Raw genomic sequence first — 288,358 nt, forward strand, 5'->3', positions numbered from 1 at the left:
ATATCTAATAGTATAGCATTTTATATTTCCTTGTAATCAAGATCAATTATCATCTGTTTGCAAATCCCCATACTGCAAACTTCGTTTAGATTTCTGTTTGCTGCACCAAGGCAGAAAAAAAAAGATACCTGCAACAAACTTATCCTATCACCAATTCCAAAAGTGTCTGTCACCATGCTTTTTACAATCCTGTTTTACTGCAACTGACAATATGTCCGTTCTCTAACAGTAGGTCTTTAATTTCCCCAGTAAACCTTAACAGCCAATCACTTCTTCATATTTATGTCTCTATAAAATTTCTTTAAACACAATTTAAAAATGCTGACTTTTAACAGGGTTGAGAAAATGGGACCATCATTGTTTATTTAACAAAGCAGCAACCACCCCCTATTAATTTTAGTGTTGATTTGAAGATTTTACTAATTGTTTTTAAGGCCCTACAAGCTCTCGCCTTAAGTTACTACATGTTGGTTCAACCAGGTATGTGGTAATTGTTACGGCCTCACTAAACAAACAAAGGCTAGCCACACGTAACAGTAATAAGTCCGAGTGCAGTCTGAGATCTTTTGGCAGCACTCCAGGCCAAGGTCAAGGCTCTAGCAGTAAATTCAGCTACTGTATATGCTGGACTTCTCTGCTGCATCAGGTAAGCATAACCACTGTTTTATTTTCAATCATTTTCAAAATCTTACAAAAAAGTAAATTGTAAATGTAAATTTTACTACAGTTTGTCTTATTTATTGTCATTTTTGTGTTTCTATATTGTTTAATCTCATGTCCATCTATATTAACCATTTTTGTTTTTTAAATGTACAAATTTATCATTATTATTGTTGTTGTTTATTATTGTTGTTATCATTATTAGCTACATTACATGTTATCTCTCCATGTCATGAAAATTCATAGACTTTGGGCTCATTTCTAATATTACGTATGGAGGTAGGCCATGGACTAGATTCAACTGGTTTGTCCAAGAGAAAAAAGAAAGTAGTCTGATGTGAAGGTGCAAGATAATCGTTACAGCTGAGGCGACTGAAGATGGATTGAGTCAATGCTGGTTCTGCCAATAGTGGGTCACACAATGATGCAATGACACTTATTAGCAATAGGCTCCATAACATGCTTTTCATACAAGATCACTCTCCCTAGTAAACATGTCAAACATACTGAATCTCCAGAGAGAAGAGAATTTAATACCCAGTTTCAGATTGTGTGACCATGGTTCTGTCTGTTTCACTAGCATGTATGGTGGGTGTTTATATCAGTGTACAGCTGTGAAGCAATGAATACCTGTAAACCTAATGAATAACCACAATGTTTCATGACCATTTCCAGCAACAGTTTACACTGCAAATCAATTGCTTAATATAGTATCTCCATATTGCTGCATAAATAAAGAGCAGCCTGCAATTACACTGGGGAAAAAAATGCATTACCAGTCAAAAGTTTCAGACACACTTCATCATTGAAGAGGTGTGTCCAGACTCTTGACTGGTACTGTTTAATTTATAAGATTTAACTTACATCAAGTGCAATACGAATGATATCACTGTGTGTTATTTTCTCAGCAGATCCTTTCAGTTCTGCTATACCATCATCACTGAGGTACCTGTAACATGACAAAGAAGGCAGAAAGGGGAAATTATGATTTTGGCAAAAGTAGTGGGTGAGCATGCCTTACTGCAACAACATTCACATTAACACATTAACCTTTAAAAGCTTCTAGATAGCATCTACTCACTGAACCCACATCACAAGAAATCTGTATATGTATATATATATATACGTCTGATAGACCAATCGTCTGTCTCAAACACAATTCAGTTAGCTATGAAACATGATGATGTAAGTTAATCTTAAAACCTTCCGTTTTAAAAAATAATATTTCAAGAATTTAAGTTCACCCCGTGTGATATTAATGTTTTGTTCCAAGGTGGAGCAACTGTTAGGCAAACTTAAACCCTCAGCAACTTTTCCCTGATTTTATCATATGAATAAAACAGGGCAACCTCATGAGCATAGTTAAATGTAATAAGGGCGCACATTCTGTATAATATAACATGACTAATTGGGTTTCATTTTAATAGCCTCAGAGAAATACTGTAGGACTCCAAAAGGGGCACGGATATCTGGTTAAATGTGATAGGGGTTCTGGCCCTTGATGAAGACTTAAGCTGAAATATTGGACTTTGATTCAGGATAACGCAGTTTGAATAAGGAAGACGTTAAGTCTGTGTGCGGTCCTCCTCGTTCAAGCATTAAAGAGTTTCAAGCCGACCAGCATGAATTTGATGTGGTTGAGGTGTTTTTTCATTTTATAAATGCGACACCAACCCATTAACAATCCTGTAAAACTAGAGAGGGGTAACTTTCACGCTTAAATGTGGATGGTTTGAAGATGAAAGTGGGCTCAACTAAGTCTGCACTCCATTATAGATATTATACAGTAATGCATGCTGCTGCTGGGAAGTTCTGACTTTCAAATGTACTACAACTGTGGCTGAAGGTCTGCGCGCTAACGAATGTTTTTAGATGTCTTTGAGCACCCCTTCATACACGTTAATAGGACTGCTTATTTGGTTAGCATGAACTGTAGCGGTATGCTAAAGGCATGCTAAGTGTGTATTAGCTAGCTAACGTTGTTCATCTCGCTTGCTGCTGTTTTCGTTTTGCCCCAGTAAAACTAATTAAGTTACCACAACCAGCACAACTTAAAGTGGTCATGTGTACTTTGGAAACATTCGCGGTCTGGCATCTGGCATCTCAAGCTCATGTGTAAACACATTATGTTTAACGTTAAGAGTTAGCCCACACCAATTTGGCAGCACTGTAAGTTAGCTAGCTAACTAACGTTAGCTACTATGCTACCTACCAGCCCTCTTTGGTCAGGGAATCTGTCAAATCGGTCATTTTCGTCCAAGCTGTAGAAGTGTATATGACGACACAAATATATCCAAGTGAGCACACTTGAATGAACACTATCTGATTCTGTAATACATACTTTTCGTCTAACAATGATAACGCTCGCTAATGAGTATTTAACGACCGTACGTTACATACGTCTACAAGTATGGAGTGTCGAAAGGGTCAAAAATGTATTTTTCTAGTTCAGTTTCGGTTTTCTCCTCTTCTCTGGAAAGTTGATGTTTCAGTGGGGAAGGTTGTCTAACATCCACTGGTAAAATGTGGAAGAATTTTTGAACTTATGGCACATTCAGTGAGTTGCATCTTTATTATTTAGACAAATTATTCATCTCAGTTTCCACTCGGCGTTCACCCCTGTTTGTTGGGTGCATTTGGAATTGGCAAATCACAATCCTTGGTCCAAGTCTCGCCATCCAACAAAAATGTTGGACCCCAAAGGAGATCTTTCACTTACTGGGCCACATCAAAATGTTTATACATGTTTCAGAACTGGCCTGTTGTCCATTGAAACCCAAAATAAGATGAATTTACCACCTAATAATAACTGCCCCTTTGACCGAACCCATCCTGTGCCTTCTGCATCATGCACATGTCTATGTACTGTACACTATGTGCACAAGGCTACTTAAAAGGTACACAATGAAATAAAGTAAAATAATGTTGTGTGATAAATAAACTGAATAAATGAAAAATAGAACACCTTAGTTTTAATTAAACAATACTCCATATGGCTAAATAGAATACATATAGATAAAGAAAACAGATATTTTGAAAGTGTATTTGGGACTTACAGAATTGTCTTGGTTCAACAATGAAGCTAAACTAATACATTGACACTTAGGAAAAACTGTATGGACAAGGATTATGTCTGTAGAATCTGTAAACCTTTATTAAACATAAATGTTTCAACCTTCCTCTGTGTGAGTCTCATGGTGCCTTATAAGTACATTACATGTAAGCCTATGTGTGTCCACAAAGCTATTCAGGCAAATTCGTCCAGCTTTCTTCCATATTCCCCTGTGTTACATTGTTGGTAGTTTAATTTTGGCATAGAGTAGTCAAATGTGGAAGGAATTTAAGTCTGCCATGTACTCATTAAAATTTAGGCATAGGTTTAAGAAACTATCCCAATCAACAAGTCCAATGTCTCAATTTCCACCCATCCTTGGTCCACGATTATGGCCACACATCTTAGTACCATAAGTGAACACTTACAGAAGTCTAAGTGGACCCTCAAGATTACTGGTCACATAGGTGCCAACCTACAGTCAGCCTTGGCTTCATTAGCAAACCCTCAGACATACAGGTGCATATGGATATCATGGACAAATTTATATGTCATGCCATCACTGATTGGACATGTTGGCTGGAAAATTGTCTCAGAAATTTCACTGTAGTAGAAACAACTATGAAATAATGTGACCTCCGTGTTGTTATGGTTACTTCTTTTGTGGGTGAGAGGTGAGGCTGTTGGACAGAGTAAGTGACCAAAACACTGAGCTAGAACAGGTTAAAAACTCTGCAGTTCAGCTGCTGCAGGGATCAGTTTACCCAAATGCCAAAAAAAGCCACTATATAAGCTCACAGGGGGTTCATTATGACATGTGTTAGTTACGTTTTTTGTTATCTGAGACTGTGCTGTAGCAAAATTTGTCTGAATTATGGTCATATCATATGACTTGATGTACTTAATGAACCACACTGAGCCAATGTGATTTAAATAGTTAAGTAATGTTTTATAATTGTTCTGATGATGGAAATAATTGAATGCTGCTAGTAGTAATAACAATTTGTCTTCTTTTTTATAGGAAAACATAGGCTAATTGTGTATCCATTCCAAAATGCTCATGTATAGTTAATGCACTATCAATGAAGCAAACTGGGATTCTGTAACAATACAATCTCAATCTAACCCACAAGATGGCAGTATATGCCCACTGAAATGTTAACACAGCTCCTACTCTCCAGATACAGGTTTCATAAGAGTAGTTTTTCCGCTAAAGCCCCTGCAACGGAAATGGAAATCTTAATGGGATTCTGTGTCTGCTATATGACAGTCCAGTAATGAAGCTTCATCGTTGAGGATAAAAATTTCCCTTATTGAGTCAGAGCCTTTAAGTTTCATTCTGACCTTCTTGTCTCATGGCCCATAGCCTACTGTAAGATGAGGATTCTGCAGTCAAGGTTTCTACTCTCAAATTATTCATAAAAGTTATATTTAAAAAAAGACAGTATTCAACATTGTTTAATTGCATACATTTTGTGACTGAACTTGTATATGAGGTTGAATTGTGTTTGCAGTGGTACAACTGAGGTAAAATTACATTTTTGTCTAGACAAAACAGAATATAAAAATACATAAAACATCCATGCCCAAATCAATTAATCAAAGAGAACTGAAAAAATAAATGAACCTTCTTAATTAATCGAGTGGCTTTAAGACATTATATAGTATATAGAAAAACATGTTTCATTATCCTTGAGGCTCATTTTAACAAAAGGTACTCTATTTTCATGAATTTTACCTTTTTTATTTGTTCATGATGTGTTGTCTTGCTCATGATGTGTTGTCTTGAAATACCTGTGACAATAAAACACAAAGAGAAAGAGAAGGGAAAAATTCGAACTGATTTCTAAATTTGTTTAGGTGGATTTTCTGAATGTGGATTCTTTGTTTAATTAGCAGAGATCAATGTCATTATCAGTATAAGAAAAAATAAAATTTCAATTGTTTGGCCTTTGGGGATTTTGCTTGTCCCTGTGGCAATTCTTTGACTGATTTTGAAGGGTTGATGTTCTCATTGTCTGAGAGGATTAGCAAGGCACAATGCCACAAGGTTTGTGGTTGGCTCGATGAGAAGTGTTAACACGCTGCTGGCAGACATGCAGACAGACCTTTTGGGGACTCAAGGAATAAAGGTCTTTAAAGACAATGAGATTTCAAGAGGTTGAATTTAACAAAAGTCAAATTTGATTCCATAGCTGAAGGTTTCATACTACTTGTTTTTGCTGGTGGCAAATGTTCTTTCCAAAAACTGTCACTCCAACTTAAAACTGATTGTTGTTAAAGTTGTGACTGTCACTGTAGGTTGTAATTAATAATGGATTCCAGTAAGTTTTAGGAAGGATTGGCATGTGCCCAGCTGGAAGCACAAAGGAAGTGGAAAGGTTAATACTACTTAAAGCTAATAACTGACTTTTATCCATCCAAACATCATTAGGTTACATATACATTCCCACGGAGAAAGTCCAGCATGGTCAAGCATAACTGCTGAATAACAACAATCAACCGAGACTCTGTAAAACAACTTACAAAGAGCATTCAACAGCAATCAACAATATTATGGGATTAGCTGTTGATATACCACAATATTAATATATTTTCCTATAGTTTCACTAGCAGAGGCACAAATGTTTCATACTGGTTTGCTTTAATCGAAGAACTCTGATACTGTGGGCTATGTCTTGGGACACATATCATGTTTTGTGTATAGCACATGAGAAAGATCTCACAAAAGTTTCTGTTTGTTGCATCACATCACTTCATTGCTGTTTGCATCAGATAAGGTATTTGGGATTTTAGCTTTAGGCTTACTTTTAAATTGCCAAACAAAGCTAAAAACCAACAGTGTAAAACACTTTCGGTATGACAACCTGTTAAAAAAAAAAAAGACAGTATCAATTTATGTTCCATCCCAAGCTTCACACAAAGGGCTGGTTAAGTGTTTGTTGGGCCCTGGAAACAGTACAAGGTAGGATACAGTCTGTGGGTAGGATGGAGAAAAGGGAAAATCATTTTCTAAAATATACTAAAAAATATCTGCATATCTGACAAGTGTGTATATGTGGTAAAGTGCCAGTTTTGTTATGAAACAATTGTCCCACACATATGTTTCCCATCATGTAGACTATGACCATATATAATCTGTTGTGCAATTTCAAAGACAGTTGTCATTTTATTTTAAAGTTGACTGTGCATAAAATACAGCTCATATATCGTTTTTGGTCATTTAAGTTCACTAAAATGTGTCCGGTTTGTTAATCAGCATAATTAAATGGTAACGCTGTAAAAGCTACAATTTGTTTTTCACAAATTCAATCCGTAATAACATGATTGACGACTGACAAATTTAACCACTACTGACTGCATCACCTAGGCCACATAAACAATCGTAACTCCGGGAGACCCAGGTTTAGTAAAACAAACCATCACAATATGAAATTGGCTGATTGACAGCTCACTGCAGCCAATCAAATGCTTTTTTGACTCAAACAGAAAGGAATGTACCAATGACAGTTAATCTTTGTGGCTCAGTGGATGCTATTGGTCGGGTTGAACACGCGTACCGGACATCATCATTGCGCGGGTCTGTCAAAAAATATCTGCCTATAAAGTTTCCAGGTACCGCTTTAACTACAGTTTGTAATAATTATATAGCATTTATTTAGTGGTCGGATAAAATTTGTGACTGGAGAAAACCGCTACGTAAGCATGCCGCATTCCTGCGGTTAACGGAAACTCAAGCTTTGCGTGACAGTCCGTAAATTGGATTAGCGCTGAGTAAAGCCACCAGTGAATGATACTGTAGCAAACCTGCTAACGTTAGTTAGCTAAACGGACAGTTGGGCGTGAAGCCTGGAAAATATAACGTTTGGTATGGACTTCTGATTTTTGGCAAACTGGTGGGATTTACAGCTATGCGTTAATCAATGTTAGTAGTCTGGTCAAGTCAAGCTATTTGTGGTGATGTTATAGACAATTCTGCGTGTGTCCTTCACAGTTTTAGGTGTGCTTAACGTTACATACATTACTAGGTGAACGTCTTAAGAAGCTGTCAGTTCGTGTAGAAGTTAGTAGGTTAACACCATGGATAGTTACAGTCAACGGTTTGAATCCACTACCGGACGAGACAGTAAATCTCAAAAGAAGAAAGGTTTTTCTTCCCACCACGGCTCGTCAAGCTACGATGAAGGAGACCGCAAACCAAAGTTTGTAAGTATGGCAGATTACAACTGTAACGTTGGTTTCATTTTAGCTGTATAGAGGATAAAAGAGTTTTATGGACTTACGGTACAACGACAAGCACATCATTCTTCCAAAATTATGTATGGAAAAATGATGTGCTTATGAGGAGCACATAATCTTTCCAAAGTTATGTGCTTCTCAGTCCCTGTTTCTGTTTCTCTCTTTTCTCACTGACACACACACACACACACACGCACACGCGCAGACACAAACACAGAGAGAGAAGTGCAAACCCACAAGGAAAAAATGAGCTGCAGCTAGTACAGTTAAACAGTGGTGGAGATGAATGATATCTTTGTAATGTGTAATGTATTTTGTTTAGAAAACGCCATGAAAGAATCTCTCTAACAGTTAAAAAAAAGCTCATAGACAACACATTCTTTTAAGCGAAACAGTGACCTTGACTGTTTGTTTATTCTTCTTTGCCTGTAGCAAATCAAAAGGTTAAAATTAGCACAGGGTTTAGCCCTTACACTAATCCATTGTGCTTCCTACTACTACAAACCAATCACCATTCTGTCTGTCTGGTATTTATCTGCTGTATTCTTCTGTGAGGTATAGGGAGACGTTGCTAATAGGACGGATCATCACCATTATTAGGGTTCTCATTTTCAATGCAGTCAGACCACTGTTAACAACACCCACATCTCTCTTTAACTGATTCTTGGATATGACACAGATCGAGTTTATGCATGCTGTGCCGGCATTTGACCCCATTCTTACCACAGCTTAAATCCCTGTTGCCACCATTCAGAGATTCAAGTCTGTAACTGTATTAAAGGTCTGTGCAGCAAACGGCAATGGTTTTTAAATCCAACTGTTACGGCCACCTATCTCACTGATAAGCTGTTCACTACATGTCTACTACATTTTCTTCTCAGGGCTAATTGAAAGCAGTGTCAAAGTCAGGTCAGATGATGTGTGGTAAACCATTCAGATCGACTTCCAGTGTTAGCTTAACCTGCATCCCTGTGTCTGCCTGACAGGGGATAATACAGATATATGCACGCTGTACTGTATGCACTATAGAATATACAGTACCAGTCAAAGGCTTGGACACACTGTCTCTTTCAAGTGAATGGGAAGGTGTGTCCAAACTTTTTACTGGTACTGTATGTATATTAAAAATAGGGCTGCAACTAAGGATAATTTTATAATGATAGTGAAAAGAATCCTTTGTTGCAGCCCTATTTTAGTCTATGAAATGATAAAAAAAATGGTGAAATGGTATTCACAATTTCTCAGGCTACAGGAATGTCTTCAATTTGCTTGTTTTATCTGACCTAATATGTTACATGTTATTTTCAATTTACTGTCATATATGGCAAGCCATCATGAACCATCAAATGTTTGTCATCTTTGCTTAGAAAATGACTGAAATGATTAATTGATGATCAAAATAGTTGCAGGTAAATTTTCTGTCAAACAACTAAACGACTAATTGTTGCAGCTCTAGCCTAATGAAAACCATTTGACAGGCTCAAATCATTGAATTTCCCATTTGTGGTAACCTGCCATGAAACTTATGACATCTGCTAATTGGATATCTCTTGGAATATTCAGTGTAAATCCTCAAAACTCCTTTATTTTAAATGTTAACAGTGTTTTAGAAACAACACATTTTACTGAGTATGCAAAATACAAATACATCCACTGTGAAACTAAAACACAGCAATATAGGCCTATCTGTGAAGATTCTCAGTCATCTAGGTCATAGGATATCTAGAAGTGGTAAGTTAAAGGCAACTGGACTTGCAGTAGATTTCATCTGTAAGGCTTGTTATGTTCTGACTGACCAGTGGGAAATGCCAGGCACGTAACCTCTTTAGGGCTGATCACACACTGATAGTCCTTGAGCTCATGCTTTGAAAATGTCAGTTAGCACAAACAGTCTTTAACCTAACAAGCTCCCTTGTGTAAAACGAGTCCATTAACAAAAAAAAAAAAAAAAGTGGATAAAAATGCATACTCAGAACTTCTAACCTTGAGCATGAAAATTCATTCTTAATCTTGGAAATATTATTTGACCAAATGATGATATTTCAAGGTCCATTAATTAGGTTTTTTGGAACTTTCAAATGCATCTCATGATTTTCATCAGTGGGTAGAGTTTGCTCAGTTGGCATGAATATAGTCTACTCAAGATTTTGTGTGGCTACTGTGAAGTCATTGATAATGTTGTGTTTGTGTTAACAACATACTAAGTTTGCTTTTTCATGCTGTTGACTTACTCTCGGCAGCACCTTTTCACTATTGTTAATAAGAATGAAAAACATCATTATATGAGCTGAATTACACCTTTTCAATGTGGCTGACAAAGGTGTGTGTTATTTTTCTGGTTTTCCTTTCAGTATACTAACCAAACAGCAGCTAAGTACACTGAGCCCTCATTGCCTCTCAGAGAGCCTTGAATTCCTAAAAAAAAATGTGGTCCTTAGGTTTTTGTCCTCTTTAACTGTCAGAAAATACACAGCCAAAGTGCATCTCATTATTTCCATTCCATTAAGAGACACATACATGTACTGTACTTCTTATTGTACAGCTTAGTCTTTGAATTGAATCCCACTCCCTCATCAGTTTTGTCTAACAACATTTATTGCTATTATATTATTTTAACAAATAACTGAAAAACCATTGTAAATATTTTTCACAGTGAGCATTGCTTTATTTAGTTAATTGTCATTCAATAGGTGGCACTGCAGTACCACAATATTTACTGTAATTGGTAGGAAGTAAATTTCCCATTAAAGGCCACTCTCTGTGTGGAGGCCAATTTTTCAACTAGAGCAATAAAACTGGAGAGAAAAAATGGAACAGGGGACATGTTAATGCAATCTGTTAATGTTTGTTAGAGATATCGGTTTGGCCCTCTTAAGTACAGGGTAAAAATGGATGAGAATGACCATTGTTATGTCCAAAATCAATTGTTTGTCATTTTGAGCTCTGAAAAGGTTTCATGGTCTCATCAATGTAATGGATGTTAAATAACATTTTCCTTTATCACTAATTTTTGGAGAATTTTTTAGTATTAATGGGCAATATTACTGAATTTTGTGCTCAAAAAAGCAACCGTGGGGGGGGGGGGGGGTACTTTTCTTGGTCTTGAGAAGCTGCAGCAATTATTAAACACTGTAGTCTATACTGTACATTTACTGCCAGATTGGCAACTTACTGCTAACCTTTGCCTCACCACTCACTCACTCCACACACACATTACGCACACACATTACGCACTGCCCTATTCCTTAAAAGGAGCTACACCACCAAGAGTTTGCCAGGCAACAACATAGAGGTTAACTCACATTTTGGAACAGCGCTGCACAGAGGCTCCCAAACTTTATTGATTTCCGAATGAATGGATATTTGGTGTTATTTTTGGCATTATAAAAAATGCCTTTTTGGTCAGGCTGGGGTTCTCGTTGGACAATTATTCGGGAAACATTGAGCAGTGTGGTTAATGAAGGGTCCAAAGATTGAGAGATAAAGCATTGTGGATGCTATATTGGTTTGAGTGGGTCTTAGGTTCGTCTGATGAAAGACGCTTTCACATGGAGCAAGCAAACCAGTCACAGGACTCTGCTGATGATGTATTTGCTGTTTACTGTTGCCTTGCTAGTGCTTTCGCTGGGGATTTGATAACTAATAAGCAATACAAGTTCTTTTGTTTGCAAACAAGCTCCTTTTTTCAAGAATGGCTGGAAACTTCAATTAGTAAGAGACGTCTTCAGCCGCCTACACATACATCTGGCCTTGCTCCATCTTCTTCTTCTGTTGAGTTTTATGGCGATTGGCATCTATAAGTGTTGCTAGGCTGTCCCTTGCCCCATCTGTTCCAGCATTGTCATGGCATATATGAAAAGGTGCAAGACAGAAATGTTCCTGAATATAGCTGCAGGTGTGAATAGTGAAGATCACTAGCAGTGCCTGATAGGTTATCCCAGTAATTTACTGGGAACTATGTGTGAAAGACTCTTAAATCAACATTCTCTTTATGAGTGTTGGGTTACTTGTCTCAGTGAATTAAAAGAGATGTTATTAGAGTTTAATTAAATGCAGGGGATGATAGCAGAAGGTAAGATGAATTCACTGACATAACATAATAACTGTGGTCAGGCTGTCCTATTTTGTCCATCAAAACAATAGTGAGAAAAGGTTTTTCATTAACCAGGCAATTGTGTTTCTGATCTGATGCTCTTGGTCAACTCCTTCTGGACAGTTTCATCATCCTGTGCTGTTCCTGGCTCGTACTGGTGGCCTTCTCCTATTTCCACTAGTCATTTGGGTCCTTTTGCTTGCTCGGTTTGGAAGCCTTGGAATTGTGCAAGTGGAATGCAGATGAAGTCTAACCCTTGCTTGCAGTTTAATTGGGACTGCAGATGGGTATTAAGAGCAGGTCTTGAATTGTTATTATATATCACTAAGCTTCAGTTCAGGGCTGTAGCTAAAGAAATATTTTCATTATTGATTAATCTTCTAAATATTTTCTCAATAAATGTATTGGTCATCTGTAGTCAAAAAACATCCATCACAATTTCCAAAAGCCCAATGTGATGTCTTCAGATTATTTCTGTCTGAACAACTGCCCCAAACCTAAAGATATTCAATTAAGAATTATACAAATCAGAGAAAAGCAACAAATCCTGACATCTAAGAAGCTGGAACCAGAGAATTCTTACTTAGAAAGTAACAGCTGAAAGATTAATCAATTGTTAAAATAATTGCAGATAATATATCGACTAATCGTTTCAGCTGTCATGCTTTTATTGGTATTTGAACATTATTCACTGTAATTCATTCTCACACAGCTGCTAGGTATTTTATTTGCATACTGTAAAACCTTTTCAACTGTTTCATTCATGCAAACTGCTTACAGTAAGAATATCCAGCAAGATAGTATAAGGTCTCAGCATTTCTTTTACACCTGTCAGTTCGGCATCTCTTCTATAGCTGTGTACAAACTATCCTGTAGCAGAGCTTCTGTTACCCTCCACTGTGAAAATGTAGTGCTATGGACAATCGCACAGCAAGTGCACCCATGGATTCCTTTATACAATTCTAATTGCTTGATGTTGTTAAGATGCAACAATGTGACTCTACTACAAATTGAAATTTCTTTTATCCTAAATAATATGCCCTACATACTAAATAAAAGGCACGTGCTGTGTGTGCAATTACATAATTGCAGTGGATTGTGCTGTTGTGCACTACACTGCACTGACACAAAAGGGTGGTTTAGGCCCTGCTTGACTGTACACATTTCCACACATTTCTCTGTTTAGGAGTGGCTGAGATTGACACTAAAATGAGAATAGCTGGTCCACCTTAAAGGTCAGTCCACCTGAAGTGAGCCTGGTCAAGTTATCATTGTTGCTAACTTTGCAGCCTACCCCATTCACTTTTTGCAGCAGTTGGGGAAACAAGAGACAAGACTTTTCTTGGTCTTGAGAAGCTTCAGCATTTATTAACTGACACACTGTATTCTGTACTGTATATTTACTGCCAGATTGACAACTTACTGCTAACCTTTTCCTCCCCTCGCATTCACTATCACTTTTTTGCCATTCACTCTCTGCACACGCTCAACCACACACTCGCTATGCACACACATTACGCACTGCCTTACTCCTTAAAGGAGCTACGCTACTCTTGTGACAGTACCTTTCACGTAGATGTCCTTTGAAGAATGAGGAGAGGGAAAATTCTGGGATTTGATGCACTTGTCAATGACTCAAAACAAGTCCACAATAACGTAGGGTGTTATTGTGCTTGCAGAGTGTGCGAGTGAAAATCACTAGTAGTTTACTGATATTAATGATTATGTGAAATTTTAGCAGCGATGCTCATAATTCTGCAGTGGTGGAATGAATATAGGGGAAACACTGACTTTCTCATGTCAACTATCAGTCTATTTCTCTAGCACATTTTGATGGAAAAGATATGATGGAGGAGAATGGCTTAGTGACATGTTGACATTTTATTCCAGGTGATTTTATGTTAATTAGACACTAGTGTGTATTGATTTATTTCTCTCAGGTCCTGTACTATTTGCTGATATGCTTGAGTGAGAATTAACCTCATTGTCAGTTTTTCATTCAGCATTTCATTATGATAACGCTTTGAAATCTTATGTTTTCTGTTTATGTATTGACTTATTAGGATTGTTCATTTGGCATTTTTGACTCAGTTACACCTGTTCCAAGTATAGATGGCAACATCCCAAGAAGTTTATAGAAAAACAAACAAACTGCCAGAGAAGAAAAAGCTGCAGACAAAACTTGTTTGACAGGCACTGAGGTAGCTGGTACGCACAGATAACAACAGGCCAAATGCCAGTCTGTTCTTCCACTGCACATGTGGATCCTTTATAATTTGCAAAGGCTTGTTTAAAAAAAATACTTTTTATGCAGCAATTTTTGTTTAAATAACCAGGGTTGTCGATGTGCACTACCATGACACTTAAGTATAGATGTTTTGGATTTGATAATCTGCCGAATTGCACCACTGAGTTCCCCAAAAGGATTTTCTTTTTGTAGGGAAATTTTGGCACCCACCTATCACACTCGGTTATAATTGTACAGGCTCCTGGTGAATGTGCAGCAGTTTTGGGTTCATTCAACTGGCATACACTGGGTCCATTAATAAATGTAGATCAAAGCATTCATAGCAGATCAGGTTTAACTATCCATGGCCGTCTAAAGGGGACAGATAAGAATTCTATCTGTCAAAGTGGTCAGTAATGGTTTGAGGATCACTTTGTGAAATTATGTTATTGACCTGTCCACTTCAATCCCCAGATATCTCTCCACCCATTGTTATATAAAGCACTGATGTCTCTATGGTTAGCTTTAACACTGGCTCAGGTCTATGGCTGAATTACTACCACAAGGTGTGGCAGTTTTTAGATACACAGTATATCTTTATCCTTTCTGTTGTTGCACTGCTTTGGACTGGGAGAAACAGCATTTTGTTTTTTTGTGTATGCAAATACACAAGAAAATGACAACAAACTAAATCTTGAATCTTTATCTGGGCTAAAGGTGGTAAAACTATTATTATTATTATAATTATTATTAATTGGCTCTTTCCATTTTTGTTGTGTTGTTTCTCTATTCCAGCATTACTATGAGGTTAAACTGCTGGTTCCTAGCATTAATTTGATGGTGCTGACATCCATGTCAGATGAATCCTGGAGGAACTGTTAAACCTTTTTTACAAAGTCCTCCAATTATAGTATACAGAAGGTAATTGTACAAGTGCAAATAAACTGAAAGTCTCCTGCCTCAGGTCTGCGGCTCTTTGAATATCAGGAGAGACTCGATATTCTCACCAGTGATCTTCTGCCAGGCTCATTCTGCAGCCACATTTACTTCTTGTGTGTTTTGGGAGCTTTTTGCCTTAGTTTGATCTTCAGCAAGCAAAAAAAAGTATTAGTTTATTAGCCTAGTTGGATTTAGGTGACTGATTTGCACAGTAAAGAACATTCAACTGTTTGTTTCTTAAAAAGTCCTTGGTTACTTTGTTTGTATATTTAGGACCATTTTCCTGCTTTCCCTAAAGGGACTTAAGTAGTACACGTACAGCACTTCACCCAATATGGATGTTAACAAACTAAAACACCCTTTAAGCTTAAATCTCTCCCTTTTTATCCAATACAATGTAAGGGAGGAGAACCAACATAACAGAAACATTTCACAGTCCTAATGTTTTCAGACTGCACTGCATCTTTCTCTCCTAATTCAGCATCTGGCAGTTTTTGTATGTAAGAATTGAACACCGTAAATGTAACCTGTGGATTTTCTCATTAAGAATATAAAAATTAACAACCAAAACGGCACTTTCAACTAGGTTATAGTAAGGTCATAAATAGTATCACAATGATTTGCTGGAGCTGCTGTAGGACTTAGTTAAAAACCTCTTTTTTTTATAATATTTGATCCAGTTGCTTTATGTATCCTCATTTTGTATTTTCTGTTCCCCACTTGTAGCACTTACCCTTTAGAAACATCACAGATGATGTGGTAAGATTTGCAAAATTGATGTTCTTTCTCTTCGCCTATTTCTCATCACTTTACTAAAAGTCACAAAAAAAAGCACAGACTAATTTTTCTCACCAACTAATGTTCTTGACTTGTTGTTGACTCCACATTATCTAGAAAGTGCTATGTCAATGTGTCCTACTTCTCAACATGTGTTAAGCAGATATATGTGCTTTGTTCACACAATTCACACTAATAGCATTGTTTTTCTAACTCATAGTCTACTCCATTCTGATTATTAACCATTTAAATATGTTCATAAACTAACATATCCTTTATGTATCTTAAACTGGCAGTAATATGTTGCTGTCTGTATTTTAATTGTCTTCTCTGTTGTCTCAACAGCTGGACAGATTTGCCAGTATTCGGATTCCGGGTAGCAAAAAGGAACGGCCTCCCTTATCACATTCTAAACACAATACTACTGATTGGTCCATTTCTTCATCATCAACCTCCCATCAATTTGAGGAGCTTTCATCAAAGATCACCTCGGAAAAAGAGATCTTGGCCCTGTTTGAAAAGATGATGGTATGATGTTTTGTCATTGTGCGATACAAACAAAGTTTTCTTATAACATGAAACAGCTTGACATGTAAAATCTTACAATGAAAGGGCAACCACATTGACTCAAGTGAAGATTTGGATTGAAGAAGATTGGCATGCCCCACATTTTAAATATATTTTTCATGTGTTTTCACAATTCACAATGCAGGCAAAATAAACAACAGTTTTTTAAATTTAGTTATTTCCTGGTGAAATGAAATGCACAACAAAAATGACAAAGCTTTCAGTTGAGTAATGGCTATGGTAATAGGTATTCCTTTATCTTGTTTTTCAGTGAAATACTTGGAGAAAACCACAGAAAGATTTTCTTTGACTGTTGGCATTTTCAAGACAGTTTGGGCTTGCTACAGTAGTTTCTAACAGGATATTCTGACACTGTATTTTTTACCCGCTTAATGGATGACTGTGTCTGTCGCATTTCTGCATTAAAGATGTTGGGAGACGCCTTCAACGCCTTCACACTTATTAGAAATGTGTGTCCTCTATGGAGGCAAAACATTAAAAATGAGCCAGTTGATCACTCATGGAAGTTACAATATTTAAGGCTAGACCAGAACACAAACTAAATGTAGGCAGACAGGTAGACACTCACCTAACAACATCAGTGCTACAAACACAGATTATCACATGATACTAATAGGCCTACTTTGTAACACAAGAAATTGTAGTCACATTTTAAAAAAAAAACATGTTGTTGTTAATACATTAATGTCAAATCATCTAATATAATATTACACCAGATTTTTCAAACATAATTTCCAGAAATAAAACACTCCCATGCATTTTGGCCATTTTGATAAATGAATAACTAAAACTAGGCAAAAATAAGTAAATGGGGGAAAAAAATCAGCTGTCTACTCTTTGGGCCAAATATGACTACAGTACTGATACGCTGTTGGAAATGCCAATTAAGTCCCATAGCCATAGATGTTATGAAAATAAATAACTAAAAACAAGAATATTGCAGTTTAAAATTGCAGACGTGATTTATCCTCTTTCTCTTTTTTTTCTTTTCAGGAGGACATGAACTTGAATGAGGAAAAAAAGACTCCTTTGAGAGAGAAGGATCTCAACACAAAGAGAGAAATGGTCATCCAGTATGTTTTTACTGCTTCTAAAACTGTAAGTTTTTGGAATGTATTATTTTTTAAAAACTTAATTTTACTTTTGCTGCCTAACTTTTTTTAGTTACATGATTTAATATCTGGAATTTAACATGTTTAAATGTCATGCATTTTTAAGACTTTTTGCTTGTGCACACATGTTATATCATTCCATATATTTTTAATGAAAATAATGTCTCTCATTGGACCTGAACTGAGAGAGACTGGGGAGGGACTGCATTTGATTATTAGATATCAAAAATGGGTTAAATTGGATTACAAACCTATGCAATCTAAATTGTCTTGCCATCTCAATCTCTTGCAGGTGTAATTGCACCTGCATTTAGATACATTTGTAAAAAATACAGAGATGCTGTATTTAGGATGGGAATTTTCAACATAGTAGTCATTAAAATGCAAAATGAAAGGTCATCATGTCAAAATTGGTGCCTTGCATAGACTTTTCGATTTATAAAACATGTAAAAATCCCACTAGGCTTTACCAAAGATCCCAGCCGACAAATTAGTGAGACCCTGCTTGTGTTATGAGGATAGAGCCCACCCACTGATACCCCAGTATACCAAATTGTATGCCTCCTACACTGCCTTAGCACATACTGATCTGTTGATATAATCGGACAACAATAACAATATGTTAATTTATTGGCAAATAATATATTGGCAACTGATGTTGAACTTTTCGTTGATTTCTCTTACCCCTTAAAATCTTATTAAAAACCACAATTTAGGAGCTCCCTGGTAGCTGAATGGTTACTACACATGCCACATATCTGCAACGTTCCTGGTTCGAGTAGAGAGCTAGGGATCTCTGTTGCATATCATACCCCTCTCTCTCTCCCCACGTTACCTGCCTGCCTTTTTGCCAATAACTGTACAGTAAAGTGCTCCCCAAAAAAAAATCTTAAAAAAAACCAACAACCAGAAAACACAATTTGTAGGTGATACTCCATTAAAAATGTACCCCAGAGCCTGTTCGATATGGCTTTAGTCTGTGATACTTACTAATAATAAAATCACAGCCTACCTGAGGTGGTTTTTTTTATATTTCATATTAACTGAAGTTAGAGAATAACCTCTCTGAGGGCACTACTCCTCCTCCTCATTCTCCTTCTTAAATCAGTTGTTGTTAAAAAATTTCACAGATATTAACCTATGCTCAAGCTGCCTAACATCGCATTGTACAAAGCTCAGATTCCCCTTTCCATTTTTGCTTTTTTACAGGTTTTTTCATTAACAAGTTGGCACAGTGTCTTGCAAAGAAGTGTTACATTTATCCCTCCAATGTTGCCTTAGGCTGTCGATCTCTAGTTACCATGGGGACCAGCCTGTTTATGCATGCATTTGTTTACCTGCATGGTAAAATAATGTGGCCACCGGCCAATAGGCAACAAATCAAAAACCTTCAAAGCACCAGTTTTATCAAATGCTACATTTACATAAAACGTGATAAATTGAATGTTTGGGGAGAGAAGTTGTAAAAAATAAGCACGTTCATGGTATTTCGCTCATGTCTGTAATTACTGAGTTAATATAATATCACAGTAGATGTGAGATACTTGGATTTAATTCTGCTTTTAGTTCTTAAATCACTCTTAAGACTGTGGCATTATCAAATTGTTTTATGAGGTTGACCAGGCTCTCATGTAATAATTTGCCCTCTCAGACCAGTACAAGGTCCTTAAGCATTAATACTCTCAAGATATGTTATTCTGTGTCATGCTGTTGTAATACAAGTATGCTATTATCACAAATTAGCCAGTTCATAAAAGTTTTTTGTCATGTGTGCCCCCCCCCCCCCCCCCTTTTCAGTTGTCAATTTAATTTCTATGACTTAAGGTTTCCTTCCCACCAAAAATTCATAAAGCAGAAGGGACACCAATTTCCTGACACACCCATCTCAACCACCCTTTTCAATCAAGATTGCTTTGCCAATTAACCTTTAATACTGTGTCCTAAATTGATGTATGTCTCTTGCTGATATAGTCAAGTGCGATAGCCCCGTGGAGAAAAAAATGTTATGTATTTTGTCACACAAAATAATTGGTGACCTTTGCCAGTGTGTTGTGTAGCAGTAGTTGTCTTGAAATAACCATTCTACTTCTTGGAGACCCCACTGTTGATTTGTCTGCAGTGCCCCTACTGTGGAGGGAATGGTGTTTTACTTAGTGTTGCCTTTAAAACCAAGAAAGACATTTTCAGAAATTTGATCTTCTTTTCAGTCTTAGTAATATGCTGTATCATTAAGACTGGGCAGAGGGGCAAATTAACAGTGTTCAGTGCTCTGAATCAGTATTCAGTGTTCTTATTTTCAAAAAGTTCTTATTTGCAAAGATGGCACACATTTTTCAAGTCATTTTTTAAAAATACAATACCCACATGTCCATATGTACATTGAAAGAGTCATTGTTTGCTGTAATTGTTCTCCTGTCCACACTGGTCGTGAAGAGATCCCTCTTTGGAGTTTGACAAATCAAGTGGATATTTTCCAAACTTAATCTTTGGTACAAAATTTCTTGTGAACCAGCTATACCCTGGAACTCAATTCACCTCTGACTTTCTCAGCATGAATTGCTAACGCGGCTCAGAGACCTTAAATCAGCCAGCATTTGAAAACATGAGACAAGGGCTCACTGTCCCAACATTGATCAAGCATAAATTATGGTCTACTAATTTCCAATTCCAATTGTGGCTAAAACCCATATTAAAGTGATTTATTGTTGAACAGGCTGATCATTAAAAGAGAAACAAATGCCATGTAGGCTAAATGTTACATTATATAATGGGGATGGAGCATGTTGAACACAGAATAATTACACATCAATTTAGGCACAGGTGCATATTTGTTTTACTACATATAGTTCATACAAGTAATGTTGAGATGTTGAAAAATAATTATATTTTATGTTTCATTTCACTCAAACACTTTTTATAACTTTGGGGTTAAAGTAATAATCTCGAAGCTCTCTGTTTCATTGTCTTTGGTGGCACCATATGGTGATAAGTGGTAATTGCATGTATGTTGCTCTTTTGCATGGATTACATTAAACAAATTACTTTTATTGGCTTTTTACTTGCAAAGCTTTTATTGCACTTACAATAATGTAACGAGTGTAGTTGTTGTCAACTTGAGTACTTCACCTGGTTCACTGCTCCTTGTGTGTGTGCATTTGATGCATGGTGGGAGTAGCTGCCGACACCTAGTTTGTAAAAATCATAATACTGCAAATGCAAGGGCTTTCATCAGCGGGCCATAGGCCACCATTGTGTTACCTAATTGGCAATAGATAGGGACTTAACAGACATTTATTTAAATGAAAATCTTTGAGATTATAATTTTTTTTTTTTTTTTTAATTTGAAAAACATATTACATAGCTGCAAACTCATCACTTTTAGATGAAATTTTCCATTTTGATTGATGGGCTTTCATAATGAAAATTTTGATGTTAGTTAATATCCGTATATTGGTGATAGTTGTTACCCTTTTCACTGAAAAATGTATTGACAATGGAGCATTTTTTCTGCTTAGGATGACTTAAATAATGAATGTGGTCTTGATTTGAACATCTCATGTATTAGTTACATGAATTTACAACTAATTTAAGCTCACCAGTCAAGGCTAATTTATTAGACCTTAGTATGTTATGGCATGCTTTGGATGCACCAGAGATTGTGCATCCAATGGTGAACTCTATTAGGAATGGTTCCACGTCTGTCAACTGCAGGCACAGAATAATATTTAGGCAATCTTGGCTTTTGCCACAGTACGGAGACAAAGCCTATGTTCTTTGTTATGGATTGGGTGAAGAATCAGGTGTTATCAGCTTAAGTTGCTATTAGTGCTGGGCAGTATGACCAAAAATTGGTATCACAGTATTTTTTAATATTTGGGCGGTTTTATGGTATATCACGGTATTTATTTATTTATTTTTGCGTGACTGGGCTTTTATATAGGTTTATAGTGGCTTATTCTACTGTCAGGAGTACATAGAGTTTACAGGAATCGCTTCAAAAGTTTGTTTTTGAGTCTGAATGAAAGTAAATACAGGAACTAGCCACCTGTAGCAGCATTGTGGCTAACTGCATAGAGATCTGTATCTGGGGCAGTTTTCTGGCTAACCAAATCATCCACATATTCATCTGCGCATGCCGGTTTGTTTACATGTATGAGGCTAACTTTCACCGCGGTTAGGAAACTAAAGAAACTAAGTGCAATGACGGATTATCCTGTGGACTATTATGAGGACGATTGTGAGTGATTTCACTTTGAATGGCCAAGCGTATTTATTTGAGTCAGAGTACACAGAGCGGAGATAAAACAACTGAGAGAAGAAAAATGAAGAATGGAAGCAGAAGGTCAACAGAGGCTTGTGCAATGAAACAAGTTCAACAAACCCAGGATATCTTTTCTTTAGCTGGCTTCACTGAGCCTAACGTTGGCCATCCAGGTAACTGGTATCAAGAAGCTGGCTATCAACTAGCTCAGTCAACTCTGGGTTTTCCTATCCAGCTACAAACACGTTTATGTGAACTAGGTGAGGTTGTTAATTATGAGTGACATCATCAGAACCACGAATGAAGTACTTCATATGATATGAGATGAAACGGTGATACCAAATACCTGTGGAAAACTTCTGTTTTAGGGACAGCAAAAAGTCATATTCAGCAAAGTGAAATGTAAATGATAGCCTGTAATCACACAACAAAACAAAAAGATGTAGAAACACTAGAAATAATGTCCAAATATTAAAAGTAGGCTAAGGCTTAAAATACATATAGAAATTATTATATGTGACTTGAGTATAGAATGAGTATTTTTTCCTATTTAGTTGGATGATGAAGAAAACATTCTCTGTCACATAAAAACTTAAAAGTAACGCCAGACTGTTTCTACTACCAAAGCAAAGAGTGTAAAAGTAGTTAATGACCGATGAGGTCTATCTGACTGAAATGTTGCATTTATAATCATGGGAGCCAATTAACAGTGTGTGGATTATTTTCTGAGTAAAAGACAAGCTTTCATTTCTATTTTCAGTTATCACAAAGTTGTGATGTTATTCTGAGCTGCAGTGATGAATCAGAGTGTAAAATCGTCCACACTGTCAGCTATCACTCTGGGGATAAAATCAGTTTTGCACAATTAAAATGCATCTAAAATCATCATTATGTGTTTAGTGTCGTAAACGATCTCTCCATTTGTTAGAAACTCTGTTTTAAGACCGGAGTGGTAATAGAAAGCCTGGAACTATAAAGTGTGTCTACTGACCTATAAAAAGATATATTGCTCTTTTTTACTTGTCACTTTATTGTAAACTCAGGACTTTTGTCCATTTTGGGATACTGTAGGAATGATGACTCCTTTTTTTACAGTCATTTGATTGGTCAGTGGTTGGGGTGTTGACAAATTGTGATCTGATCCTCTGGAGTTAACTTGATCTAGAGCAGGTTAGCTGTTCAGCATAAGTTGCTATGGCGATGTACCCCAGTAAAAAGTGAACCACTGTCGTAACCCTGAAAACCCAGGGTTAAACCGGAAGTTACCTTGCTAACCCCAAATCCTGCTTTGTAGTAAAGGCCTCAGGAGGAACTGCTGCTGTTCCTGCAGTCACTGCTCTCCTCTCCCCATTCAGAATCACAACAAGCTTTTGAAGTAATTCATGCAAAAATCATATTTATTTCAAAAGCAGTAGGAGGCTGATGGAGGTTGCCCCAATAACTGTCATTATACCTGAGGCCTCGTTTACCCGAATCTCAATCTGAATCTCAATAACAGAGCTACCTGGCTAGCTAGTAAGCTGTACCCAGCATGCCGTTTGGCGGTGTAATTTTGTAAATGTACATTAATTATAATTATTAGTGTTACAGATTGTTTATGTGGCACAAATTGTTGTGTGCCATAGTGTTTTGCCCTGTTAAAAAGAGTTAGTTTTGGGTCATTAATTATTGTGTTATAAAGTTATAACCGTTAGTAAGAAGGTTATGCAGTTAATAGGGGTCCTCTCTCAATATACTCTACACAGCTTGCCCCGACTGTAGCGCTCTTCGCAGCAATTATATATTTTGCCTTCTATTGAAGAGTTACAGCAATTATTTCAGCTATGCACCGGTATGGAGGTATATGAAAAATTCATATTGTACGAGAAATTAAAACCAGTTTACAGGATGAATCAGTATACTGCCCAGCACTAGTTGCTATCCCTGTATCCTCTTCTTATTGTCTGATCTAGCCAAGGGGAGGGTGAAGCTCAGAGCTTTGCTGTACAGAGTAAATGTTCTGAGAGTGACCTCGCAGTGAGACAGAGAGATTGAGGCATTGTAGCCCTGCTCCACTTCCCTGTACTGTTGTGAAGAGAAAAACATAGAGGGCCCAATTGAAAGTGCAGCTAAGATGGGGAAGTGAGGGGGGAAAAACTTGCTCCATTACCATCATTGTTCTGGGCATAGTGAGTTGAGAAAGAAATGGAGATCATTGTGGGTGAATAAATAGACAGGACTGATCCCACATGATTTCAGGTGGATGTGATGAGAGGAAAGTGGTGTGCAAAGGTTGATGCTCATGAAGCTGAAATCTGACCATATCTCACTACTGTTGACCATACCACTTTTGCTGGTGAGTTTAAAGTGTTTTGTTTTATCTTTGTGAAGAGTTTTGTTTGATGTATTGCATGACAGTGTTGCACAATCCATTGCATTGAAGATCAGTTTGATTATTTTATGTGTAATTATGAACACAACTGCCACATTTTATTGATATTAAAAAGATAAAGTTATAAATAGCATGGAATTGATATCAAGTTGAACAATGTCGTTCACTGGAAATGAAGATGCAGAAGAGCTACAGAGACACTTGAGCTTGAGGTTTAAGGCAAGTCCTCGGCTCCTTTGATGTCAGCATGCAGACAGGCTGCCACTAATGCTCCTTTAGCAAGAAAAGCTTAGCCAGAGGTGCCTGTTGCTGATATGAGCAGCACGCAGGGTTCTCTGTCTAATGAAGACCTGAGATAGCCGACCAGTGTTGTGAGGACCTCCACAATCTCCTCAGCAGGCAGCTCAGAGTAGAGGTGATTGAGACAGTTGTGGCAGCCCAGCAACAAGTCTAGGTTGCGAACTAGAATGACACCCTCAGCAGCTGTAGCATGGCAGCTGCTGAGGGTGCCATGATGTTCATCATCATGTCTCTCCAGGACGGGACAGGCGGTTGACCGCTTGGCCAGAGAAGGAAAAGGGAAGGAGGCATGGGCTTACTGTATCTTTGATGGGCTGGTGTGCTGCCAGGAAGTGGTTGGCACCAGTAAAATGGCCCCCTCTGTTCCAGTTCCTCATGACAGGGCAAGACAGCCCAACATGAGTGTAGCAAAGAGGGCAGGTCTTAACCATGATGATAACAATACTGTAGGTTTTTGTTGCTGAAGATTATGGGGCAAGTGCATTCATCTGTGGTGCTGAGCTAGAGCCTTGTGGTGGTGATTGATTAATTGATTCTGGACTATTTTGATAATTTATTAATTGGTTAAGTTCTCTAAGCAAATTGCCTACTTTTCCTTATCTTACAGTATCATTAGTAAATTGTATTTGGATTTACATTATTGGTTGGAAAAAAGATTAATGTGAAAACATCACAAACGGCATCGGAAATAGTATGGGCATTTTTTCACTGTTTTCTGATGTTTTATAGACCAAACAATTAATTGAGAGAATAATCAGCAGATTCATCAATAATGAAATAAATCATTAGCTGCAGCTCTAGCACATACCAAACAGAATCACTTTTCCTAAAGGTTCAAACTGAATACCAAGCTATTCAGTAGTCGCTTACTATTATCAGTGAGTTGGAGCTATTTTGCTTTCCTGGCAATCTTTCTACATGCTCATATAGATATTTGACTCCGCCTATTCTGGTGATCAATATCCCTTTCTAGGGCAACAGAGGTGCTTATGATCATTTTAGCACACAAGTATGAAGGTGGGTTTTTTTGAGTGAGATTTTGACAGTTCACTTAATTTTTTTTTAATGAAAACTAGTGCATACACCTGAGAGTAAACATTGAGAATATTATAGATTGTGGCTTAAGCTGTCAGGGGAGAGACAGACTGGGCGTATTTCCATTGTTTTGGCAGCCTGCATGGTTTAGGGATATTTATTCCTGCCAGCAGCGATACAGGCTGATTTCTGAGGCCTTTGATGAATCACAAACATACCCAACGATATGTGATGCTTTGGCATTGGTACAGCTGTCTTGATAAACCCAGTAAGTGTAACTTTCTCTTTACACCACCCTCTTGCTAAAAAACAAACAAACAAACAAACAGAGAAACTTGCTTTTAAGCCTGCTACTGTCATCTCAGACTATGAAAAAGCTTTATGCGGGTATATGTACTAGTTTGTCAGGATTCATGTACAGTAGATTGTTATTATAGAGGGGAGAAAGTCTTTCAAGTCTATGGTCAGATACATTTTACTTAGAAAGTTGCACATTTATAAAGGCCCTCTCTGGTGGCTAAAGAGGGACTGTGGGCAAGATAAACAAATAAATTGTAAAACAATCCATATCTACAGTGGTAATCTATATATGACATTTGGCATGGTTTCACTTTGCATGTGATCAAACATTATGGAACATTGCAGTGTGAGAGATGGTGACTGTCTTAGTTAATTTCTGTCATTTCTGTGTTGATGACACATTTTTGAACCAACATGAAAAGATGAGATTCTGTGCCCCTTTGGAAAATGTTCTATTTGGGAAATGTGTCCGTTCGGTGTAAAATATTTGGAGGTTAGGGAACTAATTAAGAGACTTGACTTACCGTCAAATTAAAGAGAACCGGGGAATAAGCATTTGGGTTTACTCATCTGGTGGCCTTGATCCAAAGCCACCAGACAGATCCAGAAAAACCTGGAAAAATTAGATGGTCAAAAATGTCATTTTTACTTCAAATGCTAGTCCAATTTAAAATATCACTGCTGAAGGTGTTTTTAAACTGAAAACTACTGAACTTTTCGGTGTTAATTAAGAAAAGATTTTACAGACGCAGAAATAAACAAAATTGTGGAAAATAAAAGTTGGACCCCACATTACCTTCTGAACAACCTCAATTGTCCATGTAATGCTACAATACAAATTTTAAACTATGAATTTCTGAAGGCCCTGCACACCCACACAGGTGTTTTCATTTATTCTGGGTGAGACTTCTGCTCAGCATTTCAGACTGAGCCTATGGTCGACTGATAGTAGACAGGTATTTTTATACATGCACCTAGGCCTTGCTAGTACCTAATCTTGCAGCCTTTAGGTCCCACCCATACCTTACAAGACTAAGGCAAGGCAAGGCAAGTTTATTTGTATAGCACATTTCAACAACAAGGTAATTCAAAGTGCTTTACATGGAACATAAAAGGCATCAAGACAGAATATGAAAACAACACAAGACAATATAAAAAGACATTTAAGTACAATTTTAAAAAGTATAGTAAATTGGAGACAAAAAAAGCTAGTGAAATGCTACTGATGGCTTTTGGCTGAAATGTCCATTTCTGTCCACAGTAAGTAATAAGACAGATCTGCGAGTGCCGGTGTTTTGTTTGTTTCAAATAAAAAAATAAAAAAAGCTGAAATAGACTAAGACATAAAATAGGAGAATAAAACTTACAGTAAGATGTAAGATATTAACCCTCAAATTTGGTTCAATAAAAGGCAGTGGCAAATAGAAAAGTCTTCAGCTGTGATTTAATAGAACTGAGAGTTGCAGTAGACCTGCAGCTGTCTGATCTTTTTTTTTTTTTTTTTTTTTTTAGGGAGACCTGTAAAGACACATATACAGTAGATGAGTCTACTGAAGATAAATGCATGGACAAGTTTTTCTAAATCCTACTGAGACATAAGTCCTTTAATTCTTGATATATTCTTCAGGTGATAGTAGGCTGACTTTGTAATCGTCTTGATGTGGCTGTTGAAATTCAGGTCTGAGTCCATGACTTCACCAAGATTTCTGGCTTGGTTTGTGGTTTTTCACATTACCAATTGAAGATGAGTGCTGATTGAATTGAAGAAAATTCTGGCACATTCAATCATTGATTTGTTCAGTGCACTTACTCAGTGCTTGTATTGGACCACAGTCCCCTGGTGATGTGGTTATGTAAATTTGTGGTTCGTCTGCATAATTACGGTAACATATTTTGTTGTTTTCCATAATCTGAGCCAGCGGAAGCATGTAGATGTTGAACAGAAGAGGCCTATAGACACAAGGTAGTACCTGTCCTTTAAGTAGGATTCAAACCAGTTTAGTACTGTGCCAGAAAGTCCCACCCGGTTTTCCAGTCTGTTTAGTAATATGTTGTTGTTGACCATGTCAAATGCAACACTGAGATCCATTAATACTAGCCCGAATAAATATTTCACTAGTGTTTTCAGTGATATACCGTGTTGTGATTACCTCTGTTTAAACATTTGTGTGCATAGAGATAGCACTCTCAAAGAAAACACAGGAATGATCAGAGAGAGCAACATCAGTCACCACAACCTTAGAAATGTTCAGACCCGTGGAGATGATTAAGTCCAGAGTGTGCCCCTTGCTGTGTGTGGGCTCCATCACATGCTGAGTCAGTCCGTAGTTATCAAGAACACAACACAGTTCTGTAGTGCAGCTGTCCTGGGGCTTGTCAACATGGATGTTAAAATCACCAACAATAATTACACAGTCAAAGTCAATACAGATTATAGACAGCAGTTCAGCAAAGTCATCAAAAAGGTTTCGCAGTATTTAGGTAGCCTGTAGACATTTAGAAATATAACTTGAGAAGAGGAATTCAACTGAAGAGCCACATATTCAAAAGAAGCAAAATTTCCGTAAGATATCTGCTTGCATTGGAGGGAATCATTTAACAAAATGGCAACTGCACCTTTTTTCTTATGTAATATAGCTTCACTCATAAAACTGAAGTTGTGAGGGGTTGACACGGTAAGAACAGCTGCACTGTTATCACACTGGGCTCTGGCTTTTCCTGGGAAGAATCATGAGTGCCATCAGCCTTGCAGCCTGGACCCAGCACATATCAGTTCGAGCTTGCTGTATTTTGTACACAAATAACTGGATGTGCTGTGCTTTTATCAGGCTGGGGAGTCAGAGGATGATTCTGAAGCCATTGTGGAGGGAGGGAAAGGCCGGGTGCCGTAACTTTGATGAAACTGTGTCAAAACCGGCTGAGGACTTAAAGCCGTTGGTGGAGTTGGATGCCAAAGGGGGTTTAGGGGAGAGAAAATGGGAGTAGGATGTGGTGAAGTTTGGTCCCAGCAGTGACAAGCTCTTTCATCTGGTCACTGAACTCCAAGAGGGGGGAGGAGGGGGAAACAGTGACTAGAGAGGAGGGTGACCTGTATGAGGTTTCAGGGGGTGAAGAAGGTGAATCCTCAGAAGTGGTAGTTGGTGAGTGGGGGTGGATTCTTCCTTTAGGCTTTGATGACTGTCATGTTTAAAGCTTTCTTCAGGTGGAGGCTGGGGTGGCTCTCTTTCAAGGTTTCTGACGCATTTTGATGTCTTCTCTTGTTGTCTTCCCAAGGACAAGAGACAAGAAGTCTCTTGTCCTTGACAGAGGGAACAGATATGCAGGATTCTTTTTGTCATGTCAGAGACCATATCCTTGGGAAAAAGTATTTTGGTGTTTTCATTGCACATGCTTCACCCATAATCAGAGTTTTAGGCTCAGTCAAACTTTTTTTTTTTTTTTAGCTTTCCCTGTAGCCTTTTACTTTCTGATTTACTCTCAGTTCTTATCCTGCTGTGTGAAGATGAGAGGGAGATCCAGGGTCCTGCAACAGTGGATCAAATCTGTTCTCCAGTTGCACACTTGGTTGTTGTAGAGGTTTGTGGTTATCCCTTTTGCAGCTGTCCTTGGCTGTGTCCTACTAAGAACATGGGTTGAAGAGGCGCTCTGCCTGGATGATAATGCAGGCAAGCCAGTCACATCACAGATCTCAGGGTTCTGGGCTCTGCCTGTTACTCGTCCTTCCATTTCCAAGGGAAATAATTTACTCTTAGGCTTTGCGCCAAGAGAGTTCCAGGGAGGACTACCACTTGAAGATTGACAATGCAGTACACAGCCCTCCTGTTTCATGGTATACTTGTTGGCGCTAATTAGCATGCCTTTGTCCACTGTTTTGAGTAAAAGGTGAAGTGGTGGTGTTCCCACACAGTCCATTCACTTCCATGTTCAATTTTAGCCGGTGAATTTTAGTTCCCAGCACTGCAGTCTCCTGTAGAAGTCTGTGGTAGTTGTCTTTGGAGAAGGGGGGCATCTTGCTGCTAATTAGCTTTAGCTAAGTGCCATGTTTCTATTCACTGCAGTACAGGCATGTGCTGTTGGTAGGCCATGTTCGCATTGTACTGACCAGGTTATAAAAATGTTGAAATGTGGCAATAGCCTACTATATCTTCAAAAGAATTACAGTCCCAGTGATTTATAAGTATTCAGAAGCCACTGCTCATAGTTTATCATAGAAGAAAAACAAGAATATCAGCAGAAAAATGCAAGCAGAGGCAAGAGCAAGCAGCAAAGCGTCTGCACTGTAAGAAAGCCGCATATAAGCCCTGCTAGTGGACAATTGCACCAGTGCTGCTCCTTCTCTTCAGCCTGACTATACTGGTTTAAACCAAGGAGTGATTGAACAACATTGTAACACCATGCATTGGGTAACTTTTTCCCTTTAAGATGGTAAGGTAAACCATTCATAGATATGTGCTTTGTTAGGTTCATCTTTTTCTGGCCTATCTTAACCCTTGCATTGTGCTGGCAAAGGTATGTACTCTTTTGAATGCCATTTAGTTAAAACATGAATGCTGCAGCTCCAATGAAGAAAAAAAAATATTGAGAGAAACTAAATATATACACACACATCTGACTGGGACTTATCATGAAATGTGTTCATGGGTCTTTCTATCACTGCACTGACTATTCAGACTTTTTGGCCGCATGTTTTGATCACTTTTTCCATGGCTACGCTAAGAGATGTCTTCTTTCCTCTTTTTCATCCAGGGTAGCTTGAGAAGCAACCATCAGATATCTCCCCAGGAATTCCTGGGAGAGCTGAAGTCAGGGGTGATGGACGAACGTCTGTTTGCCTGTCTCGACTCATTGAGAGTTTCCCTTACCAGCAACCCTGTCAGGTACAGTACAACAATGGAAATAGACTTGGTCCCTTAAAGGTGCTATATGTAAAAATTTAGTTTAAAGCATTCAAAAATTAACTAAAATTATCGACAGAATGTGAATAAATAACAGTTTTGACGTTATGTCAAAGACAGCTTTATATTGTGTTACAGAGATATCTACTGAAGTTAGCATGCTAACCAGCTAGCCCCGGCTCATCCTGTCTCGTAATACCACTTTGTACCTCAAAGGCAATAGTGAGTGACTGTAGCGTCCAGTCTGCCCTCAGTCTAACATGAGAGGATGAAGAAGTAGCGCTGCCCCAAGGATGTATTCTAACCTCTTTTTAATCATCATCATGGACCAAAGACCTATGGGAGGGACTGTGCATTTCCTTTTTTCTTATGACAGGGTTAGACACCCCAACTTTCTGATGATATACTGCCCCCAATTTGTTTGGAGTGTGGAGTATGAATTTGACAGGTGGCCAGTTCTTACATATAGCACCTTTTAAGTTTACATGTTGTCACTATTGTACATTTAGTCATTCTTTTTGTAAATAATTACACAGTATAAACACATTTTGATGTGATCACTTTCAAGGCCTATTGCCTTAGGTTTCATGTTTTATTGACTGTTTGTGCATTTCTTATTTTTCATTTCTTATTAATTCATCAATGTATTGAGTTGTTACGTATTTCAATATAAAGGAAAGGAGGGATTCAAACAAAACAAAGTATAGAGTGGCAAATTGAGAAGAGCTGTAGCTCACACCTATGAACCTCAGAGGTTGTGGCTGTGAGGTGCATCCCAGGCAGAGGTGTTAATCAGAGCTGTAGCAAATTAAAAGTGCCTCATCAGGAACAAAACACTGTTGCCTGGTTAATGAATTTACCCAGAATTGACCCAAAATCTGAGTGAACTCATTTAAACTGTTGAAGCAGAGTTCTATAAAGCGTCATCTCTTGTTTCAGCCCACCATAAGCAGCCTGAGCAACAGACAATTAACAGACGATTATGCCTTTGTTAAATTCCATATGCCCCAAATCAGTAGATTAGTGAAATGAACAATTTTGGTTTAAGCTTTTTGTCCACTTTCCATTTCAATGACTTACACTTGTTCCTTTGTCAAATATCCACAAAATTGAGATGCTCTTAAGTAAAATGATTCCATAGTCACCGTACATTTATACAAGTGGGATAAAAGGGTATGCATTAATACACATACTGAAAATAATATTAATTGTGGTTAGATGGCTAATTGTGTGTCACAATGCTGAATCAAAGTACAGGTTTATCTCCCAATACGTAGTAAAGTTCACTTTGAGAGAGAGGATGTTTCTTTGGTGCTGTCAAAGCCACTATGACAAGCAGATCCCTGTCAGTCTTGTCTTGGTTGTCTCCCTCATATTAAGATTGTCGCTTTGGACTCTCTGCCTGAGGTTGGGGATTAGCAAGTTGGTTTCACATGATAATATGCTATGCCAGAACCACTTTAAAGGCAGTCAGAAACCTAACCACTTCTTATTGCCACTTGCACGCACACAAACACATAGACAGGTATAATTTGTTTGATCACAGTAAGTCATTTTCATGATTGACGTCATGGATACTAGGAGTGGAATCACAGATGAATGATATGATACTATCACGATATTCTTCCCACGATAACGATATATTACAACAAAGGTGATTCTGCGATACACAATATATCACATAGAAATATTCTACAATATATCTCTAAATAAAGAAGAAAGAAAGAAATATTTAAAAGAGCAGGAAATAGATAATGTAAATTTTATTAAGAGTAGATTAGTTTCACAGAAAAGTAATGCTGCCAAGTATAAATATCAGAACACTGCTAACTGTAGCCGCAGTTTGTGCTTCTCACAGAGCCGCTGCTAGCATTAGTAAGCGTGATAAGAGACAGCAGAGAGGCGACGTTATGTTAATAACTCAAAGATTTATTGCTTTTCTGTGGCAGTAAACACAACACGCAGATGACTAACTGTGCTATATTTAGAACTTTACAAGATATTCAGGGCTGATGCGCAACGATGGTAGGCTAAACGTAAACATGATAAACAGCAGCGGCTACGTACTGACACTCCCCCACAGACACAGACACACCGAACAGCCTCTTATAGTAGAGCCATGTACCACACACAAACTTTTACAAAGGGCCTTGAATGTGCTTCTAATGACTGTCAAAGATCCAGTGGACTCTCTGTGTGTTCCCAGCATGGACACAGAGAGTCTGACAGCAGCTGCTCATGGCTGGTCATTTTGCTTGCATTTCTTCTTCATTGTCTTCTTGCCGTTCATCTGACTGTCACCAGTCTGTTCAGCACCTCCATAAGGAGGCAGAGGGTAGAGGCACTCCGGTAGTGGTGAGCCAAAGTAGCTGAATCAATTCTGAGCAGTCCAGTGTTCAAAAAAAAAGTATTGATACTTGGCACCAGTGTATTGATAATGTATAACAATTGAAAATATTACGATATATCAATTTTTATTTATTATTGATTAATTTATTTTTTTGTCCCACCCCTAATAGATACATAGCATGTGTATAATAAGATCAGAATGCCTTTCTAGACTCTGGCCTGTCTCATGTAAAAAATAGTTTTGTCATGCTGTTCACGGTTGATTGAGGATGACTGTGGTCTTGCATCATGTTATGGCCTTGTGTTTTATCCTTGATCTTTTCTGTTTGAGGTGTGGTGAGCTTTTGAACAGCTTTTGAAGAGGCTGTTGTCTACACCAGTGGTTCTCAAAGTGGAGTCCAAGGACCCCCAGGGGTCCTTGTGGGGGTTCCAGTGGGTCCCCAACAAAAAAATGGATCATTTATTTTCACCATAATTCATCTATAAGTAACACAATGACAGAATGTATGACCAGTGTTTACCCTATATTCATTCAGCAACGGCGCACCACCACTGCAAAATTATGAGCGCCGCTGCTAAAATTTCAGACGATCATTAATATCAACGGGCTACTAATGATTTTCACTCGTACACTGTGTTAGGCCGAAAACCCTGCGTTATTGTGGATTTTTTTTGTCATCCTCCCTCTTGAAGTTAGCAACAACGCGTTAGGTTAACTTGACCAGGCTCACTTAAGGTGGACTGACTTTTAAGGTGGACCAGCAATTCTCATTTTAGCGTCAAGGTCAGCCTCTTTAACAGAGAATGGAGAAATGGCTGATGAGTCTCTTTCTTGAGTTTTTCATGCCCCCACATATGACAAGTGAGGAATTTTGCTGATTATCTGCTCTCAAATACACACTCAAGATAGAACAATAGAGAATAGCATTGCATCCCATGCTACACCATGTTATTGACTACCTTTCCAAAGTAAATATGTATCATCTGGCGCTCTCTCTCTCTCTCTCTCTCTCTCTCTCTCTCTCTCTCTCTCTCTCTCTCTCTCTCTCTCTCTCTCTCTCTCTCTCTCTTTTCATATATATATATATGAAAAGATAGTTTAATATTGCCTTAATGTAGCAAACATTACTCTCAGTATATTTTAACCTTACAATCCATCCCTCACACCATCCTTTTATATTTGTATGATTACCCTCCCCTTTTCTCACTTTTCTTCCCTTCCCTTGTTTCTGTTGTTTATACCCAGTTCAGCATCACTGAATGAAAGTGTTTTTTTTTAAAAAATACGTTGTTAACACAGCTGAAATGTATCATCTTGTTGTTTTTATGAGATATGAGCCTTCTCATGGCTAATAAACTGCCTGACTCATCTTTTTGAGTTTGCATGTGAATAGCACTCCCACCTACCAGCGCTCTTTCCCACCTACTTACACAATAGAGCAAAAGAACAGAGACTTCATTATGTTTTCTAGAACCTCTTGAGCATAGAAGCTCTATTAAGATGACAAGAGACAGACAAGAGAAAATTGGTGTTAAGAGCTTTTGATCATCATGAATCCATTTTTTTGAGACATTAATGAAATTGCACGAACTCCAGGAGTAGAATTCGGCAAACATAGTTTTAATTTTGTTAATAAATATGATGAAATAGAATTTTTAATGATAAAGATAAGAAATTGGTAAGATTAAAATAATATTGGTGACTATATAAACTTAAGCACTATGTGATATTCATATATTCATAAGTAAATTCTTATTTGTAATTAATTGTGACTGGATTCCTTTAAAATATATTAATATATATTTTAAAAAGAGTTGACCAAAATGGAATATAAAAAAGAAACTCTCACAAAATGTCTGAGAGATTCAATACATGGATTAATAAATGAAAAAAGACAAAAAATGTATGGAGATATATAGAAGATGTGTCGAATGATGACATTTGACTGACCAGTTTTTTGTTTTGTTTTGGTTTTTTTGGCCGGTAATGTTCATTCACGCCTCCTTGTCACTGAACACTGTATATTTCTATCTGTTGCTCTGTATGTGTATACTGTACCCTGTTGCACCTGCAGTGTCTATGCACTGGTATGTTTTCAGGGCTTGGCTAATGTGAGGGCACCATGGATAAAAAAAAAAAACAGGGGTTGATGTTAAAAGAAACTAGCTACTATTTGGACCTACCTTGGTGTGTTCTATCTACCTCAGGCTGGTGAACCTGTTACTTTTTCAAGCAGAAACAGGACCTTTTAAGCTGAATGTGGGGGGAAAATATAGTAGCTAGAGAGAGCATTCATTGACTGAACAAGAGGAAACTCACTGTCTCAAAATCACGCACATTATGTTCTTCCTCATGGGTCAGCTTCAGCTCTGCCCATGGCATAGTGTGCAAGAGGGGCAGGCAGGAGGCCTGATGTACTGTGGTATGGTCCATTACATTCTGTGTGATTTTACAAACATCCCTTAACACCCCTAAGAAATCAGAATGTGTATTAAAACATGAATGGGTGCACAATACCATTCACAGTGATATTTTTGGCCGCAATAATTGTAGAGGGAAAATTTGATACTGTCACATTCCTAATAGTAGCTTGGTTACATTTTGCCGTTTGCTGTAGAGCTGAGTAATTGCTAATTTCAGTTAAATGATATGATACTTAAATTATGAGCTCAATCTTTTTCTGCATAATGTACAGAATGTGTAGGCTGAGGTTACTTGTTATGAAATATAGTTAGGGCTGTACAATGTGTAATATGTTTGCAATTGGGAATCATATTAAAACATTCAGGGAAAAGTTATTCAAAAATGAACACATAGGATAGCTGGATACATTAGATGTCTTAACTCTCGACAGTCCCATAAAATGTGAGGTGAATAGTAATCAACATTTTTTTTCTTTAAACAGTGAGCTCATATCCAACTGCATGAAATGCACACCTAATGTGTCTTGTCTGCTCATATGCAGAACACCTTTGAACAATGTTTACGTGTTGTAAAATGGTTGTAAAATGATAAATTAAATGAAGCCTCACCTCACCTCACATCCGGGCCTGTTTTTGATAGAGCAGCTCGCATCTCTGAAGCATGAAATTTACTTGTAAATGTATATACATTCCTACATTTGTTGGCAATTTACATACCCCTCCACTCAGAAATGTGTTTTTTGTTTATTGTTACTTCAGTTGGATGTTTGAGCTTCACTGTGATGTATGTGCAGAGTTTGATACTAGAAGGCTGTTTTCATGTTCAAGACGTGTGCCTACAAGCAGGATTTGTGACATCAAAACTAGTTTGGAAGCTAAATGCGGTCTAATATGCAACTTACACAAGTGTGATGTGGAAACTTGAAGTATCCAGAACACATACACTGAGAATGGACCTTTCAGTGAAGTAGGAGACATCTGGTGTCCAGCAGTTAAACTTTTGAAATGAAAAATATTCATTGATTCTGGAATGTTTAATTAGGGCCTAAATGACACTTTAAGGATTTTAACAAGATAATTGAACTTTTTTCTGGAAAAACTATGTTAGACACAAATTATTATTCAAATAGGAGTATTTTATATCCATCTTTAAACATGTCTGGAGGGGATCTTTAAAATGAATGTTTAATGATGTATTTCTTTTTTCTCCTTTCAGTCCTCTGCTTTTCTCTGTGATCACAACTGTGTTCTAATGCAGCTGAATTCATAATATAGTTGTCAGATAATTAATAATAATTTGATTTTGGTTCATTAATACTAGATACTAGTGAGATTGGCTATATTACCACTTAAAATGAGCGGTCAGAGAGAAAGTTGAAAGCAACAAAAGCTTGTCATATTCAAGTACAGCCACAAAGCATCTGTTACCACATCTGAATGAGCGCCAAATGTCTATTTCTGCTTGTAAAACATGAAAAATCTCCAAAATGTCTCCAGTGAACATTGAAGCTGCTAGTGAGCCAGAGCGCAGCCGGAACGCAACGCAGCCAGATGCTGTGTACATTCAGCATAAGATAGCATGTTACGGCTCAACAGTCTGTCTTAGTGGCAGAGCTCCTGTCTTTTTTTTAAAAAACAGTGGGCCAGCAGTGGTACCCACCAGCTATATAAAAGCACCATTTACAATCCTGAGTTGTGGGATTGATTTGGCAGCAAAGTGCATTTTGTCTGCCACTGTTTTTGGAGGCTTTTCACTGTCACTTTCTTGGCACTACTGTAGAAAACATCTCTCAATCATCGCCTCCATCCAATATCAGGTGGTTGCATTCTGCTAGTATAGGCTGACAGACTTATAATGCTTCCTTATCAGGTTCCTCGTGGCAAAGCAGACAGACTTAGAGGTAATTTGATAATTCCTACACCTTCAGAGTGTCACCCTGTGAGGCTTGCCTCTGACCCCTGCATACCTTACTCACATCAGCTATTCCAGCTCTTTCTTCCTTTTTGTGAAGAGGCCACAATACTAGCCCAGAGGACCAGCAAGGCTACAGGATGTAATTGTGTTAAATGGATTTGAGAAATGGATCTGACAAACAAGTGGAAATTGGTTTTTGATATTATATTAAAACTGACCTTCAGGTTTAAGACCCCAGCTTTTTCACTTTTGCTATGCTGTAGGGTAAAGTTTAGCATCCCTCTTCCTTACACCAATATTTTTAATAAACCTTTGATGCTCTTTATGCCTCATAAACCTGCCACCTAACTACAATACACAAAGATTTACAATTCCTTGAAGGTAAATTGCAGTGAATTACACATCAATGTCTGTTTACAGGTCTTGAGTAATACCAACTCATGTATGAAAAAAGTTGAATAAAGCCTTTTGTGGCTCCAAAGGGAGCTGTGTAAACGCTGATAAATTGCCTCAAGTGTTATAACTTGCCAGTTGGGGCCGAAAACTTCAAGTCTGAAAATGTAGAAGAAAATCTGGGGGTGCGTAGTGAGAAAGGAGCGAGGTTATGAGAACTCTGTAGCCTGCTCCTCATCTCCGCTTAAGACTATCAGCTCAAGGCTACATTAGCCGCTACAAGCATAACACATCCAAATCTGTACAGTTTGAGTAAATCGAGCTGAGTTGCATATTAGGTAATGCGGGCACCAGACAAGGAAGAAAACTGCATGGAGTAAAAAAGACAATATCTCTGGTCCTTTTCTTTTTTCAGATGTCCATCATGAGTGTGATAATGTTATGCTAAAACAGTAGAGTACTGTTATGCAGATCACACTCATAGTATTGTTATAGACACTATGCATAAATGTTTTTTTATGAGTATATTTCTAAAAAACATAAGGCTACAAAGAGCTTCTAGAAATGTTGTTTCTCCTCTCTGAGTAATTAGCAGTAGTTGATTTAACGAGTGGCAGGGTATGCATGCTATAATTTAAACATTAAAACTGTAATTTTTCCATTTCATCAGTAACATGTCAGCAACCTACCCTTTTCATAAGGTGTGACATATACTCTATTTGGATTTAAAAGTTTGAGAAAGGCACACAGATTGAATAGTAAAGATGTTCATTGTATAACATTCACACAAGGTATGGTGTGAAGTGTTTTATTGTGAACAACTGTTCATTTATTACATTCAGTGTTTCTAGCTAAGTATTAATGAAAATGGTCAGTTATAGTCCTAGTAGCTGTTGTGATGCTTATTCTCATAAAATCTGGTTTATAGTACAAATTTTATCTATTTAAAGACCCCCCATTGCCATTCAAGCCAAATCCTATACTCAGACTTGCATGGTGTTTTTTTTTTTCAAATCATTCTTGAAATCTTGACGTTAACATGAACAGTATAAATACCTTGACATTTGAGATATTGTAGACACTTGTTTAGTTTTCACAAGCATTGGTATTGTTGTTAGTGGCAACAATGGGGTGATAGTGACGTCATTCAGTCCTCACTGAATGAAATGACTTCTTCTATTTTTATTTCAGATATCCTACATTGTTGTTACTCCAGCCTCTGCTTGCTATCTGTCCCTGGAGAGCACTCCTGTAGTCAGTTAACTTGCAATATTTGGGACAACATTTTAAAGTAAATTTTTTATTTCTGGTTCATAACTGCTTTGGCGGAGTGCAACACTGCTGCACTGCTTGGGAACCTTGGATGCATTCTCCTGAGACTCTGTTAGAACTCAAGCTACCTTAGCTGTGAAGTTAGCCAGATAAGGCGCCTCATTTTTCTCTTTGATTTATGACTGTTTTTGTTCCCAGGGAATGGGATGATGAATTTGTTTTCCTTATTTTTTTTTCTCACCCCGTTTCTCTGTCTTTCTGAGATGACAGCCCTCCTTCGAATATAGCCATACCTCTTTTGTACCTGTTGATGGAGAAGTGTGATTACAGTATGCCCCAGAGTGAGCATTAATTAGTATTTATAACATAATATAAATATCAAATAAAAATAGTGTTGACTAGTAACACTGGATAATTTTCCAACGTGATGTTGAAATTTTAAGGCAATGTTGGCATAAGATGTGGAATCATCGTATGCAGTCAGATTAATATGCATCAATTGCACACGGACTGCTGCTACCAGAGGCATTTTTCTATACACTGTCTGTCACCGTCTGAAGTCTTTTATTGACACGACTAAGTTAACTGCGCCAAGCAACTACTATCACAGCCTCTCTGTTGATTGAAAATGACATATGTCAGTATACCACTGATTGGTTAGGGCAAAAGAGACAGTAATTTATGTTCTTTATTTGTCTTTTTACTGGAGACAGTAAAACTCAGTCAACACTGACATTTAAAACACATCAATACAGGTCTGCCACGGTTAGCTCAACAGCTAATTTGCACTTGTAGCTCTATATATTTGTGAAATCTGCTCACTGCTTGTGGAGGAAACAGACCATGTACCAAAATGTTTTGTGGCGGCTCTGAAAGCTGCATGTGTAGATCTGCTCCATGACCTGTGTAAACACTGAAGGGATGCGGGCCATGCTACGCTATGATGACTGTAGATGTCTGCTCTGTGTCCTATCTGTATGATCCCAAATAACTAATGACAATAATAATGTTAACACTTAGAGCAGTCAGACATAAACTGGTGCAGCAGTTTCTCTAGCAAAGAAAAGATGTGGAAAGTGTTCATTTTGCACAACACAACTCCAAACACTGAGGACATTCAGACAGAGAATGTGATTGAAGTTTCTCATTTGGGATGTGGGAGGGGTGCCAGATGTTAGGAACTAATGAAACCCAAGGGCTGCCAGAGAATGCTAGATTAGCTAACACAATTGAAAATACTTTAATCACTTTAGAGTCTAGACAGACAGCATGTAAAATACAAACCACTTAACTGCACTGCGCAAGGATAATGAAACAGGTCACCTTATGATTACAACTACTGATTCTTGTTTGAAAGTTATTATCATCACCATTTTCATTGATATTATCAACTATAATACTGCTATCTTACTATTATTATTTGGCTTTATTTGCCTCATCTCAGCTCTTCCTGACCTTCAACTATGACACAAAGACTCCCCTTAGATACATTGTTGTCTCAGTCTGATTATTCTTGCTCTTGAAGAAAGTTGTAGAAAAGGTATCATATTGTCCCTTTCTGGCCTCTGTGAACTACTACATTTCCAGGTACCTTTTACAAGAAGCATTTGAAAGCTGAATTATGTCACCACTCTCCCCTTCCCTTCTTCTCACTTTTCAATCATGTGTTTCAATGTAGATGTCCTTCAAATTTGTTTCAGCAGACCCTGACAGTGCAGGCCTGTTAGTTTCCTCTGTAATAATTCCTGCCATAGATCAACTGATTATTTTCCTTTGCTCTCTGCTTTACCTACTGATGATGAAAAACTAGCATGCAGTTGACACTGAGCTATGCATTTCAATGAAGCTCTTGTAAAGACCCAAGCCCTTCCTACTCTATAACCAGAATGGCCTGGCCTATGGCCCAGTGAGAAGTGTAGGCTAAATGGATTTTTTCTCAAACATGAGAGCCTCAATCCTTAGCTGCCTTGGCACCAGCCTTCCCTGTCTCTTCATCATTTCCTGATCCTGACACACACACACACACGCATGCATGCATCTTAATGTGAAGGCCTACACTGATTCCCTGCCTTTTGTCCTCTTTTTGTAAGTGGAATGAATTTGAGAGTAGGAATGATGCCTACATGATTTTAAATTAAACATTCACTACCATTTACTATGCTTAAATCACTACTGTATGTCAGAGGCATTTCAAGATTAGTGTTGTTTTTATTTGTTTGTTTGTACATTAAATGCCCCTGACGATATTAAAACCCAGTACATCGTGGTCACATGCTATGCTTACATGGTGCACTACACACCGTAGATAACTTACGCAGCAGGATGCCCAATATAGTTTTTCTACATCATTTTTCAAAACATGGATGAATACATCAAAAGCAACTAATGTTTCCCTCTAACTGGTTTATACAGTTGTCTGTCTAGCTCACATGGAATAGTTTAAACATAGAGTTCAGATCTCTGATTCCCAGTATGAGGCTGTTTGTATAAAAATGTAGGCACAAGATGGTCTGCACTTTTGCTGTATTTCTCAGCAAAAATGAAGCATATCCAGCAAGCTGAAATTGCAAGTACTATAGTCACTGAGCTGTGATGTCTCACATGATTGCATGACATTCAATGACTCAATGATTGGACGATCAGAAAATATGGACAAGGGGAGCCATGGTAGTCTACTGGTTAAGACACAGACCACGTAGCTTTAACAGCCACAGATGTTTGTTGCTTGTCATACCCCTCTCTCTACACATAATTTCTGTCTCTCTGCACTTTCAACTATTAAATAAAGATAAAATAAAAAATGTCAAAAAAAAAAAAATCTTAATCACACCTGTTAACTAAAGTGACTTTAAGTAAATTGAAGTGTGAAGTGACACAACATAAGGCAACAACTTTAGCAAGCTAAGTTAATTGACCTATGCTGAAATTACTTGAAGCAGCAGCTGGTTTGCTATTGTAATCCAATGGTCTGTTTTTGTTTATGCTACCTTTACTATGACATGCCTAAATCATCACTAGTGCAGCTAATATTCTATAGAAGTTGCTTGATAATTTGAGTTGAGATCCCTTGTGTGCATTCAAGGTGTGTTAAGGTTAAATAAAACAAAATAAAAATGGCATCTACCACCATCTATCCTATTATAGCTCTTCATGGTTTTTAGTACAAAAATGCAAGTAGTCACTATTTTTTGCTAGACATGGCATCGTACTGTAAGACCAGGTAAATAAACTCATGGACACACATGTACCTACAACCTTGTACTTCTTTTCAAGAAATAAATTCAGATAACAGCTTCCCATTTTATGTTGTCACCTTGAGAATTTCTGTAGATTTGATGCTGGGAGGCATGCAGCTTGTTGACTAGAACAGTACAAACACTGAATGCTAATGTTCACAGAGATGTTTTTCACTTTCAATCAGAAGGGAGATGCAGTTGCTTACAATCTCACTCACGCTGCCTTTGTCTCTGTTTTCTGCATACCTAAAGATATTTGCCTAAACTATATCATATTTGTTCCTGTTTGTGCTCCCTTTTTGAGTCAGGGTTAAAACTTCTCTGTTCTTTTAAAGTCACTGTTGCTCTTTTTCCCACTCCCAACCATCAATCTCGTGTGAAAAACTTGGATCGCTAACATATGATTTGTCAGCAACAAGGGAAAGTAACATTGTTTTTATCTTGATTACCATTCTGTGTTGAATTGTATCCAATAAGTCTCAAAATTGAAGTTGATTTCATGAGGCAATGGTTTATTGCTTCTGTTATGCAATGCATCACACACACCATTTCTCCTTCATCTGCTTTAAGTACAGGTTTAACAGTCATTGTAATGTGACAGTGGGGAGAGTAAATGAAGTCTTTGGTTTACGTAAATGAATACTCTATCTTCTGCATAGTTCTCAGTTATATTTTGATCGAGAGAGCAGCAGTAGCTGAGGAGCAGAGGCCAGAGTTAATTGCAACCACCTAACATTAACCTGCCTCAAGTGTTCAGCTAGAAGCTCAAGGAATATGATTTAGAATCATGGATTTTTTTTTTTTTTCTCGAGTAAATATATTGTATATTCCAGCTTATGTATTCTCTTGGAAATGTCACAAGGTCACTAATTTTCTGAAAGCTCAACATTAGAGAAAAAAGGGCACCAGGCTAGCCGGCACTCAGCTCATGAGATGCTGTGTGTGGGGGGCGGGATCCTCTGGAGCCTCCGAACATTCAATAACTTACACACACATTAAAGTGTAAAACAAGAAAGTCCTAGCCTCATCAAAAAAAGGAAAAAATATGAACATAGGGCAGTTTTGGCAGTTGTTTGCCATCCACCACGGTTGGCTTGTCTGTAGCGCACTATTGCAATAGTACGGTTATTGCGACAGCCCTACACTAATGTAGAATAAGATAAATATTATTAGTTTAACTCTTTTTTTGAGACACACAGCATTGGAAAGGATGGCTTCTTTACTGGAAAGAAATTGTGGCCTTTTAAACAAAAAATAATGTATATTTTATGTTGGTCCTAAGCTTTTGATATTACTTTTTTAATCATAGGCGACAGTCCCCGGGATCCATCAAAAGCTCCTCCCTAAGATGTTTCTAAAGTCAACTTTGACATAAAGAGCAGCAGAAAATTCCAGTCCTCTCATACAATAGCTTATTTGATGAAGCAATGTGAACTTGCTTAACCCTTGTTATAGAGATGCAACTCATCAATGTCACTTAGTTCATACAAATATAACCTCCACAGGAATTTATTTCTGTCCCTGTACCCCGAAACTCCAAGCTCTTTACTATGCTTTGGAATTTATTATTTTTTTTTGCCATTTTTCTATCTCTCAGAAAAATTTGCTCCGACGTTTTCAGACATGTGAGGAGCTGCTGACTGGGTGAGACCAGCCGGTCATCTCAGCTGCTAGCAACCGGACTCCTGAGATGATCGGCCGGTCACCATCCATTGTCATCCCACGGAAAACATGATCCGATGAACTGATCTGGGCATCTTGGTGATTTACCATTGACTCTAATGTCTCTGTAGCATTTTGATATATGATAGAATTCCTTTTGGAAGATAAATTTTGGTCTCAGATGAAATCTAACAATTGTAGCTGCCACATTAGTTTGTCTGAATGTAAAGTGGAGCTTCGTGTTTTTACTGGTCAGAACAACAGCGCTGCCTCTGGGGCTCCATATGTACACATATCACTCCATTTCAAAAAAGTACTAAAATGAAAAGATCAGACTATATTAAAGTTTGTTTGTTTAATTAAGCTACATAACAGTTTGGATTTTAATTATCGCTACGTTACAGACTGAAGAACATAATGTACTGCATCTCTCTGTCAATGAGGTTATTTTTTATGAAGAAAGTGTTAATGGAGCTTTGAGTTGAGATTATTTTATCACAGTACAGTCAGGTAGTTGTGTTGAAGCTGAGCTGCTGCTGACAGCAAGTATGCTGCTCTTCCAACTGCAGAATGACCGTACCGCATCCTCCCATCCTCAGAAGTTTGTACTCCCGAGTCGAACTAGCCAAGTCTGAACTAGCAAGTACGCAAGTCCGAGCTTGGCGTACTTGGTATTGAGAAAGGCCCTATGTCAAATTGGCTTCAGTCAAAGTCCGATGCATTTCCTTGGGGCTTGGTCACCACGTGTTGCCACTTCCTGTATCTGTTGTTTCAAATTAAAAGCCCTCTAGCATTTCATACACGGTCCAGCCATATAGTAGGTTTTGACCTAGTCTTGTTTCTTCTTCTTTTGATCTGACTTCATGTGTGGTTGTCCAATTACTTTTGAGCCCCCGAACTTTTGGCAGTATGTGTTAAAAGGACTATATTTCCCACACAGTTCTTTCTGTATTGATGTAAACGTACTCAAATTAAAGCTGAGACTTGGCACTTTAATCCTGTATCCTTTATTTTATTTCAAATTGAATGTGCTGAAGCACAGAGCCTGGAGAGGAAAAAATGTGTAACTGTCCAAATACTTACTGTCTGGACTGTATATAAATAGTTACAGCTTTAATTGTATCTGAATGTACTTTCCATTTGTCTTTTTCTTCTTCTATCTATAATGTTTTAGAACAGTCTTTCTTATGAGGCATATAATCCTAAATTTACTACTGCTGCTCTTCTCCTCAGCACAAAGTACTGACCTGTCCATATTTTTTCTATGTCTTAAAGCTTTCCACAGTGGTTCATGAGTGTGAAAGTGTTGTCAGTTGTCAGTCTTATCCTGTTGTGGTATTGATTTTATGTTTGTTATTTCAGTTGGGTGCAGAGCTTCGGGCATGAGGGTCTTGGACTGCTTCTGGACATACTGGAGAGGTTGCTGTTCAAGAAACAGTAAGTTCATGCATGCACCAATATTCTTTTACTGAATCTTACCTATTTCATTATAATGATGTGTGTATTCAAACAGTCAATACTAATAATTACTTATAAAAAGTGGCAAACAAAGTTGTATAGTTTGGACATTTGTGGCTTGTTTAGTAATTTTAAGAAAATAACTAACCCTAATAACTCCAAATTTGTACATTTACTAATTAAAATGTTAATTCAAAAAAACAGTGTTCAGATCGTTTTCCATTATCAACACATTCGTTGCATTTCTCTGGGTTTGCTATTACACACTTTCTTTCTATCCTTTATCTGCATTTGTGTATATGAACATATGTGTTATATCTATATACATAAATATGAAAACTAATTTTCAAACATCCTGTATACATTATGTAGTCGCCATGCTATTGATTAGAGACCAACTGCTCCTCATTACTCTCTTGTGTCCCCAGGCAGGAGAAGCTCGACAAAAAGAACCAACATAAAGTTGTCCAGTGTCTCAAAGCCTTCATGAACAATAAGGTAATGATATCAACCAGCATTCAACCCTAGAACGGATATGTTTATTTTGTCCTTTTCCCTTATGAAAATAAATTATCTAAAATATCTTTCTGTATTTGGGTTGAGTCTCATCTCCCATCCACATTGACATCTGGTGTTTTCATGCAAGTGCCAAATTAGGCACCTGGGATTTCAGTTACAAAGTGCTTATGACCAGTGGAGGGGTGGAACAGCATCACAACAATATGGAGTCAATTGAAAGGAGTTTTACTGATGTTCTGACATAATCTGGATGACACTGTGTGACATATTTGCATAGATCTAAGGTTCCTGGCCCCTCACTCTGGAGTCAGTACTTTTTGATGGCTCAGGACCCACAGTATAAGAGAGTGAGGAATGAGAAGAGTTGCATTGAGAGAGCGAGCATCAGAAACAAAACTATTTGTTTGGATGTGATGACATACTACAGGACAAATCAATAACCATAAATTACTCAGCAGATCGTTGCTACTTTGGAGACATTTGTTCTGGAGTTTTCTGTCTGCTTTTCCTCTGCTGCATGTCTCCTTTGCAGCACCCGTTCAAACATCAGTCACCAAACTGTAAACTAGGAAGAACAGTGTCTCTGTGCCTTTTTGTTGTTTTTTTGTGTGCAAAAAATGTTGCTTAAACAACACTGTCATTTTTAAAATCTGTTGTTGTCCTGTTTCCCTAATCTTCAGGAATCTGCTGTTGCAATTGAAATGCGAATCGTGCAAACTGGACTTTTAGTCCTGGATTTAGTTCCAAACAAGCCATAGTGCAGCAGGCATAAAAAGCACAGAAAGATGTTACTCACAAAGCAAAGTGTTACAGACACAGCAAACTAAACACAGAAATAAAATCGCATTTTGTAAAGGCATAAAAAGTACGACTGGAAGATGCACTGAAAATTCACTGAAATTAAAACTATGAATTTCTCGCTAACCTAATTTAAGTAATGGCAGTATGTTTGTTAAATTAATTTTCTTCTGGCAGACTGTTGCTTGTACAGTTTGTTTAATTTCAGAAACGGAATTTTGTAAAATTATAAAATGATATGATCATATTGTGATACGATGAGATTATAAAAACTTTATTGATCCCACACAGGGAAACTGAACTTTCATAGCAGCAGAGGTTCAAAAACAGATGCATAGATGAATAACTTTAAAATACTGGAATACTATATATTTTGTGATCACCTATTGTGTGCAGGTGAAGCATAGAAAAATATATAAATAAAAGGTAATGAATACTATATTGACCAATATGTATAGTAATTATAAAGTTAATTGACTTCCAAATTATTTCTGCTGAAGTTCAGTAGACATTAATTTTGATGTTGTTGCCCAGGTCTAAGCACTTCTGCACAAAATTGTGTATTGTTTAAGTAGCTGTCAAAATGCTTCAACTTTTCCGATTAGAACTCAGTAGCTATAAAGGAGGGGGAAAAAAATTGCCACATGGAGCTGAAACCCAGCAGAGACAGATATACAGCCACTCTGGCACAAAGTGTGCTGTAAGGTCTCATGTAATCCTGCGTCTCAACAGGAGCCAGACGCAAGCATTTACCCGTAGGCCTCTCTGTCAGCCTAGACCTATCCCTGGCTGGAGAGGCATCTTGGGATGGGATGTACCCACAATGCCAAGAAGACAGGTGTTCTCTGCCAGCTGTCAGGGCAGCTTTTACTTCTTCTGCCTTCCTGCGTCAAGACAAACATTTGCATGTTTTGTATTGTCTCACCAATTGCATAATAATGTCCAGTAATACTGAAAGTTACCACACTGTAAAAGTGCCCTTTGAACAGTTTATCTGTATTAAGAGAATGTGTTTTATCTAATATAGATTTGAAATTAACATTTCCTAGGATGCATGGTTAACATAAAAATATACAGTATATAGCTGTACAGTATATAGCTCTGAGCTCTTTAATTTACTTTAATTTTATTGTCATGTATACTTTATTACTCCATGATTTAAATTTTGGTCAGTCTTTACACAATCACACTATATCTACTTTGTATATCTAAATATGGGTCTTTAGTATTAAACATTCTGCTAGGTTTTGATAGGTATAGAAACAGCTGCTCCCCAAAAATATTTTGTTTCTGAAAATTCAGCAACCACTGCCTTTTTTCAGGACAAAAGTACATGTATACTCTGTGTGGTTACTGTGCTCATGAAGTACATTATGTAGAGCCACTGACTTTATAGACAGTTTATGTATGCAGCCAAGATAATGGTATGCGAATATAACAGAAATGCGACAGAAAAATCAATAAATGTCTAATGTTTCACACAAACTAAGCAAACAGTTTAGCTATTTGCATTGAACTATTCAGATACAAGGACATCTGAATATCACGTAGCTCGATAAGCTGACTGCCTCTCTAAATGTATAAAGCCCCCAGAAGAGGCAAACAGAAAATATGATTCAAGTGCTCAGTCATGCTTGGTGTTATTACAAGGTCTAAAAAAGCAATTTTTACAGCCTTTAAAAAATGTGTTTCAATTCAAACAAAAGAGAGAAGTAAACTATTGACACCTTTAAATTAAAAGAAGCTTTGTTTACTATAAAGAGTGAAGTCATTTCAGTCTAATATTTGTATGAAATCGGTTTATTTAAATTAATCTTCTAACAAAGTCAGACGTTGATTAATTGATTTTTCTCCATAAAAATTAACCACAAACAATAAATTAATCTTGATTCTTGTTGTTCAGCTAAAATGACAGTTTTTAGTTGCTGAAACTGTTCTTCATTGTACAATGCTGTTACCACATGCTGGGTACTGTATTGACAAATAGAGCAAATACAATATTGTGTCTTGAAATGATGCTGCTCTTTTCTGTTTGTTGGTTTTAGTATACAACATACCGTAAAAACACACAAAGCAGAATTATTCTATCAGTCTAATAATTATTTTTCCACTTAATCACATTTTCCTTGTGGCTGAGTTCATTTTCACAATAAGTTGTGCTGAGCCAGGCCTTTGAATGGCATTGCATATACTCTACAATACATTAGAGATGGAACTAAAACAAATGTTAACCTTGAGTTTGACTTATGTCAGAGATTTGATCATTAAGTCTTAATTTAGAGTGCAGGTAAATATACTGAACTTGAATTGATCATGTGTTCTTAAAACAAAATTTGTTTTTATTGTATTCTTGTTGTTGCAAATGGACAGAATTACAGCATATCTGATAAATCATGTTTTGTGTTTTCTGTTTATTGCAGTATGGCTTGGATCGAATCCTGGGGGAGGAGAAAAGTCTTGCATTACTGGCAAGAGCAATTGATCCCACCCAGTCTGCCATGATGACTGACGTGGTGAAGCTGCTCTCAGCCATCTGCATTGTGGGCGAAGAGAACACGTATGTTGTGGCCTCATTTTTTTCTGTCAATAAATCTATGTCATACTTATTTTCTAATGTTAGTAGATGATGATTTTTGATTTCACAGAAGTAAAATTATCCATTAGCTTAGTGGTTGTACTTGAAACTATGGTCCAGTTGATAACTATCCATTATTATTTATCAATTTCAGAGAAGGGCTTTAAAGCATTGTAAAACAGCCTTTTGCAAAGGGCTGAGCTGCCACAATTTCCCACAGTTAAAATGCTTGAAGTAATGCAAAGATAGGCCTGCAATATGTTCTCCTGTGAGTGTCACTTACACTAGGAACAGAAAGTATCACAGTACTGGTATTGTATATACAATTGTATATTAATGATTTATTGCAAGAGTTGTACTAAGTGCAGCTAAGGTGTTTGTCTTATTTTGTTGAAAATACAGGAAAGACTGACAAAGCAAAATATTTAAAAAAAAATATTGAAATTAATCTATTATTGAATTAACTTGTATATATTGAATTAATATTAGAATTAATGTTTTCTTTTATTTGAGTGTCATACAGTTTCCAATTGTCATCACAAGCCCATCCACTCAAGCCCAACTGACAAGAAAGTAACTTCAGATATAGTGGACTAGAAGAGAGCTTATGGTCAAAATCACTGTAAATGAATGTATTTCTTCATTTTTTTTCCCCCAAGTGTTCGCTGATGCATTTTATGTTCTCATTTAGTTTAGAGAAGGTCCTTGAAGCTATCACCACAGCAGGGGAATGGCGAGCTGTCGAGAGGTTCAGTCCCATTGTGCAGGGACTCCGGGATCGCTCGGTTCAATTACACGTAAGTGCAAAGCACATGCACATCCATTGATGCCTTGTTTCCCACCAGATCTCTCTAACATTAAATTTGAAAAAATGGATTGACTGCAGGAAGTTGACCATTTCAGAGGTCTCTTAGTCACTGGCATGCTTTTGTCTGATGACTTTTTGTAAAGAATTATTAGTTGTACTCTTGTTTTCAGTTAAATCTGAGTCTTTTGTATGTAAAGTACAGATCCTGTCCTAAAGGAAACATTGAGGCACCTATAATTTGATTGTTTTTACCAGATTTGAGTATTTTTGTATTATTTGTGTTCATTAACTGTTCTTGCAACAGTTTGGTATAGAGTAAGATTCATGCTGGTTAAGTGCCCTAGTTGAGGTTAGGAGATCAAACAAGCAACTGTGAAACAATGAGGCAGTCTGGAACCGGTTAATCTGATTTTATCATTTGCAGTAATTAACATAATCAGCATGTGGTGCTGTTAGTTGCTCAATTAACACCAAGATCTCCTGTGATCTGGGGTTGCCAAATGTAGTAACATTCACTGATGTTTCTATCTGCATTTAGGTTACACGAACATCTAGTAATAAGCTGTACTTGTTTTATTATACAAGCAGTTGTGGGAAAAAAAATATAACAAGATTACACAATAAAACAAACAAAACCATAAAATCATAGATTTCTCTAACTTTTACAGGAATAAGCTCTCCTTTTCTCATGATCTTTCTCGAAGCAAAGTTAATATTTTTGAAACTCAGAATAACCTTCCTAACCCGCTTTCTAGTTTGACAGTTTTTTTTTTTTTTACCGGTGAAGAGAGTGATCATTCATCCAATACCTACCACACAACTATCTTTTATAGATGCAAAACTGTAAACATACTCCTAGATGGTCAGAGGTGTAGTAGAAATAGTGAGGGAAGAAAAGAATGGATAAACGGACAAAATTAAAGGGAAACTGACAAAAAGAAAATTACATGTGACATTGACACTGACAGCTAGTATTTCTTTCATACAGAGGCATTTAACATCCAATACTCACCTGTGACATTACAAGCGTAACCTTATGTACTGGATAGTTTATAAGGCCTTGGTTGTTTTTAACTGATGTTGGGTTATTTCTTACCACTTCTTATACGCAGCATAGATCCCTTTAACCCCATGCATTATTAAAACACAGTTTCTGTTACCCTAACAGAGGCACTGTGTGGCTAAAGGCTCTCTCTTATTTGTCGACTTTTGTACACAGTCTCCCCTTGCGGTCTCTGTCTTAGGGAAATTGTGAATTTGACAATAACTGCAAATGGACACCACCGTATACCTAAATATTCTCTTACAGCATGAGAGTCTTAATGTGTTTGTAACTAATGAATGCTCTAGTCTGAATACAAAGCTGAGGCTAGTGTAGTTGAGTTGTAGTTATAGGTTAAATATATATACATTCTTAAATTCTTATGATGTAAGAATGATGTTGTATGATGAGCTGGAATCAAATTACTGACCTCAAATACTAGTGTAGCATCTGTACTGTGATGTTTTACAAAATGATGTAAAGCATTGAAGTGATCCTTCTTGTTCCCACTTTGTGTCTTATTATTGATTACGTATCTCTAGCAAGTTTCAACTCTGCATATTGAATTTGTATATACTTAAACCAAAGGAAGATAGGAAATCATTTAAGCCTTTATTACAATCTTTTGATATAACAAAGGTGTTATTTTCTTGACTGCCAAGACCAACAAGACAAAGGCTTTGTGACATTTTGTAATGTTGCCTGCCTGTATTACAATATTAAAATGGAACTTTGAAGACTGGTAATTTCTAGGCTTGAGTGCTGGGAGCAAAAATAAGAGTGGGCTATCAAATTAACAATGGACCTTAAAACATCCGTATATCCTTCCAGGGTTCTAGCATTGCCATACCCTCTTTTCACACATGAGTGGATTGCTTTACTGATCAATAATTGATTTTTCTGTCTGTGTTTGCCTGGCTAGTTGAGTCACAGGATGCAGCGGTCCCTGTGCAGTAAACCAAAAACTCAGAGGGGAGTGAAAATCAGCTTCCAAAAGAGCGAGTTTGCCCTTAAATTGACTGTTAGTTAGTTTTGTGTGTATGGGTCTGCAGTTGTTGCATTAATATTAAAATCAGCCCCCCCCTAGTTGGTGACTGGAGAAAATAGACATGCATTAGTTATGGTCCTCTGCTTCCTAGGGACATAACTCATTTAGAATGCATGCCGGCGTGCTTTTCATCAACTTCTGGAAGAAGAAGTCTGTCTCTCTCTTTCTCTGGTTCTCTCTCTCTCTTCTCTCTGACTCATTGTTCTGTGTACCTTTCATGTTGCAGGTGGCATGCATGCAGCTCATCAATGCACTTGTAACATCTCCTGATGAGCTGGACTTCAGGCTGCATATCAGAAATGAATTTATGCGCTGTGGTCTGAAAGAGATATTGCCGGTAAGCACAACATAACCACCCCACCACTAACACACACACACACACACACACACACACACACACAAAGACACATAATATAAACTCACATTCACCTTGTATTAATATTTAAATGAATTGTCCACTTCAGTGAAATATTGTAGATTTGCTCCAACAAATAATTTATGAAACACAGAGGAAGGTTTGCACGTCCTCTGCCTGTGCCAGCACTAGAAACCAATAAAGTTTCTAGTGCTTGGGCTAATAATCTTCCCACTGGCTTTTATACCATCTACCTAACATATTTATCTGTTGTAAACAATGTTGCTATAGCTGCCAAGAAAACAAACAAATTAAAATGAGGATCTGGTCCCCACACCTGTATATCATGAGTAATAACAGCATTTAGAATGAGCACCTTGCCTTTACCCCGGCTTGTTGCTTCCCTGTAAATATGTCATGAAGGGGTCTCAAGCCTTTCTTTCTGATTGTTTCTTAATTCTTTATCTTTTTGAATCTGTTTTGCCTGCCTTCTTTTTCTTCCTTAATCCATCTTTAGCAACTGACAACCGTCAGGAATGAGGCCCTTGACATTCAGCTGAAGGTATTCGAGGAGCACAAAGAAGAGGACATGATAGAGTTCTCTCATAGACTGGAGGACATCAAGAGCGAGCTGGAATATCCTTGTCATTATTTATCTGATTCAGTGGCTGTTTCTCGTAAATGTGGCTAATGTACATTGGAAACATTAATGTCATCCAGCTAAGGTCAATTACTCCTGATGAGATACTAGATAACAAAAAGTGTGACGTTAAAATAAAATGCGAAATAATTTCAGTCATTTTATATTTCAGAAGCTTCGACTTTTTCATGTGAAAATGCAATGTTTCCATTTTTGTACGAGTCCTTGACTCTCTGCACTGATGCGGGGGATGTGTTCAGTATTGTGCAGAGCATGGTGAAGGACAGCAGTGCAGAGCCCTATTTCCTCTCCATACTGCAGCACCTGATGCTTATACGCAATGACTACTTGGTCAGGTAAAACTCTGCAACACACACACACACACACACACACACAGAGAACATTAATTATCTAAAGTGTAATAAAGCAAGCAGTGTTTTACTTTTCATTTTCCTCTTCATGCTGCCGTTCTCTCATTTACTCTTAGTCTCTCCTTGCATGTCTGTCACTGGGAAACTCTTAGAATTCTTTCATGTCATCTCTATTCATTAGCTCTATTATTTTCTTTATAGACCAGAGCTCTTTGGCTCTGGTCAGATATATACAGTAATGTATCTTGCAGTCCGATTGATAATAATGTTGACTGACATATAGCATGTTAATTTCACATTTTGTCCAAGTACGTGCACAAGCAATGGTCAGGGCTCCTTTTCAACACTGGTAATAATGTACACTGATGAAGAGCTTATGTTTTGTAAAGGTTTCTCTCCTTTTGCCTTAAACCCTCTCAATGACACTGGCTAACAAAGAGAATGCTGTGTCTTTCATCTCCAAGCCATCTACAGCAACCATGGCTCCGGAGTATTTCTCATCTGCTATTAATGGTACTTTTCAAAGGCTTATTTTATGTTGGTTCACTCACAGCTGGATGTGAGTTAAACCTTGGCTTGATCAAAAGATGGAGCTTTAATCTGAAGAATATGAAATGTATCATCCGCAGTTTTTCTCCCACCCGAAAAACAACACCTAAAGTGTCTGGCACTCAGCTTGGGTGTTTCTGATGAATTTTCTTCATCAGAAATGATTGTTAAATGTTAATAGTACCCGAACAAAGCATTCTTTTTATAGTGCAGTGCATATTTGAAATCCTGTTTTAGTACAAGTTGTACATCTTTACATATCTTTATCATTTTTATGACTGCCAACATTGGTGCCATCTATTTTGTAAGCATTAAAGGGGACCTGTTATGCTCATTTCCAGTTCTAAATTTTTATTTCTGGACTCCACTAGAGTAAGTTTGAATGATACACAGTTCAAAAAACTCTTATTATTAAAACTTTCTTATACTGGGCCTTTATGGCCCTCAGTTCAGCCTCTGTCTCTTAACAGGCCGTTGTAGCTGCTGTCTCTTTAAGGCCCCCCTACCAGTGAGCCCACCCAACATTTCCTGCTTTACTTGCTTCATATTAAAAGCTTTTAAACGATGGGAGACTTTTACTGTGAAGAATTTACAGGAAGTGAAACGTGTTCCTCACTGAATTAGGAGACCTTCATTAGCGGTGCTAAAAACTGGTCGAAATAACAAGATATGGACATTTTTGGAGCTATTTGTTCAGCAGATCAGTTTGAAATAATGCAGGGAGGAAGGATGTGCAGGTTCAGGTTTATGAGATGTTAGGTTTTGCTGCTTTTTTCTACTTTTTCATCACTGTAAATGTTATATCTTTGAGTTTTGAACTATTGGTGACAGATTAATCACTAATGAATATATTTGTTGCAGGCATCATGCAAGCATAATTTCTTTTGGTCCTTTGGACTTAGGTTGGTGATAGCTGGGATCAAATTAAAAGAACACACTCATGCAAATACACACTTAATTTTGTGTGTGATGTGTGAAAAAATATGTAGTTTTATTGGCATGGATTAATGTATAGGCTGTTGTTTTTCCCTCATTCTCATACTATATGGTGTAGCAACACACTGTTCTTAAGATTGTTTTTAGGTTGGCTTCAAGTATTCTTTTAGAATACATTTACATTTTCCTCAGGCAGTTCTGTACACTTGATATCATTAATTTTCACCATTGGCAGATAAGGCATCATATCTGAATGTGATCATTTTAATGCACTGGATCCCCAGCGACTGACTGGTGTAGTGAACGTTAGTTATTTAATTCTTGGTGTCCTTGATGTCAAGAATATATAGTCCCCTTTTACACAGGGGTCCCAAAGCCACACAGTAATGAAAGGAACACCAGCAGCTTGACTGACTACATGCCTCATTCCATTTGATTGTTAGTATTTTTATCTTCATTCAATGATTCCACTGTGCTGCTCATATTCAAAATCATAGACATGGTACTCATAATATCACATCCAGCCTCAGCATTATTTTAGGAAGAGGTGGAAGGCACTGTCACTGATTAGGTGTTTATAAGTCTCAAAGTATTTGTTAATGATTTGGTGTAGCAGAGATTTGGACTCTGTGGCTTTGCAAGATAATGAGCACTTCAAACAGACACTTTCCTTTTAACTTGCAATTGCACTGTTGCTCCCAGCCTTACATGGCATCTGTTGTAGCATAATATCTCTTTTTGCTTATTGTGGCATGCCCTCGGTTGTTCTGTCATCAATGCCTTCAACAGGGCCATTTGATTTGATTTAATTGCAATTACTTAGCAACTGCTAATAGCTTGGTGTGTATTCCCATTGTTCATCAAAAGTGTGCTTATATCAAGGTGTAAGTGGTTTATATTGTAAGCTGGTGTTTTTAAGTTTTATTGTTCTAATAGAACCAGACCCTCAATTTGTGTAACATTAGCAAGCTCCTCATATTGTCATCATGTTCCAGTCCCAAGAATCAAGACAGTCACAATCAATACACTACCTATTAACCAGGCAGCATCACAAATGTTATTTTATTTACTGAGAACACAGTTATGTTTAAAAAATCAGTGATCTCATTTGCCTGCAAGAGGAGTTCTCTTACAGTAGATTAGAGTAATAATGAGAGTTTGTATTTTCACACTACACAAAAAAAAAAACTGCATTTGTTTAAAGCAAAAATTTGATACCAATAATCCCACACTGAATTGATGTTTCTGTATAGCATCAACATATGTCTCTGTTTTTCCTACTCTGCTGTTTTCTTAGTGTCTTTTATGTCTCTCTCATCCCGACTCTCAGGCCTCAGTACTTTAAGATCATTGAGGAGTGCGTGTCTCAAATTGTGCTCCACCGCAGTGGTACTGACCCAGACTTCAGTTACCGCAAGCGTCTAGATGTGGATTTCAGCCACCTCCTAGGCAAGTTACACATTTGACAGTTTATTTACATTACAGGTGTTTCAATAAAATATAAATGATTTTCATTTTGATTTCCTGTTTTCAGAGGTGTGTGTAGACAAAGCTCGATCTGATGAGTATGAACAAAGAGCTTCAGAACTGGCACAGAAGGCAAGTAAAAACACCCCACATGGCCAAAATAAAATCCACGTAGGCATTCTGCCATTCATTATAATTTTCTTAAATAAAAAATAACATCTGTTTAGATAATAATACATAAAAGAATATGACAATGACAAGCTTCTTCCCAACTAGTTCAACAGCTTCTTTATTTTGGTCCATGTTATTTGAGTTTGCTAATGTATTGTATATTACTACAGTTTTAGCAAAGACAGTTGATATTTTTGTTTTTGTAACACACACACACACACACACACATACATCCTTGAATAAATTTATGAGGTGATATGGACTGGCTGCTGGGATTATTTGATGTCTGGGTAGCAGCAGGTTGGAGATCCTGATTAGGATGTGCTCACTGATTGGTATGTGTGTATAGCACATAAAAGCTTTTATTAATGAATGGGTGTTCGACAGAAGGTTGAAATCCAATCAGTAAATGAAGGTAATCGGGGTAAAATGAGTGTTGATTATAGAAAATAATTATACCACTAAATAGACTTAAATAATTTAAACGATTACCTTAATTCTGAGTTACATAAATTCAATATCAGTGTGTGCTTGTGTGATTAATTTGGATATGCATTTCTTCTTTTTAGTTTGACGAGGAGTTTTTAAGCAGACAGGAGGCACAAGCTCAGCTGGTTAAGTGTGAAGAAAAAATAACTGAACTCCAAGCAGAGCTGCAGGCCTTCAGGACCCAGGTATATCTGACAGTCTTTCTGCTTACTCTATGATTTGTTTTATATCCCCCGTTTTTTTGCACACTCACAGTACATTACCTCTATATCTCTCTTTTAAATGTAAATTTTTGTAAACTGCGTTATTCTATAGGGGATATTAGATGTGAGAAAACACTAGATGTGATTACTCCACAAGACCCCTAAATCTACCACTGAATTGCAATTCAACTTTCTTTTCTTACTTTTCATTATGAGATGTTCTTGTTATTTTGGGGTGCGTGATATGGGATAGGGGGTTTTATCCACTGGAGCCTGCAGTTTGATTTGACATGGAGGCTGCTCTACTGGCTAGCTGACACTAAGTCTAATGAGAACACTGACGAGTCCCCCATGTTGGCCATTTCTAATTCTCTGATCTCTATCCCATAAGAGGAAATTGTTCTAAAAGCAATTTATTCTGACAACCCCCTTCAACCTCAGTACTGGGCCTCTCTTCAACCCCCCAACACTCAAGAGAGTCGCTCCCACGCCCTGGCACTGCTAGATAACTACACACTCAGAGAGGGGAAAAGAACTTCCTTTTTATTTTCCCGATAATTTTTCAATTTGAGAGAGCAAACACAGAATGAATACTCAAATAGTACCTTGGTTGAAATGACAGTGGTACATTTAGCCACTGTGGGTACATACACACACTTTGTCTCGCTGTCTTTGTCTGTTCATGTCCGTGTCACTCTAACTCTGAGCAACACACACACACACACACACACACACACACATACTTGTTAATTCAGCAAAGGTGTTCTTCCCTCTAGAGGCAGTAGCAGAGTAAGGGCCCAGGGCTGACCTTTAGTGTGCGTCTTTAATCTAAAACTGGTGCATGGATCAATAAGCCATTTGCTTTGTATGATACAATTTACGAAGCTTTGTAGCCCCAGTTATAACATTTGATTTTTAGCTTTGGAAAAAACAAATTATTGTGGGTATGTTCTGGACAGAATCTGGACCATTTATGTGCATTTGGCCTCTGCTTGATGGTTGAGAGAACACGCCTCTGACATCTGTAGCACAATCTGTGGTATTAGACACAAAAGCATACTGTGCTACACACTTAGCAGATGATGTAGTTCGTCTGCTTCCATTTTCTGTCTCTACTTTCAGTCCATGTCCTTTTTTTTCTCAAATTCACTGTTTATTTATCCAAGGTCAGGTTTCTTGAACACTGCTCCACACACACAGTAAAAAAAAAAAAAAAATCCTTTACTAGAAACAAGCAAAATATTCTGTAATCGACTAAAGTTTGCTAGAATCACGCTAAAAAAGTCTGCCAATGAGGGAAAAAAAATCAACATTTGTTTAAAATAGAATAAAAAGGCAACCCCTTCAAAATATTATCTGACCATCAATATAAGCTATAAAAAGGCTATTTAAGGTAAAGAAACTTGAAACTTTGTTTTTGTATACAATTATAAAGGTGGTTTACTATGCTGCATAGATGAAGGAGTATGAAGAAGATGATACTGCATTGAGAAGGATGTTCAAGGAGTCAAGGATTATTTAGAAGTTTAGGATTATATATCAGTATAGAAATACAAGGAATTTGCCTTGGTTCAGCTTTCAAAACACGCAAAGACATTTGTATTCAGTAGAAAATCTAACAAATAACATAGAAACTGTTAGTGCTGGGTAGGTTCAATAAAAAACATCTAACAAATAGGGTGGGGGGGGGTTAAAGTGGTAGGCGCGGGGGCAGGTCTGTAGGCCGAGGAGAGAGTTATGGCCAATCCACAAAGAAAGGGTTTTTTAGAAGCGTTTTTGACATCCGTCACTTGCATGTCTCAAGGAACAGGTAAACTTCGATTTTATTAAATGTACAGTGGGAACTCCTTATAGAGATCATGGTTACAGTGATCAACCGCTTATATGGAACAAAAAGCTTGGGACAGAATCGTTCCTATACGAATGCTGTTTAAATAATTCAGTTATAGTAATCAAGTAGTCCACTTATAATGTTCATTTTGGGTCTTTTCATACATGAGAAAATATGGAAAAATATTTTAAAACTATGGTAATTCTTTTTTTTCTTAACCTTACTCCCATGATACATGTATGATGTGTACTTAGCTGTGGCACCATTATCAGGTGTTGTGGCGCACCTCTGCAGGTTTGTGTGGAGATGTAGGGTGTGGGTGATTATTTGTAACCACTGTGAAACAATCAGAAAATAATGTTTTATTCCTCTCATTTACCGGCTTTCTCTCTACCACTGCTTGCTCTCCTCATCCACTCTCTAGCTTGCTCGACCGCTGTTTCTCTCTCTCTCTCTCGCTCTCTCTCTCTCTCTCGCTCTCTTTCTCGCTCTCTCGTCTTTTTTAAAATGAGTCGGGAAGCTGACAGAAAAGCCTAACTTTACTTTTAACGTTATCAAATGAAGGGAAATGTCCCTCCCCTCTTTCTTGTAATGTTTCTGTCCTCCCTCATGGCAGGGTTGTACATCTCTAATCAGTCTGATCACCAGCTGTAATATACAAATGTCAATTAGATAGTAATCTGCATGAGAAATAATGAAAAAGAAAAAAATCGGTTACAATAATCCACTTATAGTGATCAATCTCACCCGGGCAGACATGATCACTATAAGCGGTTTCCACTGCATCAATCCACACTGAATCTGAGACACGTGTGAGTGATGTGCATCTCAGGGAGACCCCCCGTGTTTTTTTATGCTTCAAGTCTATTTTTGTTGCGTTTAGTGAAGCGTAATCTGCACAGACAGCTGTTACAATTACACAAATATCCCAATGTATACATGTGTTGAACTTATTAACCGTATCTACACTGATTGATCGAGGCTCCCAGTCTGTCTGTGAGCTTGCCTGTTTAACTACAGGCAGTTTCCCTTCACTCACTACAGTGGGCGGGAAAATAAAATCAATGAATCAATACATACAAACACTGTCGATTTCTTCCCGTGGAGCCGACATGAAATCGGTTTTGGTTCAGTAAATTTCTGCTGTCTGTCAGCCTGGTGAAGGCAGTTTAGCAGGCCGCTGTCCTCTCAGCTCCCCAGGAGCTGCTGCTGACAGACGGCTGTTTACAGAAGACGGAGTCAGTGTGGATTGCATGACAGAATGCTTACGCGCCGCTCACGTCTCGCTTCCTATGTGGATTCCCAGTTAAGCTTAGGAGGTAATGAGTTTTATGGCACAGGGGAAAAAAGTGTAGTTGTGTCTGGTGGTATAGTTTTTAATTGTCTGGTATCTCCTCCCAGAGGGGTGGGGCTGTAATATGTGGTGACCGGGGGTGTGATGGGTCAGCCAGGATGCCCCTGGCCTGTTTCTTGGCCCTGGAGGTGTGGATGTCATGGAGGGAGGGCAGGCTGCAGCCAATGATTTTCTCTGCTGAGTGGACGAGATGCACTGCAGCCTGTCTGTCTCTCTCTCTTTCTGATTGGCTGAGGGGAACCAGACCAGTATGGAGGAGGTCAGGACGGACTGGATGATGGTGGTGTAAAATTGTACCAGCATTCCCTGTGGCAGATTTAATTTTTTGACTTGCCTCCACTTACTGGATTATTGGTCGTTGGATCCTGGCTGTGTTAAATGATCATTTTACATTAAAACCAAGTTCAACTAGATTTAAAATTAAATTAAAAATGATTTTACTTAAATTCCTAGTTTTTTCAGTACATTTGCACAGTTACACACATTCACACCTAGATCTTGCCAGGTACTACCACAGTGTATTTTGTTGGCTACTGAGTCAACATTGAGGGATATTTAAAAAAAAAAAAAGACCATTAACTTGCCATATTTTATTCAGTAAACTTAGTTATATTTTTTGTATTTAATGTATATGTCCTCACTTACCTTTTTTCTTCTCCCTGTTTATCTAGTTTGGAGCTGTACCTGTGAGTCTGTCTTCTGCCCATGTTGGACAGGCGTCACCTGCCTCTGCATTCCCCTCTGGGCCTCCACCCCCTGCCCCTGCATCTGGGGTGCCGCCTCCTCCTCCTCCACCTCCTCCACCTCCTTTACCTGGCTGTCCTGCCCCACCTCCTCCACCTGGAGTGCCTCCTCCATTTGGTGCCCCTCCTCCACCCCCGTTAGGGTTTGGTGGTGGTCTAGGCTCTCCCACTCACCGTGCGCTGCCTTATGGCCTCAGGCCTAAGAAGGATTTCAAGCCTGAGAACTCCATGAAGCGCCTCAACTGGTCCAAGGTAAGACAGTGCAAGGTGTTTCTAATATTTATCTATACCCATTTAAGTATGTGAGGGTAACAGAATACAGGAAACACTTCTCAATATGATGCAGTCCAATACACCACTGTCAGCTATTTTTATTTAGTCTTAGTCTTGTGTCAAATGTCCTTTTTAGTTCTTATCATATTTAGTCAACCTCATCCTGTTTTGTTTTTTTGTCAAGTTTGAGTTGACTAAAAGTCTGGGCATTTTAGACTTATCTGAGTCAAAGAGAACTGTAACTATTTTAGTATAGTTTTAGTTCATCGTTATCGACATAAATTTTACTGCGATTCAGTATCGAGATTGTTTTATCGCCCATCCCTACATCCAGACATGGATCATTCCCCATTGCATTACATTGTTTGGGTGTATCTAAACTGATTAATGGTGAAATTGCAGTTTTCTATATTAAATGATCCATCCTTTATCAGAGACGTTTTCCCACTGTGTGGGATTATGGTTAGCATAAAGTTTGGGACAAGAAACTGAAAATTCAGGCCAAGTATTTATGGTAACCCTTTTCTCCACTCTTAACTTTGTTCCTGATGTTCATTGGCAGCACCTGAACAGTACAGATGTTTTTCTAAGAATTGAACAACAACCTCCCACTCTTTGCCGAGCCAGTAATACCTGAAAATAACAGATGATCAGATGCCATTGTCAGAACAGACTTGGTGGTGCCTTTACAGATGTTGTTCTCTGCAGAGAAACATTAGTTCACACCACAAGTGATATTAGTTTGTGGTCTGATTAATAATTTAATCTCATCTGTACATTGGTACAGGTGTCCAACAAACTAAACCATATGCTTGTAATTACAAGGACCCTTTAGGAGGACACAAGGAGGGCCTGTCTTATGGCACAGCTGTATGAGACCCCCCACATATGGTTATGTTTGGGAACAAGCTGTTCTGAAACTTCTTAAATAAGGTTTCAAACTAATTAATGATTAGAGCTTAGTGATAAAACTATTTTTGACTGACAGAAAGACTCCAAACGAACTAGCAGCAGCAGAGCCTCGACATATTATCAGCTCGTCACTTTTGTATAACTAAAGCCCAGCAGACACAGAGCCATGTGCATCCCATTAGAATCATGTTGTTATTATACTGTTTTGTTTTTGTTTCTCACCACTTGAACCTTTTTTCTACATTTTTTGTCACCACCGTTAATTGGGTGTTCACTTTGATAAAATAGGCCTTAGATTGTGGTCCTAATCGTGTGCAACGATGGGCTGTTAGTTACCCAGGTTTAGCTGGTCCAAAAGATGATACAGTGTTAAGGCCGTTGCACACCAAATATGTAAATTTAAAATAGTATGACCTCATGTTTATGTTACAGAACAATTTCAGATTTGTTGATGTCATAAAGTATCATAAAAGGTTGCAAGTTGCAAGCTTTGGACTCAATGTACATTCATTTTTAGCTTGGTTTGAAAAGATAAACAAACAAATGAAAAAAGAAAAATGTGCAAACTGCTCCACAGCAGATTTACTTTTTTCAATTTCTAGTCATTTGATTTTTGTTAGTTTTAGACCAGTTGTAGTCAACAAAAACCCTGGTGTGTTATCCACTAGGATTTGGAATCTTTGAAATGACTGATTCTGTCGTCATGTTTCAGTTCTGAGTTGATTCTTAATTCAAAACTTTTTCTCGGCTGAATAAACAGGACAAGTTACACTATATTTAGACCTCTTTCTCCACTGCACTGTAGGACAAACCATTCAAAGCAGCTGCTAGTGGATATTTTTTGTCATAGTTTTTGTTGATGAACACTGCTCCACAGTAAAATGACCATACTTTGCAACTTGTCGCCAATTATATAATTCTCAATATTCACAGTAATTGCCTGGTAAAGACTGGAAACACATATTTATCTTGGGAACTGACAAGACTATTATGCAGTTCATTTTGAAAAGTCTTTTGTATCTTTGTGACTAATAAACTGATTAAAATGATGTATTTTGTTATTGACATTTCCCCCTGTAGTCTCTCTAATCCGCAAAATACAGTGCATGGTTAGAAGAGCTATGTGCACGTCAGTGTATCCAACTAAATGTGCTGAACTGAGGATGTGTTTTTTCAGATTCGTCCCCAGGAAATGTCAGAGAGCTGTTTCTGGGTACGGGCTGATGAGGACCAATATGCAAAACCTGAATTGCTCAGCAGAGTTGCTCTTACTTTTGGGTCACAAAGAGCAGGTAAGACATTTTTATGTTTATATATGTATTTATTATATTTAATGTCCGTCTACTTGAGTGCTAAGAAGACTTTGTCGTCATTATCAGGCAGATGTTTTCACACAACCAAGCAGTTGTTTCAATTAACATTACTGCCACAAAGACCTTCTTTCAGGGTATTTCTGAAGATTTGTATTTTTACATAGATTATTCTGTCCTACTATATGTTTTACTCAGCACCAACTCATTTCCTCTCCACTTCACTTTCTCTCCCTTGTCCCCTCTTTCTGTCCAAGCTTTCTCACTTATAAATGTGGCCATTTGGCTCAATTATTTTGTGGTGGTAGGGAGGAAAATTGCAGGGTTCCTCAGTTGAGCTGTAGTTGTAAAAAAAAAAAAACAACAGAAAGATATGAATGTGTCTCTGTTTTTGTGTTGTGCATGTATGGGTGCCTGCTTGTGTTCCTGTGTGTAATTGGCTGTATGTCTTCATTGAGAAGGAATTTCATGACAAAGATACAAGCAAGTATGTTTATGTGCTTGTATCAACCCTTGTATCAAGACTACTGTTAGCAAACAAACTGCTTTTTATCATTTTCAGTGAATGGATATGCATAACAGAGGAGATCCCTTATTTGTTAGAGTCCAAGTCAGTCCAATTTCCTTCCTTGTTTCCAGCATAGGTAGAGGTCTTTTAAATACTAAATTAGGGCTGGGCAATAAAATGATCTCGATACGGAATCACAATAAAAGTTATGTTGATGATAAACTTCAGACATTTTTAACTCTATGGATAGATCTAACGGCCTATCACACAGCAGAAATAAACGTGACAACAGCCAGTCAGTCTGCAGTTTTTGGCTTGCATGTCAAAGTACCGCTAAGTGTCGTTTGAACTACCGGGGAAGAAAGCGGACGTCCTCTTGAAAAGAGGGAAAATTGAGTGGAGCCAAGGGGCACAAAAGCCATGTGATGATACCGCAGCACCCAGATTAGCCTCTATGTCAGAGTCTGTCCCCAAGAAAACAGTGAACCCAAGCTAGTGAAGAAGGACAAACTATATATTTTATGTCTTTTTTTGATGTGAAGCACTTGGTGCATGTAATTTCTTTTGTTGTACAGCACTTTGAGCTGCATTTTTTTATATGAAAGGTGCTATACAAATAAAGTTATTATCATTATTATTATTATTATTATTATTAATAAGATAATAGTAAATTACAGAGGGCGGGGTCTCTGCAAATAAATACACTGACGCACACTACTAGTGGGTCATGAGTGATGATTGAAAGGGATTACTTTTGTATGAGTCTATATATTGTTTTTTAGTAAAATACTGCTTTAACAGTTTGCAGCAGGGCTGTCCTTGCTGAATCAGAGTCCCCAGTGATGTCAGGCTGATTGGGATTTTGGTGGGCTATCCTGACTATTCCCACTGGTAATGCTGCATGATAAGACACCATACAGTAATATCTTCACACATTAGTATGGCTGGAAAGGTGTGGAATATTCATGTACAAGGTTGTTGGAATGATTAAAGCTACAGCATGAGGTAGCAAGAGATGTTATCAGTCTTGTCCTCTCCTGTGCTTACTCTATTAGTCCCTTCTCTGATGATTTATTCACGTGTCTTGTGTTTTCTTTCTTGTCTTGTCACTGACTCAGCTAGCTTACGCCAATTTGAATTATTCATCCAGGTGTTATCTACCTGTCACAACTCTATGCTGCTCCTCACAAGGCACACAAGACCCCCCCTACACACCAGTGCACCCTTGTTCCCTACCGACAAGGTGTTGAATAATGGAGGGAGATCTAAATGGCAAACAGGTAGACAGACAGTTGAGCAGGTGTTCTCTGGAGAGGGCAAAGGAAGGATGTCCACTAGCAGACAATTGCACTTTTCTGTTAGGGTAATGACCCAGAACCTGGACACGTTCGCATGCACGCACGCACTCACACACTCACGCGCGCACGCACTCACGTAGGCACAGCATTTTATTTTACAGTAATCATGACTCACACTTCTCATCATATGAAAAGGCACGTAACAGGACTGCTTCTCTGCAGTACGCCAGCCGCTGAGTTTGTTACCGCTCATGGGTAATGCATTTTAGATTCGGTGAAGACATGAAATGTTTTACTGAATCAAACCTTTCACATGGTTTGAGTCCTTTCTCTCAGTTGTTTTCCTCCCTGTTTCTTCCTGTCCCAGTGGAGGTTTGTTGGAGCAGCATGACTGATAAGTTCAGCTGTAGGAGCCAGCTGCTCCTACAGTGAGTGTACGTGTATGTATACGTGCATGCAGCCTTATCTTCATATTAACACAACCATGTAGCATCATGTTTCGTCTCACTTATAAACAGCGGCATCTGGATCAGCATTAAACATTAAAAAGGACACAGTATGAAACAATATTCACTCAGTTTTCCTTATTAAATATTCATTTATTTCCCTTGAAACTTCCTTATTCTTTTGTGATGTTTGTGACCCTTGCTGTTGTTTTTTATGAGAATCCCTGCCATCCAATACACAAACTGCTGAGTCTGGATGGGGACAAGGAACAGTCTGTTTTGGGACCATCACTATTATATTTTTGGAATACCTCAATTTAATCAAGTGTAAATAAAAATGCAGTGATTGTTTTTATTATGATTCAAAGTGTCTGGAAAAGGCCAGAAGTACACATTCAACCAGAATTTTAATACTGCCTTTGGAGGAGCAAATCAGATATGTATTTGACAAACATTATATTCACATTGGTATGGCTCTTCTGTTTAAGAACTCAGAGTGGAATTTGGTTTTTGGCAAAAGGTCAGTACCATTTTAACACATCTCCTCAGTGAGCAAATTGCGATAAACGGGTGTTTTTTACTTTTGAGAAAGCAGGTCAGAGTGAACAGAATTAGATAGACCATATTGAATAAAACAAGTTGATTTTTGTGCTCTTCTCTCAAGTAGGGGAGAGCGATATGGCAAAAATATGCAATTTTTTTCAGGCAGGATCACGATCCACAATCTTATCATGATTCTTTTTCATCTTGATTTTTAAGGCTGTTTTGAAAGTTATTGAACAGTACTCAAGATTCAAGATTCAAAAAACTTTATTTTCTGTCACATGATAGAAATGTTTTAGGTTAGGGGTCACAAACAACATAAAAACATACACCCATGCAGAGCTGCATTAAAAAGTAGTGAAAGTCTATTTGGCCTTGTTTAAAATGGATATTGCAGTGGGAAACCAAGCTAACAGTACAACCAAACTAATTTCACAGCACAGTTGATGTTGTGTAGAAGCGTTAGTGTGTCATTTTGGATAACTAGCAGGATGTGCACCGTTTAAAAAAGGCACCAACACAGTATACCTGAGCTGACATTATGCTGAATTGCAGCATGACAGAAGTTAGTTTTGCCAGTTAGCAGGCGAGCTAACCGCTAAACGGCCAGTTTAACATGATGTGCAGCAAGTGAGCCTCCAGGACATTGAAACTACTGTAGATATCACGAACACGCTACAAAGCATCAAATCTGTGTGCTAATTGGTGAGCCGGTGACGTGATGATGCTTAGCATTTACCGTTAAAAACACACAGTTTGGGCTCCTGATGTGAACTGTGCAGATAGTTTGCTCTGCTGTGAGCTTGTTTTCACCTGAAATCCTTGTTACTGGAGGTCATTGTCTGCAGCAGATTGGAGATGTGGTACGAGGTGCTCGCCATGTCGGTGCTGTTAACCGTTAATCTCCAGACTGCAGCAGACTGCACTCTGTCAGGGAGAACTGATATCATGTGCACTTTAGCACGATACTAACAATCTCTCTGTTAAGGCAGATCGTGGAGACATTTTAATCGTCCCCGATCTAATATCGTCATATCGCACACCCCTACTGTCAAGTCTTTACTTACTAGCTGTAAACCTTTGATACAAATATCTTGTAAATGTCCTGTCCTAAACAATAAAAATATAGGGAACTTTTCAGTTAGGGATAAAACAGTGAGAAGGTGTCACTCTAATCTGTTAAGGTTATGTGTTTAGTCTAATTTCCAGTCTATCATTAAGCACAGGAGCAGTGAGAGACTATTTTGCATGCTAGAGGGGGTAAAGAAAAGCAACCTGAAATTGACTTCATAAATTGTCTGCATTTAAACATTCACAGTAAAGCACATGACTTCCATCCAGAGTGTCTTTTCTGAGACAAGCTATTTTGTGAGGTTGTTTACTTGTCTTCACATATTGACCCTCCCAAATCTTCCAGGATGTAGCTGTTGTAATAGCCCATGGGCAGGATCAGTTCCTTTTATTGACCTGGCTAAAATAACCCTTAATTATTGAGGCTGCAAAGAGCAGCACGGATCAGTCCATTTTCTTTGTGAATTGCTTTTCAAGTCCATTATGGTAAAATTGTTTCGGACATCTTAAATTTATAAGAGAGGGAAAGAGCGAGAGTGAGAAAGATTGTAGTCCAGAGTGAGAGCAATACTTCTTTATATTTGTCTTTGATCACCCTGCCTGTTTTTTGTCCATTTTTATCAAACTTTCTTAAGTTGTTTTTGGCTTTATAGTATAGTGTTTTTGCCTTATAGTTAAGTCCTCACATTCAACATATGCATCATATTGACACATACGTAGGACCATCATCTGTTAGTTTCTTTTTCTAGTTAGTTTCTGTCTGTGAATTTATTTTTAGTGCTTGCTCATGGGGGAATGTTGGTTATCCATAAAATAAAGAGTACAGTCTTGACCTGCTGTATGTGAAAAATGCCCTGAGATAACTTCTGTTGTAATTTGGTTTGGCACTAAATAAATAAAATTGAACTGAATTACATATCACTATTCTTAGCAGTGCCAGATATTCAGCACTTATCAGCATGTAAGAATGAGTAAGCCTTGTAATTTTCTTTCAGACTTCGGAACTGTGAAATGAATCCTGTTTAGCAGCTAAGGTCAACTTAATGTTCTATACCAAAGTTATTTGCTCTGAACAAGAACGATCCTTGAGAAGTCATGTAATGTAAGTCATATACTCCCTCATTTACTTATACAGTCTTTTATCTTGGCCCTGTTATGACCAAATGTCATACTATCTGAGCTTGACTACACCTCAAATCATACTAGTCACAGTGTGGTGTGCGTTTGTACTCATTGGCATTTTGCATAGCTGCTTACACCTCAGCCTGATAGATGAGTATCAGACAGCTCAACATCCACTCAAAGAAGCACCCTAATTAGTCTGGAGGTGCATGTCACCTATGCTGAAAGCTTGATGCTTCCAATAATTGTGTGCATTAGCCATGGCCCTGTTTTTGATCACAGTTGCCAGGTAGCAGAAAAACTAATGAAATGTCATGTGTCGTTGTTTTTCTAACATGGAAAAAAAATAACTTGTTGCTTAACAGACATTGTACAAAACAAGAAAAGAGTAAGTCTTTGTAATGATTGCATGATGAGAGGAATGGGAAGTATGATTTTATCTCGTTTTAGACATTTATACAAAAACATTCCTTGCTAAATTAGTTATTTGGTGTTGAATAGTGTAACGAGTATTACAGCCACTGTCTGTACATTTTGCCAGGTTGGATTTTTTAATCATTCAAATCTGAAACAATTTTGATAAAAAGCAAACTAGGCTCAGTAAGCTAGATGATTCTCATGGGGAATGATGTGGTTGGTGATGGTATATTTAACCACTACTGTTCATTTAAACACACATAGTTTAACAGCAAATGAGTTATAATATGTAACAGGCAGCAACTTCCACCTTTTAAAGATGCACAACAGGTAACAGAAATTAAATGTAAACACAAGAAAGTTTAATTTAAAAACTGCACAGGCAACTGTCCTATGACTAATGGCAGCATCCAGAATTTTAGTTGATTGGGCAATTATGCAGTGTCTAGTAGACCATTATATCCTTTGGAATTTGAAAGGCTATATAGACCAAAATTAAAGTTGCAATGCAGTTGCTCAAATTAGGTTGACAAGATGTCAGATACTTAATCAGGTGTATTTAGTTGACATGTACATAGTCAAGGCAAGTCAGGCAACTGTATTGATTTATAGAGGAACACACTCACACAAACATATTTGGTTTAGTATGCAAGGGGAAACCCTGCAGAAGAGACAGGGAATATATATCAAGTCTAATTGTGACCTGTTATAGTGAATCAATGGTGGTGGTCAGATAGGATTGTACGTTGCCTCAGGAAAATGTTGTTGATTTCTTATTTCCTCGCTCATTAAAAAGAAAGGCACTCTTCCTGTGCTGTTAATTATGACACCCATCCTGTGTACCAAAAAACAGTTTGTCTGGGTGTGCAAGCTCACTCAAGTGCTCTTTTCATTAACACCTACGTGCATGAATACACATAAACACACTTAACTTTGGATCAAATATGGACTTTTTAAAAATGCTTTACAAAAGAAACACACGATAATTTGCTTCTACCACTGACCAAATTTAGTTTCTCTTCTGTATAACCAATATGTATCTCAATATTAAGAGTTTTAGAGGATGATATTGGAGGTCACAACATAAATCTGAATTCCTTATAGAGATGATTATCTCTCTACATGGTATATCATTATTTATATCACATAACATTTCCACTTAGTTAATCAATTTTATGTTTTAGGACACCGTGGAGTGTATTTTTTCTTTTATACAGAGGATAAATTGTAATGACTTTGGTGATATCCTGACTTTTCCTATCGTGTCATATAGCTGCCATGGGGTTGACATTTGTGGTTCAGCGTGAAATATCTTGACAACTATTTGATGGATTGCCATAAATTTTGATACAGATATTCTTTGTCCCCAATAAACTGAGTTTACAGTATGAGCTCTCCTTCATTTGCAGAATGTGCCTTGGAGGGCAGTACTAGGCAAAGTCTGGGAGCTGACTACGTAATGAGCTGCTGTTTTAGTGAAGCAGACGATGAATACATGCAGATTGCAGCTGTAAACTAAATAACAACCACAGCGAACATTTACGCATTGCCACCTTCCAAGTAAATCTGGCCCTTAATCTTGTTTACCTATGTTCTGCTTAGATAGAAAAAAATTCTCACAAATCTGAAACAGATGTTTACATTGCATTTAGATTCTCAAGATTATGTAGTCAATGTTTGCCAATTGCACTCACGCAAATATTCTGGCCTTCGTTGCCAACTAGTGGTGATTACATGTTCTTTTCTCATCCTATTCAGCTTTGATGCAGAGTTATAATATAATGTAATTCTACCTTGCAGCTGGCTAGAGGCACTAGTGCAACACAACCACACCTGGCCACACCTAGCTGTGATCATGGGTGTGGCCAGAGGTTGAACAGACTTGCACCTTTCAACCCATAGTAGTCAGTGCAGCAATATTTAGGCTCCATACAAGATCTTGTGTGGAATTACAATTTGAGTGCTCCCAAATTTGAAGCTAAGACATGGAAACTAAAATCACGCTCTATTTCTTCACTGTCTGCTGTCTCTTACAACACAGCTGCTGTTCTGTGAGAGTCAATGCATATGAGTAGACAGCTTGCCTTGTGTAAGATGACACAGCTGTAGACTAGTGTCCGTCCCTGCTTGCATTCACAACATAATAAAAGTTCCTCTCAACTTTTCAGAGTATGAAAAATAGGATGTGTGGAATGAGTCGAATTAACTCATGAACGTTTTGAGGTGAGCATTTCTTGCAAATTGGAAGGAACAGTTTGAAGAATTCTTGTCACTCAAGAGGTAGTCAGAGGTTTTAAATGCCTGAGGTAATGAATGTAAGTTTAATAGAGCCACTAGTACCACTGTTGATGCTGCTGCCATTGCTTTCAGTCCTTGAATAGTGATCTTTCTACCATACAGACAGTTTTTTAAAGCCATCTAACAAGGCATCAGATGTAGACTTGGCTGCTCATGTACAGTTTCTCGATAAAGCCTAATATCTATGTTATATTACTATTATATCTACTGGCCTTGCCATTAAAGTACTGGCTGTACTCTACCATGAGCCCACCTCCCAACACATACACACACACACATACAGTATATTTCTCCATTCTTTTGACCTCATTACTCAGTCTCAAATGTTTTTCTGCTTCTTCCTCTCTGCTCTTACTGTGAGGGCCTGGTCAGTTTATGTCATTGCAACTCCAGGCACGCAGTCCTATTTCTTCCTACTGGCTTCCTGAGATGTTATCATGTTCCCATAGTATACAGTAGAAAGGTTATATTAGTTTATTTCATACAGATTATATCTCATCTCTTCTGTCGGGCGATTTTCCCGTAAACATAGATAATGTGACTTGTAAACTTTCACATAAATAGCTGTTTAGTGTAATATTTATGTGTTGTTGTTTGTTGCATTTCCCAGTCAGCACAGGCAAAATGAAAACAACTCTGAAACAGGACAAGTGCTCAAATGTATAAAATTAAATTTATCATATTTCACACTTTCTCTTGCAAATGTTTTATGGTTATTTACTTTTTATAAGACAACCACTTGAATCAGTATTTCATACCACCTATATTTCAAAACAAAATTATAACAATCACATCTTTGACTAGTCAGATGTCTTCACCAAAAAGACATGCTGGGCTCATGGTTTTTTTTTTCATATTTAAATTGTCCCACATCCTAAACTTTTCAGTGGAGTTCTGTACTCAGCCTTTGTTGGCTAATAAGGCAATACAGTTTTGAGTAGGAGTGGGTGAAAAAATAGATTTACGTAAGAATTACGATTCTTATATTCTGTGATTCTGAATTGTTTTACAAATGTCAAGTGTTGATTTTCGTAATAACGTCATGTTGACAGAACAAAAAAGATGGAACTCATGAACGAGGACACAATGCGTTACCTGGACAGTGTACAGCATGCACACACTAGAGTAGTCTTGTAGTCCATCTTCAAAAAAGGCATGTATATTGTATACAGCATCACAGTGGAGAGTTACATGCATATTGTATACATACTTATATACATTTTGTAAGATGCTTTTGAAAGTCCATTAAGAAGTTCCTCGCCATCAACAGCTATCAACAGCTATCAACTTTAGGGCAAAGGTTACAAATGTTAAAATTTTTCCACAATGGTAAAATGTTTTTTCTTTCCTTTGGGTTAAAATTTAATTTAGTGACATTAAAGGAGTTGTTTTCATATGTTTGCTTTTAAAAGGGGAGATATTATGCTTTTTGTGAATTTCTGTTATTTATATACTGTTAATGGTGTTGGATATGTAAACATGGTCAAAGTTTCAAAACTTGAGGTTAACATAATAAAAACGCTCCCTGCAAGTCAAAAGCCCAGGCTTAAACCTGCTCTGAACGCTTCGACTGCAATAGTTCCAGAGCCAGCCGAGGTCACCCGAGGGGCAGGTGGGCCTTAAAGAGACAGGAGCTAAAATGTCCTGTTTCAGACAGATGCTCACCTGTAAACCTGACGCTACAATGTCTGCATCTGAACTCTGAGCTTTAATCTATTCCCTTGACATCTGAGGGCTTTAATTGCAGTCTTTGTGGTTCCTGTCTCATATACTGAGGGTAGGACCTGTAAGGGTAGAGAGGAGTCCTTCTCAGAGCTCTATCAAGGAACTTCAAAAGCAAGAGAACTGAAAGAGACATAAGCTGAAGCACCATTGTTATTCATTGTCACAAATTGTCAACTGACCCGTGTAGTGAGTAACTGTAAAGTGACTGCAAAAATCTGCATTTTTATGGCATCTCATCTTCACTGAAATTAACACAAACCAAAGAACTGTGTTTTGTTTTATGAAGTACTTCGACAGTGGAATTTTATTTTTCTGGAAATTATTTACACATGCAGCAAGAATTTGAATTCACTGAGAAAACTGTTTTGCATATTTCAAGCTTGTAGATTTTTTTTTCCTTCCCACAAGGAGACTCAGAAAATACATCATCTCAAAGTCTTCAAGTCTTCTACAAGTTTTTACTACAATCAGTATAATGAATATGGGTCAAAACAAATTCACACATGTATTAAAAATGTGACAGACAAGATCTGTACAGGGGCAAGGCACTATGTTAATGCATGCAATAAGAGCAACAAATCTGTATTATATTGTATTCTATTTAAGTGCAGGAACTAGAAGCTCTGACCTGTGATGTCAATTATAAGATCGTCATTATTGACTATTAATGTCACTGGTGACTTATCAATAACTTATCACTAATGGAACATTAAAACCAAGAGATTCTGTAATTCTCTGTGATTCCCTGTGATTATGAGAATCTGTAGCTCTGCTCTGTTTCTAGTTTTGTCAGTTTTGTCCTTTATCGTGAAGAAATATAGACTGAATCTAAACTGCCGAAGTTTATAACAATGAGACTTTTTCTATTTATGCATATAATAACTCTCTGTATTCAGTGCAATGCTTTCTGCTGTCTCTCTGCGAACAATATAATGTCTAAAATAATGCTTTCTTCAAACATCACTAACCACTTGTTCTTTCTCTTGTTTGCTCTGCCTCTGTGTCTCTCTCTCTTTCTCCTCTTGCTGTTTCTTAATATTGTTCTTGCAACTTCTACTTGGCTGCATGATCTACCTTGATGTTTTGCTCTGCAACAGAAACCAAAGGTTAGTATTTTTCATTTTTATGTTTTGCACTTTTTACCCTGTAGCTCAGCAGCTTACTTATTTTTTTGTTTTTTTACACACTTAATCTATCTTAAAGGTCTTCAGTCTCCCAATATTTATCCTTCAATGAACCTTACCAACACACAGTTATGGAGTAAGGAATGTCACATACACCTTTATAAATAAATCCAAATATAATTATTAAGTTACAGACTTATTGGTCATATTTTGAAGGAGCTGCAGTACATCGACTATACCTGCGCTGTAACTGCAAGGGAAGCAAATTCCAACTAGATTGAAATTTTAAAAGAAGAGAATCAACAATTAACAATTAACTTAGTTGTGTGTTGAAATCACATTGCATATGCCCTGGAAAATTTGCCATCAAATTGGCCCTGCTGAAACATCACACTGGAGTACAGTTCTTGATCACTAAGCACATTCAGTTCACCTCTCAGTTTATTTATTTACTGAATTATTTTGGTGCAGTGTGATTACTTTTACTGCTTGCACTGTTTCAAAGTAGCACGACTATTCATCCTGTTAGCTTTGATCCCGAACTGGAGCATTAGAGGTTCATGTGACAATGTGTTGCACATGAATAGATTGCATTTCACATAGTTATACAAAGCTTTATTTCTTTCACATCTGGCCTAATGTGTTATTGTTTGTGATGAGTCATTTCATGTGTAAGTGTGTAGTCTGTGTTCAGATTTGTACTCTTTAATCTTCATGAAACTCTGAATTGTGAATTTTCAACTAAATAGGTGTTAGTCTTGGTGGCCTTGCTTTAAGCTCTTAGAAATATCATTAACAACTGCAAATTGCTTTTATGCTGTTTCTTTGACTTTATTTATTAATTGCCTGAGACTTTTTCAAAAGTTTATGGCATGATCTTAAAGCAAAGTACATAGGGCTAGTTATTAACATCCCCCAGTTAACATAACATGCCAAAGTCAGTTATGTATCAATGATTCCATAAGGACATTGACTCAAGAGACAAAACAAAAAATATATATATATATATATTGCTATGCATTGCTACTTACAATGCATGTTGGCAGCAATGAATAACCCTCTCCCTACTCCCCCGTTACCAAATGGAGTAAAACATTTGGATTTTTTTCTTCATTAGTATATTGCCAGTGAGTACACATTCACATGTGCACACAGTCTGAATGTTGAATACCACAAGGACTAGAGAAACCTATGCCTTTGCTTTGATTTTCTTACCACAAAATTCCAATCAAATTCTTCCAAGTGAGGAAGACTATTGCTGAAGTGATACTGTCCTCTCTGTATCTGTGCTTTAAATACACACACACATAGTTTTGAATCAATTTGGTGAAGGTAACATGAAGCAGGTCTCATTTCTCAGGTGTATTGATACTCAAACTGTGACACTGTGACAATGTTATTATAACACACTATAATCTAATTATACTCAGATATAAGGACATATTTAAGTGTTAAGTAATGTACAGTATTTGTCAGTCATTATAACTTCTCCTTTGAAGACATCTGTTATATTACTACCATTGTTTTACTACACTCACTGGCCACTTTATTAGGTACACCTGTGCAATCTAATGCAATCCAATACAACAACTCTGCCATAAATTCTACATTTATGAAGCTTATGCATTTTCAATTTTGTTGACATTGTCAGAAAGGCGATAGTTCTACTTTATGTTTATTATTGACATTGTAGTGGGTGGTGGTGTAATGGAGCGAATTATATTGAAAAGTGTTCCTAATATTTTGACCTCCTCATGTATGTTAATGGAGTGGACAAAACATTAGGAACACCATTCAATATAATGTACCCCAGTACACCACCACCACCACCGACTACGACCTCAATAATAAACATAAAGCAGAATTACCACCTTTCTGACAATGTCAACAAAAACTGAAAATGTATAAACTTTGTAAATGTAGAATTAATTGCAGAGCTGTTGTATTTGAGTGCATTAGATTGCACAGGTGTACTTAATGAAGTGGCCGGCGAGTATATATTGTCATTCATTATCTGTTTATCTACCACTTATGTATATAATAATAAACACATACAGTATATTTGCTTACAGCTACTATTATAGTTGATACTAAGTTGAACGCTCATGAGTGTGACTTCAGCCTACCAGTAAGCATACTGTTATTGTGTTAATAAATGACGATGGGTGTAAATTTTAAGGATTGATATTAATGGTTATAGTGTTGTTAATGTAGGCATCCAGTTATAAGAGGAGAGTGTTGAAATAAAAATATTGAGAATTATTTCTTATTAAATCGTACCACCCTGAATCACAACTGGATTTTGACATACCCAGAGTTTTCCAGCCCCAAGAGCTTCCCCTTTTGGAATTGCTGTAGTGTCACTATAATGAACCATTTGTGACATCATAGGACTACTTATTTCTTTGAAGTCCATATAATTTTTAATCACAAAAATTTGAAAGGCCAAGGCAGAGAAAGAGACACCATTTCTCTTTACTCTTAGTGGCACAGAAAAGAAGAAGAAAGGGAGAAACAAACAAGCAAATGTAGTGAGTGGACGCCCATAGAGGATGCTGACAGCTCTCAGAACTTTAAGCAGTTTCTGTGATTTCATGGATAGCCTCTAGAGAAGCTCTTTGAGATCATCAGTGTCAATAGATGGAGATAAAACATGTACAGCAAGGCTTTCCTGTGGGTGTTGGCGAGGGTGAAAATCACAGTATATTTTAGAAACACTGACAGGTGGGAATTGAGGGATATGTGGCACCCCTTTATACTGTACTATCTCATCTGGCCTTTTGTGTTTATTCAGTTATACCAACAGTGAGGTTACTGTCTTCTAGTTTAACGTTAAGCGACATCAGTAGAAACCAACCAGCAGAATGCCTCCCTCTATTCCACTCTGCTTCTCTCTTCTTTGTTCGGTTTTTGTTCTTGATCATTGAAAGCAGATCTTTGTGAAAGTGGGATGGAGAAGATTAATGTAATTCTTTGAGTTACACGATAAGTTATATCAGGCTTGGGCCTGATATAGCTATATATGTAATTTAGATATGTAATTCTGCTGCCTGGTCTATTCTGTACACACATCTATTGCATGGCTATACCTCTTCTCTTGCTCCTCCTGAGATTTCTTCCATTTTTTTCCCCGTTAAAGGTTTTTTTTTATGGGAGTTTTTCTTTATTTGATTTGAGGGTCTAAGGACAGAAGATGTATACTGTGCAGATTGTAAACCCTCCTGAGGCAAATTTGTGATATTGGGCTATATAAATGAAAACTGAATTGACTTGATTTGACATGACTTGAATTGACTCAGGCTAAATATACAACTTATTTTAGGATATTTAATTTGATATGGAGACCTTGACTGCTGCTTATTTACACAAGCAGCAGATACGAAGCACAGTTTGATTTGGAACCCCAATGAATGTATGTAAGTCCAACATTCATTCACCATCTCGTTTTGTTTTGCTCTCCACCAACACCTGAGGGAAATATCACTCTTTAGCTTCTAAATGCCCCGCTATGTTCAACAACTATAGTTAATCTTGTAACATTTTCTGTCTGCTGTTTGGTGCAGGGTATGTAGTGTATGGTTTACAACACAGTAAAGTTGCGGTCTGTAAAACCAAAACAACGAGCTGGAAAAACTCATATACTCTGTGTAGAGATGAGAAGAACTTCAAAGTCGGGTCACAATCATTGATTTATCAAGAAAATGGTCGTCACATTACTCGATAATTAAAAACATTTTGCAGCCTTAATGATATGTCAATATTGTGTTCACAACTTTTTTCCGCTGCCCCCAAGGGGCCCAAAAGATCAGTTAATGCAATTTAACATTTGGGTCAAGGTGCCAGTAATGCATGTTTACATGTGTGGTGTAACATATTGGCTACCATGTTCCTATCTTTATCGACTCCTGTTTCTTATACCCCCTCATTCCATGGACTTTAATGTTATAGACAGGAACACTTAAGTTTATTTTATTTTTTTATCGGAAATTTATCCTCAGTAAGGTTCTTTTTGCTTTCAGAATGTTTTCTCATTCTTTCTTTATGATAAAAAAAACAACAAAAAAACAAACTAGCACTGTTGCCCCTTAACAAGTGAAATGCACCAAGTGTATGAAAAATTACTTTTGCCTACCTCTCTGTTATGCATGAACACATATTAGTACTTTAAACCTTAATGCAATATACATTTATTTCATACCACTTTTTCATATTTGGAGATTAATGCGCCTGTCACACTTCTATGTAATATATGCAATATGTTGTCATACTTGCTCCCTTTCATGGTCAAAGTGGAGGTATCTTAATTGACATCTAGAATAATTCAGCTATGTTATTTCCCTTTCTCTTTGTTTATCAAGAGAGAGCAGAGAGATTCACTGTCGACCATAGTGCTGGGAAAATGAGCAACAACATGGAGAGAGCTGCCCTTTTCTTGGCCTTCTTTTCGTTCTAATAAATAACATCCAATTAGATGAAACCCTCAAAGATCACAAAAGCAGTTTGCCATTTCTCCCCAGGATACAAGCATCTGCTAATAACCTACCTTTACTACAAAGTCAAACACTACAATGTAAGAGACAGAAACGTTGAGAAACAGAAAGGGTGTCCAAGAATGCAAGTGTTAAAAATGGTGCCTTATCAATGGTATGAGTATATGCATAAGTATAAGCATAACTCTACTAAGTTGACTACACCTTGTAACCTCAATACTGTCGGGGTGTCTGCAAGAAAAGGTGGTAGGCCCGGCGGCGGCACTGGGGGATGGGGTGGGTTGTTGCTAAGGTGTTGCCATGTGTAAAGGGTAAAGGTGTTACTGGTGATACATGGTGTTTTGTTGTTGGTTTCTGTTTTTCCGTTTTCCGTCGTTTTCCTTTTTTTTTTTTTAATAGAAATGAAACACATTTAGTTCATTTTTGCATATCAGCGCCCATGTTCATCAAATTAAAAAATTCGGACAGAGTAGCAGAGTGAGGTGTCTGTCCTCCCCCCTGCTCTCCGTTGTAAACACATGTAGCTGTTAGCAAGCAGCTGCTCTCATATTTCCCCAAGACTCGGTGCTTGTTTTTGGCAAAAACTCTCCCGCTGTCTGCTAGCTCAGCCTGCTCTCAGATGGCTGGTGCAGCCTCACCCTCTCTCTCTCTCTCTCTGTCCCTCTCCCTCTCTCTCTCTCTCTCTCTCTCTCTCTCTCTCTCTCTCTCTCTCTCTCTGTCTCTCTCTCTCTCTCTCTCTCTCTCTCTCTCTGTTGACTGCACACTTGCTACGCACTGACCTATTCCTTAAAAGAGCTACGCTACTTGTATAACACATTTTAGTTTAGAAAATTTCTTAAAATACATTATTAAAAAATCCCTCTTGCTAAGGCCCAGCGGGGGGGTCAACTCAGGCCCGGGGGCCCTCCAGGCTTGCAGTACATTGGCAGAAATGGAATATAATATTCCTAAGTATTATTTTCATAGTCTTATTTTCAGGTGTATAATCACCTGAAAATAAGTACTGTTGTGTTTTCTTTACCTTAGAATGAGCCCTTTATATCTACATAGGGAGTGGGTTCTCTTCCACGGAGCCCACCATGTTGCACCGCCATGTTTCTACAGTATCTCAGAACAGACAAACCAAACACTGCCTCTAGAGGGGGTCTTTTGTTTTTTTGTTTTGCGGCCACCATAGGTTCTCCTACATGCTTGGAAGGGGAGAGGAAGGGTATTTAATTGGTTGCAATCTGCAACCTCACGGCTAGATGCCACTAAGACTTACACACTGGTCCTTTCATATTGATTACTAGTAATCAGAACGTTAGTGTGCTACTCATTGCCCTCATAAGCACTTTATAGTTTTTCATACTGTACAGGTATATCTTGACTTATTTTGATTTTGATGATCACTTGAGTCATGACTCATGCGTTTCACAGTGCTAGGACAGATAGCCAAGGTTAAGCTTGTGAAGGTATACAGTGTTTGTTGTACAGTGCAACATGAAATCTTTATAAGGAAAAAGTAATTTTTTTTCCAATTGAATGAATTGGTAGAAGTGAGAGAGTAGATATTCAAAACTTGAACGAGATGCTTCACAAGTGTCCCCTTTTTTATGTTTCTTGCCCTAGCATTAAGGATGTGTTCTCAGTGGATGTCAGGCTCTACAGATCAATGTAGCCTGTTAAAGAGAAAGTTAAAAAAAGACCAGCTCTCTACCCGCTGCTGGCATGCTGTAAGAGATAATTAGACAGCCCATTTCCATATGATTATAACAGCCAGGGAAGACAGCATGTTTGTGTGGGTTTTGTCAGTTTTCACAGGCATATTTGGGGACTACTTGATGGAAATGGTGGGTGTGTGTGTGGGAGGGGTTATGCTTGTATGGGTGGCTGAGTGGTTTAGGAGTGCACATGATCAAGGGAGGGCTCCCATGTGGAGGTAAAGACCATGGTCAGAGCTGACAGCTTGTCATGATCAGTCAAACCCATGCTTCCAGTCTGTGAGGCTTCACTACAATAACCCTCAGAGTACTTCTAAATTTGAGCCCCTTAACATATCCACATGGTCATGGTTAATAGGTCTCTCAAATGCAAGGTGGGTGTATTTCTTAGAACAGCAATAGCTTTTGTGATATGCTATGCGGAGAACTTGGTAGGCTTTTGAATTACAACAAAAGGAGCTCAGGAGGTTGGTGGACACCATCATAGAGGAATTATGAAGAGATTGAGGACTAGAAGAGGTGGGGATGATATGATGGAAAAAGGTAGTAGGTGGTTTCTTTTAAATAGAATTCCTGGAGGAGGCTTAAAAAGTATCTTAGATTTATAGAACTTACAGTCAAAATGTTTTTTTATATAGTCATGTATGCTTTGAGTTGTCTTGAGCTCAAGACTTATTTACCATAAACATGTCATCGACATCGAAAAAACAAAAAAGTATAGGTTACCTTCGAAGGTGTGCAGAGTCCAGTTGTAGTCACAGAGGGTTGGAGGTTGAAACGGCTGCTAAGATGACATTAACATGTTGAAATATAGCTTGTTTTGAGCAGCTTTGATTACCTGAGGACAGCAGTAGGATGATGTCCATGTCATGCTGTCTAGTAGTTAGTGTTTCTCTCCATCGATATATATCTATTCACATCAAATGGACTTTCTCTCCTGTGTGTCTCTCTCACACTCTGCCTTGCTTGTTCTCCCTCTTTCTCCTTTTTTTCCCATTCTCCCTTTGCTTTTGCTGTGACATTTAAAAGAACACTATATATCTATATTGACTTCATGTGGCTGCAGAAATTTTGTGCCATTATGAGAGAGCTCATCAAATGCATAACCATTAAAGGCTCTTTTCATTGTCGTTGAAAGGCAAGGTCTGATCACGTAGTACATATGGTGAATGGATGGCTACTTTTTTCTTTCTTACAATGTGCAGCCTTCTATGTGTAAATATAGGTAAAAAAATGCACCCATAATACAATGACATTTTGATTGTGGTACGGCACTACTGGCTACTGCATATTACCTGAACCTGTGACTATTTCCTCAAATGTTCGAAAATGTCACAAGTCACGTTTGCCAGAAAAACACATGCACACTCTCCTCACAAGCTGGTTGCTTTCATTTTCCTTTTGTGTATGTGGTTAACCTTCTTTTCCATTTTTATGTTTCCCTTTTCTCCTTCATTCTTTTCTTCTTTTTTTTTCTTCTTCTGCCTCAGTTTCTCAAGCATCAGCACCTCAATTTATTCCCAATTTGTGTTTTTATGTTCTCATATCACCAAAGCAATGGGCTGGCTCGTTAAAAACATATTTGCTTTTGCGACTTTATTTTTCTGCTGTGATTTTTCATCCAAACGTGAGTTTGTGTATGTCGGGTGGGGGGGGTGGTGGTGGTGAAGGGTTGGGAGCAGACATGTTTGCGATGGCGGAGGGAGAAAGGTGGAAAAAATGGCAAATGACTTCAGACATGAATGATTTAGGCTGTCATCAATCCATTGAATGACTTGTGAAATGTTAGGGTGGGCTTAACAACTGTTCAGATCGGACTGCTGCTGTCACATAGTGAAATGAAATGGAGATAATAATGCCTCATACCTGATATGACAGAGTAGTCAGAAAATACTCATTTTAGCACACACACATAAACACACATATTCTGAGGCCATTGGTAGGTCTTCAAGAGGCCTTTAGAGGGCACCACTCCACTGAGAATAGAGCTACTGGTAAAAATCACCCCCACAGGCCAGCACTCACTGATTAACAGAGGCTCCTAATCAATTATGAATCTTCTGATGTAGTATCAATGATTTCAATCCAAGGTTTTGAATTTATTTGTGAATGTCTATGGCTATGTATTCTTTCTGTAGGGTATGCCAGTTCCTTTGTGGAGAGCGATTGATTGGTATGTTGTAAACACTGATGCTCATGCAGGGGCAATTTCAGCGGTTTAGATTTAGAAATGATCTTGGTATAGGAGGAGGAGAGGAAAGAAGAGAATAGCCTAATGAAGTCTGTTAATTTACTGCTATCAGAATGAAAGTCTCAGACTAATTACGGCCCTGGGTCATCTAGTCTACATCACAGGGAGAGGTGGCCCTGCATGGTTCACTTTGATTAGCTCACTCACAACACAGCTCCTCACTTCATTACTCTGATCTCCCTCTCGCTCTCACACTTGCTGGTACTCTGACACCCGCAACTCTGGACGGGGGGGAGTAGTCAGTGTGCAAACAGACCAGTCAAGCCGTCATGTCAGTTGTAGTCAGGGACTGTTGGTGTGTGCGTTGATACGGCAGAAAGGGAAAGGTGAATGCAGGTGTGTGTAGCCCAGGCAGCTACTGGACGTACTGGATGTCTCTTGTGCTTTCTGTCAGGCTAACTGAAGTTCAGGACTTAGCTTGATCAGAACCATACAGTGAGTCAACAGTCAAGCCGAGCGGCTGGTTTGACTGTTCGTCTCCCCTCTGCTGACTGTAGAGTTGACAGATGTGTCGGAATGGTGGATTTGTTCACTTGCTGCAGACAGCCCTCCTTCTGTGCATCAGATGTCTCATAGTGGATTTTGCTTCAGGCAATGTTTGTGTGTATGTGTGTGTGTGTGTGTGTGTATTATATATATGCGTGTGTGCGGTGTTTGCACATTGAATGGCAAGGCCCCCGAATTATCCCTGCTACAGAAACTCCCCTAATAGCAGTGATTTAAACTTTACCTGCATGACTGCCTTGATTGGCTATTGGAAACAACACAGTGATTTAATTACCCTCAGAAGACGGTTGCACTCTCAACTTTCTATTCACTGTGATGGAGTGTCTGTGCTTTCTCAGGGGTAGATGATGGTATCACTATAACATGCCATAAATAATGAAGCATCATCAAGAGAAAAGTCAACTGGAGGGTGTGATGTCTCCTTAGGAAGTGAGATAGTTGGACAAATATTGGATAAAATGATGGGCCAAATAAACACACACACACTGTCTATTTTCTCGCCTCGTCTCACGCTGCTGTCAGTTCCTTATTTCACTTGATAACTCTTTAGATGTTAGTATTAGTTATCCGTGCTCTTTTCATTTGACATCAGTGTTAGGATTTTGTATGTGCATCGCGAGTGTGCATGTGTGCAAAAAGGAGGGTTGTTCCTGTAAGGCGTTTTCTCTGATTAGAAATCCATCCTGATAAGATGAAGTAATGGTGTGAGCGTAGTGGGCTAGGGAGAAAGTGGAGGAGATTTCGGTGTGTGTGTGTTCATGCATGTGTGCGTGCATGTTGAAGGGTGGGGGGGGGGGCGGTGGTGGATTTTGAGTTGTTACTTGCTTGTCTCTGAGGCCTGCCTGTCATGTACAGCATCAGTCATGCTCTTTCACAGCAGTTTTATTTCATCCACCATTCCCTTTATTGCTTTGACGACACAATTCACTGATACTGCCTTGTGGGAAGTGCTACTGCTTTGGGAAGCGTGTGTGTGCGCAATGTTACCAATTGGCATATTTTGAAGTGCCTTTTAAACTGGCAGAAATTGGATCAAAACCAGTCAGTAGAATTATCACGAGTGAGAGGAGCAGATAACTCTTTTAAATTCTGGCTTTGTTCCCTCATCTGACCATGCAACTAAACATCCTTTTTCTTTTCTCAAGAAAAAAATGTGCCTTTCTTGTGCACCCAAGACCCCGTGTTTTCTTTTCTTTTTTAATTCAAAAGGTAGAGACACAAATTTACATATTTATTTTCCTTTTTGTTTGTAATAGCATGAATAATGCACAATGCATCTTTTCTCTAATGTATACTTCTCTGAGGGTAAAGGAAAATTGAGACAGTCCTTCATATTTGCTCTATTTTTCATACTTATTTCTCCTCTTACTTTGTCCACAGTCCTGCCATCAAGTTGACATTTATCACAGGCCTCCATTAAGAGGTCTTAACATGAAAGTGCTTAGATGGTAGACAGCTAGCGCTGTGTTTGCTATGGCAGAGCTGGCCCGTCAACTAAGACTGTTTTCTCAGTGCTGGTGTCTGTCTCCGCTGCACCGCCACCTCTCTGTGGTCTCTGATCACAGCTTCTGATGGTAACTGCGGTTTTAGTCAATGGCTCTGTTTGTAACTAATATCATCCTAGCACATTTACTTTCTGATTTTCTCTGGCTCTGTTTCACTGAACAGGTACAACTTTTTTTTTTCGCAGTGTGTCATCTTTTCACACAAATTAATGTTGGCAAATCCGCTCGCCTAAAATATCCACTGTACATGCACCATACCTGCGCTTGGTTTTCCCTACTTTTGCTAGACCCTTTGATGTGATGCAGACTCCCCACTGCTCTGCCATCACAAGTGTATTCTTATCTTCCCCACTTCCTGGGTGATAGCGCAATCTGATAACTACAACAGTTGCCGCTCCCTCTGATTGATTAACCAGTGACCTCTGACCCCCTGTGGGACATTTTAATTGGCTGATGTATAATGAGCAGGCTTCCCTGAACAAGAGCTGTTTTAAGGCCAGAGAGGATAAGGCAGGGGAGGGTGGGTGCTGGAAGGGGGCAATCTAATTAGCTGATTTAACTGATAACACCTGAGGCAGCACGGTGAGTGTGTAAGTACGTGTGTGTCTGCAATATGATTTTCTATCTTATCACTATCTCTTGTCTGATAGAGATGGATGCAGCCCTTGCAGTATTATGTGGGGATGATTCATGGATTGTATGACGCAGCCAAGTATGTTTATATGCACTGAAACAAGGTGGTGAATACTCTGGTATTATGTGTGTGTATGTGTGTTGTTGTAATAAATGAGATTCTGTGAGGCTATAAGTTATGATGAGTAGATCAATAGAACATCTTAATGCAGTGAGCTGGAGGCTTTCTAGGGTCGGCTCCTTATATTGCATCCAAATACCCAATAACATCAAATTCAAGATTATATTCCCATAAGAATAAAGACATCAGTACTTTATGCTATTTTTTAAGGTAAATATTGACATCTTTACATTTTTATTGATTTAATTTATGCCTTATGATTTCACATGATTTCCTTCCCTTTTATTTTTGCACTTAAGAGCAAGTGCTGCTCTGCCGTGACGGCTGTCCTTCATGCCGACTGAGATCAATTTGTTTTTGTGTTTGCCATTTAAATTGTTTTGCATCTGTCATTTAACCTCTTGAATTTTGATTTTTTTTTTTCCCCTTAACAAGCTGGAGAAAATAGTTATAAATAGATTTTAATCATGGTGTGACAATATCATATACCATGTAATCTGTTTCTGTTTGTTTCGATACTTTATTAAAGTTACAATATATTATACTTATACTGAATTATTCCGACCCAAAATGTTTGGATCTTGAACAGGGCTAAAAACTCAAATTCATTTTAATTACTAGATGACATCTTGTTTTTTTTTTTTTAGATCAGTCAGTTAATTGTTTGGTATATAAAATGTCAGAAGATGGTGAAAATGGCCCATCGGTATTTCCCGAAGCCCAAAGTGACATTCAGATTGCTTGTTTTGTCCAACCAACAGTCCAAAATTCAAAGATATTATTGGTGACTAAGAAAACAGGCGAATACACATTCTCACATCTGAGATGCTCATACCACTTTATACTTAAAAATATCATTAAAATACTTGCCAATTAATTTTCTGTTAAATGACTAAATGAGTTGTTGAGCAATTGTTTCAGCTCTAATCATAACGAGGATTAAAAATACATAATGCTTGTCTGCGTGTTAGGTGTTTTTAATTGTGGATCATCAAAGGTTAAATTTGGTGTTAAAAATTAATTTGCCTTTTCTCCCAGTTGTCTGTTTGATTTAGTTGTTTTCTACTCGCTTATATCTTTGGCTGTTTTTCACTTAGGATTTACAGGGTATTTGTTCTTCCTTTACTTGAGTCTCTTCATGTTTCACGCTGCAACGGACAGACTGCAGTCCTATGACATTTATTTTTATCTCTTCCTTCTCTCTCTTCTCTCTTTTCCATGGTACACATTTCCCATTGTCCTCCTTGTCTTTCCTTTGTGTTTTCACCTCTCTCATGTATTGAAAGACTGTGAGGAGAGTGTACCAACTGAAGAGCCACGTAAGTCAGAGGATAACTCAGTGTGTTGCTGTGTTAATGTATTTCTGTGTGTGGTGGGGTGTACTGTACTGTAGGTGTGCATGTTTGTGGACATGCTAACAGTGTATTCAGCAGGAGCTCCCAGCATACCTCTTCACTTTTTAATTAGATACAGGATCCCTGAAAGAAGACCAAGTCCAAGTGGAACAGTAGAAATACCTTTCCTGTGGGTCCTCTCCTCTCCACTCCTCTCCTCTCCTCTCCTCTCCTGTCCTCTCTTCTCCTCTCCTCTCACCGCACACACCATAATTACAGCACCAGACAATTACCCAGCATACTCCTGGGATGCACATTTTGTTCTCTTAATCTGATGTCTTAAATAATTAAAACCAACCATGAACTCCTTTTTGAGCATGGCTCAAGAGGGTTGTATGTGTGTATATATCTCTGTGCGTGTGTGTTCTTGGTTTGTTGTTTTCCTGTTTGCAATCCAGATGTCATGATTCCTCTCCTCTCTACCAATAGCACTATCATAAACCCACCTATGTGGCTCCATGTAACCTAGAACAGATTTATCTTCACCTATAACCTGATTACTATATGTGACTCACTGTGTTTATGGAACAGCCACTCCAATGGTTAACCCATACCCTACTCTGTCAGTGGTGTGATCACAACACTCTCCCATAATCCCTTTTGCCACGCTTTTCCAACAGCATGGCATCTTGTCATGGTGGACTGCGTCACTCTTCACTTGGATATATATGAAAACATACATAAAAAAATAAACAGAATGTTTGTGGTTGAATTCAGAGAGCAGGAATCTTAAAATGAGTACAGTGTTGCAGCCAGGGCTACAACTAACATGTATTTTCATTATCCATTGATATGCTGATCGTTTTTTTGGCTAAATGGTTTTGTCTATAAAATGTCAGAAAATATTGACAGCTGTCTGTCACATTTCCCTTTGTCCTCGGTGATGACACCAAAATGTTTTGTTTTGTTCGACCAACAGTCCAAAATCCAAAGATATTCAGTTTACAATGATATAAAACAAAGAAGAGCAGCAAATTCTCACATAGGAAGCTGGAACCACATAATGTTTGGCAATTTTACTTAATAAATGACTTAAACAATGAATCAGTTATCAAAATATTATAATATTTATTTATAATATAAATAAAAAGCAACTGGACAATCTCTACATCCCAGTTCACTTTTGTTATGCCATACCTGGAAAAAAAAGATATGTAAATCTCATAATCCCACATTAAATGAATGTGTGTGTTTTTTTTACATATATCAGCAATATGGTAACTGTGTGCATTTGTGTAAATATTGACTTTGTGTGTTGGGAATAATGCAGTATTTCTGTCTTCATCAGCCAAAAAAGAAGAGGAGGACCTGGAGGATAAGAAATCCATAAAGAAGAGAATTAAAGAGCTCAAGGTGCTCGATCCCAAGATTGCACAGAATCTATGTAAGTATTTGTTTCCTTTCAGCCTGCTCCTTCTCCTCTCATCTCACAAGGACTGGATTTATACACTTCTGCTATATGTGTCTTGAAGTTACAGTACTGCCTGCTGCTGTCGTTTTTGCTTCCACATCTCCTCACCAGATACTTTGCACTCGCTTATAACCTTTATTTAAATTAAGTCTCCTTTTATACCTAAATATATGTTCTTTGCATATTATAAAGTGACCAGAAAAGAGACTTTTGGTAGGGAATGAGTTACTCATTTTGCTTTTTGCTATAGCAGTTAAAAACATTTACTGTGAACCTGGCCACTGCCAACTATGACACATGTCTCCACACACACAGAGCTAATTTACAATGTTAAGCTTCCATTAAGGAGAGAAGAAACATGAGGAAAAATGCTACCATGTATGGTCACATCAATCTCTGTCTCAGTCTCTCCCTTTCTCTCCCTCACTCTCTTGCACACACACATTCTCACACACACATGCACGCACGCTTGGTCTTAAAATGACCGTTTTAAAGGCACCCGGCATTAATGAGGATCCAGCTGATCTCTTAAGCACTCCCAGATCTTAGCACCTCATTGGCTTATATCAAGGGGAGCTGTGACCTTTGTTTCATGTATTAAAAGAAAATGAGACTAATCAGCCCAGTAACGGTGATAAATCATGCAGCGGAAATTATAGAGCAGAAATGAGGAGAGAAAAAAGAAGAGTAGGCGGTTTATGTGTTCCACCATAGGAGGTAAAGAGTCTAAAAGCTTTGATTGAGGTTGAGAAGGTGTATGTGGGGTTTTAATTCTGTTGCCTGATTGTGTCAATATTAAGATACAGTGCAATTTTATTCCATCTTTTAATGAGTTAAAATTCCATTTTAGCAATGAAGGTACCTGGCTGACTTATATTTCATTTGCACATGTTTTTTAACAACAGAAAAAAATATGAGTTAGTCAAAGCTACATTAAATGCTTGCAGTTGTTTTTATCTTCATGTGTTTGAAGACTGCTGACCCAAACTGTGCTTAATGCCACCTCAATAATTGTTAGTAACACTGCCTTTTATTGGTCTGTTTGGTCTTATCTCACTATATCTCTCTATATAAAGCAAGGAATCTCTATCTGTCTGTCTGTCTGTATATTTGTCCTTTGCATATCTCGATAACCGTTCATCCGATTGTCTTCATACCTGGCGGTTGTATTGCTGGGGACTCAAGGAAGTGCAGTGTCGAGTGTGAAGTTGTTTGGATGAGCGGTTCTCAAGAAATATGTAAAAATACCTTATAAACAACGTTAATTTGCTTCTTCTGCCCGTGAAGTCAACGAGCGGAAATACGGACAGCGCCACTCTGCCATTGCAACCCACATTGTGGTGGGAGGTGGGACCAGTCCATAGTGTTAATGACTTGAAAAAGTTTGTGACTTAAGCTTCACCATTGAACTGTGTACTGTGAATGAAACTGGCATGTAGAATCCAGAATCAGTCCAGAATCAACCAGTGGAAGGCCGTAAACTGCTTCTACAGTTCAACCCCAGTTTAGTCTCACTGGTGAAGTTTCTGTCTGAATTAAAACCATTTAATTTATTAATTCCTTATTGTTTTAATTGATACATTTGTCAGTTAATACATACATATGTGGTTCTTGAGAAATAATAAGCAATTGGCCCGTTCCGAACAGGCACATTTTGAATGGGCACTGCACTAGTTTTTTTTTTCAATTTCACATGAATCCTTCAGCATTATGTTTCCTTTCAACCTGCCCACCTATATATACTGCCAAGACCAAAGGCCAGTGACGCAATTAGCTCTGTCATCCTGCATACCAATGTCAGAGGCATTACATTTGAAATATTTTTCTTTTCTCTATAGGTAGGAAGTTGTTTTATATATAATCAAAAAATATGGAAATAAGATTAGAAAAGAAGTAAATTTCCTGTCCCTGTCAGCTGAGTAATATATATATTTTTTCATACTTTTTGGAGAGTTGTTTCTGGTTCTGCTGTATATTATATCAATTTGTGTGTGACTATCTTTACACCATATTCTGTCAAATGCAAAACACAGAGGCTAGGATTTTAGCTGATACTCTACAAGGAGAACATATTACCACAGGTTTAGCATCTTAACCTTCAGAAATTGTTGATAATCTTTAAAGTTCTGAATCATCGTGCACAAAGACAGGTCACAGATCTTTTAACTGGCAGGGTCCTTGAGGCTCCACTGGCTAGACTAATGATTTATCTTGACAAGACATTTGCTATCTAGTTCCAGATGGTGCCACTTGCTTGCTAAACAAGTATCATTTTTCAAATCACTTTTTTAGAACACAGTTTTATGTCTGGCTGACTAATGCACTGATTTACCTTTAAAGCTGGAATGCTGGACTATAAATGAATGTCTGTTACATTCAAGCCCTTGCCAGACGAGTTCAGACAATGCTGATTAAGCCTATCACTGCCAGGTAAATCTCTCGGTATTTCACAGTATACTGGAATTTTTAAATCTGGTGTCTGTGGTGACTTTCCCACGCTGGCGCACCAGTAGTGATGCGTTTTACGTCAACCAGCAATGATGAGTTTGCGACTGTTGACTGGGATGGACTGTCCGCAGTGCGCCCTAACTATGTCACATCACCAGGGTGTGGACCAGCTCACATAAAAAGCATCAGGGGTCTGCGGGGATGACGACAGTGTTTGTGTAATTACTGTCACTGCCAGAAGGGGGAGACAAAGGTTCTGCACTCCAGGTTTAACTAATTTCATGTCTTTTTTTTATTTAATTTCATTCTTAGTTTGTTTTATATTTTTTCTTTTTGTTTCTGATTTTTTATTTGTATGACCAAATGTCAGAAAATGCAACATAACAGGTCATTAGTGAACCATTTGTGTATTCACCACAGCATTTGTTGCATTGTTTGTCTGTTTCTGTGTAGCCATCTTCCTCGGTTCCTTCCGTATGCCTTATCAGGAAATCCGTCGGATGATATTGGAGGTGGATGAAGAGCAGCTCAGTGAACCTATGATCCAGGTAGGAAACGTTCTGAACAAAGCTGTAAAAATGTGTAGAGCGTCAGTTACTTATCTGACATTAGTAGATGACTTTCTTGGACTGACCTCCTAACTCTAACTTGGATTTGCACCTACCAAGCTCTGATGAGAGAAGAATATTGGAAACTAGCTTATCCTACAATGTGCAAGTTTTCACCTTGAGGCAGGAAGTATATTTTTAGTACTGCACTTCTCCTACTTAGTAGTTAAGGATTATGCCCCAACTCTTGTCTATCGTCGTGATTATTTGTCTAGCTTGAAACGGCACGTAGCCTGAGGCTGAAGTATCTGCATCTGTAACGCCTACTATACAACAGGTGTGGAAGCAGTTGGTGATCTCAGGCAATCTGTGAATAAATAAATGAGTACCATGCTGATGTTAACTAGTATCTTATAAATACTCTTTTTCTGCTGTTGTGTTTTTGTTACTGCTTTGCTTTGTGGCCATGACTTCTATGTGCTTAACAGTCACATTTCAGTTTAATGACAGCTGTGTAACTTAATCTAACTGTCTTACATTTTTGGCTACAACAGTATACATATCTGCTCTGTAAATCAGTTGTCCTTTGTCCTCCTTTGAGAAAAACACAAAAACTAAAAGTGAGAAATTTATATTTTAATTTCTGCTCTGTTATATGCCTACCTAGCGGGAGTCCTTATCTCGATACAGAAAATTAAATCTTGCATAAAGAAGTAATGTGGCGTTCTATTATAGGCAGAGTAAATGGTGACACTGAGGCAGACAGCAGCCTGCTGTACAAGACAAGAGCCAGACTTTATTTCTTCATTTTAATAATGCAAAACCATTACCATTATATATAAGAAACATGTCAACATTATTTTTGACTGCAAAGAAGGATGATCAAATGTGATTTCAGTCAGACTTTAAAGCACATATGTACTGTGTGAACTATTGATCTGTGTATATATCTATCTGTCTGTGTCATTCTCTGTATCTGTGTTTGTCTACCTTTCTTTTGTTCTTTCTTTCATTCTCTGTATGTCTGTCCCAGTTAACTGTCAAGTTCTGAGGAAGTTTCTGCTTGTTGTTTTCCTTGGGCTCAGGGTAGAACCTGACCATTACTGTAGAAGAGACAGATATTGATATTTTAGAGTTCTGGTAACATTATTTGATAACAGTATATTTGTTAGTATTTGTTTTTTAACCTACACACATATTGCGAACAAATATTTTTGTTTATGTCACCAACATATTCTGAGCAGGATATTTTACACTTTACATTGAGACTTTCTAAATCACAGTACTGAAAATCCATTTCTGTACTGCAGTTTCTTGTTACCTGTTGGCCGACATGTATGCTGATGTTTTCTTCTGTCTTTTGGATAGACTCTAGGTCAGGGTATTGGTACTACTGTCTTGTGGATCATTATTTTTACTGCCCTGTTATTCTCAATTTTGGTATTTATCAACAAAAAACTTAAATTATTTTATTTTGTAGGGCCTCTCATTATAAACTGATTTAAAAATACATGCTCACAAGAGTGCTTAAATATATGATATATAGATTAGAAGATAAAATATGTAATAAAAAAATATCAATAAAATTGATAAAAAAATACAAATAAAAAATAAGTGTAAAACTGATTAAAAGACAATTTGTAAAAATAACTTTTTAATAAAGGATACTTGCATTGCTTGCCTGATTTTGAATGTTCTAGAGGTTTTAAGCCCTGACAGCAAATGTCCTGCTATCGTCCTTCTCCAGCCTGGCCCTAGGAACAGGCAGTAACAATTGGTCAGCAGACCTTAAGCTACTAAGTGTAACAACAGTGAAGGTAAACTATATCAGATGGGACAAACAAGCAATGAAATTTTAAGATCAATTTTGAAGGCCACGAGAAACCAGTGCTGGGAAGCCACAATGGGAAAATGTGCTCCAATTTTCTAGTGCATGTCAGTACCTAGGCAGCTGTGTTTTGTATGAGCTGGACACAGCTCAGTTGATTACTTGGGCACTCTGGCAAATAAAGAGTCATAATCTAAATTGCTGAAAACAAAGGTGTGAATAAGTACACTATACTTATGCAGCATACATTCAACAAGCCAAATTTAAATAAACCCATAGATTTCACCAAATATGTAAATGGTTGATGACTTAAAATTGTGAACCAGATGTTGAAGAAACTGATTAATGTATTTATGTGTTTTACATTATTTAACTGTGATCAGTCAGTGTTGGTGTGGGTAACCTGAGTTTAAACAAATAGACAAAAACAAAGCTGAGCTATGTACGGATGTGCATTTTAAAGAATTTAATTTGATCAATATTTGCTAATTACAATACACAAATAATTGTCATTGAAGCAAATTCCATTATAGTAGATCAATAAAAACCACAAGTAATGGAAGTGGCAATATTTGTCCTGACTCCAGGCATCAGGAACAGATTTTCAACCTCATTTAAATCCATCAGACCAAAATATTTACCCCAGTGTGAGCCATATTTGTTAAGATGGCTGTTAAATTCAGATGAGAAGCCAATGTAATCAACATGTCTTAAATAATTTAACATTTATTCCTTTTAGCTATCTAAATAACCCAATTACAATTTCACTTTTCAATAGTCTATTAAAACAACAGTATACATGTATATCACCCTAAGGATGTTTGTGAATGAAAGACATTTTGTTGCAGTTACAAAACTGTATTTTTACTTACTAACTCACCAGCAGGTCTGAAACTCACTAAAATGTGAGGCAAATGGAGCAGAAATAGGTTAGATTTCCATTTATGGTAGGTACAAACAAGAAATGCCAATCTTAGGACTCATTCTAAAATTAAAAATAAATTAAATGAAAGCACCGCACTAATAATCAAGCATGTACTGTGGACAACCACGCTGCAGTATATCTTAGTCTTGGCTCTGCCATATATAGGTGCGTAGGCAAAAAAAAGGGCACATTTTATATACTCCAGGGTGAATAGCTTTATATTTTGCACAGTTTAAATCATGACTTTTTCTTCATGCTTCAAGAAATTGAAACAAAAAAAGGAGAAGAATCCAACATAGTACCATGAACAATTAATACATTGTATGAAGTGCTTTCCTTTGTGCTGCTTCATACTCCTCTTACTTCTCTCTTCTCTTTAGAACCTTGTGAAGCACCTACCAGAGCAGGAGCAGCTGAATGCTTTGACCAAGTATAAAAATGAGTACGCGAACTTGTCAGAGCCTGAACAGTTTGGGGTTGTGGTGAGTACACACACATGCACACACAGAACGCTCCTAACCTCCCCACCTGTTGGTTTTAGCTAGAACGCATAAAGGTACATCACAAAAAATATTCTTTTATGCTGTAGTTTTGTTAATGGAAGACCTTAGATATTATACACTACACTGCTTTTTATGCCAGTTACGTTGAAATTCAGTGTGCTTCAATGTGCTTTGAATAAAGGGATTTAACATAAATACGATTATGCACACACAATTTTATAAAACTGGTTTATTACTTGTTAAATGTTATACAGTAGTAATGCAAACTTGACTTGTATTTGCATCATATCTCTCCTCAGTGTCTCTCTTTCTGTTTCATAAGAACACATACACACGCGCACACACACATAATCAGAGCACTTTCATATGAATATCCTAATCCCAAGCTTTTTAAAATTCTATCTCTTTAAGCCTTAAGAGGAAAGACAGGACACCTGTGGACTGCCGCACTAATTTATGCACATTAAAGAGCAGTACTGCTGCCTAATTATGTCTGCATCGTTTTCTTAAAGACTTTTCAAAGGAGGCTTATTCAGAATTATGCATGAGGGGTGTAACACTTTTTGTGTATTTTGTGTTTCTGCCTAGCAACTAAGTTGCTAACAAAATACCCAGCAGTCTTCTTCTTTTGCCCCACACACCCACCTGTTTTGCAATCATCCATGAAAGAGAGTCTTATCACTGAATGAAAATGCAGTGGCTGAGCAGCTGATGGGGGGGGGGATAAACAAGACTAGGTCAAAACCTAGTATATGGCTGGACTGTGTATGAAATGCTACATGGATTTTGAAGACCTAGTGAAATGAAAAATAAATTTTCCTACTTCTAATCCTGTGTTAATTGTTCAGTTATCTCTTATGCCATATGTCAAAAAGATCACTTTTGAGTATTTTTATGTCAAAATCCTTGTCTTTCCTCTTCCTGTTTCAGAACGGTTTCAAAAGTTTGATGATTCATCTTGAATTCAGGGACGTTTACAAAAATTCAATTAATCAAATGTGACTTTGGGGCGACCAGCTAACCGCACCGATGTGGGTTGTAGTAGCTAGCAGAGCAACATGGAGAAAAATGGGAAGTGATGTGTGTTTGGATATCAGTGGGCAAAAACTTTCCAAAACCCTCGTCCTCTTGATCTAACAAAAAGTTTGTGTGTGTGTGGAGCCAATAGTCCTCTCTAGCTCTGTTTATCTCTGCAGCTGCATGTTGCACTTGCTAAGCCCTACCCACTTTTAGCAGTCCAATTAAATATGAAGGATTTGATTTAAATCCCTCTTGTAACTGTACACCGCTCAAATATTCTCTTTTACTGAGAAATATGTCACAGTAGAGAATCTAAAGACGCTCTAAATTCCATATCACTGGCAATGTGTCTGATGTCACATACTATTCACTGCATACCCAATATGTGTACTTTTGTGCACACATAGCCTACATACTTTTGTGTAATTAAACAGTAGTATGTATCTTTTCGGACGCACTGACTGAGCTATAATTATCACATCACTTCCTGAGAGCCCCCTTGCTGGTTGGAGATGCGTAACCATAGTAGCCCGTGCCAAGCATAAAGTCTGAACTAATTTTAAAAAATATATTTCGCGTAGCAAAGTGAAACACCGTGTGTGCATATGATGCACATCAAGTGCTGCCCCTAGCACCAATCAGAAGTGTCACGCTGCAGCGTGTCAATATAGTAATTAGCTGGATGTAACTCCAGTTCTATGAGTACAGTGTGGGACAACGAAATGCCATTGGTGAGTTGCCTATTGTAGTTGTCTATTTTTGATTAATAACCTGAAAAAATAACAATCTGAGCAGTGAGATTATGTTTTGAAAGCAGCAGATCAACCAACAATTAATTCATTTTTGCCTTGTAGATACAGGCTAAAAAGAAATAGTTAAAACTACAGTGAAAAGCAAGCAACAAACTAATAAATAATGTTTGTCGCTGGACCAATATTTTATTGAAGTACGAAACAGCTTTTTCTCTGGAAAAAGCGTTTTTTCAGGGGTGGTGACACTGGAAATAGAACAGTAACATGAGGTGCCACAGGGCAGTGCGTCGACACGCGCCTAGCTGCCGCCAGTGTCAGGGTTGTACATAAAAAATAAAAGGGGCGGGTGTTTTGACGTACGCTGTTTGGCAGCGGTGTTTTATGGCCTTTATACTTAACTCATATTTAAATTGAAGCGTTGTTGCCGTTATGCCAGAGCTGCCTTGGTCACTGTTTGCCATTGTCTGTTATGTTGTTGTTGTTGTTACTACTGCATTGCATTGTTGGATTTTTATACCGGCGTAGTGTCCACTGCTTGCATACAGTAATATTTCCCCGTAAATAGTAGACAATTCACGTATCACTGGTTTCATAATAAGGTTTTGGACATACTAAAAAATCTCACATACTATTTTAGTGTAATAGGTAGCATGTTGGTACAGAATGACGCAGCAGGAGACTTTAATTTGAAATGAGGGCTTTTAATTTGAAATGGATACAGAAAGTGGTGGCATTCAGCCAACCCGTGGTGCAACTTCATCACTCAGCGATTCAGTCAGTCGGTCAGTCAGTCATGGACATTCGTGGTTATAGAGCTGGCCCCGCTGTTGTGGTCCAGCCAGAAATAGAGCATGCTCAGCTGTTGTGTATAGTTCATCAGGGAGACATAGAACAAAGAGGAGCCTGCTTATATAATGTTGTTTCGCTGCTGTGACTGTGTAGACCCAAGGAGGCTTGTGTGCTTTCACCTATCAGAAAAGCTCAGGTTCAAAGGGAATTTTTAATTTCGATTGTGCAAACATATGCATTTTATCTTATCTTTTTTCTATATCCGCCACCCTCACACATGATTTGAACCCTACCTTGTGTGTAGTAGTGTGTAGTTGTGTCTATGCCTAAGAATAGACCCGATTGCACACTGTTTTAAAATTCCTTACATGCACATAAGGGTAATATAGTCATTTAATTTTTCTTTCTGCAACTGCATGAATAAATTGAATGTTCTTTGACAAGGAGTCAAATGGCAAAAAAGCTCTCAAATATAGTATTCATTTCCATACATCTCCACGTCATTAGATTAAATCATATTCTAACATATTTTACCCCCGTGAACTTCATGCAGTACAGTAGCTGTTCTTGCTACTGCAACACATCATTTGTGGTTGATGACCTTTGGCCTGGTAATCACTCTGTTTACCAGTACATGCATCCTCTTTGCCCTACTTTAGTCACAGTTTTTATGACAGGCAGTTCTTTGAATTAAAGTCTTTCATCTAGGATTTAAATTGTTGTTGACACTCCACTGAGACATTTATTAGAAGTTGCCAAAAAAATTGTTTTATTCTATATGGTGCATAATTTTTCAATTCCCTGTTCACAGTTGATAGCATGAGAGAAATGTTAACAAAGCTGTCTTTTCACTCTCACCATCCTACCACCTTGTTCAATAATGACTCCATTTTATCTATTTTATTTTTTATGTCCATTTTGTTTATTTTTAATAATTGAAGCTGTCCCTAAATGCTGCCTTCAGCAGCTTACTTTTGCCCATTGCCCTCAGTAACATTCATAGAGCAGAACACATGCACTTTGAAGGCGCTCTGGTGTGTTTGCTTTCTTTCTTCTGTCTCTGATTATTTTCTCCTTACTATAATATCCTTATCACATACTATATCCCATCTCCGGGCTCTATTTCAGCATTGTGTTTGGTTCTTCTGCACTTTGCTATTTCTTAATTGTGTCATACTTTTCTCTTGCCCTGTTTCCTCTCTCTCCTTTTCTCTCATACAAACACACACAGTACATGCACACACAGACGCTCACTTGCTCACCGACTGAAATAGTAATTTGATAACATTACGGTAGCTATAATTAAACCCTTGATGGAGGACATCAAACTGCACAGCCAGCTGTTGTGTGAAACAGACAATTGGAACGTGCACCTCTCCCTACCACCCCACACACATACACAATCACTGCTGTGGCCAGGCCCTGGGCCCAATGCAATATTTTCCAATTTTCTCTAATTGTGTGAGAGTGGTAATCCAAGGCAGCCTATTGTATATTCCACCCCCTCCGCTGCCTGCCCTATATGGACACTAACTCCACAATTAACTTACCAGACCTGGGTCCCAAATCAAATCACTGCCAGCATCTATAACTACTGCCTAGCAACACTTTCGAGCATGCTGGTTGCATAAATGTCTTTTAAATTAGATTGGCTGAATGTAAGAGTGTGCCAAAAGTGTGATTGTAGTTATTTTAAGTATGTTCTCTGACATCATTTTCCTAACTTTTGCTTTACTTCTCTTCTGCTTTATGCTCTACACCTCTACTTTTTCATATTCTTCTTTGCTCTTTCATTCTACCTCGTTTGCTTATTTGCTCTTCCATCTCTGTTCTCCTCTCACAGATGAGCAGTGTGAAGCGGCTCCACCCGCGCCTCAGCCACATCCTCTTCCGACTGCAGTTTGAGGAGCAGGTAACCAACCTGCGTCCAGATATCCTGGCTGTAAATGCTGCCTGTGATGAGGTCAGGAAGAGCCGCTCCTTTGGCCGCTTGCTGGAGCTGGTGCTGCTGCTGGGGAATTACATGAATGCAGGCTCCCGAAACGCCCAGTCATACGGCTTCGACCTCAGTTCCCTCTGCAAGGTGAGGGGTGAAATGCTGAATTTGTTGGCAACAACTCACATTTGTATTTCTTTATCCCTCCAGTGGCAGCCGTGTAACAGGAGTGATGTACGTATGTTCAAGGAAAGAAATACTCATGAGATGAACTTTTTTTTTTTTTTACAGATTTGACAGAGCTGTGTTTCCAATAGGATGGCAGCAGTAACATGTAATTAGTAAATTATTACAATTAACATGACAAAAGGCAAAAGACCAAATACAAACAGAAAAGATTTGAAGACCTTTGCTTGAATGAGGCTTGCCAGATTCTTCTTATTCTACTTGCTGCAGTCACTGATTCCATGTGATCAAAAACCCTGCATTTAACTGCTCATTTTGTATTACCATGGTGTCATTGGTACAAACTGATTTATTCTTCTGGCCTTGGCAGTAACAATCCATTGTGTTCAGACTTTGAATTTTGAGACAAAACACACTCTTTTCCGCAGTCAGTCATCAGAAAAGTATTGGATGACTTACAGACAGATTCAGTGTTCAGGATGACTTTTTTGTGCACAAATGTGTAAAAGCATGTATGTTGCAATGTGTATCTTTGTTTACACACCTCTCCTTGTGTGTATTTTTGTGGCTCTGTGTTTTAAGGAGAATTTGTTTCTATCCATGTATGTGTCAGTGTTTTGTTTTGGTTTTTTTTTAATTACTGATGCTCTTTTTTTTCTTTTATGTCACCTTGGCTGAGCCTTATCAATGAACTGATCTAAAGTGGCTGCTGTGACGAGACATTTTGTTTGAAACTATTTCATTTGATTGAACACTATCAGCCCCACAAGACAGGTCTTTTCTCTATCTGCCGTCATCTATCAAAGCAGTCAAACCTAGTGAGCACTTTATTCTCATTCTCCTGCTCAGAATAGATAACTGGGGCCACGGACACTATCCCTTTGAAAGTTCACACACCCTGCAGGACCATGCTTAGTGGGGCAGAAACATAGAAAACACAGATATATGTGGATTTTATATGGGATGAAGACTGAACAGTAAGTTTTCCTGTATGATAGTGACGGTGACAGAGAACAGAGTGTAATCCTGGAGTAGGAGGCTCCACCACTGGTTACATTACAGCTGTTAGCACACTCACTGCTGTTTCCACAGTAACAACCACCACAGCCATTCATCACTGCCACCTCTGCCCTGTTGGACTTCAGTGCTTACGTTCATATAAACAACAGTGCGTGCGCATACACAAACACGGGACACTTACAGACCTTCATGATGGATTAGTTGCACCGGTGTGACAGTAATGTAATCAATTAATAAAAGTCTATGAGGGAATATGTCTTGTGTTTAGCACGTTTGTAACGCTGCTGTTCCAGTGTGACTGGTTCCTTATCTTGTGCTTGTATGTTGTGGGACCAAGGCGTGAGTTGATGTCAGTGGCAGGATATACAGAGGGAGACATTACCTTCATGCCTGCCCCTGAGTTTGACAACTTAATTCAATGGCACACTCCATAGCACAGGGAAATAGCACCTAGCCCAAGTGTAAAAAAGCAAAATGTTTATATTGTCAGCTGAGATTACCATCCATCTAAATTCCGAGAGGGACCTTTTATGTACAAGCACTTGAAGCTTTTGAAAAAATAGGAAAACAGAAATGAAAAGAGATGAGAATGTTTGATTAGAGAAGATAATACAAAAATGATTAAACCCAGCGGGGCTGAGTACACTGTTGTCTACCAATAGATCACCTAGAGAGATACACAGCAACGCACTCCGCAGGAGGGATGTTTGGCGGGGATACTGAGAGACATCTTGGAATTAGACTGTAAAAGAGTGATGGTGGAAATTTATCAGAGAAATTGAAAAATTGACGCATGCGGGAGAGAAAGAGGCACAAAGCACAGAAGAGGTCACCACATCTTGAATATGCATCCGCTGCATGAGTACAAGACAGCAAATCATCTGTAGCACTGTCATCACTCAGCATTTCTAAAGCTGCTGAAAGGGTTTACAATAGCAGAACAAAGGATGATGACACACACACCTTTGTCCCATAACATCCAGGAAATATGTTTTTAGATCATGAAATCTGTTGTTGATTCTCTACTTTCTTAAAAATTGGATGGATTCTACAAATGTATGCACAAATAAGAATTGCAAATTTCTTTTTCTTTTATATAATGTTGCCTTTACAACAAATCTGTACTTACAAATTTACAGTTAGCCCTAGGCCTGAAATTAATTATTTATCCACAGAATCAACAGATTATTTTCTCAATGAATCGATTAATTTCTCTTTTTATTAAATGTCAGGAAGTAGCGAACGTGTCTATTCTAATTTCTCAGAGAGCAAGTTTACTTACTAAAATCGCTTGTTTTTCTGACCAACAGTCCAAAACCCAAAAACATTTCAGTCTTAAGAATCTCTTCAGTGTATGTCTGTTGAAACTAAAGGAACTGAAATAATACATATTTTTATATATGTTTTCACAACAGCTAAAGGATACCAAGTCAGCTGATCAGAAGACCACATTACTCCACTTCCTCGCACAAATATGTGAGGAGGACTTTCCAGATGTGATCAAGTTTGCGGAAGACCTTGAGCATGTGGACCGAGCAAGCAGAGGTAATATACATTATCACCCGATTGCACAATCCCTCATACGCATACACACACTGTAAATAACAGTTTTATATATTTCCTAGGTCTTAGAAGAACAGAAGGAAAAAATAAAGGGCATTGTGTTTTACTTGTTCAGAGATACTGCACATCATATATTGAGACTCTTTTTAAGCATGCACACTGCATCTACCTCCCACTTTCTCTGAGGCGATATTACAGTGTGATTATTGCTGTTATTTTGGTTTCCCGCTGGTGTCAACTTAAGTTCTTTAGCTCCCAAAGTGCACAGGGAGTTTCATTCACTCCTCATCAAATCAACATCCCTGTTGATGTTTACCATCAGGACTTTTCCAACGGGTCTTATGAATGGTAAATTAGTAATCAAATAGTTGGACTATTCTTTGAGCAAACAAAAGGCGTACAAACAAGAAACGCAATGTTGCTTTTTTTTCTTTTTCTCGTCTCTTTTTCAGCTCTTTGTGACAAACTGAAACTGAAACTCAAAGATGCCAGCCTCCTTAGCATTGAGTTGAATGAAAAAAAGCTTTTCATGTTATCTTCTGTTCAACATGTGTTTTGGGCAACTGAAGACATGTTATTAAAACTGAAAAATGAATAATATTGGAGAAATTAAGAGAGAACACTTTGTCCTCTATTTTGATGGTGGTAGGCAAGTATTATTGCCTGACATAAACAGTGGTGACGGTATGGACTATAGTGGTAAATGATTGTAAAGGTGAGCCTAATGAAAAGATAATGAGCTTTTCTGGTTGTCTGGCCATATGAACTACTGATATCTTGAACCTTATCACATGTTAGCATCGCATCATTTCAGACAGAACAAATTACCTTTACCTGAGCTCCTGTAAAGTACACCCAGCAGTGTGTTACTGTTCACCATAAACAGGAGATTCAGCCATTACCCTCCAATAACACACTTGTTCTTCATATTAATTTGCTTTGGTTGTGTTTGAACCTTATTGTGTGATATAGGCATTAAAAGCTGATGTTTGGAGAGCATTATGTATGTATGGAGTGGCCTTCAGTGACGATGTTCTTACCTAGACAGAAATGGAGCATTATTCTGTATTCCTGTTTTACTTTGAGCTCTAGTCTTACCTTTTTTACTTTTGTAACTCTCCAGGGATTATTCTGGGATTAGATATTTGTTGATTCTGTAAACATGCATTGTGTTCTACCACAGTGTTTGATCTGTGCTACATTCTGCTCATCTGCACCGCTGTTTGATACTAACATTAATCTTCTGCTGTAGCACCTTTACTAGAGTCATAGGTTTCTTGTTAAAGAGAAGACTTCAGGCCATGTCTACTGTTCCGATGAAGAACAATGGACTGCAAAAATGTAGTTTAAGTCTCTTAAATATACTTTTTTTATTTATAATTTCATACACACATTCAGAGATTCTCCCATACACACACATACACACAGTACTCACACAGTACTCCAGGTTTGGAGAGTGTATCCAGAGTATAGTAAGGGTCACAGGCAGGCAGGGACAGACTGGATGGCCAGAGGAGACTCAGTCATGTTCTCTGTTCATATTGCTATAAGGAAACTCTCAGGAGGAAGTAGTGAGCAGCAGACACACAGCAGTCTGTGTGTATGTGTGTGTTTTCAGCTATACATGCGTATGCGGTCATACTGTCAGAGCATGTTTCTTGCCGCTCCAAAGGAGATTTCACCCACTGCTCCTTTCCCAGCAGGAGGGAGTGAAGGAAAGGGTGAGGAGGAGAAAACAGAGTGAGGATGAGATGTGTGAATTATTGTTTGGACTCTTGCTTGTAAGGACCCCTCTAGGTTTTGTTGGTGCTTTGATAATCTGTGGATAACGATGCTCCTGTTGAGTGTTTCATTTCTCCCAACTGTGCTGCGTGTCCACAAGCCTTTGGCCAAGACTCTTAAGTACAAGGGTGAGATCAATGGAGAATGCAATCCTTGGATCTCTGTTCAAGTTATACTCACATATTGGTTCTTGCTTTATGGACCTCAAGCTGAGTATACATTTGCATCCATATAAATGTGATGTTTTTTTTTCACCGTCTTTAAGTTTCTGTTCCAATATAAGATACATATGCTAAGTGTCTCATCTTACCATATCTGGTATTCAGACCCACAAATCCCCTTTCGTCTTTGTGAACCGTGCTCTTGAGTGGCTTTCATCAGGTCTGGCAGCCAGTCGGGTGGACTGAAGACACACTAAAAGGCTGCATTACATTTATAGACACTAACCAAAGAACTCACCTTAGCATCACAACAAGGTTGGATAGAAATAGCAGTAATAATGTGTGCTTCTGTTGCAAAAACCACTGTCTTTTGACTGTGTGTGACACAGCCTTCGTTTCCCTCATTGCCAATCCTGTCTCTCATGGAAGCTAAACTGCAGCTTAGTTTAGGGCTCCTTTGTGTCTGTCTTCTTGTTTTTGCCATCCTCTTTTCAGCACTCCAGTCATTATTTCTCCTGACATTGAGAGGCAGTCCTTGTGTTCTGCTTCTCTGCCATTTTCTATCTATTTATGCGTCTATCTATGTATATATCTGTCTGTCAATTTAGCTGTGTGTGTGTGTGTGTGTCCGTCTGTCTTTCTGTCCCTTTCCTCTCCTATTTTCTATTTCTTTTGTCCCTTATCACGAACATAAACATAAACACAGCAGGGGGGTTTGGGCAATTAGGGTGTTTTGTGGTGTGGTACTTGTTGCTGAGTTTGATGTTGAAATCAGATAAACATGGAGACATATTAATGTGTTCAACCGGCTGCTTCAGCTTGTAACTCTTCAAATGCCTCCTATCATCAGGAGAAACATTGCTCTGAAAGCTATGCGCAATACTAAATAGAAATGTCTGCATAAATGTTATTTTTCAGCACAGATGGAAGGGTTGTTTGGGTGAAATCTTTGCTCAAGACTTGCGGCCCTGAGGAGTCATTAAGCGGTAATGTGAGAATTCAGCTATATTGAGATGGTTCCCTTCAAATAATCCCTTCATAGTTCATGTTGTGCTTTGTGGTTTTGCCACAAGCAGTCTGAGTGATGAGCCTCAAGTTGAAAATATATAGACTGACAAGTCTATATATAAGTCTATACTGCAACTTGCAATTCAGTGACCTTCATGGTCTTTTTGTATGTAATAGGTGCTCAGCACCAGGATTTCTTGCATTACAAGTCTCCAGCTCTCAGCCCCTGGCACCATCAGTCTAGTCACACTTGTCTGTCAGGCTTTGGCCTCAGAAGGCAGATCTGTGTTTTTCACTCTCTTAATTTCCATAAATCAAACGATGATCTATAGCATTGCTCTATGTGCAGCAGGGCTGTTTGTGAGTGAGTATGCATGGTTGTGTGCTCCACTCAGTCTCATTTATAGCACAGCAGGTTGGCAGAGTAATAAAAGGATGTCAATGGGGGATTTGACCTCCACAAATATTCCAATTATTATTCTTCTAAAACATCCTATATCTGTCTGCAACCCCTCTGGACCACAGCGGCATTCAGGCCCCACTGCTCATAAAAATCACTCACGCTTTAACACACAGAAAGAGAACACAAGAGCAAGGGTGACCAGAGAGAACAAGGAAGACATGGAAACACCATTTAATGTTTCATCTCCCTCTCTGCTTGTCACTTTAACACAGAACAATTATTTTTCTCATGTCTTAAGCTGTAGTTTGTTTATTGAGAACATCAGCATCATTTTGTTTTGAAACACATTTTTATGTTTAACAAGACATTCCAGCTACTGTAGTCACACTCCTGATCAGTCCCGGTCAGATTTTCTTACACCTCCTGAAGCATATGCCTTCATTTTTTTGTCACTGGCATGTCTCTCCTTGTTCATATGCCCTTCCACCTGAGGGGAGCTTCATCCCAAAAAGCTTGCAGTTTGGATTGTGCAGCTAAGAAAAGAGGAGATTCCTCTCTGTTCTGTTCTTTGTCTTGGCGTCCCTTGCTCTTTTTCTCTGTCAGTGTATCATCACTGGGCTTTAATCATTTCCATTAACAGACTGCCTGTCTGGCCTCCTTCAATCTCTGCATGCTGACCACACCTCATTCAGCAGATTTTGGTTGCTTAGTTATACAGAAGGCTTTTAGGAAAAATGATAGAGCAGTTGAAATGTCAGTTTCTGGTTGTTTACTTAAACGTCTTTTTGACAATTTTTTCTATCATACCAATCATTTGAGGCATTGGTCATATAAAAGGAGATCACTGATTATGTAGGTTACGTCTGCATTACGCTGTCTAAATTTTAAAATGTTGTTTTTTGTGTGAAAACAATTTGCGTTCACGCCAGTGTTTCTAGGTGGCTTCTGAGGACACCTTTGTCCACAGAGAAACCTCTTTGCAGTTGGCAAATAACAAAACTGCATCACAGCCAGCATCCGGTAAAGAGTGGGACACACAGCCCGGCTGACAAAATAATTATTTTATGGTTGCAACGTCATCTGAGAAAATCAACATAATTACAGTTTAATGATAAAAGCTATACTATGTGATCAGCTTTATTGTGTTTAAAATGCATAATCACAGAAAAAGTTAGATGATAGAAAGTTGCCAAATATTGGACTGTGACAGGGCAGGCCATTAAACAGAGATCCAACTCCTCACCCTTCGGAGAAATCTGCCATTTGGAGATCAAAATAGGCCACCTCTCTTAAATTAATTAATCAATAATCTTAAATTAATTAATCAATAATACTGTATATATGGTGCTCCAGTGCAGATAGCATGTAGCTATGTACAGCGATCCTTGACAACACAGCTGTATTTTGAGTGTTAAGAACATAGACTAACTTATCAGAGATAACTTGCAGGGTTTCCTCCAGTGTATTGCAGGTTGACCCGCCCGCTGGGCCTAAGCATCAGGGATTTTAATATGTTTTCTAAAATGTGTTATACAAGTGGCGCAGAAATAGCTCAATGCGTAGTGTAGTGTGTGGTCGAGAGAGAGAGAGAGAGAGTGTGTGGCAGTGCCGACACTGGGCTGCAGCGCACACACACGGGGAAGAGCCAAAGGACGGCTGCTGCTTAGAACCAGGACCTGAGCAACCTGCCTGCCATCCAAGGAGAGATTCACAAGCAGGCAGAGAGCGGGAGAGTTTCTGTCGAAAACAAGCACCAAGACCAGGGGAGACATGAGAGCAGCTGCTTGCTAACAGTTACGGCAGAGAGCAGGAGGGAGGACAGACATCTCACTCTGCTACTCTGTGCTGCAACTCTGCTGCTGCTGCGCACTCACAGAGCAGACACTTTAGTTTAGTTGATAACTGTAGTGTCAGTCATCCAACTAAGAATTGATAACACAACAGTCCTTCCTCCCACGCATGATCATGTTTTGATTCAGAGTGCACATGGAGAGGAGGGACTATTCACAAACGGGTCCACTGTCAATGTGTTTGAGAGAGAGAGAGAGGGAGAAAGAGACAGCGGGGCAAGTGGGCTGAGCGAACCAATGCGCTGTATGCAGCTCTACTACGAAATAAGAGTTTACCCATTTTAAATAGTAAAAAAAAAAAAAAGGAAAATCAATATGTGGCAGTCAATGTTGATAGTGTGGTGGCTGCCACAAATAAATGAATGTGTGGGAAACTTTGGTGTATAAAGGAGCTACTATAAGCTGATTTCCAACATACTTTATTATCTTCTTATTGTCTTCTTGTTTTTGTCTTGTTGATGTTTTTAGCTCCCACATCTATTGATTCCTTTTGTGTTGTTTTTTTGGGTTGTTTTACACCATAATGGCTGTTAGAATTAGTTTTCAGGCAGATGCAAATCTACTTAAAAGTAACTAGAAACGAGCATGTAAAGCAAATATCTTTCCAAATTTTCTCCTCCCACTTTTTGTGATCACCTATACTGTGTTTTAATACAACCTAATTCGCAATATAGTTTTTCTCAATTACATATTTTTCTTTTCTGTTGTCAGACAGAGAGAGTATGGAATTGTTATTTTATCTCGACCCATAAACACTTTTAACCAGTGATCATTCCCAAGCTGCTGCTCTACGGTGAGTGAATGATAAAATTAATGATCACAGAGAAACATAGAAGTCACACACAAGCCAAAACCTCACTTATGTCACTATTTTGTGAAAGCTCAGTTTCCCCATACGCACTGAAACACAAAGCCGCCTTTTTAATTCTGTGTGTACCGCCAGAAATTCTGTCTGAAATTGACTTTTTATCCAGGTTTTATCAAGTTTTTAGGCACATTTTCATGATACATTCTTTAAATTTTGGGCATTTCTAACTATGTCTTTTAACTGGTTAAAGGATTTTAGTCATTGGACATGGATGATGTTTGAGTTGTTTTCAAGAACTGTTCACAGTGATGACAAGCGACTTGGCTCCCAGCCACTCCACTTGGCCTGTGTCTGTCAAACAACAGCGGGGAAACATTGATTTTTAATGTAAGACAGTTTTATTCAATGTTTTTGCCAGTTTTGATCACCTGGTCTGGTTGCCTGGGAGAGGAGGATACCTCCTGACTGACAAGAGCTAAGGGTGGCCTGGCCTGTGGAGGCTGACTGCAGAGCACCATCTGTCTAAGTGAGACCAGCATTTCTGACTTGCTCACTGTATTTCACAAATATTGTATCAACAATATCGGCATGTCCTCTCAGGACTATCAGCTGCTCCAGAGAGCCAACAGGGATATAACCAAAAGAGGGACTCTCTGTTGTCCAGCTTTGTTGAGGTTGCAAGTGCACAGGCTAGAAAGATCACAGCCATGAACTCAGCTATATCGGACACCATCCTGTGGGATTCGAGTTGTGTCCCCCACTATCCTCTTGCTTAACCCCCCCACCCTCAGACCGACTGGTCAGAGGTGGTTATTAGAGGTACACAGAAGGGAGAACACCCTGTTGTGTCACCACCACTGCTTAACCTTTTGAATTGCTTTGGGGTGCTCCCCAATGAGGCCCCTGGTCACCCAGCGGATCCACTGTGGTTGCTGCTGACAGCGACCCCAGACTGGGCTTGAGTCCTATCTGTACAGGAATTACTTCAGCTGCTGCCTGCAGACGGAAGATCTCTGCTTGGGTCTCTGCTCCGACTAGAGCCTCTACTGGGTTTTTCGGCTGATGCAGTGACATATCCTCCCGCTGTTGTCACGGTTACTGCTGCTGTTTTAACCTCTGAACGCCAACCACATCAGCCTGCTGGTGGGTCTCGCAGAATGTCTAACGGGCATGTTCAGTGGAGTAGGCGTTGTGCAACATTGGCTGTGCTTGTGGTAGGATCATCCATGGTCTGCCATGTCACCGTCAAAGGCAGCTGCACCTTCTGCTACCCTAGAGCCTGTACTAAGGATGTTAACAGCTCTGCCACACAATTACTAAAAGACCACCGCTTCTGCTGTAGTACATGTGGGCACCAATGACATACATCACCAACGATCAGAGACACTGAAGGAAGATTTCATCTGTCTTGTGGACACTGCCTGATTTGGGTAAGCAGCTGATCCAGCTGGTCCACTCCATCCCCCTTGTTTTGGTGATGTTAAGTTCAGCTGCCTAAGACAGCTCCATATCTGGCTTAAAGGCTACTGTAGGAGTAGGGATATCTCCTTTGTGGATACTTTTTTTTTAACATTTATAAATTGGAGTGAACTCTTCAAGCAAGAGAGTCTTCATCCTAACCAGGCAGGATCCTGTTTGTTGTCCATGAACATTAAACTAACATTTCACTCCTGCAAGGCCTTCACCTTGTGACAAACTGTGAGTCCCAATTATTACCATTTCTTAAGTAACTCAACTGATGACATTCATTGCCCACTTACATCTCCTATTAAAGTAGTAATTAACAATAGACCAATGTCCAGTAACAAGCACTGTCTTATATCAAGCCTTCTCTGTCTGACCCTGCTAATACTTCTCCTTGCAACTTGCACTGCTTAATGTTAGATCTCTAGCTAAAAAAAAGACATTCATTGTTAATGACATCATTACTGCACACAAACTGGACTATCTCCCACTGACAGAAACCTGGCTTGATCAAAGGAGCTGATTGAAACATCACCGGCGAACTACAATTTGGTACATAGCACTTGGACTAATAGGAAGGGCAGGGGGGTTGCTGTTGTATATAATGATATTTTTAGCTGTAAATCCATGTCTTTTGGAAATTACCCGTGAGCTGAATATTTAGGTCTAGTTATTGAATCTGTATCTCCTGTTGACTACTTCTTACTGTCATCCTCCTAAACTGAGACACGGTTTTCTGGAAGAATTTGGTAAGCTGTTATCTAAAATCACAATTGGTTTTGACAGTATTATCATATTGGGTGATTTCAGTATTCATGTTGATAATAGCAACAACTCAGATACAAAACAGTACATCAGTTTATTAGGATCATTTGCTTTCTAACAGCATGTCACTGGGTCCACCCATACAAAGGGTCACACACAAGACCCCGTCTTTTCTAATGGTCTTGATATTGCAATAACAGCTTTCCAAGATGTTGCAATTTCTGACCATTATTGCATATTTTTTGATGTAATATGCTCTTTGAACAGATAAATATTGAGAGATTCATTAATAAACATTACATTATTGATAATACAGCCAATATATTTATTAATTAATTTTTAAAGTATACATTACCCACCTTGCCATCATGTGATACCACGGTGGACAATTTCTCTAATGTTATGTCTTAGATCATTGATCATGTAGCTCCTGCCAAAACTATAAAGATACGTGGACCACCAAAAGTAAGGATGGCAAAAAGAATCTGCCGGATAGAAATGGAGAAAAAACAAATTACAAGTTGACTATGAGATCTATAAAAATGCACTTTACTGTTATAACAAAGATATGAAGTCTGCCAGACAGTCCTACATTTCTGAATTGATTAACAATAATCAGAATAATGCCTCAATCCTATTCTCTTCAGTTGACAAATTTATTAATCCCTCCAAATCTACCCCTCATGAGTTTCTTTCTATGACCAAATGTGATGAATTTGCTGTTGTCTTTCAGATAACATAATTTCTTATAACAATACATCTGGCCCCTTGTCACCCTCACACTAATTCACCGCCATGAGCTCGATGCCTACATTCTCACCTGTTAACTCAAGAAATCTGGATGAGATAATTCAATGCCTAAAGTCTCGCACCTGTTCTCTTGATGCCATCCCTACCCAACTGTTTAAAACTGTCTTTCATTGCTTTATAAATGACATAGTAAATATTAATAGCTTCCTGCAAACTCTCTCTCCACTCACCTCTGTTGGAATTACTAATCTGTAATTAGTAATTCAGACCAATCTCCCTCTTCTAAGCAAAATACTTGAAAAAGTTGTATAAAAACAACTGGATGAATATCTGTCAATTCACAATATATACAGTGCAATACAAACTAGTAAACTGACCTTAAGAATGGTTCATGCATTCATTTCAAGCAGGTTAGACTGTTGTAACGCTCTGTTTGCAAGATTATCCAAACATTCAGTAGGATGGCTCCAGATCATTAAAAATGCAGCAGCCAGAGTCCTTACACGTACATGAAAATTTGAACATATCACTCCGGTACTGAAATCACTTCATTAGCTCCTGGTACAATACAGCATCACCTTCAAAATCCTGCTAATCATCTACAATCATCTACAATCATAGCAATCATCTCTTAATTGCTGTGTGGTATGTTTAATGTCCGGTGGGTGTATGCTTCATGCTTATATTCTTATATTTATATATCTTATGTTACCTGTGTTCTCATGTTCATGCTTATATTTTCATATTTTGTTTTTTTGATGTAAAGCACATCGAGCTTACTTCTAATGAAATGTGCTATATAAATAAAATTGCCAATGAGATTTACACACTCTGGAGGCCGTTCTTGAAAAGCTCAGGTTTAAAAACACTGTTTTAGTCTGGATGGAGGGCTGAAACAGAGAAAAGATGTTTACAAATTTAACTGACTTCATGTTGACATATTGTCAGCCAAGGATTTAGAGGTGAGAAAATCCAATTAATTTCTGTAAAAAAAAAAAAACCAAAAAGCGACATATGAATCAAGGGCAGTGGAACGCCACAACTCCAAAACCACAAAAAAGTCTCTTGCCAGCATTTTACTTCATTAAACTGGGAAGTCTTTTGAGATACATTAGCACGTTTACAAGAGAGACCTGGCTAAAAGGGCAGCCAAGGGTAGTTAATGCTTAGAGTAGTCACATGAGAGAACACACAATTAATATACAACATTCACCAGTAGTAAAATTAAAGAGGACCTGAAAGGCATGAAAAAGAGCACTTTGTTAACTTGTCAACTTTCTGTGAAATATACTTTTGAGTATATTACAACAGTTACAATTACAATTATATACAACAGTTTTGTTAATGTCACAGGCAGAATATAAGACCTGTATTTTAAGATTGTATTCGTCACTGACATCAGGTGAACAACTGTCACATTATTTTATGTCTATAATGACTATGATGATCTGCTGTTTTCCAAACATTTGTCAAGATTTTATCAAGATTTGTGTAAAAGCAGGTCCCTATTGCTTCATTGTTTCTGAAAGAAAAATAAACATGAACCCCCCACACCACCACCACCACCACCACGCACGCACGCACGCATGCAAGCACGCACACATCACTGCATGGGAATGTTAACCCAGATTTAAACAGGTTTCTGCATCTTTTTTCACCCCAGATTGCCACAGTGATTTCCTACCAAAATAAAAATCAGTGTAACAGCCAGTCTGTGCAGAGCAGTCACTCTGTGAATACTGCTCTGATTGAGACATCGTTGAGTCCAATGTACTCTGTGACAAGATTTTTGAAACACTGGTGTGCTGAGGCATTTTCAGTGCCTTCAGCTGACTTAACTATTAATGTCAGTGCTTACCATCAGAGGTAGGGAAGGGGGACAGAAAAAGGAGGGGATAAAGAGAATGAAGATAGACAATTTGCCGAGAGAGTAAAAATGTGGCTTTACGGACAAGGTAAAACATGCAATGAGGAGAGGGAACTGTTTGACATAATCGTTTGTCAGGTACAGATGCAGTTGATTTAGTGAGTGTTATGTGGTGATTTCTTTTTTACACGGTTTCCTCTTTGTTACTGCAGTGCATTCCGCCTTCTTTCTCAATCATGAGTGACAGCAGAATGAAATTCCACCTTACTTTTAGCCAGCTGAATGCATGTGTGTCTGTTTTGTGTAGATACATTCACATGCTCACCTTTATCTGCAGTGAAAAGACCATTATCACATTCTGTTAAAGGTTCAATGTGTAAGAATTGGCCAGAGTTTTAGTTTAAAACATTCCAAAATTAACTAAAATTATGAGCAGAATGTGAAGAAACCAGTTTTGACATCATGTCAAAGACCTATATGTATTGTGCTGTTGTGTATTGTGTATATCTACTGAAGTTAGCATGCTAACCAGCTAGCTCCGGCCCGTACTGATAGTGAGTCACTGTAGCATTCACTCTGCCTTCAGTCCAACATGAGAGGTGAGAGGAGTGCTGTTCAGAGCCACTGGTAGTAATGGCAGAGCCAGCTGAATGCTGTTGAAATTTTCGTTGTAAGACTCTTAATATGTCATTTTATTAAGTTTCAGTACTTTTTCAGTAACTATGTATATTCCCAATATGTGGTCAGTTTATCCAAATAATTGTGAGAGAAATCGTACAATTTCAGTCTCACTTTCAGAATATTTTGACCGAAGATGTCTGATTGAACAAGCGTGTGTGTTGCATGTGTGTCCAAAACTGCATGTTCCCATCAGAAAATGAGGTTTATGCTAGTGAGAGCTAAGCTACATTGAAGTTTTTTTTTTCCTTCTCGTAAAGCATGTGTTTGGATCAAGGGGAAATTTAAAACTACTTAAAAATAAGCAGCTTATACCTTTTTGTCAAGCAGGGTCTAATCAGGGTAATTTAAGCCATATGCTATATTCAGTGACTAGCTTAAAGTGTCAGCCATGACCAACTTAACAGAAAGTTAGGCTCAGTGTTCCCCTGCTCAACCACCCGCATGATCTGTACGCCTGTTGGTCTGTTGGTAAGACTAAAGACAAAGGATTAAGGGTGTGGAAAGATTTTTTTTTACCTGAACAGCCATCGCCATACTTACAGGCTGGGATTTTATTGCTGAAAAGCCTGTAAATATATAAGCAAATATAGTGAGCATTTGCTTCCCCTATGTGCGTCAGTAAGGGGCACTGTATTCTTATATTATCATAATTGTTCACAACACACACATGAACAGATAAGAGGCAGACATAATAATAAGCTATGTATTGAATGTACCTTTGCTTGATGTTTTTTTCTTCAGTCATTGTTTATTCCATGGTATTTCTGGCACGGTGTGAACCCATAATAAGCATTCTTCGCAACTGAGTTGGGTTCTCTTTCATTTTCTTTGTTATTTTTTTTATTTCTGTATAGGCTATATGTTACTTTGCTCTGATTCTTTCAGAACCTCAAAATAATAATGCATTTGATTGTACCTGTAATTGAGTTGTCCTCTTTCTGCTTTTTTCTTCACATTTTCTTGGCACGTGGGTGTGTTTCTGTGTGCTTTTGCGAATGTGTGTGCGTTTGTGTCTGGATCTATGTGGGTGTGTGTCAGTGTCTGCAGAGAATCTGGAAAAGAGCCTCAGGCAGATGGAGAGGCAGCTGTTGCAGCTGGAGAGAGACCTGGAGACTTTCTCTTCCCCTGATGACCCCAACGACATGTTCTTCACTAAAATGGCTATATCCTTTACACACGCATGCACCAGTGGGTTTTCTATAATGAATAAAACAGAATAAAAGTCAGAAGAGTATTACTAGAACTGAAATGTTTACATTCATTACTATGGATTTGCATACGCCAGCAAAACATCAGGTTTCATGGCTTAAAGGGAAGGAACTCTCTAGTCTTTGGTTGATCAAACACCTAATTAAACACATTTCCTTTATTTTTTTTTTACATATACTTCATTCATTCATTTGTTCCCATCACCTTCAACCTGTCAACCTGGATCCCAAACCCCCCCACCCCCCTATTTCAATGGGTATGATACTCTATTAAAACAGACAAGGAAGGGAGAAAAGGGAGAAAAGGATGGTTCTCCCACCTTTGTTATTTGTCTTTATATGTGGTTTTCTTCCCACTGTCAGATTGATGATGTATACAAGTAATGAGTAGCATCCCTTTCCATAGTCAAGTTATTGTACCAGTACACCTCTCAGCTCGCTTTTTGAAGGGCACTTCGCACTGAGGGCAACTTCAAAATGAAGTGACAGGTTAGAGAGGGAGAATTAGAGACAAAGCCTCTTTCGTCTCTCTGTCAGTCTCTTTCTCTCTCACTATGCCAGTCATTATTGTGCAACTGAGAGAGGTTAGAACAAGAGAAATTGTCAGCTTATAATAATTAAACAAAAGAACTAATGCACATGCACATAAATGTGCAGTTTTTCTTTACTGTTTCACTGCCCTCTTTAGATATCCAGGCCCAGCTATATGACAGCTGTCCATATCTGATCGGCAGCAGCGTTAATTATTCACTGTCCTCTGAGGCAGTCCTTCTGGATTAGGTTGACAGGTATGTCTCAGACCAGGTGTTCAATAATACACCCTGTACCTAGCCTCCCTCATGTAGTTTTGATCAACAGCCTTGGGGCTGGGGCAGTGATGGGTGTGCTGTAGTAGAACTTGTAGTAGAACAGAGAACTTGAGTGCAACGCAGAAAGGTTCAGTGAGAATGGATTTGACAGCTCTGTCTTCCACTGCTTTGCTTTTCAATTCCAGGTGCCTTGCACAAAATGTCTTATCTAAGCAATACTAATTAAAAACTACATCAAATTGAAATCTCAACTCGAATAAAAGGAAATGTAGATAAAGTAACACAAGTTAAACACTGGACGTCAGGCTTCTAATTTTCAAATCCAAATTAAGCTAGAAACACACACACACACTCATCATGGCTTAACTGTGTCACCAACAAATATTTTATAAAATATTTTGGCTACTTTTGATGTCGTGTTCACCTATAGGCCATCAACACTCCACAATGTGCACATGTTCTTTAGACTTTGAATCCATCACACATTCTCCAGCCACCAAGATTCAATGGAGATCTGTGGTCAACCATTGTTGGCAGAGGTGGCTGAATGACAACAGATTTGATTGATAGCCTAATAAATGGTCATAACTTGGTTCTGAAATTGGTTCTGGGCATCATAAGGTAGTGTTAAATAAATTTATATCTGACACTGAACCAGCATTCTATGTACTTAACCTTTCTACACCTTATTTTTCACTTTAACATTAGGTTTTATTGAATTAAGATCATCTACAGAAAATATATCTGTGCAGTGTAAATCAAATGGTTAAAATTACTCTAACTATACTGTAAATGCATTTTTAATCAACATTGGCAAACTAGTGATCGTATAATGGAATTTATCTTAGATGGCCCATTTTTCTACAAACTGTCTCTCATTAATTAGGATACTACATTAATAATTAATGAATATTGCTCAATTATATCTATGAAGGCTCCCAGACATATATTTTTATTCTTAAAGATGTTTCAGTGTTCATCCTGAAGAAGCCTCTTGATACAATCATGTTAAAATCTTAGACGTAGGGGCTTTAATGTTGCAATATGTACCAATCAGAGAGTCCTTCTCATTAATGACACCGTTGGCTGTTAAGTGAGCTGCAGTCAGCATCCTTTTGCTCGCACTCCGTCAGCACGAGTGAGTAGCGGAACTAACATTAGCAAACTAAGACCACAATATCACAATATATTTCACATGCTCTGCAGTGATGTTAGCTTACCTGACTGTGTTGTGGTGGGTGCTGGTCGTTTGTTGACGTTAGCGGACTCCATTTCTGAGCTAATGTTAACTAGTGCTGAACCCTTGGGGGATGAGAGAGGCAAGGCATATATATCACATACTTCAGACTTTAACAGCAAAACCATCCCAAGTCCTTTACATAGAAATCAATCCACAGGCTGTTCAAATTTATTTAATTTATTTATTTAATTTTTGAATGTTTTAAACCAAAATTCCTTTAACCACTACATTATTTCAACCAGCGAAACTGACGGTCGCCAACTAAACATGAGAAGCCTGGAGAGTCACAGTGGTGACACTGAAAATTCCACTTTCACTTCATGCACCACAATGTATACAATTACTCTTATTAGTCTAGTGTTACACTTCTAAATGTGAGCCATGCTTGTAAAGTTTGCAAATTAGAACAGGAGAGAAACAGAAGGAGAATGAAAAAATGGGAGACAGACTGATGATGGAATAGAGGGGAGAAAGGAGTAAAGGAGCAGCAAGAAAGCAATGATGAACATGAATTCTTGAGAATGAGCTGCAGTGGACCACTGTTTGATCTAGAAAAGGAAAGAAGCCAGCAGAAGTGTAATAGGAGGAGGAGATATTTTGCACCTCATGATACTTGTCAACTGTGGCTCTCAGCTACTTCTCTCTCTCTCTTGCTTTCCATCATCTGCGCTGCCTTTTTGTCATGCTTCTTCCCCCTAGCTCCTGCCTTGGGAAGATATTACTGACAAGTCAATTTGGGAGCGGTGCCTATTGAACAGCATTTACCCAGCTGTGAATAGATAGTCCTTTCCCCAGCCAGATTCAACTGAGGCCAGACCTCAAATAAGTCCATCAAATGAGCTATATTGAAGGTGCACAATAGGAGCCTGAGAGGCTGGCCACATACTTGTGATACCACACACACACGGACACCATTGCTTCTTATCTGCCATGAGACAAGGATGTTGGGGTCATTAGCAGGACTCCTAGTTATGATCGCGCTTTTTTAATTGACTTTGTAAAAGAAGGGCACGTTTACTGAATATAACCTGTGTTTTATTTTCTCATACATCAAAAACGTGTTCCTTTCCTTGCATTAGACAGTAAAAACACTGTCCACAGCACTGTACTAAATAGTATCATGTGGTGAGGACAGCTCAGAATACACGTTTGATTATAAAAAATAAAAACAAAGAAAAAAAGCTAGTTATCCTGGATATGATTGAAATATTTTTTTAACTGCAAATTTATGCTTGTTAGATTTCCACATAAAGTACTTATTGTGTGTGTGGTTACTTACATTATACTTGCTTGACAGTATGCCTTGGTAGCTGGCAGGTTGTGTTTTAGTGATATCCTGTTCTTCCTTACTTTGTCCTGATGATGACACCTCTCAAGCTCATGTTGACACAACTTTTAACCATTTGTCTTCATCCATGCATATACAGCAGAGTTGTCCTTTGCCTGGCTTAGCTTAACCAGGAGGACCTCTTAATGCTCTTCAATCTTCCATGGCACGCAATTTTGGCTCAGACTACTGTACAGACAAGCTTAAAATGCTATTTGCTAGTTTTGCATGTGTTATGTGTTTTGTGTGAGGACATGTAGTTGGTCCACAACAGACTTTTACATTTGAACAGTCTATTGTACAATTGATATGCCACTTGAGCTGTGGTGCAGATTGAGTGGCAAGACCTCAGTTCCATACCAATACATCCTTATATGATTTATCTGTTGTGTATACAAGGGCCTTAGGGAAATTCAAACTGAATAAATGTTTAGTGGATGGGCTTTGAAATGTCAGTGGCAGTCAGGGTTGATGTTAAAATAATTTGAACTTTGGGTGTAGCAGTGAGGTGTAGTCTATACATATATATATACATATATATATATATATATATATATATATATATATATATATATATATATATATATATATATATATATATATATATATATATATATATATATATATATATATATATATATATATATATATATATACATATATATATAAATTTGTATTTGTAGTGCATGTAACACACACACTAACACACTTTGCCAGCAGCAGCCAGACATGAGTCACAGATGCTTTAGGCTGCAGGGGGTCATAGCCGTGAACACACTGTAGTGGTAGCCTGACTGACAGTATCAAAGCTCCTAATGGCAACATCACAGTTTACCACTGACGGTTTGTTTTCCAGCCTCAGATCCTTACGGCAACAAGCATGAACTCCTCCTGCTTTTCCTTTTAAGTTTCCTATGTTTCTGTAAAATAGGGATGTAATATACCGATACTTGGAGTCACATCTAATTAAAACTGTGTGATAGATGCATTGTTTACCTTGACCACCATCCTCACAGCTTCAGCAAGGTTGCACGGGAGCAGTATGGCAAGCTGGTGATCATGCACAGCAACATGGAGACACTTTATCAGAACGTGTTGGAATACTTTGCTATCGATCCCAAGAAGACCTCTGTGGAGGAGCTGTTCACTGATCTAAGCAACTTCCGTTCCATGTTCACTGTGAGTATACTGCACTTCAGAAAAGCAAGAGGACTGGTTTCTCAGCATGTTATGTGATAGTAAGAAGATGAATATGGTGATATTCACAGTCGATTGGAATGGGGCGGCAGTGGTGTATTGATCCTTAGTGGGATTTGCAGTACTTGGAATTGTATTAAACTAGTGCAGTGCCCATTCAAAACATGCATGTTCAGAATTGCCCTCTAGGAAAGCAACCTTCAAAGTTTATTAAACATATTGCGTGTCTAAATTGCACCACATTCAACACTTTGGTCCCCAGCCATACACCCACCAAGTGTGGAGTCAGTTCAGAACAGTTCTCCAGATTTGTGAAGGACATACATACATACAGAGATTCCTTCCTTTAGTAGAGAGATATAAAAAGGATGATAGTCATTAATGTGGCTTTAATCATGTTTTACACCAGGTAACCGTGATAATGTATTCTGATTGGCCAATGTTACTGTCAGGACTGATATAGCTTTTTCCATCCAATATTAATATACCCAATGTTAGATGGCCACAGAAACACTACTTTACCAGTAATGTGTTTGATAAGATTTTAAAGAGCGAAGTTATTCATGTAATGAGCTATTTTTGGGAGTTCCAAGTATTTTTGCTGGGCATATTAGCACATATACAATTATTTTTATTTATAGATTAAAAATGATCAAAAAATGTGTCTCCAAACAAATAATATTTGGAAATATACACCTGTTTTACAGCTTCTGTATTTACAAATTTTACTGATGGAAACAAAATCCATGCAGCATTTTACTCCAATTAAGAAACTGGATTAAGGCACTGTCAGTTTGATGTGATAGCAGGTTCTAGTTAGTTGTTTTTTTTCCAGATTTGTTGGTACAGGACTGCCTTTTGTTGTAAACAGCCCTGAATAGAGAAAAAGCATAGGATAAGTAAAAGGTTAGCTAGAGTATTGAATTGGGTTTGAGAAGAGCTGCAGTAAATCTTGAAAGAAAATGGTAGGTGTTTTGAAACTTACAAACTTTAATTGTTTTTATTCATTGGCTGTATCAAGACAGAACCTCAACTTATTTAGCCTAATATCAATGTCCTGTGGTATAGTGCAAGGCACAGAACAGTGCCAGTCCTATGTAGTCCAATCCTACCCAGACATTTATGTCATCACTGAGCTCTGTGGCCTTATCAGTCTGGTGCTACTGTGAGCTGTGGAGCTGTGGAGACCCACTGTGTTTAATCAGCAGGATTAGTGGCACAAGCCACTGGGCGCGACAGATAATAGTAGCTAATTAGCCTAACAAAGTTCCTGCCCTGCCCCCAACTTAACATCTACCACACACACATAAATGGATTTCATGCTGCTTTGCCTTTTTTCTGCGGAGTCATTAGGTGTGCTTTAGATTTTCTTATACTCCAGAGTTTTGTCTGTACATTTGTGAGCTTTTTGGGGACCTTGGGGGTGGTCTTTTGGTCCTATATTATTCCTGTTCTATATTTCGGACTTAGTAAAGTAGAGACAACTTTTTATGAGACCCCTACCTGCAATGCAAAGTTATTTCCCACTTGAATTACAATTTTATAAGATTAATCTTTTTTAGTGATTTCTAATGGTTTCTTAATCGTATACTTTGGTAAATGAACCTAATCCAAAGGAGAACAAGGGTTCTGAGTTGGATCTCTCTTTCCTTCTCTTTCTCCTAAAATCTTCCCTGTCCACCTGAGTGACAATGATATGTGCCTGACTTTAATGTTTTCCATTACTGTACACAATGTATGCTTTATACCAAGTCAGAGAAAACAGACTTTTGAACAAGACTTGTAAATACAGACAGTCAACTCTTTTGACTGAAATGTCTCAATTAATTTAATTGATCAATTAATGTTAATGAGTGCATGAACAAGGCTATCACTTACAATAGCTGAAATACATAAGGCACAGACGCGACGCGTCACATTGGCAAGGTTGAGCAGGATTTTTTTTACCTGCTATACCAACTGTGTCTTTGTTGCGTGTGGTTGCGTGCCAGCCATTGAGTTTTGCCAAGTGGTAATACAGTTGGTTCTGCAGGGTTTGGAAGCGTAGGCTATATGAACTGATACTGAATTAATTAACTAGATCATTTTAACTACAGGATCATGGATACACATTGATTTGATAGATTTATTTTAATGTGCAATGAAAAAAAACAAAAAACGCAAGGTTGCACTGCCTCTGGTACAATGAGATATTTATTTCAATCATTTTCAAACAGATTGTACCCGTTTTTTTTACACAGTTCTATGTAGTTTTTCCTTGTTGAAGGGCAACAGAAAAAAAAAAAAAGACCAGCCGTGTAAAAATAGAGATGAGCAGTGCCGCTTCAGTTGAATATAATGGACGTGTTCTGCTGCAGTGAATGTGTCACACAACATCCATGCTTGGTGTATTTAGGCCATTAAGCAACGCACATGTAGTAAAAGAGTGAAAGCGGTTTTGCAAACTAGTTAATGCTCAAATACTAAACTAAATATTTTCACACTTTAGAGAATCAGTGTTTTGTGAACTATTCAGACATGTTTTGTGTTTTTTTTCGGTAAAACCGCATAAAAAGACGAGCTGTGTGAGGCATTGCAAGTATAGTATATACAGTATATGTTGATATCCTGACCAGCTCACAGTAGCACTCTTACTTAAAGTTACAATGTACAGTTTTTCACCTCGTGAAAAATGACTTTTGTCAAATTCACACCCCAACACTTGCCAAGCATCCTGATAATCTAACTTCTGTATGCGACATCTAACCTCAGACTGAAGTAACTGCCCACACAGTATCCACAAGCATTGAAGAAACACAGGCAGTCAGAAAAAAATACTAGATGCATTGCTTTTAGCCATTTTGGATGTTCCATTGTTTCTTACTTTTTTCACCTTTGTTATTGATCCCAGGACTTATGTGTGCTGTGATCCTTTCCCTCACTTTAATAGCCACAACCCGGCTGTGCTCTGATATGCATTATACCCAGAGAGAAAGATACAAACCTCAATATTTCCGATAGATCAATTTTGATGCAAATTAATAATGATAATCTTTGCTGTTGGCATGAATTTCATATGAATTTCCTTTTAGCTCCATGAGTTAGGCTCGAGTTCTGCAGGAGCATTTCTGTTTTGACCAAACATTCAACAGTTAATGATTCAGCCAGTGAAAAGGTGAAGAAGCCAAGTGTTATAAAGACCAGCATTATATGGTCAAAACTCCCAAGGTAGCTATTTATTACCCTTTGATAGGTCGAGGTGTAAGCAGCTTACACCTTTAGCAATTCGTTCAAATGGTCACTTCACACAGACATATCTTGGAGAAGCCAAGGCTAGGTCAATGAACGTAGGCATACAGTAAATCTCAGCACGGTAACCTCTCGGTCAAATCTGTGTCAGCATTTACCCTGCTGTGCCAAGGCCCATGCTAATAGGTGCGTGCTGTTTCTAGACCACTGCCTGAAGCGAACTGAGCCTTGAACTGTACGCGTGTATGGTGCTCGCATAATGCATGTGTGCTGTTTGTTTGTGTGCGTATGTCATTTTGTGTTGGCAATTTTTTATAGGGAAAGCTGCTTAGCTTTTTTCACACACAAAGACATACACACAAACTCATACACACACATACCACATGCTCAGTCACCCGTAGGAAGGAGACCCAGGGCGAGGCCGCACATCTGACAGGAATCCAATTGAGCGTGTCTAATGGCAGACATCCAGGAGAGGAGGAGGGGGAAGCAGACCTGCAGTGATGAAGGAGAGCAGAGGGCAATTTCCTCAGAGAGCTGGTTCTCTCTCTCTCTCTCTCTCTCTCTCTCTCTCTCTCTCTCTCTCTCGCTCTCTCTCTCTCTCTCTCTCTCTCTCTCTCTCTCTCCCTCTCTCTCCTTTAGGTCCATATTACAGTAAAAATGCATGCTTTGTCAGAAGACAAAAATTACATGACTCTTCATCTTTTTCTATTTCCAGACTCTTCTTCACTATCCTAAATCTATGTCCCTTCAGTTCTCATTATGTTTCAGTATTATATTAATTATTGTCTACAGTATTGAATTCAGTTTTCAAATATAAATGAAACCTGCCTTACCTGTCCAAGAAATGAACTTTACATGTGACTGAACTCAGTCAATGTCCTCAAGGACTTCCTTTTATTGTTTTATTGTTCTTATAGTACTAATTGGTTCTGCGATGTGAGAAGGCAGTATGTCCTTTTTCGCTGGCTGGCTGTGATCATACTATTTTTTTGTTTTAACAAGGTTGTTTTGAAGTAATGGTCTTTAGCTGCTCTTTTCCTGCTCTGTTCTTTTTGTGAAGTTTAAGAGTGATCCTCTCTTAAACAGGCCCACTTGTTGTATTGACCCGTTATTGACTAATCATTGTTTTCCCAGGCTGCTGGCAGTAGTAAAGGGTCCAGTTTTAAATAAGATGTCATTTTGCCTCTACAGAGTTCCTCTGCGAATTTGCATAGCCATATAATTGAAACCATCTGCCACACAATCTTTAAAAAGCTAAACCTTAAGACAGTCTGTGTTATTGTTGGCCTTCATCTGTTCACATCATAGTAAAGCTGTCATTCACCTTGCAGGCCTGCAAAGAATATTGTTGATTTACCCTGTTTTTTTATATAAAAGATACAAACAAATCATGTATCTTTTACAAATTAGAGACATATTGTGAAATGCTTTCAATAACCCAGTCTGTGAGGCTAAATGTAACTGATTTAACCACTAACTAGGTTGCTGTCTGTATGAAATTACTATGAATTGAGGGTGGAGACCGCTTTGCTTGGTTGCTATAGTGCAAGAATATTTACATTCTCTTTAAGTAATTGAATTTGACTTTTTAATGACAGAGCTGCTTGATAGCGAAGAGAGGAGGAAGTGTCATAGTTTTGACTAAGCTCACATTAGGCATCCATCACAGCTGTCTGCTTGTAACCTGGGATCACTTAATTGTTCCTTATTGAAAATGTATTATGTGTCAGAACTCTTGTTCTTCCCTTTTTTTCCCCTCATCTCTCTGCCTGTAATTTACCAGATTGGGTGCCCATTAAGAATATAGTCATTTGTGAATCACTGGTTGCCACGAGCAACCGACAGTCATTCCGTCAAATCAAAGTTAATTTTGTGGAGGAGTTGGTTTCATTTAAAAATAGAGCTCTGAAAAGCTTCAGTGTGAATTTCAGTTGTTTGGAATTCATCTCATCCCTCTTCTTTTCTCCTTCAATACTCCCTTCTGAATTCCTATAAACTCACTGACTGGTACTCATCACTGTTGTTAGCTGCTATTGTCTTTTTATGTGAGTGAATATATGCTGTTTAAAGTAAGTTGCCAACAGATTACAACCTCCTTGTGGTCTTTTGTAAGCACTCCTCATAAGTAAGAATGAAAGATTTTTTCCAGTGGAAAGGTCAAGGTGACTGTGCAGAGGTGGAACATCTATTGTATAGTTGTTGAATAAACACCACAGGACTGTTTATGACTGCTCATATGTGGCTGCACTTAGCCATAGAGAACGCAGGATTCAAGCGCAGGCTAAGAGTGGTGGAGCCGAATCAAACAGAATATTGTATACCCTTACAGCCCTACTATTAGTAATTTAGAGTGTTTATACAAGTTGTCAATCGTCTTTTCTATTTAAAGTGGCTTGTTGACGCCGAATTGACTACACTGAATTGTTTTGAATTCAAGTTGACTATTTCATTTCCAACAATGGTCACTTGTATGCAGACTTAATAAGAGGCAGTCAGTGGACCTCAAAAAAGTTACTGCCTGTCTTTATTGTGCCACTGTAGTCCCTCATATATTACACAGTTCATGTAGTGTGTTTTGTGTCCATCCATTCATGTTGGTTCTGCATTACTATTCTTCCACTGACCTGCCTGTCAAGCCGGTTTGTGTGAATAATGCAATAGGAGCGGAGACGAGGAGGAGGAGGAGGAGTTGGGTGTTTGATAAAAGCCCAGACTCCCTTGCTTTAAGTGACTGGCTATTGATCAGGATGGCAATCATGCTAGCACTCTATTAAATCATATGCAGTCTGTCTCTTGGCTGTGGCATTATTGAGCTATCGACACCATTGTATGAGTTTAATAACCCTTTGGCACAGAGATTATAGAACCTGTTCCTGCAGTGTTGATGTACAGTAGATACCATACCTATAAAATTATTCTTCACAGAAAGGCAGAATGGAATTACTGACATTTTTCGACAAGTTTGGGAGTCGGTTAACAACAGCTTGTAAAAACGTCAATAATGTTAAAAGACATTCCTGTCCCAAGACCTCTTTGCTTGCTGAATGTTCTACAAAAGGTATTTCAGTCTCAGGGCTTGTATTTTAACAGTGAATGGCATGTGATACTACAAACTCCACTCCAATCATTCGTGCACCATCAGAATGTAATACATTAGTAGCAGGGACAATGGCCCAGAAGCTAAGACTGTAACTGGGTCCCTGTGATTGAAATGCAGGCAAACTATGATCAGTATCTGGTTGAAAAAAGGAGCCAAAGTCCGGGCCTGACATAACCGATGGCCCGTAAAACGTTATTTTCTGTTTGTTTCATGGCGGTTACGTTCTAAAGCACAAATAAATAACCATCAAACACTGAACAGATGATCTACTGCGGAGACAGACGCTCTTAGTTTCTGTTTCATTTTCCTCCTCTGCCTTTGTCCTTTTCATTCATTCATTACAGCTCAGCTCCATGTCTGTAGTGGACAGGTGGCTCACGGAAGCAGACAGAAGGAGCTTGGAGTGAACACGCGCACACAAACAAATGCCATTATGTTCTTTCTCTCGCTTTCCTATCTTAAGGAGTACATTTCTGCAGATCTCTCAGCATTGTCTCAGTTCTTGACACAAGAGTTTATTCTCAAGGTCATTCAAACTTGCTGAGATGTTATTATAATATATTCTGTTCTCTTCTCCCTGTGTATTCCATACTCTCTGCTTTACACAAAATATGGAGAAACCCACATTTATACACCATTCATTTACTGATCCAATATGTGCCTAATTTTATATTTTTCATATTTGTGTAAATGTTACACATCCATAACTAAAGGAAAACAACCAGATTTTAAGGAAACCTCACTGTTGTATGTATGAAAAAATGAAATCACCAAAATTATAGGCCAATGAAAATATACAAGAGGCAAGTAAAATTCTGATCTCCTGGCCAAGTGGGCCAGTAGGGAAAAAAATGTTACACTAGACACTGAAAGTCAGTCAAGGTTAAGGTTTTCTCATAATGATTGCATGTATTGTATTTCTTTTGTTTTTTATAAAAATATCCTCACACATTTATTCAGGCTTTCCACATTTTTATTGTGCTGTTTGAGCAGAAAGGCTTGACAGAAAAGAAATGATGAATGATAACTACTGTGATTGGAAAAGGCCAACAGCATTTCCTGAAAAGAAGAAGGAGTTACTTTTCCCTCATGGAACATCATTTTAGTCAAACTAAGTTTTACACTAAAAAGACTTTATATAAAAAATTCTTTATATATATATACACAATATTTTAATATTTACTATATTGTAATACTGCAATATTTTTTTTCTCAAATGTAAGTCATTCCAGTCAGAATAATAAAATGGTGAAGAGAAGACCTCACTGTAAAGAAACAGATTCAGGCATCAGAATGTTTTTAAAGCTGTGATATAATCGTATTATAAATAAACACTTAGTTTAGTCTTAATAAGTACAGCAAGGCTGCCTTGTTATTGAAATTAAATCTAGCAGTTGACTTTGCTGTCATGTAGTCAGTCTGTCAAATTTTAGTCGGTTTTAAATGTGTGTTTTTGTTTAGATCTGTGAGTAGTGTAGACATCAACATCCACCCACACAGCAGCAAGCTGTGTTCAGCTCAGCACCGAATTGTATTGCACTTAGCATTGCTATTAAACCCCCCTGCTATTAAGTGACTAGACAAATCTCCCACAGTAGCCACAAAGACAAACACCCACAGTGGCCGATGCTTGCATTTTCGTACTTACACATACATATTTATACATAGTTAATATTATGTTTTATATTATGTGATGCTGCAGTGATATTTTTTGGCTATTAAATAACTGACTGTAAAGAGAAAAACAAAAGAAATGAAACAAAGCTTTAATAATATCTGAAAATAGGAATAAATATGTTTTTCTCTGAATGTGCAGGAAAGATTAGAATAGAAAATAATGTGTTTTGAATAGACCAGCATCTTCTAGGTCATGTGTCTGGGTCACTGTGCCATCACTGTTTCGGATCTCTAGTACCTCAGGTCCCTCAAGGTGTTTTTTCTCTGGGGAGACCAGAGTGAAAGCACCTAGAAGCTTCTTCTGGCTTTAATGGTGCCTGATAAAGATGTCTTTAGGGTTTGACAGCTGCCTCTGCCTTTGACAGGCTCTACACTACTGTAATTAACCTCACTTAGCAATCCATCTTGTTTTCTCTGTCTTTCTTTTTTCTTTCTCTCTCTCTCTCACCCTCACAGCAAGCACTCAAGGAGAACCTGAGGCGGAGGGAGTCAGAGGAGAAACAGAGGAGAGCACGGGCAGCAAAGGAGAAGGCTGAGCGTGAAAAGCAGGAGAGACAGCAGAAGAAGAGGAGGTTGCTGGAAGTCAATGCAGGTAGACCGTTCAATCTGCTTTGCCTGTCAGCTCTCGCATCATTAAGCCCCTTTACATGCTGCTGTGTGCAAAATCAATCTAGGGTCAAATGGTGTAAGAGAGCATTCAAAGACAATGGGCCTCAATCATTAATATGCGCATAAAAATGTTCTTACCTTGCGCACAAAGTAAGTGCGCATACAAAATTACTGTCGGATTCATGACGTGCGCACCGGCCAAATTTGTTCTTACCACCGTGCGTATCTTAGTGAATCAGAATCACTCTAAATTGACAGGTGTGTGCCCACAATCGGTAACTAGCATATTACCACGCCCCCATTTCCCCATATAAGGAAAGCTCTGTTGGAGCGGTGCAGCAGTGGAGAGAGCTGTCACTCATTACAAAGAGGGCCATGATGGTAAAAATGTAGAAAAACTTCACTGCTAGTGAAATGCAAACAATAGTTTCAGAAATAGAAGCCAGAAAAGGCAGATTTGGCTGGTAAGCACATCATTGGCACAACTGTTGGGCACCTAATTGTGAATCCTGTATACAGCCTGCATACCTGTTGCACCACTACCACAGTATGTCCGTAGCAAAATAAAAAGTCGGTAAATGTGTAGATCTCTGGAATTGATCTAAATAAATCTCTACTGCTGTGCCAGGTGCGCATGGTGTCTCATCTCTGTCCACAACAGGCCGTGACGTACTGAAAGCAGAGCGCCCCTCCCTGTGCCACTACTGAACTGTCAGGCAGGCCTGGGAATAAGTCATTTTTAGGGCAAGGCCACTTTGGCCTTTGATGAATACAAATTTATTGGGCCATCGCGGCCAAAATGTACGGCATCAAGGCCAAAACCAATGGTGCAATAACAATAAGTGATAACTACAGTCAGTGTATTGAAAAACAGTACTGAGTTTATTAAAACTGTACACTGAATGTTTGATTTTTCCACAAAATGCTTTTTAAATGTGAACAATTCATAATATTAATTGTTATTGTTATATTTTATAAATGGGATAAGGGTGATCAAAATTAATCTGAACAAGTTTCAACACCCATCCAACTATTAGCATCTGAGTCTGAGATCATAGGAGCAGTCACAAAAATGACTTTAAACACTTTTTTATTCATTAAACATTAAACACACTGATGAGAAACTTCTCAAGGAGAGACTAGGATGAGAGCTGCAAGTCATGTAACAGCTGACAGACTCTTCTGATCTGTCTTAACTGAGAAGTGACTGCCTGCTTACAGAGAAATGGGTGAGTGTGGGTGTGTGATCATGATTTATGGATTACAACATTTTAGCTATTATTGTGTATTATTATCAATTTCACAATTTTAAAATGTTATATTAAGGCCCAATCAATTTTTAAATAATTGTGGTTCTAATATACTGTTTACATTGAATAAATATTGACTATTTAATTTTTTAAGGCCGTGGGACATTTATGATTTGTGCGTATGCATGGCCCAAGGCAATTCTAAATTTGCTCGCAGAGTGAGAACAAATTTAGGTAAGAAAATGTTGATGAATCCCGTATTTAAAAAATTTTTATGCATGGTTTAGGCACAGATTTGTGCGTATGCACTGTTTGTGAATAAGGCCCAATGACTCTTAATTTATCAAGCAAACGTAAGTCCTGTTTTTATTTCTATTTTATTTATCTCTTGAAAAATTAAAATCCACATCAAAAAAGAAAGTTTATGTGCGCATTGTATTGTCCTCCCGTATTAGCGGAAAGTCTTTTGACTTAAACAAGGTAAGGTACTAATCTGATGCATAACATTGTGTGGATTTCAACCTTGGAATTGCAAAGGTAACATTATGGTTATTGATTGGTTATTGATCTGAGTAGAGAAACTCACCTCTTGCTTGACCCCTCTTGGGAGGTCAGAGCACAGAGTCATACCAGAACAGCATGTGTCGAGGTTGTGGGGTTTCTTTGAATTGCACTTTAGCAGGATAGATGATTTGCTAAAATGACCTTTAACCTGGCTCAAATGGTTGAAGGACAGCCTCTGTAACCACTATGCACCCAGTGAGCAGAATTACAGTTATTGAGTGAACAGAGGTGTTATGCCACAGTCCGTAAAGGGAGATGGTTGAAATGGTAATCATTTGATATGAAGTCCACAATCACAATTTGTATTAATACCTTTGCACTGAGTATTGACATTCCATTTCAAGTCCCGTACTGATATAAGTTAAAAGTTTGGTGTTCAGTTGTTTGGTTTTCATAAAAATGCAGCTAAATTGAGTGTGTAGAACCATTCGTCTAAAGGATATATTTTTTTACTTGTACAAGTACCCTAATTATATTTGTTTTCTAATCCAGTGAGTTTAAGCTCACTCTATAACTGCATTTGAATGGTTTATCGTTGGTTTACTGATTAGACTTACTGATTAATCATCATAGGCTCTACGATGACTGATGAGCATATGATGAGGAGATGTGTAGAGATTCAGATGGCAAACTTTATTTATTATGACCAGGTGTTATGCGCTTTTGCAGAATGTGTTCTCTCTCCCTTGAGTGAGAAAGTGTGTCCAAACTTTTGACTAGTACTGTATATAATTTTCTAACACTGTCCATTACTGTGACCCTCAGTGAAAATGCAGCTAGAATGCTAAATCTATTTACCAAGGACATTCAGGCATAGCTATGAAGAATGCAATGTCCTACCTTATGCCAGAGCATTTTGTCCTGAGAGCCAGTAGTTTTTTTTTTTGTTTTTGTTTTTCCTTCCCCTTTGGAGCACGGCTGAAGCCAGGAACTTGTTCAACAGTGCAGCCTCCAGATATACTCTCAATGCCAAAGCCAAGGCTGGCAGAGTTGAGCAGTTGAGCTCGGCAGTCCCAGTCCTGCACCAGCATCTATAGCTAATATGTCTATGCCAACCACTGTAGCACTCCTGTAGACATTAGAGTGCAAGTAGAGAGCTACTATGTTCCATCAAGACCAAAGTTCTGCTGTTGGGCATATTATCTTGCCAAAACAAGGCCTCTCTTGGCTAGCACATAATATAAACATCTCCCTTTTCCCTTTACTCTGGTCTGGACACCGTTTGCCACAGTGGCCAAAGTTTTACAGTGCTGGGCTAAGCCAAACCACAGGGTCATGTCTTTTTTTAAATTAATGAGCAAGATTCTGGTAGATAGGTTATGTTCTGTGTTTTAGTCTGTGTTTTAGTGTGTATCTCCGCCTCTATCATGCTGTGTTTATCTGAAAATAACAGCCACCGAGTTAAAGCAAAACATTGAAATTACCACTACTGCGCTAGTGTTGTTTGGGTTGTGTTTATGTTATGGGGGCTTGTTAACATCCACTGATTTATAGTTTATGATCTGTGGATGTCATGGATGAGGTACTGCTTTGTGTCTGCAGTTATTAGCAGTCACCATATTCACAGGTAAGAAGGCTCCTACAGTACCTTTAACCCAAATATAGGCTAAAATGCGGTATTTGAAATATTACCAAATAGCTATGTGTCAGAAAAAGTTGTCATTCTTCTTTATTTATGTCTTGACTTGAATGCAAAATAAATACAAGTACTAGTGCGTGTGTGTGTGAGAGAGAGATGTACAATGCCTGTAATATTATTCACCATTTTATGGTCTGATGAGACTGAAATGATCTTTTTGGTTGTCATACTGAACATGTTAGCCATAAGCCAAATACTGCAACTCAACAGAAAAGCACTATTCCCAGCATGAAGCATTTTGGTGGCAGCCTAATGTGATGGGGATTCACTGCAGCTGGCCCTAGAAGGCTTCTTAAGGTAGACAGTGAAATAATTACAGCAAAATCCTGAGAAATCCTACATTAGAACTGCAACTCGGGAAAGGATTTATTTTCCAGCAAGACAATGACCCCAAGCATAAAAAGCCAGAGCTACCCAGGAATGGCTTAAAAAACAATAGCAGTGTCTAAATCCAGTCCCCAATCAAATCAAGACTTTGTGATAGGACTTTAAAAAAATGTTGCTCACTCACCAATGCATTTTAACAGAGCTCGAGCAATTTCATAAGAAAGAATGGGGATAATTGTGGTGTGCAAATGATACAGACCTTTCTGCAGCGAATCAAAGCTGTAATTGCTGCCTGTTCTAAGTATTAGCTGAAAGGGAAAGTGAATTCTTATTTAATCAAAAACTTAGGGTTTCATATTTATTCTTAATTTACAGTAAATCAACTTGTTTTCACTTTGGAATAAAAATATCAGAGAAAAAATATCACAGTAAATCCACTTTGTGTTTGTAAACCAATAAAATGGCGACTTAAATACTCTTTATTTGCACTTTATATTTGTGTCCTTATGTTAATTTTAATAACTCATGCATGTTTAGTTTTGTAACTCGCTCAGATTGACAGCTTGTACTTCTTTCTCTTTCCTCTGTGTTTGTAAGTGTTGACTTGTGTTTCACTGCAAACTTTTCTATTTCAGAAAAGTAGTTCAGAAATAAGAAAATCATAAGAATAAACTTAAGCCAAATTTTGTCAGAAAGGCTTATACAAATATGCCTAGAGCTTGAAATTTATTTAGATACGCTCAAATTAAGATAAAGCTAAAGGCAAACTCAGTGACATCCCCAAGAAGTGATGTTTCTGGCAATGTATGACACACGCGCGCTCATGCACACATCCACATACGTACACACAGATTGTTGGGATGAAATGAATATGTGATAGTGATTTGGCATTGTGCTGCCAACCCAGGACAGGATTTACTCACTCTCTTTCACACACTCTCACACTCTGTCTCTCTCTCGCTCAGTCTGTCTCTCAGCCTATTTATTAACTAAAGAGCTTTCTCTTTGTTTGTCAGGGAGGATTGTCCTCAATGGAGATTTTCTGTGTAATCATCTGATTATCCATCAATTCCCTAAAAAGCCCCAGAGAGGCTGCATATCCACATTATGCTGAAGGGCACAGCAATGAGAGACAGAAGAAGGAAGGGGGAGGGTTTCCTATAGGAAACGATCAAAATGGATTTTAGCTTGTTTTTAGCTAGTTTAGTTGTTGATTTGCCTTCTTGTGTATTCCTAAAGTGTACGGTTCTAACGGTACCCTTCTTATATTCCTCTGTCTTTTTGCCACAGACCGGGCTTCTACCTACACAATGATATGCAGCCTGGTTTTGTCATCTGCACTGTGTGTTCCGGTAGTCTCTGAGAGTGAGAGCATCAGCTTGCATCCATTTGCATAGAGCCCTATGGAGATTGAAATTCAGATTGAATAGGTGTTTTTTCCTCCTCCTCTAGCTGTGCCTGGCTTGCGTATGACAAATCTGTTGCATTAACTCCCAGGGTAGGCCAGGAGCGGGAATGTTTGTGGAGCGACAAATTACACATCAGAGCTTTATTTAACATTCTCTACATGGCTACAAGCGATGAACTATTAAGACGTCAAATAGAGGAACAGCTAGAGATGCACCCCTGCATGCAAATATACTAAAAGCATTGGGGGGGTGAGAGGGGGCACATCAGAAAGAGAGAGAGAAAGAAAATGAAAAATTATTTTTTCAAAGCGGGGACTTGTATACTGTATGTTCTAATGAGATATTCCTTAGAAAGGCAAAGCAATGCCTCCATATGATCCATTAGTATTATAGTGGTTCTCACTTAGTTAGCTTGCGTTTTATATTATTTTCCCTCGTCATATTTTTACAGTTATAATAACCTAACAGTTTGATCGGAATGGTACTGCTGTCTGCTGTGCCCAGTGTTTCTGTTGGCAACTATGCTAACAATAACCTCCACTGCTTGTCGTCTGTGTTCTGTAAGGTGTGCAAGGGAAGGACTCAACACAAAGCCACTTAATTATTAAATTAATTTAATTTAATAAAAAATAATGGCCTAGTTACTATATACCTCCAGCAGACAGAAAAAATATCAGAAAAAGGAAAATCCTAAGAAATGTAACTGTTATATTTTTACGGTCACTATTATTCAAGATGAATTGCAAATAAAAGCTTTCAACAGTTAAATGCAACTGAATCCAAATAGTTTCCCTTATATAATAAATAGCCACTTGTCCTTTGTTACTGGCCACTGTAGTAAAAGGCACTTCTGACCTTATTCATCAGTCGTGGTGCAGAGATCAAGTTGGACTGACTTAGATTACCAATTTATTTTTCCTTTGCTTTACAGTCATTTGTCCATCATTATTCTCATTCCTATTTGAAATATATTTTACCCAGACTTTGTACTGCCAGAACATTCTGTAATAGAGCATAGAAAATACAAATGGTAAAATGTCAATGATACTGCCTTTAACTGATTGATGTAAAGCAGTGGTTCCGACCTTTTCTGCTTGCGACCCTTTAATATGAAGCAATATCTTCTTCCAAACCCTCATCATAGAGTGCATGTCAATAAGTTGTGAGCAGTATAATGAAATGACTTTCACTTCTCAGACTGACTGACTTTGAGTATTTCACAAAGGAAAAACAAACAAACGGAAAAGTTCAAAAACTAAACAGTTCTGTGTAGAAGAATTATGCTTCTTCTTATTTCCTGACACTGTTATCATCATCTTCTGAACCCATGTCTGAGTCCTGACCCCCAGGTTGTGAACTACTGCTTTAATAGTATACATATTTGCATTAGGCTTATCTGTTAATGTATGTATTTAACTGATAACATGATTTTGTCTGCTGCTTGGCTAAGATGCTGATTCTTTCTGACTGGCTGATCATCAGTGACCTATTAGAATATTTATTAGCAGGTTATGATGCGTGGATGTCAGTTGTTCATTCTCTATTCATCATCCAGAGAATATTTAGTATCAGTAAAGTGGAACAGAGAGTATTCAATAGAGAGGTGGCTGACTGACCTTATTGCACCATTTGCCTTTTAAGTGTCCAAGGGAACACAGTGGTTGGCCACCATTCATTGTACTCAGGCATGTCATTTTCTCTCCTTAGCTTTTCCATCCCAACCCAGTTGACCCTTTTTCTTGCCATGCTCTGGCCCACCTCTGCTATACACCGCTACAACCGGGTCATTGTCCTGATGATAAGTGCCACATCCTGTTGAGTGAAGTGGCAGGAGACATTAGCCCGGGTCTTTATGGAGGATAGACATCGAGACACTGACAGGCTGCTATTCCAGACAATGGAAAACGCCAGTCTGAACAGGCTCTGATTAAATAGATGGTGATTGAAGTTTCACTACAGACAGGGGGATAACTATAGCCTTTTCCTAGAGGTGGAAGTTCAGCTTTGTCTTGTTTCCACTCCTAGAGTTGATTCTTTTGTTTTGTGGTAGAGTAAACACCTCATCTGCTTTTGCTTATCTTCTTGCTGATCTTACCTGTACACTTGTACATCTATGTGTGTACATCTAACAACACAATACAGTATATATCCACACCTTTTTTTTTTCTTTTCTCCCAAAGATGGCAGTCAAGCTAGACCCTTCACAATAGAGCTCATTTGGCTCAGTTACTGCTTTCTTTCTTTCTTTCACTACTAAAACATGGAACTTGGAGCTTACTGTAGAGCCGCAATAAAGAAGATGTGAACACAAGGCAGACACTCTTACTATTCTTTAAATAGACATCAGTGAGGCCTAGACTGGCTTTTGAGAGCGCCTTCAGTTTTTGTGGAAGTTAAAGCAAAAAGTCACATTGCACGCCTGTCATGAGAGCTCCGATCCCAGATGCAGCAGAATAGAAAAAGGCAGGCGAATTGTGAACATCAAAGGACCAATCAGTAGCTCCGCTGCCAAACCTGGGATACCACTCTTCACTGTCCCGTTCCTCTCACTAGTCTTTGTTCTCTCGCCACATCCTCCTCAGTGCCACCTTTCACAAGCTGAATGACTGTTTCAAACCCATTTCACAGCTACTAGCTTGACTAATATTCCTCTGCCATGTGTTCCTCCTCCATTACTAGCCATGTGACAAGTCTGTGATCTCTCTCTCTCTAAGTTTGCAAGCACGTGGGTGTGAGTATATAAATATGTTTTATGATTTTCAGTGTTGGGCTGTCTGAAAGCACCCCTTGTCTACATTCTATAAAGCAGTTTTCTGTCTCGGCCTGTCTGAGTTGTTTCTGATTGATGTGTAAAATTGGACTGTTTTTGCTACCATATATTCCTGAGGCGGGAGATCTGAGTGGGTTTCGTTTTTCCTTGCCTCCTGAGGCACACATAGCGTTTCATGTTCTTGTGGGTTGGAGTCAAACGGAGTACTACACATGAAGGCACACACTACAGGTTGCAATAGATTGATCTGCTCCTTTTTGTTTGTTTTCTGTGTACTGTCTGTATTTTTGTGTATGTGTCTATGTGTGTTGTGGAGTGTAAAGCTCGCTGCCTGTGATGAATTGCCACAACAGTGGAGACAAATTTGGACGTCGAGGAGCGTTGGTTTTGCTTAGAAATCCGTGCTGCCTCTCTGCTCTGCGTAATGATGAAGAACTAGGCACATATGAGCCAGAGGAGGAGTGCAACTGTTGCAAATGAAAAGCACAAAAAATGCACACTTTTGACAAGGTAGAAAAGGAGGTGGGCCATGATGTATCCACTGTATGTGTGTGTGTGTGTATGTTTGTTTATAGTTGCAGCTTAGCGTGGGGTTTTGGTACAACCGCAGCCCACCACCCTGGGACCACCACTCTCTGCCCTCAATACAAGAGCTTAAGAGTGGAAGAGGGTTTACTGTAAGGGGACCATGTACTGTGGAGCTGAATGACAGTCTTTGTAAGTTTGCAGGGAACCCACCATGGTGCTGAATGGTATGCATAAAGGAAAAGAAGATGAAATGTTCAGTAAGCAGGCACCATGTTAAAGTGTGACTGTAGCAGTTGTGGGTAATGACTCATGAAAAAGTCCCAGAGATTGAGAAGAGCTTGTAGACATCTAACAGAAATGACAAGCTGGATAGTGAAGCTCTAAAACAACCACAAATAATCAGAAGTTGACCACTGATTTCAGTATATAATAAATATATAAAAAACAGATTACACATTCAAACATAGACTGTACTCAATTCAGTTACAATGCTAATGCTGGCAATGGAACGGTCTATTAGTAGCGAAATTAACCATCACTTGGCATTGGCATGAAGCTGTTATATGATTTGCCACTTTTAAAATTTTAAATAAACATTTTTACACAATATGAGACATCCTCCCATTACTGATTAAGAATGAGCATATAGCAGTTTGCTGGCCAAACTCTAGCCCTTACTTGACAGGAAACCAATGCAACAAAATATGTAAGCTCGATTAAGGAAGGAGTTATTATAGTGGATTGTGTTAGCTAGTAAATGATAAATAAAGGAAGCTAGCCTGTAATTCAGTGTATGTAAGTGCTATATAATCATATTTTGGATGCTGTACATTTGCACCCTGGGGCTCTCTCCCCTTAGCTAGCCTGCCTGGCTTGTTAGGAAATTGTCTGCTTGGCTGGTCATTATTGAAGCCTGGCCCAACTCCACCTGCTGACAATATATGCCTCTTCCTAACAATATATTTACCCTGCTTCAGCCCCCTTTCCCAGTTTATGCTGTGGTATTTTGGGATTGTACTGTAGGTGTACCTCTCATCAGCAAAATTGCAAAAATATGCATGTTTGCCACACTCATGAGTGCTTTATATTGTGCTCGTTCCCACTTTCACAAAAATAAAACCCATTGTGGTAATTAGAGTGTGATGACCTTTGACCCAGTATAGGCCCCGGTAGCATCACAAAGTCTTCTTCTTTTAGAATTAGAATTTTGTTGTGTGTGTGTGTTATTGTTTCACAGGGAATTGTCAGACAAAGTGGGAAGAGTGAGAAAAACACACACAGCCTTAATCAGAGCAATGTCTTCTTACCCCTCACTAAATCAGTGGTGGGACTCAGCAGTCACACCGTGGCTGATGGTACAGCTTGGTTTCTATCAGGCCGATGAAGCTGTAACATCTTTTCCAGCACTTCATACACTGATGAATAAGACTTATTGTAAATGTTTAAGCACAGCACACATAGTTTACTGTAATTGCATTTGAACATTTTAAATGTCTGGAGAATAGCCATCATTTTCGCACCTTTTTTTCAATTGCATTCAAAATCTTTACATCAAACGACTTTCTTCATCTTTGAGCAGATTCGTTGTTTTAGGAACAATAGCTTCTAGCGTAGAAGAAAATTCACTGTGGAGGTACCAAATATTAATGAGGGTGCACATTTATCTTCATCAGGAAGTGTCATCCTATTGTTCAATATTGCTGACATTGTTTGTAAAGTTCAAGTTTCATCTGTTTCTCTTTTGCATGTGTTGGATCAACTCAATTACAGTTCTTTTAAAATACAAAAAATAAAAATAGTATATTAATTGAAAATGTGCTTGTTGAAAACCATTTGCCATATCGTCTTTTTAAAATTTGAATCATTTAGTGTACTTTTTAATTGATTACATACAATAAGAATTGCAGTAAACATATTTGTGATTTAATCCTTTACCAATGGTAAAACATAAGAGTATATGAAAAAGAAAGGACCATCAGCCAATAGAACTGAACAAACTAGCATCTAGTGACTACACCAATGTGACTTTCAATCAGTGACCAGACCAGCTGTCTGGCACAGGAGGCTGTGTTTGCTTGCTGAAATGCGGTTGCACAGATCAGACTTGCTCTCTAGTGGGTTGGGTGGCTTCACTCACCGAGAATACTTAGACTCTCATGTATGGAGAATCAGTCACCTGAAATTTGTTTATTTTTCTTTCTTCTTTAACATCTTATACTGTAACACTTTTTTGAAACTTGAATGAAATACACAAAACTAAACAACACATTGAGACTGATGGACAACATACAAACAGCAGCCAGCAGTCAAATGTAATAAAGCCACCGCTGTTTCTGTATTTGTTAAAACACATAATGTTTAATGCCAATGTGTGAATAGTGGTAATGTAAGTGTCCAGAGTTCAGTGGCAAACATCCCTTCACATTTGCGTGGTGTTTGAGAAAGACTTCAAAATTTATAGGCAACACAGAAGCGGTGTTAAAAAGAAAACACCATTCACATTTGCATGACAACCACAGTATAAACTTTTTATTGACATTGTGTGTTGTCCCTGAACTTTCCAATATACCTGCTATCTATTTCCTTCCCATCCACTGGAGGCTGTTTTCACTACAAATCACTAGTCAGGTCCATCATTCTGCCTCAGGTGTCAGTGCCAGGTTTTTAGCTGTACCAAAGGGCATGATTTACATGTCATATCTGCAAAGCTTTTTCCCTTCTACATGGGCATTCGGGTGATTCCCTTGCCACTACAAAGCAAGGGCTTGATGTTTTGAGTCAAGAGTATTCCACAGTAAATACTGCGAAACACCATGCTGCCTGTTTTTGAAATGGAATGGCTGTACCATTTCAGTTTGACAGTGTATTGCATATTCTTCTACATGTGACTATTGATAAAGTTGACATCTTGTAATTTTTTTAGTCAGCTGTTGACATTCTCTCAACAGATTGTCAACAAAAACTTCTAACTTGTATATTTCAAAAACTTGCCTTGAGCTAGTCCTATTATGTATTGGGTATACATGTTGGCTCAAGAGTTTTAATATTGAATGTGTTATGTGTTTAATGTAGTGGCCTGTCATTGTCTGTTCCAAATTGTTGCAATGGGTATGGCAAGCCTCACCACTCAAATAAACTGCACTTTATCTGATTTTCTTTCTTTACTTCTCCTCACACCCCCTCCTTCTTTTTCTTCTTGGGTTTTTCAGAGAACGATGAGACAGGTGTGATGGATAGTTTGCTGGAAGCCCTACAGTCAGGTGCTGCATTCAGAGACCGCAGGAAGAGAGCGCCAAGACCCAGGGGTAAGTCTCATGTCCTTTACCTACATTTATACACAAAGACACACACACCAGCTTAGTACCTGTATTGACTAGAAAGACTGGACATTTTATAATTCAGTGTTCTAATTCCAGTCACTTATTCCAGTCGTTTTCTGTTTTTTTTTTAAAAGCTGACTGAATTGAATGCATTCTTGGGTTCTCATGTCTTGGCTTCATTCAATTTTATTCTCAGTCACTTGCAAAATATACTAGTTTTTTTGTTTGTACAAATGCTTGCTAGCAGTACTAAGCCAGATGCCAGAGAACATTACTGAAAATGTTTTATGTTTGGATCTCAGTAATAATGCAATACACACCTAGATTACTGTTGTTTCTGGCAATCTTAAATCCACATCCAGGAATTGAAGAATTGAGAGCTGGTGGGGCTGGTGGCATTCTTCAACTGGTGAACTCCTCCTTGTGATATTTTTGATTCCTTTTGATGAGTGTGTGTTGGCATTGTGTGTCCACTACCCTCCTTACAGATAACCAGCAGCAGACGATCAGCCCCAGCTCCTACCGCCAGGTTCTCAGGCCTGTTAACCATGGTAAAGCAAAAAATAACAATCGCATAAAGCTAAAGCCACAAGCATGCTCAGCTTTATCTTTTATCTGCTGTTGGAAATCAGCCACAACCATCGCTTGCATGAAATGCAAATTGCCTTTGACAGTTCATATGTCCTGCTTGTTTGTGTGTCCACTGACCTTTTCAGTTGTCTCTTTGCCTCTTTGTGACCTTGTGTGTGCCTTCTGAAAGTGTGAAAGGCCATTGCTAAAACAGTTTGAGGCAGTAGTGTGTGCAGAGTCTGAGATTATTTGAAAGCAATGTGTGGACTGTTCTGGTGCCTCAGTTTGATGAGGTTCCTAAATTGTTCAGTACCTGCAGCATTTTGAGTTCAACACTATGCTTTTCAATGTAGTTGTGATCTTTTAATTGTTCTTAAATCTCATGTGAAGGGAGCAACAGATGTTTATTCACATCGAAAGATGATTTAGATGTCTTAGAATTTTGTGGATAGAGTAGATAGAGTAAGTGCTGGGAAAAGTGTATCACATCTCAAGGAGAGTACTTTGAAAGGGATTAGAAAGGTTATAGTGAAATATTTATAATGACAGTTGTTTTTTTTTAACAATTCCAGAAATTTTTGGGTCCCTCCTTGTGTAAGTATGTGTATGTATGTTTGCATACCTTGTTTTTGAAGATAGGTGAGGCATGTGCTCTAAGGTCAAACATACAGTCAAAATGCTGTATTAGAAATGCCGTTCAGACTGCATATAAGGTACCTGTAGCTTAGAACATGTCGAGTGACCAATGTTATCACTTAGAAACTCTAATATTTTAATCTAAAAAGGGCAAGGGTATGTGTGTATGACTTCCTGGAAGTGACGATTGTTTGGGATACTAATTATACCAAATTGAATTGTCCTGTATTATTCATAGTTGCAAACAGATACTGTTTAGCTGCAGCTAAAATAAACAACAACTTTCTTCTCATGTCAAAGGTTTTCTACAATCATTACAGAGGCACTTAAAATTACGCTGTAACCCTATTACCTCTTAATACTTGAAATTGGAATCCCAGTGGGCTGGGTACAGGCACACATGAATAAAATTATTCACGCTCAATCCACCCACATCATTGATGGCAATGATAAAGGGCCTTGCTCTGTTGTTCTGCTACGACTTATCTGAAATTAGATTGGAAAGGGACGAGGGGGAGGGAGATATACAGGGTGGGAGGAAAGAGACAGATAGAGGTGGCTGTAACATAAGAAATGGAGAGAAATGGTGTGAGGAAGAAAGATAGAGCCAGTTGGTAAGGGTGAAACTAAGGTATAATGTGAGAGAAAATAGTCGGAGCATTGAGACTCAGATGCTGTTTGTTCCTGTGTGTGTGTGAGAGAGAGAGACAGTAAATATGAGAGAGAACATGCCAGAGCTATGTTGTTAACAGGGGATTAGAGTAAAAAGAAATTACAGCATGTGATGGAGTTTTCTGCTTGGTGTCCATGTTGAAAAGACCCCTTGGTGTGTTGTATAGGTAAAAATGCCCTGGAAGGTTGCTGGCCCAGCTGCCCCCTGCTGGTAGCCTCAGACATGGCCTTGTTGACTAATAAAGCTCAAGGCTTTTGCCTGTCACTTCAGGCATCATACTCACTGCCAGCCTCCCAGAGCAAACACAGCTAATTACTTTTTCTCTGCCCAGCCCCAGCACCAGCTCAGCCCTCTCAGTGCCCATTCATCTTAATTTCCCCCTCTCTGCCATCTGCCTCCTAAATAACACTCCTCCTCATTTCCCTACCATCCCATATCCCCGCTGTCTTCTTCTATACTCTCATGGCCTGACAATGGCCCTCCCCAAACATAATTGCCTGTTATTGGTATGGAGTCTCTCCACTTCTGCTGCCTCACCCCCTTCTCTCCCATTTCCCTTCCCATCTTCTCTCCTACAGAGAACCAGGCCTTAATTGCCCTGGGCTCAGTCGCTGTAGTGAGTGAAACTCACAAGACGCTCTCTGTTTAGTTGGGAGGTGATGAAGTTTAGTCAGCGGCACAAGCACTCAAACAGCTGCATTCACTTTCACACCATCCTACCACCTCCTTTTCCCACAGTTTTAAATAACCTTTAATAATTGATCTCAGGGGTGTTGCTACACTCCAGTGGAGCAGCAAAAAGAATTAAAACAGAAACATCTGCGCCAATAGATACTGTAATTAGTGTTGAAGGGGAGAAATTTGAATGGTCACTCTGAACATGCATGGTGCCATGACGTTTAGCTCCAAGGGAGCCTCAAGTGCACCAGTCTCTTGTCTGCAGATACAAATCAGATGGCCAATAGATTGTGTTCCCCTATCAGAAGACTTTGATGAGACTGTGGAGTTGTCTGATTATGGTTATATGCTTCATGGTCTTGATGAGTGTTATTGCCATGCAATAGAAAATAGGATTAAAGATGCCTTGCAGTCTTCTCCACTGTTTCCTGCACACAAAGAGACGTACAGGTACATCACCCCCTCCCTCTCTTCTTTCCTGTTTTCTTCTTTCTGTACTCTTGGGTCTGAGTTGGGTCCTGGCCTGAGTTCCCAGAATTTTTCTCAGCTTCCTCCACTGTCTCTCATCTCTCCTCCTTTACCCCTAAATTGGCTCAGCACACTTAAACATGAGCCAGCAGCTAAGGTTTTTAGCTTGGTCTGCAGTCCTCCCTCAGCACACATACACACATACACATAAAAGTACACAGACACACCTGCAGACTTCAGGGGATGAAGGTAAGCAGGCTTTGTGGTGGCTGGCCTGGGTTAGGATAAGGCTGTGGGGCTCTGGGGCTCCTCGACACTCTAAATTGGATTGGGCTCCACAGAATGATGGATCGATGGTGGTTAGCCACACAGGTGTAAGAGACTTATTGAATCTATAAAGCGGCCGTAGCTTTTTAACTGTGTCCTTCTGAAAACATCTCTCCAGGCACTGTCTGGTCATTTCAGCCTCCTTTTCAAGCCCTCATCAAGGCCTTGCTGACAGGCTGGCGTGTGCAGGTACAGGCTAAGAGGAATCATATAACTACTTTTTTTTTTTAATTGTTGTGTTTGACAGACAGTGAGAGCCTCCAAGTGTGTAAGACAGCACAACCCAGAGGAACATTAAGAATGTATTGCGTGCTGTAATGCCCTTGTCCTGGAATCATCCATTATGGACAAAAAATGTGGAGGAACAGGATCTATGAAGGAGTAAATGCCTCTGTCTTTAGGAGCAATTACTAGATGTGTTTAGTGACACCCGGCCTAACAATTATCATGTGTGATATAGCTCTGAACTAGAGCTTGAAATTGATGTAAAGGTCATTTCACAAAGCCAGTGAACCCTTTACCAAATGAAAACAGGAGTTATTTTTCCTTACTTGCACTTGAAAGCATTAAGATTTCCCCCCTAAAAGCAAGCCCTGAGCTATTGGAAGTCTTGTGTGGTATGTATTTGCAGAGTCAACTTTATGACCCTTTCTGCTGAATTTATGTTTCTGTATAACATGTTGGATCCCTGGTTCACGCAGGCAGCTATTCAGTACAGACTTTAAATGGCTTGGGTATAGGTGCAAATGGTGGTAGGAGATGACTAATAGGCTTAATTTGAGACTCAACCCACGGTGTCTTTCAGACATTGTGCTGCAGAGAATCATTAAGATGAAACTGGGGAGAGTGTGAAGTTGAAATGAAAGTCAAAAAAGTAGGATAAAAAAAGGAAGTTTGTTTCCTCCTATCTCTGTGTGTTCTGTGTGCTCACATGTGAGACAATTTTGTGAAAAACTAGCAGTGAGAGTCAGCCACTGTAGCTTCCAGAGGCTGGCATACTCTTGTGGAATCTTCTGTTAGATGCTTGCTTTTTTGATTGGGCCTCTTATAGACTGTGATATGTGGATTCCACTGCAGGCTACTGTATCCTGCAGATTGTGTGTGTTTTCTCATTCCTCTTTCACATTTCTGTCTCTTCATATCAGTGTCAATTATGGGAGAAAGCTTTCCATCCTTCCAAACTTCCTCAGTCTACTCTTTACTTTTTGACTTGTTTTGTCTTCACTTTATATCTCGTCCCTTGCCTTGCTGCTTTCCCCCAGACATGACATAAGCAGAAAAGGAAAGGGTTATTAAATCATTTCAGTGAGCCCAAGACAAAAAGAGAAGCGCAGACGTTTTCCTCCCTAGATCTATTTGAATTGATGCTACACGTCACTGTTTCAAAAGTGTAACTGTAAAAGTTGCTGATTTATCTGCATTTGGTCATAATATATCATCCACACATCACGTACGGCCCGTGCGCTTTTGTGACAGATTATTGCCAAAGAGCTTCTGTTCCCGAACACTGAGTGCTCACTCTCCCTCTTTCACACATACACACTCATGCATACATGCATAGAAATTGTCAGCTTAAACCCTGCAGGCAAAAGGCCACTTCTGGATTGGGGCATTAGCAGCATCTAAGACTCGGACAGGTGTACTGCTCTCTGTATTCATGTCCACAATCGTCCGGCCACTTGGAGTCAAAGAGTCTCTCTCATCGCCACATTTTATTGGTGGTTTAGATGTTTAACTGTTCTTATAGACAAAGGCATATCCAGATGGGAAAGTGTACCTTGACCTGCCTTTGTCTGTCTGTCCGAAGTGCTGTACTTGGTGTGTGTGTGTGTGTGTGTGTGTATGTGTGAGCACGTTTGAGCCTGTGCACACATGCATTGAACAGATGGAGCAAAAGGGCACCTTAACAAAGTGGCTAGTGTAATTAGGTCCAGCCTGTGCAGTGAGAGATGTGGAATAGTAATTGAGGAATGTAGAGAGCAATAAAGAGAAAAGATTTTTTTCCCCCCCCTTTTTACGTTTATTCAATTTTCACTGTGAACAATACTCTCTGTTCCAGGAATGCCCTGCTGCAAGCTCACATAGTCACAGTCACACATGGAAGCTGGCCAGTACAGTCTGATCTGTCGGCCACTTAGGAGCTATACTTGTGTAGTTGGTTATTAATTGTCCCAGATTCATTCAGCTGCTCTGGCATTTGAACCTGCAACCCATGGTCACCACTCTTCTCTGATTTTTTTGCCACTGCTGCCCTTGAGCAGGGAGCACCTAGTGTCTATATTGGGATAACTGAATTGCATTTATCTGAAAAGACACCATGTGCCCTATGTGTAATACAAAAGGTGGGTAATATGAAATAAGTTCTATCTGAAAACTTTTGGTTAGAAATTATGGTTTTGCAGGTGATATGTTACACAGAGGGACCGTGATGCTGTTTACTTGTATGTCACTTTAGAGGCAAAGACATAATAATAAAAAATGTCTTTTAATGGCTCCCACTCGTGCTGTTACAGGAGCCCTGAATATTCAGAGACCTTTTCCAATGAAACATGCTGAATTTTGATGCACACACATTGAGTTGTGTTTAAACTAATAATGATTGTGTTAGCCTATGCTAAGACGGCAAGCTTAAAGCAGCTCTAGAAAATATACCATTGTTCACAGTATTGTAATATCTGTAATCCATGCCCAGTCTAAAATGGAAGAAAATGAGAAAGTGGAATGGTGTGCAATATATACACTTGACTAGTTGGAGAGGTCAGTGTAATGGATGAGAGTAGAGTGGACACACATACATGTATGCGCACACACACACACAGACACTGAGATCAACTGTGCCCACTCAGTCCTAAATAGAAAACAGATGATAACGAATACCTCTGCACTCTGCTCCATGTCGCTCCGCTGTACATCCCACGTTTTTAGCCAAGTCCTAAGCCGATCAGGCTCCTCAGATATCCACTTTTAGCTGGATTATGAGGAAGCTGGCCTGTAATAAAGGCTGTGGATCGTGAAATAGAAAGTGGTGTTCAGCATGTCGAGTCAAGGACCCTAATCAGCCCATTCACACTAGCTCAGGCCCCAAACAGCAGGTGAAACTGCTAATGTGGAATTGCTATTCAGACGGCTTTGGAGATCCTCCTCGTTTTTCCTTTTCACATGCATGCTGTCTCAACTTTTGCCTACCCTGATGTACACCTTATGTTTCTTAGGAACAGATGCAGGAAAGCCAGTGGGTGAAACGTTTGAAGATTTATAAGGCATTTAGTTTAAAGTCTTAAGACTATTTTTATCCCTTTCAAATCTGTTAATTTGTCATTGTTTTTTCTCTCTCTCTCTCCCCCTCCCTCTTTCTTTGTCTGTCCCTCTCTCTCTCTCATGAACCTGTTATATACGGTGACTGAGACTAGGCTCTTACATAGTACTCTAGTTAATAATGCAGTTAGAAATGAAGTCATTTTCACCATGGCTTTGTGCTAATTAAATTTTACAGCAGCCTTATCGCCCAGCCACACACATTCCTGGTCCTCCCACATTTACCAATGCCAGCAGCCATATCACATAGCCGTCAGGGAGAGAAAGAGCTAGGGAGATTATTATATGAACTTATGTTGTTATGGGAGGGAAATGAGTACTATCTACCCTTAATATCTATGCCCTCTACAAAGGGAGGTGCTTGAGTTCTGTCTCTTTGGTAATACCTTTGGTAAAGGAGCATTAGAGGTGCCTGAGAAACATTTTTCCCACTCTTGCCACAATTCTGCTTCCATCTTGTCAAACATTTATGTTATTCCTTTATTTGTTTATGTTTTCAGCAGGCTGGCTGTGTGGTTTTGTGCTCCAGGCTAACATTTGTGACTGGTCACATCGTGGGCCTTGGGAGAAAGAAGCCACATCTCTGTATGCATGTGTTGCTATGGTTGCCACTAAGCTGTGTTGACTCAGAGGTAACGCAGAGAATTTAGGTAGGAGTGATGAAAGGGGGATAATGAATAGTTTAAAATTCAACTCACTTTCTTGCAATAACCAATTTGTAAACAGTCCCATATACAGATATCATTCTCTGGAGCACCATACTCATACTGAAATAGGAACAAACACCAAGGCTCCTGTTGTTGATGATTCCCAGGGCCACTTTAGTCTGTGGTGATAAAATGATCTCATTCTTCCAAACTACCTCATCTCTCTGTCTCTCTCCCGCACTGTCATTTCTGCTGCCACTCTACCTGATATGTGTCTTCTCACTGATCCAGAAGCTCTAAGTGCAGCGATAGGAGTTTCCACTCCGATAGAACAGGAAGGCCAGCCCTCAGGCAGCAGGATCTGTTTGATGCTGGATTCCCTTTAGACAGTGGGATTTGGGCTTTGCTGATCTGCTATTATACCACCCTTTTATACTCATACACATGATTGAATTTTTAAAAGAATCAAAGTTATGTTTTGTTAATGGAAGGATATGCCCTCTGAATGATAATTATACATCTGTATCTGTCAGGGGTAAAGCTGTGACTAGCTCCGGTTCTGACTATATACTTGTACCATATGACTGCTTACAAACGTCTTTGAAGTATTGGCCCCAAATCAATTAATTAGATTTACAAACTGTATGGATCTAATTGGAGAAAGATGTTTTTTTTTTTTTTTTAATAAAGACTGACTGACTCATTATTATGCATCTCTTCAGGAGAGTCTCCTAATTTCTCCCACAAAAAATATTTTTTTTACCAGCTAACTTCTTATTTTCTGGTTTACAACTATCAACTTTTTTGAAAATGAAGAATGATTTAAAATTCTGTTTTAGGAAGAAGAAAATCTTGATAACTGGTATAGTAGCTTTTTAAAATTGAATAAAGAAGAAATAGAAGTTGATAAAGCTTTTATATATTTAACAAGAAACCTTATTGGAATAAGGAGTTCAAGGAATTATGGCAGTCTATGCATAAAGCTGAAATCTTCCCCAAGCAAAATTGGGAAAATCAACTGGAGTTCAAAATATACCAAATGAAATACTAAAATCACCCAAATTATTTGATATTTTGTGCGAGTTATTTAAAACATGTTTTGAATCTGGCAAAATACCATCTATGTGGCTTAAATCTATTACAAATTCAATACCAAAATCCCAAAGTGAGGACCTCAGGGTTCCATTAAATTACAGAGGTATCAGCCTAATGAGCACAGTTTACAAGCTATACTTAATGAGAGACTCATGTTGTATCTAGAGAAAAAAATCACTCCTCATGGAAGAGCAAAACGGGTTTCGTAAGTCAAGGTCATGTCTTGATCATATCTTTGTATTATCTACAATTATAACAAACAATGTTAGTGAAAACAAGTCAACATATGAATGCTGTATTGACTTTCAGAGGATTTTCTATATGATCAATAGGGCTCTTTTATCTTATAGACTTATTGAGTATGAGATGAATGGAAAATTCTACAGGGCTCTAAAAGCTCTCTACAGTGAGTCAATAGTGTGTCAGATTGAATGAGTATCATACAAACTGCTTCCCAACCTCAATCAGGGTTGAAACAAGGTGATGCTTTGTCCCCCACACCGTTTGCAATTTATATAAATAATGTGCCCATAGAAATTAAATCTTGTGGGCTAATGTGTAGAAGGGAGGTGATAAGTATTCTTCTGTATGCAGATGACATAGTTTTACTATCGCCATCCGAAGACAAAATGCATCAGATGCTCTCCAGCACTGAGTGTTGTAAAAAATGGAGACTATTTATTAACCAACCAACGCAGACCATTAGAAGTTGAAAGTCTCAACAGCTTGATTAAAAATATTTTTGCATTTGTAGTACCCCCTAGTGGTTGAGAGGTTGATTTTCAGAGTATGTTTCAGGTACTTATATGGACATATCCTGCAAGTTTTGTGATGATTGGCCCAATGGTTGTTGACTTTGGTCTATTTATGTACTGAGTCACGCCCTCAGTAGTGATCCACAGAAAATTTGGTGGCAATCGGACCTATGGTTTAGGAGGAGATGTCAAAAAGTGTGTTTTTCAAAAAATTCAAAATGGCGGAAAACCTATCTAGACACAAATGGGTGTGGTTCAAGCCCTTCGGTCTTGAACTCCTAATAATCCACTCTAGAAAACCCTCATTTACCTGCTGTACTCACCGGTTTAAAGTTGGATCACATAAGCTGAATTATGCAGACTCATATAAATATATCCCAGTTTTCTATATTGATGAACATATGAATGTCATAAAAGACGTTAAGGTTCTTGCTGAATCAGCAGGTAGAACTCTGGGAGGAATCATTGGTAAAGGAAAAATTTGAAGGATATGAGTTTGCAAACACACTCTACACTGTTTCAAACTTGTGTGTGTCCTGTGCTTGATTATACTGCTGTGGTTAGGGGCCTTAGAAATATCTGTGAATCAGTGCAAAACAGTGCTATGGTTTCTGGGTGTGCACAAAAATGGACCAAAGTTGGCTATAGTGGGGGACATGGAATGGGAATTGTGAGGCTCGTTGGAAGATATGTGTTGTTCAGTTTTGGAATTGGTTACTTGATATGGAAGAAAGTAGGTTGACGAGACAAATATTTATCTGGGATAAACAAATTGTTGGTTCTTGGTCTAGAGATGTGTGCACTTTGTTCTGCAACTCTGGGTTTGTTGAGGCTTTTTTTAATAATAAAACATTGGTTTGTTTAGAGAATCTGTGTTAGCCAAGGACAGAGGGCAGTGGGCTGACAATATATGGACTAAACCAAAACTGCATATTTTTACAATGATAAAAACTGAATATGGTATGGAAATTTATGTTGTATATGATTTGTCCAAAAAGCAAAGATCTGTATGTGCCCAGCTGAGATCTGATATTTTACCTCTGACTGTTGGAACTGGACGGTATGTTAATCTAGAAGAGGAAAAGTGGATTTGTCCAATATGCTGCTAAATGATATAGAAAATGAGTCCTGTTTTGTTTTCTACTGTCCTTTTTATTGTGAACTGTGCAATGCTTTGTTTAGTAAGATAAAAATACATATTGATTTTGTAAATATGGATGATGCACAAACACTGAGTTGGCTGTTCACATATGAAACATATAAATTAGCCAGTTATCTGGAGAAAGCCTGGGAGACAAGGAAAAAAGCTCTTTATCGAGATAGTCTGTAGATATGCAACAGTTCTTTATGTGAACAGTTCATTTGGGATTTTTGTTTTGTTTTGTTTTTATTTTGTTTGTGTTTCTTCTCCTTTTTCCCATATGACTTTTATATGCAATACATAAGATGTATGTTTTGTAAAATAGTGGTCTCTTGTCATCCTAAGGGGATGGGCCAAATGTTTGGCATGACACATAAAAATAAAAAACCGACACATACATTCATTCATTCACACATTTGACTGTATACAGCCACATGCATTCACTTTAGCACATACACACGCCCTTGTAGACACTTAGCCTTAAGGCACAGGACCATGTATGTGTCTCTGGTCTCTGAGCTAAAAAGCTTCATTAGTCTGGCACTAGCTTTGATTACCATCCTTGGGGGTACAAATTAGCAAACAAGCTCAAGTGATCCTGTGAAGAAATACTCACTCTAAGACTTTCTGCAGATGTATGAACACTTCACAAACATGTGATTTTCCCTGCCATTCAGGAGATGACAGATTTACCTTTGACTCGAATTTGGTTGAAGTCTTTTTAGTGACGATTCTACCAAAGGTAACAAAGAACATACAGAAATGAAAAAGGATCCTTTTGTACCTCACCTCATGTAAGTGTATGCAATTACTGTATGTCTGCGTTTGTGTGTGTATTTGTTTTGTTTGTGCTTGTGAACATGTGCGTCACAGTACTCTAGCACATGCATCTCGGTGTGAATGGGTTCATTCACTGCCTCAGTAAGGGCGTTAATGTGTGGAGATGTAGGTTGTGAATGTGCATTGTCCGAGACTGTTTTTCATTCAGGTGAAAATTCCTAGAGCTGCTGCCTACTCTATAATAACCATACTTGACATTTCCCTCTCCTCCAGCCTGTGGAGACTAGCAGATGCTTTCGATTCCAGTTGAACCCATTAAGGCCTTCTCTTCTCTACTGCATCCACTGGCCTGTCCTTTGGCAGGGCCCTTCTGAATGTCAAAACTCACTGTTTAGCATCACAATAAAGCAGATACGGGGCAGAGGAGTAAAGGAAAGGAAATGGCTGCTAGCTGGCAAAGGGCACGGACAAAAAGATTATTTTAAAAAGCCTGCCATTGCACACTCAGTGCTGCATAGCCAGGCTTGTTTTTTTCTGTTTTTGAAACATTTTCATGTTCTTAAAAAAAGCAATAGAATATTAATACAAACACACGTTTTTATAAAGCAGCTGACTTCCACTTTGTCAGTAGTGTAGGTGAATCTGTGCCAAAATATTTGTTGTTTTTTTCATAGTGTTGGATCAGTTCCTTGTGCCGCACTACTGACTTGTGTTTTGAATGCCTGATCCTGAGGTTGTACAGTTGCCTCACTCAAATTATGGACAATTTTGTTTTCTAGAAGAGCCCTAGACTAATCGTTGATGATTTTGGGCCCCATTTTAACGATCTAAAGCACACAGTCTGAAGCGCATGGTGCAATTGCATTGAGGGTGTGTCCAAATCAGCTTTTGCTATTTTAACGGTGGAAAATTGGTTGATGTGCCAGGCGCATGGTTCAAAGGGGTTGTCCATAGTCTCCTAATTAATCATGGGTGTGTTTTCAGCATAACATGCAATAAACCAATCACAGTGTCATCTCCCATTCCCTTTAAGAGCCAGGTGTGCTTGCACCTGGCCGGATTGCTATTATGATGGCGCATTTGCCAAGTAGTAAGAAGGAGCACTTTTCTGCAGAGGAAACGGATCTGCTTGTGCGCAAAGTGAGAGCGCACGATCCATAACGAGCACACTGCTGCTCCTGGACCCTCCTGTGGTTCCAGACCACCAGTTTAAGATCCTGTCCATTAATTTGTCGCCAATTTATCTTCATTTGGTTTTTGAAAAGGTTTGTTTTTTTAAATTACAGCTTTAGTTTCTTTAAAATCGTTTTGTTCAGTCATGGAGTGACAGGTCAAATCAGCAGGGTTTTAATTGCTGAAAGTATGGAAACCTGATCACTGTACTCTCAAAAATTTTGAAGAATATTTGTTAAATATTGTTGTTAAATCATTGATTTTAATCATGTAAAGAATCATCAACACAGTTATCAGGAGTTGATCAGCTCTCCAAGGATCTGATCCGGCTGCTGGCAGCAGCTAGAAGCTGTGCAGATTTATTTCCTTTGTGAGTTTAATAATTGTTTTCACCTCATTTATTTCCTCATGTGTTCCTCATGTTATCATGTATTGATGCAGCAGGAAAGTCGATCTGTGTCTGATCCGTTGTTGTCCGTCTGTTTAAATACCTACATGTATTTCCACGATTTGGTCAAATAATTAAACAATTAAATCCGTCATTACTGCGATTAGTTAATTCTGATAAATATTATGACTAAGCATTATGACATATATTTTTTAAAATATATTAACATACACAATAACAATCTTTCACATTGTAATCCTTTTATTTACCTTTTGCATGTTTGTGCCTGCTGCGCGTCCTGTGTGTGCAAGCAGAGTGTATGTTGTGCACCCGCCTGTGTAGGCGCATATTACTGTCTTGATAATGTGCCCTTAAAATAACAGTGAAACATTGCACCATTGACTTTAGACCAGGTTTTTGTTGGTCAATAGCGCAATCGCTCTCTGCTGCCTCAAGATAGCAATGTGCCGACAATGTGCCTGACCACACCTTACGTTTAGACCAATATGCCCATGGGCGCAAGTGCCATTGCTATTTCAACAACGTGGGCGCTGGATGGGAAAATGACAACTGCGTCGGCCCTTTATGTTGCTTTCAACCTGCAGACCAGCTGCATATCCACAATATGGTCAAAGGCAATGACAAGTCTCCAGTCTCTATTAGACTAAATTTTCATGTGGTCAGTTAGAAACTTTGTTGTGCCTGTTATTTGAAATAGCGCTTACTTGACTTTGATTCTCAGTCTTTTATCTTAAAATATCTGGCTCCAAATTTCACATAACTACTTTTTTTTTTTACATATAATTTTCATTCACTGCTACTAATGAAGGAAAAATTGTAGGGGATAGTAAAACATATTTTGTAAACAAGCTATATTAATTACCCTTAATTAATTAATCACATTGGAGCCCAGTGGGAATAGGGGTTAGAATTTGTAACAAATTCAAAAGAAAAAAATGATTGACGGAATATAATGAATAATTTAGGGATTTATGCAATAATCTTTAGAAAACTAAATGATACAATAATGATAACTTTAACTCTTAATGCAAGTTTTGATTAAACGGAAAACATAATAATCCTGCCCAGTAGACTTGATAATTGTTTTGGTTTTCAGACTGCAGCGTCTCTGGCTAGCCTTGATTTGTGTACAAACCTGATTATTTTTCTAAACAGGGAGGTAATTAGCCTGGCTAGTTTGAATGGTAATTACAATGTCAGACAAGGCTGTCTAAATGTATTTCACAGATAGTTCTGTGTTTGTCCACACAGGCAGCCACATACAGATACTCACACTGGTATACACACAGATTCTGCTCAGCATGCAGGAACACCTCTAGCCAAACACAATTATTTATAACATTTGTTTTGATATAACACACCTCACATTTGCAAACTAAAATACAGAAAATTGCTCATTTGATTCTTCAGAATAAAATTTTTCTGATACCAGCAAAAACGAGCAGGTTGAGCAGGGATGTCGGGATGTAGCTGATTATACTGGCTTTGCTGCTTTGTGTACCTCATTACTCTCACTTTGAGTTCCGTCCATAATTCCCTTTCTGCCGATGCAACACACACAGTGGGGAGTTTCTAAATGCTGCCAGAACTACGTCATTTAATTGTCTTCCAAAGCACAAATAAAGACATGCATATGTGGCCATTCCCCAGTTAAATCTTGCCTCATGATCTTTGCTTATTTCTAATATATCCTTTGGCTTGGATAAGAAGTGAATAAATTAGATACAGTGTGTTCTGCAAAAGCAAATACCCAACATCAATTATCTACACAGCATTGCTACAGGCCTTTATGGACAAGAGGCTGGGGCACTTTGTTTCTCAATTTTGTGAACAATGTTGCTCAAACTAACAGCATTCCCTAGGTACTTAGATGATGATACTGCTGCGACTCATCCTCTTTTGATGACAATGACACTCTTGTAGTATGTGTGTGTGTTTACATACAGTATACAAAATGAGTCTGAGGTTAGCAATCAGTTCTTCTGGCTTGCACCTGGTAGCTCTGTAGACGACATAGCCCCAGTGCGTGACTTGATTATTTTTCTAGAAGGTGTGCGACATCTTCCAGTGACATCGCTACATCAGTGACGTTCACAGGCTATACTGTGTACATAACCCCTAATGCACAAAATCTGTATTGCAGTACACCAACCTCAATGTTATCAGAATCATTAATGTTGGGATTACAGTCATGCTTTTAACAAATATTTAACTTTTGTTGACAAAGAATGTTTCACAAATGGGAAATGGACCTTTACTGATTGATTATAAAAGGGAAGCAGAAGGCTCATGTGAGGTCTTTGGGAGCAAACATTGGCTTCTCAGCCGTGCTACTTAGAGTAGACTACAGTGGAAAAAAGATAGTACCTAAACCCTTATTTGCCCTAGCCAAACACATAAACTTGAAGTGGCCCTTGGATCACATCTTTCCTTATTGTTCTCTTCTTGTTACATGGACAAAGTGTAAGACCGGTCAGCCTGCATGGGCTCAGAAATGTGAAAGGGTTAATGAACAAGGCTTATCCACCTAGGAGGGTTTTAGAGAGAAGAGGCTGGCTGCCTGTAAATCATCCATCAGCCTTTCCCGTGAGCTGAGCCAGAGCTCTGACAATGGAAGGTGTTTGGGTTACAGCAGAGGGGACATGATTTATCAGGGAGGTGAGTGATTATGCGAAGTCTCTGTACGTGAGAGACGGGCAGAACTAAAAGATGATACCATATCGTTTCATGAAACATGCAAAGAATAGTCCGTGGGTGCCTGTGAAAAATAGCCACATGAAGACACTAGATAAATGAACTGTGGGTGTGTTTAAGTTTGAATAGAGAACATTTTAAAGAGTTCAGCTTCAAAAGGGACTGTGTCTTCTAAAATAACTACATATAATAGCCCGCGAGTGCTAAAACTATTTTTAATGACTTGATGTTATTTTCTAACTAATTACTATAATCATTGGCCTTCCTGCTTGTCACTCTGCTGTGTCACATTTAAAAACATCTTGCTTGGAAAGAAACGACAAAATGTAGCACTTTTTCCCTTTTAATGGATAATTATCTGTCTCAGGTGTTAGAGAGGGGAAAATGATGAGCACCAAAATAGATCAGGGAAAAAGAAAAGTCTCTGATCTCCTTTCCTGGCAGTGTAGTGGAATCAAATAATGAAACACTTAACGTTAAACCACTGCGCTTTTCATGTGCAAATTCAACTTCACACATTGGCAGTTCACACTGACTCTGTAGATAACTGGTTTGGATCTTACTTATGTCATCTTTTTTATTAGATGTAAGTCATTATCTTTTGTTTTGTCCCAGTTCTCAAGACTGCGAAGGATTCATACTTCAATGAAAGGGTGTAAAGGAGTTGACATCCACTTTAATAGGCTAAAATGATCCACTTTGAAGATCCAAACAAAGATGAATAAATATCAACAAACAATGACTAGAGACCAGCTCACCTCTGTTACAGCTTTATTAAGTTTCCAGAAGTGGTCGATAGATGCCTAGCATACAGAGACAAAGAGTGAGAGAGAAAGGTATAGAGATGAAATAATACACTATGTGGTGATGCGTCTGTGTGGGGACTGTTTGTCTATGTAGTATATTTCTTTATGGAGCCCTTTCAACAATGTATGCTTTAACAGTTTTCCTGGTTTTTCAAATAGTGAAGGAGAAGTAGTATGTAGCTTTTACCCCCTCAGGCATAGCCTTAAAGTTTAGAGCATATATCGTCTAATCCCAAATTGCTGCATTGCATCCACAAGTAGAGTTTCCTGCTTCACTAACACATTGTTGGTCCCACTAAACAATGTAGACCATTGTTCCATGCTGTAAGGTTCTTGACATGGATTTTGGATTAGGGGTTGACTGATTATCAGATCCGCTTTTCAGCATTTTTATGATTATTGGAATCATTATTATTTTTATCCGATTGCCAATATGCACTACTTTGGCTCTGATACAGCCGCCTCTGTCTGTAGTCACCCTTCTGTGGTCTCGAGCAATGTCCCACCCACAGCACTATCTGATTGGTTACACGTCACGAATAATAGCCTATCAACCCTGAAGGCTGTGCATGCTGCTGTGCCACAGAAAGCACAGAGAGGCATCTGCAGACTGGAGCAGCTTCAGTGAGTGAGCGGAGCTGTGTTTCGAAGGTAAGGTAGCAGAAGTTGCAATAAACATCACACCTCTATGCTGAAGTTTTTAAAAACACCACAATCATATGATCTATTTCTATGATGACAAGCATGCCCAGTTTCCCAGTTACACTTCTGAAAATACCTAAATAATGCACTTTGTTGCAGTGATATAATGTAAGTTGAGAGTGATGTTGAGTCTTGTAGAGCTAACTTGAATGTCATAGCAAACGTCAACAAGTTTGTTGAGCCATAATTTAGTCACAAAAAAAAAGATAGGCTATAATGTTATTTCTTGCACGTCATTTACCAGAGCCAGTCATACTCTCAGTCTCAACCCATGACTACAAGTAATGTTACTGAAGTGTGTCCTGAAGCTGACTCTCTTTCTTGTAACTGTTAGAGACATGCAGGATCGTTGTTAGAGATTTTAGACGTGATGGAACTGTATCTAAGGCCTGTGTTTATCCATACACAGACTATATAGATGGTGTACAGTTGTCAGAGTTGAACAGTCACTTCTATTTCTATTGTACTTATTCAGCTATAGTAATCATTAGTAATGAAGTAGCCTAATTTGAAATGACAGGTTCCCTGTTGTCACATGTTGTTAATATATAACATTTAAACAGTGGTGGAATAAGTACTCAGATCCTTTACTGAAGTAAAAGTATCAATACCGCAATGTAATAATACTTAATTACAAGTAAAAGTCTTGCATTTAAAATCCTACTCAAGTAAAAGTATAGAAGTATTACCAGCTAAATTTAAAAAACATAGTTCTGCCACATAAAATTGTTTTCACACCTGTTTTGGAGAAACAGATGTGAAAATTAGCAGATTTTTAGGTGACACAAATATGCCAGGTAACATCTGACAAGAAGCTGCAATTTGCAGTTTCTGTTAGCTGCATGCTCATTTGTGCAGAAAAGTAATTTAAACAAAAATTGAAGGAAAAATGGCTCTGTAGACAGGAGCCTCATGGATCGTGAAGTCCATGAAACCATTGTTTGTTCTTGCATTATATCTAGATAGTTATTTTTAGATGTAGTTCCCACCTCTTAGACCAGTTTTCTTCAGGAGCACAACTTGTTTCCATACCATACAAGACAGCTTCAGATTGTGTATACATATTTGAAAAGATGAGGATCAAGGACTTTGCCAGTCTTGTATCTGACCCACTTGCACTTATAGTGCATAGGCAGAACCCTTATGTGTAGGGTGGGCTTGTGTAAGATCTCTCTTATTTGTCTAGAACAGCTGAATCCTGGCTTTTGTTATATAGTGTATACAAGCCTTGGAGTTAGGCATAACATTTGCACACAGGTGAAGCAGTGGTCTTTTTTCAGAATTGCATCATTATTAATGTATATTTTGTGTAACATACCAATCCAACTTGTTTGAGTTATAGGTTGTTTTAGAGTTTCAACTAATACACACACATACATCAACTAACCGATCATTGTGCCTTAAACAACAACCAGTTTCCATACAACAGAAATGTCTTCTTTTGTCTTCTTTCTCCTAATTTTGCCTCTGAAGGGTGAAAGGCTCAATTGAGCTATATCACAAAAAAATTAAACACCCATCATGGGGGCAAAAATTTCAGAGATGGATATCCCAAATCTCAGCATAAACAACTGAAACTGTCTGCCACTGGCATAAGTGGAAAAATGTTTTCTTGTAATTTGGGTGAACTGACCCTTCAAGGGGAGTTAGAGCACAATTCTTTTGAGTAAAGATGTCCTGACCTTCTGCTTTGTTATATGGTTGTGTACTGCATAACTGATAGGTGTTTCTGGGTAGGCATAGAGGATCATAATGGAAAATGAAAAGGAGAAGGAAAGGTACATGGATGTTGAGCTCAAAGTAAAAAAAAATGGAATAAACAATGTCAAGAGACAGGTGTCTATTTCTCTTTTTTTGTCACTCTTCCCTCCCTCTCTCTCTGGCTTTCTCTGTCTCTCACTCTCGACTGATGAAATTGCCAATGATTTATAACAAATGTCAGTGGCAGGCGCAGCAGACTGCTGTTTTGTCCCTGTCAGAGCCAAGTAGAGCCTGAGGTAGGCAGCTTTGCTTATCAATCAATGCCTCTCTCCTCTCTTCCACCACCACTGTCAGTACAAAGCTTACTGGATCACCAGCTCTCCAAACCCAGGACCAACATGGTTGTCATGGAGATGCTGTACCATATGGTAGCACAGAAGCTTTGGTAAACAGGAAGTGATATAAAACCTTCAAGGTATCACTCTGTTGATATTAGCCCTCTGTTTCATGTATAGATTGTTAGAGGAGAACAGTGCCTTGTTGGCATCTGTCCAGCTGCTCATGTTACCAAACCCAACCACTCCACAATCAAACACCCTGCCTCCTCCTCCCAAACCATATGTACGGGTTCATCTTCAAATTTGTAGTTTTGTGTGGCCTGCCCCAGTAGCCTACTGGTTAAGACGCATGCCACCACAACCTCCATGATTTAAGTTCGGCAGTGAAACTTTACTGCATGTAATTCCTCTACTCACTCTCTCCCCTTGTTTTCGGTCTTCACTGTACTGCTGCTATCTAATAAAGGCGTGTAATGTAGAATGCAGAATTCATATGTGACCTGTGTTACATACAGGTAGTCTTTTCTATTGTCATAAACATACAGCCACTGAGTATTTGCAAGGAAGAGCTTATCTGTCATTTACAAACCCTTGAAACTGAATTCACAGACAACAATTCACTTTGTTCCCCTTCATGATTCACACCCCTTTGTTAGTTGGTTAGCTGGCTTAATTAAGTATTTGAAAAGTGTTTGCCTGGCAAGTACTAATTTGTTAGACTGTTGTGTCAGATGGAAGACAGTAGGGCGTGGTTGGTTTCATTTGTTCTTAGCCACCAAAGTGTAACTTGCACAAGAAAACAGCAGCAAATGACCTGAACCATGAACTGCGGTGAACCATGAAAGGCTGTCAACTGTGTTTTGAGGAAGGAATTGAAACCTTTAATTCTACAGTTTATGGATAGCTATCTTCCGGTAAATGTGGAGGAGACAAACAAATTCTGGTTAGGAGTTTTTTAATTGCTGAAGGTATTACTTTCCTTGCCTGTAGATGGCACACATCGGCACATTTGCATCTGCAGGTTTATTGTTGCTGGTGTTTCTTTTCTTGCCAGTAGGTGGCAAAGATTGGTCTGGAAGTGCAGCTTTGAAATTTCTGAAGCTGCAGCTCTGTAGTTGGATGTGACAGTGTGTCTTTGTTTACTTTTCATGATTTAGATGTAAAATCCACCAATGTGTAGATCTAATTAAATGTTCATAATAATGTTGGGCTATGAAAAGAGTAAACAGCTAAGACATAAAATGCGAAACATATGCACTGACAGCAATGTTACAGAATATAAACACACAACATACCTTTTACAGTATACTACAACTATGCACATTTGCTCTGCCCCCCTCCCTTTCCAACCAGCAAGAGAGAAGGTTCTCCTCTTAAAGCAGATTAATTGGATAATGGCTTTCTCCTTTTTTCTGTTACTCCTCTCGCTTGTCGTCAACAATTACCGATTCTGTCAGGGTTGATTGTCCATTCTGCCTTACCTCATTAAGAGAATACTGTGCATTAGTAGCCTCAATTTAGTTTTTTTAACAACCCTATCTACAAGCACAAGACTACCTGAAGCAACCTGTTCTAATTTAGCTGTTGTCTCTGCAGTGTCTCCCCTAGGTTGACTGCCTGGGGGGTGGGGGTGGGGGTTGAGGGGGGTGAGGGGGTGGGGGGAGTGGGGGGATGTCTCTGCTTTGGGCGGGCCCCCCCAAAGCTGATGCATACTGGTTTTGAACTGCCCGTGGGAATAATGTGCATTTAAGAGTCTGTCCATTCTTGATGAAAAGCTCTGTTTTCGATGTCTACTTTTCTCTCTTTAGAGCACGCCATGTGAAATTACTTTACTCTGACTCATTTATTTCTCTGACTGTTGTCTCTGGTCTCATCTCTCCCCTATGTGTGTATCTCACTTACTGACTCGAGTCACAATGCTTATCGGAATGCACAGATTTTATTGGCTGAGTAGCATCATATGAGATGATTTACAATGCATGCAACTGGTCTGTGAGGTCCCTGGGCCGCTAAACCAGTGCCATAATGCTGGGCCGGTTAAAATAGAAACGCTTCGTCAAAATTTAATAAATCTCAATAATTTATCCGTTATCGGTCTGGGTCTGGATAGGACAGTGTCTGGGTCCAGACCCAGACCACAGTCTGCCTGTTAGTGACTTTGACACAAGTTGATGACTCAAAATATTTCCATGATAACGTAGGGTGTTGTTGAGCTTGCACAGTGTGCGAGTGAATATCATTAGTAGCCCATTTATACTGATGATAGTGTGAAATTTTAGCAGTGGTGCTGATAATAAATATAGGGGAAACACTACTCTGGTTCTCTCTGCCGCATTTTTGACCTCAGCGGATGCTTTTTTCATCTTGCTTGGTCTCTGCTCACAATGATTGGTTTTCATTTTGGATTTAATAATAACAACCATGTATCAGAAGACGTGATACATAATGTGTAAAGCTTCAGCAAAGTATAAGGCATTGTTGTCCTCAGTGTCCAGCAAAGACATCAAATCATGACCTTTAATTTTTAGCACAGTTTTGATGAATACATATAGTACATATACCATAGGTATAGGCTATTATGAATTGTTTCCCATTTCTAAATATGATTACTATAATGTGATATATATACGCGTGTGCATGGTTTGAGTAACAATGTGCGGGCCTGGTGACAACAGTCTCTCATGAGGGCTCATTAAATAGACAGGCAGTAAGAGTGTCATAGATAAGGATGTCAGTTTCAGTTAATATTGCTTTCAACAGACCGCCACCCATTAACCGATAACCAACCAGTTCATTTTTAAGAAAAGCCATGATGTAGCTTTCGTTTGTGAGAGCTGTCCAGCAGTCGGTGGTCAGAGCTAGCTTGACTTTCAGCTCATCTCTCTTCCCCTCAAAGGGTTTTTCAATGCGTTTAGTCACAGTAGCTCTCGATGGCATAATGTACTTGGGCTCAAGAAATGAATATAAATAATATTACGAATATAAGGTGACCTTGATTATAAGATGACCCACCCCCTCCATTTTTTTGCTGTTTTTGGAAAAATAATGTTACCTTTTGAATATAACTTACATCATAATATAGTTACATACTCACACTCTCCTGCCAGGCTCTTGGTAGTGGTCAAAAATTAATTTCTCTGACAGTTAGCATTTATAAAACTGCCTGTTTGTCTTTTTGACCTCCTTATCATCTGTCACAGTGGTATTTGGCAGCTTGACATATTCAGTTTCTGCAGTAGAGACGTCAAAAGATGCTTTAGACTCGTTTTCACTCGTCATGAATTTTTTTCCTCTATTGCAGAAAAACACATAACATGAGCCTTAAGGAACTCCTGCAGGTTAAACTGGACTAACGAAGCATTTTTAGGGCTGACTGACTCTAAAACACTCATGTAAACAGATTTTAAGACACTTGCTAACCTAGCAACATTAATGCTACAAACAACGTATAATACAGTATTTCCTGTAGAAGTCGATTTTACACCAGTACTTTATCCATTCAAAAAGAATATCTGATGTTGTCAATACGTAATTGTCTAGCCGTTAGCAGAGTGTGTATGCAAATTAACTTATAGATACATGCGTAACCGGTCAAAAATATTCTTAGCAGTTAACCAATTAATGGTTAACTGTTGACATCCCTAGACACAGAGAAATAGCACATATTATGGCATCAATCATACATTAAAGAGGAACATATCTTTTATATGCCACAAAGAAAAACTGGATCAAATATCATGTATACTGGTCAGGTCCTAGCTTTCTAGCAAAGTGCATAAGACAGTTGGCTTATTTCAATCTGCTTTATTGAGAAAAGGAGATTGTAACAGGATAAATATGCAGATATAGTGCCTTTTAGATGTGTAGATTGAAACCACCATATTGCTTGATCACAGCATTAATTAATTCACGGTTACTCTCAAATTCTTAGCTGTAGAGAGCAAAGTGATTATTATGGCTAGGTGATCTGAGAATCCCTACTCCATATATTCTGTTTCACTGAAAAGACTGCAGCCATAGTATGGGGAATCTATGAGATCAGTCCAAACTTTGAAAATATTCTAAAACAACTTGAATACCCACTATTGATAGCATGATTTCCTAACCATGTATGTTTAATGTAATAGTTTAGATTCAGTGTACTGTTTCAGATGTGGCCCAACTATCACATATCTCAGCTACAGATGTTAAATGTTAGGCTAAGAGGCCCAAAGGTCACAAGGTTTCATATATAAACCAGTTTTCATAAACCAGTTCTCTTCATAAAAAGTTCATGAAAAAATTCTTCAGAAAAAAAAAAAAACAAACATTTGAAAGGTTTGTGTGACATTAATCTCTTTGATTATTCCTTTACATTTTCAGGTAGCTATTGTTGCTGCCTTATAAATATAATCCACCTTCACAATTCATAAAGAATATTGACAGTTTGATTTTAAAAGAGTAAATGTTGATTTTAAAGTTCTTACTAAGATGTGAAAGTCTGCAACCAGGCGGTGCAGCGTACATCCGGTGTTGAGCGGAGGTGTGTGGGGGTGTGGGCATGTTTGTGGTTTAGAACGTAACGGCTGTGAAACAATCAGAAAATAACGTTTTCTTGATCTGATTCACCAGCTTCCTCACTACCAGCGCTCCTTCTCTTCATTCAGTCTCTAGCTCACTTGACCATAGCTGCTCTCTCTCTCTCTGGTGCTCTCAGCTCTCTCTCTCTCTTTTTCTCTCGTCTTTATTAAAGCCGAGAAGCCTACAGAAAAGTCTAACTTAACTTTTAATGTTATCAAATGGAGAGAAATGTCCTCCTCTCGTTCTAGCAATGTCTTTGTCCTCCCTCATGGCAGAGTTTACAACTCTGAGCAGTTTGATCTCCGTCACGCCTCTGAATCCGGAACACCTGCATGCTATGTAAAAGCGCACACGGAGGGGGCTTTATGCTGACGGGGGGAAATGGAGGGGACGGATCAACTATTTATCCATTGAATTAAAATGTGCTATATCGCGATAGGTATTGTTATCGGGATATGAAATGACCTATATCGGGATATGAGATTTAGGTCGCATCGCCCAGTCCTAAAGAGCACAGATGAAAAGAAAATGATGATCAGGCATTACAAAGCCCAAACGAAGTTAAGGCTTTACTGCTGTGTGAAGTGTGATAAATTTATTGTGGTTGTTTTTTGCTAATGAAAACACTGGTTAATATAAATTTATTACGCCTCTAATCAGAAACACATGGAGCTCCGCTTAAACTGAATAACTTGGGGCATCCTGCTGCTACGGTTCACTTACCTAACACAGGCAAGAGTCTCTAAACACCTAATCTCTCCTCATTCACAGCATATCTATCTAGTGCAATATCTGTTCTGCCCAGCTGGCAACCTCCTCAAGTCTTTGTTTCTCCTTTTGTTAACCATGTTTCTTGTGCTAAAGTACCAGGGAGGCTTTGCACAGTTTTAAATAAATAAGTCACAGTCAAGCACAAGTATAAATCAAGAAAAAACCAGCAAGCGTGTATGCAGGATATTTTGCAGTGTATTTCATCATTTACCTATCTGTATATGTAACAACAGTTTGGTGTACCTTTTTATTTTATTTGAAACCAGGGTGAAATCATTCACACACTACATTGTTCAAAAACGACTAGGGCGGACTGTCAAAATTAATATAATGTGTAAGTGTCTGCAAACAGACAACAGCGATGCATGATGGAAAAAGAATGAATTAAAACTGCAGCTATGGGAATTACTTTCACACTGCACGGGTTTCTCATCTGAATTTTTCACACACATCTTGCTTTTATTTTCATCCTTTGCAAATTGATGCAACATCAAGCACGTCTTTTTCACTGCATTTTGTAATGAATACTTGCTTAGAATTCCCTCGTTGCGTTATGCTATGTGTGAAATGTTTTGAGGTGCGCTTCATCAGTGGGGCAAGTATTAAAGAATTTAATTTGTGTGTGCGTGTGCGCTGTAATGTCATGAGAGGTCACCAGGACAGGCTAGGTTGGGGCAATGCAATGTAACTGAAAAAACAGGCACAAATAGAACGTTCAAAAGGAAGTTGAAGTTTTATTCTCCAGTGAGCCGGCCATTAAGAGGTAACTCAGGTAATTTCTTCAATGAAAATTAAAGTCCAAGAACCAACTTAAAACATCCCAGAGGAGAAAAAAGTTCTTTAAAAACTCAACAGAACTCCAAAACAGGCTCAACATACAGTGTCAGTTTTCCCCTTTTAAGGTGTCTTCTTCCACTTGAACAGTTCTTCTTCATTAAGGTACTTTCCTGAATGTAGGTGGTCTTTTCAAAGTCCATTTTGCCCAGCTCCTTCCAATCCTCGGCTTTCTGCCCCTCTGCTTCCCTTGTTCTGGCCTCTGTCAAGTTCTCAAGTCCTGCTTTAATTAGGTGGCTTAAGCACCTACACCTGTCTGAGTGGTGAGGCATTCTGGGAGATATAGTGTGTGCAACGGCAGCCATTTTGTGACGTTGCAGCCGATCCTGTATGGGAATGTAGCACTCCTCCACTACATGTCCCCTTGTCATGCCACAGTATGTGCATGTGTGTTTGTGTGTGCATGTACAGTATGTGATGGTTTTGTAAGAGCTACGTTATAACATAACCTATCACTTCGAAGTATTAGTTGCTTAGTCATGCTGGTTAGGGTGCAAGATGAGACTATGATACTATTTACACTTAAGGTAATGTGTCAGATAAGATCTCGAATAACCACTGAATGACTTGTATTGGTGAGAGAGCTACAGTACATATAGCCTGTGAAGACAATAAAATGTAATTGATTCACTGATTGAAATTGATTTATAAATACAATTCATCAATGTGTTGTAACTGTAACTTAAGTGCATAAGTTATTCTGACTGAGAATGCTGCTCAACATCTTGTACAGGCAGTGATTGTCTCTCGCCTTGACTAATATAATGCCCTCCTGGCAGGGCTGCCAGCATGCACAGTAAAATCTCTGCAAAAAGTCCAAAATGCAGCAGCACGTCTGGTCTTAAGCCAGCCAAAAAGAGCCCATGTTACTCCATGTCTCATAATTATCCACTGGCTCATTGTTGCTGCTCACATAAAGCATAAGTCACTAATGCTGGCCTACAGAGTGGCCACTAGCACGGCACCCACTCCCTCATTTAGGTACATGCTCTTTCACTATGATCAGCAAATGAACAACAACTTGTCCTACTGTTACTGAAAGGCAGGAAATCTCAATCCAAACTCTTCTCCTGTATGGTCACTCAGTGGAGGATCGAGTTGCCAAACTCAGTGTGATCAGCAGAAAGCCTTTCTGTCTTCAAAAATCACTTGAAGACCTACCTCTACATCTCAACAGCCTCATGTGCTTTACAACCGCCCTCTTGACCTCCTGAAACATACATATTTGTATTCATCTACAGTGCTTTGTCACACCCTATAGCTGGCATGTTTTACCTTGAAAAGTCTGGCAGGCAAAGAGCCTCCTGCCATGCTATTACATGTATTTACTAAAGTACACTATTCAAATGGTTATTTTGCATTTTATGTTATAGGGCTAATTTTTGGTCTTGTCAATCCTGCGAATCGCTGCACACATAAGTTAAGCTTTTTTAGACATGCTTGAAACATGGCTCTAAGGGTGGCAATGTCAGTTGGTTGGTCCACCAGACACCAGACAGAAATATCTCAACAACTAACAGATTGACTGTCATGGAATTTGGTACACATACCTATGGTGCCCAGAAGATGAGCCTTAATGACTCTGGTGATCACTTGACTTTACCTCTAGCACCACCAGCAGGTCACTTATAATGTGAAATATCTCAATATCATGATTAATTGGCATGAAATAGGGCTGGCTGATATGGCCAAAAATAAACTCAAGCTTGGAGTCAATTCAGGATTTTAATTGGGTTTTTTTCCCTCCAAAATGGAGGATTGAAACATATTTTTAGACATCATGTGCAAGACAGTTGAGCAAGAATAATAAAAGACCTATGCCACCTGCAGGGCTGTCATCATTATGCATAAAATACAAATTATCCCATACAGCTATGGACTGTTAGTACCATACGCTTCAACCACTGTAGGTAGAGTCAGTTAATCAGTTCAACACAGATAAAGCAGGTGAATTGAGATCATACTGGTGATCCCCTGACTATTCCTCTAGCGCCATTATCAGGTCAAAATTTCAATTTGTCCAATATTTGGTTAATATGTTGGTTTATGACAAAATAAAGTGGCTTATAGTGATCATGGTTACAGTGATCAACCACTTTTATGGATCAAAAAGCTTGGGACAGAATCATTCCTATACTGTTTAAATAATTCACTCATGGTAATCAAGTAGTCCGTTTACAGTGTTCATATGACAACATATGGAAAAAAAATTAAAGCTATGGTAATTCTGTTTTTGTTTTTTTTTAAAACTTTACTTCAATGATACACATATGATGTGTACTTAACGGCTGTTGCAGTTATTGCCTCAGGGTAACCTGTTCTGGCTGGTTACCTGAGGCTGGTGCTGCATGCACATTGAAATCGTGATGGAAAAAAGAAAGTCATTTTCTCTCAATGAAAAACGTAGTCTCCCTGAAGCTTATGACAAATTGCCAAAAATGAGCTAACGAGATGCGGCAGCAAAACAACAAGCATTTGAAACAGATGTACTGTATTTTGAAACGGTCAATAAAATTCAGTAAATAGCGAAGCTGTCCATTTCATTACTTCACATTCATGTAATAAATATACAAATGTCAATTAGATGGTAATCTGCATGAGATATAAAGAAAAAGAAAAACAATTCGGTTATAATAATCATCTGCTTATAGTGATCAATTTGACCCAGACAGACATGATCATTATAAGCGGTTATCACTGTACCTGCAAAACTAATGACATTCCCATGAGCTTCAACTGCAATTTGTGTTTACTGCTAATTAGCAAGTGTTGGCATGCTATAACATTAAATTAATATGGTAAACACGGTAAACATTTACTGCTTAACAACAGAATTTTAGTATTTAGCATAGTGTTTAGCTCAAAGCACCAATGTACCTTAGTACCACCTCACAGAACCTCCAGCATGGTTGTACACTTGGTCAGTTAATATTAGGACATGCTCGTGCATAGCCTGTGAAGTTGACGTACAGCTTATATGAATTACAAATCAAGGCATTTAAAAGATGTATAAAATAGATCCTTGTGCAACTCTCCCTTATTTGTGTGTGACAGTGCCTTTTTTCTGTTATTATTTCTTACTGCAAAAGAGATTACTTTTTCTTTGCTGGAAAATAAAGCCCCTTTGTTTGGCTGTCACAGTTGACTAGTAGCTGTCTATCACAAGAAAAATAATGACAATGGAGGGGGAAGGCCAGACATACTGTTTGGAGATGGAAAGAAAGGAAATATCATGAAAATAGATTTGAAGATGTGAAGGTCGGGAGAAAGAAAAGTTAAGGAATGAGAGACAAAGAGACAATAGAAAGCTAAATAGATGTTAAGAGGTGAAGCAGGAAATGGAGCGAGGTTAGTTTTTAATAGAAAATTAGAGAAACAGAAATGGACAAATGTCTTTAATTCACCAATTTGCTTTGGGAATATATCCGTTATTAACACTGCATAAACTGAATGCACAGTGTTGTTTCTATACAGCCATTAATTCAAAGTGTGTACTTGTGTATGTGCGTGTGTGTCTATCCCTATGGGTTGTAGCTAATCATCAAACAGTGGTGTGGGCCAGAGTTTGCTCATGATAGTCTGCCAGCCGATGTTCATTAAACATTTGGCACACGGCTGGCTGTCTGGACACAGGACTACCTGTGCCAGTGTGTGGCATATATACAGCATATGTGCGTGTGTATGTGTGTGTGTTTTGTTGGAGAGAAAAAAGTGAGATGAAGACTATCTCTTACACTGCTAGAAACAAGTGGTTGACTGGTACCAAAATGTATAATATATGAAATACAGAAGGTTGTGAGAAAAGAACAGTCACTGGATACAATAAAAGAGCAGAGGGTTTGAGATCGTTTGACTGTCAAGAATCCAGCAGAAGTCCCTGACCCATTAATCTCATTGGGCGAGACAGGTCGAGTGGTTGGCTCAGAGCAAGGTTACAGAGAAGGAAAATAGAGAGATAATAGACAGTGCAGTCATGAAATCATCTGATGATTTGTCTATGTATCACCCTCCTCCCATATGGAAATCATCCAAAGTTTTATTAGTGGTTATTAGCAGGCTATGGTGGACATGTGGTGAGTGTGTGTCTGTGAGAGAGGTCTGAAAGGCCGGACATCAAAGTCACATGATAATTCATCTTTTCTCTATGTAATGTGTCATTAAGCAGTATATAAAATGGAGACAAGAGGGAATATCTTCTACAGTATGTGGTACCAAGTGGATTGCCAGACCCTGGTGATTACTCTGTATTATTGGGGTGTATGATGAGTAGTATGATTAGGGCAATCAGCTGTAACTGAAATGAGAATGCTGGAAACAGAAGATAAAATATTGCTATTACCAAAACAATACTTTTCTATACCTTATTTTGAGATATGACCTTAAATAGGATTCTGGTAATCCTATTTAACAAAATAAGCCAAACTTTTAACATGCATGTGTTTACATTTGTTTAAACAAAATGCATTTGTGCTAGAACTTTCACTAAATAGGTAACTATCTAAGATCAACCAAATTATGATTCAAATCAGAAAATATCTGCTCAAGGATAAAGTATCCAAGACTAGGTATCTGACCTAGCATTCAGTATTACCTTTTGGTTATTGTCAGTTTTTCATACTCTGCACTACAGGCACATTTTGGCCAGTGCTTAAAAAAGTTTCAACAATTGATAGCCAGTCCTATTTCTTCAGAGTGTTTTTTCTCTCAATTTTAATGTTAATCCATTATACAGTACAGTGCACTCAGTGCTACTTTAAGTATCATCAAATGAATAAGACACATTCAGCTGTGTTCATTAGCACTGTCCACTTTTTACTTCAATGTCTGATACACCATGTTCTTCTCAGTTCTCTTTTCACACCTCTTACTTCATCATTAAATGAGATTGTGTGTGATTTCTTTTAAAAATCAAAAATTTTTTTCCAGAGGTTTACCATATCAAAGCCATCACATGCAACTGTTCGCTGTTGTGCGTCATTGTGTATTTGAATATTTTCACATATAGATGTGTGAATGCGTATGTGCTGTTTGTCAGACACTATATACAGCACAAACTGGCTCCCTCGTGATTCTGGGATGAAAATAGTTGGGCCAAGGCCAACGGGGGAAGTACAACAAAGAGTCCGCTTCACACCATGTCTTCAACGCCCTCTCAAGCACACATTTCAAAACAAACAATTGTCTCTTCCCTGCGATGTTTCCACAGAACTCCATCGTCCATCTAAATTGTATCAACCTCTTGTTATCTCATAGCATGATACATCTCACAGCTTTTCCTGCCTCTACCAAATTCCGCTGCTGTTGTACAGTACAGGCTCTGAAACACGAGCCTCTTCGCTGTTGTTCACTACAGCTTTGATGCATTTCATGATTTTTTACATGAATGCATCAGCAATATCTCTCTCACTCACCCTCTGTTTCTCCTCTCACACATACACACACAGTTCTCCCTCCACCCTGCCCCTTTCCCATGTTGACAGGGATGACAGTTGAAACCACTCCCTAACTGGTTGGCCGTCAAGCACCATTTTGCCCCTGTCATTCAAATGTCTTCACCTGACTCTGTCTATGTCAACCCATCTTAAATCATTACCTCAGGGTCACAGCTGTTCCATTTCAATTTCAGGATGTCTATGTGCTTTTCAGAGCATAAAACACTCAATATACAACTGAGAAGAAATATTCTATTCACCCAAACGGTTTTCCTTTCTAGTGGAATTTAAAGGGAACTTGCTTCAGTTAAATTATTTCCTCTCATATAGTCAAAGAGATTATCAAAAATTGGGGCCTCAAACGATACAAAGATATTTTAAAAGTAAAGTCATAATATCTTGTGAAAAAAAGTTGTTTAATTATCAGAATAAAGTTGTCATTTCAAGAAGATGGCAAGATGTTATATTTTGAGAGTAAAGTTATAATATGAGTCAATGTTGTAAAGCTATAAAACATCATCTTGTTCTTTGACAGTCAGTTTTCTAACTGATAACTGATTGTAAGACATATGTTCTTAGACCAGCATGCTCCATGTTTTGATTTCATATCCTGCAGAAAATAAAGGCTGACCAAGCCCAGTCAAGTCCATATCCTAAATACTACTAACGCAATATTGCATTTTTTTTTATTTATTTATTTATTTTTCAAATATTTGGACAATTTCGCCTTTTGTCAATATAACATCTTTGGTCCTTTTGACTTTTCGCAAAATGATGACATTCTTGCGATACTATGACTCAATAAAATTAAAGTAGAATTACATACATTATCATAAATTCCCTTGCCTGTACTATCCAAGGATAGTAGACAGTCCATCACCATGCTTTTCAAAGACAGAATTTATTTGACGGCTTTTCCTGTCAGAGCTCTTTCTGTTATGATGACCAGAATGTGTAAAATAGACTCAAGACTCCTTGCTGTATTGGACTTCAGAGTAATGCGAAAACATTTGCTAAAGAAAGAGAAACATGTTTTCATGTGTCTAAATAAATTGAACCATTGGTTGAACTGCCTTCAAACTTACAGTAAAGGCTAAAGGAGGAAAAAGGGAATTAAGGAGAGTTAGACTGATAAATAAGAGATGACAGGAGTGAAGAGGAGAGAGGGAGAATAATGTAACAGGGCCAATCACGCCCCAGTGGTTCTACTAATCATGCAAACAAGGTCACTGTCCGCCAGAGCCAAACTGGCAGGCATGTATGCTTGCATTTGAGGCATTCCTCCTCTGTTGCCCCCTTTTGCAGTGTCTTTCTCCTTCTGTTTCGGTCACTCAGTTAATCAGACGTACACACAGGCAGCGGCCTACACACATGAACAACAGTATTAAAGTACATACAGTACATTTTATAGATAACATTATTTAATCCACATGACATTTTTTATGGGAGCATTGCACCGTCAGCCTGACAGTGTTGTACACAGTCTGTTCGGTTAAAAAGACTTACTTTCAACCAATCACTTGCTCCTTTACAGCCTTTTATGTTTCTGTACCATGGAACTGAGAAGATTATACAAATAATCAATTAGTCAGTCTACAGAAACTATATTGGTAATTGATTCATCTTTTCAATAGTTTTTCACGCAAGATGGCAAACATTCTCTGGGTCCAGCTTCTCTAATTTGAGGATTTTCTGCTTTTCTTTGTTTACTATCATTGTAAATTGAATATCTTTGGGTTTTGGACTGTTGGTCAGACAAAACAAGCAATTAATATATCTCACCTCAGAGTTTTTGGGAAATCATACTGGGCATTTTTCTGCTATTTACTGACATTTTGTAGGAAAAGTGATTTAAAAGCTAATAAAAAAGTAATCAATTAATCGATAATCATTAGTTGCAGCCCTTTTATACCACTTCCATGTCTTTTGAGTACTATAGAGTGACTTAACCTCTTTGCATCTTTAGTCTGTCATGACTGTTCTGGCAGTCATGTGGGGTGGAAAAAAGTGTTTTCTTGGGGTAAATTTCAAGTCTTAAGTTATTACTGCTTAACAGCAGCTTTCACTCCAATCAGAGAGAGTAACTGCAAACTGACTCAGAATTTGCATATTGTTCATTACACACAGCGCAACTGCATGTTTTACTGGCATCTGAGATGACAAATGGTATAAACCACCTGCAGTTTCTGTTTCATTTTGTCAAGCTTGTTTATAATCCTCAAATTCTCTCTCTCTCTCTCTGTCTCTCTCATGTACTCATACTCACACACACACAAATACACACAGTTACAGCTCTCTTGACAGAAAATCTCATGTTTCTCTGCTATCCTTAATTGGCCACATTGTGAAGGGAAGACAACGTTGCAGTTTTTCAAATGTAAGTGGCGATTTTTGTGTAGTCCAGTAGAAATAATAAGAGAATAATAGACCCAGGAGGCTCAGACATCACGTAAAGTCATCACCCTCTGTTTCTGTCTGGGGCACTATCCACACAGACACCATTCAGAGTATATTTGCCTGTTGGTATTTAATTAGCCTAAGCACAGCACAGACACCGTGGCTTCATGGAAAGGCTCTCATAAAGGTGATGAATTAAGTCATTCTGCCATGTTATTTTGCTCTGTTTCCTTTGATGCACGGTTGAAAAAAGGTTCACTTTTACCTTTCAGTCAGTCCTCTTGATCATTAGCTCTTTGCCGGGTTTGCATCATCCTTTATATTTGACTCTCATTCAAGATGTTGCAACAGTGTGATAAGAGATGTTTATTATCAAGAAATCTTCTCATGATGTGATGCCATAATTTGCTAGATATTTCCTAAAAAAATGATATGGATAGATTGGCTCAAAGAACAGTTGTCCGTTGGAAATCAAGGTTATGATGCTGAATTAGGTTGTGTTAAAGTGACAAGCAGTTTACTGGTAGCCACAAGTTTGTAATTTCTCAAGGAGGATAAGATTCAGCCTGGGTCCTGACATGGTCAACACCCTTATGACAAACTACATAAATGTGAAGAATCATCCATCACACAAAATACAGACCAATATTGTCCCAATGGCCTGAAGGCAGAAGCTTTGTATGTGTTTATGGCCTTAAGTGCTGTTGACAGGTGAAAATAAATCCCACTCTCCTTTTATCCTTCTCCATGCCTTTTCTTGCTGTGCACTTTTTCATTCACCTTTCCTCTCCCAGTTATCTGTTCCCATCATTCATGTAACCCTGCTTTCACTTTTTACTTGTTTATTTTAATTTAATTGTGCCTCCCTCTCTGTTTGTACCCTACACTGTCATGTTTTCCTTTTGTATATAATGTTCGTTCTCTGTCCTCTTTGATACCATCACGTTACCACCAGTTAGGGTTGAAAGATTTGCAAGGGACAATTGTCACTTTAGCTTGCAAATTCAAATTTCACCAGCTAAAACTTCAATCTCTAACAACATGTAAATAAAAACGATTTTTCTGTCCAGCTTGATGACAAGTTTCCTATTTCCTGTCTTCCAATCCATAGTCCAACAGACAGATGATGAAGACTTGAAGTCCAGCTGAAATTGGACTGAAATTGCATTCTTTTTGGTCTACTACGACATACATATCTTCCTGTGTTCTCCTTTGAGAAAGAAAATCAGAAAACAAAAGGGAGAAATGTGTATTTTAAATTCTTTTGTTTTATGATGGCGCCTAGTTTTGCATTAATTTGATTAAATACCCTTCTATTATCCATCTACAATGCTGTAGACCTTATTTCGTTAAACAAATCAAATCTTGCATAAAGCGATAATGTGGCGTCCTATCATAAGCAGAACAGTCACACTGAGCCTGATAGCATACTGCTACACAACACAAGAGCCACAGACTCTGAACAATGACCTACATTAACTTTCCTGCTGAAGTCTCCTTCTTATATAACTTACAAACATGAACACATATCTTGTCCTGCACCTTAACTTATAGAGGGATACTCCAAACAAACATTCACCATGGGAAAAGTATACTGCTAACGTTAGTTAGCAGACTAGATGGCTAATTAGCTGCTTAGCTGTAGCACATTAAACAGCATGTAAATGTACCTGTAAATATCACATTGGACCAGTTAGATGCTGTTGTGGTCATTGTTGTTAGCAACATGCTGTCTGCCCATGACTTGTAGCTACAGTTTTCACAGTTTTTTTTTGCTTTGTCTTTGTTCTGAACTGTGTAACACTGGCAGTCTGGCAGCTTGCCAGCCTGCCAGCTACTGTCAATCAAACAAGACAGTGACATGCCCTACTAGCTAGCTGAAATGAAAAGGAGCATTTCTGATATTTCCCCAAATATCTTTTTTCTTCATTTAAATAATACAAAACTATTACCAATATATTTCAAGACACATGTTGACATTATTTTTGACTACAAAGAGGAATGATTAAATGTGATCTATGTTCTTTTCCTTGTTCGCAGTATATACAAATGCCAAAGCCCCTGCCACAAAGGTGTTTTGTCCATTTGCCAGTGAAATGCCTTCTGCATGACAGAAAGGGGGTTGGGAAGGAGGGAGGAGTAGTAACAAGGGAGATGTTGTCAGGATTTGTCACAGTCCTCCTGTATAAAATGCCACCAGCATTTTGAAACAGGAGCCACAGAGGAGGAGACATTAGCATGATGTGTGTCAGTATATATGCTTGTCTGTGTCTTGGGGCCATCTCACTAATACTGAATGTGTACAGCTGTTTTCAAACAGTTCATCAGGTTATAATGAGATCCAGGTAGTTGAGTATAAAGGATTCATAAGGTAGTGCTGTGTACAAGGCACTAGGTGTCTTGTTTCTGTTGCTATGGTGAGGGGAAAAAATCGATGTATACAGTTGGGTGCGTGTGTGTGTGTGCACATGCAAAAATTGAACTACCTTTACATTAATATGTACATGTATGATCAAGTGTTATTAGCAATGTCAGCATCCCTCTTGGCTTATGTTAGGATATGATGAAAAAAGGTGTACTTTCCCATAGCTCCTGTTTCTTTGGTTTTGTTTTCTTTTTTCTCTATATCCTCTGTTTTTTATTTGCAGCTATGATTGTGTACATGCTGAGTCGAAAACATGAGCTTTACAAAGATCATCTCTCTCTTTCTTCCCTTCCACCCACCTATTCCATTGAACCATTAGTAGTCATCATCCAACACCACACAGCAGCCTGTTACAGCAGATATCCGTGTTGATTGCACTGGTTCTGTTCTAGGTATACCTGTTTGTAAAGCTGTTTGTGCCTGTATTCTCACCTTGGTGAGTAAAACTTCGTTTCACTCAGAAATAGATATATGGACTGCACTTATATACAGTGGCGCCTTTCTAGTCTTATCGACCACTCAAAGCACTCTCCAATACATGCCAACATTCACCTATTCACACACATTCATACACTGGCTGCCATGCAAGGTTCTCATCAGCAGTGATACAGTGCTTCCTATCCAAAGCACCCCACAGTATTTCTATGCTCACCCATTCACACACACTCACACACCATCAGAAGCAATTTGGTGTTCAGTGTCTTGCCCAAGGACACTTTGACATGTGGACTGGAGGACCCGGGATCAAACCACTGACATTCTGATTAGTGGATGACCTGCTCTACCTCCTGAGCCACAGCCACCCTTACACACTCACACACACACACGTATAGTAGTGCCCTTAATTTGAACATGTTGTGGCCCTATGTATGATTGCACACCAAATAAGTGTTTATAAGTAACTACAGTAAAAGGCAAAACTCTCCGGCTGGGCTGGTGTTTCAGACCCAGCTGTGCTCACACTGTGTCGTTGCAATAAACAAGATGCTCCTTCCTTAATATGGAAAAACTATGGTCTGACCAAAAATCCATTTACTGTAAGTGTATCAAACACTTTTCTGCTCTGGTGAATTCGGCATTTATAGTATCAGCCACAGTGAATGCTAATGTTGTTGATCACCAGCCATCTATCTTAGCTGAGCAGAATTACTGGTGCAGTCCAGTGTTAAATATGTGTATGCTGTACCATAAGATAATACCCTAAGATCTTACTGGATATGTAAGCTGGTACTTCTCCCGTTATCTTCCTTCTGGGTTTAGAGATGTCTGATTATGCCCAGACTCAAGCAATTCCAATAACAATGTAAGCTTGGTCTCCTCGCCAAGTGGTTTGGTAGATATGAAATCGGTGCAAACAAAATCTGATTTGTGAATGCCCAGAGCTACAGCCTATAGCATCACTGAAGTGAGCACTGTAATTGTCGTCATGGATGTATTACGAGCCAGGTTTCAGGCCAAGTTTTGCTTAAACTTTGTTTTTACTCTTGCCATTACCTAGATTTCTGCGTCCCCCCCCCCCCCCCCCCCCCTCCTGCATTTGCATGTGTGGGAGTCAGGGGTGATTATAAGCATCATACTGTCAAAAGATCAGTTTTCTGTAAAATTGTGATGACTGATATCGCTAGTGTCAAAGGATAGACCGATAAATTTCAATTAACTAGCAAACAAAAAGATTCTTAAGAACAAATGCTGTATATTTACAGGTTTGCAATCAATGTAGCTTCACTGGCTCATTTGGTTTGGAAGGTAGATATCAGCAGTGTCTTGATGAAGTAATTATATCAACTGAATACCCATGTTATCTACCCCACAATTAAATGAGTTGATTAGTATTGTGTTATCATTTCTGTCACTGCAAGGTAGGAGTGTAATGGCACATGTATTCATCCCGAACCATCATGGTACAGATGTTACGGTTAGGTGCATGCAGCCGTACAAAGAATATGCTCCGTGACCCAAACAATTACTGTTGAGATAGTTTAATAATCCACTAAGTCCAACTTGCAGAACAATAATTCAAGAGCACAAGTTCCACCTGGAATGTTTTGGCAACACACTACTTAGCTGTAGCATGAATGTGTGTTAGCTGGCTTAGCCGCGGTAGCCTGGTTACCCTGTAGGGTCGCTGCCGTCAGAATGACAAATGAGAGACCCATAACACTGACAGAGTTTAACACTATTATTAAAATATGCTCTATTGTCGCTGTAGCAAAATGATACCATGTCTCCTTGTCCCCCTCCCTTCTCTGTGATAGTTGGCTCTTCTCTCCGCCTATGAGTGAAGCTGTTCAGAACAACGATTAAAAACATTTTACTTCTGATGTGGCCAGACAGCATGTCGTAAGAACCAGTTCTGAGAGAGAAAAATGTAGTTAAAAGGTATGAAAGTAAAAGTAGTGCTTTGGTCCCTCTGACTGATATATTATTATATATGACATCATTAGATTATCAACACTGAAGCATCAGTGTGTAAGCAGCATATTATGGTTGTAGCTGCTGGAGGTTAAGCTAGTTTGAACTACTTTATATACAGTTAGACCATAAATCAACATGAAACAGCTGTTAGCAGGTATCCTGACTCCTTACAGGAAACAGAAAGGTTGTTTCCTTTTTCCACTGCAGCACAACTAAACAGTAATAGTAACAGTAATGGTTTTGACTAATGAGTCATTGTTGAATGTTTACATTTTTCAAAATAAAGGACCAAAATTTAGTACCTGTCTTTTTTTTCTACTGTACCGAAATCGTACCGAACCAAAACCAAGGCAAACCGTGAATTTTGTGTACCATTACACCCCGACTTCACGGTGAAAAACTGTACAATATACTTGAACATGACCAACTTAAATCTTTAAATTTCACTTTGATAACCTGCATTCAGGGACTAATAAGTATTTATTACAATCAGTTTAATGTATTTTTATATAAGAACTATTCACATTTGCACCCATAACATTTTCCTTCTATAAGCAACTGTTGCTCTTTAGAGCATATGGAATACTTTCTCTCCATCTGAAAGCAGTTCTGTAAACAGTTGAATTCCTCTGCATTTTTGCATAATTGCTTCTGCTGGGTTCTGTTGTTCCATTTATTAATGTGACATGTTGTTTTTACCAAGTCAAAACTCTCAGGCTGGGCTGGTGTTTCAATAATAAATACCTTGCTTCACGCTTGTGTCCTGTACCCTTATATACCAGTTACCACTAGTCATTATTTGTTTGTGTCTTTACGTAAGCAAAATACATTTCTGAAATACATACATTTTTGATGTTTTTTTGTTTGTTTTTGTTGGTTTTTTTCTTTTTCTTTTTTGCTCAGTGGGTGTATAGAGAGTTGTGTTTTTCTGAGTGTCTGGTTGGAGTTGTTAGGATATATATGTAATTTCTGGTGAATATTTTAGTAACCTTCCTGGCTAGACTATTTATCTCTGTTAAATCATAATGAGGCAGCTATATCTAGAAGTAATAGCGATTTAACCAACTTTCCAAAGCAGTCAGGACACACACACGCCTACAAAGCCCTGCTTTCACCCTCTGTTTTATACTTCCTGTCTGATCAATGCTAGCAGCAGACAAGAGCACCAAAACTTCCCTGATTGTTTCCAGACAGAGGGTGTTACATGCTGTCATGGTACATTGTCTTTTTTCTGAAGTTATTTACTTGTTTGTTTCCCACTCGATTTCTTCTTTGTTCCCATGTTTCTCTTGTGTGTGTTTGCTGATTGGTGTTGTGATAATTGCAAGTACGATTGTGCCGCAGGCGCTCCTGTATGCTCTGATGTGTCACACTGAGCCATTGTTCTCTTCATTGTCTGATTAAAGAAAACAAACACACATTTCGGTGTTATTTTGTACATCTGACTGTGCTGAATAAATAGCACAACTGTGTGAGTTTGTGCAATTTTGTGCACGTCTTGTTCCGAGAACCATTCAATACAAATTTAGATAAGAGTGGAATTAGTGCCTTCTTAGAATATGATGTGAGTATGTTAAATATTTCAAGATTCAAGAGCTTTATTGTCACATGCACAGCAACACAGCGGGTGACAGTGAGTGAGTATGTAGAAGAGAAAGAGAGGGAATGAGAGAGCAAGACTCTGTTATGTATATTCACAAAGTCCCAGTCCATTTAACACAATTTGATTCACACAGTACCTGTATTAATACAGTATAATGTTGTTGTAATGCTGTCATAGAAATTAGCAGTACTTATTTCACTGTAAGTCCATAGTTTCCTCCATGTTGCAAGAAAGACTTTTTTGCCGAATCCAGTCATGTTTACGGTTAGAGTGCACAGTAAAATGCCAAATTTGAGATATTAATGGGAATTATAACATCATTTTTGGGAATCCTACATGTTAGTAGTAAAACAAAACAAAAAAATATACAGTATCGGTCAAAAGTTTGGACACACCTTCCCATTCTCTTAATTGAGAAAGTGTGTCCAAACTTTTGACTGATACTGTATAATATTTCTTTATTTATTAATGACATTTTGTTGACATATTTAGGTATGCATTTATACAACATTTTGATACTTTTTTTTGTTGCAGGTACAGTGAAATAAAGCAGTAATTCTGTTTCTTGTAGAGATTGTCATGGCATCTCTCAGGTTTTACAACTTTATTATTAAATTTCTTCATATGTGGCATGTTGGGCAGTAGAGTACAAAGTTGTTTTTTTCCTCCTCCTCTTTTGAGCAAGGGGTGGTCAAAACATGATCTGAACTTTCACTGAGCTGACAAGACCGGCAGATACAAGAGAGGGAAACGCACAAAAGAGTAAAAGACATTATTAGCTGCCTAAAAAAAAAAAAAGATATGCCTGTCATATCAGGCTTTCCTGATACAGAAATGCCTGCATTGATTCAGCTGCGATTCCCTCCCAGCTTTGCCCTGATTCAAGCAGTTTGAATCGATGCAGCTGTATCTTAGACATTAAGCACGGCATATCGATTCCAGCTGGTGAATCGTGACACCCTGTGTGTGTGTGTGTGTGTGTGTGTGTGTGTGTGTGTGTGTGTGAAGATACACATGTGTTCGCTTTGATTTCTTTCAAGGTTCTTATCTTCGAGAAGGCTTTGAATGTGTTTTTTAGCATGACCATGTACAAAAGAAGCAAATTACCCCACACCACAAACACCTCCTTTTCCACATCTGCTCCACATGTTTCTGTAGGTCAAGACTCACACCACTGAACTAGCAAAACCATTTATTTTTGTGTAAAGCAAGTACTTTGTTAGGAAGACTTTTTCTGATACTCTGATTGTTGATGCGGTTATGTATGGATGTGTGCACATTTTTATTTCAAGCCTCTCTTTCTCATAGTCAAAGCTTTCACAGTGTTGCAACGCTGTGGCCGTGCTGCTCTGCTCGCCATTTACAATATTAACCCATTCTATTCTACTGCCGCTGACTCTATTGACTGTTGAGACATAGACCATGTCTGAGGGGAGCATGGATTGCTATGAGCCCCATGGGAGCTCTCAGAAGGAATGAGATGGATGACACACTTACAGTAAAGCGCTGCACTCTTCCTCAGGCCAGACCTGTTAAAGACACTTTTGTGCTAAACCATCAATACATGCACAGATATTACACACATGTGCTATACCAGTGATGGGATTTTTTGTACACGCTTGGAAGTTAACTAAAATAATCATTTATTGCCTACACATACACATCTACTGTACCTTGCGTGCACACACACAGAGGTTCCACTCAGCTCGAAAGGTATCCCCTGGGTATTTGCTAACAACTGGCCACAAAACTGAGCCACGCAATTTAAATGTTTCCTCATCTGGAGAGGGCACACATCTCAGTTCAACCCTCTATTGATTAAAATCAATACAGTCCACTCTCATCAACACCACTGTCCTTGGCCTTCTGATGTCTGTCTTTTGCCGTCTTGAGGACTCTGGGTGTGTGATGAACTACAACTTTGGGTAGATCCATACCTATTGAGGTGATTGGGTTAATGTGTTCCCCTGAGCCATGATGTGTACAACCTCCTATTTTGTGGCATCATTTGTCTGCTGCATTGATTAGAGGTTCATTGAATGGAACGTCGCTGGCTAGCTCTCAGTTCTAAGTGCATAAGGAATATGAAATAGGCCTGCATTTAGCGACACACTGCTGAATGGCTGTGTCCATTTACACGGGTGTGGTTTGTGTAAATGTATTATTATATGTTCAGAGAGTTGCATAGACCATTGATGCATGTATTTTTAATTGCCGGGCCTGTATGAGAGTTTGAGGATAGCCCCTGGACAGAGGCTGAGCTAAACTCAGCCATGCTGCCCTATCACTTAATTTGTTTCCTTTCCGACTGCCTCCCTCACTTTTTCACTCTCCTACTGTCTATCTGGTTCTTTCTCTGTGTTAGTCTGAGTGGTGCAAGCTGACCTTCACTGGGACAAAGCCATGATTCTAATTGCATTGATATGTCGGTGAGCTCCAATGGTTGCAGGAGAGCATAGCAATATTACCCCAAAGCACTGTGGTGGTGCCATGTGAATTTTGCTTTCTTTTTAGTGATGACTCACAGAGTCGGGCTGCTGAGAAGGAGACAGACCAACACTTAGACACACAAACCACTTTACCAATTCAAGGTGTCCTCTGGATTAAGATGATGCTAAGGCAGCACCTAACTTTGTGTGTGTGTTGCTGTGTGTGTAAGGCACAATAAATAGCCCTTCAGACAAACATGCATTTGTTTTGAAGCATGGATCTGTGCTCACTGCTTGCCGCTGTCTTATACAATTAGTGAAAGCAGAAGATCCAAATTTGTCTTCACTTAACTAGTTCTCTTGTGATTCACAGCAAAAGTTGTAACAATCAAATCTGTGGAAGGCTTTTACTTTGAAGCAGCTGCAGGAAGTGTTGTGTTTTGCATGAACAGCATGATAACATGGTTAGTCACATGTACTGTGCTTTCTTTTCTCTGCTACTCTTTGTTCATTTGCAGTGTTTTTTTCCCTTGTATCATGCTCAGGGATAGTTATTTATGTATTTATTTGGTTTTCCCTTTATTTTTTCCCCAAATGGTGGGAAAAAAACAACTCAACATTTCACCTTAGTTTTAAATGTTTTGGTCATGTAGACACCACCTCTACCCCCATCCACAGAACATACAGTAACAACCAGTTAGTAGGGCAGCACCCAAAGTAAGGATCTACCAATTTTATGTTAATGGTTGTTTTTATTAATGTCACAATCCCCCAGTTACTGAAGAATCCTGGCCTGATGCTTTTCTTGCCTCTTAGTTTGACTTCTGATATGGGTTGATTTGATCTAATTTTTTCATGCCAACTGGTGGGTGGGTGTATGCACATGCTCTTGCCCACAGGGTTCTGTATGTGTGTGTCATGTTTATTAATCAAATGTTATATCTGAAATCAAGTGGAAGTATAAAATTAGCATATTGTAAATTTCAGTCTGTAGATAAAATATGAAGCCCTTTTTGTGTTCCGTATCAGAATATCTGGCTTTAGTCTGCATAAATGTTGTCAGGTCAACCTAAATTTGAGTATCATTTGAATACCCTAGTAAATTATTGCATTTAATGCATTTTTTCAGCACAATCAGGCTTAAATTTAAGAGTAAAACATGAGCTGAAATTTTTTAAGCCTTATACGCAATCAGTATATAAAATAAAGTACAGTTATGTGACATTACTGAATTTTGTCATAGTGTTTTAATTGTATCAAATATGAAAGTAGCATCAAAAGTAGCATTATTTAGTATCATGACAATATGATTCCTCAATTTCTATTCACGCCGTTTTTGTGTCCCTTTTGTATAGCTTTGCTCAATTACGGGTATTAGTTACATTGACCTAGGTAGCTGTCCCATTTTAAAATATTTACTACTTTTTGTACTTAAATAGTTTTCATCATCAGGTAATTTTACTTATACTTTACTATTATTTTAGATAAGTAACAGCACCACTACTTGAGTCAGAATCCATCCCTGCTGTTCTGTCATTCTGTCATTTTCTCAGAGAGACTGAGCACACTATTCGTTTATTTCTTTACAAACCTCTTTGGTTTGAAAACCAGCAATTTCCACATTTTGAAACACCACTACTGTTGTATGTCCTGTGTGAATGGACAGTGATAGGAGAGCATATTATGCACACAGTTGACTGAACATTCTGTTCATTTGCTTTTTTTATTAAAGAAACCGCAATCTTTTTGTCTAGTTAGTGTAGGGATTGTAATGGGTCTTTTGGGAATAAGTGGCTAATTTTTCTCTCAGAGCTCTTAAATATACTAATATAATATGATTTGAAAAATGTTTTTACCAACTGTTTAAGAAAAATTCTGAACAATCCACCAATCTGTCACATAATTGTGAACAATCTATACAATCTGCTAATCCCAATACACCAAAGAGATATCACCTTTTGGAAGGCTATTGACTGAACAACATGATGGACGTCATGTCAATCATCACAATCCATTCTGCTCTTTAAATTCAGTTCAGTTTAACCTAGTTCGGTCAGCTGGTTTAATTAGTAGTGACACTTGTGCGTAGTGATGTTAACACACTCTTCTCCTGACTGACAAAATCTTCACTTGATGCACTGTGAGGCAAATGAATATTTTTCTTATGTAATAATAAATACCTCAACAAATTAATGCTTAACTGTTAATTATGATTATATTATATTACCAAGACTTACCAGAGCTGCTGTTTACATAGTGAGGGTGAAACTCATGATCACACACATTTGCTCAGGGTACGCTGTCCGTTTCCCACATTTTGATTAGTCGATGTTGATTTTTTTTAAAGTATAATCCTGCATTGCTTTGATCTGTCTGAGACTGTGCTGTCAGAAGCAGGCTGCATTGCAGTCTGTCTCCACTTAGTTTGTTGCATCTTTTCAAATTTCATGCTTTTTTCTTAGATTATTGAAATAAAAAACAAGGTCCATTTTGCTTCTAGGAAGGAAATGGGGAACTATCTCATCTACCTGGTGGTCTGTGAAGTGATGAGGTTGAGAGACGGCTCAAGAGTGAGAGCTACAGTACCAATAAAGGAAAAAAACTGAGTTTCCGACAGTGAGGAAGAAAAGGGAAGCAAATGAGATAAAGGAGGCAGGAAGAAGTGCGCAGTTGTTTGAAAGAGAGAGAGCAAAACCTGTGTTGATGGAGACAGGCTGGTTACCAGATGGGTTTTGTCAGAGAGAGAGGGGAACAGAGAAAGGGAAATGGTTAAGAGATGGAGGCTGATGTGGCTGTCTGTAATGCGATATGGCAGATGCGATTTTATTTTTAGGACACAAGGCCCCAGAACGATAGGTTTTATAGGGTTTTGAGTGGGTTGATCTTTTTAAATATTCAACTTCAATGAAATATGGAGCATGACTCCGGGCCGTTTGGAATTCATAAGTCTGTTTGGCAGGACTGGCCCTGCATATTGAGAACTGTCAGAGCCGGCCTGTGTGTTAAACACAACTCCTCAGCTGGCAGTAGAAACAATGGCAAAAAAGAAACACCTCAGAGGAATTACAAAAGAGACAAAGAACAGAAGTCTTCTATTGGAAGCTGAAATATTGAATCACCTTTTGATGTCAAGAGAAAGGGTGACTCTCTCTTTTGTTGCAAATTTTGGGATGAATGATTAACACCACCTCACTAAAAAGGTGTTGCTAAATGACCACCTGTATTAAGACCTAAGAATCATATTCTCCAATACAATACCTAAGTTAAGATACCTGATTTTTATTCAATACTTTTATTAAGAAAAATAAACTGTTTGAAGTCCCATTCTGATTTACCAAAAGAAGCCAAATTTCCTAGTTTTTATTGTCCCAGTGGGAGATTTGTTTCACAGCCAGTACATTCCACACAGAAACATACAGATATCCACACAGCAACTCAAATACATGAAATAAACATACATACTGTACTTAAATGGCAAATTAAGTAGTAAAGTAATTAAATAATCAGCAACTGATAAAAGAATAAGTAAACAAGATCATTCATTTGACCACACATTCAACAGTTTTTGATACTTGGTGTTACGAATACAATTCAGTTAGATCCAAAAAAGGGGGTTCAATTCCCATCCCAAAAAAAGAAGAAGAAAGAAAAAACTATAATATATGGCAATAAATTGTATGAAATGTATGGTTTATAGCTCCCACCTGGACTTTGGCAAATGAAAACCAAATCAAGAAAACCAGCAATGTAAGAATAAAATTCTACTGAATCTTTTATTGTTATTAATATGGATCTTATTTGAAGTGCCTTTGAAATTTTGTTCAAATTTGACTTGCAATTAAAAGCAATCTCTTTGTAATTGCAAAGGAATTAATCAAAAAAATGAGCTATGAAAATGTCTTATGGTAAATGGACTGACGGCCCGCTCTACCTCCTCAGCCTCAGCCACCCCCATTATGGATAAAAATGACTTACCTAAGTTATCTGCTATGTTTTCTATAATCCACCACAGTCTGTGTATGTACAAGACACATCGGTTGTGCCTCCTCATCTATCAAAGAAGCTTCTCCACAGTCAGCCAGTTCATTAATCAATGTTGCCGACTGATTGGAAGCTAACAGACAAACAGACAGATGCACGCATTTTTCTGTCTTTGGATACATTTGCGAGTGCGTTTCAGCTTCGTGTCTGGAGGCGTGTGAAGGATCAATATTTTTCTCTCCCAGTGTGACAGGTGTACACTGCTGGAGAGAGCGGCTGAAAGAAACCCTTAGTTAGTGCGAAGCCACTGAGGGGAAATACATATGCATTAGACTACAACTGCTGGGGATATTTACCAGCAGTAACCACACAAGCTACAGGTAGCAGAGCCTGAAACCAAGACATGTTTAATTCATGCCAGAGGCAGCAGAGAACACAGGATGTACACTTGTATCAGCGAAATAGCCAGTGCTTATTAGAAAAGGACTGTGTGTGTGTGATGTTTACTTCTATGCAGTGATGTGTGTCTGTCAGGCTTTCTAGCTGTGTTTGTGACTGTTTGCCTTTATGTGTATGTGTGGGAGAGAGAGAGACAGAGACAGACCCCAGGAAGTGATGCTGTCCCTGTATGAGGAAACATTCTCAGTCCATTACCCTGCATGTAGATATAATTAGAGTAAAGCAGGAGTAAGAGCCCGGGCTGTTACAACCATCTGCCAGGTGTATTTCCTTTTTGTAATACAGGCGGACAGATTTGTTTATATTGTAAAGGATCATACCTCTCTTTAATTACAAATGACATACTTGTATTATTGCTGACCATACACCAGGTTTTTGAGATGTATGAATGCATTTTAACAACTTTCTGAGACATGAAATCTGCTTGAAATGGGCAATTTACAACTTTTAACATCATGTTGCTGTTTTTTCCCACAGAATTATGTTATCATGTGGGAGTACAGTTGAAAGCAAGGCAAGTCATTATTTCTGCAAGACGCTATTTCTGTGGTCTTAACAAATATTTATTTCACTATGGTTTTTTTCCCTCAAAGTAGCAGCGCAATAGTGTGATTATATCTAGTTTATGTATGGTAAACAGAGTAGCCATTACACTATAATCATAATAACCATTTATTTTTCTCCATGTGACATCATATATGTCTTTGTTTGCTCTAGCAGCAACATTCAAACCTTCAATTATGCATAATTGTGTGCTTATATTGAGTTTAATGAAGATGGGCTGTCTGTCAAACACTGTTCGTTTTTGAAAAGGCTACCAGAGTGAATTTGTCATCTTAACAATACCATTGATATGTGACGTCATGGAAGACATCACCACCCTAACTCTTGACAGTGGAGAGGTGGATCTTTTTGTAAAAAATAGCAGCTTTTTTATTGTTTTTTTTAAATTGTATTCTCTTTAGAGTGCTCTGTGTAGTGTGAGCCAGTGCTGTGTGTAGGGTAGCAGTACTAGTGGCAGGAAACCAGGCTCGCTTTTGAGGCATTGTTAGACGCACCAAGGCGTGCTAACGCAATGTCATGCTTCGCTGCAGCTCACAGTGGCTGGGGTTCACACTAAGGGGCAGAAGACTTGAGGGACATCCAGCTCAGCCCTTTCATATCCTCTATGTCACCCTTTTTTGGTTTTAAGCAGCAAACCAGCCCGACACCCCTTCCCACTCTCTGCTAACATAGTCATGTACACTTTGTTTTAATATGACTCAATCATGTCTACTCGAGCATTGCAGGTGAAATGTGTTGGCATGTCTTTATGTATGTGCCCAGTATGTACACATGTGCTAGCGCCAAGACCCCTGCCATGTCCAGTTATAGGAATATTTATGAGGATGTTTACCATGGAATGAGTCATGGAGGATGGCCTATAAATGTCATGGAACTGCCCTCATTCTCTCTCTTGAATCAGTCTTCTCCAGACTCCAGTTCCCATGTTCATAGATTACTTTTAAGGATGTACTTATCACCATTATAATGGTTATATTTTGAACTCACAGCCTGTTACTTCAAGTGTAGGAAAAACTGTTATCTTCCAAGCATTATAGAACAAATAAAAATCTCTTGACTTAATATAGCTCAAACAGCACATGAGCAGGACGTTTTTCTAACATTAGCATCAAGCTTTTACAAATCAATTGTACAAAAGAGGTGATTGTGGGGGGCCATTACTGTTCTCCTTTTAGTTTGATCATCACTGATCAAAATATCAAAATATGCACTTCTGGCAGGCCTGACAAGATGTAAGGTTTGCCCCTGGGGCTGCAACTAATACTTACTTTCATTGTCAATTAATCTGTTGATTATTTCTTTTATTAAATTAATAATTGTTCAATCTATGTCTTAAACATCTTAAAATAGTGAAAAAATACCCATCAGAATTTCCCAGAGCCCAATGTGACATCAAATAGTTTATCTTCTCCAACAGTCCAAATCTCAAGATTTTCAATTTACCACTATATAAAATGGAGAAAATTAGCAAAGCAACTTATTCTCAAAGGCTACTCTTTGGTTTACTGTGGCTTCGATTGTACCTCATTTGTACATGTCTTGAGCTGTATGTGCTGAATGATTGAGACCAATATGCTACCAGTCATTGTGGTAAAGGGCAGGGGATTGAAAGAGCTAGTTCGGTACCTCGAGCGGAGTATGTTATGTCATTGAGAGCTACTGTGACTAAACGCATTGAAAAACACTTTGAGGAGAAGAAGAAGGATGAGCTAAAAGGTTTTGGTTAGTCCCTAACCAAAACCTTCAAAAATGAGCGCCATTTGGAGCCACCTAATTCTGGTATAGGCTGAAATACATAGAGGACATCAATTCTAATCCAGTCATGGATTTACACACACGTACACACACATGCACACATCCGTCTAAAAGGCTTCCAAATGATGTTGCTTTCCCACTAACACTATGATCTATTCTGCCTCTGTATTTCTACAAGATATTTGGGGTTGTTAAATGTGGGAGAGGAGGGACAGAAGAGGAGGGAGTAAAATCGCAGATCAACAAAGGAAAACACTTTGATATGCATTAGAGCAGGACAGGCTTCAGTTACCTATAAGAGTGCTAGTTTGCACATTACCCACAGGGATTGTTGTAGTGCTTTTTCAACAATCTATCTCTACACCTCTTATTCTCTCTACTTCTCCCTTCTTATTGCTCCCTCTTTTTTGCACTCTGTTTTAGTAGAGTCGAAATCACAATCATTGCCTCCAAATCATCCCACTGTCCTGAGGCTTTTTATTCTGTCCATCTTGTCATCTTCTCTCTCTGTCCACCTTGTCATCTGCTCCCTCATCATCCCATTTCCCACTGTTGTTCTCCTTCCACCCTCTTTTCATTGCTGGTTGCCTCTCTCCTTGTTTTTAATCCTCTCTGCTATTTTTCTATGTGACAGAGAAGCTAGACAGACCACTCTGCACGCAGACAGTTAACTACGATGAACAAGCTAGGGACAAACCTTCAATGACTGGTGTGTTGCCAGGTAATGATCTTTAATTACAGCCATTCTAATGCACACAGGCAAGCTAACAAGCTGTCTGCTAGCTTTTACCTTTTAAAAGATTCACAGGGGCATGTTAGCTCATCACACACACTAGTGCAGTGCCTGTTCAAATTGTGTCTGTTCGGAATGGACTGATTGCTTGGCCTCCAGTATTGCTGCTTCAACACATATAAAAATGAATACTGTTGTTGTGAGGTGTGAATGAGTATTTGCACCGACAACATGAAAGAAACTAACATTCTAATATACCCAGATGTTAAGTACTGTAATAGTGAATCTTTTCTCATTTCAAGTATGAGGGCTGCATTTGAAAATAAAACACATAACAGAGAGCTTTTAAAAAAAAATGCATCCTAAAATAAAGTGGATCAATCATATTGGGCTCTTAGATTGTTTATTTTTTTGTGGCTTCAGTTCGGATCATTTGAGTGGGTATATTGGCTCAAAGGATTTGTGCTTATATGAGAAATACTGGTTTGTGCTGCCCGTGGGAAGTAGCCTATGAGTCTGTCCATTCTTGATTAAAAGCTGTGTTTTCACTGTCTACTGTTCTCTTTTTAGAGCACACCATGTGAAAAGACTTTTCTCTGACTCACCGTACAGCTCTGATTGCTGGCTGTGCTCATGCTTATTGTTTTATTATTACAGAGTACAAAAAAATCAGAAACAAATATTTTTTGGTGAAAACAACTCATGCAGGGACTTGAGGGTTTAATGAACACTTACACTCAATATTTTCAGTAGTTTTTTCTTTATTTGACTATTATGCACTTCATTTAGCCATTTCCAGTTAGGCCCTATGCAACTTCCAAATCATAACATTTTTCCAGAATAAAAATCCACTCACACTAATCCAAATTCATTCGCTCCACTCCAGCAGCAGAGGATGGTCACGACTTAAAACACCGCTCTTTCCTTACTCCTGGACAGCATACTCCGCGCTCAGACACAGAGCTGAGTGGCTCGCTATTCGCTTGTTTATACAAAATTTATTAATATTAAACATGTCTCATGTCCAAGCATGCCATATGAAAATACTTTTCTCTGACTCACTGTACAGCTCTGATCTCCGGCTGTGCTCATGTCATGCAGTTGCAGAGCCGTGAAGCTTTACCCTGCTGTTGCAGTGCTGAACAGTTCGCTGATCGCTTTTTTATTTATACTGAATGTGTTGCGTGTCCAAATTGCACCAAATTTTACACTGCATGTCTTTGGGTCCCCAGCAATACAGCTGTAAAGTGTGAAGTAGATCAGATGAACAGTTCTCAAGATATGGGAAGGACACGCATACATTCCTTTCCCTTTATAGTTAGATTTATGTCACCATACATTTTACATTCTTAAATTTAGCTTCCCTCTGCAGGTGTCCTTTCTGTATGAACACATTAAATCGTAGTTTTCCACAGCACAGTGCACACAGTCTTATTCTCAAATCGACAAAATGATGGGGTTGTTTTGCATCTTTAGTCAGACCTCATTGGCAATTTACTGTACAGCCGTACATTAGAGGAGAGAAATTGGTAAGGGTTGTTTTAGTCTGTTGCTAGTACAGGTTTTTCTGTTCCGCCTCTCATCCTCTTTCTCAATCAGTCATTCTTTTCTGTGGTAACTAAATGGTAAATGTAGTCTGTCAGAGTTTGGCCAATTGTACATAAACAGTCTTCAAGGCTTTTCATATATCGATGGAACTACAGTACAATTTTCTCTTTATTAGTGTTGGACAGACTGTGACAAACCGGTACTTTTTCAGAGGCATGCTTCGCTTACATTGGAAAATTCCAAAAGTCAGCCGTATATACTTGAACTAATACAATAAATAACGTCACAATATTTATCTTACTTTATTTATCTAGTTTGTTAAGTTTTGGCTGATATACAGTGAAAATGCATCCCTGGTTGCCTCTTCTGGAGTTGTAATATTCACTTTGTCTGGCAACGTCTGAAAAGTCTCTCATCTAGAGCTGAAACATAGATACACAGGAGATTAATCTGCAATCATTTTAATGTTCAATTCAGTCATTGTCCAAGCAAAAATGCCAAACATTCTCTGGTTCCAGTTCCTCAAATGTAAGAATTTGATGTTTTCTTTGTCTTTTATGAAATCAAACTGAATATCTTTGGGTTGGTTGGATAAAACAAGATATGTGAAAGAAGCCACCTTGCATTGAAGTGTTAAAAGACAAAACAATTCATTGAGAAAATAATTGTCAGATTAATTTCCAATAAAAATCATTAGCTGCTGCCCATTTAAAGAAAAAAAAAAAGGCATACTGAAAACCAGACTCTTGAAAGGATTGTGCTCACCAGCAATGGCTTTTGTTGCTTAAGGTAAACTACTGTATGTAAAAAGTTTCTCACCCTGTTCCCAGAGTAGATATTTAATATGATAATAATAATAATCAATACCCACTTACTTTTTCCCAGACATAAATTCACATCAACTCAGTTTTAAGTGAGATTTGTATTAACTGAAAAAAGATAGATTAATCAATGATGACAATAATAATTTGTTGCATTTGTAGTTTAGAATTTTGCATTTTGAAGAAAAAAAAAGTTTTCCATAAATATTACCTGACCCTTGTAAAGTAAATTGGCTCTAGATGTTCCACTTGTAAACGCAATAAACAGGGCAAATAGTCATCATTAGACAGAACAAGCAGCGAACTGCCAATCCAGCTAGCTGTGTTGTGATTTATGGCGGGTGTAGAAGTGTGCGTTTGATCTTGCTAACTTCAACTTGTTGTGTCAGTCACTCCACAGAGAGAAAAAGTCACTTCACTGTCTGTATTTTTGTGAGTCTGCATGACTACTCTCTTCTTAAAGTGATCAAATACTGCAAACTTCATAAGAGAGGAGAGAAGGGGAGGGAGAGAGAGATGAGAGGAAAGGCTCATCTGCATCTGTATTTGAAGTGGCAAATGCAAATGGACCAAATGATCTGACAAGAGGAAAATGTGAATTCCTCTCTGCAGCTATTTGCAGATAGAAAAAAAGAAATGCTCAGTTTTCTCTATTGGACAGGGCCTTTTACATTCCTACAAAATGCCATCCTATCAGGCATTTAATAAACCACCATGGTTCCATCTTGAAATTCTTGATGGTATTCTCAAATCATTCAGAGCAGCGATTAGTCTGTTTTCTTTGAGATTTTACTTGTTTTCTTCTACCACAGAACCAGTGTCAGTAGCTGGTTAAAGGGCTGAGGGCTGGGAGACTTACAGTTTAAAGGCACTTTTTACGGCAAAGCTGACAGCAAGAAGAGACACAACAAGCTCGGTCTGCCAGCTCTTTTATCATTGTTTTTTTTAACAGTTTTTCTTCTCCATTTTGTCTCCCAGCAAAGTAAAGGACAGTGGCAGACTGAGGACTGTGATAGACTGGTAGTTTAGAACAATTGTTTTGTGTTCATGATGTACAGACATTGGAAAATACCAATCTCCAGACTGTCTCGTGCATGAGTGTTTCACTCCAATCTTTTAACATCTCTTCATGTAGATGAGTTCATTGTCACCACAATGGTAGCAGGCAGTGTAGCTTTGAGAGTAAGGCAAAGAAAAAGACAGACAAGAACTACTGCAGTTCAGACTTCAGCTGAGGCTCCCTGCACCAGTCTGCCTACTAACTTCTCCAAACTTCAAGAGAGGAGTGGAAAGGAGGAGGGAGGGAGGGAGATAAGTAAAAGCTCATCTGCATCAGTCGAAGCAGCAAATGTAAATGGAGCAAATGATCTTACAGGAGGAAATATGAGTTCCCCTCAGCTGCTATTTGGAGATGGAATAAAGGAACAACTTCATACATTTTTCTAATATTGGACAAGAGACGTTTTGTACTCCACTAAACTGCTATTACATTTAGGTGTAAAGAGATTATTAGAGATTGTTTATTGCTAAAAAGGATCTCTCTGTTGGAGAGAGATGGCTTCATTGATACCCAGTCACAAATCTTAACTTAAATTCTGTGCAAAATTGGTCAAAACTGATAAGGCTCTATAGTAGACACAAGACTTGGAGTCAACAGCCTAGCTAGTGGTTCTGATCACCAAAGTCATTAGTATGTATCCTCTAGAGATCCTCAATATCTGTTGTAAATTACATGACAATCCAACTGATAGTTGTCGAGATATTTCAGTCTGGAACAAAGTGGTGGACTGACAGACTGACATCCTTAGAGCCTGGCAAAAAAAAATCAGAATCCACTGTGTACTACACAGTCAGAAGTCTTGACAAAAGAATTACAATATGCAAAACATGCAAAGCCTTAAAATCTACTAATGGTAGCATCAACCTACTATTAAGAAAGCAGCAGGCCACAAGAAAAACAAAGCGCTGACAGAAACATTGCCTGAAGGAACAGTCAACCCGAGGCAAGCTAACAACAAAGCTAGCGATACCAACTAATGCTACTTGCCCCCAACTGCTCCTGGTCAAAGGCAATAACTGAGGCAATAAGCTATTTTATTTACAAGGACATGCACTCATATAGTGCTGCTCCAAGTTCTGGATGCAGATGGATGACAATGACCCTGAAATCGAGGTAAAGAATACCCAGATGCAATGAAAAATAAGTCCTCTTTGGGGACTGTCCAAAATGTTGCCCTTTGTGTTGCTACTTATTTTAACTATTGATGGTGAGGCTTATGATGCGTGGTACTTGCAATAAAAAGTGAGGAAATGTTTAAATGAAGTTACTACCAGTCAAAACTGAAATTCTGCATATACATTTAAACATCAATTTTATGCTGAATTGAAATGTATTGAATCCTTTTGTACTGGAAAATATATCTTTATCCTTCTTGAATTAGATTGTAGATCACGTATATAAATCTGAATCAAATTATCTGAGAGGTAAAAATTCAGACCCCTACCGTCACAGCATGTGTTCAGTAAAGACAACGGCTCCCTCTCAGAATCCGATTATCATCCAGAGCAGCTATTTCAGTTGAAGCTCCACTTGACTTGTTCTCCTATAAAACCAGTGTCAGCTGTTGGTTAAAGTGGAACAACCTGTGAGATGAGACATGTTTTACATCTTTCAGATGTGTTTTACAGCTTAGATGAAAGCATATATTGAGAAGCTAGCTGGGCTTCAAAGGAAGGGGCAGCTAGGTGTCACAGACTTGCTAGCACTTTGATCATGTTCACCACTAAAGGTCAAAGCCCTGTTAGGAAGAAAAGAAGTGCACTTTTGGATAACAGGTCTTCTTGAGGTATGGGGTTTTTTTAAATGTAAATGTATTGTATATGTATGGATATTTTGTTTTGTATTTCTCTCTAGTGTTTTTCATACATAAACATTAAGGGTTGCAGAGCAGAAAATAATAAAAGTCATAATAATAAACGCTAAAATAAAAGTCAATCATTCGCATGTCTGAATTTTGTCAAAATTGCTGTTGAATGTTTCTTTCTCTCCAAGATGACAGAATAGGCATCACTTTAAGAATTCAACAGAAGTGTAAACAAGATATTAAAATGCAAATTGCTGATACCCCAATTGATAATGTTCACAACACCAGCTCTGAATCTGTGAGTGTGTGAGTATGTGAATGTGTCAAGCAGAAAGAAACGGGTATGGGGGGGATGGATGACAGCTTTTTAGAGGGAGGAGTGAGGAACAGGACATGATAGGGGAGTGTGGAGCAAGAGGAACGAATGTGGGGAATAATTGTCATCTTTTACAATTGAGGCGGCAACAACAGGAGGAGAGAGCAGAAAGGGTGAGATAATGAGAGGAGACTTGGATTTTCAGCAGGGGCAAATGTTCAGTCACAGCAGCAACACCACACAGGCTTCTCATTTCATCCTTTTAAAATCGCCTCTTGTTTGCCTAACGAGTGTGTGTGCGCGCGTGCGTGTGTAAGTGAATGTGCCAGTGTGTGTGCGCGCATGCTGATGTGTGTAATCGTAGGCTTTCTCTGCTTAATTTTGCAGTCGGTTCCTTCTTGTCTGCTCTCTTTCCTCCCTTTATCCTTATTTATTTGTCAGAGGTTGTGTTCAGGGACGTTCCTTGTCATTCGTCAGCGCAGCCCATAAAACACACTGTCATGACTGACTGGCCACGCTCCAAACTCATTACCGATTGGCTGACAGAGCGGGTCGCTCTGTTCTGCTCTGCTGTGTTTGACTCCTGTTTGCCAGACATTTCAGGCTCAGGAAACTTTAAATGCAGTGGTGTCTTTCCTCACGCCACTCCTCTCAGCCTCACGCTCAAGGTCACATGAATATGGATTTTACCCTCTCTTTCCAGCGTGCACATACTGATGATGAAGTCTAAGATCTACTCAGAGGGATTATAATTCAGAATGTAGGTCCTATCTGGGCCGTCGCTCTGTTCCACTGTCTGTCTGGGTGTGTGTTTTAAGTCGGAAACCAGAGAGGAGGGGGGCAGCGGAGAGAGGAGAAAGGCAGGAGGGGGGGGATTGGGGGGTGTAAGAGAAATAAGAAAGATGAAGAGGACTACTGTAGGAGCAGAGAGCTGAGATGAGGAGCGGAGGAAGGAGAATGATGATGGGAGGGGGGGCTGGGTGGGAGGGTTCCATGTAAGAGAAAAGGGAAAGAGACTGGGAGATTGGAAAAGGGCGACGCACAATGTTATTGAGTTTCTGTTGCGGTTGATCAGCCATATCCATTTCATCATATTGCGCTGGCTGCATGCCACAGTCTGCTGCAGAGAATTTGTCCTCATCAGTGTGTGTGTGTGTGTACACGGTGTATGCTTCCACCGTGTGTGTTTGTGTGTGTATTCATCCAGACTAACTGTGTGTACTGTTAGACCATGTGTGTGTTTGCTTTGTTTTGTATGTTTATATGCTCACTAAAGTGCTTCTTGGTACTTTCTCACGATTTCTGTTATTCCATTATGTGTATTTGCTGCAGAATGACATTATGTGTTGTATTCACTGCCTTTCTTTTTTTTAACTTATCTCCTGCTCTCTTCCTGGCTTGTAATTTGATCCGTAATTTGATTTAACCCCTTTGCTTCTACTCATTTAACAAGTCAGTCGCTTTTAAACTTTGTCTCCCTCATCCTCACAGTTTGTGCTCACTGCTTTGTCTCTCCTGTTTTTCACTCACAGAAAACAACAGGGCACCTTTACAAAGGTCTCGCTCTCGGCAGAATATAAATGTGGGTTCAGCGGTGGTGAAAGCTCCCCCTGCCAATGAGGCCCATAACGAGAGTGAAGGCTATCCATCTGCAACAGCTCGGGCCAAGGCTTCTGCGTGTTTGGAGTCCGGTCGCAGGTACAGGAACATCCCAGGTCACAGCTACGGGCAGGACAGAGAGAGGGTGGTGGAGAGAGAGACGGTTAAACCGACAGCGAAAGAAATAGGGTTTGAAGCAGAGCCTCCGGCCTTCCAGCCACCCTCCGCAGGTGCTACAGTCAGCAGCTGCAGCACCAACGGGGAGTCTGATGTAGAGGCTCTCCTGGCCAAACTCAGGGCCTTGTAAGAATCATGTCTTATCTCTGCAATAATATTAAGCATATGATTGTATCCACACATGTAAACATGCTCTGAAAGACTGTCCTTAGCATTTTTTTAACTTGGAGATGAGCAGTAAATTTAGTTAAGAGGAGTTATAAAAGGTTTAAATTAAAATTAAATTTATATTCACTTAAACTAAAGAAACATGGACTTTTATAAAGCTCCATAAATAAATATATTTGTATAATTGTACTAATGATTTTGAGGACCATGTTTTAAACACATGATGGTATAAAGAAGAAAAACTTTCCTAAAAAAAAATTCTGGCAGGTAGAGCAAAGATAGTCACACTTTGGCTCAGAGGTACCTTCATGAAATTAATACTGAAAAGATTCAAGGGAAATACTTCAGCATTGTACGGTATAATTAGAGCTGCTATATAGATTCAGCAGAGTCTCTACTTGTTCTCGCAAAATGCATTGTCAAAAAAAACATTTGGCAATCATTCATATATCCCTAACGCTGAGAATGTAACAGCTTTTCCTCTGAAATCAAAGATGCAATATTGCTAAGCACTTTCTTTGTAATCCAGAAGTACGCAATGTTTAAAAATTCTGTCACATTTCTGTTCAAATTTGCATTTCCTATAACTGCTTTTAGTTTTGAAAGCATTTATTTTACAATTTTATCTTTGTTATTTTTCTGGACCTATATTCCGTAGTTTTTGGATTAAACATCCACGTCATATAGTTAAGTTGTGTACAATTAAAAGTCCATATCTGCATTTATTACTTTTAGTATTTAATTGTTTCGTGTCTGTTTTCTTCTTTCAGTCTTTTTCATTCCTTGTGGGGTGATGAAGTGTCTTTTATATTCAAAGCATTGAGTCATCATTTGTATTTTCTATTAAAGTATTCTATGTGTACCTTAAAACATATATATACATGACAGATCAGTAAATATGCTGTAAGATTGTACTTTCAAGGGTAATAAGAAATAATAATTAGATGCAATCTGACAAGTTGATTTTGGTTTTACTGGATTGCATTGGCAGTGAGAAAATGTATACAAAATGAGAACAGGATCTCACAGTATTGTCCAAAATCTGGCACAAAGAATCAAGTTCAGCCAGTTACAAGATAACCATAATTGATGCTGTTTTTGTTCTCTTACATTGAAAATGCTGAAATCACTCATATCTTTTGCATACTTTTATCTTTACTTGTATTGCTCATTTTTATATACACATTTACAATAAAATAAGGAAAAATGTGTTTTGTCTTTTTATTTTTCCTCCGGTGAATTGTGAAGGCTCTGGCCATATGACAGATATTCTGCATTCTCATTGTTGCTTTCAGTACTTACACTGAATCATATTCAGACATGTATCATAAGTTATTAAGCAGGAAAAAAACACCCCTCCTCACTAAGACAAAATAATGACTTAATCTCTGTCTCAGTCACAAATACAAGCATTGCTACAGCCTAACTGAGAAAGTTGCACACCAGTTAGCAGCATTTGTCAGCTTTAAAAAGGTCTTAAAAAAAACACTTTGATGCAAGTGTTCAAAGCTACATGAGACCAAGGGGGTCAGATTATCTGTGCGCAATTATGATTGGGCTTGCAATTACGATTTAGTTAGTTAAAATTTAGTCTTTTTTTCAAGTGTTCACATTTTCTTCTGTTCTCCCAGCACTGTTTCTGTGTTGGTGCTGCTGAGGGAGTACTGCTAGTCTCACTGCATGCTTCTTTTTGAATGATTTATTTAATGCTATGGCCTGTGAAGGACTTTAGCATCATCCTATGTTCCATCTCCTTATTTTAATTTACTTATTTCTAAAATTTGATAGTCAGGTCCTTAGAAAATGTTGTGCCTTGGTTGCACAATACACAGAGAAGTTCAGGCTAGTGTCTTTGTAGAAGTTTATTTTTTTGGTACATAATTTGCTCCATAATAAGTTCAGTTTTCTTATGATTCATGACTGGATTTCTTCCTAAAAGCTTGAGCTCACGACAATCCATTTTATCATATCACCTCTTAGATTATAATTTCCTTCTCTTAACTTAAAAAAATTGTATTCAACATTTTTTTAAATTAAGAGAAGGAAATTTTAATCTTAAAAGGATTGTGTATCTTTGACATATGTAAAGTGAGAACCAATGTAAAATTCAGTTTTGGGAGTCAAACTATGGAATGGTCTTAGTGATGAGTTAAAATTGTGTAACTCTATTGAGTTTCAAAAAAGCCTTAAAATGTAAAATAGTAAAGGATTATGACATAAAATGATAAAGATGTAAAATAATTAGGATTACAATTTAGAGTTGTTTTTTTCTTTATTTCATACTGCTAATATTCTGGGTTATTTTATGGATTGGCAAAAATAAGCCTTGGGCTTCAACCTATTCCTTTTTCGGTCATTGATTTTGTGTTTTTTTTATTTCGTGAAATGGATTGGTATAAACATTTATGATGATGTTTTTGTCAGTTGCATACTCACACAAATGTTTTTGTTCCTTATTATGTATGACCGAAATAAACTATTCCTTCATTCATTCATTCATAGTTTTTGTGCATCTGCATTGTTAAATTGTGTAAATATAATAGACCCCTGACTTGGAGCTTGTGAAGAGTGTGTGTGTGAGCTTTTATCAATCATTTTATTAATTAAACAAGACATTGAAGACGCATGAAATAAAAAAAAAAGTCCCATTAAATCTGGACTGAGACAGAATTGAGAAGTAGAGGGAGTAAGAGAACTGCTCTCCAATCAACTTGCTCTCTGACAAGGTCTGCTTGCTGCAGCCTCTCAGCTGGTGAATATCTTCACCATTGGGAACGACACAAGTGTCCCCACCTGGATCGTTGCCAGAGACAAACACCTCCCTGGTGATGCACTGAGCGTTTTGGGAGAGCATAGTGGTTGTTGTTCATAAGGGCTGCTCCAGTGGCCTTGGTTTAGCTTCAGCTGGCTGTAGTGCGCTTTCTACTGAACAGTTTAAAATCAAACCACTTTCTTTTAAGCTCTTTCATGGTTCTCTGAAAGGATGTAACACCAGTCACCTTCCTCTTCAGTACCTCAGCTTTTTGTAAAACCGCTTCTACAAGAGAGAGTTCATTTGTTTTTCTTTCCAATGGCACTGAGAATTACTTCCATTTGTGTTTTGCTGGAGTTCTTTTACCAGTTTCCTGAATTACTGTATTTTGAACTAGAAAATGATGTGTGTGAGTATACTCTTCTGCCTAATATGGCATTTTTGAGGACATTCAATTCCATGATGTTAATACATGATAATTACAGTGTTGAAAATATGCTTCTGATTAACAAGTGATTCGGGTTCTTCACAATACACCCACAAAATAGGTTATTACCAAACATTGCATCTATGCAGCCTTTTGTTTGTCTTTTATTTTGACAGCACTATAATTTACAAAAACCTTGAAACATAAGGGGTCATTTGTCTGCCAGACAGGAACCCTCTGTCTAACTGATAATATGATTAGCTGGAATACATTTTGTCGACATCAGGAGTACGTACCTGGAGCTGCATACATATTCACGATACATTCTCTTTAATTGCCTGCAAGATCTAAAACATGATTACATTTTGTAACAGCATCTGTGCGGTCCTGCTCCTTTGAGTTTAGCTGGTCATTTTCCTGCCTTCTTTTGAAGGATTCTACAAATTGAGAGGAGAAGGAGAGCATAAGGAGGGTAGGATCTTGTTATGCTGAGGGAGCCTTCATTACTCACAAGCCTGTGTTCCAGCCATGAGGTTTATCTATGGGCCTAATAAAGTGGAGCAAAACATATTGTGTAGCAGATTGCAATCTGGGCTTCTTTGATTGGAGATGAAGTTAAAAATGTGTTTTAGGATTTGTAGATGAGGGGGAAAGTACAAAGCAAATCAACAGATTTGTCACTGTTTCCTTTCCCCGGGAGTCAAAGAGTGAGCGCTGTACCGCCTGTATACATCATACTCTGGAATTTAATGCTGTAAAATCACTTTCTATTTTCAGGTTGTTTGGTAGAATTATTTTGTAATCTACTGTTGATGGTGTCAGTCACAGTTTTAGAGTGTGGTTAGCAGGAGGGATGTAGCCATCCATCCCTGTCTCCAACAAAATACATTGATACGCTACTAATTTGCCTTGCCAAATACATTTTGGAGGAAATGTAATTGCTGTCTGGATTATATTCACTGGCAACGGTTTTTCCAGTCCAGGAAATGTGACATTCTTACACCTCATCTACACAAGCCGTGTAGCTGAAGCAGCATGTCAGCAGTCCTCTGTCAGTGTCTACACTGGAAACGTTCAGCCACGGTGCTTTTGTGTGATCACCCGCATTTTGGCATTGCTCACAACTTAATACACACACTCACTCTAGTCAGGCGTTTGAGACAGAAGATAATAGCCTGTGTCTTCTTTCGCAGAAGTGACAGGTGGTTAGGTTTAGACAACTGAAATACTTTGGTTAAAGGTAGCCTTTGGAGTTTTATTAAAAAAAAAAAAAAAAGTCAGTGTTTAAATTCAGTGTTTCTAAACAAAACGCATTTTGTATATCAAATGCCTAACAAACTTGGTGGCAGCAAAGCCAAGTTTGTGCATTACTTACATACATATTTGCCAAGCCCCCAGGAACAGCACAATTTAGTAGTGGTCAAACTATGTAATTACAACCTCCAGGATACACACTGGCCCAAAAAGCATTTTTCCCAATCACAATCACACAATCATTAGAAAAGGAGCAGCTGTAAAACAGTGAATACATTCTTTTGAGCATCACAACCCCCGCAAAATTGTTTTACTACTGATTAATTCGGTCCAATAACATTTGGAAAGTCTAGAAGAGCTGCACGAATAAATTATTTCATCACCACTCAAGTGTGTGGAGAGCCAACCAGAAGTTACTCGGCTCGGCCAGCGTAAGTCTCTAGTGCGCATGCTCTATGGGCCCAAAAACACAAAAGCTTGAGGAACTCCCACAGGAACATGGCAGATTTTTTGGCTTCGTGCATTACTGATCATCTTTCATAGGAATGAATGGACGGCACCTTTAAACGCGGTATCCAGTTCTCCTTGATATATCCCTGATGTTTGCTTGCTAGCAGCCTTTGTTGGTGCTTTGCTACATTTTTGGGGCATTACAGCCACCAACTGTCAACAAAACAACAAAACAAAACAGGGACTCAAATTGGTCAAAACCCCCACAGGATACCTTTAAAACTGGTTAAAGGTTGGGGAAAGATTGTGTTTGGTTAAATATTGAAAAACTCAATGTGGCTTTAAGTCAGCATTTCATTTATTGTTATGAACATTTTGTATAGGCAGTTTGCACATACAATGAATATAAACATTCCCTTGCTATGTTGATATAAAAATATAATCTGGCCAGAATTATATTATTTATACTGTATATTAACATCAGTTTTAGGAGATGGTTCAGCTATCCTACACTTAGGAAGTCACATTTTCCTCAAAGACAAGACGAAACATTTTTCCATGTTTCTGCCTGATATTGTCCTCATTGTCTGTACATTGAGTTTCTAAAAGAAAAATTGCTGTAATTGCTCTGTGCGTCAATGCAGAAATCCTTGAGCTGTTCCCGAAACTTTTGCTCTACACATCTAATAATTTGAAGCACTGAGAGTTTGTGTCTTTTGCTTGTGGTTTCTTTCTTCTGTCTCACAATCAAACACCTGTGTTTTTTTTTTATTCTGAGCTGTAAAGCTTCACCAAAGAGCATCACTACATGGCAGAACCTGACTAATCACTGCACATTCAGAGTTGAGTCACCTTGTTGTTGGGCTCAGATCCAGGACGAGACTGTTACGGTGGTAAACATACACCCTAATAGTGTCACCCGACTGTTCAAGATGGTTCTTAACTGTTCTGTCCTGTTTATAGATCAAGCCAGACTGTTCTTAGACTGAATATAATCTATGTTTATGGTCGAACACTTACTTAATCAACAATGGATTCTTCCTGCCTTCTTTATTATTCCTCCCCTTCTCCCATCTCTCACAGTGCTGTGTTGCCCTCTCTCTTCTTTACTGGGGCTACCTCCATCTGTCGCTGCAGGTGTGTTTCTGTGTGTCTTGTCTATATTTCCTTGATCACTGTTGCATTACACCAGTGTAAATTTTTGCCCTCTTTCAGTTCTTTGTCTTTGTTGCACTGTCTTGCAGTGATGTTTGTTGATGTTTTTGTTGTTGAAAAGCATGAAAGACTGAAAACTCATCCCTCGCCAAACAAATAGCACATATTTGGCAATCACATAAAATATCACAGCGGATATTGAATATCTTGCTATCTGTACTGATTTATTCCCTCTTCAAACAGCTGAATGGGATGCAAGTTCATTCATCTGTAGTCACAACAAATTAATAAGGTTTGGTTCGCTGTTGTTCTTGTCAGAGGCAGCTGCTTTATTGGTTGGCTTTTTGATAGTTTGATAAGTTTGGCTTGCAGGAAGGGAGACAAACTTTGAACCAGTATGAGCTCAAAAAGCGACTATAAATAGGAAAGAAATTAAACAAGACTCACTGAGGAAAAAGACCAGTCAGGTGGACAGAAGCATGATAAACTTCAATTATGAGATAGAGCATTTTTCTGAGAAAACCATTATTTTAGTCTGTCTACAGTGTAATTATGGTAACATATGTATAGTTGCAAGTTGTGATAGGACTGAGAGGGATCATTTAACAATGAAAGATAGAAAAGTGAAAAATTAATTATTATTATATGTATTTCCTAGAATTTGAAACCCCTTTGGTTCAGGTGTCTAAAGCTCTTGAAGTGACTAGAACAATGACCATGTTGTAACATAATCATAGCAGAATTTCATCGGTTAAATTAAGCTTATTTTAGTTCCTTATTTCAATTCAAAAATGTGTGTGTCACTCTAGGAGAATAGCTGTGGTGTGTTTTTAGGTTTGTCTAATGTTGTTGCAGTGCATTGAAGATTCCCTAAGGGCTATGGCACTGAGCAGAGTGACAACTGTAAAAACACTCAGTACAGTTGTGCTTTGTTGGCGGCAACAGAAGTGAGCACATCTGGCTTTGATCACCATGGTGATGGTGGTGTAGAGTGACAGGGCAAGTGGAGCGATGGAGACAGATTCTCGGGGGAATCATTATCCTGTTTAGTAAGCCTAATGAGAGAAAAGGTGTTGCAGCTCAGCTAACTGCTGTCCTTGTTTAAAACACAGGCATACACAACCAAATATGCCCAAGCTTATGCAAGATGTAAGTTAAAAACAGGCACATTGTGTATCACAGATGAAAATAAACCCCCATTCCCTAATCCTTACCAACACAGACACATAATTACTGTGCTAACACAGCTCTCAACAAATTAACACTCTGTTAACACAACAAAACATGAGAAATGTCACAAGGGGCTGTTAAATGTGCTCTTAAATGTGCTCTGCTATTAAGTAGCAAAGTGTCATTCATTTAAAAATATATCACAACAGTCACATAGGTGAATAATTGTTTAAAATCAGACTATAAAGAGAAAAATGCAGTAGCGAAGACCAACTAAAAGAGTAAAAGAATAGATGTTGATTAGAAGCCATACACTCCACCTGAATCGAATACTGGATTCAGTTTTATTCAAAAGATGGTCTTTCATCAGTAAAATTAAAACAATTTTAGCCATTAACATAATGTATTTGAAGGTACAAGTTCCCATTGTGTCCATACATGGGTCCTAATGAATACTACAGAACAGTATGCATTTCTGTCCACTTGGGAGATTTCTAACTTACGGCAGAGACAAACTACAACTAACATGTTCCCACAAATGGAAAGCTGAAGTCACTTTGTTCTCTACCAACAGTTAGTATAAATTGGGGGTCACATGGCTAAAACAGAAAAAAATGATCATACTACTTTGACTTGCACGACCCTTAGTTGTCATTATTTAAATATATTTTCTGACAAATCCTCGCTAGCGTAGGGGCCAACAGATAAAAAATAAGCGTAAAAATAATTTTGGGTGGGTTGTGATAATATTGGGCTACTTTTTTACCATTTGGGCAGTTTCCACTGATGAAAAGTTAGGCTGTCTTCCAATAAATAAGCCCCTCTCCTCTGAGAAGATTGAAATCGACAGTGCGGTGAGTTCAGTAGGCTCAATTCAACATGCAATGACTCGAATAAGTGATCAGTCAAAATCAAATGTCATTTCAGTTTATTATAACTAAGTCGAAACTTTCCTATTACAAGTAGTATGGAATTATATATTACAATGAAAAATACTTTTTGTCAGTCCTGTCTGACAGCACCCATTAACATATTCTGGACAAGGGTATGCAGTGAAATGGCTGTCAAGCTGGAAAAGGAGATGACCTATTGTATGTTTTGTCTCTAGTTCTTGTGTCAGCTTGGTGCTGGTCCTGGTACATTAAAACACAGAAGCTTGATCCTCTGATAGCATAGTCCTTCATTGCCAGAGTGCCAAAGAACATTGATGACTTCAGAGAGGGAAACTTTGCTGTCACAGACATATTCTTCAGGAGTGTAGAGACTGGTGTCTGGTAATGTGTGACACAGTCACTTTAGGATGTCTGCTTTTAAAAAAGCACCCACAAAGTCATATGACAAGACAGGTCCACCCCCACCCTCTAACCTGAACATCACATACACTGTATATCTGATTCATCAGTCTTATAATATGTGTTTGGAAGTAATCCATACTTATCTTCCTCAGTGTTGTATGCTGTCTTGAAACAGTTCACCATAGAGGAACTCTGAATTCATTCTTTCAAACCCTTATTTAAGCCTTGAAAATCACAGAGGTTTCCCTCATTTGCAATGATGTCGAGATAGAGTTAAAAAGAAAATATGTTGCGTTAAATAGATCAAAAGAGGACAATACAAAAAAATTGCACACTGAGGTTTGTGCACAAAAACTTCAGGCAGATTTTCAGTTCAGAATAAACCCGCAGGACTGGAAGCATAAGACAAGAAGTAGAGCGAGTTTGGTAGGATCCTGTGGTCCAGTCCAGCACAGATGTTATAGGGTGGTAAATGTCTAATAAGGGCTTTATGGATGAAATGATACAAGTGCTTATCACGCCTCTGTGCCAGAGAGAACCAACCAACTTAGTAATAAAGAATGCAATGGTGAGTGTCATCAGAAACTCCAGTAATAAATCTTAGGGTAGAATGATTAACTGAGTCTTAGGGCTTGACAGTGGAAGCAGAGAGCATGTATGTTGATGATATCACCATAATCTAGGACTGACAAAGACTGCCTCAACTATACTCTTTCAACAATTCAAAGGGGAGCTGGATCTGTTTCTTTACAGAAATCTCAGCTTTTTCCACAGTTTGATGACAAGATTTTCAATATGATGTTTAAATGTAAATGTTTCATCAACCCAAATAGCTAGATATTTATATTCTGTGACTCTCAATGTTGCTATCATTCAAAGCAGATAGGTGTAGACTGTTAAAATCAATATCTCTTACTTCAGAAAAAAGCATGAACTTTTTGTTTTACTTGCGCTGAGTACTTGTTAAAGATTAACAAGTACATCATGAAGAGCACTAAAAGAAAGTTGTAGGTTCTCAACAGCAAGTTGTACAGAGTCAGCAAAACAATACAGAATAGTGTCATCCACGTAAAGATGGACATTACAGTCAGTTAGAGAAGAGACAATAATATAAATTGTAAACAATACAGGGCCCAGAACTGATCCTTGTGGAACACCTTTTGTTACTGGTAAAAACTCAGATTGGATATTTCCAGTTTTCACAAACTGAAATCTTTCAGGAGGGTAATTCAAAAATCGGATACAAGCAATTGAATCAAACCCAATATTACAGTCTCTGAATAAGCAGAGAATGATCAACTATATCAAAGGCTTTTGACAACTCAATGAAAACAGTTGCACAATGCTTCCTTTTGTCCATAGAATAAACAATATAATTTACAACTAATGTAACAGCAGTGAATGGTACTATGCATAGATCTGAAACCAGACTGGTGGGGGCTCAAAACAGAATACTTTGAGAGAAATATTTTGAGTTGGTTGTTCACCAGTGATTCCAGGATTTTTGCCAGAGAGGGAAGTTTGGATATTGGCGGGTAATTATTGAAGATCACTGTTGTCTCCTGCCTTGTACAAAAGAATCACATGAGCAGACTTCCTGATACTATGAATTATGCCAGTTGAAATGGAAAGATTAAATGTATGTGTCATTTGTTCAGTGATGAGTGGAGACCTTTAAAAAGAATGGATCTAGTTTATCTATTCCTGTTGATTTCCTGGGATCAATGGTTTGTAGTGCATCGGCCACATCATTAGGAGAAATAGGTTGTAATGTGAACTGAGAAGCGTGGTTTACAGGGTATGTACAAGCACTATTAATAGGTGTGGGTCTTGTATACACATCTTTAAATAAATGAGCAGCAGCAGCAGCAGCAGCAGCAGCAAAGTACTTATTAAAAGCTGGGTGTATCTTTTTCTGGTCAGGTATTACACAATTATTACATTTGACATGTGCAGGTAAAGAATTAGTGGTTTTATTTTTCATAGAATTTACTGCCTTCCAGAATTTTGCTGGTTTTTATTATGAGCTTTAAATTAATTCTAAATAATAATTTGATTTGACTTTCCTTACAGAGGCTGTTATTTCTCACTTGCCTAAATGCAAGCCAATGGGATGGGTCCCCTGAGTGTTTTGCAAGAGACCAGGCTCTGTTTCTTGCCTTAAACAGAGTTGAAAGCCCAGGGGAAACCAAGGATTTGACCTATCTTTTATTCTGAGCTTTTTGAAAGGTGGATGATTATCAACAATTGCAAGGAAGTCCTTTGAAAAATAGTCTAATGCCATTTCAACATCAGGAATTTCAGAGGTAAAATTAATATCACTATGATAAAGGTCGTTTATAAATGCTTGCTCATTAAAGATTCTTAGATTTCTTTTGACAAGAATTTTAGATTGTGCTTTCAAACATGTACCCCTAACACAAGCAACTGGCAGCGATCACTTATTCCAAGATCGAAAACACCAGTGGCAACAACTTTATTACTTCTGTTGGTGAAGATAAGATCTATTAAGTAGGATCTGTTATTACTTTTGGATTGGGTCTGATAGGCTCAGTAATCAATCATGAAAAGTTCAAATTGATGCACATTTCCTTAAGGTGTTCAGAACGTTAGATAACCAATCAAGTCACCCAGGATTATCATTTATGAGTGAACATATTGAGAGAGGAGGTCCTCCTGTTTAGTTATGGAGTGAGAGTCGGCTGAACCACAATGGAATTGTTAGACCCAAATTCGATTTTCAGGGCAATACATTCAAAGCATTTAGGTACAGTAATAGCATACAGGATAGATACCCATAAAACAACTTTTGACATATATGGCAACACCCCCATCTCTATGAATCCTGTTTATTCTATATATATTGCAACCATTTATGGACACATTTATTTTTTTCTGGTTTCTGTGACAACCAGAATATCAGGATCTGCCTATGAGACCAATATGTTTAAATGATCTGATTTTTCTTGCTCACACAAACTTTTAAGATAAGATAAAAAAAGATAACTTTATTTTCTGTCACAAAGTAACAGAAATTTTCCTTTGACGAGGCATTACACATTTAAACAAACAAACTTCTGATGTTCAAATGAATTAATCCCAAACCTTTACTGGATTTAAAAGTATGATGATTGCCAGAGGCAGAGTAGGGTGGATTTGGAGTTAAGTGGTGAGGAACAGTAGGATGAAGGGAAATTGTTTTTATGTTTGGTGTCATGACAGACCGCTTTGAATGTTGCTGATTTATTCTTGAAGTAATTCTGATGGGAATGGCAACGTGTTTAATACAGGAGAGTTATTTGAAACCAAGCCTGTGCTGTGAACAGTAATTAGTCTCCTGCGGGCCACCTGCATTGATTTTAAATTGATAGAATTCAAATTAAAATAAATTATCTGAAATAATATCTGATCTAAACAAACAGTAAGTAAACAACAGCACTGATGAGAATTCAGTGCTAGTTTCAGTACTTTGAACTTTTTAATACTCAGTGCTACAGAGACAATTACTCACTACCTAAAAATGACAGAATTTTATTTAATCATTTATTTATTTTCTCACAGCCTTGAAACTGCATTCCACCATATCAGTCATTTTGTAAAAACAAAAAACAAAAAAACCTGTTGCTGAGGATTAAAGTCCTGCTCACACACATTTGTGTTCATAGCTAAACAACACAAGCAGTGCTCCATGTGTGGCTACAACAGGGGGTCAGACACCATTTGCTGACTTCTGCCAGAGCAAGTGCTGTGGTAAACTGCCAACAACTGTGGTCCGGTACTTGAACAACCAGTCAGCCCCAGTTTACTTCCCCCAACCCACACCAGCAGGCTCCCAAATAAGATAAGACAACTGAGTATCTTCAAATTAGAGTGCTGGCATTAACTTCTGTGCTCGCTCATGCACCTGCTGGGAAATGAGAGAAAAAATGTCTCTTTTTTTAACAGGAGCAGCGAGCTTAGTCTGCAACAGCAGTGGACAGCAGGAGTAGTTACTGTTGTCTGGCGAGGCTCCGGTAGACAGGTAAATGGTGTGGGGAGTTTGGCTTACTGAACTTTGTCACAGAGTTGATGAGCATACAGCTAGGCAAGCCACAGGCTGTACAAATCACCTGGAGCACACTCACACATGATGTTGGCAAGGAAACTGAGAGACTGTGCTTTTCTGGAGCAGCTTTTCAGGCAAAACAGCAGCTACAGCCGCCTCCATGACTTCAAACTGTGTCTACCCAATCACATACATCTGTTTTGTGGGTCACAGCATTTACCGACATCTACTAAAAAAGAAAAACAAACAAAAAAGTCTGAGTCCTCACCTCGTGGCCTCAGAGTTCACTCCTTTTCCAAATCACAGCTCTCTTTATAAAACCTTCCAGCACAGTTCAATAAAAGGCAAGTTTCTGTTCATTTTCACTTGCACACAATTCACTTAATGATGCCTCACAACACAACGATCAGACATAATCCCCCTTGGACACAGTTTGAACTATTTCCAAACACACTTGAACTATGTGTTTTAAATGAATCCCACTGTTGATTATGTTGGACATCATTAACCAAAAATAGAAATGTTGTGGCTAAATTGACCCTCACAAAACAGATGTGTATTAACCTTATCATGCTCCGGTGAATTAGAGACAGATCATTTGGTCTTTATGTGTTGGGCACAGCAGAGCATGAATGATTTAAAAAAAAAAAATTCTCCAGTGATCTGCCTTTGGTGGATAAGGAGTGGTCAGACTTGTGTCTCCGGTGTCCACAGATCTTTAAGAACAGAATATATTACAGTTTTGCTTTTTTTTAATGCTCAACATGAGCAAAAACTAAGTTTATCTTTTAAATCTACTCTTCTTATACCAATAAATTCTCCAGTTGCTTCACTTGTTGCAGTCTTGATGTCAATAAAAGTTCTGTCTTATGCAGAGGGAGAACCCCCCTCTCTCTATAAGAGCTTGTGATCAATAAAGCTCATAAGTCTTTTCCTCCAACTGAGCTTCCTACCCACGAGAATCACTGAGCGTCAGACAGACCAGACACACTCCTCCTAAAGGTGCCTCCCGTCGCATACAAATCCTGAGTCTGTCCTACCTACTCTGCTCCGCCAGGCTCTGCCACATGCACATTCCTCCCTCGAGACCACAGACAACCAGACAAGTAGATAACGTTTTAGTGAGTCCCGGCCAAGAAAAAGATTAATATGGTGAGCTGCATATTGTTTGTGTCTCTGTGTCCTCGCATGCTTATGTATGATGTGTTCTGAGGCTATATTCTAATGCATGCACTCACATGCACACACACAATGTTTAATTTTTTTTATAGACGTGTTCAGCAAATTGCATTAGTGTAGAAGGAGCCACTGTTGTATTTGCCTAATGAAGGAATTAAGATTAAAATGAAGTTTAGGGCCAAAAGCTACAACATGCAAGAGAAATAAACAGCTTGTCTCATCTAATTTGCAAATCTTGGAAAGTGTTTTGAAATCCCTTTGATTTAGGACCTCGCTGCTCTGCAATGTAAATCAGCTGGTGAATAAACGACTTCATAGCTTCATTAATATGTATGCACATGTCAAACTTGCCTGCAGTCTGATGTTAACAAGATTTGGGACAAACTGGACTCTTGTCTTGGATGGACGGACTGAGGTGGGCTGAGATGGGGTTGTTGCTGCAGAACTGCCTGCAATACACGCTTCAACTCCCACAACAACATTATTACTAGGGATTACACGCGACATGAGAATATCATCAAGCCAGGCAAGTGCTTCTTGCAAGTAAAAGAATCACACACACACACATACACACACACACACACAAAGCCCAATTCAGGAGTGAAATGCAGGGGCAGCGTTGGCGCTGGACTCAGGCCCAGACATGGGAATATGTCCCAACCGACTTCACACATGACTACACGACTAATAGGAGCAAAAAGGTTGTAAATGAGGAGTTGAAATAGATGACAAAAAAGGAGGGAAGGAAGGTACTGACATTCGGTGGGCAGGAAGCCCACTGATTCTCCCTGAGGTCCGACGGTCAAGTCAGAAAAACCGACACATGGTTAGCCTGCAGATGCTGAAAGCATCAAAGCTACATTTGGTAAAAAGCCAGTGTTAGAGAGCCTTAATTGCTCTTTCATTATGAGTCATGCTATAGAGTATTCATGTAATTAGTGAGTGATTCGATGAATGTGTTTGTGTGCATAGATGGATCCATATTGTACTCAGGCATATGAGCACACCAGCTCCAGAGACTGAACTTTGATGCGTTTCCTTGATTGTATCCTCCGGCAGATAACACTGCTGTGTGATTTGGGGCCCAGGGGTGAGAGAGTCTGAGTCAGCTCTAGCTTCGCTCTGGGAACAGCCAGTCTCCCATTCGTTTGAAATCGCTGCAATGTACAGTCCATCTTAAGAATCAAACTACCACAGGCATCTTCTAGGATTTGATGGCAGAAACTTTATCTGCAGTGTTGAGATACAGATGTTGGCTGGTGCATTTGATTTCATCCAGAAATGCCTTGTGTTGATGTTATGCACATATATTATTATATTGCATATATTCTGCTCTGACATTTTCAGAGGTCCCTGACAAAGATTTGGTATAATATAAGCGAGAACAAACAAAAGTATAAAGACTGATAACAAAAATATTACTAAAGTCTAACAGAAGATGATAATAGATAGTTACTTTCCTGCAATATAAAGACAAGTACACTAAAAAAGTGTATAGTGAGCTGGTTTTAGAACTTCCAACAATAAGAACGATGTGTGAAACTGTGTTTTTTATGTTCTATAGGGGGGACAAATGGGTGAAGTGAGGGGGTTAAGTAAATAAATAGTCACTGCTGTAAATCACATGTAATTTAGTGAGCAGAAATGTGTTTTCTCACACTGCATAATATCTGAATAATATCTTCTCCCAGAGTGTCTAGTTTGCTTTCCTTTGCTTTGTTATTTTATTTCACAGTGTTGCAGGACTGTGTGAAATCACTTCATGCTGGCCTGTTAGAAAAAGGCAAATTTTCTGACAGTGTTTCCACTGTATTTTCCCCAAACAAATCTTTCTAGAAAGAAAGTTCAACTCAACTCATGTATGCGATTGTTAACCTGCATGAATTTCATCATAGGATGGTGAAAAGGCAAAAAAAAAAGGCAAAAGCTGAGAAGTGACATAGACTGCAAAGACAATGATGGAGAAGGCAGAGGAGAATCAAACAGTTCAGGTGGTTAAAATATTCTTTAGCAAAGATAATGATTGGATAATAATTGAGAGTAACAGTTAAGGTTTGATGAGAAATACCTATTTTGCTATTAATTTAGTTGAATTTCAGATGACTACTCTATTGTTTCCATCTCTTTTCTGTTTTAACATCAATGTGCTTTCAGAATGAATGAAAATCAGCTCAAATTGAAACTTGAACCACACATCATTCTCATTGTTTTTCAGCCTTCATCAGACTTGCTTTCTGGTTTTCCTAGCTGGCAGTGTTCTTGTTTCAAATGACTTTTTAAGCCAGCCATTCTCTCATCAAGCTTTACCGCAGAGTTGTCAACTCCTATTTAAATATTAGTTCGAAGTGACGGCCAGAGAGGGGAAAAATTAAGCTCTTTGTGAAATAAAATCCACATACGTTGCCTGCAATGAAGAAAGGCGCAGTGACTGCCAGTTGCTTTATTCCTCATAAATAGAGCTCCAATTAAAGCAGGAATCTTTGTCTTGCTGGAGAGAAGAAACCAGGCCCATTTACCGTACCACTTCCAGTATCTTGAGAAGTCATGACAGATAAGGAACATACAGTAGTATTGCTGTAAAACACCCAGCCAGTAATTGGAGTGAGACTCAGAGGGGCAGCAAAAACAGTTCCTGACATGGAATTGATGAATATTTTCAATGCACAAAAGCAATTTACAGAGGACTGAAATAACATAATGCTCTTAGCTTACAGTGCATTTCTGTGCTAAGTCCCTAAAGGCTCTATTTTCTTAGTCATATGGGGATTTAAATATACTGCGTTCACACAAGGAAGGACTTTGTGGGTTTTGGATGCTTTGGAGGACTGGATTTATTTCTTTTTAGCCATTAAGCTTGTATACGGGCAAATGTCGATATTAAAACCACTCGAGGGATCTATCTCTGTATGGTTTTAATTGACACTTCAAGTGAACAAGAAAACGTACAGGAGTTCAACTTTAAACAAATCCCATGCGAAGAAACACATTGCAGTGGAGGAAATGGATTGCTGTATAACACCATGTATTCTCATTACTGCACAGTACATGTATGGTGTATGTACTGTACTTACTGTCTCCAGGTGTTGTCAGGCTAGAGGAGCCACACCAGACCAAGTGAGCAGAGTTGAATGGCCTTTCTCCTGCCGTTAACACTGCTTGTCTGCCAACATTACTGTGCATATGTTCGGTGTGTTCCCAGGCGGCTGGGCTGCGCACAGAAATTCAGCACTTAAAGCTGCCATCTTCGCCTACGCGGACGAGCTGGGGAAGCACACACATATCAGTATATGCAGACTGTTGCCTCCTCGTCTGTCTGCCCTACATCCCATGATTCCAGTTGACAGCAGCAGACGTGTCACAGCTGGCTCTGAGACCAAACTTGAACAAAGGCAGGTTAAGCCAAGTAGGTCACATGTCTTCTTGAAGGCTTCAATCCCCTTTTCCCCCCACACGCATCTTTAGAATTCTGTCTGAATGTGTTAAATTTTGGGTGTCGTTTAGTTTTATGACCCATTTACTGTGATATACTGTATATAAGGACAACCAAACACACCAAAGCCTTTGAATTTCTGAGGAAGTTTGGAGAATTAATAAAAAAATCTCTCCATGCTGAGATCCGTGATATTTAAAAATGATTCCTTTTACATATGCATATTTATTTATTTTTTAAACTAAAAATAAACATGATCAGCATGATAAGCCTTTTTTTTTTGTTAGTTACGTTATGTATTGTGTCATCTATGCACATACAAGTGCCTACATGGACTTACTGTATAAAACACCAACAATACTGCCGCAGTGGTGTTTTGTCAGACAAAAACATACATTTTTACATTTAACGTCACATTTCAAATAAAGAACTTTGTAACCTGCCACAGAAAAGGCTTAGAAATATAATGAAATATAATTTTCTAAAATGTGTAGCCATTAAATCATAACATGACATGAGCAACAAAACTTGAAATGCGCTTCATCCTCAATCTTACCTAAAATCATATAACAAAGCCTTTTAAACTTTATTGTTTCTATACTGTACATATAGTAAAGTACCTGAAAGTATTTGTGCACACAGAGATCTTTGACTTTTAGTGAAATTCTGCCATACGCAAGTTGTTTTTCATTAGAGAATATACTGGTTATTAAGGTTTTTAGTTTAGGTTTGTTTCCTTACACATAATTTGCGCTGAACATCATGAATAGTACAATGTAACATGTTTTGAGAAATTAAAAAAACAAATGAACATACAAAATGTACATGGCATATTCACAAGTCCGTTCTTAAAGTCAAATCATCTGACTTTTGTTTCTACTATTGTGCTTTATTGGAATTTTATAATGACAATATATTGTGTTTAGAAATTAAAATATGTAAATAAGTAAATGCAACAATAAATACAAAAAAACTGAGGGTGTTCCAAAGCCTCATTCTATGGCTTTGCACCAAATATGCTTATTCAATATTCAGTTTGAAAAATGGAGCAGCAGAGAGAAGAAAAACATTAAGAGCTATTTCACAGTTTTGTTCAGATGTGTTAAATATTCTTTGCATGGCTGACTAACTTACCATTAAACCTGCGACGGATTCTGTCTCAACTGCCACACAAGGTGCGAGCACTGGGAGTAAGAGTTGTTGGACTGCAAGGCAGTGTCAGATAACAAGTGTCAAGAGGAAATGACAAGAGGGCTTCAGATATGGACAGGGAGGCTTATCCTAACTGGAATCTATGCTGAACCAAGTATCCCTAACCTCAACACTGATATGGACACAGTATTTCTACAAGGGAGGGACAGGGGAGAGAAGGCTGCTGGAGGGCTTTTGTATCAGCCAGTTTGGGACAGGAGGTGTACAGAATATATGTCAATGGAAAAATGGATCTGGATCGAGAAAAAACTTTAGCTGTAGGTTGTATACTTTTACTGAGTTTGTGAAAAATACTACAACCAGGAGGCACTGCAACTTCCATTGACCCAAAAAGGTCATGAGGTGCACTTTTATCTCACGACCTCCAATGGATCACCTTTAAAATCATTCTGTAAAATCCTTGAATGTCCGCCTGACCTCATGTCCTTCCACAATACCTGTATTATGTCCGCCTGCCTGCCGATGGTTAACAGCTTCATCCAACTGTCCTTCAAGAATGGTATGACGTCTCAATTATTGACGCATTTCTTTCTTCCTTTTGTATATTTCTGCACAAGATAACTAGTATCCCCCACCACACACTAATAATAGATTCACATACAGTATAGGGGCATAGAGCTATGGGTAACACAGGGTACTGTCCTTGCTGTTTTTTTTCTTTCCGCATCTTTCTGCCTCTTTCTGACCCACCTACTCCTACACAAATACACTGACTGCAACACAGGAACGTTTGAATCATTAATAGCTGGAACATCTGTGTCCCCTTCCCACTGGTGGCTTCATCCCATCTGTGAGTGCCCAGGCTCCCATCAGAAACTCCCAAGTTTCATTTAAGGAACAGACCGGAAACATACTGTACATGTTCAGAGGGGCTGACTGTCTTTGAGAGAAGTCTGGAATTTTTTCTTTGACTTAAGGAGGGGGTTTTTGTTGGAAAAAACATCTAGTAAAATAGAGAGCTGTTGTCTAACACAATTTCTCTGAGTTTCAAATCACATCAGTCTGTTTAGCTCATTATGAGCATGCCTAGAGGTGAAATGATTACTTTATTAACTGATCAGTCATTTAACTAGAAGAAGAAATAATCTGAAACTATTTTGATGATCAAGTCATAGTTGAGTCAATTTTTAAGCAACAACATTTCATAGTTCCAGCTCCTCAGCTCCCCTTGTGAGGAGGATTTGTTGCTGTCATATGTGATAATAAACTGAATGTCTATAAGTTCTTGAGTCAGACAAAAAAGTGACATTTCATTGACTTAAGGTTTAATAAAGAAAATAATCAGAAAATTCTAAAGATATTTAGCTTGTATGTGTCAGTTTTCCTCATCTTCTTTATGTTTGGCCAATGTTTTGCCACTTTGCTAAAGAGTTGCTACTTTCTCCTCATACACTGACAAGAAAAAACAAGGCTTGTTGCCCTCAATATCCTGAGAAAAAAAAACAATTTCGCTGCCTGCCCTGTTGCCCTCACCATCTGAAAAAAAATGCACACATTGTGTTGCATGCCACTCTGTACTGGGGCTCTAGCCAAGTCCCCAGGAACAGCTTGAGGCTGTGTGGCTATTTTGGCGTACAGGCCAGCGTTGTAGCTGCAGGTTGCATGACATCGTCTGGCCCAGTAAGTAGACTTTTATTATACTCATTAAAAAAAGAAACTGCTGTAAAACTGAAACCATTTCCTGAGCATCATTTACCTTCAAATTTTAACAGCCAACAAGTCAATGTGTTATTTTGTGTCATTCATATGTGTGGGCAGTTGGCCAGGGGGAGGCACGTGTGGGTTGAGAATGTGGCAACTCTTTCAACCATCTTGAAACACTGTATTCAATTCTCTTAATACTTCAGTGGTTTTAGACCAAGCAGCAACCTCCAAGGCTGAAAAATTAAGCCAATGCGGAGGTGCCTGCATTCTATCTAATGACCATCAGGGGGCGACTCCACTGGCTGCAAAAAGAAGTCCAATTGTACGGAAATCTATGAGAAAATGATCCTACTTCCCTCTTGATTTATTACCTCAGTAAACTGTTTCCTAATGAGTTTATGATCTCAATTGGTAGTTTCAAGTCTTCTTCAATACAGCATGATGTTCATTTTGTTCATATTTCACGGTGTGTTTTCAGTTCACTAAAGTTAATTGACCATTGTGATCGCCTACAAAAAGTCTTGTTCAGCGTTTGGTTTTAATAAAAGACCTATCAATGAGTCGGATGATCAGTTTTTCCGGTGAGTACATTTTGTTTTAACGGTCTTAGGCCTGTTTTTTGCTAGCGAAAATTAGCATTAGCATTAGCATGATCACTGTTAATCATAGATTGTAAATACACGATGCTAACAGAGCTAGCAGCTAGCGCTATGGTCAGCTCAACCCTCTCATCCAAATATGGTCACTTCTGGCTCCAAAAATCAAACATGGCGACCAAATCCAAGATGACAATGGTCAAATCACTACACTTGAAGCTTCAAATCAACAGTTCGCAATATGTGAATACATCCATATTTTTTACAGTCTATGGTTTAGACACCAAACATTTTAATATATTTTGTTTATATATTTTATTTTTTCGAATTACAAATCAGCCACAAAAAGCAGTATGAATTATTCAGTCAGAAATTGTATAGGAAATAAAGTCCATAAAAATAGGTCTGGACATGCCACTTTATTGTTCAGAAATTTCACTTCTTTTCTGTCTGGTCATTTTGCCATGTTCCAATGTGGCAGGGAGGCGACATGTGCTTTTGAGAACACTTCACAAGTGACTTTATCTGTGTTTGCTCAGGCCCTATAGACGACAGACTCATGGACAAATGCCTCTCTCGCTGTCACAGGTGCACACACACACACACACACACTCCACACACACACTTATCTTATTGTGACAGCACAGTCTTTGTGTGACTTGCCAAAATAGTATATGAAAAATGTCAGTGTAGCAGACAAGGAATGAGAAGCGGCAAGAAGAACCTCAGGAATGCTGTTATTAAATGGATTAAAATCATAAAATCAGTGGCACATACTGCATGCCTGTGTCGGTTGTACATAGAGCTGTAAAACTTCTTTAGTTGGTACTTTTAAACTCATTCTTCTTCTGTGTGTGTGTGTGTGTGTGTGTGTGTGTGTGTGTGTGTGTGTGTGCGCACATTTTTGTTACCTCTTGGGGGCCTTTTACCAGTGCGAACAGTGACCTTGTCGGGACCAGTAGTCCTCTCAGGGGCCAAACCCCGATCCTAATGAGGCAAATCCTCATTTCTGAGGTCCTGGTTAAAGTTAGGGGTAAGGTGTGAAATGAGGTTAGGTTAAGGTTAGGGTTAGGCATGAATTAGTTATGGTTAAGGTTTGGGTTAGGCTGTCCACAGTGAATGGACAATACAATACAATGTCCTAAAAAGGATAGCTGTGCAAAGTAGATAGAGGTTAAGGTGAAGTAGCTAAGTGCAGATCGACTGTGCATATACTACAGTCAGTCATTACATATGAAAAAAAGGTCATCTGCACCCTGCTGTCACATCTTCAGTGTGTGTGGCATAGAAATGGTAGTGAGGGCTGTGGAGATAATTGCCATGTGAAAGGTTGGGCATTTTTGTTGACATGTCAGTGTTTTGTATTAAGCCTTCACTGGATGTTATTAGGGTTACTCTGAAAGGTCATTTATTTGAATCTATCCATGCGCACTGGTAATTTCAGTCAGTCATCTGGATAGAAAAAAATTCTCTGGGGAAGAGTAATAATAAAATAGACCAATCAAGATGATTCACACAGCATAGCAAAACTCGCTAGCTTTATTCTGGGATTTTATGCACTGAAAACATTCATCAACTGTTTGTCAGGAAAGTCTTCAGATGGCTCCATTTCATCTCCTAGTAAAGACTGATGCTGCTGCTAGCTATACAGCCCTTGTAATTGTGATGCCAAGTGAGCTTGTCAGTTACAGCGACAAACACCACACATCAATCTGGGGCCAGAAAGAACTTTAGTGAAGACTGAAAATGTCTGCATGAACTGAAAAGATGCATAGGCAGTGTTTCCATCACATTTATTAAGCTCACACATGCATTGTTCTGTTAATTTCAATAATCATGCATGTGCACAATCATAATGCCACCTGCACCATTAGCCCTGAATGGATGTTGACACTCCAGTTCAACTGGGTTTGGATGTAAATACTGATCAGTACAGGACAGAAAGCAAGACTGTATTGAGACATTGCGTACCAATTTACAGTATATTTTAAGCTATGACATACTATGAATTGATCACACATGACTATCTCTAATTTCTCATATTACTACGCTATATTGAGACAACATGAACCCATTTTCTCACACTGGAATTAAAATCTTGAAAAGAGGGAAGTTACAAAGTTAAAAATAAAAGTAGTGTATGCATTCTTTTGGTGTGTATGCATCAATTATATACCTAGAAATAAAATTTAGCATATCAGACTTAACTAGTAGGAAGGTTGGTACACACACTTACGTGCGTAAGTAAGAAAGCCTTGTTCAAGAATAAAAAATCACATTGACAAGCTCTCACTTGGAAAGTAGAAGCTAGTTAGCATTGCTAGCTTCCACTTTTGAGGGCAGTACAAACTTAACAGCACGACGGGTCCTCCTAAATGTTGAATGGTGTAAAGAGATAGATCTGTAAAGAAACAGGTGATTTAAATCACTATCAGTTGATGACCAGTTCTTCAAATTAATCAACAAAATTGGAAACAACAACCCAATCGCTAGAAGAAAACGTTGGCATTGAACGTTTCTGCAAACCACAGAAACGTTGAATATATACGTTTCAATGCGTGTAATACGTATCACATCAACATTTCTACAAACGTAGCATATTAACATTTCTACCCATTGAATAATGATGTTTTATGGTGTGACAATGCTGTGGGTAAGGTCTGGTTAGGTTTAGGCACAAAGACCACTTGGTTAGGGTTAGGGAAAGATCATGGTTTGGGTTAAAATAAAAATAAAAAATAAAATAAAAACGGCCGATGTCTCATTAAAAACACCTGCTTTTCTGGCCAGAAAAACGGCTGCAAATGTCCTGACGTCTCCCTAAAAACATCCACTTTTGTCGGTTGAAATGGGAAGCGGACATTAGTTTCGAGGTGGTCTCAAACCGTACTCTCTGCTGACTTCCAACTTGCTGCCAAGAAACTTGGCTCCTAATAGGAAAGATCAGCTCATACAGATCGCATGTGAACTGTGTCACTTTAGAAATGTTGAGATTATGCATATTTTGGAAATGTTCACATGATACGTTTTGTTGAAATGTTGAGATGATATGTTTTGTTGACATTTTGATATGATACATATTGTTGAAATGTTAATATGCTACCAGGCTGGAAACAAACAGCACTGTTTAAGTCTGATGTAGTGTTAACCAATGAGTCCACTGCAATCTACTCACATAGACTTTGTTGCTCTATAAGAACTTCACCTGATTTCCTTCTTTGCTTTAGTCATAATACAATGGCAGTTGGAGGGATTTGTCACTTGAATGTAAACATACAGTATGTAGTTGATTCTGTCTTTTTTTTTCTCAGAGTCCTTCATAACCAACTCTATGAGGACTTGTTAACAAAGTTAAAAAAGTACCTCTTCAGTCAAAAATGTGTGTGTGTTTTTTTTTTTTTTTTAATATTTCCATATTCATAGATTCTGGATTTTGGAGGGAGAAGGAGATGTAATTTTAAGGATTTTTAACTAGGTAATTGAATTTTTTTTTTTTTTTCTGGAAAAGACATGTCAGACACAATTTATTATTCCAAGCAGATGGTTTTTATGTGTCCTAAAACATGTCTGTAGGGGATCTTTTAAAAAAAAGAGAAAAGCTCTGACATGTCAGTCAACCACTGCCAAGGGAACCACCCACCCAGAGGCTTGAAGCTTAGATGCTGTTTCCACAAATATGTCCAAAAACAGTTTGATCCTCTTTTGAAAAATGGAAAATTACACAGGAGCATCATTAGACCTCCTGCAGATATATGAATACTGTACTTGAGAGTTTTATTCTTGCACGGGAAATAACTGTGTAACCACAGTCTGATACTTAATGTCTTGGTGTGCCATGACTGCTCACTGGGGTTGTCGTGGCATTATTAGACACTGCTCCTCTCTCTCATCAACATGTTTCCAGGCCAAGTGGATCCATTCCCTACTGGGAGCACTCCAAGCCAAGGTGGAATCTAAGCCCCTATAATCTGCCATGTTATTGAATTAAAGGCTTATGCCTGCTCTTCTCAAGTATGTCAATTATTTTCGTTTCAATGATGCACTCACTCATTTCTTTTTCAATCAAAAAAAAAAAGGTAGATCTAGTGCTTAAACGGAAAGGAATGCATGTGTTGAGGGATGCGTAGGTGGGAGAAAACAACTAAAGGAAGATGTATATTTCCGTTTCTTTCATCAGACCTACTGTATATTGTATGGATTAAATAATTCAGTGTGTTTGTGCTGTACAAGTAGCAGCTGTTCCGAGTGTGGTGGTGACAGTTTCTCAGTGATGTTAACACGGAAGCACACGCCATCACCTCACTGCTTCTTTTATTTAGTTTCTTATAATAGACTTTCAGTGCCATGATATATGGTCAAAGTTTTTGAAAAAGGAACAAGAAAGCCTAATGAGCACTGATTACACACTTATTCATAAGTTCAGTTTTTTGAAGATACATTTCAAAGGTGCCATGGCTTCTACTTTTGTGTTTTGTGGTCCATATTTGATTTAAAAAAAAAAAAGAAACAGCCTTCAAAAAATTTTAAATGAAATTGACTGTATCAACATTTGTCAATGAATGTATTAGAGTGACAATGAGAGACTTCATACTTCTGGCAGAATCAGCTTATGTAAGAATTAATGTATACTTTGTGTATGACTATTTTTTATTTCTTTAAATTGAAAGGCAAAAAAGATGTTGGAATATTTTGAATGAAATGACAAAAGATGCCCCATTTTGTTCACTGTTTTCCAATAGATCAAGTCAAGGGGAACAATAGAATTAATGGGAACAAAGGTATTTATTTTTAATAGTATGTTGCATATATTTATTACCCATTAGGCTTAGTGCTCTCTGTAAAATGCACTTTTTCCTTTTACACTTTGACAAATGCAGTTTAATTTTTCAGTGAGAACCTCTTCTGTAGTGGCATTAGACATCCATGTCTTACAGCAAACTGAATCTATCGTTGTTTTGCTGTGCGACACTGATTGCCAGCTCCGGGTTAACCTCTTTACAGTACTTCACGGATACTGATACTTTCTATGTGTACAGTGTGATACTAGTCTCTCATTAGAGCAGGCCACCTCAGACAAGTCAAGAAGCTGCTGATCACAGGCATTTCAGAAAATAAAAGGAAAGAGAGCAGATGAAGGCACTGTGTTTTTAAGACTCCAATACTTTAACTGAGGTCAGGAAAGATGTAACAAGAGGGCAACAAGTTCGCTGGAGAGAGAGGAATGTTTCAGCTATAATAGGGACCAAGCACTTCAACAAGTTGTGTATAAAAATGTACTCTGAGGCCTTATGGTTCAAACTTTTATTGTCAAGGACAGGAATATCAACATAATGAGTTCATGCTGAGCAGGGGGAATAAAGCGTTCAACATTTTCTGACTAAAACTAACCTGCCACAACAACACATTTATTCATTAACAGTATCAATACTGTAATTTTAAAATAGCTTTTTAAAAGTCTTATATAGATCCTAGACTAGCAACCGGTTTGTGAAAAGATATAATAGGTCTCCAAATAAAGAATGAAATATTAGTGGTCATCTCCACATCTGCGCAGTTATCAGTGCCATTCAAAAGAACAGCACAGTGTGTGACAAGAATATAACAGAGTTTGACATGCTCAAGGAAAATTCTTGACAGCTACCAAGACTGTAACCTTCATCATTTGACCTGATCCACAGACTGCTGTTTCCTCATTTTGATGAGGCAACGTGGCAGTGAGAACTGTGATCGACCACTCAAAGCGCTTTTACACTATATGTCACATTCACCCATTCACACACATTCATACGCTGAATGGGTACAGGGGCTACCATGCAAGGTCCCAACCTGCCCATCAGAGGAAATCTAATCATTCACGCACATTCTCACACTGATGGCACAGCCATCAGGTGCAATTAGGGGTTAACTATCTTGCCCAAGGACACATCGACATGCAGTCTGGAGGAGCCGGGAATTGAACCACCGATCTTTCGATTAGTGGACAACCTGTTCTACCTCCTGAGCCACAGCCGCCCAAATGTTACCTAACTGTACATTTGCAAAGTCTCTTTAGTAGTAACTTATCCCAAACCATGTTTCCCTAAACCTAACCAAATGGTTTTTATGCCTTTAAAAGTGATTTGTAACAGGTAAATGATGTAGTCCTGCTGATTACTACTGATAGTGGCGTCAAACCAGAAAATGTGGGGAAAATGTGTCATTCTGCATGACCAAATGACCTATTTGGTTGTTTAATTTGGAGAACTTAATGGGTAAAAGCAAATGGCAACTGCCCCGGCTTGAGGCTGAAGCAGATGTGAAAGTACATTAAAATGCAATGACACCAACGGCAGCTAGACGGCTCCAAAAAATCCCCGGCTCCAACTGGCTCCTATTCAAAGAGTATCACCTTCTTTCTAGAAATACTAAGTCAATGATTTTTTCAATGAGTCATTATGGTCTCAATTGCTAAATACAGATCATATAATAAGTATGATGGTCATTTTGGAAATTACTGTTCCGTTAATAAGATTTGAAGACTTATAGTAGCTTTGATGTCCACTGTGTGGGCGTTGATTGACAGTTGTGATTGGCAGTTCACTCACCTGCTGCTCTGGGACTTGCACTCAGACTACTGTTGCAATATTGAGGTAAGTTTAATGTTACGTGATTATGATACCTGCCCTTTTATCACACTTTTGCAATTTCCATCCTTACTGCAACTCACATGTCCCCTTAATTATTGTAGTGCTATCAGCCAATGATTTGGGGCACTGGAAAACTAAAAAGGATGAGTAGTGAATGGAGCGACTGAAGGCAGGAGTCCATGCAAACAAGTTGATGTTTTATTGAAAACAAACAAACAACAAAAAACCTTGTGTTCCAATTCAACAAAAAACATTTCAAGCTGAAGTAAGAACCAATAAATAAAAACCCACAGACCCCTACTACAGACCAGCCACTGGCATTTTATCCTCTCAGACCTGACCTGGAACTGCTCAAATAAGCACAGGGGTGCACTAAACAGGCTGAAGCATTCCAAGAATCAACAGTAAACAAAGTCGTCATTTAAGGTTCTTAGTGTCAACATCCTAGGTTAACTATGAACACACTCCAGAGCAATCATGAGCACTCAATCTTTAACAAACTGTCATCTGCTGCTGAACAGTTTTACACTTTCTTCGGCCACTAGACAGTTCCCAATCACAGGTTACAACCATGCACACCTGTTTTCAATTACATACAATTATCAGATAATCTGCAACAGCACCACAAGGAGAACAACAACAAAATGAGCTCAGACATTTAATAATCACCACAGCACGACAACCCTTTTAACAGTTTGGAACACAAATACATCTACATTACTGAACCTAGCATGTGTTCTGTTATTGATTTAACTGGACTGAAATGAATGACTTAAATACTGGACTGAATGAATTTCTTAACATCTAAAGAAAACTGATAATGTCAAGGAACAGGGCCCTGTGAAAAGAGATGGAAGCAGCCTTTTCACAGTTACAATATGGATAAGGTCTGGGTGTCACCACAATGCAAAGACTAATGTAGCTTTCAATGCCTCAGCTTTATTGGTACTCCCCCAGCTAAGTGATTTCCTGTCTTGTACAGATAACAACGCAGGTGCTTTATCTCCGCGTTCTTCAGTTGTATAATGGCTCAGATTATTAAACAACTACATCAGACAAACCCAAAGGTCTTTCAGGGAGACTGTAGTCAGTTGGCATTCCTGGAAAAGTGTGCAGCCTCTAAACTACGTCCTGCTACATCATCTTAATCTTGTCGCATGAGTCAGACTAGCAATGAGTCATAACAAAGACTCGATTAAATTATCCAGCTGTTTCACACAACTCTGTCATGTCCTTTGTTGGAAATCTCTCTTGCACCTAATTTTCCAGTGTGCCGTGTAACTGATGTAGTAAGAAGTAATTACTGGTAATTATTTTGTCTAAAAATACTAGGTAATTAATGACAAGTATATAGGGAAAGACTCACACCTAACCGAACACTATGTCACTGTGCAGTGTACCACACACATGCACATGGATGCCCATGCAAGAGTACATTTCTGTGCATCATAGGGCTATTGATCTATCATAAAGAGCCCATTAACCACTCTGCTACATATACACACAAACACACACATTCACATCCATGTCTAGGTCTAAATTTGAATGATTCCCAGGCAAAACACCATGTTTGATTTCTACTTCAAAATCGTATTAGAATTATAGCAACATGAACATTATCATCCCCAAGGTCTGGGACGTAAAACTGTTAGTAGGCGTAAATAAAATACGAGTGCAATAATGCCATGTGTACCGCATGAGAGGGCATAGGATCTCTGAGTGCTTGTGTTTCCATCAGCAGGGCTGCAGCCTTGATTGATGAGGCGATTGAGGCTGGGGAGTTTGCTACAAATCAGCAGTGTTGTTATGAAGGCTGGCTGGCTGGCTGGCTAGCCTGCTATGCTCAGATCTCTACGATGTCTCTACTGCTCTGCCTGAGTTTTCACAGCGATGCCTGACCTCTGTGGTCAAAGGACAGCCGAAAATGTTTTCATTCTGACCACTCAGCTGGCTTGGTTAGTGAGAAAAGACTTCCTGCCTCTCACACACATATGCGGAGGCACACACCCTTACCAGCAGTGCATCACCCTTCGCAGCCCAACCTCTTTCAAGTCACGCAACACAAGCACACAGGCACACACCCATGCTCTCCCACAACCCCAGTCCTCATGCTGCCAATAAAAATATGAAGAACGAAGACAGTGAGATGGAGCTTCCCGCCATGGCACAGGGGGAGTTTGGGTAATATTCAGACAGCTTTGCCTCGAGCAATGAAATCAAACAGAAGCTCCCTGCAGAGTTAGACGTCTGTTATTAAAGGCTGTTCTTTTGCTGTCAGGGTCAGCACAGACCCTCTCATACCCGTGCCCATAAAAAAACAAAAAAACAAAAAAACAAAAAAACCCACAATGGTAGATGCAGATAAAAGAAAGCTCAGGTTGTGTCTGTGCTCAGTACAGAACACACTTTGCAATAAGTTGCTGCCCTTGAACAAGGTGAAATGATGTCTACATCTCTATGTTGTAACTCATTTGCCAATTTTTATATGGCTGTACAATAGCAGAGATTCTATAAAAAGAACTGGATTTCTATAGCACTATTGTAGAATAACCTTAGCATTACTATAACCCTGCAGCAGATAACTGCAGCAATACACAGTATAGCTCTCTGAACCACACATTACATTTTTCTCTATCACAGCAACACTTGAACATGATTGTAAACTATGTTTTTGCTGTCATTCTAGAGATATACCTGTGTTCCTCTGCACACATGATGTTTTAAATCAGGAGGTGCTATCATTGTCTGCAGCCACATTTTAGTCTTGGTATGAAATAGCTATAGCAAAGTTTATTCTAACCAATTAGATCAAGGCTTGCACTGCAGCTTCACTGGCAGAAATAATTCAAACAAATACTTATATTAGTCCATAATTAGGCACAGAAGGCCTGTCAAGCTCAATTCGGCATCTCAAGTGCTTGGAGAGTGCTGTGTTTTGTCTTAAAAAAAACAACCAAAAACATAATAACAAAAAGTGTAAGTAATGATTAAACAGTGTGCTGCTTTAATATAAGCTCCAAATGTTAGCATGCTCGGCTAACTAACTTACTACATAGATAGATGGATAGATAGATGGATGGATGGATGGATGCATAGCTCGATAGCTCAATAGCTAGATAGCTAGATAGCTAAATAGCTAGATAGATAGATACTTTATTGATCCCGAAGGAAATTTAGGCATCCACTAGCTCTATACAATAAATACACACAATATAAATTAATAATACACACAATTAAAGTTAGCCTGTAACAATAAAAATAAAAGTTAGCCTGAAAAGGTGACTGCACTATATACATGAACTAAAGACTTTAACTACAAGGTCCTGTACATATGAAGATTGTTGATGCAGTAGATGAATAATTCCACAGTGCAAAAAGAACGTGCAATGATAGTAAGTAAAGTGACTAAATAGTAAACAAAGTGACCATAGTATACAAAGTGATAAAGTGACTGACAGTACATAAAGTGACTATGACAGTAATTAAAGTGACTATCATAGTAAGCACAAACAAGAGGAGCAGAGCAGAGCATCAGGCCCAGTACTCAACTTCCCCTCTCCCCCGTTGGGAGGAGTTCAGAAGCTCAATCGCTCTGGGGAAAAAGGATCTCCTAAGTCTGTCCGTTGAGCAGCTCTGTAACAGCAACCTGCCATTGAACTTACTCCTCTGTTTCATTATGGTGGTATGCAGTCGATGTCTGTCATTGTCCATGATAGACAGCAGTTTGCATAGGGTCCTTCTCTTGTGTCTACCATTATTACTAAAGCTAAAAAGAATATCATTAGCTAACCACATTATTATGTCTAGTTACATGTTACATTAGAAGAATCCCTGTTCAGGACCAGAAAATCCTGTGAGCCATAGCTACCACCGAGGTCCCAAATGTCTTTGACAGCAGACAAGCCTAGTTTTTTTAAAATACTGTAACATCCTTTTAATTGCCCCTGTGGATAAGACAAACCAATAACAATACCATCTCTATTACTAAAAGACACAAGTATCTACCAATGTTTCAAACCAAACCAAAATAAAACTGGATTAAACTAAACAGGCGGAAATGTTCACTTCGAGTTCTCAAGTAGGAATGAAAGCTTCTCTTGGGATTTTGAGGTATATTGTTAATTCAGAAAAACAGAGCAGAATTATTTTTCCCATGAAAATCTTTCTCAGAATTTCCAACATAATTATCTTGTTAAGAAAAACAGGGCATTTTTTTTTCTTAAGTGTATGCATTATGCTTCCATAGATATGAAGTCAATGATCACTTCAATACAGCAACCAGCAAACCAGGGTCTGCTTACTAGCCCAACTTAAAGATCCTCCTTAATGTAAATACAGTTTGAGACTATTTTCTAAAGATTAGAAGATATGTTTTTTGTTTCATTGTTGGTTGGTTGGTTTTTTTGGAACTGAAAAAAGGCAAAGTGGCTCATTGCCCCCATCAGCTTAATATTTTTTTTATACATTTATGACTTTATACTCAAGGACCTCTCATGGTTGCAGTGATTCACAATTGTTGAAAAACCTATTTTATAACGTGTTTTATGCTGCCATTGACTGCTGACTCCTCACTCCTTTTAACTGGCAGTAAGCAAAAGCTCAAAAACTGACATCTATATAAAAGTTGGGTCTCATCTTGAATTGTAGCATCTGCAGATTAATTCCATACCATATATTATGATCCACACCCACGATATGAGATGAATAAATCCCAGTTTTTGTTAGCTCTGCCGCCATCTTGACAGTAAGGGAGCCGGGACGGACAATTGAGTGAAATTCAACCCTTCTTTGTTTGGGATGGGAGAGGGAGGTAGGGAGAGGTTTTATTTTGTGTGCTGTGTTACAACAAAATGTTCTAAATAAATAACAATGTTTAAATTGAGAGGTTTGGACTTATTTTCCAGTTTATTGTTACCTTATAAAGTTTATACAGTAAGGCAAACCCAGGAGGACGCTTGGTTACAATACCATTACACTATTCTATGCATCTTAAAGAAAACCGAGACTACACACACCCCCAGACACACTTGGCAGAGATCTACACACTACTGAATGCAATCTTCTAGTTTTATTTATTTATTTTTTATTTTTTACTTCGTAAGTCCATCAAGTGTGGAGGTTTTCATGATCTTTAGCTTTTTCTTAAAGATTGAGAGGGACTCTATGGATCAAATGGAGTTTGGGAACTTGTTCTATCACCGGGGAACCTGATAATTGAGTCTTGTAGGAATTATGTAGGTATTGTGCATTACCTTTTTGTATGGGAAGGTTGTGAAATTATTAATGAAGTATATGCTAAACATCTTTAATCCAATTTAAATGATGCTGAATTTAACACATTGAAAACTGAGACTTTCTGATTAAAAAATAAAATATAGACCCTTCTGTGGCTAAGTTGCATTGGATCACTGTATCACTGTTCATCTTTTTAGAGTGGGCATATGTGTAGTTAGTCTCTCTTCCCCTCTTCCTGACTCCTCTCTCTTCCTCCCTTGCCTCTTTTGGTCTTCCAACCTGTTTACAATTTTTTCTTAAAGAATAAGAGAGTGGGAAAAGGCAATGGTACTGTGTGTTTTGTCATGGAGACAATAACTTATTTCTGTATCTCATCCTTGCAGTAAAACATCACAGCCTAATGTTCTTTCATTTCATTTGTATATTGATTACTACTCACTAATATTACGTTCTCAAGATATTTCTTATTTTATACTGCATGTCATATGAATTTCTAAATGATCAATCACTGAACACTTTGAAGAGTAAATAAATTCCCCTGTTTCTGATCTTTCAAAGTTCACCCAAACAGCTTCATCTGCTGTATAATGTCTCTATTTTTAAGCTGATTGTTCAGCGGGATGCATATTTTAGCACAATCCCTCGAGCATTAGAGAAAAGTGTGGCAATATCACTGAACTGACTGTGTGTCATTGCATTCAACAAACAGCAGTGACAGGTATTTATAATTTTTGGTATTGCGGTGCAGCAGTTATGTGATTTGCCTAAGACTGCTTTAGTTGTACCAGGCAAACAGTCTGTACTGATTAATTTTAAAATTATTCAATACACCGTCACCTTTGTCTTTAATATGCTTTTTGTAACGTGTGGGTGTAGCTCATACTGCATTCATGTTAGAATAACTGGAACAACTTGGTGCCTGAAAACATTCACATATTCGACTTATGTTAAGCCATCAAATGCCTACAAATTATGCTCAGCCTTTTTACACTTATCACACATGACTTTATGTTTATTATGTCAAAACAAAAATAAGTAATTGTTTCCTTCCAGTGCAGGACAGGTTCCTGGTGGCAGCAAGGCAAACTTTATAGCCAATTCGTCCTTTCCCCCAGCAACTTTCTGTAGCTACACTTAGGAGATCCCCTGGTGCTCCCAGGCCAGCTGGGAGATGTAATCCCTTTAGTGTGTCCTTGCTCTACCCTGAGGTCTCCTTCCATTCAGGCAGGCTTAGAACACTTCCAAAGGGAGGTGGCTGAGGTGACACAGAAGTGCAGCTTGCACAAACACATGGAAAAAGCGTTTTAACCAGAAGCCCAGTAGAATTTGTATGGAACTGAATGTTGCATGAAATGAAAGACAGTGAGTGGAGGTGGGCAGTCAGCATCAGTCATGGTAATAACAGAAAAGAAACAGAAACAGAAAAAAAACAGAAAAGTGGCACCTCATAAAGGTTAGATTGCAACATGAGCAATGTAAGCTTCATGAAGAGGTCAACGCTGTCAGATGTGCAGCTTAGAAAAATGAAATACAGAGGATTTTCATGCCAATTTTCTTTTCAAATAAATTGAAGATACATGTCTCAGCACATAACATTTATTAAATTATTAAAATGTTGTCCCCTGCTGACATAATGGTACCTTAGTGTGTTTTTTTTTTCTTATTGTGATTTATTATCATTTTTAGTCTGCAGAAAATAGGGGCAAGCTTCTACAGGGTTTGTAGCATTCAGGTTGGTCACCATTGCTTCGGCTGTATTTAAAGCCAAGAGTAATCGAAGACTGTGGACGTTTTCAAAAGTTGGTTTGCTTTGGTTCGAATCAGTGGGTGAGTTGGCAAACGTTGCATTTTCCCCTTAGTTTGGTTTCTTTTCACGCAGAAAAAAAATTCACGCTAACCAAAATCCATCACTAAAAGCCACTTGGGAACATTCACTCTGCTCACTGGTTAGATGTATTTGGGATGGAAGCGAGAACACCGGAAGAAGGTCTTGAAGAAGGTCCTATTTACCAAAATATCAAGAAAGCAAGATATTGTGTTGCTAGTCCAGGTTGGGCCCTGATTCTTTCTCTGGTTAGCTCCTAACTCTTAACTGTTGATTTTGCTTATTTACATCAGAATATGCAAAGCGTACCTGTCTGGTTACAGGAGCTGTTTACCTCAAACTTGCAGTACACCTTGTAGTTGGATGAGATCGAATCACATTACCACCACAAAATGAACCGCTCCAGGACTGTCTTGTGACTGGACTGAGACCACTTCCTCTAAATGGTCTTGGGATGGTTGTTTTAGTTGCTGTGTTCAGATCTGTCCAAAAGAATTGTACTAAAGGGGAAAACAACCTGATTAGTCAACGCAGGTGTGAAAATGCCCTGATGCACAAACTCCTCAATATTGATGGCCAAGGGAATTAAGACAAATATCCACAAGACATGGTTTGGATCAGATTTTGATATCCCAGAGTAGACACAGGTATTAAAAAACAAACAAAACTTGGAAAAGGAAATTGCATATTTGGTTCTGTTTGTCCAGTGGGCACAGATGTGGCAGGGGAACTGGAAAAGGGCCAAGCATCAGATTTTACCTGTCATCATTTTCTTCCCCTGGTCTATTTTTTAGGCCCACTTGCATCCTGGCTATTTGAAAATATACTATTTTGACATGAATGTGTATTAGTTCCTGAGGAAACAATGAATATTTGGCTCTTTTTCACATGGCTTTTGGTCCTCTGGCTTAGGTTGCTGGCAGTTTAGTTTATCTGGCTTGAATGCACTGCGCCTGCAAAAGAATACATTAAGTAACCATTTTATTGTGCCAGGGGGTCAGTTTCCTGATTGAAGCCACTAACTGAAATGAAAAATTGAAAGAAGGTAGTTCTTAAAAGAAAACCCACATTTGGGTAGATGCATGACTCACACATAAATAATATGAATAACGAATACATTGAAGAGAAACCATTCAAGTAGTGCCTGTTGCTGCTCCGTTGCATCTGTGCTGTAAGCACTGGTGATTAAATCTGCTACCTGAAAGTGACAAGACCACCACAGAGCTGTAATACTCACTTCTCTACCTCTGTGGCAACACATTCAAGGAAGAGTGTGGGTGTGAAGAGACTGTTTCAAATTTTGCATGTAAAATTGATATGCCACCCAGATAGCAGGAAGAATTGCCTCAGTTCCTGTGTAAATGTTGTCACAATCAGAAATAGATGCAAAATCACCTCAGCCAGCATCTCACCAGTGATGCCTTATCCCACTGAAGCCCAATACTCTGCCGGCAGTCAGCTTTTTCCTGAACTTGATTATCCTGGCCAGAAGTACAGATGCCAGAATCAGGCCAGCCATGGCAGAGATACACAAAATCAAGAATTTTTGCATGTGTGCTTGACATGACAGTTGCCAAGGTATGTTGTTGTGTTCTGCAAGAAAATACTAGTGGTATTCTAATAGTATTCTGCAGATGTTGTAGTCAAGCCAGCTGTGAAGATGATGCTGCAGCTTGTTGCAAATAAAATATATGAGTAAAATATTTTAGCATGCACATACTCTCTCTGTCTTTCAAATACTTTTGACTGAAATGGGATGTTGGGCCCTTCCCTACAAATGACATATGAATTTCTCCATGCACTCACCAGCCTTATTAACACCACAAATTAAAACCACTAATTAAACTTAAACACAAAAGCACTGAGCTTAATCTTATCAGTTATGTTTTGTTTTCCAGTAAACTAATGGTATAAATGCTTCAAAACACAGACAAAATTGAGAAAACAACAGAGAAGAAAAACACAGTAGAAAAGCACAGTTCTTCTCCAAAAACAGCTGCTACCAGTACAACTGACAAAGTGTATAGAGGTGGCCTGGGAGCTATGCAGGCTCCCCACCTCAGTGGTCAGTTGGTAGCTCAAACAATTTGCATGATTTGTTAATTACCTCTGTGTCTACAGTACAGTATGTACATTTCTGTCTTTTTGGTTTGTGATCTTCCAACAGAATGTGGGCTAAGACAAAAATCTCCATAAGAATCAAGTTTCAGTCTATTAATATGCAATGCTGCATGGTTTCCAGTCTTCATATCACTTCTGCTTCTCACAACTTCTGCTTGTAAAACAGTTTATTTATTTTATTTATTCATTAATCAAGGATAAAGATAAACTATTATCTATTTAAAAATTCCCTTTAAAAAATGATAAAAACATAAATCCCAAGAGGAAAAAACAAAACAAAACAAATTAAAACAAAACAAAAAAAAAGAACGAGCAGTTAGCACCACAGTGAATTAAAGTGCATTTAGAGGGAAAAGTACATGTCTCAGTTCGATGTAGTCAGCTCTTGCATGTCAACAATTGACCAGCACTGATGGGGGAGTTATATTATCCATTTTTCTGTCCAGAGAACATTAGGTGACATGATTGTTGGAACTGCTGGTTTGTATGGGTTAACAATTAACCTAGCTTGCACTCCTCTGCGCTTGCCGCGCTTCCACGTCCTGTCGCACTGCTTCTGATGTTTCCTCTCCAGCGCAGCTCCAGGCAAGGCTGTGGTCTCCTTTGGGTCCACTGGGTGTAGCAGACCAAGTGCACTCAGCTGATCTAGCTCTCCCAGCCAATATTTCACATAGCAAAAGTCTTTGTTATGAATGTCCAAAAGAAACTGACGATCATAGACATATTTCCCTCGCACTCCACATGATGACACAGACGTAGATGTAGACATGAGCAAAAACACTGCATAGTTAGAACTAGGAAAGGCCTCTGCAAACGTCGGTCGCACTGCCATCACAACAGTTCATGGAGAGAGAGAGAGAATACCACCAACAAGGACCCCTTAATTTCTCTTCTTGTCTTCACAAAATAACTCTGTTGTGTATATATATATATATATATATATATATATATATATATATATATATATATATATATATACGGTATATGGTATATGCACATACATAATACATGTGCTTAGAAAAACAGGGAATAAAATAAAGTAAAAAAAGGTAAAGCAGCGCTGCAGGATACACACTGCAATCAAAATATTCAGAATCACTCAGTATACAAATACATACTTCATTACTTATATCTATATAGAGAAGAGCTACCTTATCCATTGTCACTTGTCAAGTTATATAATAGTGCTTATTCCTTGTAAAGGTTATTCTTGAGAAAAGACATTTTGGCTGTTTTAAAACACATATTCCCCAGTAGAAGGATAAAAGTCTACACAGCAGCCTCTCCTCCACCTTCAGCAAGGAGACCAGACATGCCGCACGATTCTGACCTATCTGAATCTTCTGCAGATGTTTTTTAGCTGCACTGGACATAAGTGACATGTTCTCTGACAAATTTAGGTCTAATTTTGTCTACATGACTAGACCAAGACATTTCCTTATCAACTGTAAGAGCTTAGTTTCTGTAACCTGCTCTATAGAACAAGAATTGTGAGGCATGATTTATGGTTTTTTTTTCTTTTTTCAACCCTCTCTCCTAGAAATTATGTTCATATACAATATTTTGCTGGAAATGTAATGCTGGCTGAATTATATTTCCTGTCAATATAAAGAGAAAATGTTGTTAATTAATGTATTTGGCAAGTTACGAAAATGTCAATACTGACAAATGTTCAGGCAATGTAGATCTTTTTCCCCCTACCAAAATGTCTAATCTTGCAGCACAATATCAGCTAGTAGTAGTTAAACTTTTATGTTTAGTCACTGGCAGCACTTGGTTAAGGTTAGGGAAAGATTGTGGTCTTGGTTTAGTACAGAAAAGGTCAGCAGTGACTTGAAATATGACGTTAACATTTAAACGAAACAACAATCTTTCACTAACCTTAACCAATGTGCTTTTGTTGCCGAAATCTAACCACATGTGGGAGTCAGGATGCGAACCCCAGTCTCTGGTGTCATAGTCCTGCATCTTGTACACGCTCCATCCATCCCAACCTCCTCCCTCTCACTTCAGAGCGATATATAAATGTAGCGATTCACTCATTCGAAAATATGTTGTCTGTATACATAATCCAGACAGCGATGTTTACCCAGTGTAACTGGGGAAACAATTTAGTTGTATATGAAAGTAATTTCTAGGAGTTGTTTTTGTTTTTTTAATATGTGCATGTTTCAAACTAAAAATAATACATTCTGAATTAGTTCCGAATTACCCAGTTAAACCAAATTAAGCTCTCTCTTAAGGCTTGTGTTTAAATCAATAGAATTATTTGATACCAGATATAATGTTGAATCAGCCATGAATAAGGTCATGTTACTGTTCATGTTAAGAGATATGTCATTAGCGAATAATGCATGTAACAGTGGTCTCAAATGGCTTCCCTATGGTATTCAACGTTCAAGGTTTGTCATAGCAGAGGAATTGCCATTACAGAAACATTTTGCTTTTGATTAGATAAGTAACTTTGAGTCCACCTAACTGGAGATGTTTTGAGGCCATACGCAATAAGTTTATTTAGAAGTAGGTCATAATGAATGACCTCAAACACAGCGCTAAAATCTAACAAGACAGCACCCACAATCATTCCTTTGTCAATATAGCTCGTATAGGTACTTATCAGTCATTTGTGTTAATGTAGAATGCCCTGTCTTGAATGCATGTTGGAATTCACAATTCAAGTCATTACCAAAAAATAATGTTGAATGTGAGTATGGCAGGCATAATTTGCTAGTCCAAGCTCTTTGACACACCAATTTCTGCAGTGTGACTTTGTGCAGTAGTACACTTTAGTTTAATAAAGCCAAAGAACTCTTACTGTACCTTTTTGCATTTGTGTTGTTTTTTTATTAAACATCACAATAAAAGGAGATATTGTCCTTTGTCTTACCACAACAGGGAAGTCTTTTTAAATATTTGTGCCATCATTTCCAGTGAGTGTTTATGTGTGTGTATTAGTGTTTACATAAGTCCTTAAGGTTACCTGCTGTTTCCTTGTTTCTATGCATTAACCTGAGCATGTTTCACTTATACAGCTATTGAATAATATGTTGTTTATTGTCTCTGCAGGTCATTATAGGTGACATAAAAAACAAGAAACCACAAAAAGTAGCTGCTGTATTTTAAGCAGGCAGAATTTACACCCGCCTTCTACCAAGGCCCCAATTTTGTTTTTGGCCACCAGTCAAAGATAACAGCTGTACACTTTGCAGGTTCAATGAACTCTACCAGCCTCTGGCAGCCAGTTATTCCTGTGGGAGAGGATCCTAATTAGAAACATTTTGGGTCATCTTGAGAGAAGAGCCTGAATTTGTAAGAAAGAAAGATAAAAAGAAAGAGAAAGAGGGAGAGAAAGAGAAAGAAAGAAAGAAAGATGTTGAGCAAGATATGGTGGTGTAGGAGACATACATGGTAAGGAGAAAAAGGGGAGTCAGTGTCAGAGGCTAGTAAAAATGAAACAAATGTCCACAGAAATGTCTGCTTTTTTTTTTTAAAACCTCTACCAGTAAGAGTTTCTTGGTAATCTTAACTAAAGTGATGTTCTGAATGACAGAGATGACATCTCAAAATCAAGACAACCCCACAGGGATGTATCCTATAATAGACAGACAATTAGACAAATGTACACACATGCATATACTGCCCTCATCGGCTGTCATTTGTTCATTGTCCTCTCAGGAGGAACTGTGACTTATAGCCTTAGGCCATGAGGAGAGTTAGGATATAACAGTGTGTCACTCTTTCTAACTCTCGTCTTATGCCCCTGTTATTCCCTTGGTATTTTCAACATGGCCTCAGGTGATTCAGAAGAGTGACCCATTAGAAACTCACTTTATTCACCCAAGTATCAGCTTAACTTGCATCAGTAACTCCTAACGCCCGGGGCAGTTGCCACTGGTCTGATTTTTCAAAAGCCAGATTCATGCACTGCAGGGAATTTTGATTGGTTAGTCTGGTATTCACCAATTATAACAATCACAATTGTATTCCGCTCCATGTTACTGTCAAGAATGTTTTGATACATCTTGGGAATGGACAAACACACACAAACAAAACATAGACTCCATTCCTCCTCTGTCTTTTTTCGTATGTGTGTGTTTGTCTGTATTTGTGTTCGGTACTTTCACTAGTTTTAACAAAATATAAGTCTTCTTTTCAAATACAGTATATCCGAGTGTAGTAATGCCCAGAGGTCCAGTTTATACAGTAATGCACTGAGGCATGTCCTTTTCTGCAGAACCATGGTTTGGACAGAAAATGCTGTCTGACTAGATCTTTTGCTTATCCCTATGGTAACAAGAGGCAGGGCAAAGGTCTGTGTGTGTAATAATTACATGATACTCTATTGATCCCCTTATGGAAATTCTCTTTTTGCTTACCCTTGTCTGCAGGCAAGTCAGACTGCTTGGTCAGCTACAGAAGTGCACTCCTGAGGCTGGTAGAGATTCGGTGTTTTGCTCAAGGACACTTCAGCAGGATGAAAGCATTTCATCACTTATGTTTCAACGTGGGCCCTCCAGTTGAAGGAAGGTCCCTCCTCTCTAAACCACCTGCTGCCCTGCCCTGTGTGCACATGTGCATGTTCCTACATTGCGTCTAGAATGCTGTATGTGAAAGGAAAGTAATAAGTTGCACATGGTATTCTGCGATCTAATGATACAATATCAAAAGACAATCAAGGACGCAGTTCAAGGATGCAGGTTGAGGGTAATAGAATAAACTATCTCCTCTCATAGGCATAGCGCACTACTGGACTGATCCTTAAGTGGCTTGAAGATATTCTATTTCCTTTAGAAAGCAAGTTCATTATCTGCATGCAAAATTTGATCAAGAGATTCATTCAGAGGTCATTTTGATTTGTGGTTCTGCATTGTGGAAACTCACTTTGTTGGACTCATCACAGATGGTAAAATCCTGAAGGAGGTTGCTGAGGGTATTTATCTTAGTGTGGATTCTCATCATTTATCCCAACAACATGGTGGGCACTTCACTTGGAACATGACTGCATCCTCAATGTCAGTGCAACCATCTGTACTAGTTTTATGTAGTGACCCAAAAGATTATATTCTATATTCTTATATTCACTCACCATATTTCTACAATCTTTGTTTGGACATCTCCCTTTCTTTGTCTTTCCTTCCCTCCATAACACAGACACACACACAGTCACAAAATATACTTAAAGAGTCTGCCACTAATGGTTTTGACTCATTGACAGATAATACCATGGCAGTGGGGTGTGGTTTTGATATCTGTCTGCGTAGGAGACATCAGTGGAGGCACAGTGCTGCAGTCACAGCTGCGGGTAAATTGGTAATTAGTAATCTTGTCTATTTATCTCTCCTGCAGTGAGGCTGGAGTCTCTCTCCTGGTGATTATGTACACCAGCAGCACGCTCTCTGAACCTGAAGTCCTGAGTTGTTGTCTTATACTGTGGCAAGAGCATTGGCTTTGATTATCTGTGTTGTTTATATTTAATAAAATCACTGGTGTACATAAACTATTCCCCTGTGTGTGTGCGTGCTCCTGTGTCTCCTGATGACATTGCACCCTGTTTCTAATTACTGAAGGTGCATCTCATTTCATTTCACATCCCTTCACTCTTCTGTCCTCCCATGACCCCAGAAATTGATTGGATCCGCCATCATAAATGACATCTCAATTCTCTTAATTCTGCTCGGAGGAGCAAGGACAGTAGAGGCTTGAGTAGGGAAAAAAGAGATCATCCTACTCAGAAGCCTTTATCAGATGGACATACCCCTTCATTGGAAATGTATTATTGATTGGATAGAGCAAGTGATCTGATATAGCAGACTGCACCCAGCCATGTTGTATTTGTTTTTCTAGTTAAACTCATGTACAGGGACAATTAAAGAGGACATGTCATACACATTTCCAGGTCTATATTTATATTCTGGGGCTTTACTGGAATATCTTTGCATGATTACATCTCAAAAAACTCCTTATTTATCTTATATTGGCCCTTTATGCAGCTCCTCAGTTCAGTTCTGTCTGAAACAGGGTGTTTTAGCTCCTGTCTCAATAAGGGCCCCCTCACGATGAGCCTACTCATGGTATGCTACATCATGGACAACTTCCGGCCGCTTGGGAAGCCACATCAACAAACTGTAGTAGTAGGATTTCATTACTTTTTCTCATTCTTTACTCACAATGTCAACTTCTCAAATGCATGTGCACATGTTTGAACTGGAATCCGGATCTGAAAATGAGTGGACAACACAAACAATGGATGGAAAAACTTTAGCAACAACTTTATCAACCAAGGCTACGGAACAGACAGCCATTTATGGGTGTGTGCTACAAGCTGACGTCAGCTCCCCTTTAAAGAAGCATAAAACCAACTTTCATAATCTTCTAGTGTCTCTTCTTTCACCAGATGGCTTCTTTTCATCATCTCTCATTTCATAGTGTATCTTGGCTCACTGTCATGGGGAGTCCATCCCCTCAGCTTTATCGTTATAGGGAAAAAGATACTGGGAAATGGCAAATATTTCTATTTAACTGAATACTTTGGTTTTAATAAGGACTTTAGAGATTTTCAGCCACTAATATTTTAAGTAAGAAATAAATTGCTCTAGAAATCCTATTATTGCTGCATCCTGCCTTATTGAGCTCTATACAAACAAAAGCCATTGTACTACAACTTCAATAAAACATGCCTATTGGACAAGTTCATTCATGAACAGCTGGCATCTGGTGTAGCATAGCTGAACTGTCTGATCATACAAAATATACCCATAAATTAAATTGAGGTTTGATTATTCTGTACACAGTCTTGCAGGTTTGTTGTCCAAATGTGTATGTTTGTCAAACTGTATATTTGATGCAGAAAAGACCTGTATTACAAACTGAAATACAGCATTCATTATATAGTATTTTGTAAATGGGAAGGGGGGGGGGACTTCGATGTGCTTCTTGTTACTTCTACAAATACCACTGCACAACTGGAGGGTTTGTTTGAACAGTAAATCACATTATCTGTCCAAACACAAACTCTAAGGAAACAAAAGATTCCACAGAGCAGTTAAAGCCCTAACAGGTGTTCCAGCTGTGCAGCCATCTCCAGTAACTGGGGGTAGGAGATATGGATAAAAGTCTACCATTGCGGGAAAAGTAATTTTAAATTGTGATAGCAATGAATATTGACATTATTACTGACAAATCGCTATTGTGCTTTATATGTTGTCATATCACTCACAGTGGGAAAGATGTCTTATTTTCCACTACTGTGTTTTCATCAATTTTCAGTTCCTCTAAGACCTCAATAAATGATATTTCTCTCATATAGTTATTCCATTAATTTGTAATTTGTAATTATGTAATGTTTGTACTTTGTATTTGCTATTTGCAAATAAATTCCCTACAGTACATTGCATTAGTACTACCACTTAAACTTCATCTGCCTCCCACTGAAGGATGGCTGAGATCCTTTTTAGGTTATGAAACCACATGAAACCACACCATTTATTGTATCCTTTAATCACAGCAAGATCATATGACACTCACACTGTCCCTCCGTTTGGATTATTTAAGCAAACACAGCCATTTCTTTACATGTGCTTCACTCGTCAGGCAACACAAACACAAAATGATTAAACCAAAAGAAACAATCCAGAACAATTCAATCTCTCATTTGCATGAAAGTGTGAAGAACATCCCTTTTCCAAATTGCTCCTGAGAGAGAGGAGTTAGTTTGATGAATGGGGATCAGCCTTTGATTACAATCCCTTCAAGATCCATTAGACACTGAACATAATCACTTCCTCTCATTCCCCTTCCCCCACATATTGATGTCTACACGTGCCTCCCCTCAGGTGTCACTCTCAGGGGTAACCTAAACAGATCCTCCCATCTCTCAGGCTGATTCCCTCCTCAGTGACCACACACTAAAGCAGGGAATGCTGAATCAATCCATAAGAGATTAAAGAGGATCACCAATTTGTGTGGAAAATCACATTTTACACAGATTAAATGAGGTCGATGGGGAGACTGAGTGTTGAATGATTTCAGTTCAGATGGTTTAGCATGGAGTTGGCACAGTGAGATTAACTGGTTCAGGTGTAATAGCTATTACCACGTGTTGATCAAAGTACAGAGGATGCAGAAGTTTCCTTTACCAGCTTGATTACTGGATTATTTGTGTGTTCTCAGGGGGAACAGACATATACTGTAAAATGACACTTCCTCTAGGCATCATCTCTCTCTACTTCTACTACTACTAGATTTATAATCTGGGGAAGGAGAATGCAGTGCATTTCAACTCATCCTAAAATAATGAAAAACACATTTGAAAACATGAAGTTTTCACACAACACCAACAACACTACTGAATACATATCAATTAACTACAATAAAAAGAAATAATCTTTAAAAAATGCAAAAAGGTAGTGTAACACTATGCTCTACAAATCACACCTAAATAAAGCAATTTAGCTTTACCACCAATGATTAAGTGCAAATGTTGCAGTAACATTCCAGTGTAAGCTTCCTTTACAAAGTGCATAAATTGTAAAAAAGACAAAAAGACTGAATCTTTTGATCTACCAGTCATTCCTGGCGAACTAAACGAACAGAAATGTCAGCTAAAACATTTAACTATAAACATAAAGGCAGGTAAAACATGTATTTACCTATCTTTATTCATCCACACAATTAATCTAATGGCAAGGAAAACGCTCATTAAACAACTCAGACTTTTACAACTTTTTACTGCTTCAGTTTCTGTTCTTTGATTTCTTGTTTTAGCTCTCCCTGACAAACTACACCAACTGGCTAAAGCGACATGATAGATGGAGTGTGAAAGAAAGGATATGAGGATGGTCAGGTGATTGAGTCCACTATCACTTGCAGAGGAACATTCTTTAGGATTTTTTTTTTGTGTCTTAATGAAGTCGATGGAAGCTGATTTCTTTTATTGTTCAAACATGTCTTGTCCTCTCAGCAGCCTTTTCAGAGCAATTGACTAACATCTTCATGTATTAAGCTGTATATGTAAACCAAAAAACACTTGTCAGTAATTATCTATTTCATCTTGGGTTTTGTTTTATTTCAAGGTTCTATCTTGACACTAACAAAAAAGCACTTAACTGATAAAAGTGAGTATACAGGATTTGAATCTCTGTTGTACAAGGATACTGTTTGCCCTTTATGCCTTTGCAAGTTGCATGTCTCATAAGTAGGTACTTTGGAATCTCCTCTGAGCTGGCTAGCCCAAAATGCACTAAGATTCCTTTCCTGAAGTTTTATTGAAGTTTGCCTGTTACCCCAAGCAAAAATCAATACAGTTATTTTGGGAACATTCTGCATGGCGAAAATAGCCAAGAGGCATGCAACCCCAAACAGCTTGCTGAACCAAATGCCTCCGATCGATAGGTTAGTGAATTATGCATGGTATCCTGGTACAGAACATCTCCGCAAAACCTCATGAGCCTCTGAAGCCGTTTTTGATGTGTTATGTATATGACCGGAGATGTGTGTGTATTTCAATACATTTGTGATCTTTATCCATGAACATAATGTTGTTGTGATAATCTTTGACTCTCTAGAGTTTTAAGTGTTACTGCACACCTCATGGCATCCCTCAGTAGGAAAGAAGGGAGTGATAAAGAAACATGGATGAGCACACCACTGTCCACACATTTACACACATTTGCACACACACCCACAGATGCATACAGTGGTTCTTCGAGACTGTCTGGTCTTAATCTGTCAAGGGAGAGCAACCGCGACTGCATGAATGTAGCACTGGCTTGTTATCGCAACAATCTCTCAACAGCCTTCATTTCAAACAACGACACATGGTGATGCCTTTTATAATTAAAACTCAAGTGGCTCTATTTCATTTATTTATTCAGGCACGGCTGTTTCTTCCCTTCCACTTTCATGCTTGTTCAAATTGATTTAACTTTTGAAATTGTCACTACAAAATAGGTTAGCTGCCGCAATTACAAAAGTTCTAATTAAAAGCAGAATGCAAATATATTCATAATTGTGTTGCTGTCTTATCTGTTTCATGGCTGGTGTTACTTTAAAGCAGGCAGGGGGAAAATTACCCTGCGAATTGAGAAAGAGATGAGAGAGAGAGAGAGAGAGACAGACAGACAGAGAAAGAGAGAGAGAGAGAGCGACAGAGAGAGAGAGAGAGAAAGGGGATGACAAGGTGAGAGGAGGAGGAAAAAGAGAAAGAAAAAGCGCTACAGTGTGATCTAATTAGCTGTCTCTGACAGATGACACTGTATTCTGACATGTTTCCTGTCACAGCATCAATTAACTGACCAGAACAATCCTTACCACAGCTTCAGCACCCCTATCATACACACACATACACACACACACACACACACACACACACACACACACACACGCACACACACACACAAACACAAAGCATTTGAGAGAGGTCATTCTGACGCCTTGATTCCACTGGGCACGGCTGCATGGTGTTCCGGCTGCGATGCGGTTTTGTTCTGTCCTCTGCATGGTGTCATACCCCACCGGGAGGGTTTCAGAAGCAGAGTGTTTTGCTCCAGCAGCACCACAGAGAAGGGACTGGGACTGGCGCAGTCATGGCAGCAGTGGTGTCATAAAATCTTGTGATTTTCCATGTCGAAGATGCACTTCTTGTCATCCATGGTGACAAATATCCTCTGACCGGTTGACTTCTGGCCTTTTGCCACTGTTATAACATAATGTTGATGTGGTGATGTGACATATGATCAGGAGTCAGCACAGGCTGTTTTATTTTGATAATTGACCGGATGTTCTATGCCTCCTGTGTCTGACTTTCTGACTGACTCATCTGCTCTGTGCAGCTTGGTGTGACTTCCGACAAAAATTGACTGGGTACACATGTTTAGTGGAGCAGAGTGGACAGCTGCTTTTGGGACACTTCTGACATGTGCTGTGGCGTGTCTGGGGGGATCTCAAGCATTGACTAGAGTGGCTGTGATCAGCTCCGGCAGTCGCAATGCCACCATAATGCAACGTAGACGCGCCTGGTGGGATCTAGCCTTAAGACATACCTGTTAAACACTGCTCTTGGTTTGGCAACACTATATGCCATAATATTGATGGTGATTCACTTATTCACACCCTCTGCAATTTTGATGAAATGAAACAGATGGCTCTAAGAAGCAGAAGCACAAGTAAGTGACTGTGAGTAACTCTAGTGTTGGACAAAAGGTTGAAATTTTTAAACAAGACAACAGAATAGGCTACCAAAGCGTATGCTTTGACATCAGAACCTCAATGGATGTTTTATTTATAATATTTTATGGAAGATAATGTTGTGTCTTAAGTAACTATAAATATAAATGATGCATTTGTTATTATTCACAAATATTCAAGCATGAAAACCCTTTTTTCATTCAAATTTACTCAAGTTTGCTCATGTTTATTCCCAACAGCTCAAACATTTGAGTTAATTTTCACAGTTCAGTGTGACTTTACACATAGTAGAAATTCTAGTCAAAGCATTATCACTTGACATAGACTGATTTTTAAAGAAAATTATTTTTGTTGCATTTAAAGCAAGGACAATCCCTAATTATTTTCATTTTCCCTTTATTTAACCAAGTAAAAGCTTGGGTCCCTTCTTGTTCAATAGAAACCTGCAAAAGAGACTTTTACTGTGTAAGAGAGTGAAGCATGAAAACATTGTTACAACAATAAATACAAACAACATAAACAGGCTAAAACAACTGTCACACACTACAAAATAGAGACACTACTGTGCATAACAAGGTATGAGTTTCCACAACTAGCTTAAGTATAAAATGAGCAACCAGGCGGGTAGAAACAATCAGTGAATGCAAACATAATAAAAAGCATAGCAGAAAATAATCTACACCCCAAACCCACCTTTTTTGTTGGCTCAGTAAGATGAACTGACACATGTCATTTTTCACATTTTGCTTTGAAGACTCAAGAAGGAAATTGAAACCATAATCTGAGAGAAGGAAATCTGGTACACCCCACCAAGACAAAATTGCCTGTATGAAAGTCTGGGACACCTCCTCAGCTATAAGGGAAAGAGCTTTCTGTAAGGGAAAGAATTCCACCCACTGTGAGAAGTAATCTACACACTCAAGGTGGTACACCTCTCTCTTGGTACTCTGAGGAAGAAGACACATCAATTCCACTCCCAACAGGGCGATGCACAGTAGTTGGCTATAGCTTCTCTGCAAGTATATGGTCTTTGGGTTTACCCACAATTCTTGACATTCTCCTTTACATCCCAGCTAACAGCTTATTGGGCAAATAAAAGCTTTGCTTCTTTTTGTAGGTCTGAAACTGTATCTCCCAAGGTTGGTGAGTTATGATGGAATAGTTGGAAGAACAGGGGTTGTAAAGCTTCAGATTTTTTTTTTTTTTACGGTCACAAAGAACAGGTCTTCCACAATAAAGAATTTGTAATGGTATTTCTCTCTATTTTTTTTTATCTTCTTCTAACTTTCCTTTATCTTTAAGGTCTGGGCAGAGGGTGGATAACATGTCCAGGAAACATTTACTTCTGTTTACGTTCATGTTAAGACCTCTCTAAGTTTACTGTGTCTGCATCTGTTTGACATCTGAAAAAAAATGTGGGTGAGCGGTGCATAAATTTGCATGGGGAATAATGTTTTTCCATTTTTTTTTTTAGCAAGATGATTAGGAAAACACAACGCTGTTAGATTTCCATAGGGATGGCAGGCTTATCTGGTACAGATGTTTCCATCTTCTACGATAAATGACACTCCCATATATTCAGTGGATGATTTGTAAAATTGTAACAAGGTTGATGAGGGGTGAAGAGAAGATGAAGGAGACAACTGAGAAATAAGAATATACTGTATAAGGGCAGAAAAATAATAAGCTTTCAGGTAGGCCTACAGTTAATTCTTTCAAATTTCCATATATCCCAAAGTTTAGTTGTATGATAAAGTGTTTAGAACACAGGATGAGATTTTAAATAGTAAATGGGTAACAATACTGGTCATGGTTCAGGTAAGGGAAAGATTGTGGTCATGTTTCAACTGCTAACTTTGCTAGTCATTACAGTCATAACAGTCATTTTTGCTAGTTGTAAATGGAATGTGAACCTCTGTTTTTCATGTCAAAGTCACACCGTTTGTATAAAATCAAATCAAATCAAACTTTATTTATATAGTTATGTAATGAAAATACCACAATACAGTGAAAATAAACGGTAATACAAGGAAATAATAAAATAGGAAATAAGAGACATGGTAGAACAGAGAGACCTGTGTAGCAAAACAGAAGAGGGTAGATTAAAATAAAATGGATTAAGAGAATGCTAAAGTAAAAAGGTATGTCTTAAGATTGCTTTTAAAAGTGTTTATAGATTGTGATGCCCTCAGCTCCTCTGGCAGGCTGTTCCAAAAGTGAGGACCATAGACACTAAATGCTGCCTCCCTGTAGTTTTTTGTCCTCACCCGGGATACAACTAAAAGGCCAGTGCCAGAAGACCTGAGTGATCTAGAGGAAGCGTACATTAAAAGCACGTCTGACAAGTATTCAAGCGCCGGTCCATTGAGTGATTTCAACACCAATAAGAGGATCTTAAAATCTATTCTAAAACTGAAAGGTAAACAATGAAGGGACTTTAGGACAGGTGAGATGTGTGCTCTACTTCTCGTCTTGGTCAGTACATGTGCTGCTGTATTATGAATGATCTGTTGCTTATTCATAGCTTTCTTAGATAGACCAGAAAGGAGAGCATTGCAGTAATCAAGCCTGCTAGTAATAAAAGCATGCACAAGTCTCTCAGTATCTGCTCGGGAGAGAAATGGTTGCACTTCAGTAATATTTCTAAGGTGATAAAAGGCCATTTTAGTGAGATTACTGATGTGAGAGGGTTGTTGGGCCCTGGCTACAAGTTGGCTGTCAGCAATAATGAATGATTATCAAAGATAATTATTAATTATTAAAATCAATTAAAAATTATGAATAAGAATTAATAATAACAGGGCACCACCCTGGGGTCAGGGAAAAAGATAGCCAAATTCAGTCTCAAAATTTACTAAGCTATCAATTTGGAATTTTGATTAATTAACTTAATAACTATAAACAATAGCATTTGTGAAGCATAAACTAACCTAAGAGAGAAGAGGGGAACCTCTAGTTTTGTTAACCTGGGTCCATGGGTGGAGCTCACACTTGTGTGCGAACAACCACGGACTCTGGGGAAATTGAGTTTCTTTCTGAGGACTCCTTTTGTTTCTTAGAGTTTTCAAACATGTGGTCGGCCCATGAGACCCAACAGGGTGTAGAAGCTCACCAAAATTTTTTGCTAGGGGCTTGGTGTTTTGTGCACAGTATCTATCTCAGGACCTTTGCTCCGATAATTAAAACCTCAGTCTTATCTTTGTTCAGTTGCAAGAAATTATGTGACATCCACAAGTTGATATGATCAATGCACTGAACCAGTTTATCAATAGGGCTGATGTCATTGGGTGATAAAGAGATGTACAGTTGTGTATCATCGGCATAGCTATGAAAATTAATCCCATGTTCTCTGATGATATTATTTAAACAACACAGGTCCCAGAATGGAGACTTGAAAAACCCCACGTTATGCTAGTGTTAGCTGAGGAGTGGTCACCAAGGGAGACAAAATAGTCTCTGCCGGACAGATAAGTCCCAAACCAATCTAAAACTGAGCCAGAGAGGCCAACACACTTCTGTAGTCTGTTAATAAGGATGTCATAATTGGCTAAACCAGTGCTTAAGTCTAAAAGTACTAATACTGAGAGTGTCATCCATGTTCATCCTCAGGTTGTTTACAACTTTAACGAGTGCTGTCTCAGTGCCGTGGTGAGGATGAAAGCCAGATTGAAACTTCTCAAATATACAGCTGAAATTTAGGTAATCATTTTAGCTGTTTAAATACTAATTTCTCAAGAATTTTACTTAAAAAAGAAAGGTTTGAAACTGGCCTAAATTTTTTTAGCACTAAAGGATCCAGGTTGCTTTTCTTTAGGAGGGGTTTCACAGTTTTCAGTGCCAGGTGGAACATACCAGTCAGCAGGGAATAATTTACAATTGCTAGCACATCATCCTCTTGACAATTAAACACAGTCTTAAAAAGAGTGGTGGGGACAGGGTCAAGTGAGCAGGTGGAAGGTTTTAGTTGCATCACTTCATTCATGAGCATTTATTTATCAACAGCAGCAAAATCATTCATAGGAGTCCAACGCAGAGGGAAAATGTCCAAAAACAGGGGCACATTCTGTATAACATGGTTTAGATCCAACCTGATATTTGTTATCATGTCTATGAAAAATGCTGCAAACTCTTTTTGATTTTGAGGTGATGAAAGAGTGGCTTTTTGGAGCTGGATTTATAAGGCTGTCAATAGTTGAGAAAAGCATTCTGGGATTATTATGATTTTTTGAAATCAGCTTTGAGAAATGAGCTTGTCTTGCATTTCTAATTGCTTTGTTGAAGATAGGGAGGTGTTCTTTAAAAATGTCACAATGGACTTGCAGCTTAGTTTTACTCTGTTGGCGCTCAGGTTTTCTACAGTTTTTCTTTAAGTATAAATAATATCCCCAGTTTTCCATGGTGGTTTCTGTTTAGATTTAATCTTCTTAAGTTTGGCTGGTGCTATAGCATCAATGGTAGTCTTCAGCTTATAATTAAAATTGTTGACTAAATCATCACAGGAGGAAGGGAGGATCTGTGGGGGTATGTTATTAATATAATTGATGGAATTTTCAGCAACTTCAGAGGTAAGATAATGTTTCCTAACAACCTACTCAGTAACAAAGTTAGATGATGATAACAATGCACAGAAAAAGATACAATGTTGGTTTGAGAATGACAAGTCAGTTACAGAGGATACATCAATCCTTAGACCACGAATGATAATTGGATACGTTTAATAAAATCCACAGAGCTCAACACATTTAGGTACCCAGCAACTTTAGAGTTGCCGCATTATCCACATGTAGATTAAAAAATGTTGTCATAATTGGTACTGACAATAGACAACATTTCAGTGAAGTCATCTAAAAAGATAGGACACTGTTTGGGGGGTCTATATATTGTTATAACAGGTACAGGGTGTTGGGATTTTAACAGGAGCAGCATGATGTTCAAAGGAGGAAAAATCACCAATCGGGATATTTCTTTAGGGCACTAGCAAATATAGAGGCAATCCAATCGCCTTTTTTACCATTTTTTTTAGAAATTCAGACAAAACTGAAGTTATTGTACCTGGCCCTAAACACCTTAGAAACACATTATTTCATGATATGGCTACTCTGGATGGCATTACCCTGGCCTTCAGCACCACTGTAAAGAATCTGAGTGTTATCTTTGATCAGGACATGTCCTTCAACTCCCACATACAACGAATTTCAAGCACTGCCTTTTTTCACCAATGTAATCAAATCAAGGCACATCCTGTCTCAAGTTGCAGAAAAACTAGTCCACACATTTGTTACATCATTGCAATTCCTTATTATTGGGCTGTCCTAAAAAGTCTCTAAAGACTCTCCAGCTGGTCCAGAATGCAGCTGCATGTGTACTGACAAAAACTAGGAAAATAGATCATATTTCTCCCATTTTAACTTCGCTGCACTGGGTTCCTGTAAAATACAGTATAGAATTTAAAATCCTACCCCTCACCTACAAAGCCCTGAATGGTCAGGCACCATCATATCTTAAAGAACTCATAGTACCCTATTACCCCAATAGAACACTGCACTCCAAGAATACAGGCATACTTGTGGTTCCTAGAGTCTCCAAAAGTAAAATGGGAGGCAGAGCCTTCAGCTATGAGACTCCTCTCCTGTGGAACCATCTTCCAGATTCGGTCCTGGGGGGCAGACAGCCTCTCTACGTTTTAGAGTAGGCTTAAAACTTTCCTTTTTGATAAAGCTTATAGTTAGGGCTGGCCAGGCGGTGCTTATTTTAAGTGCTGTGTTGCTTTGCTAGTGTTGTTGGTTTGTTTTGTTTTGTGGGGATCAGCAGTAAAACCCAGAGCAGACTTTTGAGTTGTCTTTCTTTTATGTTTGTGAAACTGGATTGAACTGAACTGGTTTGGCATTGTGGGGAAAACAAAACTGATCCTTTAGCAAGTAGATTGAGCTCTGAGACTGTGGGACAAGTTACACATGCACACACTCATTTCTCCACTCTTTATCGTTACTCGGCGACCCCATACACAAGACTTAACCATTTTCCCTGCGGTTGAGAGTATATCTCAACTTCTACTTTGGCATCCTCCATCAGCTGTGCCGGTGAATCAGTGACACGGCGTAACTAGCTTAAAAATGTCTGTGAAGTTTGCAGTCGAAGTAGCTAAATCTGTCCATGGAAAAATTATTTTTTTCAGTGGATATCTTAGTTACAACAAGACTGAGCTAGCAAAGCAGTTTTGTGTTTATATGTGTGGTATTTATTCAGTTTGGGAAATCCCACAATCTCTAGAAAACATTAGCTGGCTGACTCAATAGGACTAGAAGTCGTCTCTGTTGCTTGGTCGTTACTAAGGGTTGGCCTACTTGCTGGAGTAGTAAACTAGGTTTCATTACATAGGAGCCTACAGATGTAACTGATTTTTTTCCGGGTATTAGTCATACCCCTTGTATTTCTATGGAAACAGAGATAACACAAGCAAAAAGTTTTTTATTTTTAGAGCGAATTGCACCACAACATCAACATATTTTGTTTGATCTTTTTTTGTTGTTGGTAACTGTTGTATAATCACAATATTACACTCGAGCATCAAGTCTTCATTAAGTCTTCGAGCATAAAGACTTCAGTGATGCTTAAGAAACTCAGCGCAAGTGCCATGTTCCTGACCGCATCACTGTCGTGCCAACAGTGATGGTAAAGTTCATGTTTACACCAGTGTGGTTGGGATGAAGTCCATCTCTCTTATAGCATTCACTATGGTTCCAGAAGAGGTCAAAATTGTCAATGAAGTGGATTCCAAGGGTTGAGCACTCTGCCTTGAGCCAGTTGTGGAGAGAGAGAAGCCCGGTGAAGCAGCTGTAGCCAAGTCCAAGAGAAGAAATTGGACTGGAAATCAGTATCCTTTTACCTGTGGACAGAAGTGTAGCCAGAAGATGTCTGAAATCCTCTTCTTTACATCTCAGACTGCTGTATCGTGGTGTCACTCGACCCAGCCTACAAAATGATCCTGGTGCACTCTGAGTGGTGTTGTAGTGCTGTGGGTAGCTGTTCCAGGATGCCTGACACCCAGGCTCCAGGAAAACAGTAGGTGTGGTCACCCCTCACTCTAATAACCCTCACGATGGAGCTCCCAAGGACACTGGGTGATGGGGGAGGGTGGTCTGGATGAGATGAACCAGGTGCGTTGCACAATCTGCTTGACTGAGCATGCCGGGATCTAGTTGTGTATGGGATGGGTGTAGATGCAACTGGAAGGCAGTGGGTCACAGCTGCTTTTGACTTAATGCTGTCCGGCCCAACAGAGGTGGTAAGCAGCTTCCTACAGTAATCAGCGAGAGAAGTCAACCGGTGTTTGGCCCATAGAGACTCAGGGCTGGTTGGAGGCAGAGGGGATGGTGGAAGGTGGGAGCATCCTTCCAGTGGAGGAAACTCCTGTAGAGTCAAGATGTTAAACTTGTTGGCCTCCACATACAGGAGGTTCAACAAGAAATGAGACTTACCGGCACAAGTTTAAAGACTGGGCCTGTTGTCATGGATCAACCTCTGGTAAGCAGGTTAAATAGCTGTGGTTTCATCCTGCTTGGTGGTATCAGACAGCTGAAATTGTCTCATGTTGCTCACAGGTGTACGGTATCACTTAGGGAGGCGGTAGTCTACAGTCAGCCTCCTCAGGCCAGGACAACCTTTGTATTCTCCTCTCCCAGACAACCAGACCCTATGATCAAAACTGGCTTACGGTCTTACAGTCTTACGTTAAAAGCTGGTGTTTCTCTACTGCTGTTTGGTGGACACAGGCCGATTGGTGCGGCTGGGAGCCAAGTCGCACTGTCACTGCTGAGAACAGTTTTTGAAAACAACTTAAAATCCAGGTCTGATGACTAAAATCCTTTATCCGATTAAAAGATATAGTTTAAAATGACCAAAATTTAAAGAGTGTATTGTGAAAATGTGGCTAAAAGCTGGATAAAAACTGGATAAAAAGTCAATTTCTGACAGAGCTTCTGGTGTAAACACAGATGCTGACACATGCGCAAAAATCGCAAATGATGTTAACGCCTCTGCCAGGTTTTGAGGACCACTTAGTTAGACTCATGTCTACTTTCCTGACTTCTGTTATGATCAGATGATGGCAGACATAAAAGGTTTGCAATCTTCAGACTTCAGCACGCCTGCCTTGGGATGATGCAGTGTTTACTGTCTGTAGACACAGATGTCTCAGTTCCCAATCCTGTTTCCAACAAAATATGTTTAAACACTACAAATTTGCTTTGCCAAATATGTTTTGGGGCAACCATAACTGGTGCTTAGATTATGTTCTGACAATTTTTTTCAATCAAAGAGGTGTGACCGCCTTTAACTGCACAGAAGTCGTATTGAAGGAGGTCAGGTTGGATGGTTAGGCTCACCAAGTTAATGTTAGAGAAAGATTATTAGTTCAAATTAGCATGGACTTTTTCAGTATTTAATCAAAACCACAATATTCTCTTAACCTTCAACAGATTAATTGAGGGACCTATTGTAACCATATAAACATATCATGTCACATGCATAATCATGCATCAGTTGCCATACATGAGTGGATATTGTAGGGAAAACAAATGAAATACATTGATTGTCAAAATTTTACAGATACATTCAGGTTGAACATTTTTTGTTCATTGTCCATTATTGTTCAGTGGTTTGCTGACAGTTTGCAGATGTGTTCAATATAAACTCTTCCTTTTTTATTGGTTAAAATTTAACATTTATTTGATATTGTAATGAATGCGATCTCTAAGAGACCAATTTAGCTCCAGTACAGGCAATGCATTTTGTGATCACACCTATTACACAAGCAGAAACGCTTTCAGGAAGAGAACTTGACAAAATGGCTAGGTCTGATCATTTTTTCTGGTTTCTTTGTTAGTTTGAACAGTGTTGAATACCACACATACAACATGTGTATCAGAAGAGTCAGCATACAGCAGAAACTGCCTCTCTGTCTTCAGTCAGGGCAAATTATACACATAGCCTACAGCATTTACACTTTGGCCATTCCAATTTGAGTCATGATTATTATGAGGATGGATGACAACTTTAGGGCTCACTGAACCAAAAAAGGTATTTCATTACAAATTAAAAAATATTTTTTTAAGGCATGCAAGACACGGTGGGACCCAGGAGCTGGATTTTCATTAGAAGATATTTCCCTTTAGGGTGGTGATGGTTTAGACAGTGAAATGCAGAAACTAAACCACTTGTCCACACAGATTCTCTGGGAGTCCAATTTAGAGCTTATTAAGCAGCAAACTTGACATTATGCATACAGTATAAAATGATTTTCTGTCTTTGACTGTGGCTGTATACTGTTTTCAGGGCTTTCTGGATATAACATTTATAAATTTTGAAACTTAAGATTTAATTTGTCCCTAATGGCATGTACCTCTAGTCTAAGTACTGCATAAATTATAGCATATTTAAGTCCTACAAGATTAATGGAAAGATATTGACAAATGAAAGGGGGAGAAACAGAGAGAGAGATTGAGACTGATGGCAGTTTTTTTCAAGGAGCTCATTAATTTGGACTGATGGTGTCCACTGTAACTGCAGGCTGCTGTAAGAAGACGAAAACAACATATTCCTTCCAGTTTGAGAGAAGCTCTGATTTTTCTATGCTTGTTTGCAAAAATCTGTCCGAGAGAGCAGATAGGAACACACTTTTGTCTTCCTTTTGTTGTAACTCTTTTCCAAACCTCTTTCTGTGACTCACCTTACCATTCCCCATTCAATCCTTTTATTTCTATCTCTTACTTTTCAATCAACCCTTTCCTCATCTGTCTATTTCTACACATCTGTCTACCTCTTCCTTCCTTTTCTTTCTCTCAATAATGACTCATTGAACGTGCCCTGACTGTGGAGTGCCCTCCATCTGTAAACATGGCATTTTCTGGGCAGGGGGTGAAAAGATGACTGCCATAAGAGAGGAATAGGTATGTTGTAGAGCCTTCTTTCCAATCAGAGAAAAGAGATCTGGAAAACCTGAGAAAGATTCCTAAGGCTGCTGCAGTTAGCAATGAAAAACATCAACTGGAGACATTAAGCTGTCCTTCCCCCTCTAGTTTTGTCCTTTTGATCATCAGAGCGAATATGCACAAAATGAAACAAAGGGAAAATAAAGACAAATAAATAAATTAAAAAAAAAATTGTTAACGCCAAAAATAATTGATTTTGTTTGGTTGATTTCACAACGCTAAAATTAAAATGAAAATAAAAGTGTCAACCTTTATTTACCCATTCATCCACCCTTGCTGTCACAGATTATTTTTCCAATTACTGTCATGTAAAATCATTGTGACTACCTCCCTCTCTGTATACCTTGCTTATCATTGACTGACTATTATACAGTCCAGCCTCAATGCAAACTGTCATACTGTATTAAACAGCCGCAGGGACATGGGCGATTCAACATTCAACATCACTCTGAGTGAAAAACATTACCCTTTGTGGAAATGTGTTTTTTTATGTTCCATGTGAAGAGCAAATGATGCATTTTGTCGTTTGGTTGTGCCCAGTCATGTGCCAGTGGTCATTTAGATTTTTTTCTTCTCTGTCTTTTCTCTCCATTCACTTGCTCTTCTTCTAACTACTTGTAACTGCTTCACTGACTTGTCTGTTGCGCAATCACCCAATACACTGAAGTGCATGTCTCATTATTTCACTACACATCTCTAAAAATTGATGTTTTAAGGTCATCCAGCATGGGATGAAAATGACCACAGACTGGGTTGATTATGCTGGTGCTTCACTGCTCTCAAGCAGCAATTAATGTATTTGTTGAGTTCTTCATGATAAATGACATTTTCTTCGATCTCGCTGTCCACTTTCTTGCTCACCATCAATCCCATTTATTTTTACGTCCTTATTCATGCCCTGCCTTCACAAATGTCCAATCGTTGGAAAAATTCATGGAAACAATTCAATTACTGGCCATAGTCGTTAAAACAATGAAAACGCCACAGTCAAAAGTGTCTGTCTGAATCAGGATGAAGGCTGTGAAGATGAAAACAGGGTTTGTATAGACACGGTACTGTACCAAAGATCAGCTTCAACACAGGCCTAGGTCGTAAGATCACAGTGCTAAATGTCTGCCAGAGAGCCTCATCTTATCAGTACTTTCTGACATAATCACTGTAACAAAAAACAAAACAAAAAACAAAACAAAAAAACTACCAAGAAATCACACAGTGAAAATATAGTACATATATCCAGTGTATATCCATACAGTTGCCCAAACAAACATCTGGTGTCAGACCCTTCCAAGGAGACAGCGGTCAACCCTCAACAGATTCAGGACCGGCCACAGCCCCTGCTTGGCCAGTCTTCACATGTGGGGCAGCAGCCCAAGCCCATAGTGTGCTTGTGGAGACAAGCAAACAGTGGAACACATCATTTAAGCTTGCCCTCTCCAAAGACTAAAAGGATGATTAGTCACCCTCCATACAGCAGATCAGGAGGAAACTGTTTGGCTTGTTGTATTGAGTTGGATGTTGCAATGCAGTATTATCAAAAAGTCAGGTGGGGCAGGGATGGTTCTCCACAGAACTTAATTTAATTTGGAAACACATTTGTCAATTTCTGCAATGAACAGGCTCTCTCCTGTGGTTCTGACAGACATCCGTCAGACCCTCTGGTCCAAAGACAATTTTATCATCAGTAGCTAAATGTAAATACGATGAAAATAAGATAATGACTTGGGCGATTAAAGTAATTATTATTGCAGTATTGAATCAGTTCTGTTAAGGTCTGCTACTTCGTGCACATTTTGTCCTGGCAGGGGGTGCTGTCCCTGCAGCTGTCTATATGGACCTGCTACTGCTACCTGCCCCCACTATTCCCCTTGAGGGAAAATTCAGGGAAATTTAACTCAAAATACTATTCAAAGGACATGCTAGTGGGTCTGAAATTTTGACCTGATGATGGCGCTAGAAAAAACTTCACCAAAATCACCAAAAAGTATTACAATACATCCTTTGGATAACACGAATACCTGTATTCATGGGAATCTATCCAATAGTTGTTACAACATTTGACCCAAACAACCAAAAAGTCTGGGGATTGCTTGGGTGAATAAAATTCGTCTTCTCTGGACCATGAATATCTGTTCAAAATTTCATGGCAATCCATCCAGTAGCTGATATATGTCAGTCTGGACCTAAGTGGTGCCACACTGCTACAGTGGCTAAAAATCGTACTTACAAGCAAATGTGTGGTTCTGTACTTTATCATCTGGGGTGCTGTATATTTATGCTTCATTTCTCTACACATGGACAGGAACACTTTACTCTTAGGAGAAATCTTCCTGGACTCTCCTCTCACCTCATTGGAAAACTGTCTACTGCTTTAAAAAGGTTGGGAGGGAATGATGACCCATTGAAACTCCACCTGCTGATAGGATATTTTTTACTCAATGTATTCCACCTGTTCCAGCCCTTATACAGAATGTGTTTTGTGTTTCAGGATTGAACTTGCACCTTTTTGTTAGCTAAATTGCATAAACAAGTTGCCCCCAATCACATGCACCTGAGCACTGAGTTGGCATTTGCACCTGGGTTTAGAAAAATATCACAAATACAGATATGCAGGTAAAAGATTTAAACTGCTGATGAGGCCAAACTAGACTTTCTGGTTCCTTCTTGCCTACCTTTAACAATTTATGTTAGTTGGTGTTCTTTTCTTGGATAAAATGAAAACTATAACTGACCAGAAATTCATAACATCGTGCATCAATGAAAATTTAGTCAGGTGGAGCTGTTTTTCAACTAATAATTTTCTTTTTTCTGTTTATTCCAGATTAATGCATTTATACTCACACCACCAATATGCTGGTGTTGTCTAATTAACTTTTCTGGATAAATGAATTGAAATTGTTTCCTAAGGGCTATATGAATGGAAGGAATTTCTATAATTTCTTATTGCTTGAGCTGTAATGGGTTATGAGTATGATTTATTATATGCCTTTTATTTTCATAATTGCACCTCCACTCTGTGAATGCAGTCATATGTAATAATGACCAAGTCCTTCCTTAGTGATGTACTTAGAGCTCATTTTCCTCTTTGTGTCCCACATGCCCCTTTCTTGAATTGTTGCCATTTCTCATTTGCAGTGTTTTTTTATGGCATGCTGTGAAACAGTTTCACTAGCCATGCATATCCCTTAGTGTCGACAGTCATTATGAGTGTCTTATGCTTGTTCTCTCTGTCTCAGTCCTTTCTCGCCATATAGCTCTGTTTTCCATGTTCATTTATATATTAACTGTATTTCTTCATCATGACTGCAGTGCATCTCTTTTTCTTCCTGTATCCCTGTGACATGATTGTGATGTGATATGTTTTTTTGCAAAATATTTTTTATTGATAATAATGGTATTAGATGACATAATAATGTGCATGTGGATGTATATTTTAGATTTTCCTAACATAGAAAAGAAAATGGCAGCAAGGAACACTCCAATTGTACACATAAAAGAAAGAAGAACAGAGGGAAAACCTGCAAAAGTACAAAATGCCAAGAACCCAAACACACTAACATTCACACAAGAGAATTTGCAAACTAGCCCTTAGTTCAGCAGGACCTGCATGTCTGTAAGTAAGTATGTAAGTATGATAAAAAAAAGGTTGCCATTTGTGAAAAAACTTAAAAAAATCAGTATGTCCTCTCATTGTATATTTAATTTTCTGAAGTTTAAGAAAAAACACAATATCTTTTACCCACTGTGAAACAGAGGGAGGGTTAGGGGAATTCTGCTGTAGGAGAAGGTGATGTCTGGCTAGTAAAGATGTGAAATTGATCATTTCCTTTTGCACAGAATTTAATCAACCTGACTCATCTGGGGTCCCAAAGATAGCAATCAATGGACAGTGCTGTAGATGTATTCCCACTATGGTAGACATTATATTGAAATTACCGGACCAAAAACTATGTAACCATTGGCAGAGGAAAAACATATGGCTCAAATGACAATGTGGGTTCAAACATCCATCACATTTATCCTCTACCTCTGGGTAAATTTCAGACAGTCTTGATTTAGAAAAATGGACCCTGTGTATAACCTTAAACTTAATGAGTGCAAGATGAGCACTAGACAAAGCAGTACATAGCCCACCTACAACTTTCTCCCACCTCTCCTCACAAAGTCCCAGCTCCAGCTCCCAAGTAGCCCTTGTTTTAGAATTGGACTGATCGCAAAGATCCAGAAGGCGGTTATACATCTCTGAAACAATCCCTCTTCATTGCATCTTGAAACATCCCATGATTGTTGAAGAGGCAAGGAGGGAAAATTAGAAAAACATTTAGACTCAAAGGGTCTAACTTGGAGGTACCTAAAAAGAAGGTTTGCAGGGAATCCATACGGTGACAACAAATTGGTAAAGTTGTTAAAAATACCATCTGAATACAAATCAAGGAAACATTGTACACCTTTGTTATGACTTACTGAAAAATAATGTGACATGTTGCCATGGATAAATTTTATTATAGAAGAAACTAAGTTCCCACAATAATTTAATCTAAAATTCTATAATTGACAAGAGGGCACACAATTTTTGAGAGGCTATAAGCACACCATGGAGAAGTCACCATTGTGAGTTCATGGAGTATAAAAAAGAAACAAATAATGGAAAAAGCTAATTTATAAATTGAATTTGAGTGATGTTTATAATATGAATAAATCAGTATAATTAAAATGTGATTTGATCATTTAGAAAAAGTTGTTTGTCATTGCCTCAACCCATAAGAGCCTTCCTGATCCTGCACCCCTGCAGATCAACATTTAACAGAACCTTCAATCAACTTCTAAATTGTTACAACAATGGTTCATATGACTAATCTGCTACTGCTACGTGTAGGGCATTTTGTAGGTGTGACAGCTTATTATCATTTTTGAAAAAAATATTATTTCAGAAATAATCAATATTTATATTATATATTAATAGGATTTAACTTGTATTTAATCCACTTCAGGGCACCACTATTAAAGAAGGGAAAGGATAGGAAATTGTGTGTAGGAAATATGCTGAACTATCACTTTGGAATTCTGATCAATAATTAACTTAATAACTGTAACCAAAATTACCATATCAATAGCTAGTAAAGGTTGAAGGGTTTTGGAGTTCTGCAGAGAAATTGGAAGCTGGCAAGATTAACTCTTGTGCAACTTTAAATAGACCAGCATGTATATTCAAAAGCATTTATTTAAAAGATAACAAATTATAAAAAACACCCAATATGTAATTTAACTAAATGTACTTAACTAAGGAACAAATTGCAAACCTTGACTAGTGTGTATGTGTGTGTGTGTGTGTATGTGTGTGTGTGTGTGTGTGTGTGAGAGAGAGAGAGAGATAGAGAGAGAGGGGTAAACAAAGGAAAACTACAAACAAGATGGCAGAATCAAAGATGGCGGCTGGGACTGCATGGCGTGTGAGGGGACAAAGGAAAGAAGAAGTGTGTATTTCTTTGTTCTGCCTCTGTGTGTTCCATGTGCACAAGCATGAACACGCGTTGGATCAGAAACAAAACAGTATATAAAATATGAGCTTTGAGTTTCCTCTCCACGTGTGTTTATGTTTGAGGCCAATTCATTTAGGACAGAGGCACCAGGTTAGAAAAAAGGACAGTTAGTCTGCATGCAAGATATGGTAGTTGCTGGATGTAACAAAGGTTACGATATTGTAACCCTAGTTCTATATGCATAGGTGGAGCCCTCTACTGGACTCTATGGGTAATACTCTCCTCCAATCACATGCACACAATTGCCCACTGAAATTTGCATGTACATAGCCGGCCAATCAGGACACACCTTCCGTGTGTCTCACGCAGTATGTAAGGCAGTGCCTCATTGCCCCTCTCATCCAGAAACCACTTCAGTGGATGGCATAGGAGTGGCAGGATCCATAGGTAGAGGTCTCTTCCTGTGTTTATAGAACTAAGGTTGCAATATTGTAACCTTCATTCTATCCCACACAGGACTTGATGGGTACAGTAGACGGAGCCTGATGAATGTTCATCCTGCCGCAACATGTCATCAGAGTGCCCAGCTGCTTACGTGGAGCAGTAGGGGGCCCAACCCAGCCCAGTGACATGAACGTGGAGAATGCACGTGTATGCAGGTGTATAATTGCTAAGGGTGGGACGGGGGGGGGGGGGGGGGGGGGTCAGGTGTCCCTGACACACACCCCACCCTTTTCACAAGTCCTGAGTCCTGAGCCTGTCATGTCAAAGAGATAGAGCCTTATGAATGGACAAGGGGTAGACCAAGATGCTGCCGTGCACATGTCCTCAACACTCACCCCACTGAGTAAGGTTGTAGATACTTCTACACCACGTGTGGAATGTGCTCAGACATTGCCTGTAAGCTTGGGAGATGCACTCACTAAGCCAACTAGATAGGTGCCTCTTGGATAGGGCTTAACCGGCCACTCCCTCTCCATAGCACACTGACAGCTATTCAGTATGCTGAAAGGGAGCCATGAGTTATACATATCATGCCAACGCATGTACTGGGCACAAGAGGTGCAGTTTTACCTCCCTGTCATCCCCATGGGGTGGAGGACAAAATGCCTCTAGCTGAATAGTTAGAAATGAACACCTTATGTTCTTAGCAACAATGCAGGGATTTGGTTTGAGAGTTGGACCACATCACCATGAAGTAGCAAACAGCTGTGGTGAACAGACAGGGTGCACAATTCACTCACTCTCTTAGCTGAGGTCATCGCAAGCAACAAAGCTGTCTTTAATGACAACGCCTTCAGAGAGGAGCACTTCAGAGGCTCATAGTGATCACTCACTAGGGCCTCGAGCACCAACGGCAGTTCCCACTGGGGGGGAGACACAAATCACCAGCCGTTGTCTCGTAACCCCATGTAAGAAATGCTTCATGAGGGGGTGGGCAAAGACAGGTCTGTCGTCAAAGCCCTCATGACAGGAGGAAATAGCTGCTGCATACAATTTAACAGTGGCATGAGACAGCCTGATATACCACCAGATACAGTAGAAAGAAGAGAACCTCTCCCACTGCACATGTCAGGGGGTTTCAGTCTCCTTTTCTTGCACCAGCATTGGAATCCCAACCACTGTGCTTTGTAGCAAGCAATGGTGGATCCAGCTCTTCCCTCCTGGATGGTCTACACCACCTGTGCAGACTGTCCAGCCCGCATCAGCGTGTCCCTCTCAGCCAGCTGGCCTTTTATTGACCTGTTGATGTCATGAGTCATAGGTCACACTGACCAATGGTGATTGACTGAGGGTCCATAGAGTTTAGGTCTGGGTGTGAGACCTGAGGAATTCTGGGAAGTTGAGTTCCTTCATGGGTGAAGGCCGTACAATATGGTTATGGTTTCGTCAGTTTTAGGCAAGTAAAACTACTCTGTTAAGCTTAGGGAAAGATCCTGATTTAGGTTAAAACAAGACTGAGAGGCACAGCAGTACTTTGAGTAAAATGCATAAATCGTCACCATGCTAATATACTCACATCCATCCAATTTTCAACCTGCAGGTGGCACTAGAGGAAATGTGTGACCTGAGGACAAGAAATGCAGTCATTTTATTTAAGTGCCTTTATTTTGCTTTACCTACATTGTAAATGCCTGTGGAACCCACTTTTTTGTTCAGCCAAAAAAGAAAAAAGAAAACCCTGCACACAGACTTGTGAAGAGAGTTGTATATCAATTGGCAGGAAAAAGCAAGAAGCTGAACAAGGGCATTATTTCCTCTGGTTAAATGCCATTCTTCACAGCTGCTTTATGCGTCATGTTGCTTTGAGCTTCATTTTAAACAGCCCAATATTTAAAGCTGATCTGAAGGCCATGTTTCCTCTTTGCTGTCAGGCACTACCCTGGCTGGTAAAACCAGCAAGAGAAAGAGCCACAGCAAGGTCAACACAGCTGTATCCAGTTGAACTTATTAGCCGCATTAACAAGTTTCAGTATTCAGGGCTTAGTCAAATGGTCAAACTGACTTACAGTCTATGTGCAATACAAAAGCAAATTATTGACTGGATATATAACATCAGGGCTGCAGTGGTAAATAAAAGGCTGGGCAAACCCTGTCTTACCTGAGCAAATCTTAATTCACTCATAGTCTGTATTGTCTTCATTATAGATCAATGTTTGGAATAATATAATAACAAAAACGACTGATGGGGGATTCTTTTGTTTAAACTTAAAGCCAATCTTGGCATTTGGTTGCAAAGATACCTACAAAACATTATTCGTAAAAAGAAAAACCCCACTATTATTTTACCATTCTGTTTGTCGTTAAAAAATATATGTTGATAATTTCCCACTGGTATTCTTCCCGAGTTTTTGCATTTGTAATGATATGGACATTCTTAATATTTCTTTTCCATGCTCCAGTCTCAAAATGTTCTCCAAGCTCAGCCATACTAGCAGTAGCTTGATATAATTTTGCTACTGATTTACAGTATATTACTCCATTCTGAGTATCAACTATATATATATATATATATATATATATATATATATATATATATATATATATATATATATATATATATATATATATATACATATATATATATGGCCATCTACCTGATGTATTCCTGGATGTTGGTTGTTTCGTCCTGGACAGTGGCTCTGATGCTCACCAGTCCTTGGCCTCCCTCGTTCTGCTTAGTGTACAGTCTCAGGGTGCTGGACTTAGGGTGAAACCCTCCATGCATTGTGAGGAGCTTTCTTGTCTTGATATCAGTGGCCTCTATCTCCTCCTTTGGCCAGCTTATTATACCAGCGGGATATCTGATGACTGGCAGGGTGTACGTGTTGATGGCCCGTATGTTGTTCTTCCCATTCAGCCAACTTCTCATGACTTGCCTTACTCTGTGTAGGTATTTGGCTTGCAGCCTCCTCAAGGTTTCCATTTGCCTGCGGGATCCCAAGGTATTTGTAGCTGTCCTAAACATCTGCAATGCTGCCTTCTGGTAGTTCAACCCCCTCTGTTCTGATTATCTTCCCTCTCTTCGATACCATCCGACCACACTTATCTAGTTCGAATGACATTCCGTCGTTGCTGTAAATTCCGGTGAGGTGGATCAGTGAGTCGATGTCTCGTTCATTCCTGGCATACAGCTTGATGTCATTCATGTAGAGGAGGTGACTGATGGTTGTTCCTCTTCGGAACTGGTACCCATAGCCACTCTTTGAGATGATTTGGCTGAGGGGGTTCAGGCCTATGCAGAACAGCAGCGGGGATAGTGCATCACCTTGGTATATGCTGCACTTGATGGTAACTTGTGCAATTGGCTTTGAGCTGGCCTCCAGAGTTGTTTTCCACAGCCCCATTGAGTTCTTGACGAAGGCTCTTAGTGTCCTGTTGGTGTTGTACATTTCCAAACACTCCAGTATCCATGTGTGTGGCATTGAGTCATAGGCTTTCTTGTAGTCAATCCAGGCGGTGCACAGGTCTGCCTGGTCTTGCAGTCTTGGGTGACTGCTCTATCGACCAGTAGCTGATGCTTAGCACCCCTGGTATTACTATCAATTCCTTTCTGGGCCCTGCTCATATATTGGGCCATGTGCCTATTCATCTTAGCAGCTATGATGCCTGACAGGAGCTTCCATGTTGTACAGAGGCAGGTTATTGGTAGTTGGATGGGATTGTGCCCTTCTGGGGGTCCTTCATGATCAGGACTGTCTGTTCTTGGGTTAACCACTCTGGGTGTGTCCCATCCTCAGCAGCTGGTTCATTTGTGCTGCCAGGCGTTCATGGAGTGCAGTCAGTTTCTTTAGCCAGTAAGTGTTGATCATGTCCAGTCTCGGTGCTGTCCAGCCCTTCATACCTGACACTCCTTCTTGGATGTCTGCCTTACTGGATCTTGTTCTGGGAGATTGCTGTAGTCTGCTCTTAGATCCACTAGCCGCTGAGCATTGGTGTTATGTGATGCCTCCTTCTCCCATATGCTCTTCCAGTATTGTTCAGTCTCAGCCCTGGGAGGATCTGTTCTCGTATTACACTTTGGATGGTTTGGTCCATCCTATTTATTCTCCTGGCTTCTGCCTCTCCTGTGTAGCCAGAGCTGTGAGTCTTCTATTCTTCTTCTTCTACATATGTTTATATATATATGTATGTGTATATTTTAGGGATCTCCAAATTCATTTTTTCTCATTACTTTGTGATTATACAGCAAATGATAAAAGGAACAGGTTAAGTGAAATGGTTACTTTCTAAAGGTAAAGACCCAGAGGAAGTTGGAAGTAAGTGACCTAGCTCGCTTTTTAATGCATACCAGATGATCCCACCTAAAAGTTTGGCTAAATCAAGATCAGATGGGGTTTATTCCTGGAAGGACCTCGTCACAAAACCTCAGATGTCTTTTTAATATTTGATAGCATTTGATCAGGTGGAATGGACATATTTTTTCAAAGTACTCAGAAAATGTAATCTTGAGGAAAATTTCATTAGATGGATACACTTATTACAAAAACACTTTTCTCCCAAATCAATCTGGGTCGGGGCACGAGACAAGAATGGCCCTTATCCCCAAGTTTATTTGCTTTGGTCATAGAACCTCATGCAGAATCAATTTGTTCTGACACACTTATCCATGGTGTCAAGACAGATAACACATATAATAAAATATCATTATATGCAAATGACCTATTCTTATACGTTACTAAACCCAGTACCAGTATCCCATTGATTCTTAACAAGATTAATACAGTTTTAATTGGTCCAAAGGTAAATTCATGCCTGTTTGGTTAAAAGATACTTTTGTTCTAAATAATATGCCATTTGAAACTTGTCACAAGTCATTTACATATTTCTGTATAGAAATTACAAAATAATTCTCCACTCTCTTTGAAGCTAACTTACCTCAACTGATTACCAAACTGCAGAAAAATATTAAGTTTTGTCAAACGTTTCCCATCTCTCTAATTAATAGAATTAATGCCATTAAAATCATTTTTAAATCTTTGATCATATCATCCTCCATTTGAAAAAAAATGGAAATTAAAAAAGCTCACCTCTGCAAATGTAAACAGGAGGGCGGCTTGGCCCTCCCTGATTTTCACTTATATTATTGGGTTAGTCATATGACAATTATTACACAGTAGCTTGCTTGATAATCTAACAGCTCCCCCTGTGTGGCTATAACTATAAGAAGAACTTATATGAACAAGGTCCTTATAAACTTGGTTACATTATTTTTTCTCCTATACAATTAAGTAAGTCAATATACGTATAGTAAGAGTATCATTATACATGACATTGTCAGAATTTGGAAACAAATTAAGAGATATTGTTCTCTACCGGCACTGTCACTCTTACTTCCTATAATTAGAAATCCATCATTTTTACCATCTCAAATGGATAAAGCATTCTGCCAATGGGAAAACACAGGAATATATACAATTGTTGATTTATATTTAGATGGAACATTTGCTTCATTTGATCAGCTACAACAGAAATGTGGGCTTCCATAGAGTCACTTTTTTAATTTCTTACAATTTAGGAATTATATACACTCTCAGGTAGCAGCCTAACTTAGCAGTCTCCCTCAATTAATATCTAAAGCCCCTGAAACTTGGTCTTAAACTGTCTCTAGTCTAACAAAGTTATAGTAGGGGCACACAATGTGCATAGGAGCCCGAAGAAGAAGTCAATCCATGGTAAAGAGCCCAGACAGCACATCATGAATGACAAACCCCTTGCAGTTGAGAGTACCACTAGCATTAGCCAGCTAGCCACAGAGAGGCAATGTATGGATGAAAGCATGGCAAATTTGGACATGATTCTTCAAGAACTGAGAGACTTTCTCCAATAGAACAGTGAAATGCTGAGGGAAATCAAGGAAGAAATAAATAAGACAAATAATAGGATTGATGAGGCCGAAGAAAGAATTGAAGAAGTGAAGGAGAAAATACACAGCGTGGAGGAAGCACTGTCAGAGCTAATCAAGCTACAGACCCACCGGGAAGTGAGGCTAACGGACCAGGAGGGCTGATTTAGAAGAGACAATATTAGGATCCATGGGTCAGCAAAGGGGCTGAAGAAAAGTCACCCTCTGTGGTTTCTTTTGTTGAGACATTATTTAAAGAGAACCTGGGTATTCTGCCCTCCTTGGACCTGAAGATAGAAAGAGCTCAGTGGTCAGATTTTTGAGTTACCGAACCAAATAGGACATAATGAAGATGGCCTGGCAGAAACAGGGTTTTGTCCCACTCTTCCCAGGAGAGAAGAGTTAACTTAAACCATGACTATGAGGAGGCAACCAAAAATATGGCAGCAATGGCTTTACTGGTAAAGGTATTCAAGCCCCTGGAGACCTAGGCAGAGAAGATCAAGTGACTGGCCTGGCACGCATCTACCCAGGGGGAAGAGACTGAGATATCGATAACATGCCCAGGATACAAGGAGAAGCTGGACGTTTACGATAGAACTTAAATAACTTTGACCGAACCACAGCATGTTTTTCTATGCTCACTGTTGGGGCAAATTTATGTTACTGAAAGACACTGGGTCTGAATAACTTGATGGTGAGCCTAAATATAAGATATAACATTATGTCCTTTAAAATATCAAGACTTGTTGAACACAAAAGAGAGAGCCAGTATATTTAATCATTATTTCCCCTCCTATTTGGACTCTGTTTCTTAGCTATGCATATTAGTTGTTTTGTTAACCATGTGATACGGGGGGCTATAACTACCATGTAATACCACTTCTTCCGTCCTATAGAGGGCCCTCTACCCCTAGTGGGAGAGGAAAGTTATCTCTCAGCACCGTCAATACACCATGGCTCCAATAGGATCACAAATAGGACCTCAATTCTGTGCTACTCTTTTCAACATCATGTTCCAAGTTCCAAAGTTTTAATTTAGTATGGGGTTTCTTCTTACATTTGTGTAGCAAAAGGGGTAAGGTTACCTTAGAGTCAGGACAGAAGTTTACATCAAAGAAATACAATAACACCAGGCTTAGTTAAGGTAGTATCATACAATGTGAATGGCATTCTCAATCCCATCAAGAGGAGTAAAATCTTGAGTAAAATGAAAAGGGACAAGGTGGGAATTATCTTTCTTCAAGAAACACACCTCTCAGAACCAGCCCATGCTAAACTTAAAAGAAAGGGTTTTAACTAAATCTTCTCAGCCTCATATAAACCTGGACCTAGAAGGGGGTGTCAATTATGATAGTGGAGGGGTTTAAATTTGAAGTGCAGTTTGAAACCAAAGGCAGGGAGAGAAGATATACTATGGTGGGGGGGATTGAAGTCACCTTTCTGAATGTATAGTATATGCACCTCCTGAAGCAGAATGATCCTTTTTAAAGCAAATTTTTGATCTAATATTAAATAAAGCTCAGGGCCTTATGTTTTGTGGAGATTTAAATATCAAATTGCACCCCAAGTTGGTATCTTCTCGAGGGTCCAGTCCTCAAAACCCCATACTTTGTAGAAAAATCAAGACTCATGTATAGTTGATGTATGGAGGGAATTTCAGCCCTCAATAAAAGATTTTACCTTCTTTTCATCTCCCCACCCTGCCTACTCCCAAATGGATTACTTTTTTATGTTCTACAAGGATGTGCATGTGGTTAAATCATGCAGTATAGGAGTAATGGACATATCAATATCAGACCATTGTCCAGTCTAGATGGATAAAAAATTAAATTTTAAGAGGAGGATTTTGACATAGAGGCTAAATTCCTCTATACTAAATGGGAAGATGAAGGATGAGATGAAGAAGGAAATTGAAAAATATTTGGAAGAAAATGACAATAGTGAGGTTTCTCCCCCCCTTTCTCTGGGATGCTTGCAAAGGGATGTTATGAGGGAAAATAACTACTAAAACAGCTGCATTGAAAAAACAGCAACAACAACAACAAAAATAAAAACAACAGGAACTAATTAACTTAGAAGTAAAATTAAAAACACTACAAAGGGAACACAAAACAACTTTGAATCCAAATCTTGCTAAAGACATGTAACAGATAAAAATCCATTTGTGAAACAGAAACATTATGAGGTGAGTAGTAAATCAACAAAATGATTAGTCTATAGACTTAAAAAAGTAACAAGCTGAGAGAACAATAAGATAAGAGATCCCCATGACAGTGGCATAAAATACGACTTGGATAACATCAGCGAGAGCTTTGAAAGGTACTACAAAAATTTATAACCTCAGCCAAAATTAAAAAACAATAGCCAAGTGGCGTCTTTACTTGGTGGGCCAGGCCTCCCATAGATGTCTGATGCCCAAAATGATGCCTTAAAGGCAGGAATTACAACTGAAGAATTAAATAGGGCTATCTCTTGGCTCAAAACCAATAAAAGCCCTGGACGCATAAATAGCTGAATGGTATAAGGTACTTAGACAACTCCCCTACTGCTGAGGATGTTTAATTGGGTGCTACATAAAGGGGAGATACCCCCCTTCTGGTGAGAGGCAGTAGTAACGGTTATCCCCAAACAGTGAGGAGATGGGCTGGACTGTTCAAATTACAGACCTGTGAGCCTCTTAAATGAGGACTAAATGATTTTTTACCTCAATACTAGCCAAAAGACTGGAGCAAATTATGCCTGAGTTAGCCCAAACAGGCTTCATAAAACAGCAAACACCAAACTCAAGACAATGTCAGAAGTACTTTACATGTGATTCACCAGATAAACCAGGAGCAAACTGAAGCAGCCATAATGGGTCTGGATGCAGAAAAAAGGTTCTTGTTCTATGTAAAACTCTGAATAGGTTTCAGGTTCTCAAAACTTTCATACAGACAATCCAAGCTCTTTATAATAAACCAACAGTGAGAATAAAAATAAATGGATCACTTTCAGGATCCTTTGAGTTTGAACATGGCTGTCCTATCCGTTCCCCCCATGTTTGTGCTCTTTATACAGCCTCTGAGGCAATTGATCAGGCAAAATGACAAAATACATGGTGTCTCACTGGTGGGAGAACACAATAAAACGCTGTTCGCAGATGACGTCCTGGTATACATAAAAAAACGCAGCCCACTCCCTTCCTGTGTTATTGCAAATACTGTCAGAGTTTGGATGAGTATCTGGGTACAAATTCAACTCTCATAAATCCCAGCACTTAACATTTAAATACACAACCAGTCAGCAAAAGAGAGAAACATGCCATTAGGGAGGTAGACAGTATGAAATATCTAAGTATGCAGATACCAAAGGCCGTGGGAAATTATGACCCACTGCTTTCCAATATTAGAAAAGACCTAGCCAGGTGTAGTCTGTTGCCCTTCCTGAGATTGATCCAATGTGTTGAAAAAGTTAAAATGAATATTTTCCCAAGGCTACTGTATTTGTTTCAAGTGTGTGAGAAGTGTCACATTAGAATAGATCCTGGATCCTGGATCCCTGGTTTTCTGCTACACATAGAATCTTAGATTTTTTTTTTTTGTTCATTTATTTTCTTGTTTGTTTGTTTTGTTTTGCTTTGTTTTGATTGGCTTGGTTTCAAAAACAAGTTTACAATGTAAAATGCTTTGTGCCTGTTGACTTCTTACTGAAATAAAAAGAAAATATCAAAAAAGAAAGGTGTCTGAATCCATATGCAAAATCCAGCAAGACACTAACTCAGTTCTATACATGTTTATAATGTTTTGTGTCCCCTGCTATATCTGCATTAAAAAATGAATGGCAAAAAGAGTTAGGAGTCAAAAAATCTGAAGAAATTTGGCAATCTCGTATCAAGAATATTAACTTCTTCAATTAACTATAGACATCAACTGATTCAGTTTAAACTTGTGCATCAACTGCACTATTCCGAAACAACTACAGAAAACAAGTACATAAAATATTTTCTGATACATCATCCAGCTGTGACAATTGTAAAATAGAACAGGCAGATCTTGCACATAGTTTTGTCAATTTCTCAAAATTACATAATTATAGGATTAATATCTTCAATATTATATCTAAATTATTTAAAAGACATATTGATGTAGTCACTCTCCTAATATTCCTGGTGACATTCGAATAAATATCAACATAGAATAAATCACAATGACAACTTCTTTCTTATTGTTTAATTACAGCAAAGAAACTGTTTCTGTTAAAATGGAATAAATATGCTGTTCCCACAGTACTTAACTGGATGAATGAACTTAGTGACCGACTAAACATTGAAAGAATAAGGCATGTTGTAAAAGATAAACTTGCAATATACTATCAAATTTGGGGGCCTTTACTTGGCTTTTTGGGAGGTAATTAATTTTTTATAAATTTATTTATTTATTTAATCTTATATTTATTTATTTATTTTATTTATTGCAGGGTGTGTAATATATACAGTGTTTGGGTATGTGTATGTATATCTGCACTAATTTTACTCTTATCCTATTGTCTGTAACTGTTAGTGATTCAATTATGTAAAGGATTTTTTTTTTTTTTTTACAAGGATTTTCACTGCTACCTGTCATTCCCAATGGACTTCCACCACAACCTATGAACTATGTAACTGCAAGAGCTGGATTTCCACTTTCAGGTGGAAGGTTGTGGGTAATTGCACCATATTTGTGATTTGATGTTGAATTTATATTGTCTAAAAATTCTTAAAATAAAACATATTTGAAAGAAAGGTGAAATTGTAAATGTGCGATTTGCAGAGTGGACGGTGCTGCGACTCTGTCATATAAAGTAGTAGGTAAATACACACATATCTTGTAAAATATTCCTGTATAAATATTTAAAGGACGTTATGTGTCGATATTTTAACGAGATGCTTTGATTTAGACACTACATGTCCTGGAATTTTGGCGCCAGATGTCGACCACTGTGTTCTCAATTCGCATGCATAAAGCCACATCGTGCTATTATACTTTGTTACTAGAGAAATGGTACAGGTTTTAAATTAATTTTTTAACTCTGTAGGTAAACGACGGTGCAGTCTCCAAGACGTTCCACATGGGTTTGGTGAATCTTGCTGAAATGTAAGTGACCTTTACAAGTATACATTCATAGGTTATTTATGTGGACTAAAAGGACTAAAAGGACTCAGTAGCTTACACAGTCTGTTAAAATGACTTGTTACAAATGTGGTCAACAATAAAATTAAAGCTACAAGAACCCCTGAAGTAATTGTGTCCTGTGTGGCATCTAATTCCAATATCAACATACATGTGACATACAACATACTAACCGAGAACGCAGCAAAAGTAAATTCTGCTTGAAGAACTAAGCCTTAATTAACACATGCATGCATGTTAGATCTTAATGAATTAAATAATACCAAAAGCTTGGCACATAAGGAAACGACTAGGGTGGTGGATGAAGCTGCAGCAATAAATTGCATCAGAATGAAGCTATCAGCAGAGATGTCAGTGAGAAGTGTCACATTATAATAGTCACTACAAAATTTAGGAATATGATTGAATGTTACTTGTTAGCTGGTTGCTAACCAGTTAAAGAATGATTCACTGACCGTAAATATACAATACTTCATTTAGAGTATATGCTGACAGAACTGTACTGTACATGGAATATTGTTTGGACTTAAGGTGTTGTTCTGGATCACTTAAGGTTGTATATTATAGTTAAGTCAAAAAACTAACTAAGTAATGTTAGAGACAGTTCTATTTTGTTTGCCCCTTAGCTATAACAAATCTTATCATGTAACTTTCTAAACAGTGAAATGTACAACTTTCAAAACAAACCATTGCTGTGGAAAGCAGTGGTTGCTGAGTAATATGTTTTTAAGTCTCAGTAAGAGCAATTTGCAGAGGATGGTGGAGTAAGTCATATGCTCACAAGGGCAGGGTAGGGGCAAATCTGGGGCAAACTACACACATACAGAACTTTTTGAGAGAGAGGAAAAGCATAGCTATTCAGCTCAGAGGTTATTTAAGATGAGACAGGAGAAGAATAAACTTGAAAAAGAAAAGAGGCAAGAAAACAAAAGGAAAAGATGGAAAGCCTAAAAGTGTCAGTGAAACAGAAAGATAGTCAAGGGATCATGAGGGGAAAAAAAGCAAAGAGAGAAAGAAGTAGGTAGATTTGAAAGATAAGAGGAGAGGGAATAGCTTCCTAGATATCTTGATGCAAAATAAGAAGTAGCAAATGAGGTAGATGTGCCAGAAAATATCATTAGAATTGGGTAAGTGAGAGAGGTGTTAAGAGCAGGATTGAATCCATTATTGGAGATGTCAAAGGCAAAGGTAACTGCAAGTTTTGCTGGTTGGAGATGAGAATCCACAGATGCACCACGATGATGGAGCTTTGGTACTTGACATGAACACTGGAACAGAAGAAATGTCCAATTTTAAAGGAAGACAAGGAGATCAAGAAGATATTGATAAAATCTATTAACTATCTATAACTATTAGGTGAAGTTGAGAATTACTTATTGGCAGGGAGATATTTCAAGAAATAATTAACTACATGCAAGGGATGGGTATCGTTTGGACATTATCATACCAGTATTGATACTGGTATTTCTTATACTTAGCGGTACTCTTATCAATACTCTTCCTTAATTTAATGGGATTAAAATTTTTAACTAAGTGCATCAGTGCTCAATCTGCCCTTTATCTATTTATTTTATAAAAAATGATCACTGCCTGCTGTTAATTGTTGTTCACATGGGGGTGATACAAATAAATGTATGTGCATGTGACACACAGTCTGTGACACACACAGACTGAGGTCTTTAATGCAAATGTGAAGTGCATATAAGCTATACATGAAAAAGGATGAATTGTGTAATATGAAAGTAAATGAAAATTGTATTTACCTCAAAGATTAACCATATTAGAAAGGTTTGTCTCATGCTATTCCACTGATTGACAGTTGGTGATGGTAAAAAACAAACAAAACAGGCAAGGAAGAAGACTGCTAGAAGACTGTTTGGAGACAGAAACATGATTACAGAATACAACAAAACATTCAGAAAAATCGCCTTTGCAAATATTTTAAGGGGGAAATGGGTACCACATTACAATAAGACTACCCTGCTAACACTTTATAAGTCATTAATAAGCTGTTTTAACAAATTAGATAAAAAGGGCAACAGTGACCTGTTTCTTGCCAAATAGTGAGTCCACATTTATCTGTGCTCTTAAGCCACAGATCTCATAGGTTACTTAGCTTACGTTGTCTTCTCCATCAGCCATTTATACCTGTCAGCTTTCTCAGATATTTCTTAATAAGTTTATAGCATTTGACCACTTTCGGCATATTTTACCAGTCAAAAAGTTTAATTTGGCACATCATATTATGGCATATCAAATTAACATATGAAATTACCAGATTCATACACTAAGGCTTTGGCAATATTGTTGCATTCAACATGTTTGCTTTGATACAGGCAATTTGCTTTGGTGAGAAGCACAGAATTTATCTTTATTTAATATTTTAATATTTTCAATTTGATATTTAATATTTTCATACTGGTCAAAATGTAACAATGTAAATGTAACAATGTAAAATATAAATAGAAATGTAACTTTCTATTTAGGCTGGAAAATTGTTGCAAGACCTTTCTGTGTCATCATAAATCTATAAGACATGACAGTCTGTCATCACTGCCTAGCTTGGCTTAGGGTGGCTGAGTGTAAGCAGTTCATTGAGGTTATTAAATGGGGACTGTTTAGTAATATTTAATTAAATTATGTCCACAAAGAGAGGGGTAGACAGACACAGCAATTATGACTGGAGAGAAGGAGGAAATCAGGTGACATTATTAAATAGTGAGGTCAGGGTGGATGGATGGATCAACAAAATTTTGGACTTTAACACAGGAGATTGCACTTCACTGACCATGAGCATTCCTTAATCTTAACAACATGATTATGATTGAAGGTACAGTGATGAACATCTGTATTAACAAACATGAATGATAGAACAGTTTATCTACACTCCTGTGTTGACAGGCTGTGATGAACTCTACACATCTAAATATCTCAAATATATGCTCAAACAAAGTTTTTAATCCCACTGGACACCCACAAAGAGATAAGGACTCCCATAAGAAACTATCAAGGAAAATTTAACCACCAGTGAAAACATGCAGTTTGCCACTACATGTCCAATACATATTGGCTCCAAGTAAACCTACTGACTGACCAGAAATCCAAACCAGTACAGTATTGTTTTTCCACAGGAAAGAGTGTTGAGTGTCAATGGCTAATAAAATTTCTTCTGCTGAGTGATGCTTATTGAAACCCATTCCAGTGACGGACTTGATTGCAAGTACACATCAGAGGAAAAAAAAACACATACACACACTCTGATGCAATCTTTTTTTATCTGTATCTGTGTTTACCTATTTGTCTGTGGAAAAGATTTTATAGAGAAGGGTAAAATAATATTCTGCAGGACCACAAAATACTACAGATATCTAGATGCTTTGCTGTTGTACAGCTATATAATACTTCTACTACTACTAATAATAACGATAATAATAATAGTAATAGTAATTATACAGTAATTATATATAGTCCTGATGAACATAGATTGTGGATGATTATGCTCTTTTTATGGGTTGTTCAGTACCAAAAAGCTAATATTATACATTTCTCCAAGCAGAGTTGAACAGTTCTACTGGCTGTGCAGTGGCCAAAGAAAGATTGCTTTTCTTTGACTTTGCTACTGTGGCATATACTGTGAGAAGAAATGCTGATGTAACATGGGCTTTGCATGACAGAATGGAACAATTTGATGGCCAAGAAATGTACCCATTATCATTTACATTAATCATTTAAGGTATGACGTTTTTCAGCAGATTCTGCTTTTCTAAACCATAGTAATCAGGATATGACTGACCGTTATTTGTACTGTATGTGCCGCATTGGTACTGATAAAAGTGTACACCTCGATACATAGGCATACATAGGCAAGGTAAAATGATCCTGGGTGCTGAGTGCAGTACATCATACCTTTATTGGAAAATCACCCCATTCGAATTCACGTCATTGGGATGTTTTTAATTTGAAGTCTGCACTTGTAATGGTGCTATAATTTGTCCACCCCATTAACATACATGAGGGTGGTAAAATATTAGGAACATTTTTCACTTGAATGCACTCCAGTACACCACCACAACCCATTATGACCTGAATAATAAGCAAAGTAGAACTATCAACTTATCAGTTTATCAATAAAAACTGAAAAAGTATAAGTTTTTTAAAAGTAGAATTTATGGCAGAGCTGTTGTATTGGATTGCATTAGATTGCACAGGTGTTGCTAATAAAGTGCTTGGTGAGTATATAATGGTGCTATAGGGTGGGTGATATATGCACTGTTGGCTCAGTCCTGTACAAATTCACCTTGCTCAGAATCTTAGTAACTCACTACCTTAATCCAACCTACAGGCAAAATAGACAATGCAAGACACATTGGAATGTCATGTCAGTGTAAAGGGTTGAAAATGGAGTGTGGGCAAAAGCAATAGGGAACTCTATTCTGCCATACTAATGGGCTGCTTTTGAGGCACAAAAAGCTGTGTTCTCTGCTCACCATGGCAACTGATGATGGGAATGTTTGACTCATCTCAATGTTCCTATTTACCACTCTTCCTTTTCTTCTCTGAAGAGTAGCATGCATATCTTGTCATTATCACTCTGTACAACAGTTTTAAAAACAAAAGAGCTGAATAATAAATAGGACAATTTAGTTTAATGCTTAAATGTTTTCCTATAGCGTTTGGCTTAATGTAACAAACTCCTTTGTATATTCTAATATTTCGAAAGAAGCATGATACCAAGTCATACATATACACATAGGCTGCCTTGTGTTTACAATCAGCTCTTGTAGGTCTGTAGTGGGGCTTTGAGAATACTGGAATAACTGGCCTCTGTCTATCCAACCTTGAGCTGAAAATGTAAATACAAAATGTATTTAGATTATACTGACATCTTAATCAATAAAATATGTTTTAACCTTGTGGTTCAGTGTGTTGATGCACACTTTCTAATTTGAACCCTAACCTCTAAAAAATGTTACAAAGTGAGAATGAACAAAAGTAATGAATGTGTGCTATAGTACTGAAAATACTGTATATACTTTGGTTTTTTCAACTTACACTTTAGAGGTAGGTAGGTGTAGAGATAATATTCAGAAATGTCAGGTGTACTTGGCTTTACAGTGCTATAGCCCTCTGAAACCATGAGACAGTTTCATAAAGAAAGAGATACAGATATAGGCCATATAAACCATATTATTTCTTACAAGCATCATTCTATCAATTTTATTAAATAAATATATTTATTTATTGTCACCCAAATTATATGGCACTATGTTATTCATAATAATTCACATATGATCATAAATTAGTCCTATTGGTAAGATTAGTCAATAATTAGTCAATTATAGCCCAGAATCAAAATGGGTTACATTTGGGTGTACTGTGTTATAGCCATTTATGGTTAATTGCAGGAGTGGGCATCAGACTTGTGAAAATGCCCAGAGTTTCACAATAAATGAGACATATAAGATGCATTCTGTTTTCTTAAAATGAAAACAGCAAACTTGCATCAATCTTAACATTTTATATAAAGACTGGGAACTCAGAAGACTCCTTCCCTGTTAATGAGGAAAAGACAAAAAATAGTTTAGCTTGGTTACGCCTTTGCCTACAATCTACACTCCAGTCATCCCTCTCTTTTTCCCCCTTGCTCTCCAAATCACTATATGCATTTGCCAATATACCAAATGATCTTGGCAATGGAAGAAATGGAAAAGCATCTTTTTTTGATTGAATCATCAACTGATTGGTCATAGACTTTTGTCTGTGTCTGTCTTACAGTTATTGTTATTCAGTTGTTTATTAGGTAGTTGGGCATTATCAAATGCTGCTGGTGCATTTAAGTGCCACTTGTGAATTACAATATGAAAGTTTAGTAATTTGAAGGATGTAATTTTCTTATTGTCATCAAATCTCATGTGCAGAGTCAAACCAACGATTCATCCTACTTACAAGTATTGTGTATGTATCTAAAGCTTTATTCCTCTGTGCTGTAGAGCTCTGCTGTTGTACTAAAGTTTTTTTGAGAAATGTACAATGTACAGTGTAGTACAAAGTCAAGAGGTTGTGAAATGTAGTACAACAAACAAACAAAGCACTATAAACGGAACCGTGTTCCCGCACATGCACAGTGGCATCTGTCACACAAGGAACTTCTCTCTGGAGACTGAAAACATGATGGATGTTGTTAGTCTTTGGAGCCGTTTCTAAACAAACTACCGTGCCCAGTCTTTGTGATATAAAGAACATGTCATCCAGTGCAAAGGTGTGACTCATTGATATGTTTTTAATAGTTTCTGGACAACAACCGGTCTATGGCAGGTCTACTGTGACCCAGTAGAGAAATGAGTCCCATAATTTATTCTATTATTTAGTAATATTTTCTGTTTTATGAGGAAAAGACAGAGTAGGTTTTTTGTTTACATTAGTTCATCATTGGTTAGATAGTGGAGCAAAAGTTTTCTGTTGAAGGAAATATGGGAGTGCCACCCCTCCCTGTGGGGGGAGAGGGAGACACAGGGAAGCATAATAACAACAATACTAACAACAACAACAACAATAATAATAATAATAATAGAGATCACTAGTAATAATAATAGCAATAATAGCTGGAGAAGGTGTCAAGGCTGGACCACGCTGCCATCACTCAGGTTCTGAAATTTCCTGTGAGACGAGAAAGCACAAAAACTCTGAGGAAGAAGTCAAGTTAGTAACATGCATTAATTGTACATGAATGCATGCAGATGGAGAGGTGGAGGAGAAGAGGGGAGCTCAGTGCATCACAGGAAGTCCCCCAGCAGTCTAGGCCTATAGCAACATAACTATACTTTAGTAACGTCTTGGTGAGTGAGTTTTTCGGCTAAGCTAGCATAGCTAACTGTAGTTGGCGGCATGTGACGGTCGAGTGTTGTTTACCCTCAAGGAAAAACCTAAAAATGTAAAATGTAGCTCATTTATTTTATTTTGCTAATTGTTTACTTACACTGTGTCATAGTGGTGTTGTGTGCATAACAGCATAACAGTTCTAGTTACGTACTGCCAGTGTGATAAACAATTTTATTTGTGCATAAAGAGATAATATGGAAGTCACTTAAATGTTACCTACTTACTCTTATGAAATGATATTTCTAAAGTGTTAAAATGGTTAAAATGTGTGATCATAAGTCATGATTGATTTAAAATAACGGAGAAAACAGTTCAGTCAGCCAACTCACGTGGAGTAAATTATCATTTAAATGTAGAATATGTACAGCATTAATGTTTGGTGTCTCCGCTCTGACCTTGTTGCACCCCGCAAAGAACCATTGATCTCACACAGCAGGGAGTAGTGAGCGATGATACTAACTTCCCCTCTCAGGGAAGAAAGACTCAGAGCCTATAGGTGAATGCTGGGGTGGAGGTGGGGCTTTGAAATGCTATATGAACGGCAGCAGCAGCAGCAGCAGCAAATGGCAGCAAGGAAGCATGTGAGTGGTGTGGCAGCAGGCATGCAGCAGTATGAGTAGAGCACTGACAGTTTAAATACACTGCTGTGATTATAAGGGTGCGTTGGATATATGTTACAGTGAGGTGTGAGTGAGTGTGGCATGTGAGTGGAGTGGCAGCTTGAGTTGGGCTGCCCGAACTATAAACGGGTGACAAATTAAAGGAAAAACCGGGACAGGTCTGAATGCTTGACCCCTACAGTGGGGGCATTTTGGTAGCATGGTTTGGGTCCATTTGTCCCCTTAGAGGGAAGGGTCACTGCAAATCAATACAAAGTTGTTCTGAATGATCACCTTTATCCTATGATGAAACATTACTATCCTGATGGAAGTGGTCTCTTCCAGGATGACAATGCCCCCATCCATAGGGCACGAGGGGTCACTGACTGGTTTGATGAGTATGAAAATGATGTGAATCATATGCTATGGCCTTCACAGTCACCAGCTCTCAACCCAGTTGACCACCTACAGATGTCACTCATTTTAATTGACGTGATTACCATGGTAATACCGCAGTGTTGCTACACTTACAGTGAAGGGGGGTGCAATAATTTATCCAGGAGTAGCTGCAGTGTGTACCAACAACCACTAGGTGGCACATGTGAGCAGTTTCTGTCTGTCTCTCTCTGGGGTATTCGATACACAGTGGTGACCATGTTCGGCAAGCAGATGCAACGGGGGAACAGGAGAATGGGAGAATCGTCGGGAAACTGTTTGGGAATTATTCACAGCACTCTGTTATATTTTCTGCCGGGCCGTACAGTATAATTACACATTAGACAGTCTTAATTTCCTAATACACATTTGTGTTATGATATTTAAACCAACCATCTGTCAACACAGTTTAGACCTCAATATATGAAACATGGAAAATTGTCCCCCCCAGTATTTGTAATTGACCGGACACCAGATTCCCCCAGAAGCTGAAAGAAAGCTGATTTGTACTCCTTCAATATTCAGAATTAAACTGACTCCAAAACACACAGGATGTGTATCATTAACAGAAAACTTAATGCATTTTGTTTGTGTTCATGTTCAGCAACAGTGAAAAGCAGCTCTCTATGCAGTGCCAAAACTTTGGGTCCGTCCTATAGGTCCTGTGGGCTGCCACTGCTTCAGCCCGAATGTCTTAAGCATAGCCCTGCATATTCTGCTCCTCAAAACTCATATCTGAATTTAACAGAACTGCACTTCACAAGACGCATACAGGCCATGGATGTATTATAAGGTCAGTAAAGTTATTTTTACAGTGAGTGGAGCAGTTTCTGCAGCTGTGTCCAGTGTTTATAACGATAAGTGCATCTACACAAGTCAGCAGTTACACACAGATTCCACGTTTATACAGTGGAACTGTTCGTAATAAAGATAAATTCTGAGCTCCATCTGAGCTGTATAGACATTTTTATTTTAAGTAGCTAAAAATCCAAGATAAGCCTATTGTCCCATTACCCACTTGGTCCCCTCCAATGTCTGACTAAAGATTTCACCTTTGATTATGCATTTTTAATAACATTTCATCATCTTAAAAAAGAATCTGCGACACTTACATTAACTAGCCTACATTTTATGTTACGTTTTTGAACATAACAAAACAGAATAAATAAGAAATAAATATCAAAATCTCCATATTAAAAACTCTCCATACTAAAACCTGTTTGATATGCGGGTAGTCGCAGCTAACATGACAACTCACAGTTGCTGGTTGTAACACAACACGCTTTCCAGCTTGGGAGTTTTGCAGGAGCTCAGCAGTCAGAAGAAAGCATTAGAACATCAGAGTAGCAACGGAAACATTTGAGATGGTAAGAGGTTAAATAAGTGCTGAAACATTTCCGCTCTCAATACAGAGACGACTGAATCTGAGCCGACCAATAAACTTATTCAGCTAACGACTTAACAGAAAGGTTTTGGCTGCTTGTGGAAGATGGATATCATTGTTTGTGCGTTCACTGTGGTCTATTTTTTCATAGTTTCTCTATGCTTATGTATATTTCTCCTCTAGAATGTAAGCAACTGTAACACAACCCTATTTCCCCTCGGGATCAACAAAGTATTTCTGATTCTGATTCTAATTACTACAGTTAGTTAATTAAATTCTTAATTGTTTCTCATATTTCTTAAATATGGCTCATGCTACCTTCTCATATATAGCTTTAGTTGGACATTTAAGAGAAATAAATCAGTCAAGGAGGAGACAATGATGAGAGCTCTTAGGGATTGTACTTCTCAGATTTGTCTCATGAAAATCTCAGACTCACATCACATTCTTCTCTTTACTATGACCAACTGGCCTACTTTGAGGGTTTATCTGCAATGGAAAAAGCAATCCAAAAAAGTAAAGTAAGTGGAGTTGAGCCGAACCAGTACCAAGTAGTAGAAAAACAGCTTAGACCCTCTCCTCTAATGACCCCCCACTACCACAGCTAGAGAAGTCAGCTTTCACATGGAAATGATAATGCTGTAAGCTATAGAAATGCAAACCAGCCAATTAAAGTAAAAATTGAACTGTGATTCCTGTTCTACATTTAAGGGCTCCAAATATTTCAAATGTGGAAAACTAAAAGTCAAGTTTACTAATTAATTTTTTTTTTTAATCGTTTATATTACAGGGGTTGGTTGTACTCTTTCTAAAAGGTACTCACTCCATTTTAAAGGAATATCTCCGATGATCACGCATAAGCAAATTGGTTCTGATATTTACATGCATTTAGTGCTTCCCAAGCTCCCCACTTGTTGATTTAAATTAATAATTGTTTTTCTCTGTAGCTTAACTACATATGAGTGGCAAATTAAAGGAAAAACCAACATACACTGTCTTAGTAAGGTGTTGGGCCACCACGTGCTGCCAGAACAGCTTCAATGCACCTTAGCATTGATTCTACAAGTCTATGGAATTCTACTGGAGGGATGGAACACCCTTCTTACAAAAGATATTCCCTCATTTGGTGTTTTGATGATGGTGGTGGAGAGCGTTGTCAAACACATCGGTCTGAAATCTCCCTTACAGATTTCATTTCATTTGTCTGCTTTACTGCCGCATTACCATGGTAAAAGAGGGGGCTGCACTTGATAATTGTAGATGCTAGGTTGCTTCATTTCATAAAAGAAGATACTGTACAATTAAAACTATTGAGCTCATTTAATTGCTATTATGTTATAGTGGCATATTGAGAATTTAATGATGTGTTGATCTAGTGTGACCATAGATAATAATAAGAGACTTGACCTAAGATAATAGCCTTGTTGTTATAAAGGCTAGGTTTTTGAGACTCCCTGAAGGTAAAGTGCCTTGGACCTTGGATTCTGGATTCTCTCCTTGACGAAGGAAATGGCATGCTGAACCTAACCTAAAACTGAATAGACTGACTAAGGACTGAGGAGACTTGAATATACCAAAGAACTGAACTGTTTTACATGATAAGGAACATTGCTTTAGAGGAACTAAGGACATCAATATGGTCTTTTAAGAGGTTGAACTGGTTTAAGCTATGTCTGTTATTGTTTTCAACAGTATGTTTAACTGCTGAAACATTGTGGAGGAATATGGGTTTTGAATACGTTCTGTGAAACTGTTTCATTGCATCTGAAGAAGGTATTTTTTGTTATAATAATCCTGGCTTAGGCTGTATCACTTTATTTTCTTACAAAAGAAAGGTTTCAATACAATTTTCTATATTGAACCTACCCTCTGGCTCCAGCTACTGATTGAGTCCTTTACTCATCTTCAATCCTTCCCTATGAACTTAGGCACTGGTCCAATATTCACTTAACTAGTCTTTAGTCGTTAGGCGGGTTATAGATGCACACACAACAGTTGATCAGTGCACATACTGCACATGCATCAGCGTTTTGTTTGTCTGCCAGAGGCTCTTTCACAAATGTTATCCAGTTTTAAGCCATAATTTTATGATACATGTAGGTCATTTTTACCTATATGGACATTTGGATATGGAGTAAATAGAGTGATTGAAAGACATCTGTGCCCGCCTGATACAATCCCTAAATTGCCAGATTCTCATTCATCTCAGCAGGCCTGCTGAAATGACAGGAGACTTCCATCTCAGTCTGTGAGAGATGGACTTCCCCCCACTGACAGGAGACTTCCATCTCACCTTGTCCTCACAGCCACTGCCTCGATGTGCACTAGTGCCCCCTGCTCTGGCGGCACAGTCCAGCTGCTTGGTCAGTCCCTCTGGCCACCAATCAAAGCTGGTTGTCACCCCCTCAGAACCAGCTAGCAGACACATCACTCCCAGGGCTGTGACCACATCTCTTCGCCACAAGCCAACAGTAGACGTTATCAGCAGATCCCATCTCTACTCAGCAAACACCCATATGTCCAACATGTTATTGTTCATATTGTTAAAAACGACACCAGCAGTCTGAAGTTTTAAAACAGGATTTCAACTGTCTTTTTAACAAACTCAAAAACTGTGGAAAGTCCCTGTCTCAAGCCCTCTCCCCTCGTAGAGTCAGGCTATCAGACATTTTAGTCGGGTGCTCTCTAAGACATGGCTGCAGTCAGTCTGTCCATCACACAATTTGTCTTTTATAAACAATTTTAATCTTGTCCTTTTTTAAGTAGAGGTATCCGCTCCAGTTTCCATGGCACACGTGCACTTGCAGCAAACATTTTTCATGCAGTTACTACAGCCTCACATTACTGATTAACTGCTATCCACTCCACAACAGCTCTGGACTACACACCAGTCACTGATTGCCTTCTCCGACCCTGGTGACATTTCAACTTCCTGTTTGTACCACTAGCTCCTCTATAGCCCAAATAATTCCTGTGACAATTCAGAGTACCTCTCTGTCATTCCAGTAAATAATAGACCACACAAACGATATTGCTCCGACCGACGTGTAGACCAATGTGCTAACTCTGCTAGATAAATCAGCTGTTTATACCATAGACTGTAAATAAAGATGGACGTCATGACAGCTCCCAAGAAGTGAAGCCAAAACATCTCGCTTGCCCCCTGGTGGCTGGCTGCAGTATAGGTCATAAGTCCCACCCCCTCCATGTTAGTGGATTGGACATGAGCCAAACTAAAAAATCAAAGTACACGTCAAATAAATTTTTCCATTTTTTCCATTTTTGTCATTTTAGGTAGTTCTTATCATGCTGATGTTTGTCCAAGTGCTCATTTTTCTTATAAATTTGTTTTTAATTAGTTATTTGACGATATAGAAAGGGGGTCTGACGTCATGATTGACATCTGTGACAACCGCTCTCAAACCTCCCTAAGGCCACAGACTGGCTGAGGGGGTGTGTTCTGCGGGCCGTTATCCCGCTGCCCGACTCTACTGCGCAGACTCTGGTTGCAAATGACATCACACAAGCAAGATGGCAGCTCCCGGAAAGGAGATATTTTGGCTCCACTTTTCCATAATGGTAGGAAGTGGAGACACGTCGCCATATTTATATACAGTCTGTGGTTTATACGCACACGACCTGTCATAAGTTTGCCCTCTACAACATCCAGTCTACCACCAACAAAACACCTCTGGTTAACAATTCATCACAGATCACAAACTGGACTATTTATGTCATGGAAACCTGGCAGCCATAGAATGATTTTCTACAGCTAAATTTCAGCTCCACTGCGATTTGTTTACATATGCAAACCCCATTGTTTGGGCAGGGGAGGCGGCTTCGCTCTGATCAATCGCGAGAGTATAAAACTAATGCCACTCTCTCTTCCTTTGAAATGCTGGCTGTTAAGCTCTGTGGACCTACACCCACCATTATTGCTGTTGTATATAGACCACCCAAGTCAATAAATATTTTCATCACAGAACACTCAACAGTTTTAACCACTCTCAGTGCAATGTCTCCTAACATCATCTTAATGGGGGATTTATTATTCATTTTGATAACAATAACAATATGTTAGAAAGATTTTAAGGCAATGTTAGATTGCTTTGATCTAACACAATATGTCAACTTTACAACCCACACTATACCACACAGTAATGAGCACTTTTCTTCTGTTTCTCACTTCTCCACAACAGAACATTGTTCTAAGGCATGGACAGTCATAGAACAATGTATTCTTAAAGAATAATAAATGTCTCTGGTGTTTCATGAATATTCAAGAGCTGACAGGTGATGAATCTGATCTTGCTGAATTTGACAGTTTTTAATTCCCTCTGATTTAATGTAAACATACACACACTAAAGCACTCCACTATTTAACTTTGAACTGCATTTCTACTCTAGGTGTGTTTTGTTTGACATCATAGTCTTTTTGGTCTAACCACTACTAATGAGTTCCATCTAATGAGTGAGTTAATTGCCATGCCCATGTTGGGAGTGGTGGTTTTATAGTATTATCATGGGTTAATGAGCATGGCATTACACTGGGTGGATTTTTAGCTCCCCTGCTAATAGTGCTGTGCTAATAGTGTAGCACTACACTGTGGTGTTGATTAGACAATTTAAAAGTTTAACTAATGCTTGTGTGTGACTGACAGTGATACCTGCCGTATAAGTGTCATTCATGCATTTCTACATCTTCCCAGTGTAACTGCACACACAGCAATATCTGTTGAGAGATATTAAAAAATAGATAGATAGATACTGAGTGCTCAGGGTTTAAATGATGTGAACTTTAACCTCATTTGCTGCTTAAAGGGATAGCTCACATTTATTGAAATGGGGTTGTATGAGTTACTTATCCATAGTGTATTTCCTGCAGTAGATGGGTGTTGGCCACCCCCATTTTGGAGAGGCAGGCAGGAATACTGGCATGGAGGCTAAGCAATGTACTGCTGTGGACGGGGACAGCAGCAAACCGTATTTTAGCCACGTAAAAAAAGGCCAACTTAAAAACATTAATATCAGTTTGAGTGTGTGCTATATGTAAAACCTTGCCATCAGACAGCCCTTTCCTTTGACACTACATTTTCTCAACTGTAGAACTTCCATATTCCTGTGCATGCTGCACACTGCATTACGCCTCAGATCAGCTGTTTGGGTCAGAAAGTGCTCTGTTACAGTGTAAATGGGGGTACAGACTTGGGGTTACATGCCACCATCTACTGCAAGTAATACACTGACTATGGATAAGTAACTCATACAACCCCACTTCAAACAATCCGAACTAATCCTTTAAAACATGTCCAATCAAATTAAAGCTGATTGTGAAGCTTAGACCACATCAGGAGGCTCATCATCTGTAGGCAGACTTTGGGCCTTTATGATAAGACATTTCAGACTAAACCTATAGAGTACAATCTAAGAACTATATTGCACATGTGCTGCATTACTGCATTCGTGTACCAGTCATTGCGCTATTCTGTGAGCCATTCACTGACCATTCATTTTTCATCTTTGAATCAGAAAAGGTTTAAAGAATTCTCAGAAGACTGTCACAAAGCTTGACAACTCAATGGCATCAAGTCAGGAACTGATTGCGGGCAGAGGTCACTAAGCATGAACAGAAAGATGACTGAACAGAGGACCAAGGAAAGAAGATCAGCCTAGTAATCCTCATAATTTTCATGTTCAGTTAGAGGAAGTGGGAGTTAGTGGTGTAGAGAGGAGGGACAAAAGACAGTATAAAGATGTGAGGGAATGGCAGGAGACCTGCATCTACTGCTGTGTTACATTCATTACTGATGAAGGCCTTTGTGCACGGCTGATGTGCAGCTGTGCTCATCAAACACCTTCAAGAAATCATGATACAGGGTTTCTCTGTAATACTTGTGTTTATGTGAATACATGTGCATATAAATATGGGGTACAAATTTCAGGGTCAAGACAGCACAAAGAACAAAGAAGAAGGAAGATGCACACAGAGGGAGACAGATAACTGCATGCTGACTTGATTTTTATTGCTTTTCTTTTCACCACAGCTTCATGTCTTTCTTTGATAATTGATATATTATTATGTGTGCTGCATTTGTTTTTCATGTATTTAAATTATTTAACACATACTTAACAATTTAAAGTTTGGTTTATGCGACATTTTTCCACTGAAAAAATATACTATTTATCTTGTGTTACCTTGCGTTGTCATTCACATTATTTTTATTATGTTATTCTGTGAACCAGTGCTTCTCTCACTACACTTAAAGAGGAACTACACACCCACATTCTGCTAGCTCCCTCCCTCCCAGCCTATTTAAAAAATGAATCAGAGGACTGGACAGGACGACTGTAGGGGGCGTGGCCTTGTGGCTACATAATGTGCGACACAGGAGTAAGGGGACACTGACTGACCACCACTCAGCGTAATATGAATAGCGATGTAGAGCCGGTAGTCAGAGTTAACCAGCCATGAGCAGCTGCTCTCAGACTCTCCATGTCTGCGCTGGAAAAACAGAGTCCACCAGAGCTTTCACTAGAAACTCACTCTTTTTTAAAAAAATATAAATATCATGATGTAAATGGTCAACTCTATGTCAGCCTTGGCCTTGCAAGGTTCAGAGCTTATTTAAGACAGGTAGATGGTGTGTTGAGCCATTTTCAACCCATGAAATGCTGATTTTTATAAATTTGGTGTCAATGTCAATATTAACACCAGATTGACATGTTTTATCACAGTACAGTCATATAACTTAGTTTACAACTCAAAAAACATCTTGAAGTGTGCAGTACTTTAATCATGCTTGGCATACAGTCTGGAGAATTAATACTGCTAGATACCGATTTAAAGATACGCTTGAACCATCCAAATGTCCTTTTACTGTTTTCATGAATTAAGCACCTGTTATCACTGCTGCAAATGTATTCATCACAGCCTGTCCCAAAATATCCCCAGCCTAATTATTCTGCCACCAGTGATGGATGTTCTTTATGAAGATGTCTTTTTCTACAAGCGATAATCCCATTGTACTACTCAAACTACAATGTTTAGACAAAGCAGCAGTAGGGACAGTAAAATGATAGTTTCACATGATTTTTTTCTTGATGGTTGGCACTCTCAGGAAAAAGATCAGTGCTTATAAAAATAAATACAAATTTTAAGTGATAGTGATTATCTTAAATATGAGAATTGTATTTTAAGGCTTTTCCCACATCTAACATATATTTGTCAGTCAGTCAGTCCAAATACTGACAATAATGCTACAATCAGGAAAGAAATGCATTATGCAGGAACTGTGATGACTCAGAATTAGTATATGAGTGATTGGCTTAGCTTTACTTATCTAGGTTTTTTTCTTATCTAGGGTTTTTTTTTTTTTAACAAACTGTAACAGGAATAAAAGCTAAAGTTAACCAACAGTTAACCAAACTCAACCTTGTAAATGTAAATCATCACTTAAAGGTAGAATCTGTGATTCTAGAGAAATATTGTTCAATACACACTGTGCGTGCAATGAAAAAAAAAATCTGGTGTTCATACACAGCCCTGGCTCTATAAATGGGAAATAAACAAAGTGGCTTGGACCATGCCAGACAACAATAATCCAGCCAAGCAGCAGAGGGCATTTGTGCTCATGCACAGGACAGGGGGAAGTCATCAGAGCAGCTGTCTGTGAGGACATGACAGTCTTCCGTCTCCAGCACCCCGCTGAATGATGAGAGAGGGCTGGCAAACTGGGGAGGTTGCAGGGAGGTGGAGAGTATAGATGGACTGTTGTACTCACGTGAGCACAACAGTCCATCTACAAATTTTTTTTCTGCCTGTGATGATGTGTGAGAGGAACAGAAGTGAATCTACAGCTGAGGCATCGCTCTGGATTCTGCCATATTTCTCTTTTGGTTGTTGCCTGGCAATGCACGTCCATAAATTTGGGGGATGAAGCTTCTGGAGGAGCATGTAGG

General features: G+C 38.5%; 2 protein-coding genes across 5 annotated transcripts in view; one reads left to right on the top strand and one right to left on the bottom strand.

Moving 5' to 3' along the window:
* Positions 1–3,080, bottom strand: part of tdrd3 (tudor domain containing 3) — a 16,712-nt gene extending 13,632 nt beyond the window's left edge. The window contains exons 1-2 of one of the 2 annotated variants that reach the window (XM_067586033.1): positions 2,873–3,079; positions 1,525–1,609 (exon numbers count right to left, since the gene is read on the bottom strand). In XM_067586033.1, the coding sequence (XP_067442134.1) occupies positions 1,525–1,609; positions 2,873–2,910 (123 nt within the window). In that variant the 5' untranslated portion in view covers positions 2,911–3,079. Of the gene's footprint in view, positions 1–1,524; positions 1,610–2,872 lie in introns of both variants that reach the window. The other variant, XM_067586041.1, reaches the window with a different exon arrangement.
* A 4,189-nt stretch (positions 3,081–7,269) lies between these two features.
* LOC137180799 (protein diaphanous homolog 3-like) lies at positions 7,270–197,749 on the top strand. Of its 3 annotated transcripts, XM_067586049.1 has the most exons (28): positions 7,270–7,918; positions 15,937–15,969; positions 16,333–16,515; positions 17,569–17,673; positions 30,701–30,831; positions 45,463–45,537; positions 45,987–46,056; positions 49,296–49,432; positions 50,142–50,247; positions 52,575–52,685; positions 53,221–53,339; positions 53,583–53,699; positions 56,530–56,648; positions 56,734–56,798; positions 57,407–57,511; positions 61,386–61,709; positions 63,820–63,934; positions 88,397–88,492; positions 91,421–91,515; positions 94,649–94,750; positions 99,176–99,415; positions 101,890–102,019; positions 114,615–114,739; positions 119,175–119,339; positions 127,822–127,957; positions 139,671–139,766; positions 140,270–140,332; positions 196,129–197,749. In XM_067586049.1, exons 1-28 carry the CDS (start codon positions 7,793–7,795, stop codon positions 196,500–196,502), a joined length of 3,663 nt encoding a protein of 1,220 aa, XP_067442150.1. In that variant the 5' UTR covers positions 7,270–7,792; the 3' UTR covers positions 196,503–197,749. The 3 variants fall into 3 exon arrangements, with proteins under 3 accessions (XP_067442150.1, XP_067442162.1, XP_067442157.1); XM_067586061.1 differs by lacking the exon at positions 140,270–140,332; XM_067586056.1 differs by lacking the exon at positions 15,937–15,969 and having other exon boundaries at positions 7,271–7,918.
* The last annotated feature ends 90,609 nt before the right edge of the window (positions 197,750–288,358 follow it).

The sequence above is a fragment of the Thunnus thynnus genome, chromosome 1 (assembly GCF_963924715.1).
Source record: "Thunnus thynnus chromosome 1, fThuThy2.1, whole genome shotgun sequence".
NCBI classification, from domain to species: domain Eukaryota; kingdom Metazoa; phylum Chordata; class Actinopteri; order Scombriformes; family Scombridae; genus Thunnus; species Thunnus thynnus.

What these genes read in the sequence shown, in the direction of transcription:
- LOC137180799 (XM_067586049.1), top strand. Translation starts at nt 7,793, where the DNA reads ATGGATAGTTACAGTCAACGGTTTGAATCCACTACCGGACGAGACAGT. An exon ending in TTTTTACTGCTTCTAAAACT is followed by an intron (nt 17,674 to 30,700) that starts GTAAGTTTTTGG and finishes TTTTTCATCCAG; the next exon opens with GGTAGCTTGAGAAGCAACCA. An exon ending in TCTCAGGCCTGTTAACCATG is followed by an intron (nt 140,333 to 196,128) that starts GTAAAGCAAAAA and finishes TTTCACTCACAG; the next exon opens with AAAACAACAGGGCACCTTTA.